General features: G+C 53.6%; 14 protein-coding genes and 2 long non-coding RNA genes across 27 annotated transcripts; 4 read left to right on the forward strand and 12 right to left on the reverse strand.

Annotated features, from left to right (window-relative positions):
- Positions 1-9,771: 9,771 nt before the first annotated feature.
- capn12 (calpain 12) lies at positions 9,772-24,694 on the reverse strand. Its single transcript, XM_088911502.1, has 21 exons — positions 24,384-24,694; positions 23,334-23,403; positions 21,739-21,857; positions 19,469-19,602; positions 19,206-19,377; positions 19,034-19,117; positions 18,665-18,750; positions 18,096-18,173; positions 17,700-17,857; positions 17,278-17,522; positions 16,854-16,865; positions 16,213-16,421; positions 15,737-15,776; positions 15,528-15,602; positions 14,895-14,940; positions 14,368-14,429; positions 13,675-13,743; positions 13,304-13,382; positions 12,230-12,346; positions 11,906-11,958; positions 9,772-10,991 (listed from the first exon to the last, which is right to left on the reverse strand). The coding sequence occupies exons 1-21, from the start codon at positions 24,579-24,581 to the stop codon at positions 10,965-10,967; spliced, it is 2,133 nt and encodes a 710-aa protein (XP_088767628.1). The 5' UTR covers positions 24,582-24,694; the 3' UTR covers positions 9,772-10,964.
- Positions 24,695-35,309: 10,615 nt separating this feature from the next.
- znf296 (zinc finger protein 296) lies at positions 35,310-49,592 on the reverse strand. 2 transcript variants are annotated; one of them, XM_088910760.1, is made up of 3 exons: positions 49,532-49,592; positions 44,384-44,728; positions 35,310-38,830 (listed from the first exon to the last, which is right to left on the reverse strand). In XM_088910760.1, exons 1-3 carry the CDS (start codon positions 49,578-49,580, stop codon positions 37,638-37,640), a joined length of 1,587 nt encoding a protein of 528 aa, XP_088766886.1. In that variant the 5' UTR covers positions 49,581-49,592; the 3' UTR covers positions 35,310-37,637. The 2 variants fall into 2 exon arrangements, with proteins under 2 accessions (XP_088766886.1, XP_088766885.1); XM_088910759.1 differs by lacking the exon at positions 49,532-49,592 and adding an exon at positions 48,774-49,040.
- A 1,634-nt stretch (positions 49,593-51,226) lies between these two features.
- clasrp (CLK4 associating serine/arginine rich protein) lies at positions 51,227-69,009 on the reverse strand. 8 transcript variants are annotated; one of them, XR_016090821.1, is made up of 21 exons: positions 67,790-68,054; positions 66,820-67,017; positions 66,224-66,321; positions 65,090-65,191; positions 64,886-64,965; positions 64,313-64,397; positions 63,544-63,683; positions 62,929-63,025; positions 62,667-62,745; positions 62,181-62,254; positions 60,999-61,040; positions 60,564-60,754; positions 58,419-58,709; positions 56,979-57,161; positions 56,068-56,107; positions 54,596-54,656; positions 53,986-54,044; positions 53,848-53,894; positions 53,271-53,353; positions 52,893-52,917; positions 51,227-52,285 (listed from the first exon to the last, which is right to left on the reverse strand). XR_016090821.1 is itself a non-coding variant. In XM_088910757.1 (21 exons), exons 2-21 carry the CDS (start codon positions 66,916-66,918, stop codon positions 52,243-52,245), a joined length of 1,938 nt encoding a protein of 645 aa, XP_088766883.1. In that variant the 5' UTR covers positions 66,919-67,017; positions 68,994-69,009; the 3' UTR covers positions 51,227-52,242. The 8 variants fall into 8 exon arrangements, 3 of the variants coding, with proteins under 3 accessions (XP_088766883.1, XP_088766881.1, XP_088766882.1); XR_016090820.1 differs by having other exon boundaries at positions 56,064-56,107; positions 67,790-68,052; XR_016090818.1 differs by having other exon boundaries at positions 56,064-56,107; positions 60,545-60,754; positions 67,790-68,052.
- A 1,806-nt stretch (positions 69,010-70,815) lies between these two features.
- Positions 70,816-115,870, reverse strand: LOC148838736 (uncharacterized). Its single transcript, XM_088910753.1, has 14 exons — positions 115,294-115,870; positions 109,859-110,173; positions 90,021-90,078; positions 85,374-85,625; positions 83,427-83,487; positions 81,041-81,171; positions 80,540-80,659; positions 79,502-79,615; positions 77,207-77,320; positions 76,094-76,207; positions 74,976-75,022; positions 74,059-74,232; positions 73,678-73,861; positions 70,816-73,296 (listed from the first exon to the last, which is right to left on the reverse strand). Exons 1-14 carry the CDS (start codon positions 115,411-115,413, stop codon positions 72,947-72,949), a joined length of 2,154 nt encoding a protein of 717 aa, XP_088766879.1. The 5' UTR covers positions 115,414-115,870; the 3' UTR covers positions 70,816-72,946.
- A 6,166-nt stretch (positions 115,871-122,036) lies between these two features.
- On the reverse strand, positions 122,037-128,978 carry snrpa (small nuclear ribonucleoprotein polypeptide A). Of its 2 annotated transcripts, none has more exons than XM_088910769.1 (7): positions 128,874-128,978; positions 127,438-127,524; positions 126,628-126,800; positions 125,039-125,212; positions 124,404-124,565; positions 123,771-123,859; positions 122,037-122,950 (listed from the first exon to the last, which is right to left on the reverse strand). In XM_088910769.1, exons 2-7 carry the CDS (start codon positions 127,508-127,510, stop codon positions 122,791-122,793), a joined length of 831 nt encoding a protein of 276 aa, XP_088766895.1. In that variant the 5' UTR covers positions 127,511-127,524; positions 128,874-128,978; the 3' UTR covers positions 122,037-122,790. The 2 variants fall into 2 exon arrangements, with proteins under 2 accessions (XP_088766895.1, XP_088766896.1); XM_088910770.1 differs by having other exon boundaries at positions 127,438-127,573.
- Positions 128,979-129,289: 311 nt separating this feature from the next.
- On the forward strand, positions 129,290-134,639 carry actmap (actin maturation protease). 2 transcript variants are annotated; one of them, XM_088910765.1, is made up of 7 exons: positions 129,290-129,345; positions 130,766-130,964; positions 131,567-131,635; positions 131,935-132,059; positions 132,493-132,622; positions 132,823-132,950; positions 133,498-134,639. In XM_088910765.1, exons 2-7 carry the CDS (start codon positions 130,789-130,791, stop codon positions 133,938-133,940), a joined length of 1,071 nt encoding a protein of 356 aa, XP_088766891.1. In that variant the 5' UTR covers positions 129,290-129,345; positions 130,766-130,788; the 3' UTR covers positions 133,941-134,639. The 2 variants fall into 2 exon arrangements, with proteins under 2 accessions (XP_088766891.1, XP_088766892.1); XM_088910766.1 differs by having other exon boundaries at positions 132,880-132,950.
- Positions 134,483-154,960, reverse strand: itpkcb (inositol-trisphosphate 3-kinase Cb). The gene is made up of 7 exons (XM_088910754.1): positions 153,491-154,960; positions 139,016-139,115; positions 138,613-138,826; positions 138,223-138,427; positions 137,835-137,936; positions 137,587-137,658; positions 134,483-137,181 (listed from the first exon to the last, which is right to left on the reverse strand). The coding sequence occupies exons 1-7, from the start codon at positions 154,619-154,621 to the stop codon at positions 136,966-136,968; spliced, it is 2,040 nt and encodes a 679-aa protein (XP_088766880.1). The 5' UTR covers positions 154,622-154,960; the 3' UTR covers positions 134,483-136,965.
- A 17,875-nt stretch (positions 154,961-172,835) lies between these two features.
- Positions 172,836-183,981, reverse strand: LOC148838740 (CLOCK-interacting pacemaker). Of its 2 annotated transcripts, XM_088910764.1 has the most exons (5): positions 183,731-183,981; positions 183,105-183,143; positions 177,815-178,013; positions 175,841-175,980; positions 172,836-174,913 (listed from the first exon to the last, which is right to left on the reverse strand). In XM_088910764.1, the coding sequence occupies exons 3-5, from the start codon at positions 177,999-178,001 to the stop codon at positions 173,939-173,941; spliced, it is 1,302 nt and encodes a 433-aa protein (XP_088766890.1). In that variant the 5' UTR covers positions 178,002-178,013; positions 183,105-183,143; positions 183,731-183,981; the 3' UTR covers positions 172,836-173,938. The 2 variants fall into 2 exon arrangements, with proteins under 2 accessions (XP_088766890.1, XP_088766889.1); XM_088910763.1 differs by lacking the exon at positions 183,105-183,143.
- Positions 183,982-187,587: 3,606 nt separating this feature from the next.
- ccnp (cyclin P) lies at positions 187,588-193,518 on the reverse strand. The gene is made up of 9 exons (XM_088910768.1): positions 193,465-193,518; positions 192,379-192,447; positions 191,372-191,426; positions 191,113-191,264; positions 190,643-190,741; positions 190,395-190,550; positions 188,697-188,855; positions 188,137-188,315; positions 187,588-187,753 (listed from the first exon to the last, which is right to left on the reverse strand). The coding sequence occupies exons 1-9, from the start codon at positions 193,516-193,518 to the stop codon at positions 187,588-187,590; spliced, it is 1,089 nt and encodes a 362-aa protein (XP_088766894.1).
- A 1,740-nt stretch (positions 193,519-195,258) lies between these two features.
- Positions 195,259-215,891, reverse strand: akt2 (AKT serine/threonine kinase 2). Its single transcript, XM_088910761.1, has 14 exons — positions 215,129-215,891; positions 212,106-212,329; positions 208,590-208,718; positions 207,789-207,900; positions 206,339-206,492; positions 205,457-205,588; positions 205,184-205,249; positions 203,284-203,352; positions 202,882-203,004; positions 202,559-202,687; positions 202,230-202,444; positions 201,953-202,040; positions 201,203-201,305; positions 195,259-199,133 (listed from the first exon to the last, which is right to left on the reverse strand). Exons 2-14 carry the CDS (start codon positions 212,149-212,151, stop codon positions 199,054-199,056), a joined length of 1,446 nt encoding a protein of 481 aa, XP_088766887.1. The 5' UTR covers positions 212,152-212,329; positions 215,129-215,891; the 3' UTR covers positions 195,259-199,053.
- A 35-nt stretch (positions 215,892-215,926) lies between these two features.
- On the forward strand, positions 215,927-223,727 carry LOC148838743 (uncharacterized). Its single transcript, XR_016090823.1, has 3 exons — positions 215,927-216,192; positions 220,063-220,171; positions 221,887-223,727. It is a non-coding gene; the product is annotated as an uncharacterized LOC148838743 (long non-coding RNA).
- Positions 220,632-228,470, reverse strand: LOC148838744 (sodium- and chloride-dependent GABA transporter 2-like). Its single transcript, XM_088910767.1, has 14 exons — positions 228,308-228,470; positions 228,075-228,209; positions 227,243-227,383; positions 226,677-226,764; positions 226,192-226,324; positions 225,923-226,057; positions 225,459-225,562; positions 224,753-224,877; positions 224,408-224,520; positions 224,113-224,250; positions 222,219-222,321; positions 221,796-221,896; positions 221,215-221,385; positions 220,632-220,842 (listed from the first exon to the last, which is right to left on the reverse strand). Exons 1-14 carry the CDS (start codon positions 228,441-228,443, stop codon positions 220,687-220,689), a joined length of 1,779 nt encoding a protein of 592 aa, XP_088766893.1. The 5' UTR covers positions 228,444-228,470; the 3' UTR covers positions 220,632-220,686.
- LOC148838745 (uncharacterized) lies at positions 225,752-238,993 on the forward strand. Its single transcript, XR_016090824.1, has 6 exons — positions 225,752-226,027; positions 227,850-228,329; positions 231,039-231,169; positions 233,423-233,621; positions 234,754-235,665; positions 237,485-238,993. It is a non-coding gene; the product is annotated as an uncharacterized LOC148838745 (long non-coding RNA).
- On the reverse strand, positions 229,856-238,041 carry LOC148838746 (sodium- and chloride-dependent GABA transporter 2-like). Its single transcript, XM_088910758.1, has 14 exons — positions 237,906-238,041; positions 237,673-237,807; positions 236,888-237,028; positions 236,315-236,402; positions 235,830-235,962; positions 235,561-235,695; positions 234,452-234,555; positions 234,107-234,231; positions 233,759-233,871; positions 233,464-233,601; positions 231,370-231,472; positions 230,948-231,048; positions 230,616-230,786; positions 229,856-230,243 (listed from the first exon to the last, which is right to left on the reverse strand). Exons 1-14 carry the CDS (start codon positions 238,039-238,041, stop codon positions 230,088-230,090), a joined length of 1,779 nt encoding a protein of 592 aa, XP_088766884.1. The 3' UTR covers positions 229,856-230,087.
- vwa7 (von Willebrand factor A domain containing 7) lies at positions 238,642-252,940 on the reverse strand. Its single transcript, XM_088910771.1, has 18 exons — positions 252,229-252,940; positions 251,011-251,201; positions 249,343-249,588; positions 248,920-249,204; positions 247,875-247,965; positions 247,355-247,477; positions 246,728-246,923; positions 245,866-246,035; positions 245,442-245,554; positions 244,992-245,108; positions 244,422-244,616; positions 244,154-244,286; positions 242,792-242,944; positions 242,532-242,624; positions 241,692-241,963; positions 241,452-241,588; positions 241,133-241,292; positions 238,642-240,200 (listed from the first exon to the last, which is right to left on the reverse strand). The coding sequence occupies exons 3-18, from the start codon at positions 249,562-249,564 to the stop codon at positions 239,754-239,756; spliced, it is 2,907 nt and encodes a 968-aa protein (XP_088766897.1). The 5' UTR covers positions 249,565-249,588; positions 251,011-251,201; positions 252,229-252,940; the 3' UTR covers positions 238,642-239,753.
- Positions 252,941-258,538: 5,598 nt separating this feature from the next.
- LOC148838748 (ras-related protein ORAB-1-like) lies at positions 258,539-262,652 on the forward strand. The gene is made up of 6 exons (XM_088910987.1): positions 258,539-258,552; positions 259,386-259,458; positions 259,930-260,025; positions 260,587-260,682; positions 261,621-261,752; positions 262,431-262,652. Exons 1-6 carry the CDS (start codon positions 258,539-258,541, stop codon positions 262,650-262,652), a joined length of 633 nt encoding a protein of 210 aa, XP_088767113.1.
- Positions 262,653-264,462: the final 1,810 nt, after the last annotated feature.

The raw sequence follows: 264,462 nt of genomic DNA on the forward strand, positions 1-264,462 counted from the left end.
CCAGCACATCTCCGTAGTCCAGGCACCCCACAATCCTGGACAGTGTGGGCAGCAGTGCTGCACCCTGGGGACTCCCAGCTCCCTGCAGCCTTGCCAGGCTGGAGGCACAGCCTGGCGCCTGGGCCCAGATCGACTCTCCTGTCTGCCGCTGACCGGGATTTGTGCCAGAGCTGGGAGTGCTGCGCTTCCTGAACAAGCAGGGTGACTTTCCCACATCCGGGTGCAGCTTGTAGCTTCAACTGCCACTCAGCCTGTGCCACCGTTATACCAAAAGTAGCCCGAGTTCCCACTAACGAACTCCCCCTCGTTACTTCCTCGCTCTGCTCTGTGCCGTCCTCCTGCACATCTTTGACGTGTAAACACGACGTGTGTGACACAGCGCCAAGCAGGCGCAATGGATCTGGCGCTGTGCAAAACGCAAAGCAGGTGATACTTAAAACAGATGTTCTCTGGAAAGGAAAACCTGTCTGAGTGCATTCAACCTAGGGGGACTGAACAGTCTAGTTGCTTGTCTGACTTGGGTTTTTTTAAGTTCTATGCTATCTAACCTGTTGCTGCTGCTGTTCTGTGTTTATGTTTTGTGATTCCATGATGTCTTTGCATAGGAGCACACATGCAAATAAGCATTCCATTGCACTGGTGCACAGGACAGATAAACTGGACTGAACTGAGGGCTGGGGTTCCAAAACTGACATCTGACAGGTTGCTGTGATTAGTTAGGTAGGTCCTTAATTAATCCCGTGCTGGGAATTCAAGTGCTACAGCAGCCAGGCACAATCAACACAGCACAGTACAAATGTAGCAATACAGTAGTCATACAATATAATAAATACATTTTTAAAAAATGGGATAGTTACAAACAAAACAGAAAAAGCACACAAACACACACACACACAAAGTATGAATGTACAGAACACAGGGAAGATACGATATAGATACTGCACATATAATTAGCGGGGAAACTGCGGGACAGGCCGCAGCGGCGCTCTCAGACGTGCAGAGCTCTCGAGAAGCGGCTCGCTCAGCGCCGGCGGGCGGGGGGCGGGGGGGTCACGAGACAGCCCCGGCTGTTTCCACTCCCCCAGCGACACGGGGGGCGGGGCGTCACGCGGCCCCGCTTTCCCTGCCCAAATATTTGTCGCTAAGCAACAAGCCCCGGCCTGCTCTTGCAGCCCAGTGTTTATAGTATTTGGCTCGCAACGGGAGCGTCTCCCCCCAACCCAGCTTGTCTTCCCCCCCCCCTCCCCGTCCCTAGCCTTCTCTCTGTTGTCACGGTGCGGCTTGTGACGTCGCGCCCAGGGAGAGGAAGAGTGAAGCGCAGAGAGGTGACAGGTGAGGTCTCTGCAAACCCGCACCCTCACCCTCACCCCTCTCCCTGCCTGCCTCGGCTCTGCCCCTCTCCGTGCGTTCACCCGGGACTGCTGCCCAGACTCGGCGCGCAGCTGCGGCAGCGCCGCGGCTGGAAACATCTGGAGGGTCGGGGAAGGGGGTGACGTCATCGCCCTCCTGTCTGGGCCGCGCTTGGCCGAGGTCCACCAGTCTGTCGCGCTGGGGTCCGGGTCGGGGCGGATGGAACCGGAGAGAGGGCTTGATGCAATCGCAGCGTTTCCCACTTTCCTGTCGTGTCCCGGTTTCTTCTTCAGCCGGTGCTAAATAACTTTTGTCTTCTTCCAGTCCCGACGCTCACTGCGATCAGCCCGGCAGCGCAGGGGCCAGCGCGGGTCCCAGATCGTTGTTTGACTCAGTCAGACTGATTTTCACATCGGGCGGCTGCAGACACACCGGCCCCCCGGGAGCAGGACTGGACAGGCCTGGGCTACTACGGCTTGTTCCAGGCACCCTAATCTCTCTCTAAGACACCCCCTCCCCATAAAAGGTAATAACCGTTTTAGTCCTTTTCTGAGGACACATTTCAGGGTTGGGTTGGCTTTCTCAATCGCTTTCAGAGTTCTGGAGCTCCATCAACATCTCCAGCCAAGGGCAGCCCGGTGACGCAGTGGTTAGTACCACTGCCTTGCATGGGTTTAATTCTGTACCTGGGGTGCTGTCTGTGTGGAGTTTGCATGTTCTCCCTGTGTTCGCATGGGTTTCCTCCCACAGTCCAAAGCCATACTAGTAACTTCATTGGCTTCGGGGGAAGTTGGCTCTAGGTCTGTGTGTCTGCCCCGCGTCCCGTCCAGGGTGTACCCCACCTCTTGATTGCTGGGATACAACTCGAGCTCCCCTGCCACCCTGAACTGGAAGAAGTGGTTAAGAGTGGATGGGTCGCCAGTAAACTCCTCTGATGAGTACTAAGTAAATGATTAAGTATCAATATTGAAATAAATGATCAATTAAAAGTCAACCGCATTATTATGATCAGTTACCTAATTATATAATTCTGTCAGTTAAGTCAGTTGTAGATTAAAGGCTCACGATACAGGGTCCATTAGTTGAATACAATGCAGGCTGGATCAGATCTCTGGAGTGCAAGAAAGTGCCAAGTCTAATTATGCCCAGAATCGTGCGCGCCTTGTCCTCTGTGGTCTGGAGCGTCCAGCCAAAAACAGCGAGAACCCATCCCGGTCTCAGCTGGCGCAGCAGCGCCCCCGTGTGGCCAGCCAGGGTACCACACTGTAGGAGCCGACGCTGCTCATCCCGCATCAGGCTCTGGGCAGTGCGGTCGCGGCGTCTGGCGATGCCCCTCCTCGGCTGGTACCTGCAGCTGCAGGGCGCAGCCAGCTGGGGTGCAGGGGGGTGTGATGGCACTGTGGGAACGGGGAAAGAAAGACCGAGAGGGCCCAGAATCGGGCCGAAAAGACGGGGAGTGCACAGGCTTAGACCAGGCGCTTCATGCATGAATAAGTATATAAATATTTCCACAGCCTGCTCTGACTCAGAACCAGTGACCTCAAAGAGTCCGTTTCTGCCCACTTTTGACTGAGACTGGTGCCAGCATGGTTCAGTCAGGGAAGAAGGAAGGGGGGGAGAGAGAGAGAGGAGAGGCAGAGGCAGACAGAGAGAAAGACGGGGGGAACGAAAGAGAGAAAGGGGAATCGGAGCAGGCTGATTCACTCTCACACTCGCTCGCTCACGCTGGCTTATGTAACAGACTGTCCTATATAGCCGACAGAGGGAGAGCCAGATTAAGGCCCAGCAGAGGGAGCAGCGATGAAGTCATCAGCCGCGTCAGGTAAGATCAGCACCACTTTTCACGTTTCTCCCCCCACCTCCTCCCCCCCTCGTCATCAGTCCCCCTCGTTCCGCAGGCTAGCCCAGCTGGTAATCCAGGGACGCCGGACGAGCGGCTCGCTGCGCGAAGCGTTCTGCCATCAGCCCGCCCGTCTGTGACGGGACAGGGACAGATCTCCCCCGCAGCTCCTCTGTACCTTTAAAGGTTAAAATATTGCCCTTTCAGCACAGTGAAGCATCGTGAGCACCACGGAAATAAACTCCTAGTACACTGTACAGACATACAGTAGATGTCGATGTATTGATACTTTACAATAAATACTTCTATAAACTCACGCTCCGTCATGCTTATGTAATGCACAGTGCTGGGTTGCAGGGGATTGTACATTGTCATGCTGTACAGGGCCTCTCCAGGTTTTACCATGTTTTTACTGCCCTTTACTCTGTTTCAAGTGTTGTATCAAATGCTTAGACAGCACATGTGCAACCACACCAAACACAGAATGCCTTGTGCCATGGCATTGTGCATCACGCAGAGCCTGACACAGACGCTCAGGCAGAAGACTGAAGTGTACTGCACCTCTCTGCTATGGCAGTGGCTGTGTTTTGGGGGTCCCGCCTGTCCCCCAAGCCTGACTGGTGCAGTGACAGTCAGGAGGAGGAGTCTGTTCTGGTGGTCGTGATTGGCCGCAGATGACGATGTGGGCCGGGCAACGCCAAGGGGCTTAAAACACTGTCCATTCAACTTCCTGTGCCGAAGGTCAGTTGAGTTAAAGCACTGAGATGAGGGGTGGAAGGAAAGTCGGGGAATCCTGCAGAGGCAAAGGAGACCGCACACAGGAGAGTGAGGCAGGGCGTACACACTCCTCCTCTTGCCCTTCGAGACGCTCGTCTTGTAACATGTCCCCGGCGGCACAGCCCCGTGCCGGAGGTTCAGTGCTGATTGGAGGAATAGGCGGGTCGCAGCGACAGGGGCCCTGACTGACCAATCCCATCGTGCCCCGGAAAGCCGGGGGATCCTGGTCCCACCTGGCTAGTGTTTAAAGAAAAAACTACATACTGAAAGTAGAAACTGTCCAAGAAGTGTGTAAGTGATTGTATTTAGAGAGAGACACACTTCCTTGTGTCCTCATCTCTTCGGATATCCCATTGAGCAAGGCTGGGGCAGGAGGTTGCCACTGTCAGTGGTGCAGGTGGCGCTTTTCCCCCTGGACCACCATTTCCACAGGACCAGAGACCAGGTATGGTGACCAGAGACCTCGTGCTGTAGGGGGTGCCATGCTTCAGACAAGCTATTAAACCGAGAGCATGATTACTTGGTCACTACAGTTCCCATGGCTGCTTGCAAGATGGTGGGTTGTCCGTCGTGTCCGACGATGACGGTTGTACTTTGTGCAGCTCATCTGTTTGGAAGACGAGCTGCGTGAAGAAACCTGTGCAGGGGAGCTATTTGGAAGTGGGAAAGCCGTTGCCCTGGGGCAGTCACACTCTTGCCCTCAGAAGCCTGGGTCCAGCGGTACGAGTGAGTAGTCGTCACCACTGGAGACTTCCTTGGTTGCAGTGGATGGCCATGACGCCTTTCTGTGCTTTGTCATGCCTTTGCTTTCCACAGAGTGTTGCAACAGTATAGTGTCCCATCAGGTGGTGAGCGCCCCTGCAGGCCCCACTAACACCTCTTCCAGCAGTAGCCTCAGCTCTCCCAGGGGTCTCCCCTCCAGGTGCTGGCCAGGCTCCCCCTGCTGAGCTGCAGTGGGCTGCCAGCTGGGAGCTGCAGGGTGATACAGGCGCTGGCTGCTGTGTGTAAGAACAGTGTCCTGACGAGACTCCACTGTAGAGTTTACTTCTCCCGTCCCTACCTGACCTGCTGTGCAGGGGGGGGGCAGATGCGCATCACCCAGCTGGGGGGTGCCCTTCAGCGGGGTGTGGAGTGGGGTCCCCTCGTGGACATGAAGTGCTACGGGGTCCACCAGGATGCAAGGCGCTATACAAGCGCAAAGAATTAACGCTGCCTTGTGGGCCCCAAACACAGCGGTTGAGCTAGCAGAGGCGGGACTCTGACATGGCACGCTCTGTGACCTCCCTGGGGTACCCTCCCGGACACCGACGCCCAGAGATAGCCTGCAGACTGGGCCCCCGTGAGGCTGTGCGCGGCCGGCCCTCTCTCCCTGCTATTCTCAGCTGCCTCCCCCCTCCTCTGCATTCCTGCCGGATAAAAATATCCGCTGCGCTAATAAAAGGCACTCTTGTGTCAGAGAATAGCATTCAGCACCGGGCGCAGGAGCTGCGAGCGCACTGACTAATCTGCTGCCATTACTCCGCGACGCACGCCGCGTTCCAGGGCAGGCCGGCCACGTCGCTGGCGGGAAGCGTTCTCTTTCCCTCTTTTATTCGGGGCTCGTCAACAACGGCATAACAACTCACTTCCAGCTCACCTTTTCAGAAAAACCCGTCACACCAGCAGGAGCCAGCTCTGAAAAACAAAAGAACTATAATGGACAGACCCGGTGCTGTTCAAACTGGGGAAGCGGATCTCAGGGCTGTCAATGTGCCCGGTGACTAATCATGTGACTAGTCCCCCCCGTCCCCCCACTCATACCCAACCCCCCCCCCCCCCCCCATTTCAGCTAAAAATGGTTTTCAATAAAAAATACAAAACATTTTGAGCAACCTTCCCAAAAACTGCTCAGTCCTGACACCAGCATTACAAGCTGGAGGCGAAGAGATGTGTTGTCATTCGTGTAAGTACAAACACTTGTCCAGATTAGGACCTAGTGTCTTAAATGAGAACTCAGCGTTTAAAAACTTTACTACTCACAGCTTTTAAAAGTTAACCCATTAGAATATTTTAAGTAATTTGATAGGCTGGATGAATAACCAACAGAAATCAGAATAATGTAATTATTTCATGCTTTAACCTATTGAAAATATGTTTCAGGTACTGCGTGCAACAACATTGGATTGTAGCGGAAAGAGATTGGGGTGTTAAGATAAATTCACTTTAAGATAAAAGAGCACTTTATTGGCCATATATAATTTCTTGTATTAGGAATTTGTCTTTTCGCATACCCCAGCTTGCTCTCCATGAGACACACAGACAGGGAGAGAGCCTGGGGTCAGAGCGCAGGGTCAGCCATTGTACAGCGCCCCTGGAGCAGTTGGGGTTAAGGGCCTTGCTCAGGGGCCCAGCAGAGTAGGATTCCTCTGCCAGCCGTGGGATACAAACCGGCAACCTTCCAGGTGCAGATCCTTAGCCATAGAGCCACTGCACCGCCCTAATATTTTTTGTTTTGGGGTGTACAGAAATGCTCTCTAGGGCTTTTAAGCAAGGTGTGCGATCGTGCTGTAACTGGGTGTCCTGTGTGTACCCCTGCTAAACCTGAGCACAACTACACACTTTTTGTCACATGAGGGAGTCTTACACTCCTATATACAACACACACGCAACAATCCTATAGTCCCTTAGACTGCAAAACTGCAACAAGCTTGTATTCCTCAGACATCCTCACATGGATTCCTCGATCTCAATGGATTGTCAGGGAAAGTACACTCCTACACTCTTTATCCCATTGTCCTACAGTCTGTAACCCTGAACACCCGTGTCCTACAGTCTTCTATACCCTGAACCCCAGTCTCCTATACTTAAGTCCCCTGCAGTCTGTAATCCAGTAATCCCGTCTCCTATACCCTGAACCCCAGTGTCCTACAGTCTAGAGCCCTGAACCCCAGTGTCCTACAGTCTAGAACCCTGTACCCCAGTGTCCTAAAGTCTAGACCACTGTACCCCAATGTCCTATAGTCTAGAGCCATGAACCCCAGTGTCCTACAGTCTATAACCCTGTACTCCAGTGTCTTACAGTCTAGAACCCTGTACCCCAGTGTCCTACAGTCTAGAGCCCTGAACTCCAGTGTCCTACAGTCTAGAACCCTGTACCCCAGTGTCCTAAAGTCTAGACCACTGTACCCCAATGTCCTATAGTCTAGAGCCCTGAACCCGTGTCCTACAGTCTATAACCCTGTACTCCAGTGTCTTACAGTCTAATACCCTGTACCCCAGTGTCCTACAGTCTAGAGCCCTGAACTCCAGTGTTCTACAGTCTAGGGCCCTGTACCCCAGTGTCCTACAGTCTATAACCCTGAACCCCAGTGTCCTACAGTCTATAACCCTGTGCCCCAGTGTCCTCAATCTAGAACCCTGTACCTCAGTGTCCTGCAGTCTAGAGCCCAGTTCCCCAGTGTCCTATAGTCTATAACTCCGTACCCCAGTGTCCTACAGTCTAGAACCCAGTATTCCGGTCTCCTACAGTCTAGAGCCCTGTACCCCAGTATCCTTCCCTCATGTGGGATGTCAGTGTGAGACTAGACCATTGAGTGCTGCCCTGCCTGTGTAAAAAGTCACAGAATAATTAGTTTTTACTGGTGGGGACTTTATCAACTACAGCAGTCGTTTGTATGTGCAGCTGTGTGAGTGTGCATTTGTGTCTGTACCTGTATGTGCTTCTGCGTACACCTGTGTGCCTGTGTGCACCTGTGTGAGTGTATGTGCACCTGAGTGTGTGTGTGTGTATGTGTGTGTGTGTACCTGTGGGTGTGTGTGTGCCACCTTTGGGTGTGTGTGCATCCGTGTGTGCTTAAATGTGTGCCTGTGCCAATGTGTGTGTGCACCTGTGTGAGAGTGTGTGCACCTGGTGTGAGTGTGTGCACTTGTGTAATAGTGTGTGCACCTGCTGTGAGTGTGTGCACCTGTGTGAGAGTGTGTGCACCTGCTGTGAGTGTGTGCACCTGTGTGTACTTGGGTGCGCCTTTGTGAGTCTGCAAGTCTGTGTCTGCCTGGCCTGTGTGACTGCTGGCACATTCTGCATCAGGTACAGATAAGCTCCTTTGGCCATTTCTGAACTGGACCAGCCTGTACCGGTCACAAGCCGGACCGTCCCCGAGCTTTATTTCCTCGTTTCTGTAAAGCAGACGGACGCTCAGAGATGCTCATCATGGTTGCTGCCTTTTTCCCACCTTTGTTCTTTAAAAAATTCAAAGACGACACTCCTGTCCTGAGGTAGCTGTGTTGCCGCGGGCAACCCGTTTCTAGGTTTGGCAAATGGATGGCGGAGATTTGGGGGGGCAGTCTATTTTTAGGTGGGGGGGCTCCATAAATAGCCACGCAGGGACTACGAGTGAAGGAGAGCAAAGGAGAGGGAGGGAGGGAGAGACGCTGGTTTGGGGGATGGAGCCACGTTGGCGTGGTGACGTTAGGCCCCTCACGTCAGCAGGGATAAGAATAGGATCTCCGCGCGGCACTCAGGGAGGCGGAGGGCTGTAAATATCTCCTGCGAGCATCTTAGCCCTCGCCAGCTCCGGAGCGCAGTGTTCTGTTCTCTGGGCTGTGCTGCGCTGAGTCAGCCTGCCAGCATCGGGCACACAGCCTCACACAGACAGAGAGAGAGAGAGGGAGGGAGGAACACACACACTCACATCCCTGACACACACGCTCACAATGACACGCGGGCAAACGTGATCCGAGGACACTTACTGCTGCGTTGCACTCTCCCAGGCTGCCCAAGCGTGTGCATCCAACACGCGAGGTCTGTGCTCACCACGCTGGCCTGTCTGAAATGACATGGGTGTGTGCATCTATGCATTGTACTGTATATATGCATGTCTAGAGATCTGTTCATACACATATCCCCAATGGGCAAAAACCTTTCTTCCTCCTACCTGCTGCACACTGTGTAGAGCTGAAGAATAGCTTTAAAAACATTGTCAGTTTTGCGAAACCGAGCAACAAGTAACATTGCTTGTTATCCCAATGGTTGCTTTGAGTTCTCGTGTCGAACCGAGATTGGAAAGGTGCTGTCGTGAGTTTAGAGTTTCCCCACGTTCTGTTAAAAGGGGGGAGTGGGGGGGGGGAGGGGAAATGGGCGCGTTTTCCTCCCACAGGCGATGCTGCAGCGCTGCCCTGTAGAGATAAGGGCCTGGGGCTTCCGGATGCTTGCAGCTCTACTGCTAAATTTACAGGATCAGGAAACTGTGGCCTGCAAAGGGGGCGGCGGGAAGAGAGAGAGAGAGACAAGTCAAACAACATGTCTTGCAGGCCTGCTAATGCCTGCAGGGCTGGGAGAGAGAGAAACATCACTCCTGCACACGCGCTGCTGCACTGGCTGCTCGTTGAGCTTAGAGCCGAGTGTGCTGAAACGGCCAAGGCACTGAAGGAAGAGAGATTCTGACGGTTGGACTGAATGATGTGGCATTGTGTTGGGTTGGACTCCTGTACAGACCTGAGGGAGAATCTTTCTCAAAGGGAGGGTCCTGTTCGTGCAGAATTCAATTACTCAGAGTGCTGATTACCAGGATATGAATAACTCTTGAGTCATGCACTGGTAAATTAAATCTTATTGTTTTGTTCACAAAAAATTTTGGCCATCATCATCAGACCACACATGAATGTTCCCATTTCGGACGTGCTTGTTTGAAGGCCGAATTGTGATCAAAAGTGAACAGCAAGAGTAAGTTTGAATTACTGTGTCATGAACATGTTGCTACTCGTGTTAGGAAACAAGCTCTGTTTAACCTCATCACTGCATAAAGCGACATAATGAGTACATGTGCACTTTTACAACATTTTATTTTATTATAGAAATGAATAAAAATAATTAAAAATGAGTAACCAAGCTGTGGGAGTTCCACATGTTTAATTCACAGGTTACTGGCTCATTCCAATCTTCAAACACTCTTAGTAATAAATCGTAATTAAAAGAGGAAAGAAAATGTTGAACCTCAGCCCTAACTGTGATTCTAGTCCATTATGATTGCACAAAACTCAGAAACCTGCACCCCTCTACTCCTTCTCTTCAAGTACAGAAGATCAGACGGCAGGGCTGTAGTGCCTGGCCAACAGAATAAGAGTTAAACTAGCACACTGAGATTATGGAACACAAGAAAAACTCGTGCTCAGGAGCTTGATACAGCACTATAAAGCTCTTGAAAATTGAGGACAAAATAAACGTTTTTCTAATGCCCCCCCCCAAAAAAAACAACTAGGAGAGCCCACATATCTCAGGCATCCTGGATTGAAATCCTGTTTTCTTCTCCAAGTCACAGCACTGGATTTTGATCACCCTGCCTGCCTTCTCGCTTTTTATGAAATTGCTATCTTTTTAAACAAAAACGCTACTTTTCAATAATTAGCTAACTGTAGTTCAGCCAGACGTGAAAGTCCAATACCCTCCACCCCCCCAAGTCAAGAACCTCAGGAACAGCTGGTCAGGACCCTCAGTCGCCTGAAGACGTGCCAGCTTCTTACTGGGCAGCCTGGCCTCCACCCTGCGCTGAGCCCGAAGCCTGGGCGTCCCGGGACAGCAGCACCTGCTGAGTCACACAGGAGCGGACTCCGGGACCGGAGGGGTGGCACAGTCCTGCCAGTCAGGCCCTGTGGCAGCAGTTCCTGCCCCACAGGAAGCTCGGGTTCCTGGCCGACACCAGCACGCCCAGTCCTGGTGGCGCCATCACATGGGGGTGTCCCACTCACAGTCGGCTAACGGTCCTGTCCGGTCTGGTGATGGAGGGAATGCCCCCCCCCGCCCAAATTTGTGCCGCTCCAGAGATTGGCTCCGAACCGTCACAACCGACCTGGCACGGGCCGGGACAGCCGTTCAGCCGGAGGTGGCGCTGACGCTGCGGAGACTCTTCGATCTCGGGACGCATCGGGATCAGCAGGGGAAAGGCAGCTGGACAAGGCAGGAAAGGTGTCTCACAGACCAGACCAACACAGGGACTGGAGGGGGGGGGGCTGGGTCCACGTCTCACACTCCGATGTACCTGAGGAGCCACTGCAAAAGAGCAAGAACAGGCCAGGCCGTCAGCTTGCGCCTCTGTCCTCGCTGGGTGATTTTTACAGCCCTGATTCCCGGGGGACTCGAGGCCGCAGGTAGGACTCCTGAAGGCTGTGTGCAGGACTAGCAGTGGGGAGCTGAGCCCATGGAAACAGAGAGGCCCGACTTGGGAAGTTCAGGGCCAGTCTGAAGAGCGGAGCAGGCGTCAGTAACGTCACATCGAGCCTGCGGATCTGAGCTGATTGTGCGCCATCTGCTGGCTAGCAACACACCAGGCCCTGGGGCACAGAGTCTGGGCTATGTTCGGACAGAGCGCCTTTATTCAGCCTGTTTAAACGGCAGTGAGCAACTGACTGAAAAAGAAAGAGCAGGGAGCTGAAAACCAGGACCTATTCCACACGCTGCCAGCTGCTGGGCTCTTCCAGATAAACCAGCCGCAGGGCGCTGGGGTTCACTTTTATTCCAGGTGCAATCTGCACAGAAACACACTCAATTAAGAGCACTTCTATCTTTCCAATCGGTGCAGTCTGTCTGGTGCAAAGAGTGCACAGCTGGCGTGACCTGAAACAGGTCGGAACTGTGAAGCAAGCGCAGTCTGATCTGATCCGTTTCCCCGACGTGCTCGGCAGGGAGTCTGATCAACGAGCCCCGGCATCCCTTTCCTTCTTGAGAAAAAAAACACTTGCTGATTGAATCGGCAGTGCACATCACAAGGCTGTGGTGAATGAGCGGGACGAGGCGAAGGCTGGGAACAGGCAAGGCTGCAGATGGCCTTCTCTCTGTGGCAGTACCACGCGGACAAGCTGCCGACATCTCCTCCTTCGCACCCGGGGCCCCAGAGGAAAGGTCAGGCAGCTAGCAGCAGGCTGACTCATGTTGCGGGGAAGCAAAGGATCGGGGAGGGAGCTTACCGCATTGATGCCACGTTCCTTCACCTCCGAACTGCCTTCTGATTCATAGAGATCTGTGGGGAGAAGCAGAGGGAGGAACGTATGGTGACACTGGTGTCACTTGCTCTGTCACTGTTCTATAAAAGGAAGTGCAGGTTGGTGCTTTTTTCAGGAAAGGTCACCTCTCCACGGGCAGTGCTGGGCTGGACAGGCGCAGTCGTACCCGGCTGGTACCCGTTCTCATTAATCCCAGCTGCTGCCGGGTTTCAAAAGGACGCGCCGCTTTGCAGAAAAGGAGGAACACACATTTGAAAAGGACAGGCAGGGCAAGCGAACCGGGCGTACCGAAGAGTTTGCGCAGCCTGCCGACGCACGCCACCAAGCCGTCGAAGGTCAGCGAGAGGTCAGCCGTGCCGTGACGGAGCCACAGCAGCTGCAGCACTGGGGCGTCCAGCTGGAACCCTGCAGAGGGACAGGGAGGGACAGGGAGCGACAGGGTGTCTGTATCTCTTTCGGCAGGACACTGAGCACATCTGGGCTCAGCGTCTGTCGCTGGGGACTTGGTGAAGAGAAGACCGGGTGATTCTAGAGGACACACGAGCTGCCTCTGCGGTCAGGCTTGTCTTTTTCTAGTTCGTGAAAATACAGCAGCCTGACTTTGCTCAGATAAAAGACAAACCTAGCTCTGCCCTCTTCTATTTTCAGCTGACAGTGTCTCCCTGGTGTCCTGGGAGGTGTCCTGAGCTGCTGATGAGCATATATCCCCGTGTACATCAGCAGCTACTGTATATCACCCTGCCTCTCACAGCTGGTAGCCCCCTGAAGTTGAAGCTCAGCAGGTGTGAGCCTGGCCAGTACCTGGATGGGAGACCTCCTGGGAAACCTGAGGTTGCTGCTGGAAGAGGTGTTAGTGGGGCCAGTAGGGGGTGCCCACCTTGCAGTCTGTGTGGGTCCTCATGCCCCAGTATAGCGATGGGGACACTATACTGTAAAAAGGTGCTGTCCTTCAAATGAGACATAAAACTGAGGTCTTGACTCTCTGGGGTCATTAAAAATCCCAGGGCATTTCATGAAAATAGTAGGGGTGTTACCCCGGTGTCCTGGGCAAATATCCCCCCTGGCCTTTACCAGTCATGGCCTCCTAATAACCCCCCTCTCTGAACTGGCTTCATCACTCTGCTCTCCCCCCCACTGAGAGCTGGTGTGTGGGGGAGTGTACTGGCGCATCATCTAGGTGGGGCTGCACACTGGGGGTAGTGGTGAGGAGTCCCCATTACCTGTAAAGCGCTTTGAGTGGAGCGTCCAGAAAAGCACTATATAAGTGTAAGCAATTATTATTATTATTATTATTATTATTATTTGTACATGTGTGTCTGTCTGTGAATGTGTCCTCCTGTGTGGACACCTTGCCTTACTCACCAGCTGCCTGCAAGGCCAGGCTCAGCTCAAAGGGGCTCATGGTCCCAGACGAATCCTCATCAAACTGAGAGAAGATGGCCTGTCAGAAAGAGAGAGGAGAGGGGTGAGTTCCAGTGTACCCCCAGCTCTCTGTGTCAGACAGGCACTCCGTGCTTTTGTAAATCGTGTACAAATGCAGTCTGAAATGCTTGTGAAGTAGAACACTGAGCGTTTTTGCAGGTGCAACATTTTCAAGCCCACTGGAGTAAAGACCCTTAAGTTTACATCTGCAGGCAGGACAGTTCTCTTCCAGTCCCACCACAGGTGCTCCGGCGGGCAGGGACGGGCCCCTTGTGCGACCTGGTGCAGAGCCCCCGCCAGTGTGGGCGTACCTGCAGACTGCGCAGTGACGCCACCAGCCGCTCAGTCTGGCCCAGGCTGAGGGTGCCCCTCCCTCCTGTCTGACAGTGCCAGTCAGGTGCAATAACGTCACAGAGAAGTGGAAAACTCAGCAAAACACAGTGAAACCGAATCCCATGGTTTTCAGTTTTCCGTTTTTTTTTTCATGTACTCCAAATCCACACTTCCCGTTTCTCCAGCTCCATCCCTTCTTAGCATTTTGGCCAAATAAGGATTCTGATTCCTAATCCCCTACTCTGCTCCCCAGATCCCTGCAGCCCTGGAAATTTGCTTATGGCTAATTTCAGGAAGATCAGCTCAGTCTGAACACGACCCTCCTTCATCGCCAGATCGGACCAGAGGGTCACCCTGTTTCCACAAAAGCTCAGAGCACCAGATCAGACTCCGGGTGCATAGCAGTCTGATCCACTTCAGGATCTGTCAGCTCAGGTGCAGAGGTTTTGCACAGAAGCCAACACCAGATATAATGCATTTTGACTCAATCTGCACAGACATGCGAGAAGTGCAAATTACAGTACAACTGCTGCTGTGTGGCTTTAACAGTCCAGCATCCAAAAGCTTGTAAAGCCAGGAACAGAAGAATGTGCTGGGCAGTAAGAGGCTGACATGTTTCCGGAGGCTTCTGCTAGGAAGCTGGGCCTCCCTCTCTGCTGGGTAAAGGATACATCCTCTCCAAAGATCAGGCTGCGGCACGTCTCCAGAGACAGCTGGAAGTTCTCTGGGAAAACTGAGAGAAGACAGAGAGAGGATTCACTGGAAACACTGCGCTCTGTGTCAGCCATCATTCCCAGTATCCCAGGCAAGCTGTTGTGCAAGCAGCTTTCCTGCCACCTGCTGGTCAGTCACCATATTGCACAGATCTTTGCTATTTTGTTTTCGCGAGTAACTGCTTCACCCTTGGAAAGGCAGAGTATTGCAAGCACGGGGAACATAAACACGGGGGCAATTTAGACATGCCAATCAACCTAGAAATCCTGTATTGTGAATAAAGGAGAAAATGCACACAATAAGATGCTCTAAACCAGCCTCGAACCCAGGATCTTGAGGTGTGAGGCAATATGCTGCCTATTAATAAAATTCCTATGAGATAATTAAGTTTTCTTAATTTCCTGGACATGGCCATACACGGAACATGATGTATGAGTGCACAGAAAGTCCTGCCCCTCACAAACACGCTGCGCAGGTATCTCACCCGAGCTGGCCAGCCTCACGAGCTCCACCGCGTTCAGCCTGTAATCCTGGCAGACAACAAGAGAAGGGTGAGAAGGTTATGAGGGCCCATCCAGCCCATCTGGAGAGAGGCAGACGGACAGGGTGAGGACCACTAGGAGCAAGCAGGAACGAGACAGAGTGGGGAGGGCCGGATCACTGCTTTTTGTCCCTCCTTTTCTTTAACCCAGAGAGCGGGAGGGGGGGAACAAGGCACAGTGGATTGTCCATACAGCCAGAGGATCACGTTGGATCTTACACTTTAACATCACTACCTTCAGATTGACATCTGGAGAGGTTTTCAGCCAAGTTTTGTTTTTTATTTTGGCTCTCCCTTAAACTCATTGGAGGGGACAGGAATTTTAATGTACGAACTAGATGTGATTGTACTCAGATGGGCCTGTTGTGTTGATTGCATTCATGGCGCTGAGTGTTCTGCTTCGGCATGTCAGAACAGCGCTGGCCATGATTACGGACTGTCAGTTCACTTGCTGTGGTGGCTGGGTGGTGATCCAGTGGTCGGGCCGGGTGCTGGCTGGGATGGGGACGGAGGGGGAGATAAGGGAAGAGCTGAGAAGGAGAAGAGGGGGAGTGCGGACAGGGGGACAGCACATACCCTCCCCGCCAGCTCCTCGAACAGGCCCCGGACGGTCCCTCGGTCCTCTGCGGTGATGGGCTCGGCCTGCACAACCTGGCAGACAGACGCACACAGGCGCAGTCAGACCGACCGGCTGCAACACCAGGGATCAAGCCCCATGTCCTGCCGGGTCTGAGGCAGACACACACGCAGAGGAAAGGGGAACGAGGAGACGGGGGCTGGCTCACCGTGGCGAACGCTGAGGAGCAGTCAAAGCCACCCTGGTTCCTAAGGAAAACAGGAGAATTACTGGGGGTGTTCTGGAGCAGGGGTGCAGATCTCACAGCGGATTGGACACTCATTGGAGTGGACAGCGAAGCTCCTTAGGCTGCTAGGGGCCAGGAGACCGACGTGGACGGGACAATGAAAAAGCTCCAGACAGAAAAGAGAGTCCCAGGACTGTCCCAGCCTGTCCAAAGAGCATCTCTTAGCAGCCCTGGTTAAGTGATGGAGCTGTTCCCCCAGCCCACTAGCTCCCCCTAGAGCTTTACTGCAACGTGCATGAGTGCTGAACTTACTCTGAACTTTCCCCACAGCTCCCCTGTGCTGTCAAGTACACTGGCCTAGCGCATTGCAGGCTGCAGAAAAGCCTCCGAGCGCGGTGCAAGGTGCAAGCATGAATCCCAGCAGTGCGACAGTGTGAGCGCAGCGCCAACCCCCTCACCCCAGCTCATTGCCGGTCTTGGCGTAGATGCGCAGGAAGAAGCTGCCCTCGACGTTGGGCTTGTAGCTGGACACCACAATGACGTAGTGACCGGGCTCCAGCTTGACCTTCTTCCTGACCCCGCGCAGCTGCCGGTACTTGCCGGACCGCGCCACCGGCTTGTTGGAGGAGAAGAAGTCGGCAGCCAGACTGCCGGGCACGTCCTGCAGCTGGGGCAGAGAGAGGGGACGCCCATTAGGCCTGGGACACGTGCTTCAGTTCTCCCTCAGAGGCTTTGTTACCCAGCTAGTCCCCGTCCGCAGCAGAGTCAATGCAGCAATTAAGGATCAATCGGCCGAAAGCAGAGGCCAGGTGACTGGCCGGACTGCAGTGTCCGAGTCCGAGTCAGACCACTCTAACTCAGCTCTCGTCCCAAACAGACCTGGTCAGGTTAATTGAAACATACCCTCCAAACACACTGCACAGCCACCACACACTGCTCTTCACACACACACACACACACACACACTATACATGAGCCACAGTCTGTGCACAGGGGCTCTGGCGGCACATTCAAGATCACAGTCACCTTTAACAAGGGTAAGCACTGCACAAACTGGACTATATTCTGCACATTATCGTAATATTAAAAGGATACTTACTTCTGGGGGAACCTGAAAAGAAAGAAGACAGAAGAGGGTTTAACAATGTGGCGATGGGAATATGAAAAGACGAACAGAGTGAAACAGAGCACCCCCTGGTTTACAGTGGCCTTTATGAGCATGCAGTCCTTAGAAATAGGAATTAGAATTATGAGTAAAACTGCAGTCTGTGGCTGCTACCTTTCATTTAATAGACACAAAAGAAAAATGAGAATTCTTAACACCTCCCTCTCCTTAGTGCTGTGCTGTGATAAGAGCCAGTTAATATCTTCCATGCAAAGCAGACAGAACAGGAGGGCAAGCAGAGCTTCTGACTGGATGACAGACAGACTGAAGCAGAGGCTCAGGGACAGATGGGAATCAGGCTCCCACAGTCAGACAGCGAGGGGGTGGGCGATGGGCGGGACACCGGGGGGGGACAGACCCTGTAGACATGGAAGGCGATGTAGAGGAAGCTGATCTTGTCCTTCTGCCTGCGGTGCTTCTGCAGCAGCTCCAGGACCACACTGCTCTGTGTCCCTCTGCCCGCAGGCCGCACCGCCTGCTCCACCTCCCCGCCCTCGTCGTCCACACCATCGCCATCCTCCGCAGCCTCATCGCCCTCGGCGACCTCTTCCCGGTCCTGCTGGGTCAGGATCAGCCGGAACTGAGGGTTCTTACAGAAGGTGCCTGAGATGGAAGAAGGGCGGAGAGGGAGGGGAGGGAGAGACAGATAAAAAACAGACGCAGGGACAAAGAGTGTCTGACACACATCACTCGCTAAGTAACAGAAACATCTGCAATCTACATCTGGAGACTGGCGAACTCTTCCCTTCGAGAGACCAAGCGGACACATGGGTTACGTACGTCTGAACTTGCGGCTTCCCCCAGCAGAGCAGCCTGGCACCCAGGCCCCTTCATGAGCAGTGATCCTCCAGAGGGACTGAGCGCCCCCTAGGGCATCCGGATTGACACTGCACATCTCCACTGTGGTGAAGAGGCGCGAGAGGTCATCCGCCTTGATCCTGAGAAAGAAGAAGTGGAAAAAGAGGAGAGGGGAGGAGGGGTGGGTGTTAGATGTTAGCACTATTGTTAGCACTGTTTTCCTCAGTTATATGCAAATCATCAAGTAATAACAGGAAGTATAAGCTTCCCAACAGCATACTGCACCTGTGCTGAAAGCCGCTAGTCGTTATGTATCCCAGGAGACTCTACTACGTCAAAACACACACACTGTTCTCACTGGCGTCCACCGAGACTCACCAGAACTCTCCGTCCTCAGCACGGATCAGCTTAATCCTCTGCTTCTCTGCGTTGTCCACTCTGTCCCAGTCCTCGCACCTTCAGCGCACACACAATGTATCAGTGCACAGACACGGCCTGATCATGCCTAGAAATACAGGGCCCTCCTTTATTTAAAACCAATTTGCCAATTGCACCACAGCAACCCTGCTACAGATATTGGTCTTATTGCATGAGTCTCTGCCTCAGTCCCTGCATCATGCCAACACCCAAGCTGTACCAAACACTGTGACGTCTGTGTTCTGCTCGTCCTATGGCTTGATGTTTCACCTCAAAGGTAATTGCTTCTGTGTTGAGGCTGCTCATTCTAATGTAGCATCACCCTGTAATAGGGAAAGATCATCACACTAATTCAGTGCCATCTTGTGACAAAATCTTATTTGCACATGTGTGGCTTAGTGATTTCCATGACCCTTCTAAATTTTCCTGCAATGTCATTTTCAGACATAATATAAAATATGAAGCAGCAGCCCCAGCACCCCAGTCTAGAAACCACCCAGCACCCCCCGTTGCCCCAGCCTGTGTCTTACTTGTCACTCCAGGGCCCGCAGTACTCGACAAAGCCCCAGGGGTTGCGCAGTCTGAACAGACACACCTCCGCCGAGCCATCCTTCACCTGCAGCACAACACAAGCACAATCACAGACACACGTACACACTCACCGACACGCGTGCATGGTCCCCAGCATGCGTACATGCACACTCATTGACAAGATCACCAACGTGCCACACACACACTCACTGACACACACACAGAGTCACATGTGCATGCACGATCACAGACACAAGCGCATGGTCACAACACATACGCACGCGCGCTCACTGACAAATGCACTTGCACACTCACAGACACATGTGCACGCACACTCACCGCACCGACACACGTGCACGCACACTCACCTTGTTGGTGTCGGTGATGGAGTAGGCGTGGCCCTTCACCAGCCCCTGGGGGGTCACCTTCCCCACCTCGGCAGCACTGGCAGCCTGCACAGGGAGCAGCGCAGGGCACAGCGGTCAGCGAGGGCCTGCCAGTGCCATGGGGGCTGCGGCTTCTCGCGGTCGCAGTGCTCACCTGGATGAAGCAGGACAGCAGTGTGCCCCGGGACAGGGACTCTCCCACCGCCCGCCACAGCACCGCGGGGGTCCGGGACTTCACGGGCAAGGACCGGGCGATGCCCCCGGTGAAATCCTCCATGGCCTCCGAGATGTTGCCCCCCTTCAGACTGGCGTAGCAGCCGTTGACCCTGGCAGAGAGGACGGGAGAGCCCACCGTGAGTCGGGCCCACAGGGGGGCTGGGGCGGGGCGCACCGGCGCGGTCAGGCGGGCGCACTGACTTGGCGTAGGCCTTCTCCAGCAGCGCGCTCCAGAACTCGTTCTGCGTGCGGGAGTAGCTGAACAGCAGGCGGCCTCTCTGGACTGGCAGCCGGTCATCCACCACGACCTCCACCCACTGCCCATACTGCCAGAACTGGGGGGGGGGCGGAAACAACAAGAGGGAGAGGTTGAGACCTTAACCGGATGACTGGATCACGATTCCTGCTCCTCCCTCAGGACAGCTGCAATCCCAGGGACTTGAAGGACTGATGCCTGCAGAATGACAAGTAGATCGCCCCCTGGTGTTTACCTCCAGTGAGTCTGCTGTCCTGCCCAGCGTACCTGAGCAGCAGCGTATCTGAGCACCAGGCCTGCACAGAGTGCCCTCACCACAGCAACATGGCCCCCCCAGTCATGCCCCGAGCATCGGCCTGGAACTTAACTCGCCTGGAATTCGGGTAAAAACTACAGGAAATTTTTGCAGTGAAGCTGCAAAACACATAATGGCCTAATTGCCCCATTTGAGCTGCCGAGAGACGTGACGGCACAGCTGCGCTTGGGAGGGAGATCAAAGGAGCCGCTGCCCCCCCCTCCCTTGAAGAAGAGGGGCTCTTGTTTGCACCGCAGGACGAGACTAGTCGGACGTCAGGCGCAGACAGATTCTCCGGTCTCCCTGCTTGCCTGGGGCAGTGGGGAGAGCGTGCCAGCACACAGCACACAGCACACAGCCTGCTTCCATTAAGCACACTTACCCTGGTGTGCTCCTGCTGGGAGAAAGCACAGTTCCTCTGGGTTTGTCATGAAAAGCACACTCGGGCCCAGCTTGCACACAACAGCACAAAACTCTCTCCTCAAAAGAGAATCTTTAGATCAGAAAATCTGATCATTTTAGCTGCAGTGTTTTTGCTAGAGGTGGGAATACCAGAGCAGATATAATCGGTGTGGTCCCTCTGATTGAGTGTCTTCTGATAAAAAGCCACAATTTGCTGTTCAGGAAGCGCCAGGACGGGGTCACTGCGGACAGAACTGTCCTGTTGTGCCCCTGGTTCAAACAACAAGTCTGCGTGTGCATCTACATCAGGCCCCGCGCAGTGCTGCACTGCACACTTCATGAAACCTCTAGGACATGGTACGGCCTGGGCACCGTTTCATATGACAGGGCAATGTTGCATAAAAAGGACAGGCAGTGGAACGCCTTGCGTCTTGCAGAAAATGTCACATCTGGATTGAGAGAGGGCCACAGCTGGAGTGAGTCCCAGTTGGGGCTGCCTGGCACTGTTATTAGGAGGTCAGAAGTCACAGTGTGCATCTCAGAGCCCCCTATTAACTGAGCTGTAATCTGGAAGATCAGAACCAATACTCTCTCAGACGGGCTGTAAAAGAGGAGGTGGGACTGCAGAGAAAAATTCCCCTGACTCTTTCATTTCCCCGCACCCAGATGTGTAGTGTGGGAAACACATCATACAGAAATACAAATCTCTTCCTCTTTTTTTTGACAGAGAGATGCAGGAGTGTGGAACAACCTGTCCAGTTCTGTCACCAAAGCCGATATTGTCACACCCCACACTCTCCCTCGCAAACGCCGTTACATTCCCAAACCCACTGTTTCACAATCCCACTCCTAATTGAACCCATCACATTCCCACAGGCACCAGATTCCACAAATTCTCACTCCCAGACCCATTATCCAACCACGTCCCTCTCCCTTCAGTATTTAAAGTCCCTCACACACCCACCCATGCTCACTATCGAGAAGCCTCCTGTAGAATTCTCTTGTGCGCGTTTCTAAGCCTTCTTGACTGATCTCCTGGTACCAAATCTTTGCTCCTGCCTTTTGGATTTTGTTTTTGAATTTCCCTGGTTACTGGACTCATTGCCTCCCTAATTGACCAAGCCCCTGGATTACATCTTTTGGATTGTCCCTGTGCTACTCCACGTCCTGCGGGAGTCACGGTTACACATAAGGATCCTCCTATCCCACCGATCGGTTCCCTGACAGATATGCTGACTTCTTTTCAGAAACTGCTGAATGAACTCCACCAATAGTCCCAGTATCTTAACTGGCTCTTTTCAGTTCCTTTAATTATTGTTGAGCAAGTTCTCTGGTTGGCCCGCAGATGTTAACGCAGTCCCAGAAACACAACGCATGTTCCACCCCATTGCAATAACTAAAAATCCAAGACTTCAAGATCTGTAATACAGCGACCCAGCTGAGCTCAGCACTCCGAACACGCACAGGCACTGGGCATCTCTGTGCTGCCCCTCTGCCCCCTGCCCAGCCCCTCTGTACCTTGAAGTGGAAGATGCCAGCGTACTCTTCAGACAGGCTCTGGTCTCCGGGCACCACATTGTTGAACAGAGGCTGGTGGAGAGTGAGACATGACAGGGCAGCCAGCAGCCAGCAGTCACCTGCCAAGAGAGAGGCAAGTAAACTACCGCTGCCCACTGCACCAGGACAGACGGACAGGCAGAGACCAGACCTCCAAGCACCAGCGAGAGAGAGATACTCCCACCCCCGCACTAGGAGGGCAAGCATCATGACGGAGGGAGAGGGAGACGAATAAGGCCTCATTTCTAAGTCGGCTTTTACTGCATTTTTACACAAAAAACAGAATCCGGGGTCAAGCAATCAGTGTTAGTAAATACAACATACTACAACACATGGATTATAGAACCAACCATTTCCCAGCAGTAAAATAATGATTATTTTCAATGTACCTGGATTTACCTGCAAGTATGAAAATGGTAATTAAATGAAAGTTTGATGGCGAGTCTGGAAAAAGCTTCCCAGTTGTGTTGCTGAAGCCAATAGCCGGGTCTGTTTCAAAATGCATCTGGATGATCCGCAGATCGCTCAGCTACGATGTGTCAAACAACCCAGATGGGCCCAATGGCTCCTCTTGTTGGAGCTGTTCTAATGTTCTTAATTTGACCAAAGCAGGCGTTACAGGAGCTGGTCCTAAAAGAGGTTTAAACACCCTCGTCGGTTAAATCATCATAAAGATTAAACGCAAGCGTGCCGCTGAAGCAGTCCAGCACACTGCAGAGCTGGCAGGCCCTTTCTGACTGAAGGCAGCTCTGCAAGACGGCTGCTCCGAAATTCAGGATGAAAGCTCAATACGCAATTGTCTGTGAGGCCAACTGTTAATCAAGGAGCACATCTGCCTAAAAACAGAAAAAGACACGAAAAGGTCTTTCCAGGCTCTGTGTTGTAGCCGTGGTCCTGGCCTGCACTGAGCTCAGTATCCTGGGCCTGGGTCAGTCCTGGCACCTTGGCACGTCCCTGCCAGGCAGCTGCTCAGCAGTTAAGCTGTGCATCTAAAATGCAGGTGAGACAGACACAGACACAGACACAGACACACACCATGCTAGCCATCCACCTATCAAGGTCTGTCTGCGGTGACCGCAGCAGAGTAACCTCAAAAAGGGAGTTGGACCGGGACGTGGTGAGGAATGGGAACAGCTCAGATACCGTGTGAGCTGGCAGGTTTTGTCCAGCTGCTGCCTGTGCGTGCCTGCATGTGTTTTAGTTTGGGATAGAGGCGAAGGCGGGGGGGTGGTGCCCCCGTGCTCCTGGCTGTAAATTCCTTTCCTCTCTGGCACTCAGGTTGCGCAACAGCCCTGCAGAGCACTCACACGGCTCCAGTAAACAGAAACATCTGCTCGGGGTGCAGCCACAGAGCCCCTGCCCGCACAGCGAACGAGGGGCTGCTGAAAACAGCGCCCCGCAACTTATCGAAGCTCCAGAGTCCCATTTTATTATGCCGGGGCTGGACACAATGACCAGTGACTGTCTCCCCTTGCTTTCGTGCTCAGACATGCGGCAACACCAAGCCTAACCGCCTTCTCGAGAAGCACTGCCGGTGCAGCAGCAGCAGCTCCTACCCAGCTGTCCTTGGCAGATGTCGGTGGTACTTGCTGTGCCCTCGATAAACTTGGGCTCCTTGCTGATCTCCTGAAACAGAAAATTCGGGAGTTTTTTTTTTGTTTGTTTTAAGTGCAGACGTGAATGAATCTTAAATCCCTTTGCAAAAAAGTAGCATTGAGACTCTCGGAGCAGGACAGAGATATGAAGACAGACGAGGAACCGAGGTGCAGGTAATGAGAACAGTCTGGTTGGCTGGCCAGCAAGACGCATTTTCCTCATTTCTGCTCTCATATCCTTCTCTGCTGACCTTGTTTCTGTTCTGTCTTGTGTCACTGATGCTGGGCAGAGCTGACATGGAGGAGAGGAGCACTGAATATTCCACAGTGTTCACTGCGACAGGAAGCACCAACCATAACCAAGACCTGGAGGCACCTCTGTACACAAAGGGTGGTGGGGGTCTGGGACAAGCTACCCAGCCATGTTGTTGAAGACAAGATCCACTAGCAACCAAACAAGCTAGATGCGCAGAAAGACGTTTTCTAGAGTGTGAACTGTCTTATATTCTTGTGATTCAATGTATTAATTTTTAAGCAATAATCAAGTGCTGGAGTTCTTGTCATCTTATGCTGGAGAGCTGTAACTCAAACAATGTGTAGGTAATCTGGATCACAGGCAATGCTTCAGCAGAGCTCACACAAACTCCCCTGACCTGTCCCCTTCAGAAGGAGGGTGGTCATTCTCTGGGTTTTTTTCTCCCTCGTCCTATTTTTGTATTTTAATTGGAATGGAAACATGCCGTTCTGATCATACTCCGAGACAGGTCTGGTCAAAAATAGATACTAATAAAAATGTACTGTATATAAACTGGTTTTCATTTAACGCGTGTAACTCAAGTGAATAGAACATTTGTGATATACTGGTTTTGAGAAGAATCAACAACAAAAACAACACGTTCAGTGGGAAGCTGAAAGGGAAGGCAGGCTATGTACTGGAATATTTAAAGTTACTTTATATATATATATGAATCAATAGAATCCGACCGGCGTAGCGGGCACGAAGCGCGGTACCTTGGGTCGACGCCACACGACGGCTTTGGCCGGGTCCGGGTCCGAGGGCAGCCCCAGGGAGTCCTGCTGAGCCGGGAACTCCGGGTCGTCGAACAGCGAGCCGGACCGCAGGCACTGTGCGCGCAGGCTCGCGTACTCCTGGTTCTTAAACTTCGCCGGATTGCTCCGGGTACCGACTGCTGCCTCGGCGCTCGACATCTCTCGGCCCGGACTGTTGGCGGCGTTTGCTGTTGTTTTCTTAAAATCTAGGCAGGCACTGTACGGTACGGTACAGGACGGGACGGGACTCGTCTTCTTGGAGAGCTGGGCTCTTGTCTGGAGGCGCTGGGGTTTTTAAACACGCCTCGGAGAGTCCGGCTGGGAGGGTCCCGCCTAGCGCCCCCGGCCACCTGTCAGCGGAGGCTACGATAAGCGCCGGGCAGGGAGGTCTCCGCCCGAAAGGGGACCTCGGTGTGAGTTTATCGAGGTGCATGTTCTCCTCCTTTACCGCAGCGATTACAGTACCTCACAGTGCAGTGAACAAATGTAATTTGCGTAGCGGCTGCGTGTTAAATATGTACCACCACGCTGCTTCCTCAGGATGCAATACTTAATGTTAAGACAACATTATCGGATCAGATAAGCACTAATGTTGTAATTCGATTATGACAGAAATTTACATTTTCGTTTAGCTCGTACCGATTTAGGAAAAAGGCAGGTGGGTGAAAATCGAGAACTTCATCATTTCAGTACACCAGTAGCGATCTTGACGACGCTTACAGGAGACGGGCCATTCTGCAGTGTAGTGCGTTTGATTGTAGCTAATGGATCCGGAGATCTCGTCCAAAGTTATAGTGAAAAAACAGCCTTTCGGCTGTCACTGAGCAGCTTGTACCAGACCCCTACAACCCTCAGTGTAAACGCCAGCGGGCCTGATGATGCATTATCACTTTTATGGGGACATCATATTGTGAAAAAGGCGCCGTTTTGTTCAGTTGAGCAGTCTGGAGTGTTTTTGAGTTGTGTGGAGTTCTCTGGTTCAGCTGGTGGCAGGGTTAACGGTAATGTGACAGGGTGTTAACCACCAACGAGCCCTACAGTTACACATACATGCTTCAGTCACAGCAAAGTTAAAACGGTCGAGACTGATTTGAAGTGCAAGAGCTCGTCATATACAGTGGGTACAGAAAGTCACCATCCCCTTTCAAAAGTTGTACCTTGTGTTGTATGACACTCTGAAAATAAAAACAAATTAAATTCGGATTGTTCACAGTTACCCACATTAGCCAAATTAAAATACAATTCTAAAACATTCTGAAAATTAATTAATATTACAAGAGTGAAATACCTTATTTGGATAAGTGAACACCCCCCCTTACAATTGCATTTGTAAACTTGCTCAGGTATAACCAATCACCTTACAGATCACACAAGAAACTAACTGGCTCCCACCTGTGATCAGTTGTGGTGAGTTTGATTAGTTCAGAATAAAAGCAGCTGTTTAAGAGGATTCCACTACTTGGAAGTGCATTTCAAAGCAAAGAATCAACTATGGGCAGAAAGGTCCTCTCAAAAGAGCTTCGAGATCAAGTTGTGGAAAAGCACAAGTCAGGAGATGAATATGAAAAGACTTCAAAGGCTTTCAGTATTTCCATGGAGCACAGTCAAGAGCATCATTAAGAAGTGGGAGGCGTGTGGCACCACCCAGACCTTGCCTAGGTCAGGCCGATCTTCCAAACTGGACGACCGAGCAAGAAGGAGACTGATCAGAGAGGCTACCAAGAGGCTGATGGCAACTTTGAACAAGCTACAGGCCTTTATGGCAAAGACTGCTCATTGTCTGCATGTGACAACAGTGTCAGAACTGCTCCACGAATCCGGCCTGTATGGGAGGGTGGCAAGAAAAAAGCCACTCCTTAAAAGCCACATCAAGTCTCATTTCTGTTTTGCTAAAAAGCACCTTAAAGCTGCTGTGGGCAGATGAGACCAAAATCGAACTTTTTGGCAGGACTGCAAAACAGTACGTCAGGCGAAAACCCAACACGTGTAACCATCCAGAGATCACATTCCTACAGTAAGGCACGGTGGAGGCAGCATCCTGCTGTGGGGCTGTTTCTCTTCCGCTGGGACTGGGGCACTTGTCAGGATAGCAGGGAAGATGGATGGTGCAAAATACAGGCAAATTCTTGAAACCCTGCAGCCCTCAGCCAGGAAGTTGAGAAGGGGAAGATGGGTCACCATGACAGTGACCCAAAGCACACCGCCAAAGCAAGCATCCAGTGGCCGAAGGACAGGAAGGTGAATGTCCTGGAGTGGCCTAATCAGAGCCCCGACCTCAATCCCATCAAAAGTCTTTGGCATGGCTTGAAGAGGGCAGGCCATCAACAGCCACCACACAGTTTGACTGAGCTCGAACAATTCTGTAGGGAGGAACGGGCAAATATTCCCCTGTCTAGGTGGGCCAAGTTGGTCGAGATGTATCCAAACGGGCTCAAGGCTGTAATTCAAGCAAAAGGTGCTTCCATCAAGTATTAAATCAAATCAAAATCAAATCAAACGCACAACAATACGGCGTTCAGCAGCAGCAGCAGCAGCAGTTGCTGGCAATGAAATGTCTTTTCTGCGAGCCCACAAAAATCACAAGAGTCACAAAAACACAAATCACAAAATTAAAGTTAAAGGAGGGGGTAGTTCTCTTAAACAGCCCAGTTATTTTACTTTTTTTTTCCAGAAATTTTGCTTTCTTTTTTCATGTGGATGTGGCAAGGTGAAATTTGTAAAGAAAACTGGAAAAAGTCTAATTTTGTCTTCTTTTTGGGCTCTAGGCCAGCAAAAGGTGAACATTTTGAAAGGGGGTGGTGGCTTTCTATACCCACTGTATCTAACTGGAGAACCAGGGTTCTAGTTACTTTTACCAGTAACACGCTTCGCTTCAAACTGTGATTAATGCTTGATTAACCGTGTCTGGCTCTGGGTTCGTGTATTGAACACGTCACGTCAGCGCGTGTCGGCTGCAGAAGAACAGGTGCAGGTTTCTTCACACCTGAACGCCTCCACAGCCGGAACGCTGCGTCTCTTTTCTCTTCCTTTCAGCGTGGAATAAACCTTCGCCTGTTCCTGCTTCAGAGAGGCTGACGGCACCGAGACTCCGCGTTTCAGATGAGGACTTCTCATACCAAATCGTTAAAATGTTGTTCGCTGCAGTTTGGTCTGTGGAGCAGCCTTCGTGGAGATTGTAGGCAGAGATAATCCTCTCTCGTGCACCACGTGGTGCAGACAAAGCGCGAAGAGACACCGGGTCAGGATCGGGTTACTGAAAGTGAAACGAGACCCAGGGCTCAGCAGAGAGGACGAGCACAGATGAACCGTCAGCTCTTCGTTCAGGACGTGAACGTGAAGAGAAGCCTCGTTAATATAACTGTCTCATATTTGTCTTTAATTAGCTGAGCGAGTGGGTTCGCGGTGTGTTCAAAGGCGCGTCATGTGCTCAAATATAAACCCATAAAGTCAAACCCTTTAAACAAATAAGGGAATTTTACATGCGGTATTTATATAAATTGACATTTGATTTCAAGTTCTCGCTGATGGCTGTGAGGCTGTAGTTATAGGATATCGCCGCTAGATGTCACTAGGTTTCTACCACTGTGGACAGAAAATAAGGGTTTCGTGACTTCCACGTTAAATAAAATCACCCGAAGAGATTGCAGAAACAAATCGGTCACCGAGCACAATAAATACAGAAAACATCTCACGCATTTTTCTGTCCGTTTCATTGCGATACAAACACGCTGATACGCTGGCCTTCGTCTTTTCCAGGCTTGACTCTTGCAAGGTGGTGCTTACTGGAGTGTGCAAACCTGTTCTAAAACAAGCTGCAGCATGTCCAGGCCTCACCTGCACGGGTCTCGACTAAAACCAAGATGCATGAACTCCTCTCTCCTGTCTCGGCACGTCTCTCCTGGGGATTTCAGAACTGGACTCAGCCCACTGCTGCTCTCTCTGAAAGGCTCGAACAGTCTGGCTCCTGACTACGTCTGTGACTGTTAACCTCCTGCTCACCTGCGTGTTGCCTGCAGGTTCTGGGGCTCTGGCCTGCTCTCAGATTCCAGAAATAGTCTCTGGATCCGGGGATATCCTGGGAGATTGTGCTTCCTGTCCTGTTTCTCCAAGACTGTGGACTGATCTCCCAGATCCTGCAAGCCAGTCAGCACTTACAAATCCATTGTAAAACCCTCTTATACTGTAGCTTGTAATAGTTTAATTACACCCGAAGAAGGCTCCTGCCAAAATGTTGTTTCCGTTCTTCTCTTTTCAGCAGGAATAAACCTCTTACCTGTTCCTCTGCAGCCTGCGCATGCTGACGCAGCTCCCCACCTGAAATAGTTTAATTCATGTCCTACAGGTGGTTCTAATGTTTTTGCTTTCATTCCTTATCGTGAGGAGTCTTGTGACAAAGTCATGGGACGAGCAAACCCGGGCAAGTTAATGTAATGACCGGAGGGTTTGCACAGAATGGAGCACACGCCTCTGACATGCAGGCACCACATTTATTGAACTTCTGCCCATCAGACATAACAGTCAGAGATTTGGAACTCCAAAACAATGGGGTTTTCACACTTAGGGGAACAATTAGGATGGGATACGGTGGGTAACAGAGACATAAGGGGAAAGAAATAAACACCAGCAACTATTTACAAGAGTTACTCAGTAACGCACTACGACTATTTACACTGCAATGTCAGCCCCAGGTCAGCGCACTGACCACTAGTCCAGTCCCTCGACAGCTGTTCCCAGACTGCCTCGCGGGCGCATAGCTGAAGCGCCCGGCAAGGGCGCTACATTATTTTTGGCCCCCACAGCACGACACGCTGAAAACCACACAGCAGAGAAGAGGGGATGTGAGGAAGGGGAAGAGCTGGCAGCTCAATCGACGGGAAAGAGTCATCAAACAGACGGCACAGCGCGTCCAAGAACAGGTCCTACCGGCTGAGTCGGAACTCAAACCCCTGTCCTGTCAAACAAACAGAGAGGACGCGTATCAGCCTGCAGGATCTGCTGCTGCTCTTCCCCACCTGGCTGCCTCACCTCAGCCTTGTACTGTGCAAAACTGGAGGTCAGAGACACGCAAGACTGGAGCCTTCTCCAGCACTGGGGTTGACCTTGACTGGACCTGGCTGCTTGGTCATTCCAGATCCTGGGGAGCGGTCTGTAAGAGTACAGCCGTTCACCCCAGTATGAGGGTTAAGCCCCCCTTGGGGCCACACAGTCTGATCTCCCTAAAGGTCCCCCTTAGATCAGCTGCCGCAGCAGTCTCTCTCTCCTGCCCTCGCGCTGCTGCGCGACACCCAGGTGGGGGGGAGGGTGGGTCCCCTCTTCTGCGGTTGGGGTTGAAGGGCGCTGGATGAAAGCAGGGAATGAATTCCCACTATTACATGATGGAGGCAGCAGCTGTAACCTCCTCTCGGAGCTGGGGACTCACAGCACCTTCACCTCGCTTCTTCAGGGACGGGTGCACGTGCCCGGAAAACTGCGTTTGTCGCCATGCCGACGGGAAAATTCCAGACCCCACTGGGCAATGAGGCAGCAGCGTCACAGAGGAGGCCAGCTAATGTCCTTCAACGGGCGCAACCGAAGCCACACGGCCAGCGGCTCCGCACGCAGACGGGCAAGCCGTCCTGCACCGCCCTGGGCCTCAGGCCGGATGAGGAATATCGCAGTGAAAAGACGGGAAGCTTCCGCAGGAGGCTGACGTGCGGGCTGAAAGGAAGCCAACAATGGCCGTGGGGTCCGGCCGTGTGTGCCTGTCAGCTGACCGGTCAGCAAGGGCTTGTTAACAGATCCCCTTACTGCGTTTCAGAGGACTCTTGAAAAGCCCGGACACTAATTAAAAGGAGCCCCCAGGGAGCCATGCGACTAATTAGCCGGTGGTGTGTGTGCCCGGGGGGGACCGCGAGGTGACCGCTCCCCTCTGGAGCGCCGCGGAGACGAGACAAAGGGCAAGGGCTCCATTCTCTCCGCCGGCCTTTGTGTCCTGGCCGTCCACCGGAGCGGAGGAGACTCGTCGGGGTCGCTGACCTCCAGCCCAGCACGGCCGCGCGGGTCAGGGGCGGGGGCGGGGGACGGGGCCGTCGAGGGGACAGGTGAGTGCGGGAGGGTTCACAAGCAGGTCAGGGACAAGGGCACCGGCCAGCGGCCAGCGGCGGGGGAAGGGCTCTTGTCCACAGGGAGGGGGCAGCCTGCATCCCTCTGGGCTTTATCTCCACGTGACATCAGGAATCACAGGGCGCAGGCAGAAAGGGTTCGACGTATCCCAGCCAGGCGTTTCAAAGTCAGGCGCTGACGAACTGGACGCACGGGGCTTGCTTATAGAACGAGCCGGGAGGTGAGGCTGTGAAACGCTCCAGCGGGGCTGACCCACTGCTGGGGCAAAAAACCGCAGCCACAGGAGAGGAGGCCCTGTGTTTGGCAGGAAGCGTCCCGGTCAGTTACTGTAAAGGAGAAAGGAGAAACTGGTTTGCTCAGTCTTTGGAAAAAAAAAAGAAAAGACCCAAGGCCTTTCCAGACGAGCATGAGAGTCGCAGAGAGTGTGTGTGCGTGTGTGCGTGTGCGAGTGTGCGTGTGTGTGTAGGGGGGGGGTGTCCAGTGGTGACTGCGGGGGTGGCAGGCTCACAGATTGCTAACTTTTTTTGGATCCTGTGCTCAGCCCCTGCCCTCAGCCTTTCACAGCTCACACCATGCATGGCTGCTCCAGACGTAGGGGCCCATTCAAAACCCATTATCCCATTGTGAAGCCGGAGCAGGGGGTTCGACAGGGCCTTGGGTCCGAGCTCCGGAGGTATTCTGGCTCACCGGAATAGTCAGGGAACAGGTGCTCGAGACAGGGTGCCGGGAAAAGGAAAGGACAGCTCTCAAGACGTTTCAGTTCGAGACGACAGCTTCCGCTCTTGTTCAGCTTGGTCGCTCTGTGTCTCGGTGCCTGTCCTCGTGCTGTCTTGTGGCGCGGCACTGCTGCCAGTTGCACACGAGTTCCTGTGGTCTCGGTTCTCACTGCTGAGGTCGGCCGATGTGATCAGACTCTCTGCACAGCGCAGCTGCTCTCTGCATCCTGTCATCGTCAAATCGACACCCCCACCACCACCACCACACCCTCAGAAAAGAAAATATGGGAACTGTCCCACTTTTCCCGCTGGTGTGGCCAAACATGGTACTGGAGAGCGGCGATGTTGCTCCTCGTCTGTACGCCTTTGTCTGTTTTGTGTTTTGTGTTGTGGACTTTTTGTATCCCAGTCTGCTTTGCAAATAAGCATTTCATTGCACTGCGACAAACCAACTGAACTGAAAAACCCAGCTTCTGTCTGATCGTCTGAATCAGCCCCTGCATGAGGCACAAGAGGAAAATAGCACCTGCCGCTGTGCTTGTGTCCGCTCCTTTTTGTGCTTTGCATTGTATTCTTTGTTCGATATCAGGTTCCACCAGCCTGTGTCAGCCCTGATTGGAATTCCAGGGGATCAGAGCTATTCTGGGTGTCACCAGCAGCTTTAATTGCGGGTTGCACTCGCCAAAGGTGTTTAGGATGTCAGGCTGGGCCGGGCCTTGTGGGAACTTCTGGGTCAAGGTTAATATCCACCACCCCCTCCTCTGCCACGCACAGCGCCGCTCCAATTATCGCCTCCCAGCCGGGATTAGTTCCAATTAACCTCCAGCCTCTCGCTTTCCGAAAGGGCGGTGTGTGTGTGTGATGACGTCTGCAGGAAGCTGACACTTCATCTGTGTGGAGGATGGCGAGTCGGGCACAGCGGAGGGGAGCCTGGCATCGCCAAGTCTGTGCAGACAGGCACCCGCACTTCCGAAGGTCCTTCGGAAAAAGGCTGGAGTGTTTGCGGTGACATCACTTTCATCTTCCAGGAAATGCAGGGAAGCAAAAGAAGAAGCCAAAGATGTTGACTATGCTGTACAGCTAAAGTTCAAAACTAGATACATTCTGCGGCTAAAAGGAGCACCCACACAGACAGGCTGGAGGAACTGAGTGTCTTTAGTCTGAAGGGAGTGTCCATCACTGACAGGCTGGAGGAACTGAGTCTCTTTAGTCTGAAGGGAGTGTCCATCACTGACAGGCTGAAGGAACTGTGTCTCTTTAGTCTGAAGGGAGTGTCCATCACTGACAGGCTGGAGGAACTGAGTCTCTTTAACCTGAAGGGGGTGCCCCACACTGACAGGCTGGAGGAACTGAGTCTCTTTAACCTGAAGAGGGTGCCCCACACTGACAGGATGAAGGATCTGAGTGCTTTTAGTCTGACACGAGTGTCTGTGAACCCAAGACACCAGAAAAGGACCTGATTCAAGTATTCAAACAGCTTTAAACCCACCTGAACATAAAGGATAAAACAAGAACTAAAGTACATTGACAAACACTATACATACATATTCACAGACACCCTAAGGCTGCAAGATTGTATTTTAGAAAAGGGCAGATTATGTCATAGAAAAAAAAGCCTTCTGAAGAACATGTGCTTTTCAGGTTTTATGTAGCGCCCGCTTCCGCCTGTGAGAGACACAGGAGCCGAGCGCCTGGGAGCCTTTCATCTTCAAGGAGCACTCAGAGGCGGGGGGACACCCGCCCGCCGTCTGTCCTCACCTGCGTGGCCCTGGCAGGCGCGTCAGAGCCGGGCGAGGCGGACAGGACAGCGGGCTTCCGGCACCGCTGACTCACGCGTGATCGCCGTGGCCTGCGGACGGCACACCTGCAGTTTCCAAGCAGGCGCTCGGCGGAGAGAGAGAGAGGAGGGCAGAGGGATCAGATCTCTGCCTCCACCCGCCGGTTTCCCAGGCGTACAGAGCTGTGGGGCTAATTGGCTGGGGGTGGGAGGAGCACAGCAATGTCACAGTAATGAGGGCTGCTGTCGCAGATGTGGGGATGGAGCTGGAAGGACAATTTTACATATGGTCTCAATTCCACCCCCACCGACTAATCTCCCTTATTAAACTGGCTTGCTGTTAATGAGCTATCAAGATCAGAGGCAGGAAGCAGATTGTCATTAGGGGAGGATGGTTCAGAGGAGAATAGCTTTTGTTTTTTCCCCTACAATGGGCTCAGCAATTATAGCCACTCCTCCCCCCCCACACAGATGACAGCTGAGACAGATTTGAAGACTCTCCCTACAGAGGTGTCATCTGGGCCAGAGGCCCCTCTGCATTTAAATCGGGGGGGGAAATTAATAGCTTTTTCTCCCCCAAGCATCTACAGTAGAGCCCATGTGGAAGGCAAGGCCCCGTTCTGCTGTGTTTGTGCCTGCTCCGTTTTGTGGCCGGTGTTGTGTCCTGTGCGTGTTGAGACCTGAAGTTCACAGAGGTGCCGCTTGAGCCACTGCAACACAGACATAATCCCCTCCATAATCTTTCCTCTTCCAGCACAGAGGAATAAAGAACACGACTTTTTGCCAGCCTCCTGAGGAGCAACTGATTTCAACGAGTGGAATAAATTTGATTTTCACTGTTTAGTTCCATGTCGGGGACAAAATTCAAACCCTGATCGTAGGTAGATCTTAGATCACAGGTCTACATAATCCATAGCAATCTTGTTTTTTTACTTAATAAAACAAAACATCAATTACACCTGATCCATCTACTAACAGCTTCTCCTTAACCATTTACTCTCCTTTTGCAACCTGGAACTGGAGTCTTTGGTGCGGTTGGCTTCAATAAGCTGATTTAGGTTTTATTTTGATTCACCGCTGCAACATAAAATAGCTTAAAATAACCAGGCGCTGTACACGACCCCTGCTGAACACAAACGCGACCCGATATCTTAGCCGGCAGCGAGAGGGCTGACCGAGCTGGTCCACAGCACTGCGGTCCAGGCGACGGTCCGGGAGTCCTACCCGCGGAGCTGGCCGAGGGTCACCACCGGTGTCCGTGATACAGACGCCTGACTGACCGCTCCTCGCACCACAACACGCTTTCTTCATGACGTCGCAGTTTTTGCTCAACTTAAAGAGCAAAACGATATGAATATAACAGAACTATTGAGGTTACAAGCTGTCGTTAAAGAGGAGCAAAACTGTACAGTATTAGGATACCCCCTGAACAGAACTTACTTGGAACTTTACCCAGTTTATTTTAAATTTTGTGACACTTCCTGGTTTATTTGTTTCGGTTTTTTTCCATTTAGTCCCGCGTGTGTGCAATGTCGCTCTCTTAAAACGACAAATGACCACTCCTGTTTAAACGCCTGACTCCCACAGTCGTGATTAATCGGGGAAAACGCACTGCGCAGCGTGGCTACCCACTGCGTGACGTCACGCACAACTTCCCTGCAAACGCCGAGGTTCCGGCCTCGGGTCATGTGGGTGCGCGCGGAGGGCTGTTGCGTAAGCGCTAGTAAGACGTCACTCAGAGGCTGCATTGTCCGGCTCTGGTCACCACGTCACAAAATAAAATAGTACCAGTGCAAGGAATAGCGACCGGATGCATTCCTTGGGATAAAGGGATGTCCTACACGGACAGTTCTAACAGAATCAAGACTTTCAGTCTTTAGCGTAAAAGACTGCATGGGGACCTGCTACAAGCGTTCAAAACGCGCAGTGGCCACGGCTCTGCGTGAAGACTGCAGGCCAAGCTCGTCATACAGATCGATTAGTTACTAGGAAACGCGCTGAACTGATCGGGTGGGAGACGGCAGGTGAGGGCAGTAACCGCTAGGGGCAGACCTGGGGAGTCTCAGGATGCAGGTGGTACCCGGGTTTGAGGTGAAGCAATGACGCGTCTAGACTCAGGCCATACCCTGACATTTTTCTCTCTAAACAGTACGGGGTTTGCAACTCGCTGGTTTCAGTGGAAGTTTTAAGGAAGCCGGACATGACTGGCCGTCCGGTCCACAGAGACACGGGACCTCGTCCTCATGCAACTCCGTAGGCGTTGGAATTAAAAACCAAAAAGGACACGGGTTAAAAATTCTCTTACTCTTTTTTTTTTAATAACCACAATGACAACTTTCACATTGTAAAAAAAAACAAAACAAAAAACAACCAAGCAGCTTTAAAATGAGAGGTGAGACCTAGCTGAAAATGAAGACATCGGCCAAAACAAAAGAGAGAGAAAGATCACACGTCAGCACGAAATTCACAACTTTCCAGCAACCGCTTTATAAAAAGAAGAGTGCGCCGTGGCGCGTCCGTAGTATCGGCCTGAGAAGCAGACATGTAGGGAAGTACATGTCCCATGTTGAGCCCAACAGTGCGGGATCTGTGGTTCGGGTATTGTCGCGTGCACCCGGCCTGCTTGTCTTCACTGGAATTGCAGAGTGTTTTCCTGGGCAGTACCGGTCCTGCCTGCTCCTGTCCAGCTGCTTCCAGCGGTCACTGCTCAGGGCCGGAGCAGCCGAGCTGGCGGAGGCCGGGCCGTCAATCGGGCTCTCGGAGCGCAGCAGACAGGCCCGCTGGGACCGGCTTGGGCTCATCTGGTCCCGACGAGCCGAAATGGCTCCCGAGATCCACAGAGGCCGATCACATCGGCAGGCACATTACCCAGGAAGGCCCACCCGAGACCGCGGGTGCAGGCGACCCACTGACACAGAAACTCCCCACCGCGAATCCGTTCAGACCCCGCTCGGGTCGGTCAGAATTCACAACCGGAACATTAAACCATACTCACAACGATCATAAAAAAAAAACTCTTTCCGTTTTCTAAGCTATACTGCACCAAACTCTGGAAAACCTAAATCTTGCAAACCGTCCGTTTTACACACGAACCTGGACTACGGATCGCTCTGACATCAGACACCGTCCACCGCTCACAAAGCGGACCCCCCCCACGCTATCCTCGCCTTTCCAGTCCATTATTCTCGTCACTGGCTCAAAGTTCTTAAAAAAACTGCATGTTTTTTTTTTTTAAAGTACACCCGTTTCTTGTTTGCCATCGATATGGCCGGCAATTTCAAAATGCATAGAAAATTGCGATATAAATAGTAGACTCGATGGCAGCTTGAGGGAGATTGTCTCTCGCGTACAGAGAACGGAATACACTCGCGCGCAGGGGCGGGCTGAATCGGCCCACGCATGGGTGCTCTGTCACAGTGCCTCCCCTCGCCTTGTGCTCTGTGGGTAGAAACTCACGGATGCAGGATATTCTAATCGGGCAGCAAGCGGTCATCCTGCGGTTTATTCCAACTGGTCACTGGATACCACTGGGCCAACTGACCGGTTCTCTCCCAGCTCTGCAGGTGCTGCTGCTCGAAAGAGACCTGGGAGCGCCCCCTGCAGGACCAGGACAGGACACCGCCCCGTCCCAGGGCATGTGTGGACAATTCAGAGACACCAAGCAATCAGCGTGTCTTTGGAAACCACAGTGCCTGAATTTCTCCCATTTTGACGTGTGTGTGTGTGTGTGTGTGTGTGTGTGTGTGTGGGGGGGGGGTGGGGGTGGGGGGGGCAAGAACATGCAAACTCCACACAGAAGGACCGGAATCAAACCCAGGCACATTACACACTACACATTCTTGTAGAAGCAGGCGGTCTGGCACCGCGGGCACAGGCGCCAGCGAGACTCGGGCCGCGCTGCTGCAAACACTCGTGCTTTTTCAATGAGGACCCACCAGAACCGGCCCGAACCCGACCGCCCGGGCCCCACGAGGAGGGGGACACCCTGAGATCACGGCACTCTTACTAAGCCCAGCTCTTCACACAATCCCTTTGAGGGCGTCTGCGATCAGGGAGACGTCTGCTGTCCCACCCGAAGGGTGTCCGTCCTTGCTGGTGGGACATAGGAGTGCCAGCTGGGTTTCTTTCCACGTACTGAAATCCTTATCTGTTATTGTCGGCACATCCTGACACTGAGAAGTGGTTCTGCGACGCCCCTGGCGGGAATAATCTGTCCCCTGAGGGTGGAATCAGGAGGAAGCCAGGCTGACGCACAGTCGCACCCCCCTGAACCCCCATTCCCCCCCACACGGGCACCGGGGCGGCGGGGGGGCCAGGGGAGCGCTGGTGCTCCGCGACAGCCCGTGGTCAAGCGGGTCTCTGCCCCTTCCACCTCCCCGCCAGCAGAGGGAGCCGGCGATGAGCTTCACCCGTTTCTCTCCGCTGGGCGCTGGGCGTTCCCCGTTTTTTTATCCTTTCACATGCAAAGAGCCGTTCAGTTCTGTTTTTTTTCCTGCCCCTCTCTCCCCACCCCCCTCCCGTTTTTTTGTGTCGAAGAAAAACAAGTTCCCGGTTCGGGGCCGGTTGGCGAAGGCTCGGGCCGCAGCGGTACCCAGTACCCCTCCGCGGGGCTGGACCGGTCTAGCTGTGAGCCAGCTGGGCCTCCTCGCTGCCGTGGCACTTCTTGAGGTGCTTCTCCAGGGTGGCGTAGACGGTGAAGGGCACGTGGCACAGCTGGCAGAGGAAGGGCGCCCTGCCGCCCTGCAGGCCGTGGGTCTTCATGTGGCGCGTGAGCTTGCTGCTCTGGGCGCAGGCGTAGCTGCAGAGCGCGCAGCGGTAGGGCCGCTCGCCCGTGTGGCTGCGCCGGTGCACCGTCAGGTTGCTGCTGTTCTTGAAGCTCTTGCCGCAGAACTCGCAGGTGTCGCCGCGCCGCCCCACCCGGCCCTCCGGCTCTGCGCCGCGCCGGGGCGTGCCGTCCCCGCTGGCGATGCCGCTCTCCTCCGAGTTCTCCAGCGACGCCTCCGAGGGGCTCCCGAACGGCGAGCTGGGGGCCGGCTCGTCCGCGCGCCCCGGGAACAGGCTGGGCAGCCCCTGCTTGGCCGGCGGGGAGCCGGGGACCAGACCGAGGGAGGACAGCAGGCTGCCGGACCCGGGTTCGGGCACGGCCGCCTCCCCCTGCGGCGGGCCGCCCTCCACCGCGTCCCGGCCGAGCTCCTCCGACACCTCCGCCTTCAGCACGAACTCCTGCTCCAGCTCCTGCCAGCCGCCCGGCTCTCCCGACGCCCCGCGGTGCGTCTTCATGTGGCGCTTGAGCTTGCTGGACTGGGCGCAGGCGTGGTCGCACAGCGGGCAGCGATAGGGCCGCTCGCCCGTGTGGCAGCGCCGGTGCACCACCAGGTTGCTCAGGGACTTGAAGACCTTGCCGCAGAACTCGCAGGCCTTGCCGCCGGGGGGCGTGGCGGCCGGGGGGCATGGGGAGCCGGCGGGGGGGCCGGGTGAGGTGGAGGGGGAGTGGACGCCGCCAGCCAGCTCCTTGAGCCGGGCGGAGAAGTCGAGGACGTGGTCCGGCGCGGCTTCCAGGCCCTGGGATTGCGGGAGGCAGGGGGCGGTCAGGTGGAAGGCGGCGGTCAGGGCGGGCCCCAGGCGCTGCGCGGTCAGGAGGCCAGCAGCCAGCTGCTGCTCCTCCAGGGAGAAGGGGGACCCCTGCGGGTCGGGCGGCGGCTCCAGGTAGATGCTGAGGCCGTGCGTGTGCTGGGCGTGCTGCAGGAGGCACCAGGCGCTGGTGAACAGCTCCTTGCAGGAGTGGCAGGTGTAGCAGGGCGGCTCCTCCAGGTCTGAAACACATGGGCAGGGGAGAGGTTCGTCAGTAATGCAGAGTCAGCCTGGGGACCACAGAGGGGTGACCCTGGGCCCCATCTAGCGGCTGCAGGACTGTCGGCGCTGCTGGCTAGCAGGGAGTCTGCTGGGGACGCAAATGGGTGGCGCACAGCGCTCAGAAGCCCATTGGCGAATCCCCGCACACAGAACATGTACAGCAGGGGACCCCAACCCCCAGCGGCACCAGTAGCACCCTGGAGAGCCGGCCAGCAGGAAATGGCTTTCAGATCCAGGGCTCTGCCGGGGTATCCCTGAAGCACAGGCAGGCAGGCTGCAATGGGAGCCCTTCTCCAGCACGGCGGGCGGGGGGAAGGAAAAGGCAGGCGCGCAGGTGAGGACTGACAGCAGCGCGAGGTGACATGTCTGTCGGAAGGTATTTTTAAATCGTCGCTTCCTCTGCTTCCTGAGTGCCCTACAGTCCAATTAAAGCTGCAAATTGCTAATTAGCACAATGAGGAGCTTATGCAAATCAGCTCTTAGTGCCTTTGACAAATGAGCTGTTTGTGCATATTTTTTTTGAAAAAAAGAACCTAAGAAAGAAAAAGGCAAAAATCCAAATAAAAATCTGATTTTCTCTGCACAGTTTGGGGTGGAACAGCTTAATGCTCTTTGTGGGAGCAGTCAGAGCTCCAGTTGTCTTCCGGTTGGGAAAACAAAAACAACTTCTCTCTCAGGTAGCACACACCATTCTTTCACACGCTTGAGAAAAAAAATCAAGAACTCAAAATGGAAAACAGAAATCTGAATAAAGCGGACAGGAAGAAAACAAGGCACCTTTCTCTAAATAAAAATGTGCACCGGGCAGATTTTGTTAAAATACTTCCTCTTTACATTTCAACGTGATGTGTGTATTGCGCTGGAGCTGCGCTGGCAGGCAGGGTGCAGGGGAGTCAGGCTGCTGCAGTAGGGGTGCAGTACAGGTGGACCAGTAGGTGGCGCTCTCTCCGTTGTGCTTCTGAGCCTGTACACCAAAAGCGATACTACTGTCCGGCCTACTGACGGGCTGCTGTGCAGTTTCTACGAGCTCTTCCGTCTACCCCACAGGTGTGTGTGCAGAGGGCTATTAACAGAATTCTACATAAGCAAATAAGCTGCAAATTCCCTCTCTCTGAGTTTAGGACTGCTTGCCTAATTATCCACATTTTCTATTCAATTGCTTTAAGTTTCGCCTGACGGGGCCTGACAGAGTTTATTTTTTAGTGAATACAGTGAAAATGCTTCTGAACTGAGCCTTCTTGAAATGAGAACAAGGACACGCTCCAGTCCCCTGATCCTGCACAGCCTAATCCATTCCAGGTTTTACCAAGCTCCCAGGCATTGTGCCAGAGCCCTAATGGGGTGCTGGTCATTTCATTTTTATGCTTGGTCAATTTGTGTCAGGCAGACAGCATGGAGTTAAAGTGAATACAAATCTCTACTGGCTCATCCGCACCACTAGTCTGAGATCTGGGCGCGTGTGAGACCTGGAGCGGATCAGTGTGCTGAGTGAGAACGCAGAGGGGCGTGTGCACGCCAGCCGTCTGGCTTCCCCCCCAACTCAGTGGCTCTCCCTGGGGTCCCGGGGCCCCTGGTGCAGAAGAGCGAGGAGCTTTTGATAAGATTCCTGTTTCGCCTCGAGTAGCATCTGAATATTAAACAGAGGCAATAACCACTAATTAAAAATGCAGATTGGCTGGGGTGTTAACGAGCAGAGGCTGAATGTGATCCCCCTGGGGAATGGCTTCCCTGACAGCAAGAGGAGAGGGGCAGACAGTGAGAGAGACAGGAGGCGGAGAGGAGAGAGACAGGGAGCGGAGAGGAGAGAGACAGGGGGCAGACAGTGAGAGAAAGACAGGGGACAGACAGTGAGAGAAAGACAGGGGACAGACAGTGAGAGAAAGACAGGGGGCGGACAGTGAGAGAGAGACAGGGGGCGGACAGTGAGAGAGAGACAGGGGGCGGACAGTGAGAGAGAGACAGGGGGCGGACAGTGAGAGAGACAGGGGGCAGACAGTGAGAGAGAGACAGGGGGCAGACAGTGAGAGAGAGACAGGGGGCAGACAGTGAGAGAGACAGGGGGCGGACAGTGAGAGAGACAGGGGGCAGACAGTGAGAAAAAGACAGGGGACAGACAGTGAGAAAAAGACAGGGGACAGACAGTGAGAGAGACAGGGGACGGACAGTGAGAGAGACAGGGGGCGGACAGTGAGAGAGACAGGGGGCGGACAGTAAGAGAAAGACAGGGGACGGACAGTGAGAGAAAGACAGGAAGCGGACAGTGAGAGAAAGACAGGGGGTGGACAGTGAGAGAAAGACAGGGGGCGGACAGTGAGAGAGACAGGGAACGGAGAGGAGAGAGACAGGGGGCAGAGAGGAGAGAGACAGGAGGCGGAGAGGAGAGAAACAGGAGGCGGAGAGGAGAGAGACGGGGGGGAGAGGAGAGAGACGGGGGGTGGACAGTGAGAGAGACAGAGCAGGGACAGAGAGAGTGAGAGACGGGGCAGAGAGGAAAGAGTGAGAGGTGAGAGAGTGAGAGGGAGACAGAGATAGGGGGAGTGGGAGAGGGAGACGAGGAGGGGGAGAGACAAAGGGAGACGGAGGGGAGAGAGAGAGGGAGATGAGGATGGGGGAGAGAGAGGAAGACGAGGAGGGGGGAGAGAGAGAGACGAGGAGGGGAGAGAGAGAGGGAGACAGGTGAGAGGGAGAGAGAGAGAGAGACGAGGAGGGGAGAGAGAGAGGGAGACAGGTGAGAGGGAGACGGGGAGGGGGGAGAGAGAGGGAGACGGAGGGGAGAGAGAGAAGGTGGGAGGGAGACAGGGCGGTGGGGGATTGGAGGGTTGAGAGAAATGAGGGAGCTGTACCTGTCTGGGGCGGCGCTGGGAATACGGGCTAATAAAAACTAATTAGAAATGGAAATGTGCTTGTTGTTAACGAGGGACAAGCACTGGACTCTCCTGCGAGAGAGATAATTGCTGAGAGGGGCAAATTAATGAGCTTTCAGGACCTTGTGAAGCTCCTGCAGAATAATATTGCAGAATCAGACCAGCGACTTGACCAGACACCCACAGCACACAGGTACGGAACAGAGCACCAGAACTCCACTTCCTGTCACGGGTACGGCATGGGGGAACGGAACCCCACTTCCTGTCACGGGTAAGGAATAGAAGCCTGTTTCCTGATCCAGCTATTCCCTCTCCTGCTGTGCACACAAACTTTCACTGCCTCCAGGATAAAGGGGCTCAGCTTTTGCAAGTGCTTCTCCTGTACAAACAAGGGTTCCCAAAACAGGCGGGGTGAAGGGGAACATTTCAGCAGAATAATGGGGCGAAAGACTGTGACCCTGATGCTTATCCCTGATCCCGACAACAAATAAAAACTGTAAATCTGCCCACAAATTTCACCCGCAGCCACAGAGCGTTAGGCTATTTAATAATTCAAAAAACAGTACAATAAAAAGAAAAAGAAAAAAATGAAACAAGAACATACAGGTTCCTAGAGATTGAGTGTAGGGCAATCAGACGTAGGCCCTAGAAAAAAGGTGAATTTTGAGTTTGGGTTTGAGAGTCAAAGATAGTCAAAGAGTTTGTCTCTTGAGAAGTCTGAGGAAGGGCATTCCATAAGCAGGACAGGAAAAGCACGGTCAACCAATATTCCGAGATTCAGTGCTGGGTGGAGTGAGAGGAGCCTACAGGAGGGAGTGTGGACATGGAGGAGTTCAGGGATGTGTGATGGAGCCAGACTACTTACAGCCTTCAAGATCAGTAACAGGATCTCACATTACATACGTGACAGTATAGGCAAGCAGTGCAGAGCTTGAAGTGTAGGAGTGATATGTTGCCCGTGTCTGGTGTGAGTTAGAAGTCTAGTTGCAGAGTTCTGGACGTATTGAAGCTTTCTGAAGAGTGTTATGGAGTTATGAAGGCATGAATCATAACATTGATAGAAATGGCATATGACAACAATATTTCTAAGTTGAAAGAGATTCGAATCAAATTTTTCACTTGGGGATCAACAGACAGGAGGGGATTGAGTACAAGTCACCATGACTGTTGCCTGAATGGGGAAGCCCTCCATCGTTACTGTGAAAAGAGTCAAACGAGCTTTCCTGTCAACTCGGCTTTCAACGGAGTCCTGTCCTGCCCTCGGGCACCAGCAGGATCACCGGCGAGCAGGGTGCGGGGTGCGGAACGAGCTACTCGCCTGGGACTCAGGGGGCAGGCCGCCTTTCCACCGGGGCTGCGTCAGGGGGGCAGAGCCCCCCCAGACGACTTAACAGGGGGAAGGACCCCGGCACTCAGTTCAGCTCACTGCACGTGGGCACCCTTCGATCCCCTCTCCGGCTGCGTCTCCGTTTCAAGTCCAAAAAGCAGATCGACCCTACTCCCCACGAGATCCTAAAGTTTTGGGGGTGTTGCCACACGGCGGCCCAGGCCCTGGACACCCCTGTGCAGCAAAGGCCACAGAGCTGGCGGCCGTGGTGGGGGGGTGGGTTAATTATAGCGCCCCTCTGCAGCGCCGTGCGAGGACCGTGACAGCAGGTGTCGTCCCCTGTGTGGATCGGTGCTGCGGACTTCCCCTCGGGCTATAATTACCCCACCAGGTTTCACTCGGGCGCCCCAGGGGAGAGAGGGAGGAAGGGAGAGGACTGACTGCGCTTCGCCATCCTCCTGCTGGGGGCAGGGGGGCAGCATGTCTGTGAAGAGGAGGAGGAGGAGGAGGAGGGGGGGTGAGGATCTCCAGCCTGCCTCTACTCCTCGTGGCCGACAGCCGGGAGGTCATTCCCAGGGTCATTACCGGCACCGATCCCTGCGGCCCTCCCTGATGACGGGCCTGGGCTGGCGAATTTAATTAGGGACAGGTAGCTGCTCGCTCGCCCGCCCTGGGGACAGATCCAGTTACCGCAAGCACAGCTGACACGGGCGCCGCCCGCGCAGGCCCAGGCGCTGGGAGAGGGGCCGCTGTCGGCTTAGGCCTCTTAACCGTTCGATCGTGGCGCGGGGCGAGGGGCTCTGAGGCGGCACCGGCGGGCTGGCCCGGTCCACGGCTCCGAAGATCCGCGCGCGTCCCGGATTTGAAATCGGCTGGGCCGGGCGGGCTCTGGCGCGGGCAGAGGACGGAAACGCAGAGCAGCTCAGAGATTTCTCGGCCATGACCCGAATCCGGCCAGCTTCCTTCAGAGAGTTCAAATCAAACCCTCTGAGCGGCAGCAGACAAATCCTTCCTCCTCGTGGTTCCTCTTTTTGGGGTTATAAAAATAAAATCCAATCAAATTAAAGAAAGGTCAGCAATATGTGACAGTGAGGACAGAGGGGGCAGGTGTCACTTCACACTGCTGAGAGTTTATTATAGAAGCACTGTTTACCGCTGCAGTGCTGACGGTTTCTGAAAGTGGCTCTTGGCAGTTGTTTTCAAAGGTTTAAAGGTCACCTAGGTTCATGAGTCACCCAAAAAATAGCAAAAAATCCTAATGAAGAAATACGAAGTAGAGCAATCAACAACTGTGAGAAATATGACCTCTCCCTCTTACTCACCTGGTCCCAGAGCTTCCTGCTTCACCATTGGTCCGTTGGCCTGCCTATAAATCCCTCCACCAAACAGATCCAGTGGCACAGCTTCCAGCACCCCATTGGCCAGATAGGGGGCCCGCATCAGAGTTCTCCTGGGTGGGGAAGGCGGGCTGTGTGCCTGGAGCTCCTCCTCCCCGAGGCAGGCCCCGCCCCCGCAGCGCCCCCTCTTGTGCTGGATGAAGAGCAGGATGTGTGCCAGGGGGAAAGTGCTCCGGCACTGCCCACAGGTCAGGAGATCCCGGTCTCCCACTTCCAGGCCGGCAGCTTTCTCCGACACGGAATCGGCGACATCGCCAGGCTCCGGCTCGTCTGCGGACAAGGACAGAAACATCCGGAGTGAGGCCGAGATGAAAACAACGTCGTGCAACCTCCTTCCGCCCTCCAGCACCCACGCCAGCTCACCGATCGCGCTGGCAGGGGCCCTGGCTGGGCCTCCACACAGCCCGCGCAGGGCTCCTCCCTGCACCATCCTCCCACCTAGTGCCCACGGGACTCTGCAGCGCCCTCTCGAGGCGAGGCAGGCTCACTACAGCTTGCAAAGAAGCGTCAGCAAGCAGAGTCCTGACGAAAACAAACCCACCCGGTCCGGACACCCCCCTGACCTCTGCCCCACGCTCAAGGACAGCGCAGGACAGGGCAGGCCACCGACAGGCGCGTGTCTCCGACTGCGAGAAGCCTCTCGGCGCCCCAGTAGCGCGCTGGTCTCGGACGAGGAAGGCTGCCCGGACATGCGGTGCCGAGCCAGAGGTCACAGGACCACAGACCCGGGCGGGCGGCACTGAACACGGCTGTCCCGCCTGCCGAGGCGGTCTGAAAAAGCCCAGGCTCTCTCCCTTTTCTCTCGTGCACCTGACGGCCATGCTGGCTCCGAAGCGAGAGGGGAGGAGGGGTGGAGGGGAGGCGGGACGACACACAGACGCGCTCAGTCCTGCCCCCCCCCCCCCCCACTCCGCGCAGTCCTGCGAGACCCAGCATGCCGATCCTCCCTCCCTGTTGTCAGTAAACACGGCCCTTTGCTTCCTCGTTGCCTGAAAACAGGTTTGGCTCCTCCGGGCTGCTGGGCCCAGAGTGCGCAGGACTGTGCCAGGGCTGCACCCCTGGGGTCAAGGCCCCCCAACCCCCACCCTGTGCCCGGCTCCGGTTCGGCCCGGGCCTGGTTGTGAATTATCCGGTTTTGGCTGGTGTTGCACAAAGGCGCCATGGAATCAACAGCTACCCCTCTCTGTTCTGGCTTTTTTCTCTTCAGAGGTCTGGTCTTCCCCTTTCAGGTTCTCACGAAAACATTAAACACAAGACCACAGTGAATAAACCGAAATTCCCCTCAGCGCCGGCAGCCTCCTGCCGTACGAACTCAAGGCCGGTCACGTACAAGAGGAGCCGTTCAGCACATCTGGCCTGTGTGCCAGTTAGTAGTTCGCTGCTCCCAGGACCTCATCCAGCGGCTTCTTAGAAAGAAGCCAGGATATCAACTAGGCAGCCTGTTCCACACTCCCACCACCCTGCATGTAAAGAAGTGCCACCGGTTCTCGCTTTTATATCACGGCCCTGTGGTTTCTACTTGTGCCCTTTGGTCCATGTCTCACTGATGGTCAAGAAGTCTGCTGGTTTGAGTTCGTCAGTTCCTTTGAGGATTCTGAAGTCTTCAGTCATGTCCCCTCATGGTCAGGTCTATTCAGGACTAAAGAGACTCAGTTCCCGCAGCCTGTCAGTGTGGGACACTCCTTTCACCCTAAAGAGACTCAGTTCCTCCGGCCTGTTAGTGTGGGACACACATCTTGAGCTTGGGATTGTTTCGGATTCCAGAGCCGCAGTTTCTGACCAAAACTGTACGCGATCGTCTGAGGTCTCACTACTACACTTCATTTAAAATCTAGACTCCAAACCTTTCTTTTCAGAAGGGCTTTTGCCAAATTAGTGTCTGTGTCTACTCCGTTTTCTAACTTCTGCTGCATTTCTAATCGATTATCTTCCTAAGTTAGCCTTCTAAGGCACTTTGTAATTTGCTATCCTTATAAGCACCTAGCGTAAAACGCACGCTTTGAGATGCTACTTTTAAAAGTGTTGTACAAATTACTATTATTATTATTATTATTATTATTATTATTATTAGAATTCTAACATACCCCTTGACGCAAATCCAACACTGATAAAATCTACAAATCTTAACATCCTGTTCCACTTTTTGATTGTTTCCCCACACGGTCTGAAAGATGTTGCAGCCACATAAACACCTAAGTGTTTCAGAAGCAGTCTCTTACAGCGCAGTGTCTCCCATTTTGTATTTCTAGAGGGAATTTCTGCGGCCGGCATGCTATAACCGGTACTTGTCTACATTGTACACCTTTTCCTCATGACATTCTTGTGCGTTTCTGAGTGGAGCGTTGTGGCTGGGAGGGGGCAGCCTGGCCTGCGGGTCTTCTTTACCAGTAATCCAGCTCTTCCTTCCAGGATCCCAGAGAGCTGTGCAGGCTGTTCCAGCCCCCCACATGTCTCGGTGTAAAGACGGGTTTTCACGAGCTTGCTCTCTCTGTCCCCTGGTGACCCTGAGTCTGCCCCGCCGATGACAGAGCCTACGACGAGAGACTGACAGACGCAAAAAGGTCTCCTCCTCCCCTGGGCAAATTCAGGATTTTCCTCTTGGGGACTTTTTCGCGAAAGAGCGCAAGTCTTGACATTTGTTCCGCAGAGAAGCATGAGTCGGGCACTGGCTGAGTCACAGGCGAGCCACAGTCGGCTCTGCGCAACGTCCCCCTCTCTGGGCTGGTGGGTGCTGCACCTGGACACCCCGGCCGGCATGACCGGCTCTGGTGCCGTCGACTCATTCTAAAACCACACGGGCTCATCCGCTCCCCCGGCTGGGCCGGGCCGGGCCAGGCCCCGACTCAGAGCCCATCTCGAGGGACATTCTGGCCTCGCAGCTCCGAGCCCCACGAAAATCCCAAAGTATCCGTCCGGGAAGGAGGGCTTAGTTGGGTTAAGCTTCAAATGTCCAGCCGGATTGGAATAAAGAATTGGAATCACTCCAAGGATTAAACACTAGGATCCCACTGCGTGAGCTAGTCAGAGGTGGTTTTGGAGAGCCCCAGGCCTGCAGGACTTTGACAGACCACCTTCAAACTGTCCATTCCTGGACACAGGAGAACAGTTCCCTACTGACCACTGACCACTGGCACTGACGACTTGTTCCATCCATCGTTCAGAGAGCAGCTGACCAGTGACCAACAGCAGCACCCGGAAGCTGAGACCACATCACCCCCCCCGGTGTGCACACTGCGGGATCCAGGGCGACCTGCAGCTCCGGGGGTGCTATAGGAGTTGCCCCTCTAGGCCGTGCACGTCCCCCCCCGGGGCCCTGCCCTGCCCGGCTCCTACCCCGAGTCTCCTCCACGGCCCGCCCGGATGAGAGGGCTTGAAAACGCTCCACGGAGCCCCGGCCACCGTCGCGACGAGACACACGGGCGTTTACAGTACGTCATTTCTACACCGAAGCTGTAAAAAGTCCTTTTTGGTTTTGTTTTTTTTAAAAAAAGAAAACGTGACAGCTAGCCGTCAGCCCCACGCTGGGTGCTGGGAGCTCGCCGTGACCCAACGCGGCTCCGAACTTCCACGCAGCTCGGCGCGTCGCACGAGAGACGGGCACCTGGCCGCGGCCATGCCGCCGGACTCAACGACCCGCGGAGGAGGAGAGAGTCACCGGGCCGGGCCGAGCCGAGCCGAGCCGGGCCGGGCCGAGCGGAGCCGCGGGGGAGACACGTGTCGAGCGGCGCCCCGGAGCACCTGCGCAGCCCGGCGGCGAGGCGCTCAGGGGCGCTCCGACAGGGAGAGCCGAGCCGGTACCGCCGGACCGGGCCAGCTCGGCGCACGATGAGCTCCCAGGTGAGGCGCGATCGCTGAACCTGCGGAGCCGGGACCCGCGCACTTCCCCACGCAGCAGAGCACACGCGCGGCATCACCCCCCGGAATCACGCAGGATTTGAGCACCGCAAGAGCACAACTTTCTCGGTCGCGACGGACTGTGCCCCGCGTAACACGCGGTCTCCGCCGCATTTCCAGAAAGCGGTGGATAACTGTCACAGCCGCCACGTACAACAACAACAGCATCAACCACAACACACACACACAAAAGCAGCCCAAGTTGATCAGAAACAAGGAAGTGCCGAGGAGCGATGAGATTGCTCTCAACTCCAGGACGCCGGGCAGCGTTCAGGGCAAAACTACAGTAACTGCAGCCCCGGTGGGTTCAGGCTGCGCAGGACCGCGGCTCCCCCGCTGTCACGGCGCAGATCGCAGCCGGGCTGGGTCCGCCCGGGGCCGGGATATCAAGTGCGGGTGTGTGTGTGGGGTTTTTTTTTACCTTGAAACGTGCTCAGGTGCTGAGGTCTGCTCCCTAGTTTGCGCCTGGACATCGTCCTTCAGCCGGCGCGTCCCAGGAGCGAATGGCGATCCCTCCTTCCCCGGACACCTCCGCACCTCGCAGCGCCGGCACGCCGCCTCCGACGCCCCGGGTCCCGGTTCTGGGTTCGGCGGTCCGCCCGAATCACTCGCCTTCCTGCTCTCGGGCAGCCAAACCCGCCCTCCCTCTCTCAAGTTCAGACAGCTTCTCCGGCTCCGAGCACGGCCCGGGCTGCTTCGCCTTAGCGCCGCCCGTCTGGGCAGGACACTTCCCCGGCGACCCCGCCTCCGACTGGGCACCGCGTCTGTCACTCGCCCCGCCACTCCCTAGACCGGCGCGTAAGATTTCCGCCTCCTTAATATTTATTTCTACCCGCAGAAATAGGTCAGAAGTGTCGCAATTCGTCTTGGCGGCTTCCTGAGTCCGAACGGCTCTGCGTTATCCGGTTCCGATCTCGGCGAGGCGCAGTTTCAGCAGTTTGCTCCTGCGGCCACAGTTCCGGTTACCGCAGCGACCCGCCGTACGGAACCCGCTTTCCCTTCTGCATTAACCCCGCTTGTGCCGCTGGTAATTCACTCAAACGCGAAACCACTCTCGGCCGGGGTCCGAGGGCCGACGGGGGCCAAGCGGAGGGGGGAAGGGAGTTCTTCTCCGGCTCTGCCTGTCCGGTTCAGAGACAAGCAGGAAAGCAGCAAGGGGTCCGTTCAGTCTCCTCTCACCTCCAGCATGTACTCCTGGGTGTAGGCCTGCCCGTAGTTCTCTTGCCATCACCGGACTAATTTATTTAATGCTGTCAGTATCTAAATGCATAAACCATAACTTCCATTTTGGAAGTAGAAATGCTGTACACCGGTCTTCACAATAAATGATCATTTTCTGCGTGTGTGTTTAAAAAACACAACGGTCCATTCACTCATCTTGAGGGGTGAGATAGGTAAGATTTTATAACTTTACCCGTGAACCTCCGAGGGGCCAATCCCTGGAGTGAGGTCAGAGCGCCCCCTGGCGAGCGCTCAGCACAGAGAGCTCTGGCTTGGGCCCCGAACTTTCAAGGGGGAAAAAAAAAGGCTTTGGCTGTATAAATGCGTTCCAGTGTCTCTAACTGCGTAGATTAATGCCAAGTGCAAAGCTGCACTGAGCAATACTTCTAGACCACAGCCTTACTTAACTGCTCTTCCCGGTTACCTGGCCCAAGAGTTCATCCGAAGTGACTTGAGCGCCTGTCCCTTTATGCAGCTGAAATACGGGGCTCAAGGCTGTGAGGGGGGTGTGGCCCTGCAGCCCGGACCGCTGCCCCTGCCACACTGGGCCGCACTCCTGCTGGACGGGCCCAGTCCAACCAGCACAGCTCCAGAACACCCGGACCGGCCAAGGAGAGGGCCCGCGTCTCCACTCCTGCACACCGCTCTCCGGCGCAGAAAGGACTCCAGGCCCAGTCCGGGTCTTTCAGGCTCGCCCGGCTCCTTTCCGAACGGGAAAGTGGGAATTTACGGATGCGTGCAGCTTCGTGCCCTTTGTAGATGACTGGCACTGAGCCACCACCTTGTCCCGTCTCCAGGTGCACAAGGAGACACAGGACAGCATCTGTCAGCACAGCCCTGAGCACCGGGCAGGGCCTGACGCAGACGCACAAGCACAGGGCACAGTCTCCCGAGAAGGTTACACAATTCTCCTATCTGGGGAGCGAGTGTCAGCTCTTCTTACAGCTGGCTCATCTCCGCTCCCGGGAGAGGCTCAGCAGGCTGAATCACTGGGCTTCGCGGTCTTGGAAAAGGCTCCGATGTCCATTTTCAGCCGTCATGATTTGGTGCAGAGCTGGTCTGCGCAGGTTACTACACGCACTGACGCAGGGCCGTGCGATTGGGCAGCCAGCAGATAAACCAGTAAAATCGAAGTGAAGTTCAATCTGAGAAACAGAAGCCAACGGTCTTTCAGCCCTCTCTGGAGCAGGGTAGCCATTCTAATCAGGAAGTGGCCAGTGAAATCCCATGTGGAACAGGTTTAACACGCTGCACATGTGGGCTGCTTTCAGTTCAGTTTGTGGTCTCCTGCCTTGCTGTAAACAGTGTCGGGGGATTACCAGACCAGAGGGCGAGCTGGCCACCTGGGCTGCCACTGGAGCACAGAGCCTGGAGCCTCCTCCATCATCCACAGATGAAGACAGTCCCCTGGAATCCCAACACAGCACCACCCCCCCCTCCCCCAACTGTACCCGAGTGAGCTAATGAAGTTGTTAACAGCCAAGCGTGAAGTGCCGGGAAGCAGAAAGCACTGAGACTGGGCAGGGCACCTCCAATAACACAGGAACATGCAAACAAGATTGGCCAGATAGCAGAAGTAACACCAGCGACAAGGAATTCTCCTAGTGCTCATCTTTAATGTATTCACTCAACAAAAGAGCAGATTCTCCAAAGTCTGTTTGGAATTTCATTTTAATTGTTCACAAACTGCATCAAAAATATGTACACCGGCCCGAGAAATAACACAGAAAAAAATAGTTTCAAAGCAGGTAGGAGAAAATGCCTCAGAATAATGATTTCTTTTTTTGAACATTTTGAAGGGCAAATCTCTCCCTGGTTTTTACATTCAGTTTTGTGGGAGGTCATATTTATTCCAGTTCCAGTGACAGAAATGACCCAGTATGACAGGACCCTGGGCAAACTTACCTGCAGGACTTTCCTTTAATTGTGTGCAGCATGCCTGAAATAAAATCTATCTGCTAGGCTGACACTGAACTCTTAAACAGTTTTATAGAAAACTGAGAGACCCTATGAGCTAAAACCTTATGGCCGGTCTTGGAGACAGGCAAGCGGTAAACCTCCTTTAAAGATTTAATGTGCTTAAGAGCTCCTTTATCTGCAACTGTAAACATCAGGCCCATTACCTAATTATTACTGATTTTGCTGGAGCTCGCTGCATATATGCACTTGAGAAATAAAAGTCTTGAACTGAGCTCGAACGGATCAAGGCTGCCCAGAGTCATGGCATCTGGAAATGGGAAAAGTGGGATCTGAAGGCTCCTCTCCCAACCTTAACGTCAGCTCCTGCTCCCTGTCTGAGGGGTGCCAGGAGCTGCCGGTCTGGGCCCCAGGCTGAAAGCCCTAAGCTAAAGGAAAGAGATCAGGAGAACTGTTGATGCTTGTCTCTCCTCTAGTATCCCCTAGAATTCTGTATCCCCCAGCGCTCTGTATCCAGTGCAGATTTAACCACCAGTCCAATCTCACTTGTCCGGGAGAAAAAAAACAACAACTCAGTGAACCAGCAGGCCGGTGCTGTTAACACCAAGATGCAGGAGATGGCAGACGTGTTCGAGTCGGGACCCTCTGTACACAAGGTGGCAATGTCACAAGGTAAAGAAACTGGAATGGGAATGCCGCTGTAGACCCCGAGCTCTCCGACGGCTGCGGAGGACCTGGAGGAGCGTGGGCGCTCAGTATCGATAGTGAGGACTCCTCGATCGGGAGCGGGACCTCCTGAGAGCAAAGCAGAGGCAAGACAAGGGCTGAATTAGCGTCCAGCTGGACAGCCAATAACTCGCTTGGGCTGCGAGCGCTCAGGTGAGATTTCTCTTTCCCACCTAATATCTAATATCACCTCCGAGTATTTAATCATGTGTCACTTCACGATTATTTCAAGAATCTTTGCTCATTTTTATGCTCAACACAAAATACAGACCAGATGAACAGAAGTGGAGCCTGCAGCTCCGCTATACACATGAACGCGTCGGACACAGTAAAACAGCCAAACTCATACAACAAACTCCTTGTTTAAGGTTTCAAACGACACCAATAAGTTGCTTTCCTTCCTTGCTCTTACTGGAATAGAACATGTCCTCAAAATGCAATTCCACTCTTTCCGTCTTCGTTTAGACCTTAAAAATTGAAAAATGTCTAAAGGAAGTTCTGTCTCAGTGTCTTTGACTCCCTGCAAAGCTCCTCCTGACACCAGCCGTGCCACATCTTTAATTATCCATCTGAGACTGCAGACGCTCCCCATCTCTTTTTCCTGGGGGTGGGGGGGGGCATTTACTGAGGCCATTTAAAAATATCTAGATCATGAAGACTGAAATGCACCACATACCTTCTGGATGAGCTGTGCTCACGACCTGGAAAAGACAGAAAAACACTGAATAATAATGTCCAAACGTCAGACGAGTGCCGCCCTGATTGGGCAGTGAAAAGAGATCAGCTTGCGACAGCGCTCCAACTCGGGCCCTCACGGCTCTGTCAGCGACCCTTGACCTGAAATCTGCTCCCGAGGCACGCTCTCAGCTCAGCCCAGGGAGAAAATGTGCCAGAGAATCAGATGACCTTCAACCCACAGAACAGGTCTGACTGACCAGAACTAACTGGCCAGAGTTCTCACCCCGACCCTCACCCCAGCGGAGAGGGATCACAAGGGCAGCAGTGCGGAGCAGTGGTCAAGACTCTGGGTGCGAGGGGCATTGTGGGTACTCACTGTGTTTGGGCGAGGGGGACCGGCTCTGTCTCCCATACTGCCTCTCCCACTCCTCGCGCTCCTTCTCTCTGCGCTCGCGCTCCCTGCCAGCCAACACAAGCGCCGCGTCAGTGACGGACAACAGCCTGACCGCCGCACAAGCTCCTCCCTTTACCCCCCTCCCACCATCGGCCCACGTAGAGCGCCGCCCGCTGGCCGCACAGCCGCCGGGACAGAGCGGGAGCTCCAGCAGCTGTCCACCTCCTTCGTGCTGGAGCGCCACAGGTGCTGTTCAATTGGCAGCTCGTTAAGGCCAGGCAGTCCCAGCTCTCATGCAATTAAGACCAATTAAATCATTAAGATCAGGGATAAAATCCGAGGGACCCTGCCTGTGGGCCATGCGGCACAGACAAAACCAACTGAAGTCAACAGAAGATGCAAACCTGCTCTTGAGACTAAAGACTTTCTACACTTTTATTTCGGAAGGACAACAACATTTCTATAAATGAAAGTCAGGTGCTTAGTCTTTCCTCCAAGGAAAACTGAAAGGGAAAGCCCAGCTGCCTACAGGGGGCGCTGCCTGCCACGGGGGGCTTACTTCATTCGGATCTTGCGCGCCATGGCCCTCAGCTCGTCCTCGCGCTCCTGTGGGAAGAGGAGAAGAAGAGTTTGTGAAACTAGACCAGGTGAGGTCACAGAGCACCTGGGGGACATCGGGCCACGCAGGAGGGCTCACCTGTCTCTCGTGCTCCTGCTGCTGGATCTTCACCTGAGCCGCCTTCTTATCAGCCTTAACTAGACGGGGAGACACAGGGGTCAGAGGTCACTAAACACCCACATCAAGAGGCTCCAGTCCCTTCCTTCTGTTGTCTGATGCTGTCAGGAGGGGGTGGTCGCCTTTTTTCTTTTCCATGCAGAATATGTGGTGTTATTGAGGTGATCTAGTGCTTGTCTAATGGACAAGTAATAGGTTTATTCCCTGCTGAAAAGAGAAGAAAGGAAACACAACGTTTCGGCTGTGGAGCCTTCTTTGGGTGTAAGCACAACCGAAACGTTGTGTTTCCCTTCTTCTCTTTTCAGCAGGGAATAAACCTTTACTTGTTCCTTTACTGCTTACGCCTGCTGACGCAGCTCCCCACCTGAACTAGTGCTTGTATAAGTTGTGTTAACACTGGCTGGCACACGATCAGGACAGATGGAGAAAAACAGCAACTCAGAGTGAGAACTAACCCCACCCTCTCTCTCTCTCTGACCAGGTGAGCCGGTTTGATTTTGCCTGTAGCGTGTGAGTGCGAGTCACCTCACTCAGGTGCGCTTGGACTGCCCCCCCCCAGCCCCGCTCTTACACTGCTTGTTAAGCGCCTTCTGCATGCGGAGCTTCAGCCTCTCTTGGGGGGTCAGTTTGGGCTGGAAAAGAAAACCACACTGGTGAGTGCGAACGGGGCGAAGGGGCAGCGGCTGCGCGGGTCTGTACCCAGGAGCACAGCGGCGGAAGGAGAGACGTGTGAAAGGAGACACGGGTGGGCTCCCCGAAAGGATGACCTCAGCACCCCAGCTGATCAGCTCCCACGGCTTTATGCAGCTCCCTGTCCGAGTGGCCGTTCTGCCCGCGCCTGTGCCCCCGACTCCTGGACCCCTCGAGGGCAGGGGGTGCGTCCTCATGCGGCCAGGTGGGCCCTCTTTGCAAGCCTGCCCAGGCGGGACGGGCGACCAGCGACGCGCACGGACTCCACCGGGGAAACCCCACACCGTGGCGCAGCAGGGAGGGACAGGGCGGGGAGTCGAGGACCGAGCCTGTCGGCAATCCCCGCAGCTTGGCTCTGGTCTGCGGTTTTCGTTTCTGGTTTGCGGAACCAGAACGCTTCTTTTGTGTTTGGTTCAGATCCCCCCCTCCCTCCGGCGTTTCCTCTCGCCACGTCCGAACGTGTCGCAGCGAACGCGACGCGGAAGTGAGCAGCCGGAGCTAGCGCCAAGGTGCGCAGACGTGCAGGGCGGAGGAGGAGAGAAAGGTCTCTCGGGTTTGGGCAAGAGATGATTCAAAGACGGGTCCTGGTTGGGGCGGAAATGGGCGGGCAGTGGCCCAGCCTCCTCCGTCTCGCTCACGAAACTGCAGCGTTTCTGCATCGCCCTCTGGGTCACTGGAGGGCAGTGGCGCATGAACTCGAGGACACGACAGAGTGCCATGTCTGTGCTATGTTCCTCTTTTGAAATCCTGCAGCATAGAGTAAAACAAACGTTTTGCTGCACAACTCCGTTTAGAAATGCTTCCATACAAATCAGGGCCGTCAGCCGCTCTGGGAAGAAGCTGGAAAGTGAACTGTCAGAGGGCTTTCTCCACTGAAATGTCACTGTATTTAACGGCTCGAAACAGATTCTGATTAACCCCAAGTGCCCAAAGAGGTGTGCAGGACAAAACCAAGCTGTAAAAGGATATAAAAGCACTAAACTAGGAAGACATGTTCAAACATTTGCGACCGTCTACATACAGGTGTTACTAAACATCCCAAAACCCTTCTGTAACTCTAGGACACTGGTCAGCTTAGACTCCCAAGAAGCTCATCAAGTCAGGAATGGAAAAAGAACAATTAACCAGTTAATGTTAATTAATGCCATGTACAGGGCCATGGACAAGACTGTGCTTATTTTCACCAGGGACACAGGCTCTGATTTTCCTAGATCTGCAGACCGGACAGTACATTACGGAACAGAAAAAAATCCAAAGGGCATGACAGATCATCCGTAGGCTGTCACTGTAGTGAGACAACATGTGTTTCAGAGGTGCAGAGACATAGAAAAACAAGGTCAAATTCTTACTGACTTTGGCAGCTCCAGTCTCTTTACCACCAGGAGTGTCAGGCCTAGAGAGAAAGACCAAGAAGAACTGTATGAACTTTCTATATTCTCTACTCACAATGGGTTTGAGCACAAGAACAATTACAAACAAGTGGAGGCCATTTGGTCTAACCCGTTCAGAAATAGGTAGCCGATTGATTCTGGGATCTCATTCAGCCATTTTTTCTTAAACAAGCAAAGTTATCAGCTTCAACTGCAAGGTTAGGGCGCTTGTTCCACACCCCCACAGCTCTTTCAGTACAGAAGTGCCTCTTTTTCTTAAGTTTTAAGTGCACTTCCACAGTTTCTGCACTGAAACTGCAGTGGTACGACTACACTAAAACCCAGCCCAGAAAGAAAACAAGCTTCACTCCGCTCGCCAAAATATTAGGAACCCCCCAGTCAAACAAACAGACTCTCTCCATGGCCAATGAAGGCATAACTGAGGGGCAGAGCACAGATGTCCATCGTTTCCCTTGGCCAAAACAACCCTTTATCTTAATGCCGCTGAAAACCTGCCGAACTGGTGGAACCCGCAGCGCACACCAGCTCAACACCGCACTGCTGTGCTGTAGATGCTTCCTGCTAGAAGAAAAGGGTGGGGCTCAGGCTGCCCACAGCCAGCCCCCGGTGAAACACACGCCCTCTTGCCCTCTTCCAGTTCAGGCTGTCCCTTGTGCTCACAGAGGCCCCGCACAGTCCTCCCCGTGGGTTCCTAATATTTTGGCCGCCGAGTGTATTCCTGCTTATTACCAGACTGGAGCTACTTCCTCCTCACTTGTTTAATACACCGACACATCGTTGAAAACCCCCCCCCCCCACACACACACACACACACGACTGCCTGACTCTCAGTCCTCAGATGGAGAGGCCGAAGCAGAGGGACGGGGTGCTCACTTTCTCAGCTTGTCCCCGAGGCTGGCTGCGGTGGGGGGGGCGTGGCGCGGGGAGGGCGAGCGGCTGGGCGAGGGGGACTCGGCGGGGCTGGCGCTGCTGCTCGCCCGCCGGGCACCCCCTCCGCGGCTGCCCCTCCTGTACCGATTGGCCGAGCGGGACCGGGACCGGGAGCGCGAGCGCGACCTGCGGAGGAGAGATCAGAAGGGTCTTACTGGACGGCTGCGGAAATGCCGTGTGTCAGTGTAAATAAAGCAGTTCCCTCAGTTCCGAGTGCTCAGTGAACTGAGATTTTTAAGACAGCAGCTACTCTGTAAATTGGATCTGTTGCTTAGACTTCAACGTTGCACGGACGGCCGTGGAACTTAGGGCCAAAAAATACCCCGATTTGGGGTACGACGCTGCAGAGGAGCTGAGCTCGGTGATCATGGGTCCGAGCCCAGGTCACGTCACCAGCTGACTGCGATGGTGATTCTAAAAGTTCAGGGAGGGGGTCAGTCCTTCAGCGCTGCACTGCAACCAGGTGGGTTCAACACACGTAACTGGCATCCTAACTCTCGGGATGGGAAAAAAAACAACAACTTCTTACAGGGACGGGCGGAGCCTGGCTCTGAGTAGACAGGAGAAGTAAAAGCAGTCAGAGTTCCTCTGACCGTAAACCAAGCTGGCAATTCAAGCGCCCCGTGCAAGATAAAGCTTCGATCTCAATAAAGGCTTCGTCTTGAAGAAACAAAACAAAATCCGCCCTGTGTCAGAACAGGAGTGGTGCCGTTTCATTTACTGCTCATTAATTATTGTACCTTCACGGGAACGAGCAATTACAGCTGTATCCCAGAGCAGAGTAGCAGGCTGCTACTCTCGCAGAACCATCCTATTCTGAAAGCTATAGTGCAGCGAGCTATCTTATCTGTAAGACACTCGAAAGAATTGAGCCGGCACTGCTTCTCTTTCAACAGAATCAAAACGTTACTGCAAACACGTGCTCACGAAGGAAGTACTGCACTTCCTGTCAGAGAGACAGAGAGAGACAGAGAGAGACAGATCATACAGGCGAATTAGGAAAATCACAAAAGATGAAAGGTTACGCTTCCAGATAAAATGGAGGATAACAGGGGTAGGTTCTGCTTGCATCAAATGGGACTGGAAAAATAAAATACCCACAAGCTTGCCTGTGAAAACGAACATCTCATCTGAGAAAGAAACACATTTCTGCATGCCTGTCAAACCAAATCCTACCCTCAATCATTGAAAGACCCTGTTGAACTCATCAAGACGGCCCCATAGCAGTCTTAATGAGAATCAGGACCCCCACCAAGATTAAGAAATAATTAAGTCAAACACAATTATGTGTTTCCCCACTTTGATAGAAATAAAAGCCAAAGGCAGCTCTCTCAGTAACAGCTCAGCCAATGAGGAGCAGGCCGCTCATCTGGCCACACCCACCTGGTGCGCCGGCGCGCAGTGTAGCGGCGCCCCCTGTCTGCGGAGCGTGAGTGAGTCCGGGGGTGGCGGCGGTACCCTCCTGCTCCTCCCCGGGAGCGTGACCGGGACCGGGACCTGGACCGGGACCGGGAGCGGGTGCGCGAGCGCGAGTACCGCCCGGCCCGCCGGCGACCCCTCCGCGACCTGGAGCTGGAGCGAGACGAGGAGCGGGACGACCGCGAGGAGGAGGAGGAGGAAGACGAGGAGGAGGACGAGGAGGAGGAGGAGGAGCTGGTGGAGGACGAGCGCCGTCTGCAGGAAAAACACACACAGCGCGCCTGTGAGTCATGGCTGCTCTCACCCATGCCCCCAGGAACACAGAGACAGGGCAGAGTAAAAAGTGGCCAACAGGTCACCATGGTCACCCCTGCAAGAGGACAACGTTTCAGCCTCTCTGTCCAGCACGAGGCCTTCTCCCACATCGCCAAGGAGAGAACCCCAGCTAATAAAATCACTCCAACCCCTCCCCTCCCCACCGCCTCTTTGCAAACAGCTGGACACACTGGTGACCAAAACCACACCCAGCAGCCTCCCATGAAGCCACCAGTGCAGCCGTTGCACAAAAGAGACACTGTAGCGTGACATACATCTGTTTAACTTTTCACGTTTTTCTTAAAAACAAATTTAAAAAATCAGAAATAGAGATCCCATTGCATGCATTAACACTAACTAAGGAAGTGAGCTTTTATCCTATCGCCTGCTTCACTATTTCAAATTCCAACCCTTTTTACCAGTGTAAGTGAAAGCCCTTAGCACAGCTGCGCACTCGTGCCTGCAGGTGCTCGGAGCTTCTCAGCATTTCAACAGTCTGCACTGCACAGACCGGAAAAGACCCGCGACAGTTCCCTCTGACTGACAGTGTCCCGCTTTGAAAAACTGCTACAGCACACGCGCGCGCGCGCGCGCGCTCACTCCTCCTTCTGTCACACTGCACGCACACACACACAGGAACTCGACTCACTCAACCGCACACACGTGACAGAGCCCCTGTTCGCACACTCAGGCTGTCTGGATCACACGTGGAAAGCTGTTGCGAAATAACAACAGGAAGGAAATCACCGGGCCCGCTTCACGATTTTAAACGTCTGCCAAGCCTGCAGAGCCCCGAGATCAGAAAACTCCCAGTGACTCAAAGAGTCATGTCTAAAAGCAGGGGCTGATTTTCAGGCAAGAGCAAGGAAAAACCGATCCAGAAACCGGACGCTTCCTAGACTGCTGCCTCCCACCATCTCAGAGCACAGCCCAGAGTAGAGCAATGGACTAGCCGTGTTCAAACGTTTCAGCGTTGGGGCAGCGTGGTGGTTAGTACTACTTCCTCACAGGGCCGGGGGCTGGGCTTGATTCCAGCTTGACGGAGTACCTGTCCGTTTGGCATTTGCCCCCACCTTCCATCCGGGTCATGTTTTATTGTCTGCATTCAGCTTCCTCTTTGTAGAGGAAGGGTTAATTCCTGGGGGTTTAGTCCCAGTAGAACCACTGCTGGCAATGGGACGTGAGAGAAAAAGGACCATACGGTCTCCTCTCACTTGTGGCCTTTCTGAGCTCTGACTTCTTCGGAAGGTTAAAACCCGATTCCTGATTACAGTGCACAGTAAAAGCACACTTTTATAGTTTTGTCTGTAAAAGCGCCCTAATCCTCTCTTTGTCTGACCCACTCGCAGTCGAAAGCGAGGCTGCGAGCTGACATGGGCCTGGAGGAAGTCCGAGCTTGGACTGGGCCAGGCTGAAGCGGACTGCGGTGGGAAGGAGCCGGGCGGCCACAGGATGTGCTGCTGGGTCTACGACACCCGTCAGCCCCCACGGAGCGCCGGCGTGGAAACGCTTGAAGGCGGCTAGAGCCCGAGGCGCGCCGGCTGCCGGCTGCCGGCTGCCGCTGCGAGGAAGCAGGCAGGCACTCAGGGCAGTCAGCGTCAGAAGCAAGAGTCCAGGTACCCCAGTGACCCCGATGACCTCGCCCCCCTCGGCCTCCCCTGCTCTCTGGGAGCGTGCCGGGGTGCCAGTCCACCAGCGACGGCTCTAGCCCTGACCTGCGTGCTCAGCTAAACGGGAAAACGGAAGGAGTGAAAAAAAACGGGAAAGCTACCGACCGGGAAGAGCTGCTATGACCTGATGTAGCGGGAGGGGCGGGGGGGGCGGCGTGGTGCTTGGAGGCTGCAGGCGCGCGGCCGGGCGCGCTGGCGGGGCCTGTGCCCTCCTCGTCGCTGCCCCCGAAGCTGGTGATGAAGGTGATCTTCTCCTGCCCGGGGCTGTGGGAGCGGGAGCGGGACCGCGACTCCGAGCTCGACTCCATCTGGGACCTGCGGGCGGAGAGCGCGGTCAGGGGTCAGAGGTCAGCGGCAGAGCACCAGGAGGGAGGGGGACAGCTGATCCAGCTGCCTCCACACCTCCCACCGCGCGGGAAGAGAACACCCACCACACAACTGCCTCTGTGTTCTCTACTTGCCTACAGCAGTTCATGTTCCTTCACCCCCTGTCCGCCAGTGCACAACCCCCCAACCCTCACCCAGAACCCGGGCCTGCTGGACTGACCAGCCCACTCACCGTTTGTAGGGGTCGTAGGTGGGGCTGTCTCTCCTGGCATAGCTGAAATTGAAAAAGGAAAAACCCGATTTAGACACAATACGAGTAAAGAGGGAAAAAACCGGCATGGCTGCCTGTTAGCTGAGCTGTACCCCTAAATGCAGCTCTTTCTACCTGGCGGCACTGCTGTGGCCGCCCTCTCGTTAGGTGCTGACCAGCAGGGGGCAGGAGCCTGCACAAGTGAAACCCTACTGACAAAAACAGAACGTCCACAGTTTGCGTGTTTAAATGTTCTTACACAGGCAACCTGGTCAAAGCGCTAAACGCATCCATTCTTTTTTTCAGGCATCTGTGATTCCTGTCGAGTCAACGTCTGAGCTCTTCGCCCTACGTCGACAGAGGAGCGAGGCTCTCAGGACCCGAGAACTCTCCCCGACAACCCAGCGCACAGAAAGACAGACTGATCTGCGACACTGAAATGGAAAGGTTGCAGAGGGAGGGAAGAGAGTGCCAGAGTGCACCCGTCTCCTCCACGGCGCCCAAGCAGCAAAGGAAGACATGGAAACCAACCCGGACACGAACTGGCATCAACACCACGAGGAGAATTATTAAATGCCGCATGAAATGAAAGATTCAGTGCCGCAGGTTCAGAAAGTAATCTTCTCAGGTGAAATAACTCCATGAAAGACACTGCTGCAGTCATCTGTCAGAGAAAAGGCGTGGGTTCTTCCCCCATCCATCAGCAGGGGTTCACAACCAACAGACCCAGCAGTGATCATCTGGACAAACGACACCTGTTCGTAAACAGACTCCCCTGAGCACCCGAAGGAACACAATCAATAGTCCCGCACAAAGCAAGACTTGAATGTCGAATTAACACCATCTTGTAATTCTGCGTTCAGCATCAGCAAACAAATATTTATTCATCTGTAGTTCAGGTGGGTAACTTCCCAGCCCAGAACAATCCCTGGACCCCAGCCCTATTACAAACCGCAGGGACAGGCCACGTCCTCCCGGCCACCTGCAGGGGAGGCCGTCCTGCTGCAAGAACAGGACAAGACCGAGCCGCGGCTCATCCAGGTCCTCCTGGGACCCGGCCACATCCTGCTTCTAGCAGCTCTGGCTACTCGCTGGAGTTGGCATGCTACAGGATACAGACTCCCGATTTCTGGGTGTGAGAGCTTGGTGTCGGGGTGTAGCTACCTGGGTGGGCTGATCTGTCTGCCCTTCAGCCTCTTCTCTCTGAACTCCCTCCGCTGCCTCCGGGAGCGCCGGCCCTGCCAGGACGAGACGCATCGTCAGCTGGGAGCTACGCACGTGCACCCGCCTCCTCGTGATCGCACAGCGAGGGAAAGAGCATTCTGAGGCCACTCTGCACCCCAACTGCAAGAGCACCAGGCGGGTGAAGGCACAGGAGTAGGCAGCACAGAATACAGAAAACCGTCATCGTCTCTCTCCGGCAGCAGAACGCTCTTATCCGGTCGCTGTGTGGATACCAACAGGTGTCCCTGCCTGCTGGATCACGTGGCAGCCTGCGGCAAGCGGTCATCCTGTCATCTTCCAGGAGATTAGTTTGCATGACATCCTTCAAAGTCTGCAATCTCTGAGGCTTTTCAGGAGAGTGTGAGTGTGCTGGGGAGCCCCGTGTCAGGGGGTGGCCCCTGAATCCCGGAAGTGGATTGCTCCTACCGAGTACATGGCCTTCTCTTCCTCCAGCGCTTTGGCATGTTTGATGGCTTCTGCCTCTTCCTTGTCCTTCCTCAGCATCCTGGGGAGAAAAGGCAAAAGGAATGCCTCACACATGGGACTCTACACGCTTCAGAGGTGCCAGGATTATGGGAGGCAGAAGGTCTAGAACACAAAAGCTTTACTCAATTCAATTCAAAATACCTAGGCCACTAACAGCTGTGACAACACCCCACCACCTGATGGCAGCACAGGGAACACTGACCTGACAAAGTCTCCCTCCGCCATGCCATAGGGCGTGGCCAGCTTGTTCAGCTCCAGCACCTGCTCCTGATTCAGCTCGTCCACGTCCACCTCCACATCTGGAACAATAACACACCCGTGAACACCTGCACCCCCCACGAGTCCTGCAGCCACGCCCCTAACCTCCTGTCCTTGCTCCAGGACGGGAGCAGCCACAGGCAGAGACATTGTATCATGGAAATACTGCAAATACTGCAGGGGTTGCCAACCAGGTGGAACAGGGCTGGCATTCAAGCAGATTCTCCAGATCTCTCTACAACTCTCGAGATCTGTGGAGAATGTTAACTGAGCCAATTAAATCTTAGAAGCCCAAAGGTCAACCTGAGGACTCTCTGGGATCTGAAGTAGGGAACCCCAATTTAAAGGATTCAAACAGATCTTGACCAAAGCCAAAAGAAGACACTGAAAAAACGAAGACTCCGAACTGAACTGAGCAGCTGCTGGCTAAGAAACATGGATCTGAGCTCAACCGATCTCTCCTCCAGCTCAGCCCCTCAGAACAACCAGCGGGAAAAGCAAGTCAGCGACTCGACTCGGGAACCACACGCAAGTCGCCCGACCAGCCGGATTCACACACCGATGTCAGGGATGACCCCATCCTCGTCGGTGTCGCTGTTCTCAGAGTCCTCGTCCTCTCCCCGGTCAGACAGGCCCTCGCCCTCCGTCACAGTGCTGTCCTCATACGTGTAGCCGATAGTGGCCTTCTTCTCAGCCAGCCTGGGGGGGGGGGAGGCGTTAATTCAAAGTAAACTAAATAAGGTAAACTTGGCAATACCTCAGAGCTTTGTACCGTTAAATACGTGTACTAATAAATATTCAGAGTACAAAATACACCACAGATAAACTAATATTCATCGGTCCAAATCAGGCAACCAAATAAAAGCTTTATGTCAAAACTTTGTACCTAGAATTCATACAGTTGAATCTAAAGTAGTCTCATAAAATTTTGTTTTTATAAAACCCCAAGCCCTCGCAGACCTGAGCAGGAACGTGCATATGAAGAGTGCAAGACCGCAAGAGTGCACACCAGGACATGGGCTAGTCAGCAGGTAACTGATCCACGGATCAACTGGAACCGCGTCTTGAGAGAAGCCAGGGTACAGGCTTCAATGGTACAGCTGGGAACCCTCTGCTCTTGGCTTCAGTGGCCCAGAGAGAAAGACCCTGGCTTTCTCAGCATGACTGGGGTGGCTTTGAGCCTCGCTGCACCGCTCGAGAGCTGAGCTGGAGGAAGACACTGAAGATGCAGCACCCTCCAGCTGGAGTCGTCTCCAGCACCCCCCTCCCCAGCTGGAAAGATCTGTCATCAGCACAACACCCAGGGCCCCTCGGGCAGCACCACTCACTTCTTCTTCTCCTCCTCGTTGGGCTTCTGCAGGCCCCCGTACAGCTCGTCCACGTAGATCTGGTACAGGCACTGCTCCTCCGAGACTGCGGGAAAACAGAAGGCAAAGCAGGAGACTTAGTCACCGGTACAGGGTGTAGAATAATTCTGGCTGTGGCCAGGACTGGACAGTGGAAACCACCAGCCTCTGCCCGCTGTGCGTCACTAAGCCTTACCCTTAACGTTTCATACTGATACGACTGAAGCCACAGTTAACCAGCTTTCCTTCTTGTGCTGCACACAAAAGGTCGTTCCTTTCCCCCTAACAAACTCTCATGAAGCATCTTATCTCAGTGCTCTGGGGCCCCATCTGGGTCAGAGGCAGTGTTTGTTAGAACCTGGGATACATCTATTGCTCCATGAACCCTTCACCTGCCTTGATAAATAGCCATGTGATCCCAGCACCACCCTCACCATGGTCCTGAGAAGGTTTCCTACAGTGGACACATGGATAGCTGCTACTATGGAATAGAACACAGAAACGGCTGGGCTGCCTTCTTTGGCAAAGGAACGTAAGAAATATTTCTTCACTCACTGTTAGCAAAGTCGTTCTGCACCAGTCCCCTGTATCGCTCATAGTTGCACTTCCTCTCGTCTGACTCCTGCTCCGGCGTTCTGGAAAAGCACAGGGCACAGTCAGAGCCTGGAGGATAGGGAACAGGCCCTCACTGTCCTACAAGCACCATAAGGAAAAACAAAAAGTCTCAGGGCGCCTCCTGGTGGCCGTGCCAGTACTTACACTGTGCTGAGGAGCGGAGGAGTGTAGGTGGGAATGTAGTCCAGGTGGGCTCGCACGTCAAACCTGTCAATCATGTTGTTGGCATCCCCTTGCCAAGGCATCCTGCAAGGAAGAAAGAAGCAATTATTATTTTACCACTACAAATGTGCCCATTTTTCTGTATCATGGACCACAGATATCTGTTAATTGTTCAGAAGGATACACACATTAAGTGAAAATTTAAAAATTTGGTTCAGTTATGGATACGTGGAGATGAACCATGTGTTAGAGGCTTAGTTTCTGCTGTGGTCTGTGCTGTCCCTGTGATCTTAAACAAAGTCTGTGTGGTACAGGGCTGTCTCTGTGACCCTGCACAGTGTCTGTATGGTACAGTGCTCTCCCTCTGACCCCGCACAGTGTCTGTACGGTACAGTGCTCTCCCTCTGACCCCGCACAGTGTCTGTACGGTACAGTTCTCTCCCTCTGACCCCGCACAGTGTCTGCACGGTACAGTTCTCTCCCTCTGACCCCCCACAGTGTCTGCACGGTACAGTTCTCTCCCTCTGACCCCGCACAGTGTTTGTACGGTACAGTTCTCTCCCTCTGACCCTGCACAGTGTCTGTACGGTACAGTGCTCTCCCTCTGACCCTGCACAGTGTCTGCACGGTACAGTTCTCTCCCTCTGACCCTGCACAGTGTCTGCACGGTACAGTGCTCTCCCTCTGACCCCGCACAGTGTCTGTACGGTACAGTGCTCTCCCTCTGACCCCGCACAGTGTCTGTATGGTACAGTGCTCTCCCTCTGACCCCGCACAGTGTCTGCACGGTACAGTGCTCTCCCTCTGACCCCGCACAGTGTCTGTACGGTACAGTGCTCTCCCTCTGACCCTGCACAGTGTCTGTATGGTACAGTTCTCTCCTCTGACCCCGCACAGTGTCTGCACGGTACAGTGCTCTTTCTCTGACCCTGCAGTGTCTGTATGGTACAGTGCTCTCCCTCTGACCCCGCACAGTGTCTGTACGGTACAGTGCTCTCCCTCTGACCCTGCACAGTGTCTGTACAGTACAGTGCTGTCCCTGTGATCCTGTAATGTAAGTGTGGCTGCAGGGAAACTTTTGTGGCCTAAGGCAAACAGGAGCAGAGAAGTACTCACATGTTCACTGGACTCTCGGCAGCCAAAGCCACAGCAGAGTCCAAGTGGATCTTGTAGGCTCTCCCATGGACCTGGAGGAACTGGGCCGGGTCCTTTTTCTGAAATCACAAGACTCCGGTAACTCTCACAGTAGAGTATAACACTGCCAAACAACTCCCCAAAGGACAGGTGGAAACTAGGGGCTTAAGGAAAAAAAGTTCCCCCTTTTGAATGTTCCTGAAATCCATTTTGTTTGACACAGTAATGTTCCAGTTAAGTGTACAATCGTATTACCCGCTGGGCATTACTGCACCCCCGCCAGTGCCTTCGGACTAGTTAGATTACATAACTCCCATGTGGTTAATCATTTTCTATCCCTGTTCTGCATAACCTAACTGACATGTTAGTTAAACAAACATTTTCATGGTTGTTTTCTGAATGAAAGCCCCTGAAAAGAGCAGGCGGAAAACACCAGCGCCTCGGCGCACGGCAGCCGCGACCGGGCAGGGGCACCTGACACGCCCACCCGGCGGGCTCCCGAGGGCCGCGGGCCGAGGCCCCGCTCATCAGGCACGCCGACGGGGAGGAGACGGCGGCCTGGCGGACGGCTCGCTCACGATTTTCTCGTAGTACTCGCGCCGCCGCTCCGCCCGCCGCTTGTAGTCCACCATCATGCCGCGCAGCTTGCGCTCATGCTTGCGGGCTTCGTGCCACATCCTGGCGCCGGGGGGGGGGGGGGCGGCCAAGCCCTGCTGCCGTGGAGACGGGAGGGGCAGGAGAGGCAGTCCGAGGGCAGCAGGAATCCCACGACACACCTGCACAGGGAGAAAGGATGCTGGGGGTGAAAAGGAGGCACAGTCTGCTTAGGGCGAAGGTGTTCTGGGCTCTGCCCACTGCGATACAGCTGGCCGGAGGGAGGGAGGGGGTATTCATCTGTCCTCGGCCCATGAGCCACAGGGCCTTGTCCAGGTCCTGAAATCAACCTCCTGTTTTCACACATGGAGGTTTCCGGCAATAAGATTTTACCGGTTCCTAAAAGGTTGTAGCAGGGCGGAGCTGGCGGCTGCCCATGTGACCGCAATCACTTGTTAAGGGCTGCTTGCTCTTCACCGCTCTCCAGCCGCCCTAAACCATGTCGCTCGCTCAGCCTTGCTCACGGCTTCTCGGGGGCTGAGCGGTTTCCCCTGGGGAATACAGCTGCCCACAATGGCGGCCGCTCCCGGAGGAATGTGTCCGCGACACTCCTCATACTGCTCGTCTCTCTCCCTTCTCATGGGGATTCCTGTCTAATCCCTGGCAAAACACACGACCGAAGCAGCGACACATCCAACACAGCACCCGCGCAAGGGACTCTCCTGATCGCTCCTGTCCCTCCCTGATATGCAATCTCATCTACTGCTTTTGCTTAAAAATGGCATGATTAGAAACGCCTGCTTCGAATTCTTGCCCTAATAATATTTACTCACTTCGAACAGACGTAATTTAAGGAATGCGGCGATAAATATTACAATTCCCCAACTGTTTATCTGTTTTTGTGGAATAAATAACAGCTGCGACCCCGGATCCCAATGGCGCCTGCACACGTACGAAATGTAGTCTTCTTCCTCCAACGTCTATGTTCCTTGAAAGGATTTTGGTTATGCTTGTCTGTAAGATATTTCGGGTCTTTCGATTTTTACCACCGGATATTCTTTGGTGTAAGATTTACAGAGTGCAATTAAATATATAAACACGTCGAACAGCCGTAACTGCACCCGAACTCCGATCGGGAGGCCATCACAACACACAGTCCTCCGGTATCCCGGCAACCACTTCCGAGGTCAAAGGGCAATGAGAGCGGAAGTGGAGGAAAGGGTGAACGGGAGTTGTGGTTTTAATATTTTTGGTGTATTTGAACAGAATTGCGGAGCTCGTTAATATTTTACCCTGCCTCCAAATGACACCAAGCGGTACCATTTCGGATATTATTGTGTACTCTAAGGAGAACACGACGTTATGCATCACATATCTGCGGCCACACCGATAGTAAATCACAGAATCACGCTCACCCGCAGCCACGTGTCAGGCTGTTCCGTTGCGAAGCTGGACGCGGAAGCGAGCCCGTATAACCCGAGCTCCACCAGGCGGCGGTGCAGGCTCTCGAACGAAAATGTATTGAAAAATCTGTATAAACAGTCCGTTATGATATATTATTTCTCTTTCCCCTTTTGTCTTTTTTAATACTATTTAACCCGAAGCTCCAGTTAGATGTACTTCTGTATTCTCCAGCACCGCGTGTTAGCAGCACGAAACAGTCCTGAACTCCGGAACAACACGACGAAGTCGGATTATGGGACACGAGGTTTATACCATGCTGAAAAGAGGAGAAAAGAAACAACGTTTCGGCTGTGGAGGTGTGAGAAACAGGATGGACTTTCCCTAAACGTTGTTTCTTTTCTTCTCTTTTCAGCATGGAATAAACCTTTACTTGTTCCCTTGCAGCCTACGCATGCTGACGCAGCTCCCTACTTGAACTACTCATGGGACAAGACACGACAGTCTCCTGGGCTACGCCTTCGTTTTTCGTGTCTCTTTATTTTCTTAGCGGTATTTTCTCTTTCGCTGTGGAAGAATTGACGGGCGTGTTGTATGCTACGTTTCCAGTTTAAACACAAGCAGGTACACCTTGTGATACAGACTCCCACCCCTGGCTGTGCAGGAGCGCAGCGTCAGCTGGTGCCCGTCCCACCTGAGCACCAGCTCTAATCGATGACTTAACCGATCTGCTTCATTGTTTAGATTTTTAACTTACTTCTTCGGTCAGTCCTGAGGGCCAAATACACCACACTTCAAGTGTACTTTTCCCAGCAGCTTCAGGATAATGGCCTGTTCGAAGGTTGGAATGACACTGTATCAGACACGCCCACGGTTTGCCTTCTGCAGAGTCCAACTGGTCACATTCCAGGCAGCACACAGGAATCAGGTCAGGGCTGTTCTGAAATTCACGCTCACTCTTGAACAATCCCAGCCGTAGGACCTTCAAATGTCCCCAGTGTGGGTAGGGCCTTGGGTCAACAGCCCATGTGAAGTGCGGCCCCTCCTGTGGCACAGCACCCCCATTTGCAGTACAGGGGTGCTGGCCTGGAATTTTCAGCAAGTGAGGAGAGAGTGCCACCTGCTGGTGCACCAGCACACTTCAGGCACTGCTGTGCCTCCCCCCCGCCTGCTCTTCTGGGGTTTAATAATAATTAATTCTTTACACTTCTATAGCCTCCAGTCTAAGCGCTTTACAGGTAATGGGGACTCCTCTTTACCAACGTGCAGCCCCTCCTGGATGATGCACCAGTCCTCTCCCCACACACCAGCTCTCAGTGGGGAGGAGAGCAGAGGGATGAAGCCAGTTCAGAGATGGGGGTTATTAGGAGGCCATGATTGGTAAAGGCCAGGGGGAAATTTGGCCAAGATGCTGGGGTAACACCCCTACTCTTTTCAAGAAACACCCTGGGATTTTTAATGACCACAGGAAGTCAGGACCTCGCTTTCACATCTCATCTGAAGGACGGCACCTTTTTACGGTCTAGTGTCCCTGTCGCTATACTGGAGCATTAGGACCCACACAGACTGCAGGATGAGCACCCCCTGCTGGCCCTTCTAACACCTCTTGCAGCAGCAGCCTCAGCTTTCCCAGGAGGCCTCCCCTCCAGGTACTGACCAGACTCACACCTGCTGAGCTGCAGTGGGCTGCTGGCTGTGAGCTGCAGGGTGAAACAGCTGCTGCCTGGTCTGGCCACTCGCTCTCCGCAGCGAGAGCAGCAGGTGTTTCTGGAGCCCCTGTCCAGAGCAGGTTCAGCTGAGGGCCTGCGAGGACGTGACTCGGACTCCTGGCAGGCGTCTGCAGGCAGACCCTTCCTGCACCTCCCTCAGGACGGGCGGAGTGAGGAAGTTCGCTTATCACCTTTCCTGGTCGGCAGGGAAACCCCTCGCTGCCCACGTCACCTGGACCCCAGGCACTGCCAGCAAGGGCAAGGGTCATTGTAGAAACTCCCTTACAAACTATACCATGACTCATCTGTAGAGGTCTTAGGGAGCAAGTTCTTTGTACACACTGCGCCTTAGTACACCCCCTCGTGCTTCACTGAGCTTTACTGTACAGTTTTTAGCAGGACGAACCACAGGAAACAGCAGCAAGACCTGCCCCCTCATGGTAAAGTTGTTTTAGTGAAGGAAGAGTTCTCCAAAAATAACATATGTAGTGATACAGGCATCTGTAGGTGTAACGGACAAAAAAACAAGTGCTTTTTATTTCCTTCTGGCAGTACAAGGGATGCTTGGCAGAAGACAAAGCATAAACAAGGATCTAAGTGAGTCAGTACAAGCACTTCAATTAGTAAGGCCCAGATGCAGATTGAACTGGTGCTGCTTAGGAAAAGCTTGTCTGTGGCTGGTGCCCCACCACCTGCTTTTTCCATCTTCCTTGTAGTTAACCCTGGCCAGGGTCCAGGCCTGTCCGCTGTGGTTCCCCATAGTTCACAGCAGCAGCCTGGAGTCTCTCTCGCTCTGTCAGCACGGGGTTGGGGAGATGCCCCCCTGGGTTGGCCTGTCGGGGTCCCAGCACACACAGACACAGGCTGCACTTTTGGTGTTAAACAAGTTTTAATTACTGTTCGCACTGGTCGGCCATTACGAGAGACACAAGGAAAAAGGGCAGAGATGAACCAAAAACTCTCAAAGATTTCACGGTACAAAAATGGTCAATAAAAGACAAAATATAAATATGTACACTATATACAGCCGAACTATTTACAGACAAGTACAAAAATCATACATCTTTTACAAGCATGAACATGCCGCCTCAGAGGGGACTTTATCCTTTTGTCATCTACTAACTACCAAACAAGCTGGATGAGCTAGATTATCTCCCCTCATTAGTAACCTTTCTAGGTTGCTCTTCACCATTGTCTTCAGCTCCTAAGGGCATTTTCCCAAGGGCATTGGGTTCCTCAGGTTGTCATTCCATCTGAGCAGATAATTAGTTAATTGAACCACTAATTTTTCACTTAACTGAGCGCTCATCCCCAGGCCTAAAGAGAAATAGCAAACCACTGAAACACAGACCAGAAGACACAAGTGGAGACTACGTGGACCTGGATTTAAAACCGAAAACAGCAGGCACTTCTTTACGCATAGAGTTGTGGGAGTGTGGAACAAGCTTCCAGCCACTGACATAGATGCTACCCTGGCTTCCTTCAAGGAACTGCTGGATAAGATCTAACTAACTTCCAAACAGGCTGGATGAGCTGAGTGGCTCCTCCTGTCTGTGACCGACCTCATATTCTTAACCCCTCAGGGACTGTGGCTCCTTGAGAAACATTGCTGAGGAACAATCGCAGCAAATCTCCATCAGACAGGACTAAATCGCCTCCCCTTTCTCCACCCCACAGCCTCTCAGGGAAGGGGTCAGTCAAATTGGCCAGTGTGTACTGTCCAGCTGTGGTCAAGAGGTCTGTCCTCCAGCCTGTCTTTCTGACACTACAGAAATGTAACTCATGCCCCCATGCAATGAGCTCTTAAGACCCCCGATCAGTAACGCAATCTGGAAGCTGCACTTTGTTAATGTTGGGGTCCCCACTGCACCCTGCGTCACTTCCTCTTCTCTCAGGCGGGGTCACAGGCCCTGTTCAGTGGGACCGTAGCCCAGTTCTGGTTCAGAACCTCCAGGGGTCTGGTGAAAGTGGGTGTACAGAGATACAGAGCAGGGAAGGGGTTATGGAGAGCCCACCTGTGCTCAGAAGGATTGGTAGAGGGTGACTGGTCTGGCACAGTGGAGTCGTGTTTGGCCTAGGCTGTAATTTGATCTGGTGGATGTCTATCTCGAAACCATAACTAACAAAAGTGGCCGAAATATTTCGTTCTCATGCTTTTGACTTATTTGTAAATTAAAATTCAAACGGATTACACACACGTGAAGTAGAGAGTGCTCTTTAGCTGTGTAAAGGCTATAGGAGGGACACATATAGGAGTTGCACTGCAATGTGGACTCTTCAATGTCAAGACACTTCTGACTCAGGTCTGTGCAGCACTGAACTATGTCCCCACAGGACTTTCTCTAGCTTTGCATATTCTCTCCAGAAGGCAAAACACATTGAACAAGACATTTAACAAGCAGAGTATGAATCAGATTTACTGATAACATTGCTGGATGTACTGTATAGATTTCTCTACCCACGCAACAGCTGCTCAGAAGCTTTTATACGAACACCAGGTGCTACCGTTAAAGGACCTGTCAAAACACACACATACACACAATATTGCCTTCATTGACATGAGAAACAAACCAAAAAAAACAACACAATACTTTATTCTTCCAATAAAGGAAACACGATTAGTTTAACAGCTGGAATGAGAAGTTCAATGCTGACCCTCACATCACTGCCTCCATCAAAAGGAAGGAACCTTCATAGTGGCAACAGGGCAGAGCAGACGCACCGATACCCAGACACGCCAAAGAGAGGCCTTCTTCTCTCAGGTTCTCAGGCTTATTTCAAGAGTTCCAAAAATGCCACAAGGGTTGAGGTGTGGGAGTCAACAGAGCTGTGCAGCAGTTCGCCCCTTATTGGGCAATCAAGGCTCACGATCTCCAGCCTCCTCAGCAGCCAAACCCCTCACTCCCTCCCCCTTCCCTCGGGGCCTACCAAGGCCTGCAAAGCCTGGGAGCACGGGTGGCCACAGTGGCAGATGGACAGAAGCCGACAGGCGGGGCGGGCCTCACACTTCCACCTCCTGGCTGTCGGAGAAGTGGAAGCGGTTGAGTTTCTCGCGCTCCCGGTTGGAGATGTCGAGCTTGGCGCTGCTCCTCCTGGGCTTCTTGGTTTCTGGGGTGGGCGGCAGGCTCAGCTCAATCTCCTCACGACAGCGGGGCGCTGGGGGAGGGCCGCCCAGGTTCCGGATGAGGGTGACGCACTCCCGCTGGTTATTGATGCCCTCGTCCTGCCCGGCGTGCTGGCGCTCCTTCCTGCGCCTCCGGAGCTGAGCCAGCAGGTAGATGCACAGCGTCGTTCCCACTACCAACATGGCCAGCAGGACGACCATCACCACGTACAGAGTGCTCCCGGAGCCTGGCACGGCAGAGACACAGAGGGCACCGTCAGGCACAGGCACACACGACGACCGGTGCCCACAGACAGACTCCAACACAGAGACAGAGGAGACACCCACACAGGCTGATACACACACAACTAACACACACAGGCCGATACACACACAATCAACACACACAGGCCGATACACACACACAATTAACACACAATTAGCTAAAACACAGGCTGATACAAACAAGCACAATTAAAACACACAGGCAACTAATACAAAGGCTGATTCACAGATGCTACAACTAATACACACAAAGGACCTGCACATTCCACGACAATCACAGGAGGGGACAGGGTTACAGTCTGTGAAGAAGTGAGGAGTCTGTAAGTGTGGCTGTGGAACTGTACCTGTGTGCGTCGCTGTGCTCCCAGAAGGCTCTCCCTGGCAGTGAGGCTCATGGCAGGTGTCCTTCGGGCTCAAGCACTCCTTCCCCTCGTAGCCCTGGGGACAGGCACACAGGTAGCCACCCTCCGTGCTCTGACACGGCACCCCCTGCTGGCACGGGTTGGGATTGCAGAGGTCCAGCACTACCTACGAGACGATCAGTGACACACAGTGACTTCAGAGCCATTGCCACCCAGACTTCAGAGCACCCCTGGGTGCTCAGTCAAAACAGTGTTTAACTGCATTGTTCAGCAGAGAAGCAGCACTTTTACGATGATTAGAGCTCTGAGGGATCTCAGACAGACTGAGAAAACCGTGGATAAAACTGGGAGTTTCATACGAACCTCACAGTGTTTCCCACTGTAGCCTAGGGGGCAGTGGCACTGCAGAGTCTCCTCTTCCTCAGCACAGTGTCCTCCATTCAGACAGGGGGCGCTGTCACAGTGGCTCGCCCTGGACTGGCAGTAAGGCCCTGCGAAGCCTGGAGGGCACTGACACCTGTAGCCTGTCAGAGACTCCTGGGAAGAAAGAAAAAGAGATTATGGATGACAGACTCACTTCCAACTCTTCTGCTCAACTTACAGAAGGGAACAAACTTCCAGAAACAAGGAAACAGTTCTGGGAAAACAGCCAGTTCCAGGAAAACACTCCAGAGAGATGAAAGGAGCATATCTGTAGTGAAACATGTGAATTTGATTTTAAACCATAACTCTGTTTTTTTACACTTGTGCAGCCCTGAGCTGGCTGTACCAAATACTGATTTCCCTTGTGTTCCTGTGTACAATACACATATACACTGCCTTACCGTAGCATATATCAAGAATTACCCCAGCAGCAGGTACGTGCACTTCTAGTGGCAATTACAGCAACAGTTCAGCAGCTTCTTGCAGCCTGATTTGTACTTCCTGTCTGCTGTCCCTTGATACTGTCTCCATACACAGTTAGCCATGTCTGCTGTTGCCTCCAGTGGCAGAAAGGAGGCACATGCAGCAGCAATCACATGAGATCATGTGCATCACCCTTCTTTTTCCTTGTATGGCACCATGAGGAACTGATACTACTTTACAGTTAACAGGAATCGTGGGGCAAGGCTCATGTTGGCCCTCTGTTACCACTGTAGGCAGGATGGTTCACTCCTACAGCACAAGTCATTCACCAATCTGGAAAGGCTGGAGTACATATTTTGGCAAAACCAACATGCGGGTATCTTATCCCTTCTGTTCCCGAGCCTTGCTGGCACAATAGAGGAGAGATGGCCTACCTCACACACGCCCCCATTCTGACACTTCCCCTGGCAGGTGTGGTTGGCTGGAAAAGAAGCACAGAGGTGTCAGTGCAACACAGCTCAACGCATGATGGCTGTGCACCCCATAGCAATGACATATGCTACAGGTACAAGAGGTGCCATGTGGAATGTGTTCTTGTGTCCAGTGGCAGTCCACACCGCCAGTCGCAGGCATCCCTGGTGGCCACCAGAGGGCGATGACGCCCCCTGTTTCCAGAAGGTATCGGGCACACGCTAAGGTCAGATGGAGCTGATAAGGCACTCACTGTCCCGTTCACAAGTGCACCAATGCCAAGCGCCTTGCCCCTGCGGTGCTCACTTTTCGCCTTACATTTTGCCTAGACCAGCCAACACGCTGGCATTAATATAGCAAACCTGGAGGCTCTTTGCAGAACCAAAACAAAGTGTCAGAAAGAAACGATCTAGTGCTGGGACTCAAAAACGGACAGAGCTGCTGACTCTCTGGCGACACAGGGGATTTTGCCCGGCTATCAGAGAGCCCCAGGGTGCTGCCCAAGGTTTTACAGAGGCACTGTGGGAGTGGACACAGGCCTGGTCAGTCACGGGCATTGAAACCTGCTTAAAACTCAATGCAGTCTTTGAGCAGAAGAGCGTAAATTGCAATCGGGTAGGCCAGGGAATCCTCAAACCAGCCCTACAAGAGGACACAAAGACAACGTGGAAGCCTTGTCTGAAATGTCCACCAGTCAGGACACCTGCTGCTCATCACACCATGTGCCTGGCAGTGTCAGAGCTGCGATAAGAGCACAAGGCAGGTCCCAGTCGAGATGAAGCCATTCTACCCAGCTGGGTCGTTCGGTAGTTAGTCTTATTCAGCTGATTCTTTCAAGAAGTCAGGGTTTCGGCTTCAACAACATATCCGACTCACTTGTCTCACACTCCCACCACCCCTTAAAGTAAAGAAGTACTTTGTTCTAGGTTTTATATTCACTTCCACGCAGTTTCACTGCTCATTCGGAAGAACAGGGGCTGATCTGATGCAACACTGGCCAGGACTGCAGCCGACCTCACACTCCGTGTTCCTGTCCCGACGGCTCTGTCTGTGCCCGGAGGAGCGACTCCCCTCTACTCACTGATGTCGCAGTCCTGCCCGGTCCAGCCTGGCTGACAGTCGCAGAAGTATCCTCCGATCAGATTGTGGCACGCCACAGCATTGACACACACCCCTCTGTCACACTCGTTAGTGTCTGGGACAGATGGAGAAAAAAAAAAACATGAAAAAAAATCAATGTTTTGTTTACTGTTTTCATCTCTGCAGAAGCCCTACCAGAATCACGGCAATCTCCTTAATTAAACCTAATCTCAAAGGCACGAATGCCACATCGACGGGTATTGACTGCGGTAAAGGATATATTAAGAAACGAGTGCTGCTCTGGTGCAGGTACAGGATCGGATTTCCATCATGACAGTGCTCTTGGAGGGCAGCCAAGCCTGTGATTGATTCAATTGTGATGTCACGTGTGTCCATCACGGTGAAGAATCGATCTCTTATTCCCTCTCTCTCCTGCGTGTGTATCGAAGAAGAAGCACTCTTAGGCTCCTCTCTGATGAGAGGGTGATATATCACGCCCGCCTTGCTCTTGCTCTGCCTGTGACCGGAGAGGGAAACATGAGGCTGAATCCCTGAAGCCATGAATACTAAGAGCCAGTGCTCACAGTTACCGACAAGGCATTTTAATCCGAAGAGTGTCACCCTGTTTGGAACTTTGTGAGCTGCAAAATGCAAGTCTGCATATCTTCACTTATTTTCAATCTGCAGCGATCGGCAAGACCAGTGACCATTCTAAACTTCTAAACTGAATCACAAGCAACCTTCTTCGTACTGCCGGTTTCGACTCCAAGACTAACACTACGGCTTTGAGTAAGTGAGTAAATGAGAACCACAGGGACACCTGAAGCAAAACCCAGGGCATCGCATGGAGTAGACTGGAGCACCTGAATTGGCTATGTGGGGTGAACGGAATGGGACGCTGATGCTTGTGTACAAAGCGGATATGAATGCCACGGAACTGAGAGAAAATTGGGCAATTCAATTTCTATCAGTCTTGAGCCCGGGCTGGAATCCTGCTCTCTGTGCTCAGGCTGAGGTCAGGCTGGGGTCAGGCTGGGGTCTCAGAGGCAGGGGAGCAGCACCTGCTGGCCAGAACCGCTGCCCTTGCGCTGACGCCTGTCGGCACGCAGCTTACCCAGCTGGCACGTTCTGCCGGTCCACTGCGGTGGGCAAAGGCACTCGAACCCATGCTGGAGCTGCCGGCACGTCCCCCCCTGGCTGCACGGATTGGGCTGGCACTCGTTCACGCCTGCGAAGGGGCGCAGAAACAGGTTTTAGGCCGTCACTCATTTCCAAGTTCGCCGGGCAAGGACTGACTCAGCGCTGCTGACGGCCCCAGCCTCGTGGTCAGATAGACCGTTGAGAACGGGAGTCTGCTCCGGGCTGGGGGGATATCCGGTCTCAGGACCAGCTCGCTCACACCCCTCCCTCCTGCTCTCGCAGCGCGCCGAGGCTGGGCTGGGTGCAGACAGCACAGATCAGCCAGTTCCAGCTGGCTCCCTGTCTGTCTGGGCCAGTTCTCATTCCTGACGAGGTGTGGCTGTCGGCGCCCCGCCACCGCCAGAGCCCACTCCTGTGAGGTGGTGAAAAGGCGGGGGGCGGGGGGGGGGGAGGATGGGATTGGGGTGGCAGTGCCAAAATGGGTTCTGTTCCTACCTGCCTGGATCCACGCCCCCAGCTTCATCCAGCTCAGCGCATGTTAAACCACCCCCTTCACTGAAACATCACCCTTTCATACGCAGCAATAATGACACCTCTCTTGACAGCACCAGCTGCACGGGCTGGCCTGCTACAACATGTGGGCACAGTCCCAGGCATCTGCTTTCTTAGGCCAAACCAAGACACTGGATTTTATGAGACTGTATTCTTCACTCTGGGCAGGCTGACTGGACACAGAGAAGCCTGCAATATCCACACCGCCCTCGTGACAGTGTACACTGGACTATGTACTGTAGGATTGTCCGGTGTCATGGTGCACTCTGAACCTAGAGGGAGCCACAGACAGGCGCCTGGTCAAGCCACTGTAATTCATGCAGTATAAAAGACACACTACTGCAGAAAATCCTTGAAACTACATGGAACAGGTGGCACGTCTTTATCCAAGGTGTTTTGGGAGTGTGGGAGCTGCTGTTGCTGAAATCGATTTATTTCAAGGAAAAGCCTGTGTGGGACACGCGGATCAATCAGCTACTGACTACCAAAGCTAGAAGAGCCAAATGGCCACAACTGGAACCATAGCAGCGAGCAGAGAGCCCTGAGCAATGCACAGCACAGCACAGGTGGAAGGGGGTGTGACCAAGGGCCAGGACAGGTGGGAAAGGGGAGTGGCCCAGGGCCAGGACAGGTGGGGAAAAGGGAGTGGCCCAGGGCCAGGACAGGTGGGAAAGGGGCGTGGCCCAACGGCAAGACAGGTGGGGAAGGGGTGTGGCCCATGGGCAGGACAGGTGGGGAAAAGGGAGTGGCCCAGGGGCAGGACAGGTGGGAGGGGGTGTGACCAAGGGACAGTACAGGTGGGAGGAGGCGTGGCCAAGGGACAAGACAGGTGAAAAGAGATCATGGCCCAGGGGTAGGACAGGTGGGAAGAGGGCGTGGCCAATGGACGGGACACGTGGGTAAGAGGGCGTGGCCCACGGAAAGGACAGTTGGGAGGGGGTGTGGCCAAGGGACAGTATAGGTGGGAGGAGGCAGGGTCAATGATAAGGACATATGGAAAGGGGGCATGGCCAACAGACAGGACAGGTGGAGGGTTTGACCAAGGGACAGTATAGGTGGGAGGAGGCGGGGTCAATGATAAGGACATATGGAAAGTGGCCAAGGGGCAGACCAGGTGGGAAGAAGGTGTTACCAAGGGAATGGGACAGGTGCGAGGGAGGGTGAAGGAACAGGATGCAGATCTAACCTCTTTCACAGATCAAGGAGCTCGGGGTCGAGCAGCAGCCCCGGATACTATTTAAAGGCTTCGTAATCCGGTTAAGGTATTACCTGTCTGGTCCATTCAAGGCACTTGCCAGATACGTACATTTCATCTGAGCCATTCGAGGCTCACAAGCCAATTACTTAACCAGCTTAGTACCAGAGTCAACATGTGGTGTCTTGTGAGAATAAAGGTGTTCTAGGTGAGGTCACGTCAGAGAGGGAAGCTCCCTGGCCAGAGTGATGTATGCTTTCACCACAATCTGACTGCACATGACTGCACTTTACTAGGCTTTTACCATGATCTGAGTGCAAATTACTGCATCTTACTGTGCTTTTACCCTGATCTGACTGCACTTTACAGCATCTTATTGTGCTTTTACCATGATCTGAATGCACGTTACTGCATCGTACTGTGCTTTTATCCTGATGGTTTGACAAGAAGAGTCACTTTCAAGTAGACATAGCTGCGACAGTTTCAGGAGCTGTTCACTGGTCACTGGTCAGGCTGGGTTACCTGTGGTACAGCTGGGTCCAGTCCAGCCCTCGGGACACACACAGTAGAAGCCCTCAGCCTCCTCTACGCAGGTCCCTCCATTGGCACAGGGGTTGGAGAGACACGAGTGCTCCACTGCAAACACACACATGACCAGTCACACTTTCCTGTACTCCTACTGGTGCTTCTTAAGTTCTAGCTAAATGAGGGAGTGACAAGTTAAAGCTATGCAATGCACTCTTGATCTGGGATAATGTGTGCAATACTGGTCATAGTGTTATAAAAAGGAGATTGCCACCCTAGGAGCAGTCGCCAGCATTTTCCTGGGTTTAAAAGAAATGCCATCAGACACAAGTGGAAGTTATGAGGAAGGACTGTGAATAGGTTGCATTGGTGTTTTTCAAGAAAAATGTCACTGAGATCCTCAGAGCACTTAGCTATGTACCAGGTGTGCGGTGTGTGCAGTACCTATGTACCAGGTGTGCGGTGTGTATTCACCAGGTGTGCACTGTGTGCAGTACCTATGTACCAGGTGTGCGGTGTGTGCAGTATGTATTCACCAGGTGTGCGGTGTGTGCAGTATGTATTCACCAGGTGTGCTGTGTGTGCAGTGTGTATTGTGGTGTCACACAGGGTGTGTTCGGTATGGGGCGCAACTCGCAAAAGAGAGCGTTGCTCCAGCAAGCACAGCTGAGGCCGTGAGTGGGCCTGAGCTGGGGGAGTGGCGTAAGAGCACGCCGAACACCTCCCCGGGAGAGGGCAAGCAGGATTCAGTCCTGAGCTGGCTGCAGGGCAGACTAGCTCTCCCAGCTGCGGAGGGTCAGCAGTGAGTGAGCCGGGCTGAAGAGGAGTCAATGAGAGCTAAGAGCTCGTCTGCTGTGAGAGAGAGAAGGCAGACACAACCCTGGTGAGGGAGCAGGGTGGCACCTTCTCTCATCTACTGTCCTGTGCTTATTAACAACCCTTCGGGTAAAAAGGGTTCAATCAACCCACCAATCTGAATTCACTATCAGACACACAACAGACGATCCGAACTGTTTGTGAATGCCGGCCGCTCACCGATCTCGCAGTTCTTGCCCCGGAAGCCGTCCCGGCAGATGCACTGGTACTCGTTGGGCTCTGTGTTGGCACAGGTGCCCCCGTTCTGGCAGGGCTGGTGGGTGCCACAGTAGTTGAGGTCTGAGGAGCAGAAAAGCAGGAGTTAGCAGGCTGGGCTGACGGTGCCACTCTGCCCAGTGACACTGCGCGCCCCCCAGCTCTGTCGCCGCTGGAGACACGCAGGGGGGAGGAAGAGAAGGAGCCCGACTGAAGCGGGGTGGCCCCTACTCTCCCCTACTGCCCTACTCTCCCCTACTGCCCTGCAGATCTAGACAAACAACAAATCCACCTCCTCTGTGAGCTCCTAAGGTCCTTGGGCCTGCTGCTGGTTCGACTGCGAGCCAGCGCCTCTTGAGAAGCTGCACTCTAAGACAACGTGTATGTGTGTGGGCAGCCCCCAGAGGTCGCAGGGCCAGCTGACCGGACGGGGTGCAGGGTGCTGCGGGGTCCCCCGTCCCTCACCTTTGTCGCACAGCAGGCCGCCCCAGTTGGTGTCGCACACACACATCCACGGCTCGGAGCAGCTGCCGTGGACACAGCCCGGGAACGTCACGCACCGGTCGCACAGCGGGCCCTCCCAGCCGTAGTGACACCTGCGCTCGGGGAGAGAGAGAGAGAGAGAGAGAGGGAGAGCCGGAGTGAGCCGCTGTCGTCGTTCCCGCCCCCGGCACCCGCGCGGGGCGTCCGGTTCACACCCCGCCGGCCTGCACAAGCGCACGCACACGCCAGAACGCACTCCGGCGCGCTCACCCTTCATGAGCCACCTCGCACTCAACACAGAAATACCCACACGGCCATCACGTTTCAGCTCCCTCTCCGGGCCCAAGGGGGTCCCTGAAATTGCGAGGGAAATGTCGCCTGAGGAAAGTGTGTGCAGGACTCTGCGAGCAGGCCAGAGGACATGGGCTAATACCCCCATTTCCCTGTAGAGGCTAGTGGGGGGGGGGTTCTCTGCTCTTTCTTAAATAAAATCACAGCTGTTCCCAGAACCCTGTTAGAAATTTAATACAACAAAATTAAAAGGCTTTTATGGTAAGCCCCAGTTAGATTGTTTTGGTGGAGGCTTGTCTGCTGGAGGGGGCTTGTGCTCACAGCCAGCTTTTATTTAGACCGGTCCACTCCAGCTTTCCCAAGAGGGATGTTTTGCGACACTGTGCAATAGTTATTAGTTAACTTACAGGCCTTCACTCTGTGTCCCCTGCACTAAGGAAATGGCCAGATGACCTGTTCTTTGAAGAACTACAGAGAGCTGATGGCCTGTTTATCTTGGGAGGCCAATTCCAGCTGGCTAGACACTGGATCTCATTCATCAAACACAGGCCAGCAGACTTCACAGCTATTTTAACTCTCAAAGCAGGAAACTGTCACAGATGTCTTGCAGCACGCCGCTTAAAGAGTCCCTGCAGGTCAGGGGTCAGTTACCTTGGGCCTGCAGGTTTTATAAGGACAGTTAAAGAGTCAGTGATCACAGACACATGTTAATGTGTGCTAATTAAACCAGTAATTGGCCCAATTAAGTCATTTTAAAGCTCAGGTGGAATGAAATCCATTAGACACTGAATCTCCAGAGTTTTAGACGCCTGTAAGTGGTCATGCAGGGTGCAGAGTGATGCTCTCACTGGGCTCCGAGCGCAGGTGTGGGTATCTCCTGCTGCAGAGGAACTGGCAGTAGGGCCCCTGTTTGCCCTCTGGGGAGCCGTGGCAGCACTGAGCCTAAGTCTTTGGGAGGGGACCAATTTTAATTTCCACCTCCCAGTGTCCCTCTCCCTCTCACTATTCCCCTGGTTCTCCCTCTCTCCATCTCTCTTTCTCTTCTCCCACTCGCTAGCCCTCTGTCCCTCCCTCTCTTACCCTCACTGTGTCCCTCGCTCTGTCCCTCCCTCTCTAAACCTCACTGTGTCCCTCACTCTGTCCCTCCCTCTCTCCCAATCCCTCGCTCCGTCCCTCCCTCTCTCCCAATCCCTCGCTCTCCCTCCTCGGTTCCTCTGGCTACGTGGCCCTCGGCCAGCCCCACTCTGTCTCCCAGCCGCAGAGAGACCCTTGACAAGGGGGAGGGCACAGGAAGCCACCAGCAGCAGAGAGGCCTCTGGGAGGAGCTGTGGAATCCCCCTTCCACAAAAACATTCCCGAGTCATTCTGAGGGTAATTATCCCGATAATTTATTTCCCCAGCGTGCCTTCTCGTCGCCCCGCAGCTCCCCCCGGCCTGACCGTTGCAGGGAGTGAATGGAGACACGAGCTGCTCAGGAAGAGAGTGTCTGGGTTCGGGGGTGGGGGGGTCGGGCTGCGCCGCTGCCTCGTGGCCCAGACTGACCCCCCCCCGCCGGTGACATCTGGCTGGCCGCTCATCTGGACCGGGGCTCCGTTCGGCCAGTCGTCTATCCAAGCTGCTTGGCGCCTTGTCAAGATCACCCCCCCCACCTCGATACGGCCCTCTGGGGGCTTCGATCCCCCTCTGATCTTAATTGAAGTGATGAATCGACTGAGCAGGCTCTCCGAGGGCCAGCGGGCCCTGCGGTCTCCCTCCGTCCCAGTCCCCACCCCGGTCTGTTCCATCAGCTCAGCCTGCTCTCCCTCGCCCCTTCTCCTTTGCTAATCCTGTGTCTCCAGAACATCAAACCCCAGTGCAGTAGAAGTCAGGGGTCCCTGAACCCCTCGACCTGACCTCCTCTCCACCTCGTTTTATGACCCTTTCTTCCCCCCAACCCACCCTCCCCACTGCACAGCTCCGCTCTGCCTCGAACCCGGGCTGCTCTCCTGGGGGCAGTAGTGGCTGCTGCTCATTGATTCTAATGCCATTACTTTGTATGTTGCAATCAATCAATCAATCAGGCTGATAAAGCACTCACTTGCACTCCCCTGGGGTGCTGCAGTACCCGTGAGCCAGGTGACAGCCTTGCCTGCAGACAGCTGGAAGAGAAAGAGAGAAAAGGCAGAATTAGACTGTCACTGACGATAACAGGCAAAACATTGAAAAATTACAACCTGGGTTATATTTCCAAACAATGCAACACTAGACTTTGGAAGAAGTATTAATTGCCCCCCTAATACCTAGTAAATAACTTTGTTGCTGGTCAGTGCAGTTAGGAGGCTGCAGTGTTAAGGTCTGTGCTGTAGTGAGGAGGCTGCAGTGTTAAGGTCTGTGCTATAGTGGTCAGTGCAGTGAGGGGGCTGTACTGTTAAGGTCTTTGCTGTAGTGGTCAGTGTAGTGAGGGGGCTGAAGTGTTAAGGTCTGTGCTGTAGTGAGGGGGCTGTAGTGTTAAGGTCTGTGCTATAGTGGTCAGTGTAGTGAGGGGGCTGAAGTGTTAAGGTCTGTGCTGTAGTGGTCAGTGTAGTGAGGGGGCTGAAGTGTTAAGGTCTGTGCTGTAGTGAGGAGGCTGCAGTGTTAAGGTCTGTGCTATAGTGGTCAGTGCAGTGAGGGGGCTGTAGTGTTAAGGTCTGTGCTATAGTGGTCAGTGTAGTGAGGGGGCTGAAGTGTTAAGGTCTGTGCTGTAGTGGTCAGTGTAGTGAGGGGGCTGAAGTGTTAAGGTCTGTGCTGTAGTGAGGAGGCTGCAGTGTTAAGGTCTGTGCTATAGTGGTCAGTGCAGTGAGGGGGCTGTAGTGTTAAGGTCTGTGCTATAGTGGTCAGTGTAGTGAGGGGGCTGAAGTGTTAAGGTCTGTGCTGTAGTGGTCAGTGTAGTGAGGGGGCTGAAGTGTTAAGGTCTGTGCTGTAGTGAGGAGGCTGCAGTGTTAAGGTCTGTGCTATAGTGGTCAGTGCAGTGAGGGGGCTGTAGTGTTAAGGTCTGTGCTATAGTGGTCAGTGTAGTGAGGGGGCTGAAGTGTTAAGGTCTGTGCTGTAGTGGTCAGTGTAGTGAGGGGGCTGAAGTGTTAAGGTCTGTGCTGTAGTGAGGAGGCTGCAGTGTTAAGGTCTGTGCTATAGTGGTCAGTGCAGTGAGGGGGCTGTAGTGTTAAGGTCTGTGCTATAGTGGTCAGTGTAGTGAGGGGGCTGAAGTGTTAAGGTCTGTGCTGTAGTGGTCAGTGTAGTGAGGGGGCTGAAGTGTTAAGGTCTGTGCTGTAGTGAGGAGGCTGCAGTGTTAAGGTCTGTGCTATAGTGGTCAGTGCAGTGAGGGGGCTGTAGTGTTAAGGTCTTTGCTGTAGTGGTCAGTGTAGTGAGGGGGCTGAAGTGTTAAGGTCTGTGCTGTAGTGAGGGGGCTGTAGTGTTAAGGTCTGTGCTATAGTGGTCAGTGTAGTGAGGGGGCTGAAGTGTTAAGGTCTGTGCTGTAGTGGTCAGTGCAGTGAGGGGGCTGAAGTGTTAAGGTCTGTGCTGTAGTGGTCAGTGCAGTGATGGGTGACACAGTGATGCTGGTTCAGGTTTGGTTTGTCCCCTTCTGAAGAGCCTTTCATATTCTCCTTCACTTACTGTTCACCTGCTGTACAGCACACCCCCAGCCCACGCCCTCCCACTCCCTGCCCCGCCTGTAACCGCCGGCCACGCCCACACCCCCGCCCACGCCCTCCCACTCCCTGCCCCGCGTGTAACCATCGGCCACGCCCACACCCCCAGCCCACGCCCTCCCACTCCCTGCCCCGCCTGTAACCGCTGGCCACGCCCACACCCTCCCACTCCCTGCCCCGCCTGTAACCGCCGGCCACGCCCACACCCCCGCCCACACCCTCCCACTCCCTGTCCCGCCTGTAACCGCCGGCCACACCCACACCCTCCCACTCCCTGTCCCGCCTGTAACCGCCGGCCACGCCCACACCCTCCCACTCCCTGCCCCGCCTGTAACCGCCGGCCACGCCCACACCCTGCTCACCTTGCCGGCACTCAGGACCCATCCAGCCCTCCATGCACACCTTGCTGCCAGTGGCGTCGCAGGTGAAGTGCCCGAAGAAGTCGTCCCTGGCGCGGCAGAACTTGTTGCAGAAGGGGCCGTAGTAGTTGGCATCGCAGAGGAAGCGCAGCTTGTACTCCAGGCTGACTCGGCCATGGTGCCAGAAACTCTGCCACTGCTCGCTGGGGTTCAGCATGGAGGACAGCAGGACCCGGTCAATCAGCTCCTCGTGCCCTGAGCATGCAGGGGCAGAGAGAGCATGGGGGCGGAGGGGAGAGAGAGGGGGGTAGAGGGGGGCAGGAGAGAATGACGGAGGGAGGGAGAAGAATGGAGGGAAGAAGAGGGAGAGGAACAGAGAGAGGGGTGGAAAAGGGAGAGAGAGAGGGACGAGGGAGGGGAGAGAGAGAGGAATAGAGGGGGGAGACAGAGAGATATAGGGGGAGAGAGATAGGGATGGAGGGAGGGGAAGAGAGGGATGGGGGGGAGAGGGTGATTAGAGACGCTGTTAAACCCATATCTTTTGTACAACCTTTGTTATTGTGTTTTTCCAGTTCCACTGCTTCACGCGCCAAACAATTGGTTGCAGGAAGTTCAACAGGGAGCTGGAACTGCCACAGGAAAACTGCTCTCAGATCACACCGAGGCTGGAGGCCCTGACACTCCAGGCGAGCCCGGCGCCCTCCCTGCGCTGCGCTGGACGGAGCAGGAGAGCGGGAGCGAGCCAGAGATAAGGGGATTTGTGCTCTCGGATGGAAAAAGTAAAAGGAGACGGGTTTGTGTGTGAGATAGAGATGTCAGGGTTTTAATCCTGCCCTCCCTTCTCCTTCCCTTGTCCTCGCTCTAGGCCAGCCAGGCTCCATTCACAACCTCTGATGTCACCCGCAACATGGCTAAAACTCCCCTCTAATCCCCAGGGATTAGCATTTGTGCCTACGCAGGGCCAGCACAGGCGAACCAGCCGCCAGCCTCTCAGTGAGGCAGCCTGGCACCACGCTACCTGCCCTCTGACCTCTGAACTCTGGGCCCCCTGCGGGGGGCGTGGCTACAGGAAGGAGAGGAAGTGACCACACCTCAGGAAAACCAGCCCTGCGGATGCTGCTGCTCAGACAGAATCATAGCTGCGCTAATTGCAAACTGTGGCTTTAGTGCTTGATGCCAGGGCTGAGCTGGGAGAAAACAAGCAACCTCTGGCACAGGCTGTAATTCCTGTCTGCCAGGGGGATTGAGGTGCTAATCTGTTACAGTCCCAGCACTGGAGGATTCTTCATTTTCTAAGGTTTTAGGATCATTTCTCCTGCTCTGCTGTGCAACAAATCTGCAACATCACACTTTACCCAAAGTGGCCATGGGCAAGCACAAACATTCATACAAACTCACTGAAACACACACAGACCCTCCCTCTCTCCAGGCACTGCAAGCTCAGCGTGACGGCATCATTCGGTGCCCGTACTGCAGATCCAGATGCCCTGTTACCCAGGGCAGAGCAGGGCAGGAGTCTATCACTGTGGCAGGTCGCGGTGACATCAGACAAAGTGCAGTTAAACTTTGAAGCACATTGAGAAGCACAAGTGAGGTTTTTTCAATTACAGTGAAAAAAAAAGGACTGGACAGCTTTTACCACGCAGGTCCAGGTGAAATGTCAGGATTCTCTAGGATCTCTGATGGCAGACCTGGATTCTGGGATTGCATTCTGTCTGCATTCTTCTATTTCAATATACTGTAGCACCTTTTCTCCACACTGCAGTCGGCACAAATACGTGAAAAGAGAAACGATCTGCATCCTGGTCCAGGAGCAGTGGCCTGGGGCTGGATGGGGTATGACAGATCAGGTGTGGGCACAGAGAGTCTGCACCCGTGAAAACGATCCTCCAGTCCTGCGTTGAGCCGAAGCTAGCGGCTTTTGGAACTTGCCACTCAGCGAGATCGATGCCAGCGACTGACAGGACCTGGGCTTAAATGCCTCGCAGGTGTTGGGGAGGAGCTGGTGTTTTAAATAACGAACTGGGCTGAAGCTGGCGAGCAACAGCCCCGTGACCAGGAGAGTATGCTCTGCACTGCCACAGCATTTCGGAAGCATCGATAATCCCTCTGTCTGTGAGCCCGGGGAACCGAGCCCGCCCTGCCTCTGACAGCGACGTCAGGCCGGGCTGGGTCAGCTCCAGGGCTCAGACTCCACGGATTACTTTGAGTACATAAAGAGCAAAAGCCAGGGTTATATAACAGAACAGACGAGCAACACTTAACCTCTTTAAGGATGTTTTTGTGCAGATACCGAAAGGAGAACATACAGGTCCTCTTACTAAGACAGAAACAGCTGATTCTTTTGCACAGGGAAAACCCAGAGCAGACAGAGCTGAGCTACAGCGTCATAAAACAAGATGGCCAAACCAATTTCCAGCTGATCAGTGAGGACAGCTGCATGTCCACCCAAGAGCAAAATGACTGTCTGTGATCTGAAAAGTGCGCCCACAGCTCGCATTCAAGAGACTCTCCAGTTATTACAGCCAGCAGATGTGCTTAAGACAGTTTCAAGGCAACTGAGAGAAGCTGTTTTACCACAAAGCCCCTAACAAGGGAAAACTTGACCAAATAAATCAGATTCCAGAATGAAGGAGATGGAGACTCTGCAGGATGCACCCAGAATCCTCAGATGTTCTCAGCGGTTGGCAGCTACAGCACGATCGTCCCAGGGCAGACAGGCCGGCTGGTCTCCTTTAAGAGCTGCGGACCCCAGCCAGGCCTGTGGTCACGCCAGGGGCCGACATCAGCCAGAGAGCGAGTGTGAGAGCAGGGGAGGGGGGGAGGCAGTGAGAGTCTGCGGTAACTTCCCACTCTCTCATTATCTCCGGGCTCATCTCTGGATGGGACGGCAGCCCTTCCTCTTGGCAGGCGAGGGGGAGGGGGCGCAGAGAGAGAGAGAGTGGGAAACTGCAAAAACAAATTTTTCCCCTAGTGTTTACGTTCTCACCAGCCGGCTTGCTAGGCCTCACTTTGTCCTGTGACTTCACCTGGCCGTATTCCCTGAGCCATCCTGTTTCTCACCCTCACCTGCCAGCCCCCCCAGTGTCTGACCACTGCCCTCCTCTGCCCCTGTCCCTGTCTGAGCCCCGGCTCTCTCTGCCCATCCACTCGGCCACACTGTGTCAGCAGGGAAGTGCGCATTTCTGCTCAGACGAGAGCGAGCTGTGGTCAGCCTCGGTGCGTGTGTGCACGAGCTGGTGTGACAGTGGGAAAGTGTGCTTTATCTGCGCCCTCTGTATTGTGCTGGTAGAGACAGGGTCAGGCCTCTACCCAGACAGCCTCTGTTTCCCACACACCGCAGATTAGAGGAACAATACTGAGAGAGACACCCCTGTCTGCCCAGCACCCACATGTCCGGGAGGTCAGAGTAACTTCCAGAGGCCCAGGTCAACCCCGGGCCAGCGCAGGCAAACACTCTGTCAGTGAACCGGGTCAACACCGGGCCAGTGCAGGCAACTGGTCTGTCAGTGAACCAGATCAAAACCAGGCCGGCGCAGGCAGATACTCTGTCAGTGAACTGGATCAACACCGGGCCAGTGCAGGCAGACAGTCTGTCAGTGAACCGGGTCGACACCGGGCCAGTGCAAGCAGACAGTCCGTCAGCGCACCGGATCAACACCGGGCCAGTGCAGGCAGCTGGTCTGTCAGTGAACCAGATCAAAACCAGGCCGGCGCAGGCAGATACTCTGTCAGCGAACCGGGTCAACACCGGGCTGGTGCAGGCAGACAGTCCGTCAGTGAACCGGGTTGACACCGGGCCAGCGCAGGCAGACGGTCCATCACTGAACCGGATCGACACCGGGCCGGCGCAGGCAGGCAGTCCGTCAGTGAACCGGGTCGACACTGGGCTGGTGCAGGCAGACAGTCCGTCAGTGAACCGGGTCGACACTGGGCCAGCGCAGGGAGCCAGTCGGTCAGCTGCAGCGGTCTACATGATGACAGTTTTGGAAAGCTCCAGTGCCTGTTGCTGATGTCTGCTACAGTCATGCCTAGAAAAGTCCCCACAAGTTGGGGATGGTTCACTGTCGCTCACTGAGCCTCTTGGGGCATCTTCTTGCCAGCATGTCGTTTTTGAGGCGGAATAATGAGTCAGAATCCACAGTTCCATAAACAGCATTGAGCCACAACGTTCTCCAAAAGCTCAATTCTAATTAAGACTTCAGTTTCTTACTGGGACAGCAAAAGTGAAATAAAAATAAATGAAAACACTCTCAAGTGGCCTTGTAATCCCAAGTTAAACCCAGTACTTAATGATAGTTTCCTTCCCACTTTAGGGCAGAAAGGAAGGAGCACTTGATGGACTCCAGGGGGCCTTGCAGTTTGTGATCAGTGGTTGGGTGGATGTTGTGTTCTGTCGTAAGCTGTGAGTGTTGTCAACATGGCTTGGATGGGCAGTTGAGGTGACCGAGAGTTAAAAAAAAACACAGGATGAAACTCCAGAATTAAAAAAAAAAGAAAATTAAAATGAAAAACAAAAACGTGGGCAATGTCAGGACCAGCCGATCATTGCTTTGGGTGATGTAATGAGCAGCCAGTCATTAAGGTCAGAGACTAATGACTTCTTCCTTCCCAAACACCAATCACATCACAGGAAGCAGCCCCACCTACCTGGCTCCACAGTGTCATTGTCATGGTCCAGCACCTCCAGCACCAAGGAGAAGGATTTCTGCAGGAGAGAAAGACAGGAGGACACACATGTCAGCACTGTGGCTCTGCAGTGATTCTGGGTCTGTTCAGACTTGAACAAGCACTTCACTGCACTTATTAGCTGCTTGCCAGTCTAAGCCTTCCCCAGAGGCCAGTTGCCACCTTCAATTAAATTTCCTTGTAGCTTCTCCCTTCTGAGCTGATAGAGTTTAAGGGAATTACACAGAGTAGTGGAAACTGTTTGCTCAAACCCTAGTGATTAGTAATTTTGGACTTGCTCTTGCTTTAAGAATTAGCTAACTCATTAGCCAGTGGAACATGTTAGTAACACAATGGGGAGTTTCACCGAGTGTGGAATATTAAAGTGCCAGGTTGATTTTTCAGGTTAATAGTCAGACAGATCTCTCTCCCTCAGACAGACCCGCTGAGCGAGCTTGGCTAGAGATGGGCACTGAGAAAGAGAGATGCAGCCACAGTGAAATCATACAGCAGCAGCACAACACCACGTACAAAACCAAGCAGACACCAACACCTCCTAAAGTGTCAGTCGGGCCTAGTGTGCCGCACAAATCAGTGTCTGACTTGGACCCTGGAGGAGCAGATGCAGTTTGCACCAGTGTATGTTTGGCACCTCAGTACCTGTCTGAACTATTATCGCCCTACTCCCCACCTCGCAACCTTCGCTCTTCTAACTCTGGTCTCTTCACTGTCCCCCAAGCCCGTCTACACTCTATGGGTGACAGGGCCTTCTCCTGTTATGTCCCCAAGCTCTGGAACTCTCTGCCAAGGATATCAGAGAGTCACCTTCTCTAAACTCCTTCAAATCCAGACTCAAAACCCTCTTCTTCAGAAGAGCCTTTACTGAACTGGTTCCATTCTTCACCCCTCTGCTTTTCTTGGTACCACCATCCACGGTCTCCTCTGTGTATTGTAATTGTGTTTTATCTTGTGTATTCTTTTTATTTATTGTTGTTGTCATTCTGTAAAGCGCTTTGAGAAGTCACCTTTAAAGGCACTATATATAAAAAAGTTGTTTATTATTATTATTATTATTATTATTATTATTATTACTGAGGAGGAAACCCTTTTGCATGTTTTTGCTGGGTGTGCATATTTGTGTGGCAGAGTTCTTCAGCAGTCAGGCAATCTCACCTAAAGAGCCACAGTGTGGCCTCCAAAATGTCCAAGCTTGCAGAACACAGGGCTCCTCCATTGCTCTTCCTACAACATGGACCTCACTGGGAGCCCAGCAGCAGTCCAGCTGCTCCATGACAACCTGGAGTCCAGTCTCCGTTCCCCCCAGCACTCTCCTCTCTACCAGGAGAGCCCAGCCCCGGCTCTGGAATTGCCTCATTGAGATTCCTCGTGCTGCCTCTCCCTGACGCTTCGCTTCAGCAAGAGCTGGGGCGCTGGAGGCTGATCCTCACATCATGCGCGGTTAGGTTGCGGCGTCACGGCTGAGCTGACCCGCAGCTCGAGTGCGGAGGCTGGTGCCTCCCGTTTCCCTGGCAGCCACTTGCGATCCAAGAGGCAAGCAGCCGGCACTCTTCTGTGACCCTGCTGCTTCAGCACGTGGGGGTCTTAATTACAGCCCATGTCATTAGCATACCCCTGCCTTGTGGGAAAGGGAGGAGGAGGGAGTAGTTTTTATGATCAGCTGGCCATTTTTCAATAGACCTCCCTCCTCTCATTACAAGTAGAGGTTGCTTGAAGCTTGCTTGGTTTGTGATCCAGCTGCGTCTTGAAGGAAGCCAGGATATCGGCTTCAACAATATGACTGGGTTGCTTGTTCCACACTCCTGCAGCCCTTTGTGTAAAGAACTGCCACTATCTCATGGAATTTTCAAACATGTTCCTCTGAACAGGAAAGAGTGATGGGGGTCCAATGGAACAAGCAAGTTTTCTCTTATGCAGGCAGAATGTGCAGGTAATACTGTAACTTGTCGACAGGCTGTGAACACAATCCCTGTCACTAAAAAGTGCATTTCCTTCCCTTGGCACGGCCCTCTGTTTAAACCTATGTGCCTTTGCAAATGCAGAAGACAGGGCTCCTATCACCTCGCGGACGTTCTGTGTGCAGATCGACCCCTGAAGGGAATCCACTCACTAGGCACAGCCACATCCCAGAGAGAAACTGGTGGGGTGCCTTCTGTCAGAACCACATGGTGTCCCCTAACGGGTGGGAGATCAGACAAGGATACCAGGCCACACTCCCCAGTGGTGGAACAGTCACCCGCTCCTGCAGAGGGAGCCTGCTGAGGCAGACAGAGCGAACACGTTGTCAAAATAAGGATGTATGTGTGGTCTAAACTAATGGACCTCAGAGCACTTTGCAACGTTCATTTCCTTCCCTTTTCCCTATTCTTCCCTATCAATTCTGAGTAGCCTTTTTCAAAACCCTCCTTTAGCCAAAATGTTGTGTGGCACAGGCATTCCATTTCCTCAGACCTACTGGGTTCAACAAGATTTTACATTTTGCTCTGCAAAGACTTCAGCCAGGTGGTCAGGAAGAATACACAGGACAGCAATGCAGAGCCACACCATATCCTTTTGTTTGCACGCAGGTAAAGCAGTAGGTGCAAGAGTGAGCCCTACTTGTCCCTCCCTGAAGAGCTCTCTCTCTCCACGGTGCTTACTGCAGCAGCAACAAACACTGAGTCCCCAACCCCAGCCACACAACACCGCCTAGGTAGCCAAGGAGAATGGAGAGCAACAGGAAAACACTCCTTTCTGGGGAGCGAGGAGCGAGCAGATGCCTGCCCCTGAGCTGCCCCCTGCTTAACTCTCTGCGGAGTCAGGCCGGTGCCCTCCCCCCCATGGAAGAGAGGATAAAATGATCGTGCACACACAGTGGGATGACATCAGTGCTGGCTGCTTACCAAGAGCAGCCTGTTCCCATAGCACCTACTCAGGGCTTAGGAAAGAGTAGACGCTCCCAGCACTAGCAGAAAAAGCAAGCAGCCGGATGGAGATACCTGCAGAGACCTGGCACTGGGGGGTGCTCAGGGGGCACACGCACGTGACCCTCTGCTGCACTGGACACTGGGATGCTGGGTTATACTTCAAGCTCTGCAGTGGTCTGGAATGGCAGCAGGCTGAGTAGCCCTGGATCAGGGAGTGACCGAGGCCGAACAGAGTCCCTGACCAGCAGGACAGTTTAAAGGACAAGGCTCAAGGAGTTTCAGTAATGAGCTCAGAGTGACCACAAGACAGTGGCACAGGTGCTGGCCTTGAACCTGAAACTACACGTTCACAAGTCCTTTACTTTAACTGCTACACCCAGCCTCCCTTTACGGAACAGACAGGACTGCTCCCTTCACATCAGTCAATGCATGTACTGCAGCTATTTGAAAGCTAATTTCAAAACAATTTAGCTCGGCTAAAAGTAACCGAAGATCAAGAGTGCAGAGTAAACTCCACAACATTGCGAGCTAAGAGGTGTGTCTCCTTGGCTCACGCCTGGTGCTCATGACAAGCTGTGCTGCCGAGTGAAAGAAAACGTGTGGTGATTGTGCAAGAAGACTTTCTCACAGCTACAGGAAGAACTCCCCCCAGCTCGGCAGCGCCCTCTGTCTGCGATCTTTGCAAGGTTTTGTGGGATCATCATTGAGGGAGCTGCCTGTGGTTCCCCAGTTAAACGCAGAGTTTTATTTTGGACGTCCGGGACAGGTTTGCAGGCATGCCCCAACCACTCCGCTATTTAGCGGCACCGTGCCACAGCTCTGCAAGTAGCAGCAGCACCGTGGTCATAAATCTCGCCTCACAGACCTGCCCGGGGCTCCCACTCTGAAGCTGCACAGCAGAGCTCGTGAGCAGCCTCCGCCTCGTCTCACCCGGCGTCTTCCGTCCTGGGTGCAGGTTGTGTCCGGTTTGAGGGGTATGAGAGGTGGCTAACGCCTACAAGCGTCACAAAATCACACCTGCAACTGCAAGTCCACCCATCCCCCATCAGAGAACCTCTGATTCTTGGGTAGGGTTCAGGTAACCCAGAGCCCATCACGTGGCCGTCCACACCCGGGACAAGACACCTGTCCATCACAGGGCACTCAGACAATCTGTAGGCAACAGTCAAACAAACTGGACAACCTGATGAAAACTCCAGGTCAGAATCCAACCCAGGACTGAAGAGATCCGGGCCAGCACTGCTGACCACATCATCACCATACTGCCCGCAACTGCAACTAAGAAAAAAGCACCGACTTTGAGGACCAGCATCTTGAAGCTGCCCTTTGGATTGTTCTGAAACCCCACGGCCTTAGAGCCAGTGGCGATACCACCGTAAACCCCGTTAAGGGCAGCTGTCAGGAGCTCCGCCAGGCCGGGCTGGTCAGGACGGGCCTGCCAGAGCTAACTCAGGAAGATCAGCTCTCTGTGTGTGTAGTGTCACTGGTGGGACAGCAGGTGGAGCTTTTTTGTTCCCCTCAGTAACTGCTAGCGCGTCCGCACACTTACAGACATAATGGATAATTGAGTTTCAGACACAATGCCAAGATTTATGCTTGCAGCTTTCGGATTGTAAGCTGCTGAAAAATGGTCATTCCTACTTCCATGAAATATTAATGCTATTAAAGGGCAAACATTTTTAAAGTAAAACCCAAAGCATCTGCCACATGGAGTCTATCTTCCCCTCCTGGCTACAGGCCACTAGTCCTGCTGCAGCCTCTGCATTCGTCCCAAAAAACAATGCTTTGGTAATCCCAGCAAAGTGCTTTATTTTTTAATATTTCAGAAGAATAAAGTGACCACATTGAGGTTTTAACGGGAATGTGTGATGTGCCAAAGGAAAAAAAAAGTGCTGTGTCCTGAATCCGCCTGGCCTGTTCTGACCTGGAGTGGCGATGGAGGCCAGGGGGAGAAGAAAGGGAGTGTGGCGGAGCCACAGGGACACAGGGACACAGGGACACAGGGACAAGGCGGGGATGGCTGGCCAGGCAGACAGGGAGATGAAAGTATCCCCAGAAGCACACTGGAGGAGATCCACCGCTCCTGAGACCGAGAGATGGAGAGCGAAAAGAGAGAGCTTTCCCCTGGAGAGGCAGCCTTTGCCCCGTGCTCATCCACATATGTCTGCGGCTGTGACTGCGGCAGCACTGTCTGACAGCGAGACCTGAGCCCCACTCAGACAGGGACGAGTCCAGGACACTCCACACTTTATAACAGGGACTGAGGACGGCCCGTGAGTCAGAGTGAGGGGACCCCAGGACAGCGCGGTGTGAGGCCTCCCCCTGCTTGACAATGCTGTCAGAACCCCAGGTCAACAGTCTTTTACAATACCTAGCACTGGTAACAGCACTGCTGCTCCAGTCCAAGCAGACTGCTGCTGTTAGGCAAATCCATTTTGTTTCTTAGATTAAATGGGCCATGAATCAATCACTTCGATTGATCTTATTGCGACCTCCAGACAGCAAATCTCATTTCTCAGCTTTCCATTCAGTACCACTTGCCTAAACTATCCCTGCGGGCCTGAGCGGGCCTGAGGCCTGACCCAGCGAGCTAATCGCCTCTCAGCCAGGATGCTGCTCAGGAGGGGCCCCAGAAAAGAGAGATCTACACACCTGTTATCCCACCTTCACAGTAAGTCCCAGATCCCAGAGCCTCCCGGGACAGGAAACACAAGGCCACAGGGACATTGGCAACATCGCTGGCATTCTCCCAGCTGTCAGACAGACCTATAAAGAGCCTCTTGTTCCCCACTCTGCTCCCCGGGACGCCCAGACCTCCTGTGCTGCACCGCAGCTGAGCACACTGCTCCTCATTTGACCCAGTTCCTTTTTTTTAATTGGGGCCTAATATTTCTAAAAACGAGCCGCATGTTTCAAGAGACTTGTGAAGCTTCAGCTGCTCCGTGCAATCTGCAGCCTCGTTAACAGGCCGAAAGAGAACAGGCAACGTGCCTCATTTGGCTCGGTTGAAGGGTCAGTGAACTATGCCAGAATGAAAGCGGACTTCCTGGCAGAGCATTTCACACAAAGAGCACCTTTTCTCCTGGTAATTCAGCCTCCCGGCTCTCTGTCATTACTGCTCTAAGTTGTGGGCTAGCAGCAACTCCTCTGACAGACGCCCACCCATTAAATCATTCTCGGACACTTGCTCTCCCATGATGCTCTTACTTAAGCAGAAAATAGCTCACGTTCACATCGGATACAGCCCTTAAAGGAACTTAATCTCTTTGGTCCGGAAGCACTTACTTTGTGCAAACTGTCAGGATGGGTTTCTGGAACAAACCATCCAGCAAGGCGACTGTGGTCATCTCTCTGTCATGACTCACCCATGCTTCACTGTGTTTTACTCTGCTTTTACCATGGAATAACACACCTCTACAAGAGCTTTTCTGCTCAAAACACCATCAGATCATATCGCTGCCGAAAATAAATTTTAGTAACTTTGTATTTCTCATTGTAGGCAAATTGTTCTTATAATCAAGGTAATACATGTTTTATTAACAAGTAATTTTGGCGGTAAGGAAATATAACCTGATATCAGAAATTAAATATTGGATTATCTTGAAAATGCAGCTTATTCTAAAGGAGTGGATAAGTTATTCAAATGAGGTTTTCAACCACATGAAAAACAAACCAAGCTATGACTTGTCTTTGGAATGAGAAATGCTAAGAGCAAAAATCACGTTTTTGACACTGAGCTGACACGATGAAGCTCTACATTGGAAAGTGGACAAAAAAATACACTTGTTTTTAGCAGTCATTGCAAAATTAGCTCAGAACCTATTAGTCCGACCTCATTAGATCTCAAACGTAAGCAAGGCTGGGCCTGGGCAGTACTGGGATGGGAGACCCCAAAGGACAATCCCAGATTTCCGCCATTAGTGCTGGTGGTGGACCAGTAGGGGGCGCTCTTTACTCTGGACCACAATTCCCAGACCAATGTGACAGGGAGCACTGTGCTGCGGGAGGTTTCGTCCTTCGGATGAGATGTAAAACCGAGATCCTGACTGTTATGTCTAAAACACTTTGGGATCCTTTGGGATTAAAAGTGCTATACAAAGACAAGGAGTTAAAACTATTAGAAATCATCTAATGACTCCAAAATCGTAAGTAATGATCCTGTCCCACTGGCAGTAGTGTTGAGCGCATGCTGGATTTAGATTTTTCTCAGCTCTGTGAGATGTTTCTGTGTTGCTGTGTGTGAGGCATCATGTTGCATGTGATTCCTGGCCTCCCCAGCTGCCGGGAGCAGCTCAGTGGAATACAAGTAGATACAGAAGTCATCACACAGGACCGCAGGTAAACGGAACTCTGTCTGCCCTTTCAGCACCGACAGGGAAGACGAAACCTTCACTCCCAACATTGCTGCTGACCCCCAGCATCCTCGCAAACCGCCCCCAGTCAGGGGCGAGCTTTCAAACCAGAAAATGCGCGATGCACCAATTCCTGATGAAAAAGGCCTGAAAAAGAAACATTCACGCTGTACTGAGTCAGCTCCGTGCCTTCTCAGAGTTTATCAAGATTTTCCCAGGCTGGAGAGAGAACATCCCCCCACAGTTCTATCTTTCACTGCCGATAGTGCACATGTGAAACAAGTGTGCTACAGTGTTTAACTTGAGTTCAAGGACAGACCCTGTGCTCAGCTTCCACGCTTGGCTCTTAGCTTCCCTAAGAGGGGCCAGTCCTGTCAGCGCTCTGAAGTTTTTCTGAACTGGGGCCACATACCCCTCTTCTCGGCTGGTCAGAAGAACGAGAGCCGGGACCGCGGAGCCCTTCCGAAGGGAGAGGGATCGGCCTGTGACTCTGTGTCCGTGCCTGGACGGGCTGAGGAGGAAGTCGCCAGAACGGATATGGGCGGCGGCCAGCAGCAGGAAGCCCTCGCTGGGCCCTGTGTCGCGGTGGATCTCTCACCTGCTCAGGCCCTCTTCCACCAGCTACCATGTTTCTGATTCAGGACACACTACCTGGACACCATCCATCCATTTTCTATCCTCTCCTTCCAGTTCAGGCCCGTGGGGGAGCCGGAGCCTGTCCCAGCAAGCAACGGGCACAAGGCAGGGTACAGCCACGACACACACAAACAAAAACACACCCACATACACCCACTCACACCAGGGCCAATTCGCCCAGAAGTCAATTAACCCACCAGCATATCTTTGGACTTTGGGAGGAAACCACTGCACATTACGAAACCCATGCGATCACAGGGGGAACATGCAAACTCCGAGGAGATAGCAATCCAGGTCCAGAATTGAACCCAGGGTCTCATGGGAGACATGAAACAGTACAATTTTAAAGAAGGAAAGGACAGTCATCGTGCCCTGAAACGTCAGTGTCGTCTTACAGCATTCGTGCACACTTTCAGAAGAAAAGCACGTCTCTTGCCTCTTTCACTCAGGCCAGGAAGAGCTTTAAACGAGCAGGACTCCGTCGGCCTGTTTGCTTTTAGAAAATGATCCGGCCTGAGCCGTGCCGGAGGAGATCTCAAAAGGTCAGGCGCACAGAACGATGCAGTTCTCAAATCGGGAGTCTGAGTCTGCCCACACTACCCTCAGCGTGCCAAACACAACAAAACCTGACATGACTGAGCGTGCAAGCTCATCACAGACACTTGCGACACCTTTCCGAATCGCACTTATGGAGGCCGGCCTGAGCCGGTGGAGTCCCTGATGCGAAGACACAGGGAGGGGGAAGAAGAGAAGGCTCTTTCCCACGCCCCGGATCCAATTTTAAACAGTTTCTAGGAACTACACAGGGACGCAGAGGAGTCATCCTGTTTTCTCACAACACTTCCCTGCCCCCACTCCACCCCAGAATAAACACTGGCCATTTGCACGACCAACCCAGTTTCACCCTACACAGTGCACAAGGATCCGAGCTGTCAGACCCTGAGGTGCATGAGCCACCTCCTTTTCGTGCTCCCTCTTGTATCCCGACATGTCCTGAGCCAAGGCTGATCGCGGTACCAGGGGGCTGAGTGGTATTTCTTCTCTTTCAAGGGCAGAAGCCAAGGGAAGGTCAAGGTCAAGCCAGCGAAGGGGCATGGGGCAGGGAGAAGCGGAGACATAGCTACCATCAATGGTATGCAGTCATCAGGCTTCTGTTTTCAAGTCTACTTGTAGTCTGTGATAAAAGGTCACTATAAAATAACAGAACATCATAAATCACAGGTAATAGTGAATTTGTCACACAGTGGAGATGTATACTGTGTGAACCCCGTAGAAGCTGTCGGACACAGTATGAGCAAGAGCAGCAAACGAGGTGGAAGATTTACAGTCCAAGACAAAAATTTTCACACAGCCTGTGCTGTTACCTGCCGCGAGGATCAGCTGTGTTTAACTAGTCCTGCAGTGTCTCTCACGGGTGTTTCTAGTAAGAAAAGTGACTAGATGACAATGCCCTCATTCCACAACCCTGCCCTTCATCTAGTGGTTTGTAATGGATTCATATTGTTGTTTTATTGCTTTCAAGGAGATTGTCAGGGCCCTGAATGCATCTAAATCGCCTCCTTCCCTTTCAGCACATCCCTCCCAGTCAGGCGCTGTTCTCAGGAGTGTCGGTAGCAGATTTATTCCTGTTGTCCCAAGAATATTGCACACCGGCCTCATAAAAGGCGCTCTGTGCAGCCTAACAGAAAAGGATAAAAGACTGGGAAAGGATGGCTGTCTGGCACAGTGCAGCCCTTAAATCCAGTTTTCCTGTCCCACAGAGAAGACACCCCGACCAGCAGCCCTGCGTTTAGGGGAGAAACTCCTCAGAGACATGCCAGATCTCTGGAGATCTTGCTGCTCCGATTGAGGGAAGAAGTACATTAGTGTTCACGTGACCGGTGGCTCGCCGTGTCTTCTGGCCTAACCAGTGAAGGCAACGTGTTGTGGTTCTGTCCTCTGGGGCCTCACAGTAAAATGTCAAAGGCTTCGATTCACGAAGCCGTCTTGCTGGGGATGTGAACGAGACTGGATAATAGATTTCCTCAGCACAGGAGGGTGCCGGAGGCCCGTGTGTGGAGAGTCTGCGAGCTGACGCCCGGCAGTCCGCACCAGGAAAGGGAGACGGCTGGGACGGGGGCCGGCCCTGCTCGCAGTCACAGGGGGGCTCGTCTCAAGGCTGAAATCCGAGCCGTCCTGAGCCGTGGAGGAGACAATGCAGGGTGGGGATGGGGGGATAGCCTAACAGGGCTGCTCCCACCAGTGTCGGGGCAGACAAGAGGGGGGCTTGCCCCAGCAATGGGAACAGGGGCGCACCGACATCCGATCCCTGCCTCCCTGCCTCTCCAGCTACTTCCGCAGTGCAGGCCCCGGGGCGAGACAGGACACAGGAGAATCACGGGCAGTTTGGCTCAGGTGTTCACACACAGCTTATAAATCCCAGGGCCCCATCCATAGACTCCCACTGAGCCACAGTGCGTCACAAGCACTCAATCCCCCACTGCACAAACGACCAGGGCAGCAGAACCACACTGACTTCACGGCACTGACCACTACAGCACAGGCCTTAACACTGCAGCCCCCTCACTGCACTGACCACTACAGCACAGGCCTTAACACTGCAGCCCCCTCACTGCACTGACCACTACAGCACAGGCCTTAACACTGCAGCCCCCTCACTGCACTGACCACTACAGCACAGGCCTTAACACTGCAGCCCCCTCACTGCACTGACCACTACAGCACAGGCCTTAACACTGAAGCCCCCTCACTGCACTGACCACTACAGCACAGGCCTTAACACTGCAGCCCCCTCACTGCACTGACCACTACAGCACAGGCCTTAACACTGCAGCCCCCTCACTGCACTGACCACTACAGCACAGGCCTTAACACTGCAGCTCCCTCACTGCACTGACCACTACAGCACAGGCCTTAACACTGCAGCTCCCTCACTGCACTGATCACTACAGCACAGACCTTAACACTGCAGCCCCCTCACTGCACTGACCACTACAGCACAGGCCTTAACACTGCAGCCCCCTCACTGCACTGACCACTACAGCACAGGCCTTAACACTGCAGCCCCCTCACTGCACTGACCACTACAGCACAGGCCTTAACACTGCAGCCCCCTCACTGCACTGACCACTACAGCACAGGCCTTAACACTGCAGCCCCCTCACTGCACTGACCACTACAGCACAGACCTTAACACTGCAGCCCCCTCACTGCACTGACCACTACAGCACAGGCCTTAACACTGCAGCCCCCTCACTGCACTGACCACTACAGCACAGGCCTTAACACTGCAGCCCCCTCACTGCACTGACCACTACAGCACAGGCCTTAACACTGCAGCCCCCTCACTGCACAGACCATTACAGTACAGGTCTTAACACTGCAGCTCCCTCACTGCACAGGCCTTTAACAATGTAGAATGAAACACTGGTCAGTTATTCCTCCAGTCTGATCAGTCACAAAAAAGCGAAACAGATGATCTGATTGGGATGACATTAAAATTGTATTTTCCATGGAAGATAATTTGTGGTCAGCACTGTAAAAGGTCGCATGGAGATCGGGATACAGTGCCTCAGGCATGTTGAGTGGAGAGGGTGATGGGGTGACAAAGTGCCCCTGTTGACACTTGTTCAGCTCGATATGGACACTTCATGAGTCATTCCCATCAATAACCGGGATCTCAGTCTTCGCCATATCAGAAAAACCACAGATCAATAGGAGCATGGGATCGATGGCACAGGTCGATGGGTTTACATGTACTGCGAGAGCCAAGCGATACGTGACTCACGTCTCCGGCTGCCTGTTTCTGCTTCCTAACCTTTTCCACTTCCACACAGATCCCTCTGGTCTGGTCCACCTCTGGTCAAACTGACCATTTCACCCCTCCTCCTTTTCCACAGGAGGGCATTTTCCTCCGGAGAGAAGCCTCCAGACTGGCTGAGAGCTGGGGAAGGTGGGAAACGGACGCCAGTGATGACATCCTGGGCAATCCTCGATACTAATGATCATCCCAGGTGGACAGACGCCTCTCACACACAGAGCAAGACCAGACGGGGAACTTGATGACGAAGGAACATGCAGAGGTCTTGCGGGGGGGGCTCTGCATGCTGTGGCTGGAAACCCGGAGCAGCAGTTTCTCTCTCCTCCCCCTGCTCTGTGTGCACTGGGCCTGCGGTGTGTCGCCCAGGAGGGGCTGCTCTTCAGAGGGGGTGTAAAGCACCCTGAGATCCTTAAATTGTAAAAGGAACTGTTATCTGAACTGCTATCGAAAGACGGGACGTGTCCAAGTTTAAGATGCGCGCGAGGCATTCCCGGTCAGGCGCACCTCGGCGGAGCGTGTGGAGAGGAGAGAGGGCGCCGCAGCGTGTCTGCGTGTGCAAGAGCACGCTCACGGAGAGCCACGCAGGCCCCAGCGTGGGAAGGAGGAGAAGCCCACACGCGCTTTCTGAACCCCGCGCTGCCCGGCATCTCCAGGTAATAAGAGCAGCAAAGAATAGAAAGCAGATCGAGTTTCAACTGGAGCACGGCGGGGGGGGGAGCGCTTTCCTGAGAAACGACTGCAGAGTCAGTGCTGCTACGCAGGCCTGGAGTCGCCCCTGGGAGCTCCTGGCCTCATTACTGTGTGGAGCAATCCTCTGTGTGCATACTGTAGCCCCGCACTGCACACTGCGGCACGGCTGTGATGTGTGTGTAGGCTTATCACTGTAGGAGAGGATTATGACTCTGTGCTGGGTACATGTTTAAAGCACAAGTAAAGAAGAATTTCTGATTGTGTATCAAATTGTATGTTTTTTTTGCACAGCAGAACCTTGGCACAAAGACTGATCCTCCTGACCAAGCCGGTGCAACACTGTATTTTGCCTCAGAGCATTGTGCAACACTGATTGCCTCCATGCAACATGACACGAACCCTCCTTCAGCACTGAGAGAGTAACCAGACTAGAAGTCAATATAAGCAGGTTATATGCTCAGAGAATTTCTTTAAACATACACACTTCTAATGCACAGAACAGATTTTAAAAGTGTGCACGTGTTTTTTACAGAAGATAAGCTCATAAGGAAAGATTACAAACACAAGGTCTCATCCACACAATTCTTGAAAATCCCCATAGAGTTGGCTTCTACAGTACAATATAGCTGGGGGTTTGCTTGTTCCCTACACTCACTACTCTATGTGCAAAATAGAGACCCCTTTTTACAGTCCTGAGTGGATTTTCCACTTTCCTGGTCCTCCCTGAACTGGAAGGAAATTCTTGGGTTGGCTTTGACAGTACCTTTGAGGGTTTTGAATACTTTGATCATTGATCTCATTCAGTGGCTCAGTGGCTGATCAATTCCACAATTCTCACAAGTTCCAACTCAGACGGCTTCAATAACATTCCAGTCACACCCACTCCTGGGAGTGCGTCTCTTCTTAATTTCCACCTTTCTCGTCAGGGCGCAGACACCCCATTTAGAACGTGCTGCTGTAGGAGGAAGTCACAGAGTGCTCTCCTTTTCTCCAGGCTCTGCTCTTGCTGGACACCCTGACAAGCAAACTGCTCCCACAGCCACAGGCTGCCTGCTTGTGCAGGATTTCAGCACGGCGCTCGTTTTGCATCAAGTGTGTGCACAAAGAAAAAAACGAGGATAAGCTTAACGGAAGGGGGGCAGGTGAAGGAAGGTTTCCATGTGTTCACTTTTGCTGTCTGGTTCTCATCTACAATCTTTGCAGCTGAACCAGATTTAGCCCTGAGCTAAAATGTTAGGATGTGGTGCGCAGTACGGGCTCGGATTCAGGGTATGCAAGTCACGCAGTGCATGACCAGGCAGATCTAAACTGCGATATTAACATGCTGCTCAATCCTTACCCACAGAGTTTAGTTCTATCAATTTTCCATACGTCTATATATGTACATCACATATGGCTTATGCCACACGGTCAGCACCATCATGGTAGTACACATTCTTCTGTCATGTTGCATGGGCTCAGCATAACATGACACTCTGCTGTTACTGCACTGTGGCATCGTCAACACCCCAGAGAATAAAACATCTCTCCGTCATGCAGAATGGAAACAACCTGTCAAGAGTCAGTCTCGCGGAGCAGTCCTGTCTGGGGGTCCCACTCATGTCCCTGTGCTTGTTCCACCTGAGCAGAGCCCTTAACAGACCGAATATTAGGGTGAATTTGAACTATTTCATTGTGATCAGGAGAAGAGTCCAACCAAGTGGCTTGCTGCTTCAGTTGAGGGCTCTTCAAAGTAAGCAGGCTCAGCTGCAGGACTGAGACTGGGACCGCCTGGGTTGTATCAAGTTAAAGAAAGTTACTTTGCAGAGCTGAAGAGTCAGGAGAACTTGTGTGACACTAATAGAAGAATCAACAGAGAGACAGTGTATTTCACCCACATGTAATGTGAGTAATATGGTTATTTTCCATGCACGTTACGCAGCATGTTTATGTGTTTCTCTTGTGGGTTCATTAACTGGTCATTCCCACACGCCTGGCTTGAAGATGTGCCGCACACCAGCAGGGCGCAGATCCTGCCCGCACGCCCCTTGCCATCGGAGCGCCGGGCCGCGACAGGCAGCAGCCAGCGAGAGCCGGCCATTCCCGCACCCCGTGCCCGTCCCCTCTCCTGCCAGCATGGGTCGGCTGCTGTCTTTTCGGTTTTTTTTTCTGCGTTATCAAACCGTGGCATCAGCACGCCCGCTCTCGGCCTCAGCGCAGGCCGGCTCTCCGGGTTCAGCTGCAGAGCAGCAGCAGCTGGAGAAACGCTGGGGGAAAGTCAGGCCCGGAACCAGAGAAGCGGATCTGAATGAGGCTGCTGACAAAACCCGGAAAGAAGGCAAGCCGAGTCCGCGCTGAGTGCAGCCTCGTCAACAGGACTGAGGCGAACTCAGCCTCCAGCAGCGCGGATGAGCCACACCCGTGTCAGTTTCCGAATCAGCGCACGAACACCCACGGTGACTCTGCTGACTGCGGCGCACACTGCGGGCTGAGGCTCAGTAAAGCGTTAACAGCCACCTGATCCATAAGGGGAAATGAACCTCCCGGTTCCTGCAAAGCAGTGCCGGAGAAAGCGTGTCTAATGGAGACCATGTGCGGGTCAGAGCGAGGGCGTGGCCGAGCCAGCACTGGGACACGGTCTCCAGACAGGCAGCTGGAGCCGGTCGCAGGAAGTTGTAAAAAAAAAACAACAGCAATAATAACACATCTCTCTGCAGCTCCGGACTAGACCGCCGGCTCCTCTCTCTGGGTTCATGTCCACTGGCCTCCCAGTTTCCAGGCTGGCTTGTGCCGAGGAAACAGGCTGGACAGCTCGGCCTCTGCTACACTTCTGCTACAGTCATTGCGATATACCGGGGAGAAACAGGGAAATCACAGTAAAATCACAGCAATGTGCAACGCTGCCCAGTGTAGTGTGGTAGAAGCAAGTAAAGAGCGCTAAAGATCAAGTTAAGATCAGTGAAATTGCAGTGATAGAGAAAGAGAACCAGGCTTGTCCTGGGAAGCCACCATCTTGGCTCAAACCCGGACCATGCTGTGTCCTTGAGCCAAGATGGCTGCTAAGCGTTGAGTAAGCAGGTGTGTGTTGAATTGCCGAGTGTGGGTCACTCAGGGTGAGTGGAACTAGCCACACCCCTGTGTCCATTAAGAGGCTTACAAAGAGCAGCCCATGAAAGACAGTCAGCTCCAGGCCACAGCAGAGAGGGATCCTCGTGCTGATGGAAGAGGGGAGGACTAGTTTCGCAAACCAGCGCTGAAGGAGGGAACAGCAACAGGTTGTGGGGCACAGGCCTGTGGGGGTTCGAGAAGTAAATGACGCTGTGCTGGGGGGCCCCACCTGGTCAGACCACGGCTCAGATATGAAGCAGCAGATCCCTGGCTGCAAGAAGAGAGTCAAAGTGTAGGCCTCAGGGGGTGAACTCTAAACACTACTAGTCTCACGCACCACGCTAAGAGCTAAAATGTACTGGCTCCTACATTTGTGAGATACACATGCGCGTAGGAATAGAGAGGGTTCTGTGATCTGGTGAGCGGAAGGATATCAGGCATCAGCCAAGGAAGATGATGAAGATGATGGCAGAGCAGGAGAGGTGGCAGTCGGCGCTGTGATGTTCAGAGCCTGGACCTCGACTCTGGAAGTCTCTGGCACTTTGTGCTTCTTTCCTCTGTGCCTGACTGAAATCCAGAGCTCCAGTCAGTGAGGCCCAGCTCTGGAGGCGGAGGGCTCGCCCGCAGGGTGAGACCTGTTTCCTGGGCTCCAGCTCCCACTGATCCTCAAACACCTGCAGGAGCGGGGCTCTCCGAGAGCAGGGCCAGCTGCCACTAGCTGGCCGCACCTGCGCTCAGTCCAGTTGGAACTTGTTGCATATCTCTTCACGCTTTGCTACAGGAGTCTCACAAAAATCTCTCACACACTTGGAGGAAGTGCCTCCTGCCTTCCCTGCTGCCTCTGCAGAGCTCTTGAAACGTGACTCACAGTGAGCCACTCTGAGGAGCTAGAGGTGAAATGACCTTCACTTTCACATCAGGATCTCCTAATCAGCTCAGAGTGTCCTTTTCTTCCCGTGTGACGCTCATTTTCTTCTGTGAAATACAATCTACCGGAGCCAAAAACAGATGGTTGAGATTTTCTTATTTTATTGAGGCAGCCTGCTAGGAAGTGTCTAAGGGGAAGCTGCACAAATCGGAGGAGTGTGTCACCCTGATATTCTTTCCCTAAAACAAAAATACCTTAGACAGAAAATGTGATGCCAGCACTTTGTGCACAGGATCACAAGTTAAAGGCCCATCTCCTTTTCCCAGTGAGGTGAAACTGGGTTTAAACCTGTGGTGGAGCTTCATTCATCACTCACCTGAAACTGGATGCAAACCGATTGTTCCAACAGGCCCGAGATAATCTGCCTACTGACCCCTTTGATCCTTTCCTCAGTCTCCAGCTCAGGACGTGTTCACACATCCAATTCTCCCTGGAGAGAGAGTCGGCCAGCTCGGCTTTCTCCCAGGGACGCTCCTCACCTGCCTCCCTCCCAGCCGAGGCCCCCCCCAGGGGAGCAACGGGCCCCGCCTCTCACAGAGGCTGCTGGACAAGGCTGCTCTTTCAGCCCGGCCGTTTCCCAGGGAAAACCGCGCCTTCTCAACACCCCCTCCCACATGTGCTACCTTTCCCTGAAATCGATACCGTTTACTGTTCTATGAGAAACCTCTCCCTCACACACTCAGTCCAGGATAAGCATGCATCCTTATTAAAGTTCAGTACCGCTGTTCTTCTGCAGATTGTTATATGTTATACAGCACAGTCTCGATTATCTGACATTCCGTTTTATCCGACATACAGTAGCAATCAACATGCTATATACATATATGCTATGTACTGTATGCGTGCGCATGCATAATGTTTTGCCCAATCCCATCCTGCTTTGTCTCTCAGTGCGTCAAATCCTGCCATTGACGTAGCTTCGCTCGCTCGTTTGCACTCATATATATAATTTGGTTATTTGAGAAACATGACAAGTGCGAAGAGAAAGAAAGCAGTTCTTTCAGTGGAACAAAAGCTTGAAGCGTTAAAAAAGGACTGGACAAAGGCGAGCCCATTGCAAAAAACTTGCATCTGAATTCGGTGCGGGACGAGTTGCAGCTGGGAGAGGGAAAGAAATGAGATAGAGAAGTGGTGCTCTGGCTGGCCCTTCAGGTCTTCAGGTCAGTGAAGCTTTGTTCTTGTGGTTCATGCAGCAGAGGGCATGCCTATCACAGGTCTGATACTTCAGGAGAAAGCTCTGATTTACAGCAGATTAGCAAACTAGATTTCATACTTATACTGCACTTCCATAAATCTATGATTTGTCAACTCAGTTTTCGCATTATCCGACATACTATCAGTCCCGTTTAGGTCGGATAATCGGGACTCTACTGTACTTGTTCCCTGCATTCGCTTCGCTTTGCCATGGTATTCCATCATTCCATCTTCGGGAACACACTTTATCATGCTTTTTCATACCCTTACTACAGTCCTGTTTGAATAAGCTCAGATGCACACGCTCCCCGCACTGCACCACTAGATCCTACGTTGTTGCACACACAGGCTGCTCTGCTGCTGTTCTGCTCTGCTGCTGTCCCCCTGCCCTTCGCACACGGACTGTACTCTCTCATTCATTCCACCTTCTGCGCCTCCCTGTCCTGACCCTCACCCACAAACTGCCGCGTCCATGACAGAGCGTTCCAACCAGCTGGAGCCTGTGTGTGGCACCTGGGATGGACGCAGAGGGCAAAAGAATCACACCTCAAACAAAGTCTGCACGTGGCATGCCCCGCCCATCAACGTCCGCCAATCACGGGCAGCGAGCTTGGACACGCCTCCCTGTGTGGCCCTGTGAAGCCCAGAGCTGCTCGGAGTATCCTGCTGTCCAGTGTATCTCTACAGCCTGAGCCGTCCTCCGGCTTCAATACACTGAAGAGGCCTCCAGCTCTTTGCTGCCTGTCACCATGGTGATCCTCCAGCTTGACTTCAATGACCGAATCACTAGATCTCAGGAGAACTATTAGACGAAGCTTATGCATAAAGGTTGAGATGAAAACTGAATGCATACACCAAGATAGGGGTCGTGATTATTATTCTTAAATGCCAGACACCTTTATCCAAAGTGACGTCCATGTATACTCATTTATGCAGCTGGGCATGTTACTGGAGCAGTTTGAGTAAAGCAGCTTGCTCAAGGGGACAGCAGCAGTGCTCCTCATGGGACCTGACCTCACAGAACCTCCTGCCATGAATCTGGAGCCACGAGATACTATAAAGAAACATGAGGGTCGGTTTGGACTGAGGAGAGGAGGATTCAGAAGACAACATATACAACATATAGTTCAAATTCTAAACTACAGAGACAAACAGAATTTGTAATATTCACGAGTTTCAGAATTAATTTATTAAATTAAATCTTTCAAAACTGTCTCAGTAGGTTAGTGCACGCGATTTGGTTTTGGAAAAAACAACCCTGCAAAGACTAATTGCACCATTAATTAACGCTGTGCAGTGATGAGCAAAACCATTGGGCAGCACTGGCTGTGCCCTGGCCTGTTCTCCTCAATCAAATCCTTCATATCTGAAAGAACCCGCAGACAACAACTGAGCTGCAGAGCTCATGATCATCTCCCAGTAGAAAACCGTCCGCGATCCTGAATTACAGAGCAGGGACACAATGAGAACGGCTCAGCAGCCACTCTCTCCCAAACCGAGGTGAAACTCAGGATGAAGGGTTTCAATCTCATGAAAAGAGCTCTCGCTAAAACATCCTGACTGGTCAGGAGACACATCTGCAAAGGTATGGAAGATAACGGCGCAGGTGAGGGCTACCTGCATTACCCCCTGCAGAGAGAAACTATCAAGCCGTAGTGTAGAAGGTTTGGTTAAAAAACTGCTAAAAGACAGCGTAGATCAGTGCTCTGTGATCACACCAGGGCCTATAGCTCCTCACCAGGAGGAGCACAAACCAGTTCTCAGTCAGCCCAGCCCAGACAAGCCGGCACTCCAAATTAGATTCACAGAGACCCCACTAAGCCAGCACTACCGATGAGACAGAGAGAGCGCCCTGATGAAGACCCCCTTTCCAGCTCTGGCCAGCCCTGGCGACCCCTAGTCAGATTTGAGCCTCCCCTCCTGGCACACCTTGGGCCTCCTTACGACGGAGAGGACAACACAGGCCTCGACAGCTCCAAGCACGTGCTCTCACACAGGAAGAGGCCCCCCCGCAGGGCCTGACGCAGATGCTCAAGCAGGAGGGTCACACGGAGACACAGTGACCATTTCAGCTACACGGTTCTCTTTCCCTCAAGCCATCTCGGACTGACCGGATCTGATTTTACATCATTCGTTTCGCTACCTGGAAACCCTCAGAGCCCGGAACCCTGACGGGCGCGAGTACTCACCGGCCAGGCGTACTTGAAGGGGATGCTGATCCGCCCCACCTGCTCGCCGGGGGTCCGGTGCCGCAGGGAGAAGCTGTTGCCCCCCAGGACGCCCGTGCTGCCCGCGCCGAAGGTGCAGGAGCCCGTGGGCGACACCCGCACCTGGTACTCCTTCAGACACGCCCGGAGGAAAGTGTCGCACTGGTCCGCCTGGGGGCAGCGGCCCCCCACGCCGCCCCCGCCCCCGCTGTCGCAGCACCCCCCGCTCAGCAGCAGCCCGTTGGTGTTCTGGAGCTGCTTGATCTGGAGCTCGAACACCCCCACCGCCTGCAGGACCTGGAGAGGGAGGACGGCAGCGGACAGAGATGTGGTCAGAGACTCTCGTTCGGCTCCCGAGCCACTACTGCAGTCCTGAACAGGGGCCCCGCCAGCGGGCTGCCAGCAGGGAGGGGGTTAACCAGCAGCAGCCGTCAGGCTGGGGCCATTGATTATGGTTACTTGCTCTGCGGAGTGGAAAGAGGAAGACAATCACTCAGTCTGACCAACACTCTCCAGCTCTCTCTCCCTCGGCTGTTGTGTTCCCGAAGATCAAATAAATGAAAAACGTCTTTTTCTCCTCCTCTGCCAGACAGGATGTCAACAGAGAAGCAGGGAGAGGGGCCGGGCTGGAGAGAGGCAGGAGACAGACCGCAGTGTTTCCACGCTGAACACACCGAGCGCGCAGCCCAGCGAGCAACAGGAAACGCCTCTGGCGTGAAGAAACAGTGGGCAAAGAGTTCGACCGGGGGCTACCGAGGGGCTCAATCATAACAGAGCCTTTGTCCTGTCGTCCAGGAATCAGCTCTCCTGGTCCGAGCCGAGCTGCTAGCTAATGGCGGCCAGGATTTGTCAAGCAGCAGTGCCGCGTGAGAAAAAGTTATCACTGGGCACCCACAAACTCTTACGCAGCCAGGGCGAAGGAACTCAATCTCTTTAACCTTGAACGGAGAAGCATAAGCAGAAGAGACAACTGGACACTAAAGGGAGGTTTAGTTGCATTTCAGTTGAGAACTGGAGGAACGCACAAACGCACAAAGGGTGGTAGGAGTGTGGAACAAGCTGCCCAGTAACAGTGCTGAACTCAATACCCAGCCTTCTTCCAAGAAGCAACGGGATGAGGTCCTTGGATCAATTAACTGCTCACTATCATACAGGCTTGATGGACTGATTGTCATCCTCACCTGTCTTCCGTTCCCTCCCTGCTATGGCCAGTCCAGACTGGGCTGAACAGCTGCTTCTGCAGTAACACCTGGCTGAGGGCTGCCACCCATCCCTACTGTCTGCTCTGCTCTAAGAATTCCTGCAGTAGATGACTCTGTTGCACACCTGGATTCCTGGATTCCCCATGAAGCAGACCTAGTTGTGCTGCCCAGCAGATTTCACAACTTCTCTTCCCAAGACCTTGAGCTAAAGATCAGCAAGTCAGTCAAACCTGCAGCAGGACTGCTGAATTATTTGAGTGACGAAACTGCTCACAGCACTCCTGTGTCCTGGCAAGTCAAATGAACAAGCTCGACAAAGAGGGTACAAAACACCAAGCACAAAAAGAAGGCAGCACAACACATCTGGGCACATCTGCATCTGGTAGCTTGACTCAGTGCATCGTGGCATGGAACAGATGCAGATCCAAAGTGTCATTTCCATTACTGACGCAAAACCACTGTGGGGACACTGAACAGCTCCCTGCAAAGCCGACAGGTACATAGAGAAGTGCTTTTACACCTTTACCGAAAACAGGGCCATTTTATCATTTATCATTAGTAACAAAAACCTGAGGGTTAAACTATCCTCTTTTGTCAATGTTACTTTTGCTAGTTTTTTTAAACACTCAGGGTGGCCTTGCAAGTCTATAGAAATATGCATCTATGTATTAATGTAGATTGTATACAATCACTCACCTGCTTACATTCTAATACGGTACAGCTCAATTGAGGTGACCAGAGAAACATTCTTTTAGAGCACAAATCTTTGCAGTGTAATGCCTACATTTCCAAACAGTCATGTTTTTATTGGAATACCTCTTTTTTCAAAGCAGACCTGTCTGGGATGTGTGTAACATTGACAACAGCGAGGCAGCAACTGGGACCTTTCCTGCAAGGAGTTTGGCTCAGAGCCCATCTGTCTGCCGACAACTCCGGGACAAAGCATCGCTGGTGCTTACAGATGGGTGTAAAAAGACACTAGAAAAGTGCTGCTCCTTTTCACAGAACCCCTCCATCTTATTGGACCTGGAGCACCCCCAGTCTGGAGAGACACACTGGAACGGTGAAGTCCTGTGGCACCCAGGGCAACAGGCAACATTCATCGTGCCAGATCGCTCTTCATGGTCAGACCTCAGACTGTGCCTCGGTCAGGAGCATGCTGCTGTGCCTGGTGCAATGTGCGAAGGATGGGTGAGGCCAGCAGCCCTGGGCATGGACAAGGTCAGACTCCCGCTGCACAGCAGTTAAAATCCATTCCTGGATTTAAATGCCAGGGCAGGCTGTCTTGGAACCCCAGGGATCAGGGCGTCTCACTGTCTGTGGAAATTCACCCAGCAGCACCAGCGAGGCCCTAGCAACCTCTGCTCCAGCTCCAGGGAAAGAGAGAACTGCTTCCAAACCATGTAACACCTGATGCTCCACTAACAAGACCCCTGAGACGGCGATGGCTGTGAGCCCAGAGACAATGCTGGAGTCTGCAATGGTGATCTCACAACAGAGAGAACCACTGACACACTGACTGAAAGACCCACTGACACACAGACCCACAGACACACTGGACCACTGGCACAGTGACTGAGAGACCCACTGACACACTGAACCACTGACGCACTGAACCACTGACGCACTGAACCATAGACGCACCAACACACAGACCCACAGACATACTGGACCACTGGCACAGTGACTGAGAGACCCACTGACACACTGAACCACTGACGCACTGAACCACTGACGCACTGAACCATAGACGCACCAACACACAGACCCACAGACATACTGGACCACTGGCACAGTGACTGAGAAACGCACTGACACACTGAACCACTGACGCACTGGACCACTGGCACAGTGACTGAGAAACGCACTGATCCACTGACACACTGACTGATGCCCCTGTCAAATGTTGTGCCATTAGTCTACTGTTCTTAAAATACAGACCCAACCCAACTGCTTCTCACAACAGGAGCCCTTCTGAAGGATCAGAAAAAGGGACAATTCTTTCCTGCACATTTCTTTTCAGCCAGCAGTGCAAGGACATCAAAAGCCTTCCAACATCTCAGAAACACATGAAGAATTCTCTGGGCCCTGGGAATGAGGCACCGCTGCCCAACCTTGCAACCCAAGCCTTCCCACTCCTTTTCAAAGGCCCAGGGAAACTGTAGGAAGGAGCGAGCACATGGCATATTGACACAGAGCAGGAATAATAAAGCACAGTCCCGCCACAATGCACCCTGCCTCACTGGAACTGCTTACTCCCAGCAACCAGCAGGAGGAATTTTCATCCAGCAGCTGAGAGAGAGGGAGATCTTGTGCCCCAGCCCGTGACAGTGCACTCCGGCCTGCAGAGATTCTTTGCATATTTACATTTCAGCAGGGTCTTCATCTCTCATCAGGCCTCCCCCCACCTCCCCTCTGGAGACACGCTGCCCCCTTGCCAGCGCAGGGAGGGAGCTTGGGGGGTGCGCCCAGGGCAGCGGGCACGCTGAGTGACACCAACCTGCCCCGGCCCGCAGCCTGCAGACACCAGCAGGGCACCATCTGTGTCCCAGCCCCGCCACAGCGTTGGCATCACGAGGTGGTAGTGTTCCCCCAAAACCACCGGCTGCCATGGCGATGCCTGCCTGCTGCTCCTGCAGCTCTGCTGGGCCTGGTGAGGGCACGGCTGTGGCCCACAGCTCATCGGCACCTGCCAGTGCTCCCAGGAGGGTTTCGCACCTCAGTAAACATTTCCTTTAGACTGATGTGGAATACAGGCTGCTGCTTTCCACTGTACCTGCTAACAACCCACGAGAACAGATGCACAGCTCAGAAAACGGCCAAAACCGTTTTGACGCGCCACGCAAAAGATGGTTTCAGGCGTTTTTCTGGGGACTGTTCCACTCTTGCACAAGGTGTAACCAGGACGGGAACAGCGTGGGCCAGGTACTCCCACTCGAGTCGACCGGGATCTCAGCGTCGCCCCGACGACTTTCCTCTGGGAGTTGAAATTCCGGCCGGATCTCTGCTCGTCTCTGACGGCAGAAAATCGCTCGCAGCCGAGACAGCGGACACGGGCGGTGGGGAGGGGAGCGTCTCTCGTCCTTTCCTCTGCCTTTCGTGATCCCTGTGCGCTGACGCCGCGCCATCTCCACGGCGCAGAAAACAGCCCCTCGGGCACTCGCGCGGCCGTGGACAGGTGGTCTCGAGCCGGCTCACCCACCCCGCGCGCACACCCCGCTCACGCTCGCGCTTTCGCTCTCTCCCGGGAGGGTCTGCCTTCCAAACACGCGCTGGGGTGCAGTGCGGGGGACCCCGATACCACCCGCGCTGAGGGGGAAGTAGGAAGCAGGCTAACTGCTAGACAAACCGATCACGCTCTCACGGTTCAAAGGGGTTTATAGCGCCGTTTCTGCACTCAGAGGCGGGGGGTGACTCTGGGAAAAGTCAGACCAGGCACATGTCTGAAGCCAGCTGACTGCGGTGACAGCTTGTGGACCCCAGAGCAGAGTACCCGTCACACGAGCCTGAGGTTCGGTGCCCGGCTGACGCCCGACTTTCCGGAGCCCCGGGGCGCCGTTTCCAGGCGCTTCGCCGGCGGACCCGCGGCTGCACGGCGTTATAAGGCGATTACGTGTGTTGACCCGGTCAGACCGCTGTCGGAGAGAGAGGAAAACCCGCACGTTTTCACCCCCGGCTGCGATTCCTCACTCTCCCCGGGGTGAAACCACTCTTTTTCTCACTTTCTCTGCGGAGGTCTCTGCGTTTTCCCTTCAGACTGAACTTAATAACACCCCGCTCAGCGAGAGATGTTTGGTGCCGGGGGTGGGGGAGAGGAATTCAGGCTACGGTTTATCTCCGAGTCTCAGCTCGTCAATCAACGCCACTCCCCAGATAAGCCTGTTGCGCCAAAAAAAAAAAGAAGGAAAAAAAAAACAAGCAGTAATTGACGCTTCGCCCCACATTCACACAAACATCCCTCTCAGCGCAAATTACAGTCCTCCCGGGGTGATTCAGCGCTGCGCGCAAGATGACCCTTCGCCAGCAGCGCCGAGCCCGTGAAATCGCCTCTCGCTCGGAAGCGGCGCAGCAACAAGTGAAGACTGCCGCCTCTCCGCAGAGCCCCGGCGGCCAAGCTCCCGGGGCGCGGGGGGAAACGCGCACCCCCAAGCGGGGTTCGTCCTGCAGCGGCGCCCGCTGCCAGCCGGGCAGAGGAGCGGGAGATCCGGTCCCTACCTGCGGCTGCAGCACCAGCAGCACCACGCAGACCACCCGCCCGTCCGGCATCGCCTCTCCGCCCCGTCTCCTCCTGGTCCCCGTCAGAGCCGCCCGGGTCGCCCCGGGCTCTGGACACATCGGCTCTCTGGGGACACCCCGTCGGCTCGTCTTCTACTCGGTGGTGGACATGTTCCGCTCGCTACCTGGCTGTCTGCAGTAAGAACCGCGGGGTGCTGTTGGGCTTGTGCTGGTTCTATTCCGGCCCCCCACCACGCACAGAGAGTGGGGCCCGTCTAGCGGTTCTGCTCGACTCGGGGACCGGCGGCTGTGCACGGCCGGGCCAGCGCTGTCATTCTAGTGGGGATCCCTGCCCGCTCCCTCGCTCGCACACGCTCGCCGGATGCCCGCCTGCGCGACTGCAGACCGCTGAGCGCTCCCGCTGCTCGTCTACTTGGGGAGAGGAGGGGAGGGAGGGTCCAAGTCGGGAAAATCCGCGTCTCGCTCTCAGAGCGGGCAGAGCGAGGGAGGCGCTCGAGACCCCGCCACCTCGGGGACCGAAGCCCTGGCAGGAGGCGCGCGCGCACCGAGTAGCTCCCAGAAGAATTAGACTGGTTCTGTTAGGTCACTGGCTGAGCGCAAGTTGCCATGTTGGTGTGTGTGTATATATATAGTAAGGGCATATTTACAAAACAGACAGGTCAGTCTAATTACATCTCTAAAGGTATTGGGTATTAACTGACGTGGAGACGTTTTTAAAATGATCATGATCATAGGTGCCCCATAGCCTCCTGTCGTCCCTCGTCCCTTTTGTGTTAATGTAATCATAACTTAGCCAATACGATTATAAACAGGACTCTGTCGGCTCACTCCGCAGAGCCACGAGCGAGGTAACCGCGAGGGGCCCGGAAGAACGGCGTTCACATCAGCCACGTGCTGAAATTGCGGGCGATCGTGACGTAGAAGCTTGACGGGACCCGGAGCGCGACTCTTAACTTTTACTGTCATCCACCCTGCTCAGGTTTGACGTCACTGGGGCAACACCGCATACTTTTCTTCGATAAACGACACAAATCGCAATTGTGGGGTCTGGCTGAAGGGGTGTCCGCGACCCCCGAGTCCGGGAGGCGGAAGGCGGGAGGCGGGAGGGCAACTCCATCAGGACCGGTTCTGGATCGAGCAGGTCACCTCCACGAGCCCTGCTGCCCGTGTCGTAAGAGCAGCAAGAAAATTAAGGTCCAGAATCACCCCCCAACCTAAACAATGCGTTATCGGGGGGGGGGACAAAGCAAAGTAGCGTCAGTGCTTTGGAATTCGACCGGAGTGAACTTGATTGTACATTTATTTCTAGAACTTAAAAACAACGATCAGTAGACTGACTGCTTGTTGCCACGACAGAGCCGCCGTCAGTCACGCCCCGGGACGCAGCGCTCGGAACCGGCCGGGAGAGGCGGGAGACCAGCTTCGCCGTCGCCCGAACAGCGCAGCCCGTTTCCGAACAGGAAACACGGTCTGGGGGCCTTCGGAGGGAACCGGGAGACAGAGTCTTCAACGTGTGTCATTGGAAACACACCACCCGACCCCTGAGCGACAGCTCTGCTAACCAGACCCGCGCACACTCACGCTGCTCCTCCGGGGCAGTTAAGAGCTGTGCTTTCGGAGTTTGCTTGTAGACCCCAGTTCTACCTCGGATAGACCCTACACAGTATTTCTGCACAAATACACTTGCACTCAGACACGTGAAGTCCGCCTGCACACGGTGAAACACCACTCGTGAGCTTCCCGGTTTTTCTGTCGGTGGTATTGGAGGTTATCGGCCCCTTGGATCGAACTTGAAGGGCGCTATATTATTTAAAAAAAACGGCAAAGAAAAAATAATTTAAACTGTAAGGCCCGTCAGTTCTGATATCTAGCCCACGTCACAACCGAATCGAATGACGTAACTACACTGTTTGCCGGCGTCCACCCATTTCTGGCCGGTCCGTTAGAGTCAAGCCCTTCGCGGGCACCCCAGGCTCGGCGACTACAGCACCGCTGGACCCGCGGCGATGACCAGTCCAGCCGCCAGCCCTGTAACGTGTGTGTGTGGGGGGGGGGAGTGGGTAACTGGGGCCGCGTTTGTCGGGGCGCCCAAGCGAAGAAAAGCACTTCAGAGCCGTTCCCCTGCCGTGAGCCGACCACGACCCCAGATGTCACAGAAGGGCAAAAGAAAACTTCTTAAAGGAGTTCTTGGCGGAAAGGCGCTACGCCATTGAGAGGGAACTGAGATCGCGGGGAAATACGAATTGAAAATAATTTCTATACTACCATTTTTTTTCCCCACAGGGCCCAGTTCCTGTAGTCATAAGTTAAGAAGTGGGCACAATGTACCCGCTCATTCCCCGCATAAAGGGCCGGTTATTCTTCGAGGTTTCACTGGGGAAAGTCATTGCTGTCCTAGCAACCGACCTCTGGTCTAGAAGCGCCCGCCGTTAGGAAATACAGTAGCTCCTTTGGGCCACCCGGGCTGATTAGCATAGCGGGCATGCTCAGAATTTCAATAGCGCTCAGCAAACCGGGACAAGTCGGGCCGCGGGGCCGCCGCTAGCGGCCTCTCTCTCGCCTGAGCATGATTATGTGTATTGGGCTCCCTCTGGTGGGCAGGCCTGGAAATGCACAGTAGGGTTACCCCTCACTAGGGGTTGATTTTATTAATAATAATTCCTTATATTTGAGTGGACACTCCACTCAAAACGCCTTATAGTTAATGGGGATCCCCTCCACCACCACCAGTGTGCAGCCCCACCTGGATGATGCTCCAGTCCTCTCCCTACACACCAGCTCTCAGTGGGGAGGAGAGCAGAGGGATGAAGCCAGTTCAGAGATGGGGATTATTAGGAGGCCATGACTGGTAAAGGGCAGGGGAAAATCTGACCAGGACGTCGGGGTAACACCCCTACTCTTTTCGAGAAACGCCCTGGGATTTTTAATGACCACTGAGAGTCAGGATCTCATCCGAAGGACAGTGCCTTTTTACGGTATAGTGTCCCTGTCACTAAACTAGGGCATTAGGACCCAGACTACAGGCTGAGCGCCCCCTACTGGTCCCACTAACACCTCTTCCAGCAGCAGCCTCAGCTCTCCCAGGAGGTCTCCCCTCCAGGTACTGGCCAGGCTCACACCTGCTGAGCTCCAGTGGGTTTTCAGTTGTGAGCTGCAGAGTAATATAGTCACAGGCGATTTCTTACCAGCCTAGGCTGTCAACCCCCTGCTTGAAAGAAATCAGGTCAGTGTGCCGTGCCCTGACATCCCATCTCCGAGCATTCCACAGCTCACTTTCACTTTCAAAGTGAAAATTCATAGCTCCTGACCTCCCACGTCTTGGATCTCGGCAAAGAAGGTGCTTCTGTACTCAATGCCTGGATTCTGGGTCCAGAGCCCACATGTGGTATCTTATGGATTGTTTACAGCTTCTGACCGCTTACAGAACCTTACACACAGGGTGGTGGGAGTGGGGAACAAGCAGCCCAGCCATGTCATCGAAGCCAATACCCTGACTTCTCTCAGGAAACAGCTCAGGAGACGTGCAGATCCTCTCAGGAGTCACAAAGATAGTTTGGCTTTTAAGCCAGGCGGTCAGAACTGGGGACCACGCAGCCCCCCCCACACCCAGACCGGGACATTGGGGGGTGCAGAGGTGGGCAGTGACCTAACCGCAATGCAAGAGCAACTCCAAAACACCAGTCCTGCCCACATGACACTGCCTCCTCTCTCCCCCGCATCACCACAAGCATTGAAATTGCACATCTTCCCCAGTCTTCTGCCTGAGCGCCTGCTCAGCTGTACTGATAATCTCACGCTAGGCCACCCGGAGCCGGCTCTCGCAGGTGGGCCAGGACCCGGCAGCCAAGCAGAACCAGTTGCAAACTCTCAGGATTCAGCGCCGGGGTTTCAGGGTGTGATGGGACGCCCCGATGCCGTCAGAGTCGAAAGGGAGATGCCGCCGGGCCTGTGTGTGGTTTGACAGAGGGGGTCAGCCCCTCAGCAGCGGAGGGACAAAAGATCACCAACCGCCTATAAGGTGGTGATTTAAAAAAAAAAAAAAAGATGACAGTTCTGCTCGGCCTGCTGCTTCCTTTATATTGCTTGCAATGGAAAGTCCAGATCCCTCCTTGAGAATGGAATCGGCTGGCAATAGCGCTCAGAATCACGATCGATTCCAAGATCTCTTGTGGCCCCTTTTGAATGTTTTCCCGATTTAACTCGCTTACCCTGTAACACTCGGTCAGCCCACACCGACCGGCTTGTGAAGTATGAAAGCAGTGTGGTACAGCGTCGCCAGAGCCGGGGCCTGAGGCGCCACGCAAAGTAACCTGCTCCCCTCGCCCGCTTTCACCTCCCAGGGCACGCTGGAGGGCCCGCTGTCCAACACACAGCCGCCTCTCTCAGACCGGCGGGCGGGAGCCGTCGCCAAGCTCGCCAGCAGCTGCAGGGAGGGAGTCAAGGACGCTCCCCTGTTACGCAACACGTCAACAGCGCTCGGCCCCTTTCGTGAGGGATCTGCTGCCCCACGCCAGGTTACCCGGGGTAAAACCGAGCTCCGCCAGTAAACAGACTTTGAAGCCCAGCTGCAGTCTGGCTGCCAGCTGCTCCCCACTGCCTTCTCATGTGGTCCAGCAGAGCGCTGCGTCGGCAGCCCCCCGGGGAGCTCCCCGCCAACGAGACGAGCCCATCCTGCTGGCGGCGGGTTCAAAGGGCACACCGAGAGCGGGTGCGCCACCCTCTGCCCCCTTTAGATACTCCGAACAGCACAGCACCGCGCTGCTGGAAGCAGGAACTGGAAATCTGTCAGCAGTGCACTGTGCCGCTCTCCCCCCTGCCCGCCAGCGACAACCCCCGACTCCCTGCGCCACCGATCCAGCCAAACTGCCAGTCGGAGGCAAAGCTCAATTCAAGGACACCCACCGCCCGGCTGGTAGCGGTTACCCATACTTCCCAGGCAGCATGCTGCCGCTCAAGAGCATGGGGCACTTCATCCCAAGAGCCCCTCCCTCCTCCACCACAGCACGACTGCGCAGTTGTCCTCTGCCTCAGAAAGGCTCCTACATGCTCCTGCTCACTGGAAACGCTGGTCTGCTGCAAGTACTCATATCAACAGCACAGGGAAGAGCCTTGTAAGTGTGAATGGGAGAAAGCACCAACTCGAGACACGTCACCACCAAGCCCAAACTGGAGGAGACCCCAACACCGCAGCAGGTGGCAGCTGTACCTTACTTGTCACGCAGCAGCCTGAAGAAGATGGTGGGAAAGAACCACAGTTCCCCATTTCCCTGCTGGTTTCACTGTACCTCAAGACCCCTGCCGTCCCGTCGGAGAAGTAGAAACAATGCAACACTCAACAGCTACAAGAAAGAGGATCAAGCAAGGCGACAGCTGGCAGAGACAAAGAGAACATTAATGCTTCTTTTGGCACTACTAAAAAAAAAAATCAAGATTTTAATCTGGTTCCAGTTCTGTCTGTCCAATAAAACATGGGGAGACCGCAGGCTTCCTCTGAAAGGCCTTGATCCACATGGGATGCATCAACAAAGTACAGCACTGTAGCAGAAACAACTCCGCCTGAAGTGCTGGGAAGGCAGCCGAAGAAACGAGAGGCAGAAGAGTCCAGCCGCGGTCCCTTACAGTAAACAAGCAGGCCGCGAGAACGGCTAACTGCTGCCTGGCTGTGGCTTCTGCAGATTCAAGTGTCACAAGATAGCACTGGCGGTTTTGAGGGGTAGGAAGAGGAGCAGACCAAGAAATAACAGATTGGTGACTCAGCAAATAGATGAGGGCCAAAAAAAAAAAAGAAGCAATTCAATCACAACAGCAAGACATTTCTAAAATACCACAAGCGAACTCAAAACGGAACGGAGAAAGCGAACAAAAAAAAAAATGTTTCCATTCGCGCAGAGCTCGTCAGCGGGGTCAGACGACTCGAGCACCACCGGGAGATTGAAAAAGAAACGCCTTTCCTGGTCGGTGACTGCGAGGCCCACAGCTCGTTCCAGAGCCGCACAGCGAGCCTCAGCAGGGGCGAGGGGGCACGTCGCGTCCCGCTGCCTCGGCAACTAAAAGAACTAAAAGAAACTGCAGGAGGAGAAAGGGAAGCAGAAAGAATAAGGCACGCAATGACCAGACTGCCCACTAGATGGGACTAGCAGAACATACATGACTCAGTCTTTATGACTTATGCTTTGAACATTACTTTAGCAGAATAACTGCTTTGCGTTAACTGATATCCTATATTAACTAGCAGTAAATCATGACGGAGGTATTAAATTTACTTTCTATCCTCTGTTACTAGTAGAATAATGAATAATGAATGAATAGTATAAATACGGGAGTAAAATCTGTTAGCAGCAGAGTCCCTGCAAGCTATCAAGCCTGTGAAACCAACTCCTTGAGAGACGGTCACGATATATGCGAGTACCTCGATTCTTTTTATTCTGGAGACTGTAATGTTTGATTATTATTTATTAATAAATCGCTTACGAGCTTATTATACCTTATTTCTGTCTTGAGACCTATTCTTATATACTGACACCCTATCTTAGGCATTTGGTATTAATAGGGAAAGTGACCCTCGACCTGCTCTAGAAGGTGTACGAGACTTCATAGCATAAGGTTCTGTATCCTAGCTGTGAGGAACGTAACACACAGACACACACGCCGCAATAAAGACAACGTGCCCCCCACGTCCCTCGTTTCAGTGCGGAAACAAAAGAGCCGCCGACGGCAAAAGATTAAAAAAACACATTTTATTCAAGGAAAGAAAGCTCCAGGTACGATGTCTGATGTCCAGACTCTGGGTGCAATGCTTCAAATCAAATCAGATACAAAAACAAAACCCCCTGGCTGAAGATCCCGTCTCCCACTCTCCAGAGGAACGTCACCTCCGGCACAACCAGCTCAGCTCCAAGGCATCACGGGAACCAGGAAACCGACATCCACTCCGCCGACGTGCGGGACTGGAGGAGTCGTCCCGATTTCCTCTTGGTGTTTGACGGCTCAGCTTCGGCGTCTTGCTCTCCTCTAAGACTAGTGGGAAAAAGCAGCTGTCCTGCGCCCCCCCCCCACAGTCACTTACCCAACCTGCCACCCCCTGCCCCCGCCCCTCAGAGATGTCCTTTACTCTGCTCCCGAACGTACCGGCTGGGATTCAGCAGGAGCCTCCAACACTGGGAGGATGTGAGAGGAGGGCAGTGGCCTCTAAGAAAGATCACAGCGGCGGTGAGAGGGGGGCCGCGGGATGCTGGGAGGACGCGAGGCGGAGTGCGTGACATGGGAGAGAGGTTCAAAACTGCGTTAGGGACCACGACGCTGACTGGTGCTCTCCAGCCATCAGCCCAGCGCCACCGCGCTCCGTCGCATCTTTCTTTTGGTTTTAAGAAGTCCTGGAAAATCGCCCTTCTTACCTTCACACACCTCTTTCGTCCCCCCCTCCCCGGTCTCCCGAGACCTACGCTAACGGCCCGCCCCTGCCCGGCCCTGGCCAGGCTATTTCTTGGCAAAGGAGATCTTCATGGCGTTGCTCTGCGTGATCTTAAAGCCCTGGAGGGCTTCCCGCGCCGCCCCGGCCTGCACTTCGTTTTCGAACTCCACAAAGGCGATGTCATGCCGTCCCGGGACCAGGCGCACCTCTTTAAAGCCTGGGAACCTGAGAGAGGAAAGAGGTCAGAGGTCAAAGGTCAGGAAGCAGGCAGACGCCACTCACCACTCCCATCAGCCGTGCTGCAGGAGACGCAGCTGCGCCTGTTCCAGCTCTCTGGGATGAACAGTGGTACACGCACTTAAAAAAAAAGCTTACCATCTTCATGAGCCTGTTTCCCTCAGGGCAACAGAGCCCAAGAGCTTCTCCTGGATTCGGCTCTGCAAGTGCTTGAGGTATTGCCGTTTTAATTAACACGAGGTCAGGGGTCTCGAACTGAAAAAACTGGACCACTGCCCATGTTCACCGTGCAATAAGAAAATTGCCCCAGACTACGACAGGGACGTATGCGTCACACCTCAGGGTGCACTGCAGCCACTGCAGAGGTGTGAGGGCAGCTCTACCGAGACAGACGACACCTCATCACACTTTTGAAGGATTTTGTTTTTGTGAAGGGGGCACATAGCTAAGGCAGTTTAAAAATCAGCAAATATGCTTTTTAAAACAGGCAGTCACGTGGTACTGATATTGAGACACACCCCAAGTCATCACTCTACTGGTAATTATTCACTTGTGTTTACAATAGCAATGGTAGCAACATTAATTTCAAAATCTAAAAATACAACAGGTGCACCATCCGAACCCTGGAGTTTAGAAAGGATCTTTTAACTACAAGATAAGACAAACCTTTTTCCTTCACTGTTTACCACTGCCCCTCTCAGAGTGATGAACCTTAGAAACCCATGAATGAACTAGGTTCTTGCCTCTAGGAAAGTGAGAGGCCAGACACAGAAAGGGCACGACGACAGGCCACCCGGTAAACACTTACTGATTGAAGAGCATGGACAGCATCAGCTCGTTGGTCTCCTCGGGGAGGTTGGTGAGGAACAGAATGTGGTTGGGCGGGTTCTCAGGCACCTGGAACAGAGGCGCAACCAGCAAAAATAAGTTACTGTGAGTAATAGAAAAAATTCAAAGTCAGGACATGGGTCCGTATGGTCTCAGTAATCAGGCTGTAAAAGAGATTCCTGCTTTCTTTTTTCACCATTCTCCTCATAAAATTAGTGAACGATGTCAAGAAAAATATATGAGATTCCGAGAACTGCTTATATATGCGGATTCCTCCAAAACAATCTGATCTTCTGCAAGTGCTGAGGCTGCTGACAGAAAATCATTTTTTACTGCTCAGTGTGAGGTCAGCACCTGGTTCCACAGGACATTCTGGGGTAATATCCTTTTATCTGTTTCTACTTTGGCAGCAGGTCATCAGACTGGTCTTGAGTTTGACCAGAACACGAGATCTGCTCTCAATAAAACACACACACAAAAAAAACAAACAAATATGCAACATCTACAATATGACATTACATAACTAGCAACATTATCTGCAATAAACTGATACCAATCAGAAAGGAAAACTCACTGCAAGAGCTAGAGGAGCAGCAAGCGATGAGGTACACACCTGAGCATGTGGCATCTGCCCTGGCATCATTGCTCCAGGAGGCATCGCACCAGGGGGCATCTGACCCATCCCAGGAGGTGGCATCATGCCCGGCGGGGGCATGTAGGGGGGCTGTCCGGGCATCGGCATCATTCGAGGAGCCTGGGTCATGGGTGGCATGCCCTGCAAACAACAGGCACACGCACACAGAGGGCGTCAGTCCTCCCCCGCTACACACCACCAGTGCCAGTCCCCGAGAAACCCAGCTGTTTTAAAAACTGTTTTACACTGCAAGCCGACACTTGCACGGTGGAGTCAAGTACATCAACAAAGTTCCATGTTCTATGCAGAGTGTTCAGGCTAATAAATACAGGCTGCACGGCACGTTACCTTGCCAACAGAATCAACCAGCTGCAGGCACACCTGTGTACTAAGAAGCAGTGCAGCTGAGTACAAACACTGAACATCGTACACCTGCATGTCAAGGCCTGTGATCACACTAAGCAGACGTGAGGTTGTTGACCAGCGGAGCACACTTCATCACACTGCGGCGCACCGATTTCACAAAACAGCCGTTTGAGGAGAACAGCTTCGCAAGCTCCTGCCCCTGAGCAGCGTGGGAAGGAGCCCCTCCGGACTCGGCAGGCTTCGCTCACCGGTATGGGCGTGGGCACCCCAGGAGTCATGGGCGCCACGGCCCCTTGCAGCCCCTTCTTCCCTGGCACCTCCTGCCCCTTGACCTTCCTCTTCTCCTTCTTGCGGTCCCGCTCCACGTAGGTGCCCTTCACCTTGGCGATGATGTCCGAGTCCGTCTTGGCGTACTGGATCCGCTGGAAGGCAGGAGAGGGAGACTGTGAGCAGGGACGCTGAACACGAGGCTGTACTCAAAGTCTGTTACCTTCCCACTTGGTAAATTACACAACAATGACTGACCGACTAGTACAAAGAAGATAAAAAATTTTCCCTTGGGGGACAACAAAGTTTATGGACGCGCAGCGTGTCTGTACGTCCAAGTATATCACATTATTACACGCACATAACTAATTACAACAGTCTTGACATATTATACATACGTAGTTTGTTAAAGCATAAATGGTTAACAGAGGTTTGGTTCATATCAGTTATAAATAGTCTATATATTTATCTATTAAAGCAGTTAATATAAGGGAAGAAATTCATACTTCCTTTTGAAAACCCAAGAAAGTTTTCCAGAGGGAAGATGATGCTATTCAGGTTCAAGAATATGAAAAGGAGTTGATGTTATTTTTGCACCTGCCTAAACAGGGATTGCACAAAAACTGTCTACAAGGAGAAGAGCAGCTTCACTCATGACAGGTGATTTTGTGTTGTCTAGCAGCACTGTCCAGCTCAAATTGTCTAAATATTCTTAAATAACCCTGGGCAATAATTTCCCTGAAAATTCGCTGCATATGGTCACCAATAACTAACACCGAACACCATTTCTTTAGGTTTTCACATTCAAACTCATGCTGGTCACATCATTGCACAAACCTAAGAATTTCTGAAATATGGACTCACACAGCCCTGAGGGGCTCCTGTGCTAATAAATTGTAACAACAATTTATTAGCACAGTCTTATCGATCCTGACGCACTGTGCGATTTGTTAAAAACGATAACAGGATTAACAGACAACTGCTTCAGCTTGCTAATCAAAAGATGAGACTGCAGTGTTTTAACTGAGAGCTGAAGTCAACAAGCAGCAGTCGGGCGAAGGGACGGGGGGTCCTCTAGGTGTTTAAAACAATGTGTAATGCTGTTAAATTCATCACCAGTGCTCCATCTGCATTTATATACAAACTGATACTGATCCCACTGAGTGTTCACATCTGAGCAGAGCATAGATACCGTCATTCTTTCAAACCAATTTATTACGATGGAGGTCAATGCTACAGATGTACAACAACACACCCATCCATTTTCTAAACCACTTTACCCGAGACAGGATCTCAGGGAAACTAGAACCCACCCTCGGAAACAACAGGCGCACGGAGGGCTACACCCTGGGCAGGACGCAAATTATGTGAGGGGAAACACTGCCATGTCAGCCTAGTTTTAGTCTGGCACTTTTTTAACACCTGGGTCGCACACTCCCGCCAAATTCCTGCTTTTATCCGAGAGCTTTTACTGTGAAAACCAGAACTCCCTAATAAGGACCACAGCCCCCCCACCACATGCGCAGCACAAGAAAAGCCACGCTTGCACGCCGCGGACAGCGGACCCTACCATGGGCTTGTCGTAGAAGGGGAAGCCCTGCATGGAGCGCAGGGCATTGGAGGCGCTGTTGACTTCTTTGAAGATGACGAAGGCCTGGCCCCTCATCCTCAGCGAGCGCGACACCAGGATGTCCAGGATCTGGCCGAACTGCGAGAAGATGGCGTACAGGGACTTCTTCAGCTCTGCAAGAAAAGCAAGCCGCCTGAGAACTGCAGGCCAAGACCTCCCCTCCACACACTGGCGCCCGAGTGATGATCTTTACATCAGCTCCTGTTGTTAATCACTAGAAACTCTTTGCATTCAGAAAACAAAAACACATGAAAGATCACAAATGGGGGGTTACAAGACATAGCCCATTTAGTAGTCAGTAGCTAACTGATGACAGGACCTCATCTAGCGGTTTCTTGAGAATCCAGGGTATCATCAAACCACATGGCTGGGTAGCCTGTTACACACTCCCACCACCCTTTGTGTAAAGGACAAAGCCATGATAAATCACAGGGAATTATTTTACTGTTACACACAAGAGCTGGTGCAGCACTGGCTTCCCTCAGACCCATCTGTGCCAGAAATCACCCAGAGGCCCACTATCCAGCAGACCCAAAGGCAAAGCAGCAGCCTCCTGTCACACGTCAACACTGCTGCGATCACACACAGTCAGAAACATCCCAGTCAGATCCCAGTCAGAAACACAACATCAACACGGCCATGATCCGGGGCCATCCGCACCGCTTGAACAAACGGGGCCAGACGGGAGGAGAGTCCTCCTCACACGTCACCTCTCCTCTGCAACACGAGGGGTCTCCTGGGGGCACCTACCATCCTTCTTGATCTTCTCGTTGAGGTTGTTGATGTAGATGGTGTGGTTCGGGCGAAGCTCCTGCATGGCCATGGCCCCTGAGGACACTGGGACAGAGAGAGCACAGCTCAGAACCCGGTCCCTCCCGCTGCACAGCTGCACAAAACCAAATAAGACACTTTCTGGATGAGCAAGACGACTTCTGTGTCTTTGGAATCTTTGTTCCACTTGTTTGTTAACTGCATATATACAAACCTGTTTTGGATAGATCTGAAAAATGTTATTGCTCAACACGTAAAGGCAAATGTTAAACTGAAAGATTTTGATATTATTTTATATTTCGTTAGATCTGATTTGGAAAAAAGGATATGTTTTTATTATTAATCTGTTAATTATTTTGGCAAAATACTTTTATCCACACATGTAAATGGTCTAATACTGCTCCCTCTATTCATGCTTTTAAACTTGAATTCCTTTTTTGTTTAAATTCTACTAGAAATTTTAAGAATCAAAAGGCAAGACATACAATATATGTACATGCAAGACATACAATGGAAGTATAATTTTCAGTTTTTACAATTGTGAATTCCTCTGGCGTTGAACTATGTATTTCTGTATATATTTCGTTATTCTGTCTCCTTTTTCGTATTTCTGGTGTTCAAATAAAAACTTATTTAAAAACAAAAAAGCTGCACGAAACCCCGTGCAGCCCCGTCTCTGAATGACTCTCTCCGATCCGGGCCGGATCTCCCCACCTCCCCCAGTCACCCTCAACATCAACCGCTCTCAAACAAACCCCTCAAAGGGACAGCCTGCTGGGACACTAATACGTATGGCTTTTTTTTTTACTCTCGCCTCCATCTTCTGGCAAATTCAACCGCTCTCGATACCAAGGAGCAAAGATCGGGCATCGCTAACACGGGCTCAGAACCGAGCCCCCCGGGTCAACGGGTTTTAGCGCAGGGAAAGTCGCCCGACTCCCTCTCTCTCTCTTTCGGAACAAGAAGGACACGGTTCAGGCTGTCCCGGCAACATGAGCCCGGGTGTTTCACTCGGTGGATCACCTCCCCAGCTCGGTTATTCCGGCAGTGAGGTATCCAAACAACAGGACCGCCAGCGCCCACCAGAACCGCCCCAATACACGCGCAAAATTCAAATTTTACTGCGAATTTTTATTTATTTATTTCGCAAATGCCCCTCAGAACGGCCTACCGCCTTTGGAGCTCTGGCGACAACTACGAAGTTATTAGTTTTGTACAAACAACCGCGAATCAGATTCGCCCACCGAATGAACGGTTTCGGGACTATGCCCGAGTCGGGCTCCTTTATTTCATTAAACCACCGACACGCTTCCTAAAAACAAAAATACCCCCTGTTATTTATCGCACGATCACCAAAGTGACTAAATAATATAAAATAATTACACGATGGTTCGTTTACGCAAGGATTTACTTACGGATTGTTTAAAAGCGGCTCCCGGTTGCGGCCTACTACCTCGACTCGAATGAACTTCCTTGCACTCGGGCGACCATGGAGACTAACCGCTAGCAGCTGCCCTGTAATTTCCCAGCTCCCTGCCAATCACTCCATAAACACCGCCTATCTGTTAACGTTCCTTAACGCGATTGGCGGCGAAAGCTAGCTCAGCTCTCGATTGGACACATGTGCGGTCTGTCCCACCCACCCGGTCTGTGATTCTAGTTCTGATTGGACAATCTGTCCGAAACGCTTCTTACACGCGCTTACGATGCCATTTTGGCGCTAAGAAAGAGTTGGGTTTGCGTTGCTTTTCAATCGCTGGTTAGAGCCAAAATGACGAATGACTATCTGCAGTTTCACAGAGGGCTTGATTCGCCTTGACTTGACGGTGTGTTACGCCGGGTGTCACAGTAAAAATATTCCCGACTTGGACCCCACGATTTCCATGGGTAAATATTTGATAGCTCGTCTTTTTTCTTGTTAAGCTTAGAATTGATTAGACAGTAAATACAGTTCTGGCCAGTTTCTGCGTGTGTGAAGGAATGCATTTGATAAAAATGTTTCCAAGATAGCTGTAGTTGCGCTTTATTTTACCTTGGTAATCATAAAAGACGACGCATCCCGCGAAGTTTTTAAAAATAAAATAAAATTGCAAATACTTTTATGATTGGCCAGAAATAGCCAGTTTCGCGAGTCCCACTGACGTTTAAAGGAAGGTGTGCTGATCGTGGCAGGTTTTTTTTTTCATATACATTTTTGCAAATTCTGACTTAAAGCTTTTTAATTGTACAATGATTGTAAAACTCATATTATTGCACACATCAAAAGGGAAAACAATAGTTTTAAAAAAAAATGTTTTGTTTAAACCAGCTAAAAAATGGAAAAGTGCAGCAATACAAAAGTTCCCACTTCATTTACATAGCCAGTGATGGTACATTTGTTTATTGTCTATTTTTAATCCCTGCCCAAATCGGGGAGCCCCTCTGTCCCTGACGCACTGCACGCGAGCTGCGTTCGGGCACGTGCTGAGGCAGACGGGAATCCCGTCACGCGCTCCCTGGGACTGCACGAATAAACTTCTTCGCTTGCGAGTCTGTGAAGAACTTTATTTCAGCTCCGTATGTTTCATCCCAGCCGCTGGCTAGGGCTAGTGGTGGTCTTTTATAAAATTATTAAGATGACCATTCAGTATGAGAAAAGGGTGACTAAAGTAGGCTTTAAGATAACAGTGCTGTACCTTACACCTGATGAGGGTCAGAGACCCAGAGTCTTTTACAGAAGCACAGGGCACAAGGCAGGGCCACACCCTGAACAGGACGGGATAATTATCATTATCGTTAATGACACTGATACTGCGCTTTCCACCCCAGAGGAACACAGAGCCATTTAGGTGCACTCACCTGCAGGACAGACAGCTGCCTCACTCTACACAGATGAGGCGGAGGAGAGAGAAAGTGCTGAGAGGACATTAGGAGGAACTGCAGGGAGGCCAGGCTGTGCAGCCCAGGCTGGAGAGCAGCCCTGCGGACAGTGTCCTGGGCTCTCAACTGACCGATCAGGCAGGAGCTCAGGTGGACACCCGCACCTCTTCCCACACAGGGTCCCCAGTTATCGTACTGGGGCACTGCCTTGGAGACACCTGTCCAGAGGGAATATCGCCACCTACTGGTCCACCAACACCACTGACAGCAGCAGCCTGGTTTCCCTTAGACGTCTCCCACCCCAATGCTGGCCAGGCCAGTCCTTGCTCACCTCGAGCCTGTATCTGGGGCCCCACACTGGTCATTCACGTTTCGGGGCTGCAGACAGGAAGACAGTTTGTGTATCTGCGTCGGCGTCCTTCACCGGTCCGGTCGCTCTTCACCACAGACCCCTGAAGGGAAATCACGGCCATGAGCACCCCGACCCTCGTGGCTCCAGCCCCACCGCCTGCTCCCCCGCCGCCCCCCCCTGCCCCCGCAGCCGCCCCAGGGAAGAAGAAGCTGTACCAGGCCATCGCCGCAGGAAAGGCCCCGGTCTCGGGAGACTACGAGGAGGCCCGGCTGCTGCTCCGGCAGAGAGAGGACAGGTAGGAAGGGAGCAGTGCTGCCCGAATGACTGTGACCAAACCCAGAGGCCCAAATTCACAACCCATTTTCTCAAACTGCGCCATTTCAAAGGATGAGACCTGTACAGATCTGAGCAAAACAGGAGTATATGAAAGCCATCCTGTATTTCTGAGCCTGCTAGAGACACACGGGTATTGATAATGTAATAATAATGTTTCTTTATTGGCCCTGTACAATTTCTTGCATTAGGAATTCGTCTTTTCACAGACCCCAGCTTGCTCTCCATGAGACACACAGACAGGGAGAGGAGCTTGGGGTCAGAGTGCAGGGTCAGCCATTGTACAGCGCCCCTGGAGCAGTTGGGGTTAAGGGCCTTGCTCAGGGGCCCAACAGAGTAGGATTCCTCTGTCAGCCGCAGGATTTGAACCGGCAACCTTCCAGCCACAGGGGCAGATCCTGAGCCACAGAGCCACCGCTCTGCCTAAACATTAAACGTTAAACATAAAATAAATATTGGCCTGCAGCACTCCCTTCTTTTTCAGATGCAATTTCACTTGCGCTTGAGAATGTTTTTTTTTTACCGGATGTGCGGATTAGAAACGAGGATGTGTTCCTTCTGCAGTTTCCGGAGAGACCTGCAGTGGGTGCTGTTCAATAAGTATGTGCCGTCGCTGATCCAGGATGGGCCACAGTGAGTATTACTCGCCCCCGCCCTGGGTGGACATTCAGGCGTGAGTTTCTGGTCAGGGAGGTTTGGGTACGTTAAATATGCTGAATTATTTTTAGTTAGAAGAAAGAAATATTTAGCACTTGCACCACTCAGATCGTAGTCCAGTGTGACAGAGGGAGGCGCTGTGCTGGTTGGCCGACTGCGATACTTTGCAGTCTGCGCTGGAGCAGAAGCAGTGTGTTAGTGCCAAGGTGAGGTTTGGGGGCGAAAATGCATTGGGGTGTCTCTTTCCGGGGTGACAGTGGGGGTTTGCCGCACAGGTGTGGGCTGGTGGCTCTGTGGATGGCCGGGCACCTCCTGCAGATGCCAACACCCCTGCCTCTGGAGCAGATCGTGGCCCGAGCCCTGGGGAGAGGGTACACCGCCCAGGGAGAGATGTTCTCAGGTGAGTCGCCCCCTCGACTGACCCACAGTGTCCGTTTTCCCATTTCCTACCGTCCGCTACTCTCGCAGCTGGACCGAAGGCTGTGAAAACGAGCAACTCCGATAGTGGAGGGGCGGTCCAACGGAGACACAACACTATGCACGACACTGAGCAGACTCCAACATGTGCGTCTGGTCTCGTGACCTTGTGTAATCGTCGGGGGGGGGGGGGGGGAAGGTTCCCACACAGACCGTGAAGATGCAAATGGAAGTGCTGTTGGGCACCAGGTGTCCAAAACAAAGACAACACTTCCATTTTACAGTTTTAAATCGGGCAGGTTCGCAAAACAGCTCAGAGCTGCTCCGTGGGTAAGGCTGAAGGGTCTTGTTCCCAGGGTACCCCCCTGGGCCCTCGGTGCCGCTCCTGTCACCCCCTCTCCTCTCCCCCCCCCCAGCCCAGGCCATGGCCCTGCTGGCGGAGGAGCTGTACGGCTGTGCTGCAGAGCTGCTGAGCGGAGGCCTGAGGGGAGAGAATGAGACGCGCGTCATCGGGCACCTCGCCGCCGGCCAGCCCCTCCTCGTCCCGTATCCTTCGCTGGCAAGAGCGCCCCTCTGGGCACGACCCCTGCCGCCGACGGCGCCCCGTAGACCAACCGCATGTGGCCGAAGGGTGGGCACCTTGTAATGTCAGTCACCCCAGCCCAGCCCAGCCCAGCCATCGATCAATGAACCCCTTTACACGCTGCCACAAAGATTCACCAGTAGTCGGGATGTAACTGACCCAGTGACCCAGCTCTGCAGCACCGAGGCCTGAAGGAATCCTTGACTCCCATGTCCGGAAGCTACGACGAGGATTTCAACCACGAGCCGTGCTTGCGGAACGGACAGCGGGCGCACTGGGCCGTGGTCTCAGGTGAGAGAGCAGCCGCCGCGGGCAGCGCGACAGCCCCGAGCCCCCCCAGCAACCCCGAGGAGTTAGCAGGCTTTCTAAATGGGGGTATTTAAATCAACGCTGGCTCCTTATAAATGTTAAGAATCGGACCCGTTGAGTTGAGCTCGTTCTGAGGTGAAATGAGATGGAATAAAACCCCAGGCTCTGCGGTCCCCCAAGACCGGAGCTGTGCACGCCAGCTCTGAGGGCACTGACGCAAGGTCACTCTGCTTTTCCAGCTGGTTCATTAAACCGGGGGTCTTCAGAGGGAACGTTGTTGCCCGTTGTAGAGGTAACAATCAAATCGCTCATTTCCGAAGTCCTGGTACAGTTTAGCTGCGATAAGTGAAGCACGAGATTTGCTGCTGCAGTGATTCAGAGCTTCAGAGACTGTGTGGAACAAACAGCAGAAGACCCTTCCCTCTAACTGACGCAGCTCGGTGCTCAGCTGTCCATCAGTGTGAGCCAAGCGAAAGTGGAACTAGCGGGCAGGTGTAGATGTTGAGGAGGCTGTGCTGTGTGTTGGCAGGGGTCCTGCTGGGCGTGGCGAGAGGTACGGACACCGGGCAGCTCCAGCACGACCCCCAGCTGCCCTGGCTGCTCCTGCCCCGGGCTAGTGGCGCCCCCTGGCTCCCCAGGCAGGGCGTGGAGGAGGTGCACCTGCTGGCCAAGCAAGGCAAGAGCCTGCGCTACCAGCTGTGGGCGCTGGAGAGGCTGCGGGACAGCAACGGGCAGCTGTGCCAGCTCGACCCCCAGCGGGCGCAGGACGGCACGCGGTACGTGCTGCCCCCCGGCGGGGTGGGCGCCGGGCTGGCGGGGCAGGTGGTGCTGCTGCACAGGAGAGACCGAGCAGCAGCAGGAGCGAGCGGCAGCCCCCACCTCCGGCCGCAGCGGGAGCCGGAGACCGAGGTACCGGACGCCCCGGCACAGAGCCCAGAGCGGGCCGAGCAATCACAGAGCAGAGCAGGCTAATCCACAGCGGCGGGGCCTGGCGGAGACACTGAGCAGGACTGACCGCAGGCTCAAGGACAGGACCTGCCAGCACGGACGGCAGACACTTGCACAGATGACATTCTGGGTTAAGGGGCTCCTAAGCTTTCTTTCGCTCAAGCTTTGTTTTCCTAATAAAACTGTTAAAGCATTTAAAATGACAGACATTACCCCCCCCTCAAACTCTTGTAAAACTTTCTCCAAGGTGCACAATCACAGCACTGTTGGAGCTCACGGAGAATAGAGATTATCTGTGCGCCCAGGAGAGTGTGCCGCGGCTGGGGGTCGATGTGCGGGTTCGTGTTTGTAAGCGCGGCTGAAGCTGAAGAGAATTCATGTCAAAGGGTGTTTTTTTAATCCGCCCCACTGATACCTCAGCCAATGTCATGTTAGGGCCAGCCGACCAGTTGTTATTTTGGACTCGTCCAGGACAAGCTGAAAGAGCCGCACACGTGAGGTGTGCTGTGTGCAGTAGCGCCCCCTGCAGGGCCTGCTGACAGATGCATGAGCTGACAAAGCACTCCAGTTCAAAAAGACCCTCTCGGGTCCAGTTTATTGAGATGGGGAAATCTACCGATACAGAACAGATCATGTCAATCGACTCTGTGGTACAATCTCTCTGCATAGCTTGTTGTATGACATAAATACTAAAACCGAAAAAAAAATAAAAAAAAATGAGAAGCCCATGTATATTCCAGTATTGTTCCAAAAAACATTATAAATAAGTAAAATGGTTAAAATGAATATGATGGGGTGAAAAAAATAACACTTGTAACAACTCCTGTAAACAATGAACTGCACATCCAGCCTGTTCCTGCTATAGGGGGCTCAGACCTGGTCTGGAAGGTTAGCGATTTATCATGGTTGGCAATTCAACGCAGACTGGCCGAGGTGCAGTTTTCCAGGCAGGAGTCACAAGTCCAGCCCTGCCATCCCCCCCCCCACACCAATTCCTATATATAACAGATACCGCGAACTCCACATTATACCTGCAAGGAGTTTGTGCGCTGGAGTAACTAACTCCAGCTCCACACAACATGGCCCAGTCCCCAGAGAATTTTATGTACACTATTTTTCAAGAGGGATATAAAGTATAAAACACAAAGAGTAGAACAAATCAAATTGACTTTTTTTTTGCGAAGGAAGACCCGCCCGCGCCACCCAAGGGGAGGGCTGAGTTTCACAGCCCGCTCCAGCTGGACGTAAGGGAGATCCTCACTGGCTGCCCAGAGGGGGCAGTGCCCAGCTGCGGCCCACGCTGCAGGGAGCTTTAAGGAAGACTCTGCCGTAGGAATGACAGAGCGATTCATTTTATAAAGGAACAAGTAATAGGTTTATTCCCTGCTGAAAAGAGAAGAGAGAAAACACGACGTTTCGGCTGTGAAGCCTTCTTCAGGTGCGAGACAGGGCAGGCAGCAAAGATTAAAATGCGCAGAAGAACAAAAGCTGGGAGAGGGAAGGAGGCAGGTCTTGACTTCACAGCTTTCTTCACCCCTCTCCACTTCCTGAGTGCCCTCTCTGCCCCTCCTGCCTCCTCCAAACTTTTGTTCTTCTGTGCTCTTTAATCTTCGCCGTCTGCCCCGTCTTTCTCACAGCGGAAACGTTGCGTTTTCTCTCTTCAGCACGGAATAATCCTATGGTAGAGCGTCGGTCAGCCACAGTGGGAAGACGAGGCCCGGGGCTCTGCAGCGAGCTGGCCACAGGCCACAGGGCCGTGTCGCGCTGCAGACATTTCCTTCCGTCACTGCAAAGGGTATGAAAAGGGTATTCTGGTCAAAAGCTGCTCGCGCATCCTCGAGTGTGGGGAGCAGATGGCAGACTCGCCGAAACGAGAATAGTGCTGCCGAACTGCCCAGAAAAAAGCACAGAAATGCTCATCTGCCGCTGAGCTGAAATGGTGTCAGTCGGGAGCGAAGGCCTTGCTCGTTAAAACAATAAAAGGCCCAGTTCTTAGATGTACAGAACTCGCACCTTACCGATCTAGACTGGGGGGGGGGTCAGGACTGAGATGAAGCAGGTCGTCACTTGGGCTGCTGGCGCCCCCTGCTGGGACAGCGGGTGAAGGGCCGAGCGAGCGAAGGAGCTCATTCTGCACGCAAACCCGCACGCGTCGGTTCTAAGGACCTTCATTCTTTTTTTATGAATGGGAGTAGTTTCCGATTAGTGGAAATGCCCGACTGCCGCTACGCAAGGGTGTTCAAAAGAAACAATCTGTAGCCAGACGGAGAAGACCGCTCTCAGGGTCGGCTTTCCTCTGAACGCTAAATACCTGGTCCCAGTCCCACTGGTCAGGCTGGCGAGGGAGTCTCTCCTGCCCGCACACGCCATCGCCAGCCCAGCCGTGTCCTGTAGCAGCCAGATGTCCGCTAGCGAGCCCGCGGCCAGACCGTCCACACCGCACAGCATTTCAATCCATTCCAATCCTGCTCTCACCAGCTGGACGCACAACACTTCTAATCCTCCGTCTGTTGCTGCCGACGGAAAATAAAAGTCCTTGCTATGGGTGAAACACGCAGCCCACCATGGGGACTCGTCTCCCGGGCTGGAGCCGCCTGCTGCGCCGTGGGGGTCCGACTGCTGCCACCAGAAGGGCAGGCCTGGCGTCAAGCAGGTACGATTTTGTTCAGAAGGAAATGTAGTGCAAAGCGCTCTGGGCTTGGGGCTGGTGGAGACCGGCGGTGAGGAGCGCAGGACAGCACCCTCACCATCGCAAGCCTGCCTACGCATCAGATACGGCAAAAAAAAAAAAAAAAAAAAAGAACCACAAACCTTTCACAATAAAAAATTAAATAATATATACATTCAAAACAAAACAAAACTGTACATATCTCCAGTGTTCTAGTGTAATGGTTTTTAAAAGCTTTAAAAAGGGTAAAAACAGAACAGTCCACTTCTGGGTAAAAGACGTTTTAAGGTCACTTAGGGAATTCTTTTTTTGCTTTTAAAAGACGTAATTAAAAACGGTTAAAAGACGCCGGCGCTCCGGGGAGCTCCCGCCCCAGGAGCCTCACTCCCGCGGTCCGCGGCCCACCATGGCGCTCAGGATGTCCATGAGGCTGTCCAGCCCGCGGAGGTAGCCGTCCTCCCGGTTGCCCTCCTGCCAGGGCGTGCGGTGGTCCAGCGTCTGCGGCGGGGGCAGCCGGACCGTCTTGCCGAAGTCGATCATCCACACGCGGGCCTGTCCCGAGCCGTCGTGCACAAACAGCAGCGAGCTGCCCACCACCTGCCGCGGGACACGGGCGGTCAGACACGCCGGGCAGCAGAGCCATTCCCAGCACACAACACAGGAGGCAGAAATGCACCAGTAACGGTTTCTACAAGAACGAATGGTCACTTTGTGTTGAGAAATGGGGGTAGCTAGTGTGAGAGTTAACTACACACCAAAACATCACCCCCAAAGTATTATTGTCACTTTACAGGTATCACTGCTGAGGCACGAGGGACTTACGAAGCACTGTCAGCTGAGGGCCTTGAGGAGGCCAGGGGTTGTCCAGACAGAAGCGTGTGGGTAACTGGGACGGGCGCACGCACGCACGCACGCACGCACGCACGCACGCCACCGACCAGAGGAGCCCTGCTCCGGCCGGGCAGGGCCCAGCGGGGCAGACTGACGACACCCTGTGCTTACCTCGTGGCATCTGAAGAACTCCGACTTCTGCAGCGCCAGCTGGAGCTCCTTCAGCTGCTCCAAGTAGTTTTCCTAAGAGAAAGAGACAAAGACGACGCTGAGCATCCGAGCCCTGGAGCAGGAAGGGCCACACGGCGGACGTCCCTAACGAGCTGGGGTGCCGTTCCTGGCCATTTCTCGTTCTTTGCTCTTACTTTCTTTTTCTTTCCCGGCCCAAACTCCCTCCTCTTGTCCCGGGAAACACTTACCAGGACTTGGGTGCTCCTGTCCACAAAGTCCTCCAGCGCCTGCACGACCTGCTGCCTGTCCCTGGTCTTCTTGAAGCTCGTGTTACACGTGCCGTCCGCTTTCTGCAACCGGAGAGTCAGGGGAAGAGCCGTTAACTCGAGCCCGGGTGCGAGCGTGGGTGTTACTGTTTTAGTGGCGTGAGACTGTGTCCAGCCATCTTCTCACTATTCTGTTTCCTACCCAGTGGAAGGAGTTTCAAATTATTTTACTCTTGACAAACAAAGTCCTAAAGACAATGGTTCAGAAGCACGCGGGGGAATTAAAACAGTGTTACACCGCAAGGAGACGCCAGTCCAGTAAGGCTGGGGTCAGGCTGCGGGTGGGGTGTCCTGCACAGGCTCTGCCCACCTTAATGCCCTCGATCCGGAAGCCCAGGGTGGCGGTGGAGCTGAGCGTCTCCCTCCACTGCATGTATCGTGGCTTGAGCACGGCCTGCTGGGCGTGCTCCTCGGGGGTGGGCGCGTTGGGGTCCACTGCCACCATCTTCTCGTACATGTCCCGCCTCAGCTTGGGCTTCTCGCGAGCCTTGACCAGCTCCTCCTCCAGGTAGGTCCTGCGCAGAAGGAGACAGCGGGGCCTCAAGCGTGAGCATGCTCTCCCATGACAACCCCGGTGAGCGCTGCATTATACAGAGCTGTTCCACTCCCTGGCCACTAGGTGGCGCCGGAAGACCTTCCAGCATAGAGCAGGGAAAAGACCGGGCTGAGCATAAACAAAGTCAAGGAGCCGGGTGCTCACCTGGTACCCATCTTGCAGTCCATGATGGAGGGGGAGTCGAACTCCGCCAGCAGGTCCTCCATCTGGTTAAAGCACTCCCCATCCCTCTCCACCACGCCATAGTAGCCGGGCACAAAGCGCCGCAGCTCGTCCTTCATCAGGTAGGTCAGGCACTGCTGCTCGCCTTCGCAGTACTTCTTCAGGATCTTCCCGTAGTCGCCCGCCTTGAAGTTCCCTGGGCCCGGAGGAGGAGCGGCACAGTCAAGAACTCCAGCCGGCTCTCCACTGCCCCCAGCCCCAGGCTCTTGTGCGTGCTGCTCTATAGACTGAGTGCGCCTGCTCTCAGATTGTCCCACTCCAGCTGTTCTGACCCAGCCCCCACCACAACACCCCCCGCCCCCCCCCCGGCGAGAGGGTCTCATACCTGCATGGCCAGCCAGCTGCACCCAGGGGTAGCGCTTCTTGAAGGACACGACGAAAGGCGACCAGTGCACCACAGTCTTCAGTTTCTTCCACGATTTGTTCTGTAGAGACAGAGGAGCACAGCGTTCACAACCAGTAGACAGGGGCCACGCCTTGGGAGGGCTCTGCTGCAGCTCACGGGACACAACCGCCCTGTCCCAGGTAGCACAGAGCATCACAGCGCCCCAGGAGCCTGGCCTGATCTCTGGAACAGGGCTCACCTGCATCGACAGCTGCCTCTGGTCCTACAGCACAGTGTCAGTGCAGGGCACGCCCACTTCTGGGGTGCAAAGCGTCAAGCTGCCCGCGCAAAAAACCCAGATGGAGACGAAAAAAGGCAGCACTGCAGGATCCGGGATCGGCCAACGCGCTGCAAGTTTACTGGTCACAACGGTCTCAAAACTTCAGGAATGTGGCTCTGCCACCGCTCTTTCACCCTGGCAGTAACGAGCCTTTAAATCGATCGATTCACGGGCTTCGTTACTGTAATGTAGTACCAGCCCGGGCTGGCAGAGGATGCCTGCCGAGCTCTGCAGTCACGTTGCGTCTCTCGGATGGAATGAAAAGTGTTTTTTGTGCGTTACTGAGCAGCGAGAGAAATGAAAGCGAAGGCTCTTCAAGTCAGGGGAAGGATTACAATGATTATGAGGAGGAGAAGTCGGCACCGGCGGTCTCCTTGCTGCTGTGTCACACAGACAACATCCTGATCCGAGCGACGCCACCGGGCGACGATCAGCCTCCTTCCTTCAAGCCCGAGACTGGCCCCGAAAAGACGGCCTCACCGTTACTCGCACCTGTCCCGGGACAGACGCCCTGGGCCAGGAGACACTGAGCCGTGACGGAAGATCGTCTGGAAAGGCACGCGCGGGGTCCCAGTTCTCCTGAACCGAGGCAAACCGTGCCGGTTTAAACATTACCCACCCTGCCCGGACCCGGCTATCAGAGACAGCTCTGGGAGCGTGCCCACTGAGTCACAGTCCAAACTCCTGGAGTGAAACGAGTCGGCACTCCCTCCTCCCGACACACCTAGGCCATAACCTTAACAGCCGAGAGGAGGCCACCCGGCCCACCTGCTAGTTAGCAGCTCAGCCGTCCGATTCACCGATTTTGGATCTGGTTGATCGAGTTCCAGAACACGTATACACACAAACCGCTGAGGATTTAGTGCACGCCAACCTGGAGATAAAAGAAGGCGAAACATGTCAACCAGTGTTGGCAAAATGTCAGAAACCAAAGTTTGGAAAAACTGAATTGGCTCACTTTGTTGTTTGAGCACAGAGTGCTTTTACTGGTGTCTTAATGGACTTTGAAGTGAGGGCCAAATCACAGGAGTCCTGAAAACACAGCTCAGTGTGCAAAGGGCACAGGCGATACACCGTGTGCACTTTAAAGAACTTCTGTAAAGCTGAGACAAAGACCCCCTCCCCTGGGTGACAACAGAAAACAGAATCCCATAACTCAAGATGATAATGCTGTGATGCCAAGTCCATCCCAGCAGGAGAGCTCTGCTCGCTCACGATGAGTTGGCGGGAGGGAGTGAAGAGAGTGACCACATGGTCATTGCAGCTCAGCCACGAGGGTCAAACGTGACCCAGCTGATCAGGACGACGACGAAGATGATGACGAATACGTTTGGTTTTTTTCAGCCGTGACCTCGCACCTCAGGCCATGACGCAGACATGTCCTGCCAAGTGCGCCGAGCAAGTTCTGATCACAACATACCGACAAGCCTGCCCCCTCCCCCCTCCTTCTCCAGAAACATACCCACCCACACCCTGACCCCAGCTGCGACACAACTCCGCTTTTACAAATGTCAAACATGAATAATTAAAAAAAAAACTCATTGGGGTTTCATTTCTCCCACACCAGTTACCCACAGTTCCCACTTGGATCCAGCATCTGAAGAATTCCAGGAATCCCTGCAGGAACGTGCGTGTTTACAGCTCAGGCACAGAGCTGACGTCAAGCCCTGCCATTTCATCCCACTGGTGGCAAACACGGCTTCTGAATCTTCTCACGGCTACAGCTTGCAAGAGCCTTGAGAGCAACAGAGGCTTTGTTCTCCTCAAATCACAGGGGCAATCTCCATTAAACGTCCTGCTGCCCCCCCCCCGTCTCAGCAGCCAGAGGGATCACCGGATCGCCACGAAGAGAGAAGCCAAGCGTTTACCTGATCGGAGAAGCAAAACTGGAGGGACTTGGAGACAGGCAAGCAGCTGACTGAAGCCATGAACTGCCCCCTGTGGTCTTATCAGAGACAGAGCACCAGCGATTACTCACTGACACACTGCCAGCATGCAGCAGACATCAAGGAAGTCCCCTCCGCACAGCTGACTGGTACACCGGTAAAATGGTATCGAGAGTCTGTCTAGATCAGATCACTACTGTGAACCAACCTGAAGGGATCTGCTGCTTGGCCCTTCCTCAGCCAATCACAGCAGCAAGGGATCCACATTCCTCGGTGTTGCACTGTCCTACTCGCTTGCACACTCATGCTGGAGGAATGAGAGTCTGATACGGCGCAGTCTCGCACAGCTGACACTGCGATGATGCAAGAACTGCCAACACCTGGCAGCCGGCGCTCTCTCCGAAGGAGAAGGGGGGAGACAGACACAGCCTCTCGGGCACAGCTGGTGCCCTGAGGGACGCTTACTGATCCGCAGTCTTGAGTAACCCTCAGGACCAAACCCTCTCTCACACAGGGCTCCACAGCAGCACGACCCTCTCAGCCACACAGCCCAGAGGACCCGCGACCTCAGCAGAGGCCCAAAACAAAGGTTACAAACAAGAAGAAGCCCATCTAGAAGGCTAACTGTTCACACAATCAGCTTCAATAACATGGCTGAGGAGACTGTTCCATACTCCCACAACCCTTTGTGTAAAGAAGGGCCTCTTCTTCTCAGTTTTAAATACAACTTCCACCTCGTTTCCCCTTGTGTCCTCTGGTTCGTGTGCCACTGCATCAGAAGCAGCCAGGTAGATGGAGCAACAAATACAAATTATTAAAATGAATGTGACGCCCTGCACAACACGTTTCACATGTGTAACGAGCGACACGGAGTCCTTGAAGCTGTGCAGTCGGCATTTAGCACGGAGGTGCAACAGAGCAGATTTCTCAGGGCAGTTTGGTTTCTTCAAGGAATGCAACCATGACGACTTCAAGCTCAAAACAAATACAGTAAGTGAAGCCCTCAGGGCTGTGAGGCGGATGGTCTTTCAGTGCATGTTTTATTTTTCCTTCTGCGTTCCGTAGCACGCCCTAATCCTGCTCCTTGCAGCCGGGAGCTCACCGGCACAGCAGGTTTAGAAAGACGAGCCGTGACCGAGCGCAACGGGCAGGAGCCTTTGATCTCTTCCAGAACGGGACGGGCGAGTTCTCCAGCCCAGGAGCAGCGCGCTCTATAAAGACAGCCGCCGGATGGAGGGCAGGAAGTGTTTCGAAAACGGCGCTGCGCGGCCCCGGCCTGCAGCGATAGCGCGCTTATCAGCACTGGGGCAGCCCTGAGCTGTGAGGACACCCTGTCCCCACGAGATTGCCCCTCCATCAAGCACACGTCAGGGGGACACGCCTGCTCCAGAGACGCACGGATCCGGCCCTGCACGCCCAGAGGACTCAGGCACCCATCCAGGCTGTGCCACTTGAGAGCCACATGCTGACGCAGCTCAGAAGCCCCCCCTGGTCGGGGAACTGAGGTCAGTTAATCAGGAAGTCAATAGTCCCCCGATACAAACCCTAGCAGGGCTGAAGATCGTAGCAATGCAGCCGATCGATCCAAGGGGCTCGGCACCACTGCTGAAGAGGAAGTCGAGCCTGGAATGATCTGTAAAAACACCGTCACTGAGCAGCACCAAGCACCCAGTGCTGTCAAGCCCTGCGGAAAACCCCTTCGCTACCCCCAGATCCGCAGTCAACCTACTGGTGTCCCGCTCTCTTCCCGGGCCAGAACCAGCTGAGATGTGGCTCTTCAGTGACCAGGCGCGCCGGGCCATCTGTGTGCCCACAGACTTGACCATACGCCTTGCACTCAACTCCCCTTGACCCCCCCCACCCCCATCGGCCACCGCAGCGCTGAGCAAACCCTCTGCTCGGAGGCGAAGGCTTCCCTCACCATTCACACACGGCCACTGCGCAGCCCAGCCCCTCTTTCAGGTGAATTCAGCACCCACTCGGCGCGGCAGGTGGGAGCCGACATCTGCAGTGAGCCAAAGCGAAAGAGAGGGTGCCCAGGACATGCACGGGGCAGACGTCTCTGCACGGTGCACCGGGAGCCCGCGGGCTTGCACTCGGCGCCGAGAACAGTCTCCGATTGTTTGCGCGACTTTCTTGAATCCACAAGGGTACGCGAGAGGCATCCCAAGCAGGAGAACAGCAGCGGAGCACAAAGAGAAAAGAATCTGGCCACTTGCAGAGAAGCGGCTCCAGAGATGTGCTTCTCGGACAGCTCGGTGTATGAGGAGGGCGGAGAAAGGGAAAGGGGAAGGTGAAAGGAGAGAGGGAGATGCACATTCCTGCTTCCTGCAACTCCTCAGACTGAGACCGAGGCAGCTCGTGGGCAGCAGGAAAGAAACGCTGCACAAACAAATCGCAACGTTTCTTCCAGGTTGTTACACCTGCTGAGCATGTAAAGTGGATGACAGGCACTCGAACCGACACTGCGGCACAGGCCTGCTGGGCTCCTCCGGGCCCCGGCCAAGCCAGTCACACTGCAGCGATGACAGAGGAGCGGCCCCTGCAGGGCGGGGGAGGCAGAGCAGAAAGACGGCCGCGTGGCCTCCAGAGGAGATCCAGCAGAAGAGCCGAGGACTCCGGCTGTCGGCAAGCACATTCCCACCCCTGCACCTTCAGGGAACAAAGTCCAGAACCGGGCGGAGAAACGGGATCTTCGGGGAATCTAATCGTCCACGTTATGAGCGCGACAGGGCTCGTGCTAAAGACACACAGCCCAGAAAGGCACTGACTGAACCATGTGTAACTGCAGTGCCTCAGGGCCCTGGCCTACAGGTGTGAAAAGGCCACCGGCAGGCCGCTGGCCGCAGAGACCAGAGCTGGGACAGAGCCACGCCCTGCACAGACCACACCACCGGCCCTCCACTCGCAAGCCCAGGAGCTCGCGGTCAGGACCGGCACGCGCACACAGCAACGTCACGGGATTTCGCGCAAACTCAGGTGATGAAAGCATCCGACAGGGTTTCTCACTGTGCACCAGAGATAACACGACACGTTTCAAAGGTCTTTAGCTCTGAGGCAGCAGTATCACACGTGGCACAGAGAATAGCTGCAGATGGCGCACAACCTACGGGCAGAGAAGATGTGCCCGCTGCTCGCTGCCCCTCCCCAGGCCGAATGGGCACTATTCCTCTTCCTTTCCCACTCCCTGGCCCTGTTCCCCCCTGTCCTTCCCTATACACCAAGATCACCTGCTGGAGCCGAGCACCAGCCCCCTCCCGACCAACGCCCAGGTCAGGAGTCCTGCGCTCATGTGCCACACTGCTCTCTCCGGCCTCGTCCGGCTGCCGGGGCCGACGCGCCAGGAGACAGGGGCTAGTCGGGGCAGGTCTGGGCCCCCCAGCCTCCCAATAGGGAAGAGAAACAAGGGTAACAGGACTCGAGCTGAGCTCCTCTCTCTCTCTCTCTCTCTCTCTGGAATTCCCGAGACAAACAGAGGCACGAACTGCTGGTAAATGGGAACTTGTCTGACGGGTTTATCCAAGAAACTGGAAAAAAAAAAGATAATTCGCAGAAGTCACAGAGGCCAGCGCAGCAAAGCAGCATCATTTTTTTAAACGCCAGCACTGCGGCGAAGGCCTTTTCCGATGACCATCAACAAGCCTCTTGGCCAGACAGGCCTGTGAAAATCACGCGTGCCCAGAGATACCCACTACACACAGGGAGCTACAGCCATCCGTTATTACAATAGTATCAGGAAAGAGAAACTAAAAATCCGTGAAATGATCCAGCTGCACAGAAGCAGTGTAGGGAATCCTGACAGGGGTCGGAACACTCTGGGGACTCGAGCAGCTGGACACATGGTGTCCACACGGTGGACAGGCCTCGCGATGACCACAGGACCCCTGTCATTAACCAGCACTACAGAGCATCAGAGCCAACACACACAGCTACATCGACTGCATTCGCCCCTATCCCAGCAAGTCCCGGGAATAATCAGAGTCAGTTCCCATGTGTGCAGGGATCCTGGTGCCGTACAGGACAAGGAACGCCAGGAAAGGACGGGCAGCACCGGACACTGCCCCTGGCTGAAGCCTGGACAAGGTGCATCTCTCGAGACAAGTGAAGGATGCTGAAGCCAGCAACACCTGCAAGGGGACTCTCCCTTCCTCCCTCTCTGGCCCTGTCCTGAGCAGGATGGCAGAGAGAGAGAGACGAAGGAGGAGCGAGGCTTTTCCTGTCTGCAGCAGGGGTGCCAGTCTGTTTCACAGTCGGCTGCGCACGAACCTTAAATACACATTTCCAGCTAGAATGAAAGCAAGCGTTTCCGTCATACAGAAGCAGACGGCCGCATGGCTGAGAAATGAAATCCGCCGGGGGGGGGCAGTATGTTGCTCGGAGCAGGCGGGGCGAGAGTGTGACCTGCCGAGCGGCTCCGGGTTCGGTCTGTGGCGGACTCATGCTTTGCCCAGCCCTGCTAAAGGGAGGGGATGGGCTGCCCTGCCTGTATCCAGTAAGGTCGATGTTCGCAGTAACGACCCCTCTCACTCACGTGTCGAGCGCTCCTTCACATTCCACTGTCGGCAGACACGCGCCGTGTCCGGCTCCGACGTCGCCGATGTTTCCAGCTGCAGCTCTGGCTCCGCTAGAGTGGATCTGAATTCTCTGTGCAGCAGAAGCAGCCTGATCTGTATCCCTTGGTCTGCCTCCAGGCTGCGCTACCCCCCCCCCCGACACAGAGAAACTCCGCAGCAACGCTCAGCCGAACAGAATGTTGAGCGAGGAGGAACCCAGCTCTGCCACGTGCACACAGCCTGTACTCCGACCCAGTGCGCACAGTCCCTGCTCCTGACTGCCCTTTCGCAATCTCTGCTCACCATGTCAAACTCCGTGCGCTGGCTAAAAAAAGATCCCCGAACAAATGCAACACTGAAAAAATCTGGCTTGTGTTTAAAATAAAAAACTCACGAAACTGCGCGAAGGGGACGTCCCGACACCGGCTGCCTGCCATGGGGCTTTTTCTCAGCTTGCCCCAGCGCACGCCCACACGCTCGCCCCCCTGCCCCGGAGAAAGTGCCGGCAGAGGAAAGAGCTGGAAGACGACGACGCAGACCAACGCCGAAGGCGGTATAACGTGGGGCAGGACAGGTGGACGACTCTCCCTGCCACCCCAGGGGCACTGCGACTCCCTCCTGCCCCGGCCTTGCACCCACACTCCCCGTCGCCCCGCCGAAATCACACCCCCACCCGCTCTGCAGCATAGCGCCCAGGCCACAGCGTACCCCCTCGGGTGGGTTTTCACTCCCCCCCCCCAGTGCTGGGCTCGGCACACCGGGAGGCTGCGTGCTGGGTGCTCTGTTATCCGAAGAGACACCGGCACGCCCTCCTGGATCCCGTTCGACTCGTTACAGTGCAAATAAGTGAGAAAACCAAGATGCACGCTCCGTACTCTTCAACCGTACCTGAGCAGGAGCCGGAGCAACAGCCTAAGAACGGGAGGTGGTGGAAGGAGAAAGGACCTCACAAAAGGTTTTCACAGGGAGCTCTCTCTCTCTGGCTAGTTGTCTCATGAGGGACCCTATTATGACGGGCTTTGCCATCACCTGCACGCACTGTCACTCAGAAACGTGGATTGTAATCGTGGTCTGACTGATTTGAAGTGGTTTGTGCTCCACCCGTCCGTGGGCAGTGGTGTCTGAACACACCTCGGACGTGCGCTCTGCCTGGGGCCCTTGATCACACACTGTGACAGATCTGCGTTTCTCTCTCTGGAGGCCCAGGGCCGGCGTCACCTGCTTCTGTCCACGCCTGGCGCTCGGGCGCCCTGTGGAGCGCGTGACACACGACTCTCCCGTTTCTCCATGTGATCAGGTCTGCTGCCTGCCAGCCTGGCCCCCCAGAGGTCCGAGTTCACAGACAAGCCCAGAAAGACGCGCGATAAGGGAAGAAGGGCGACGCCACAGATTCCAAATGTGTTTATAGGTAATTCACATCCAAAACCAGAAACACATTCCAAGCTTTGGCCTTTTGAGCAGAGTTGCATGTATGAACAATGATCAAGTATTAGGAAGTCTAGTGGCTTCCCTCCATGTGGGGAACATGCAAACTCCACACAGTGTGATAAAAATTAACAGCTACTGTCCTCCGCAGATGAAGAGCACCGAGTTAGAAATGGACGACACTGCTGCTCAATGAGAGGTGGTTTCTCTGACTCAGCTACACCACCTCCACAACACATGCCTCTTGTCTCAGGACTCCCGAACTGCGGCCTTAACACATTCAATAGTCCTGCCAACACTGTGACTCGGAACAAAGCTGGCTTTGCCCAGCTAAAGTGAAAGTGATGCACAGGGAGCAGACAGTTACTTCCACCCACCTGCAAGAACATTTCCCACCCCCTCTTTACTCTGCATTCAGAGCGGGAGGGGCAGAGCACCCCTCCCTGCCCCCCTCCATTACTCCAACAGCCCCTTTCGGAGCTGCGTCTGTTATGAGCAGTGTAATAGGACCCCTGCGTTTCAGGTGAAGCTGAATCCCCCCCCCCCACCCCAAGACGAGCAGAGTGGCAAAGCACAGGGGAAACGAGACATGGGCTGCAGCCCCCAGTCTGATCCCCAGGGTTAACGGGCCGAGACACCCACTGCACAGCCGTCGGATCCGTTCCAGGCAGCGTGAGGGGCCGCCCCGCGCACCTACACACAGGGGGTAGGGAGTAAGTCCTGGCCCGGCACAGGGCGTTGTGCGTTGGCAACCCTGCCTCGCGGACAGCAGGTGGCGAGAGCTCACCGGATTGGTGCTGCCCTGGCTGGGCAGCCTGTCCTCCCTCGCCTGCCCGCCGCGGGCCACCCAGAATCCCATCCACCCGGCCACCCCAGGGGTGCATGCCAGCACCCCCCGACAAGTGGCTTCCTCTAGCCTCCTCCACCCCAGAGACAGAGAGCCCCCCCCGGCGAACAGGAACGTGCTCCTCCGCTGAGCGAGCGAGAAGAGGCTCGCGCTCATATACAGGAGTGCAACAGCCAGGCGAGGGGGGGGGGAGAATATGCGTGAAGCCATATAAGGAAACTGTGTCGCCTAGCAACGCAGCCACCTTCAGCCCAATTTTCCATTACACTTCGCAGGACTCGGCGCGCGTGTATGTGTGTGCGTGTGCATGTGTCTCTGTGTGTCCATTAGCACTGTTAATGCATGCGTGTGTGTGTGTGTGTGTGTGCCTGCGTGTTGTGCATGGTTTCTAATTTAGTCATCATTTGTCTAGCAGAATTCAAACAAACTGAAGAAAGACAGTCCTATCAAGGCAGGTTAGAAAAAAGTGCTTTTCCACCACAGTCACTTGCTAAAAACTAAATATTCCAATAGACAAAGTCAACATTCTAATCTAATCTAGCTAAATAATCCAATCACACAGAGTGTGAATGGCTGGGGCTCTTATTTACCTTAAGATGATTCTTCACTTGATTCAAATTTAATTTGCATTAAATAAATAGATGTCAGATCTAAGAAACTCCATAGAAAATTAAACTCAATCAGCAACTTACATAACAACACAAAAGGGTTGCACACAAGGGGCTCGTCTGATTATTTGCAGCTAATCGATATAAGATTCTCATCCAACTTATTCCTAAAAGACACCTGGACAGCTTGGCCACCCACCACCCTTTGCGTAAAGACAGACCTCCAGGCCAGTTTTAAATGCACTTTCCCCAGAGTGTCCACGTGCGTCCTCGGAGTCTACGGCTCTGAAGCCAAGCAACAGACAGCAGGGCCTCATCCCGAAGGACAAGAAGGAATCTGTGCCTGTTCGAAGAAGAAACTTCCTTTCTTTCCTGCGCTTCACTGAGCATCTGATTACTTGTTTCCTCGAATCTCCTGTGAGCACCTGTTCCTGTTTCCCTTGACAGGAAGACTCCGGGGATCTGGGTGTCCGTCTATGTGTGGTGGAGCAGCGCCGACCGCCGTTCCCGCTGACCGCCACCAGCGTACCCCCGCTCCCCGCTGGAATTCCGTGGGATGTGGAGAGGCAGACGGGAAGGGCACAGCGGTGACTGTGCAGTCAGGATGCTGGTCACCCACGCGCTGAGTCAGGCGCTGCAGAGGCCAGCCTGACGCACAGCGCCGGACACACTGGCCCGGAGAAGGCAGCCGAGCGGCTCCGGGGCGGACGTTACTGAGGGATGTGTCACCCTCGGAGCAGGCCCTGGGACAGCCTGGCTGACGTGCCACAGCCCTGCTGGGGGGCGACGCTTTCGGAAGAGAAGCCAGACTGGAACTGTGGCATTTTCCAGCTCATGAACACTTCCAGTCATAATGCCTCCCAGCATTTCTGCACTTCCAGTAAGCTCCCGACTTGAAAACCTCAGTCCACCGCGCTGTGTTCATGCCAGGATTTCAAAACCCACATAATGAGTCCTGCAACTCCGCCTCACTCCCCTCTCGCAACTTACTTTTCACATCCTAATGCTGAGACACCAGTGCTGTTACTCACATCCTCTTGTTGACTCGTTTTTTTTAAATAAAAAAAGATCACAGCTCCTCTGGCCAACAACGCAGGGACAGAGAAACAGAGCAATACAGGAAGAGCATACACAGGGAGAACGAGAAATACTGAGAAAACAATTAAACCCACAAGAAACGGGAACGATCCCAGAGAAACGGACACACACTCCCAGTTGCACGGTGGTTCGACCCTTTCCAACTTTGCAGGTTGCATGGATCTTGGATCAGCTGACATGCACAAACACCTCAGTAATCCTAAAGACCGCAGCTGCCGCTGAAGAACACTTGTTTTTAACAAAATGCAGGCCCTGATAAGGAGATGGCCTCGAGCAACACGGGAGCTGTGCCCAACGAGTCGCAGAGTGCAGCGCAATGGAAAAACTTGCCTGCAATCTGCCACATCTCCCCCTGTCAGCAGCGCGATCTGACACATCTCCCTCTGCGTTCCGCACTGTAAGGCATTCAGGGGGGTGGGGCGTGTTGAGAGAGAAGTGGCTTATTTCTGCAGCAAAGCAGCTCTGTATTCTGATCTTGTCAGAAAGCAAATGCTCAGCAAGGCTGGGCCTGGTCAGTCCTGGGACGGGAGACCTCCAGCTAAAAGCAGTGGTGTTGGAGGACCAGTAGGTGGCGCTCTGCCCACTCGGACTACAATTTCTAAACCCAATGGTCCGGAATGGGGATATCGTGATGTAGGAGGTGCTGTCCATTGGAAGAGGTGATAAACTGAGCTCCTGAATATCTGATCATTAAAGATCATATGACTATTTGTAACCATGTTAGTCTCAGTTAATTCCACTCTGGGCTTTTACAATCCAGCCAGCCTAGTAGGAAACTGATGAGGCTGTTCCTCTTTTCTCCATCGTGGAGGGCTGCTGGCGCAGAAGGGGGCGGCGCACACCTGTGTGCTGGATGAAGGGGGTCTCCTCCTACATGTACAGTAATCTGGGATCCTTCGGGGCGAAAAGTGTTGTATAATTCCTTCCTCTCACACCTTCACACCTGCTTGAAGCCTGGGCTGTAATCTGGCACCAGTCAGAAGCGGTATACGGTATGGTATAGTGAACTGTACGCAACTGGACAAAAGCAGGTCAGCAGGAGCACGCACACGCGCGCTCACACAATCACACAACAAGGACTGATGCACCTCCATCAGTGGTGTCACAACTCACAAAGGAAACAAGGCTGCACAGTGCTCTGAAGGTCAGTGGCAAAGCCCCTCTTGCTCCAGGCAGCAGCTTGTGGGCCCTGCACCCAAGGCCCTAACCCCTGAGACGGCACCGGGCAACGAAGCAGACACCAGCACAGCAGGACGCAACCGGCACACACCGCCCGTAACACTGCTCGACTTCCCCGTGTGCGTGGGGAGAACACCGCGCAGAAGGGTCACCGCCTTTCCCACAGCTCAGCGCTTTGATTCGCACATCCTCCTGTGAACCCAGGGTGGCGCTGAAAGACTGCTGGCTGCAGTTCACACGCCGGTGGCAAGCTGGGCTCTGGAGAACCACATTAATCACAACCCCGCTGTACGGAGGTCCCCGCGCCTCACCGCACGGATGTGTCGGCGCACACGCACCAACACGCTGGGGTCTGCGCTCACTGCAGCCCCTGGCTTCGCAGCCCGCATTCACCATTCATCTTTAAAAAGAACTGCCCCCCCACGGAGACAGCCCATCTCCCCTAAAGAAGACCAGAGCTCTTCAGCCATGAGAACCTACCCCCCCCTCGCCACCACCGCAGTCACAGAGGTGCTGTCAGGCCTCCGAAGTGCAGGGATCGCTATTCCAAAAGCCAGTGGGGCCGGTGCCGAGGGGGTGTGGACTCAAACGCGGAGCTGTGACTCAGTTCCAGGGAAGGTGTGAGCGTCACAGCTCTGAGAGGGGACGCACAGCGAGCAGACCTGACGCAAATCCACCAGGATCAGACCAGGACTTCTATGGCGCTTTTGGATCAGGTCCATGTTGTGACTAATCGTTGACTTTGTCGGTTCCGTCTACGAACTGAACACCAGCAGACCAGCTGTCTCGCCCCCCCCCCGGGACACATTCCTCCGCTGTAACGTCTGCCTACACCTCGGCACGTCATTACAGCCGAGCTCCCAGGGCAACGGGCCCGACGGAGAGACGTGGCGCGAGTCGGGGCCGGTTTGTCACTCAGCTCCGCGGTGCTGGGCACCTCCGCCCTGAGGGAGGCAGGCGTGAAGCACAGTCTGCCCCAGAAACTCCTCGGGATCCCCTCCCAAAGCAAAACACGCGCACACGCCCTCCTCGCAGGACCTCTCTGAGCAACAGCTTTGCTTTGACAGGCTGCACAGCTAAAATTAAAGACGGAAGAGCTCGTCCCTTGTCGTAGCAGCGAGCAGACCACACACCCCCCAGCGCAGGGGCTCAGACGGAGCCCCCCCTCGCACTTCTGAGGCAACTAGGAATTCACGCAGAAAGAGAGAATAATCTGCGCTCTCTCAGCACTTGCTCAGGACCGGTCCTTATAAACCAGACAGGACGCTTTGAAACCCCAGGGGTCACTTCCTGGTACAGGGATGAAGAGGCGACTGCCAGCAGCCTCCTGCAGGCACGTCGCCGAGAGGCTGGCACACCTGTACCAGGTTCGAGAGCAGCGGCAGGGCGGGCCTGTGGCAGCCTCTTGCACGCTCCACTGGTCTCTGCGACGGACACTGACGGTACAGGCGATTCGTACCCGTAGCGCTCATGCTCTTGGAAAACGCCGTGCGCCAAAATGTTGAGCACATCTTGGATGCAACAAAGGACTCTGTACCTGTCCCTCAGAGTGAGTCTCGGGACTCGGGGTCTCGAACTACACAGTTTCACAGGGGCTCCTCCCACCACAGATCACTTCAGATCCCAGAAGAGACTCGGGGACGTTCCGTCCACAGTGACAGTCACCACTCTGGGTCTGGCAAAGATTCGGGCGACCAGTCAGTGACGAATCACTTCCCATCTCACGAGACGGACAGAGCGCCGTGAGACTCAGATACCTCCGACGCACACTGAGCACGTCCGTGGCACAGCCTGGATCTGAACCAAGAAACTCTGGGCAAGCCGCATGACCCATCACTTTGCAACGGATTCCTCATCGCCAGGCCGGGGGGGGGGGGGGGAACTCTCAGCCCGACAGGCCCCCCGAAGGCAGAGCAACACAGCCGGACAGGAACGCCTCTCCCAGAGCCGGGGCGCACACGCGTGTCCAAGAGGACACGGAACAGGCCGTGCGCCCGCCTTGCACGCAGCGAACTCCTCACCAGCGACCCAGACGGGTTTCTGAAACTCCCCAGGCAGGGCAGCACGGGAGGTCTCTCCCACCCCCCCTTCCCTCTTTATATAACAGAGGCAAACTGCGAGGGTCCCGCCGTCCACCCCTCCGGCCAGACCGGCGCCCTGGGGCAGCTGGGGGATCCTCTCCATTTCAATAGCTGAAGTGGGAGGTCAGACTCCCGAGTCCAGGCAGGACTCCTGAACAATGAGCCCCCGTGCTGAGCCCCCACACTGGGCCTGGACTCCCACAGCGAGGGCACGCAGCCCCGGCCCCCAAACCCACATTTTGTGTCCAGGCTGTGCCCTGAGCAGACCGTGCAGTGTGTGGGGGTACACGCCTGCAGCCCCCCTGCTTGTTGGACAGGCCTGTTCTGGCTACCCGGGACCGGGGGGGTGACAGTTCGCGTACGGGCCAGCACAGCGCATGTTAATCATGACCCCCCCCCCCCACCCCCCTGCTCAGCGCTACTGTTTCAGCCAAGAGAAGCGAGAGGAGAGCACTCACCCCGGGCGCCTCGTCCGGGCTCCCCAGCGTGCTCGGCGGCGCCAGGCTGTTGGGCTCCGGGTCGCTGCCGGCGAAGTCGTCCTCGGACTCCTCGAAGGACGAGGCGGAGGACAGGCCGGCGGACGACGAGCTGGACAGCTTGCGGAGGAGCAGGGAGGGCGCCGGGGAGCCGCCGCAGCCGCTGTCCGAGCACGGCGACTCGTCGTCCGGCTGCGTGTCCGGGGGCGACCCCTCGTCGCGGAGCGGCCGGCCAACAGCCCGGCAGGGGCTGGGCTCCCGGGTGACGATGAGCCGGGGGATGGTGCCGGGGAAGCTGCGGCTGCCCGGGATGATGCAGCTCGCCTCCTGCTCCCCGCCCCGGACCCCCGGTCCGCCAGGCACGGCGCCGTCCCCCCCCAGCGCGCCCGGCCTCCCGGTGTCCGAGCTCTGCGTCCTGCCGCCGGGCGCCTCGCTGCTCCCCGCCGGCGCCTGCTCCCCGCCCCGGTGCGCGTCCAGCAGCAAGTCCAGCTCCAGCCGCTGCCTCACAGCCTGCTCCTCCGAGACGCCGGGCCCGGCCTGCCCGTCCTGCGGTCCCGCAGCGCTCTCTTCGCCGCTCTTGTCCATGCTGCGGCCCGGCGCGTCACTCGCATGGTCCCCGTCCGGCGGCTGCAGCGCGGCGGCGTCTCTCCCCGGGTCGGCTGCCGCGCCGCTCCTGCTCCTGCCCCGGCCCCCCCGTCCGTCCTCTCTCGCCCCTTGCCCAAGACGCGTTTCATCCACAGACCGATCCCCGGGGTCCCCCGCTAGCACCCCATTGCCCGAGACCCCGATCGTCCCAGGCTGGAGCCCCCAGCGGCTCCTCTCGGTCCCGTCAGCAGCTGCCCTGAGCCGCTCGTCTGCTCCCTGCCCGGGACGAGCCTCCGGATCTCCGCTCCCGTTCAGCCCCGCCTCTGCGGCTCTGGAGCCCCGCAGCGTCTCCACAATCCGAGGCGACTCCTTCTTCTTCACTGCATTCCTGTCGAACCGGTCGTCCCTCCGCTCCTCGCCTGCAATTCTGCGGATTTTCATTCGCCTGTTCGCGGCCGCTCTCTCCGCCGATTTCCCTTTCGCTTTGGCAGAGGTTGCTGCGGAGTACGAGGAAGGGGATTGACCCATCCCATACGCCGTACTGACCTCCTCCCCCTCCCAGCTCGTTGCCGAGGAGGCAGGGTTTCCTTTGCCCCTGGCAACAGAACAAAGGGTTGACGTCACCCCGAAACTCAAGTTGGGATTCCAGACCCCGCCCACAGCGCCGTTCAGTGAGGCCAAGACGTCTTCGGCCCCGCCCCCGCCCGAGATAATCCCCGCCCCCTGACTAATCCAAAAGTCACGATCCTGTCAGATAACACACATGGCCGTGTGCTTGCTTTCGCTGGTCACAGATCACATCCTTAATTGCGGGTTCCAAGGCTCAGATCAAAATCAAAACAGGCCCTGTAACAAAGCAGAAAGAAAAAAAAAGACTTAGTGACCCGTCTTCAGCAACGAGTAAAAATACTTATACATTAACTCTTCCATGAAGAAATTATTGAAGACAGCCATCAATATCTGTAACATTTCAATGGACAATTGTGTGTATTTTTAAGTACAAAAATTATTTATCAATCTCCTCTCTTCTTCGTGTTGTCTCCAATCCCTGGGTGTCTTAGGTGTTGTTCCTTTCCACACCATAGCTCTGTTTCATAGTTTCTGTTTTTGTTAAAAATGCCTTGAAACCAGAAGTTGTCATCACCCAGTTATTAGGAGATCGTACAGTATCTATTACGAGATAGTACATAATCAGGCTATTCCGAGATACGGATCATCATGTCGGTGTATGAGCAGCCTCTTACAGGACAGTGAAGCCCCGAGAAGCTCACTGGACCTGTGGGCTCAGTGCTCTGACAGTGTGCAGGTCTGCAGGATGTGCTCCGACGTGCTCTACTTTCTGCTGGGCCTTAGTCACAATGACGTGTCACAGTTCTTAGCGAATGTGAACAGTCATTATAAGCATGAGGACAGCCAGACTTATCCTTCAACAAGAAAAGACTGTACCGACGTGCAATCGATCCCACTGCTTAAAACCGAAAGTCAATTCACGATCATTTAGGTTATTGTACGGCAATAGCGCTATCACGTGATTACCACAAAGTACGCGACAATGTACCGTTTCGTAATAACGAGACACCGGTGAAATATTTTTATGGCGCTTTCTGTACGTTACAGATCACAGGCCAGAGGTCTTGCTGCACTAAGGATTCCCCAGAGTGCCCCCCAGAGGAGCCTCAGACATTACACCAGGCTGGTGACTCGCGATTTAGGCAGGGTTACAGACGCCAGCAGACCCTTCCACCATCTTGAATTGGTTGTTAGTGTTTTCTTGATTGCACATCTTCAAGCACCACAGGGAATCCGCTTCGACCGGTTTCCACGCATTATGGCAACCACTGCGGATACGCCTGGACCAATTACACCACTGCCTTGTGTAATATAAAGATTCAAGACAGGATTAAGACGAGGCGTAGTTTTCCTGGTTATTTGCGGTCATCCATCACCCAGGTGGGGCTGCACACTGGTGGTGGTGGAGGGGAGTCCCCATTACCTGTAAAGCGCTTTGAGTGGAGTGTCCAGAAAAGTGCTATATAAGTGTAAGCAATTATGAATTATTATTATTATTATTATTTTTGCTTTCACATCTTAGCCACTAGGGGGGGATGTTGCAGTTGGATTCACACTGTAATACTCATAAACCCTAAGGGCAGTCAGCTAATCTTCCCTAAAGTAAACAAGCGAAGAAGAATAAACCCCCTGTCTGTGCTGCCAATGACTGAAAGCCAGGGAAACGACTGGTTTACCAATACCACACTTGAACATTTATAATTCCTTGCTTACAATGTCTCATGTATACTGTAAGTGAGCGTTTTGAATATATTTGTCATCGAATGCAAGAAATATTTCACCATCTCAAGGTCTGGTGAAACATTTACTTATGTAAGAACATTTCAGGGCCATCATTTTTGGTGACGTTTAAATATTCCAAATCAATCCTTTTCGGAGACTATCGCCAGGTTGCTATCAAGACAAAGACAGAAGGCAGCCGTGTCGCAATCGCAGAGGAACCTTCTTCTGCCGATGACTGAGAATGCGCAGTGGTTTACCTCCTAGAAAGAGGAATCTTTCGTGTGACGCCGCACGTCTGTGACAGACGATGAAAGTGGGCCGGGCCGGGCCAGAGAGAAGCTCGGGAAGAGGATCTGCTCAAGGTGCCGATGAGTCACAGAGAGTGAGAAGGACAGAGCGCTGACTCAGGGCACGGCGCGCTGGTCTGAATCACATGGCGCACAAGCCATCAGGACATCAGCGCCTCTCTGGGGTGAAGCACAGGGGGCTAAGGACCGATCTGGGCCCAGGTCTTGGTGCTGGAAAAGGCCTTCGTGTCCAGAACCGCTCCTGTGACTGGACCTGCATCGAGCGTGGCCTTGTATCCCCTGTGCCGTGGCCAGTCCAGGGAAGGACTTGGGCTCTCCTCTCACGCAGTACTGCCGGGATCACGTGTGCCTGCTCCCCTCCAGATTTCTCCCCATCACAAAACAGGTAAAAATGCAACACCAACTACACCCGAAGAAGGCTCCACAGCCAAAACATTGTGTTTCTTTTCTTATCTTTTCTGCATGGAATAAACCTATTACTTGTTCCTTTGCAGCCTACGCCTGCTGACGCAGCTCCCTACTTGACTTCTTCCAAAACCCACTACAGTTCTGTATAAACTAATTCAGCTAATGGACCAGCAGTCTCTTGGCCCAGCCAATAATTCAATCTGAATTATTTTAAAAGCCAGGGCCTTTTTGTACTAAATATGATTAGCACGGCGTATTAGCCCCTTGAGTCCCACTCAGACAACTGTGATACTACACAGGCCAATGAAAGAGCCTGTACTTTCAACAGCCATTCAAAGCACACAGGTCCTCTCCCACAGCCCCCAGCCCCACCCCCACCCCATAGGTGCAAGGAGGTAGGGAAGAGATTCCAAATATTAGGCCCTTTCTCTCCAAAAACACTGCTGGGGACCTGTCTCTGAGGAAGACTACAGACTGATAATCAAACACTTTACTGACCCCCAGAGGTCAGGAAGAGAACACCCTGCTTTCAGAGAGCGGGGCCACTGAGGCAAAGAGACCACAGATTGCAGGCCAGCTGTTTTCTTCACATGTCCAGGGAGACAAAGATGCCCAGCCCAGGGTTGCTTGTCAGTCCTGGTGCAAGCCTGATCGAACCAGGCATCGTCTCTCATCGCGGGACCTGCGCTGTTTTCTGGCGCTCGGCCTGTGTTGTAGCCTGTTGTGGTTTCCTTCAGTGCTGCCCGTTGCTCGGCATTCCTTACTTGTTCGGGCTTGCGGACGCTGTCCAGGAAGGAGTGGATAGGGACAGGGATGGGGAAGATAAAACACTCAGCCTGGACTCCTGAGGACAAGGTCAGAGCAGGGTCACTGCCGATAAACGGTCCCCAGCGCCTTTGCCTGACACAGCGGATCTGCTCCACGGCCACAGCTAAACCACACAGCAGCACGAGATTGAGAGGGAAATCCTGAAACAGCTGGCTTTTTATTCCTCCTGTTTAAACTCAGTAATAGGGCTGCATATCGCCAAGAACAATCGCAAATGCAAATCAAGCCCCGGCCTGAGTGAGCTCTGTTAGTCACCAGTGACGAGTTCCACCACTGCACTTGTCATGTCGTTCTGGGTGGAATTCTGCATGATCTGGAAATTACAAATAATCTTTTCCGTATTTTACATTCTTCTGTATGTTGTTTTTGTCATTCGTCACGGTGAGCTCAGGCCCTCTGTCACAGTTTCCTAATCGAGCCCATGCCCCCAGTTGCTGACTGGCAGCGCGCTCACAGGTGTGGAGGCTCTGACGAAGCTGTTTAACAAGAAACTGTGAAACAAGAGGGTTGCAGTGATGAATGCTTTATTGAAATGGTGTTTCTTAAACACAAAAGTAGCTGTTGTTCCGGGGAGGGAAATCAGAGTTTCCACTGCAGAGCAGCCTGATCCACACCAGTCTTTACCAACAGCAAGCTCCTTATAAACTTGCAAACACCAGGTGAGGGATGTTTCGACAGTCTTGCTCTCTTTTAAAAATGAGATCCGCAAAAGACAGAGGAGCAGAGTTCTAAAACCAATCAGAGCCCCCGCTGCTCTGCCTCAGCACCGCAGGGTCCAGCGGAACCCGTGTCTGTGTGGCTCAGAAAGGACCGTGCCACCGCGCGGCTTGAGCCCGACTGCTCAGGCGAGTCTGCAAACCCCGGCACTGCCAGGGCCCTGCGTGGAGCCCTGCGCCCGTGCCTGCAGGCTGGCGGGGGGCTGGCCGTGCCGGCGGAGCCGAGATTACAGCACCGCTGGAGGAGCTCTGACCACAGAGGTGAGAAGAGGGCGCGCTGCAGCCGTGCAAGCGCAGCAGCCGAGACACCCCGGCTCAACCACAACAACAGGCAGTGGCAGCAGCAGCGACATGAGGTCACGGAGGAGCAGAAGCACAGTGGTGCTCTACTTTTAGTGCCTTTCCATTCCGGAGGAAAACCCACACACTCTCCCCCTCCTCCTCCTCCTCCTCCCCGAGCCGCACGGACGTCAGTGACCGCGCAGAGCCCAGCACAGACCGCCCAGCGCTGTCCTCCTCTCCACAGCTCACTGCAACAACTGTCACTTCGGCACTCAGCACTTCGGGGGGGGCAGCAAGACATCACCCTTGTTTTGGCGGCTCCGGCTTCCGTCGCAGCTCAGATTGCGATCTCTAACACACAGAGCTGCACCGCGTGGAATCCAACACCTAGGCTTCACGTTCAGCTTATCTGTGTCAGAAAGCAGTTGTGCTCATCATGCCATTACGCCAGGCAGCAGTGGCAGTAGTTACTGGAGCAAGAAGCAGGCACACTGCCCGGCGGGCAGATCCTGCAGCAGTAACAAGTGAGGCGTCGCCGGGGCCTCCGGCAGCAGCGCCAGCAGGACTGGTGGCCAGACAGGCGATGAAGACGCTGCTCGAGTGCTGGCGGTGGAGCACAGAGCGCGGCCTCTTGTTTCCATAGTGGGAGGGGGAGAGCAGAGGGGTGGGGGCTTTCAGCATGGGGAGGGCTGGGGTGGGGGAAACCAGGGCGCTGGGGACGGAGACGAGAAGCAGGCTCGTTAACCCTGTCTGCGCCACAGCCCCGGCGCCGTCGCGAACAGCGACTCTGCCCGGCGTCCCAGCGGGGGGGCACGATGGCCTGTTTGCGTTCGCACGGCTTTTTTTAAACAACTGGTTTGTTTTTTTTTCTCAACACGACTCTTCCCAGCATGCACTCTGCGGAGCACAATGCCTCGAAATAAAAATAAGAAGCCACGCGGAAGGAGATGTCGATTTCCGTCCTCTGGTGAGACTGAGTCACTATCTCGGAGCACGAAAGCCTCGGCACCTGCGTGTGTGTGTGTGGGGGGGGGGGAGGTGGGGGTGAACGCCCTGCGGTGGCCGATGGAAAGAAAAAGTGAAAAGGGAAAGTCCACAGTGAAATCACGCCGCGCTGGGCTGCAGCGCTCTTGGCGCGCTGTGGCGTACCGAGAGCAATCTGGGCTGCAGCGCTCCTGGCGCGCTGTGGCGTGCCGAGAGCGATCTGGGCTGCAGCGCTCCTGGCGCGCTGTGGCGTACCGAGAGCAATCTGGGCTGCAGCGCTCCTGGCGCGCTGTGGCGTGCCGAGAGCGATCTGGGCTGCAGCGCTCCTGGCGCGCTGTGGCGTGCCGAGAGCGATCTGGGCTGCAGCGCTCCTGGCGCGCTGTGGCGTGCCGAGAGCGATCTGGGCTGCAGCGCTCCTGGCGCGCTGTGGCGTGCCGAGAGCGATCTGGGCTGCAGCGCTCCTGGCGCGCTGTGGCGTGCCGAGAGCGATCTGGGCTGCAGCGCTCCTGGCGCGCTGTGGCGTGCCGAGAGCGATCTGGGCTGCAGCGCTCCTGGCGCGCTGTGGCGTGCCGAGAGCGATCTGGGCTGCAGCGCTCCTGGAGCGCTGTGGCGTGCCGAGAGCGATCTGGGCTGCAGCGCTCCTGGCGCGCTGTGGCGTGCCGAGAGCGATCTGGGCTGCAGCGCTCCTGGCGCGCTGTGGCGTGCCGAGAGCGATCTGGGCTGCAGCGCTCCTGGAGCGCTGTGGCGTGCCGAGAGCGATCTGGATCCCCCAACGGCAGCAGCTGGTGCCATTACCCCAATCGGCACCACCGATGGAAGAGAAGACAGTGGGGCAAAGCCCTCGAAGACAAGGCCGCTCATCAGCATCGCCGCCGCAGTCACCCCGCCTGGTGTTTCCTGACCAGCAGTCCACACCGATGAAGCCCAGTTGGGCCGGAAGCCAGTGTTCCTCAAAGCCAAGCAATGGGGAGACATGGACAGCTGGGAAACAGGATTCCTACTGCACAGCAGTCCGATCCACCCCAGGATTCACCAGCTGCAGGACTGAGCACACGAGGGAATGTGAAGCTCAGTGCTGCTGTGTCTTGGCTTCACTGGTACCTGAGCCTGCAGCGCACTAGCGCCTGGAACGGATCAACACAACAGCGCAGGCTGCTCCTTCCTGACCAGCAGCACAGGCCTTGGGTGGGGTGAGGCTTCCACTCCAGGCTAATCAGAGATGAGCCCAGATAAGGTTAAAGAGCTGAACATTTTGCATTTTCACAGCTCAGATAAGCTTGTTAGGAACCTGGAGCTGCTCACACTCCACGGAGGCATTGCCAAAGAGGCCGGCGCCCTGCGGCGCAGCTTTAAGGATGACATGCAGCCCTCATCAGGCTCTGTCTGTCTTCAGCTGACCCCTGACCCCCCCCTCCATCTCACTGTACTGGGCCTCACCCCTGACCCAGAGAGTGTCTAACTGTCACGGCAGAGGACCTGCTTTTAAACCGCTGCCCAGGCTCGGAGCCCAGGGGCACCCAGGATCGAATCCCGGCAGGGCCAGGGAGTGCTGCAGGCGCCACATCCCCACGGAATCCCGCTACCCAGGCCGGTGCGCGAGTTCTCAGGGCAACCCCGCTCCGAGAGGAAGAGAAGCAAAGCCACCATCTAACACGTCAGGGGAGGCCGGTCTGGGTGATCTCACACACGTGTGGTCAAGAAATGAGGAAGTGTAGACGACCGCGTTTCCCCTTGTGCTCCAGTTTGTGCCGGCGAATGGAAATTCTGGCTAACACAGGATGGAGTGAGCAAATTCCACACCTCAGGGGGGACTGACGGGCAGGAGGTCAGAGAGCTGGAGGAGGGGTGGTGTGAGAGAGGCTCCCACAGGCTCCCAGTCGGTTCCCTCACTGGGCTCGTTTGATGCCCTGTGAGAGAGGTGGGACAGTCAGAAATGAAGCTCTCTTTGTACATCTTTTTCCAAAGACAAGACGTTTTTGAAAGCAGCACTAACTACCATTCACAGGCCCAAACTGCACCCTGCCCTCCGATCCCTTTACTGCAGCTCTCACGAGTTTCTTATGAAACAAGACCAAATCCCCACGTGCCAAAGTCCTGACAACCTGCTGCCTTTCGCACAAAGTTGCTTTTTGGTTCAGCACAGTAAACATGGCGAGGCCCAAGGAAATGATGGTCAAGTACACAGAGGTGTGGGAACCCATGATATACTGCAGGAAACCACAGCACAGGCACATCACAACCTTATCCAAACTCACAACAGCAAGGCTGGTTCAGAAGGACATTGCTGCAGCTCGATATCTGTGCATACGGCCATCATTGCAGTTATTCAAACAGCAGACACGGTCCTGTGCTTCGACACAGGGAAGCTCGTTAACGCTATCGGGGCTCATCTCTGATTAGGCTGCAGTGGAAGCCGTGGGCGTGAGCTGTACACAATGAGAGGCAGTACAGCATCACAGTCACTGCTTCTCCAGCTGGAAGAAAGCCTGGACAAGCTGCGCTTCAGTGGTGATTGGGAGACTAGTCCCTACAACTCCCTGCCGGGATCTGTAAAGGCGACATTGTCGGGAGGCCGGGCTCACTGGGCAGGAAGTGTTGATTTGTACACCACCGAGTGGAGGACACACAACCCCTCACCCCACCCTCATCTGAATCCCACAATGACAACAATTTCCCCGCATGAAGCGTGCAACGTTCTCAATCCCACTGGAAAATCAATCGGATAACATCTGCATGCTGTCCCCCAGTGGGAGAGGGGAGTCAGACCCCGAACCCGAAGGCAGTCTGTCTCCTACGGATGCAGACGCTGATGTGAGCCAACCCAGTGACCTGAACCAGCCTCGGAGTGTCGGGATCGCCAGCTGGTGGGAATGTTCCTTGCATTCCCAGAGTGGGGAGCTCACAGACTTACAATGCGCTAGGGGGTTTAGGAATGCGGCCATGTTTTATTTTCTAGATCAGAGCCGAAGCTCTCAAACCAAGGAGACTTACAATGTGCACAAGGTCTGCATGTGATGCGAGATTCCTTAAGACATCAAAGCTGTCCGCATCGCCCACTGTGAAACCAAAATACGAAATGTCTGCCGGGCTGCCCCTCTGCCTGGAGCGAAGAGCCTTGGCAATATGGGGGCAGTATGCCCCTCTGCGCAGAGCCCACTCCCTCTGGACGGACCAGCTCCACTCCTGGCTTCACTCAGCCTAACTGGCCGTATTATTTCATCAGCTGGACAGATTCACCTCCCCTGCTCCGGGCGAGAAAGATCGTGCACCTGCTGCGCTGGGGCTGAAGCACACAGGAGTGTAGGCTTCTCAAGAAACACACAGCACAAGGCGACCTCTGCAGCCCCAACACCGAACTGACAGGCATCTTACGAAGTTAGCCGCCGACGGTCATCCGAGATAATCCGATGATTTAGAACGGTCTGCGATTCTTCCAGAATACGGTAAAAATAAAATCACTGGGAAATCGAGCTCATCGCCTGGGACATGAAGGAATGAGCCCTCCCTTGATGACACATGATGCTGTGATAACATGCAAAAAAACAACAACGTCTTTTCCTGTATTCTTGGGAATCAAATGATCAGCCGTTACGGATGGTCCGCATTCCACATCTGATGGCAAAGGTGTACAAAGCTCCCATCTCCGACCGCAGGTGCCGATCTGTGGCTATCTATCCCCCTTCTTCACAGCCCACTACAGTTCCTCGGGTCTCTCAGGCACTGTGGTTTGACAGGATGCAGTTATTCTCCTTGGTACACAGAGGAGGCCACCACTGATCATTCATCCCACTTCCCAAATTAACAACAAGCCCCGTTTCAGACACAATAACGGGGCCACTGCCGCCGCCACCGGTATCCACAGATCAGTCCGCCTCTGCAGCGAGTGTCGCTCCGCTCTGGGCCGGGGGCCAATTCTGGCCTCCCCCTCTCTCTCGCTGTAACCACCAGACCTCACACCTTCCCCACAGACACCCCCCCCCCCTTCTCCACCGCCGTACACGGCCACAGCAACCCCCCCCCCGGCGCGCCCCCTCACAGCTGAAGCACAGCACACTAGAGGAATCTAGGGAGAAGTTCTTACTCCGCTTTCATGAGTTGTGTAACAGTGAGACTGCTGTGGTGTGCGTGCGTCGCTGTTCGAGGAAATATCCAGAAGAGAAAAAATAGAATTAAGTGGAGCGATTCCTGGCTTTCAGTGGGGTTCAGCTCTCAAAAACCCTGGCCAATCACAGCGGCCTCGGGCTCTTTAACAGACTCTGCCAAAGAGGCAGTGTGACAGCAGTGTAGAGAATCATGCAGCTCCCAGCACACGCAGCAGGGCTGAGGCACCAGGTGAGCCCACACTGCCCCACGCATGAAGGAGATGCCCTGGTCAGAGCCCAAGCCCTTCCAGATTCAGACCGCTGACCGCTCTGCAGGCCCAAGCCCTTTTCAATTCTGACCGCTGCCCTGCAGGCCCAAGCCCTTCCAGATTCAGACCACTGACCGCTCTGCAGGCCCAAGCCCTTTCCAATTCTGACCGCTGCCCTGCAGGCCCAAGCCCTTCCAGATTCAGACCGCTGACCGTTCTGCAGGCCCAAGCCCTTCCAGATTCAGACTGCTGACCTCTGCCCTGCAGGCCCAAGCCCTTCCAGATTCAGACCGCTGACCTCTGCCCTGCAGGCCCAAGCCCTTCCAGATTCAGACCGCTGACCTCTGCCCTGCAGGCCCAAGCCCTTCCAGATTCAGACCGCTGACCTCTGCCCTGCAGGCCCAAGCCCTTAACAATTCAGACCGCTGACAGCTGTCCTGCAGGCCCAAGCCCTTCCAGATTCAGACCACTGACCGCTCTGCAGGCCCAAGCCCTTCCAGATTCAGACTGCTGACCTCTGCCCTGCAGGCCCAAGCCCTTCCAGATTCAGACCGCTGACCTCTGCCCTGCAGGCCCAAGCCCTTCCAGATTCAGACCGCTGACCTCTGCCCTGCAGGCCCAAGCCCTTAACAATTCAGACCGCTGACAGCTGTCCTGCAGGCCCAAGCCCTTCCAGATTCAGACCACTGACCGCTCTGCAGGCCCCAGAGCCAGCCCCCTCTCCCCTTGGAAGGTATCGTCCAACAACAACGACTGCCCACTGGCTTGCCCCTGGGTGATCAGAGCCACAGGTTCAGCATGGGCTCCTCGTCCTGGCAGAGACTGACAGCCACCCCCCCTCCCCAGCTGTCCAAACACTTCGAACACGCTGGGCAAACACTTCCTCTCGGATTACGGGTGACTAGGCTGCCATTCTAACAAAAAAACCCGCCTTGGAAAGACAGGTTTTGTGGTGTGGCAGCAAAGCAACACAAACACCACTAATCCCCACAAGGGATCAGCGCCCCAGGCTGCCTGAGAGGCGCTCTCTGGAGCCGCTGCTGTTCCACAGCCTCACCCACTCCTTCACTGAAGGCTCATGGGCTTGGCCGGACAGCGTGCTCCAGGCACCCACCACTCTTTGGGTAAAGACACATCGTGCAGCTTCTCCTCAGGTCCCCGACAGAGACGGCGCTCAGTGCCGGGCGGAGGGACAGCGACGACGAGCGCAGGTGCCGGCAGGGAGGAGGGGGGCAGCGGCTCCGTGGGGAAGGCAGGACAGGGGACAGGAGCATGCGGGATCTTACATCCGGCACAGGGAGACAGATCGGCGACTGCAGCACGCGCCTGCCCAGACGCTCCCCCGCGCAAACGAGCCCGCCTGCTCGGCTTCTTGGGATACCCTGGGTATTCGGTCAACACGCAGCAGCAGTTTTTCCATTCTTCATCACCTTTGTGAGTTAATATCACTGCTGATCTGATCCCTTAATGCACTTCCTCGATTTTGATACTTAATGCAAAAGGTTGTTTTTTTTTTTTTTTTTTACTTTCTGCACCACCCTGGCTTTCACCGTTACAAGCAGTCAGCGCCAACACGCAGAGCAGCACTGGGCATGGCAACCACCGCGGGGAGTCTGTCCCAGCAAGACAGCACACCGCCTCTGAATAGGACAATAATTGCTTGTTGTTGTTTTTTTTATTGTGACTTCCTGTGAGTACCGTCTGTCAGTCCCCGCACGTCAGTCATCCTGCTTGTGAAAGGCAGGATGAAAGCTCTCACCTCAGGTTATTTATTGTTCTCCCTCGCAGGACAGACTGTCTCTGACCCGCTTGTCGAAAGGCTGTCAACCAGAATAGCGCAGCCGGAGAAGGGTGGCGTTCCTCAGCTCTTCCTCTCCCATCTGTCGCCTGCAGACACGCCAGGACTGGCGCTGAAGCTGAGCGCGATGACAGCGGCCCCCGAGTACACGGCGTGTGATCCGAGTCAGGCGTCGAGCAACAGGCTTAAACGATGTCACGTCGTACCAGACGAAATATGCTCTAATTTATTAACAAGACGTACCGTTAAAATGTCAAACAGAGCGGCCACTCATTTCTCCCGGGGTTTCTGGAGCGGTGACTAACTCAGACCGTGAAAGGCGGCTCAGTTCCCCGAACTCCGCAGACGACGAAGCGCTGTGAGCAATATCGCCCAGGACGCGCGTACGTTTCTCCGAGCGAGTCGCTCTTGTTGTTCGAGTTTTCTAAGTCACACCTCCGTCGACGCGCGGAGCTTCACGGCGTTTCTCACACGGCGAGAGACAGCCCGCCGGCCCGGGACGAAGAGATCAGGGAGCTGCTAAAAACACCGACCGCTCGCTACCGGACCGTCCGGCAAAGCGGAGCACAAGCTCAGGGGTTCGCAAGCAAGGCGCTGGACCTGCTGACACAGCCCTGATTCCAAACTCGGCTATATACGGGTCTCCATAAGGGAGGACGTGTTCTGGATTAACCCTGCGCAGGTTCTGTACACAGCGATTAAAAAAAAACAACAAAAATAATTGCTTTACAATCGTGTAGATTCCGAACACGCAGGATGCCACCCAGCGGACACGCTGCTTCCGAACCCGGTGGTTCGGCGGAGTTCGCGTCTTTCCAACTTTCTGAAACCTTTCTCCGCCGCGGGCGGCAGTACAAAGCCCAGCAGAACAGATTTTATCTCGGAACCGCGGAGTGGGTTAGGGCTCGCGTGGAGCATCACGGCATTGCACGGCAGTAAAAGCAGAGAGAAGTAAAAGCCGAGGATGAGACCGCGAAGGAGACTTTCTGACCAGCTCCCGCAGACGCGTAGACACGTACCAACCCATGAAACAACTGCCCAATAACATTAAAGAAGTAATAACAGTACAACACGAGCGGTAATGCTTCACAAGCCTCGAACACCGTTTGAAATGAGCTCTTTTTTAAACGCAAGATTTCACTTTGCAACCGTGAGCAGTGCGGACAACTTCAGCTCTCCTCTCTGCAGACACCATCTGTTCACATGCAGTGAGACCCGAGGGTTAGCCTCACGGGGCGAGCTACCTGTCATCACCGGGTCCGTCCGGGTCGGGATGTTCCTCTCCGACTGGGAGCTGTGGGTTTTCCAGTTCGGGACCTTGAGACGGCGGAACCAGCGGGCTGGACGAGCGCGGCGCGTGTGACGGCTCCGCAGCCGGAGCGAGCCGTCAAGTCGAGCGCGTGCGGGCTGCAGACCGCACGCGACGTCATCCTTCCTGCTCTCGCGGTCCCGTTCAGTCCTGCCGGAGGATCGCGCGTTATGCAGCCGGTTCTGCTGCGAGTCCTCCCCGTCCTCATCTGAGGCTGAGTCACTGCAAAAGAAAAAAAAAAATAAGTTGCGAAAGCTTGCAACTTGCACATTCGAACACGGAACACGTGTTGGGGCCAAAGCCTGAAACGGACCCGACTGATAAGATCACTTGATTGGCCATATATAATCTCTTGCATTAGGAATGTGTCTTTTCGCATACCCCAGCTTGCTCTCCATGAGACACACAGACAGGGAGAGAGCTTGGGGTCAGAGCGCAGGGTCAGCCATTTATACAGCACCCCCGGAGCAGTTGGGGTGAAGGGCCTTGCTCAGGGGCCCAACGGAGTAGGATTCCTCTGCCGGCCGCGGGTTACGAACCGGCAGCCTCCCAGCCACAGGCGCAGATCCTGAGCCCCAGACCCCCGCACCTGTTCACCCATTTTCTACACAGACGGAACCTGCGGGGCTATGAGGGACGTGTTGTTACAGTGACGCGAATTACCGGCGTGCGGACAGTTACGTCACACATGCTTGACTCGTACCTTGGCCGGTGTGAACCGGCGACGCTCTCTCTCGGCTTACGTCACAGAGCTGACGTGTACAGTTGAAGTGTAAAGGCGGGGGGGGGGGGAGAGGAATGCTGTGGTCGTGATTAACTCAGTTTTGCTTGTAGCTGTATAGCTGTCAGTGTTTGTGTCGGGCTCCTTTGTGTCCGTTTCCTCCCTCTAATCAAAGAGCCAATAGGCAGGAGACAACGAAGACAACAAGACGCTCGTTAATTACTGCGCAGTAAGCGATGTTAATTACTTAATTACCTGTATGGATTTCCAGTACTTTCCTGCGTCTACACAGATTGGGGAGATCAGAGTGCTGCTTCTTCCCTGTTGGAACTACTGTGAACAAAAGGTTTCTGTTTTTTCCTGTGTGGATGTGCTTGTCACTGTACAGGGTCATAAGGTCCGATTCTCTCCTACCTTTCTTTTATAGAATTGGTGTCAGGATGATTTGCTGTTTTTAAACACAAAACAAAGGAATTGATCAGTGATTTTAGAAGGAGACGTTCTATCCCCTGGTCCCTGTAACTGTTTAAAGGAACCAGAATTGAAACCGTAACTAAATATCAATACCTTTGCACTGTTCTCGACTGTAAATTGTAATTGGACTGTGTGCATTCTGTTAGTACACAGAACAAAAACAGTGGCTTTGCCCTGCCTCAGACTAAAACACAGATCCTTATCTCACAGCAAAGCACACAGTCAGGAATACAGGTGTGATCTGGGCAGTGATGCCACTTCAGAATGAAAGTTTCTGAAGGTAGAAGATCAAGACAGAGCTCACACTTCTGAACCAGCCGCAGTGCCGAAGTCACTGCCTGCCAGAGTGTGTGGTCATGTTCACTCACAGCAGAGTGAGGAAACAGCTCGTTGGTTTAAACGCAGAAGAGCCTCCCTGTTTCCACACGGGGCTGGTGTGCGTCGGCAGGAGAACAGCTGGGGGCTCTGTGAGGAAAAGGACACACCGATGCTGTCCACGGCTGCAGACGAGCTGTTCCCTGTCCTGTCCAACTCCATCTGGCAGATATTCCTCCCAAAGCATCCAGGAGAACAGTTTGCGTTCATGACGCTGTGGAAGAGAACAGTGTGTCCGGAAGAGAATGTGTGTCTGTGTGGGACAGTGTCTGTGTGGCTCTATTTGAGAGTATCTGTGTGCGACAGTGTCTGTGTGGCTGTATTTGAGAGTATCTGTGTGCGACAGTGTCTGTGTGGCTCTATTTGAGAGTATCTGTGTGCGACAGTGTCTGTGTGGCTGTATTTGAGAGTATCTGTGTGCGACAGTGTCTGTGTGGCTCTATTTGAGAGTATCTGTGTGCGACAGTGTCTGTGTGGCTGTATTTGAGAGTATCTGTGTGCGACAGTGTCTGTGTGGCTGTATTTGAGAGTATCTGTGTGCGACAGTGTCTGTGTGGCTGTATTTGAGAGTATCTGTGTGCGACAGTTTCTGTGTGGCTGTATTTGAGAGTATCTGTGTGCGACAGTGTCTGTGTGGCTCTATTTGAGAGTATCTGTGTGTCAATGTTGGCTGATATAATCTCTCTCACTCAGTGTCTCCCTTTGTTTTGCCAGACCTCCACCCCTCCTCCCTGTGTATCCAGACTTCAACACCTTGAGCCTCAACAGCTGGTCTTGGCAAGTTTTGGCTGACTGTCAGTACAGGACAAGGACAAGGCAAAGCAACGTCAATGAAAACACCTGGATTTTCCACCTGAGGGCTGCGGGGTTCCTTTCTAGTCAAATGCGGCTGAGAGGACTGGGGCAGCTGTGCAGAGACACAGGCGCTGATGCGCACCGGTACAGGGGGCAGGTGCCAACTTCTAGAGCCTGTGGTAAATGCTACATTTTTGTTCTCACACTGCTTGTCTGACTTTTGTTTGAGTTGAATGGTATTGAACTTGATGTTGCTGCCGAAACACTGATCGCATTTCTTTCAAACAGATACCCGACGCCGGCCAGAGATAAGGTCATTCTGCTGTGTAAGAGGGGTTAAAGACCGTGAGGGAGGGGGGATATTGATGCCCAGGTGTGTGGCAGGGGGGGGGTATGGGAGGTGCCCAGGTGTGTGGCGGGGGGAGGGGTATGGGAGGTGCCCAGGTGTGTGGCGGGGGGGGGGGGGGTTATGGGAGGTGCCCAGGTGTGTGGCAGGGGGAGGGGTATGGGAGGTGCCCAGGTGTGTGGCAGGGGGAGGGTTATGGGAGGTGCCCAGGTGTGTGGCAGGGGGAGGGTTATGGGAGGTGCCCAGGTGTGTGGCGGGGCGGGAGGGTATGGGAGGTGCCCAGGTGTGTGGCAGGGGGAGGGGTATGGGAGGTGCCCAGGTGTGTGGCGGGGGGGGTTATGGGTGATGCCAGGTGTGTGGCAGGGCGATGGCTGATGCCCAGGTGCGTGACAAGAGATTATGTCCAGGTGTGTTGACAGGGACCATGTGAGAAAGAGGCACAGCAGTGTGGATTTCCACAGAAGCCCTGCCCTGGATCCTCGGCTGAGTACTTCTGTGAGCTCTATCCGCTTTCTATCTCTTTCTTGCCCTCAGTCGTCCCTATCAGTCCTCTCAATATCTCCTGGTCAGTCAGCCATTCTGTGGCTTCCCAGCTGTTCAAGTTTCACTCTCTCAGTCTCCTTCCTCATTGCTGCCAGCCTCTGCCCTCTCTTCTGTGTCTGGTGTCTTCTCCTCTCCATCCTTGTCTGGACGCAAACTCACCGAAGGCAGAACCAGCCACAGAGACCTTTAACATTGTGTATATGACACTTTGATGGACAGGAGCTTCATCAGAGAAACAGGCTTAATCTAGATGATAATAATAATAATAGAAATTGCTTACACTTATATAGCACTTTTCTGGACACTCCACTCCACAGGTGGGGCTGCACACTGCTGGTGGTGGAGGGGATCCCTATTCCCTGTAAAGCACTTTGAGTGGAGTGTCCAGAAAAGTGCTATTTAAGTGTAAGCAATTATGAATTATTATTATTATTATTATTATTATTATTATTATTATTATTATTATTATTATAAAGGAGATTGTTTCTTGTATCAGTTGGTCATTCACAATGCATCTACACATCATCAGTGGTTAATTAAGTCTCCATCAGTAACAGAAATCCTACTGAGCTGCACCTTTTCCAAACCGGTCTGACTCCTCTTAGCTGGTCCGTGTCTCCATCTAGTGGTTACAAATCGTCACACCAGGGAACATCAGGAAATGACCGTTCTGGGAGAAGCATGATTTATGAAGCCAGTGCAGCTGTAGAAATATTGATAAAGTGACAGAGGTCTCCCTCTCCAAAAGTGATATTGATAGGCTAGTGTACAATGAACACCAAAAAAACCCAGCAGTGACAACGCATTGGACATCTGAAAAGACGGAATATTGCAGCCAGGTTATATCAGAGTCAAAAATCCTAATGAAGTATAAAGAAAGATTTTAAGGAAAGGCACATTCTAAGGGTTTCTTGGGGGCTGGAGTAAACTTTTAGAACCCACACAGTGCTCTCGCCAGCTACAACCCAGAGCAACAGTAACTGTTACCAGTGAGAGATCCCTTCAGCAATACAAAATAATTGCCCTCCCTCCCTCCCTCTCGGCAGGGCGGGATGTACCTGTTCCAGCTCTTTGATTACTACGCCCCTAACGGCACCTGCGTCCTGCTCCTGGCTGTCTTCCAGTCCATTGGCCTGGGCTGGGTATTCGGTAAGACCTGCACCAGCACGGCCCAGCCAGCGGGGGGCAGAGGCGAGCTCGCACAGAATCCCCTGTGGCTGTGGGAGCTCAGGCCTGGCGGCTGTGTCTTGCTCACTGCACACCTGAAAGGGACACGGTCTTTCACAGGTAACGACAGACTGACAAAATTAAGAATCCAAGGACTTCCACTGGGTGTCGGGGCTACAGAAGGCCCGCCAGGCTGCCAGGCTGCAGGAACTGTTTTAAATCTGAAAGGGGGATGACAGCATACAAGCAATCAAAATCCTCAGAGGCACTGACAAAGTCAACCCAGAAGACTTCTTCAGAACGAACAGTGGGAACAGCATGCGAGTGCATTTAAAACCGAGAACAGGAGGCACATCTTTACACAGAGAGTTGTGGGAGCGGGGAACTGCGTAGGCGAGAGCTTATTGACTTCTGTGACGAGTGAAGAACTGGACGGCAAACTTGGACGGCAAACTTGGACCCTGTGTCTTTCAGAGCTCTTTATGAACTCCTGCAGTACATCACGGAGAATGGGCCTCACAATCCATTTACACCCAGTGAATATACAGTACCTGCTCCAGGTACAGAGTAAGCTTGTGGAGGTCGCGGGTTCAAACCTGGATAATGTCACCACCATCCACAGAACTCCTCCAGGGGAATGTGAACACAGTGACTGACCAGGGTCCTCCCTGCCCCATTCCCAGCTGGACTGGAAACCAGCTGGCTTCTGCTGCCCTCTAGATCCAGAGCCACTGACTGCACCCTTGCCATTGGAAATACACACACTTACTGGGACCCCTGTCCCTACAAACACAGTTGTGGACTTGTTCCAGAACAGGGTGCTTTGCCCATTTGTTTGCATATCAGTATGTAATTCATGAAGATTTTGCCAGTATTCTTCTTCCCCCGTTTTTTAACTAATGGCACAGGAACGGTTTTATTTGTGCTTCTGTGTGCTGACCTTGCTGCTGATCGATGTGTCGCTCTGGAGCCCACACAGCCCGCCACCCTCCCTTCTGTCCTCATACAGCTCTAAAACATCCCATCCGAAAAGACAACAACTCACCAGTTCCCTTCTCTCTCTCGACATTGTAATGTTTAGAAATCCACTGTAGAGCACAAACTGTTTTTATAGTACATAGTACTATATACCATAGTACAGTACAGCCCCCGCTACAGAGACCCACACTTACTACAGCGGCATACACAGTACAAAGCTCGGCTTGCTTAGAAAGAGATGCGCGTGCACACACAAGGCATAGATCAGACTGGCTCTGCACAGGCAAGTCTTCGGTAACCCACCCGCTGTCCCTGCTGCCCCCTCTTCCTGGAGCACTGTGCACCGAGCACTTTGAAGAAACAGTTCCTCAAGGACAGGAGCCTCCCCACTATGGACACGGTCTCAGATTGCCCTGTCCACAGGTGTCCAGGGATGTTCCCACAGCAGCTGAACGGAGAGCTGCTGGCCATACTGTCAAGAGTCTTGATGAGGACCGAGCTGCGTGTCTGGATCAGACAGGTGCCACTGTTAGGGAAGGATGACTTTCCTGACTGTCGAACCTGCAGCGCAGTGACAGAGCTCTGGCGAGACAGCTCACCTGTTGACAGGTGAAAGCAGTCCTTCACATGAACCTTTTTGAATCTTCACACTCTCTAGGTTGGTAGGTTGCAAAATCATTTTTTTAAGGTGTTGTTTTGTAACTGCCCTCATAAATGGAATAAAAAAAAAACAATTTAACGGCATAACACCCCCCATCATAAATCAACCATTAATGCTACACCCGCAACTGACCAATCAGGCAACAGCTTCATGCAGCTGGGAGTCCAGGAGTAAGGGCCCTTACCAGGAGAGCACGAGAGAGATCAGAGTTAAGAAGAGGCTCACTTTCACAGACCAGCCTTTGCAGATCAGCATCGTTTCACAGAAAGGCAAGAAATGTTTGCTTTGCTATCTGAGCCCCCTCAAAAAGGCAAAGATTTAAAAAATATCCAAGCTTTCCTGCGACGGTGTGGGCTTTATTCACGCAGCAGCCCAGAGAGAAAGTCGGGATCTGGATCAGTCTGAATCCAGAAGCCCTGCTGCTTCGCATTACCGGTGCCGACCACACAGTGGCGCCACCGCGGAGCATCCGTTGATGGGGAGACCCCTCCTCGGTCCTCTGGCCAGAGTTAGGACAGGCACACGTGGGTGGAGCTGTCAGGTGGCACGTTCAGGGGGGACAGGGGGGCCGCTCTCCGCCTGCTCAGGTCAATCACGCGGCCCGGAGAGGGGGGCGGGGCTCCGGGCCCCTCCGGAGGCAGGCCGGGGGCCGCCGGCCCGGCGAGGGCGGGGCTCTTCCCCTGTGCGTTGGCGGGGCAGGCGGCACAGCACAGCCCCCGGTCCAGGTCGGGGTAGTGGCCCGAGGACACCATGGCCTCCTCCAGCTGGGCCCAGGCCTGGGGGTCGTTGGTGTGGACGGCCTGGCAGAGCAGGTGCGTGTGCTGGCGCAGCTCGGCGATCTCGCGCTTGGTGCTGCAGCTCTGCCGGATCAGCTCCTTGGTGCGCAGCGTGATGCCCAGCAGGCCCGAGTGGCTGAGGATCTCCACTGTGTTCAGGAAGCGCCGCTGCTTGGCCAGGTTGGAAACGTGCTTCCTGGCGGCCCGGGCTTCCTGGGGGGGCGCCTCGGAGCTGGAGACGGAGGGGGAGCCCACGCCGGAGGGCTCGGGGGGGCTGGCCGGCAGGACGCCTGGAGGGGCGGGCTGCGGGGCCGCAGGGGAGGGCCGCGGGCCCGGCGGCCTGGGCTTGGCGTCCTGCTCCGGGAGCTCGGAAGAGGTCACCACCTCCCTCCTGTCCTCCACGCACACTCGCTTGCTCTGGCAGTGGCCCCGCAGGGCCTCGGCCGGGGCCCCGCCCCCTGCTGGCCCGCCCTTGCTGGGGTGCGGCGCGATGCGGGGGTAGGAGTTGAGGATGGGCAGGTAGGTGTCTTTGCCAGCCTTCTTGGGCTGGGGCTTGAGCAGGCCGGGGGAGGCGGCGGCGGTGGCACCAGTGCCCGCTCCCGGCTGCTGAATGAAGAGGAGCTGGGCGGTGGGCTGCCCGCTGGCACTGCCTATGGCGTGCTGCCCTCCCCACGCCAGCTGGCCATGGAGGATCTGGTCAGAGGGGGTCTGCAGAGACACAGGGACAGGAGGGGAAGGCAGGGGTCATTGCAAAACACACAACGGGCTGCACAGGGCACCAGGTGACTGGCTGTGCCAGGATGAATGGCACTTCACCCTAGACAGGGCAGGGTAAGGACGGCACAGCAACACGCCCCTTTAAGGTCTCAGCCAACAGTGCACTGAAACAGACATCTCTAACTGCACGGACGCATCTAATTCATGTTAGCCCCCTGAACTTGTATCCTGGGCTGTCATGGCAGACCAAGCCTTTTATTTAAGACTAAAGAGCCAATGACGACGGAGCTGCCCAGAATGCAAAGCGATCTTAATTCCTGCATGCTCAGATCCCAAAAGTGTCCGAATCCAACTCCAGCTCTCCCTCCCACCTACAAGACCCCCACTGTTACTCGCGGGGCTCAGGTTGCTGGGTTTTGTTTGTGCGTCTGTGTGTGTCTCCGACTCCTGTTCATCGCAGCAGCTCTCCGGGCTAGGAAAGGCTTTGTTTGCGTCCCTCCCGTGGGAGGGCAATCCCACAGTGCACTGGGGGCTGGGTTGGGAGGAGCTACAGATGGAAATGGAGAACACGCACTGACGTGCCCACAACCCTGCGGCCTTTTAATCTTGTACGCAGAGAAGACGCAGCACCGGCGATGTCTGTGAACAAGGCCATTCACTGGAATAGTAAACAGCATGTGTTATGCCTGCTGGACTCTCATTACCAACAGCAAAAACTCAGCTCAGATACAGGGGGCTGACAGTGCTGCAGTGGTGGAGGAGGGCATGATGACCTCTAGTGGTCAGTACAAAGAACAACAAGCACAACACAAATGGGGATATTAAAGCAGACACACTTATTTGGAAGTGACACAGGAAAGCCCAGGCTTGGCATGCAGACCTCATCCCCCACCACCACCACCAGCCAGGCATGCTGACCTGCTTCAGCACCAGGTTCTTCACGATGTAGACGGGCGTCAGGTCCCCAAAGGCGGCCCCTCTGCCTGGGACCCTGCAGTGCTGGCTCACGCTGCTCCGCTGGTCCTCCGAGTCGGTCTGGAGGCAGTCTGAGCCGCCATCTGCAGGGAGGAGAGGACACAGCCTGTTGCAGGGGCCGGAGTCACGGACTCACGCTCCAGAGTGCAGAGGGACACCCCTGTCCTTCCTCTGGACTGCCTGATCAATTTAAACTGCAGTTCCAATTTCTCTGACTGATTATTAAATCTCAATAACAAAATAAATTAATTGACGGGAACGCAAATAAGTACAGGTTTTGCAACAGCTATTTCCCTGCAGAAATGTTCCAATGTGATCTGCATGCAGAGTTAACAAGTTAACAAGATTAAAAGAGATTCACAAGCCTGCTTGTTTACAGTGTAAACGGCTTCACCTCACCAGAAGTTTTGTTGCCTTGTTCGGAATTGCAGAACATGGCGTGGAAATTTTGTCTATTTTGTGATGTTAAATGGAGGTTTTACAAGTTACTGGGTACGTTTTGCTTTCATTGTAGTTTGAAATGCGCTCATCAATTCAGATTCTTTCTAACCCCAAAATACAAAAACAGCATTGCAGTTCCCCTTTAAACTTATTTACATTGTACTGGATATCGGAGACAGAGTCTCATCCAGGGCCGCAGAACTCCAACAGCTCTTATGACCTTCTTGACATCTCCAGTACATCAGGGTCAGCGAAGAGCGTAAAACCGCTGCGATCAAGCCAGTCATCAACACTGATGTCCTGGCCAAATTTCCCATTGGCCCTCACCAATCATGGCCTCCTAATAATCCCCATTCATCCCTCTGCTCTCCTCCCCATTGAGAGCTGGTGTGTGGGGAGAGGACTGGAGCATCATCCAGGTGGGGCTGCACACTGGTGGTGGTGGAGGAGATCCCCATTACCTGTAGAGCGCTTTGAGTGGAGTGTCCAGAAAAGCGCTATATAAGTGTAAGTAATTATTATTATTAGTAGTAATTAGAACAACTGGGCAGCCCAGGGAGTTGCCTGGAAGTAATGCCAGGCAATGCCAGCAGAGGGCAGTAAACCCTTGGGATTCCCCCCCAAGAGACGAAGCTGGGCATGTCGGGGCTGGGGCGTGCTCGAACCCACTACCGCAGCCCGTTCTCCTCAGCTGCTTGCTGGTCCAAGGGTGTCACCATGCAGCCAGCAGGATCTCCATTAGTTAGCATGTTGACCACTGAGAAGAGCAGAGCTCGCCCTCCAGGTCCTGACCCAAGAATCCCAGCTCTAGTCCTGGGGAGCGACAGGCCAGTGAACCCCTTGGCAAAGACTCGGTTCCGGTTTTAGCTACAGGGCGGTGTTTTCAGATGCTCTCTAAACAACTTGACTGAACAATTGGCCTATTTCAGTGGTCAGAAGGGAACTGTTCCCCAGCGTCCAGCAACTGCCGATGTCGAGGTGTTCCATTAATCCTGCAGGACTGCGGCTCTCCAGGAGCAGGCAGGACTGTGCTCTGGTCACGCGCTTGTTTAAGGAATAGCACGCGTTAGCACCAACACTCCTGCACAGCCAGACGCCCAGTGGAGAGTTACCTCCACTTCTGTTTACACACATACCCTGGTGCCTATTTGCTCTGCTGGGCTTTTGGGGACAGGCTGGGCACCGACAGCAGGGTGCCGAAGCTGTGCCCCCTCCTGGGAGCCGAGTCTCCTAACCATCGCTGTACAGCGTCACCCCAAAACAGGCTTGCGTTCGCTCACTCTCAGGTGTGACGCACTGCTGCCGCGTTGGTCAAGAGGGTCAGACTGCAGCTCGGCGTACATCTCGCCCGCAGTGCCTGACCGGGGGGTCAGAGGAACGCCAACCCCGGGACGGGCTCAGTGGCGCACGAGCGAGGGTCTGAGCCCGTGTCGCACCCCGACACCGCGACCACGAGTTCCGTGCGCGCGCCCTCACCGGAGTAGCCGGAGTCCTTCTCCGACTCGCAGCGGGAGCCGGGCCCCCCCACGCGCCCCAGCCCCGCCCCCTCCAGCCCCGCGGCGCCCAGCTCGGCCCGCAGGGCGGCGCTGTTGCTCTTCTCCTTGGCGTTCTTGCTGGCGCTGCGGGGCGGGCGCTCCCCCGGGCACTGCTTCTCCTGCGGCATGGTGCCCACAGCCTGCGGGGGAGAGAGAGAGAGCAGGAGGTCAGAGCGGCGCAGAGCCAGGGGCAGAAGCTCTCTGACCCCCGGGGTGCAGAAAGTGTCTGAGTGGTCGTGCCAGTCTGGGTTATTCTCCTCATGCGCCCAGACTTCCCCCGGAGCCCAGGGAACCAGAAAGCTGATACAGTGGCAAAGCCCACCGGGGGAGAGGTCAACTCAGGAATTACAAGCGAATGCAAGTCAATAACTAATCAGCTTGATTTTAAACACAAACGATGGTGCATTCCTACTGATCACTGCGGTAAGGGTCCAGGGGTCCAGAGCTGAGTGTGAAACACAGTAAAGCACTGACTGTACCCCCATCTCCTCCGCAGTGGGTCATCCTTGAACATGCACACTCTGTCCGAACCCCAAGAGCTTGGAGGAATTCCACAAGGCGTTCGAAGGACACCGCACCCCTGTATCCCGGCCCACAGGGAACGCAGAGCTCCCAGAGGAAGCATCAACAGGAGAAGGCACAGCTCCAGCTCTGGCAAGGGGAGACCTTCACAGACATTCTGCAAGCTGGGCTGAACCTGTGCTCTCTTCTCCTAAACCGGACACCAGCACACAGAGGGATGGAGATGGGCGTACAGCGGTCACTGACCACCAGGCAGAGCAAAGCCAATCCACCATCACAGCAGCAACCAGTGACGTGTGTGTGCACACAGGTGTGAAAAAACACAACTTAAAGGGTGGGAATTAAAGCCATGAAACTCCACTAATCCCAGAGATAAAACCAGTCATTGCAGAGGCTGTAAACGGGAGACTGCGAGCTGTGAGGGAGGAAACAAAGCTTCCAAAGTGTCCCTTTCCACTGCCCCTCCCACCCGCCCCCGCCCCCGCCCCCGCGCAGACAGAAGCAGTGCTCTGAGCACGTGTGGCCAGCGTCCTGGAGTGCCGTGACGCGTCAGAGCGGCCGGGCGGCAGCACGCTGCGCGCCATGTGCTCTCCCCCCGCGCGCTGATCCACATGCCTGTGTCAGCAGCCGCAGCACAGCCGCCCCCTCCTCCTCGGCCCGCACACCCAGCTCCGGCAGGCTCTGCCACCGCAGACAAAACAGCCCTGTTTCCAGGCACCACGCGATGCAACTTGAAGAACATTCTGCCGACCTCTCCCCACCATCAACCACCCTACACGCTCAGCCTTGAGCAGAGGGGACCCACAGTTTTCATGCTGCACCTCCACTGGTCTGCTAACTCGTGCCCAATAATCTCACCCTGACTCTGGACACAGGCTATGACACTTACTACAGTATTAAGCTTCGTGTTTAGATTGTACAGAGCCTTTTGTGATGTCATTTCAAGCCAGTTTACAACACAAGAACAAAACCAGAAAGACACGAACAGACAATTTAACACACTTAAACAGAATGACAAGCTACAGTATAAGAGAGTTTGACGATGTGGGCTGGGAGATCAGTCCACAGTCTTGCAGAAACGGGACAGAGACAGAGTCAAAGACTCCCAACAGGAAGTCAAATCAAACTAAATCTGATCACAGATGAGCTCGAGCTGCACTGCGCTGTTTCTACAGCATTGCCCAGCAGAGGCGGAGTGGATATTCTCCTTGTATTGCAAAGCAATGACCACAGCAAGGTCAAGGGGAGACCCACTGTTGCAAACTGGCCCATTGTTATACAGCACCGTTATGCCCCTCACAGCTCAGTATCCCACCAAGGGCCATGCCAAGGATGACGTAGGCAAACATTCCTCTCCATGAGGGGGTGCCAATTCCCTTTAATAAAATCACATGGCTTGCCTTCCAGACACAAACACAGAGACGCCCTTGAAAAAAACACACACATACCCCCACCAGACAGCTAGAGCCGTTCAGATACGGCTGTGGTCATGTGCAAGCACCGTCAAGGGCTTAAAATGGGGCGCGGCGCTCGGCAGCGGATCAGCTTAATACAGCATCCAGGCAGAACTGCCTCTATATAAACACTCATTTGCAAAGGACACTTCAGGGGTGCAGGGACAGTGCGAGATGGGCTTGGGCAGGTCTCGCCCAGACAGCAGCGGATCCTGCAGGAGATAATGAGCTTAGAGCACGCACACACAAGCAGACACAAGCCCACATGTTTAGCTCATTCAAGTGCCCTCCCACACAGCGCAGTAAGGTTACCCACACAGATCAGTGAATGGAGGCACACAGGCTCACATGGGCTCGCTCCTTCGCTGTCACACATGGCACAGCACAGCCGAGCCAAAGCCTGTAGCGTAATCCCTCATGATCTCCTACGGCCCTGCGTGTGTGTTTCACACGCACACGCGCCTTTACGCAACACCGCAGAGAAAGCAGCATGCAGGCTGTGCTTACAGCAGGGTCTGGAGCTTTCGAGACACCTGGCTTTGGCACACAGGAGCCGTCTGCAGAGGACTCTCCCACCCAGAGCGCTAAACGTGGACAACAGTGTCCCCAACAGCAACGCCAAAGCAAGCATCAGACATAAAACCAGGGTCCTGACTTCTGGGGTCATTAAAAAGCCCAGGGTGTTTCTCAAAAAGAGCAGGGGTGTTATCTTAGCATCCTGGCCAAATTTCCCCCTGGCCTTTACCAGTCATGGCCTCCTAATAATCCCCCTCTCTGAACTGGCTTCATCACTCTGCTCTCCTCCCCACTGAGAGCTGGTGTGTGGGGAGAGGACTGGAGCATCATCCAGGTGGGACTGCACACTGGGGGTGATGGAGGGGTTCCCCATTACCTGTAAATCGCTTTGAGTGGAGTGTCCAGAAACCACTATATAAGTGTAAGCCATTATTATAATCAGGATGATAATACCACTCAAGAGGCTTGAACTGAAAACATCCACCTCGACCAGAAGGCATCTGTCTAGCACTTCTCACCCACAGTGCTCTGCACGTGTAGGAGGGGACCCCCTTCGTCTCCCCAGAGGTACAGGCTCTCACACTGTTGAAAGGAAATCAGTAGTCATGCAGATACACTCTTATTATTGGTGAGAAGGGCTTATAGCAATAACAGCAAAAAAAGACACGTCTGCCCTCAAGAAAGCCAATCAAGAACATCCCTCCCCAGCAAGACGTCTACGCAGACGATACCTGGGCTAAAGAGTGGGAACCAGTGGACCTAACAACAAGCACCTCATCACACGCTCTACCTAGCAACCCCCTGGCTTTCACCTTCCAGGAAAAGACTGGTCCACTCTCACTGCTTTGGGACTGCTCATGGTCCATGTCTTGCCCACCTCTATAGACAGGGGACCAGAGCAGCCCTTTATGTTCCTGTGGGATGGAGTACACTATGCAGCCCACCCTAGAGCCCTGCCCAGTCCACAGAGTCAGTGGGGGACGACACACCCTCAACACAGCCAGACCAGAAGCTATCGCTCGGCTCAGGTGACTTTGCGTTCACCGAAAAACATGATCATGGCGTCCAGATTGATTTAACATTTTAAATCAGGGTCCTTAACAAGAGGGATTTCTAGAAATCTGGTGGGGAGCTTTAAAATCCTGTTTTAGGGCAGAGCAAACTTTGCTGTTCCCATCAGAAGTACGGGAGTGAAATCTTCTGGTATGAGGTAGTCAGAGCTCAGAGTCGAACTGAGAGCACATGTCCGGTCTGTACAGTGCATTGCAGATCATAAGGGGTAAACTGTGTCCAGCACTGGAATCAGCAGTACTTCAAAAAGCACTGACACCGGCGCCACAATTCAGGCTAATGAAGTCAAAAAGATCGCAATGTCTGGAGCCTGGAATGTGACAAGACTACCAGGACATCTGAGTTCTTCATACTCAAACTCTTAAACGTCAATGATGCGTGTCATCCCAACACAACATCTGTAAGCATTTCATGCTCAGCTGGAAGTTACCGCAAGTGGAATTATTTTCAGGCCAGACAATAGGAGACACGGCTCTACACACAGAGTTGTAGGTGGGTGGAACAAGCTGCTGGACTGGATGACGATCCCCTGGGATCCTTTACAGAACGGAGCTGGACTGCTAAGCAGATGAATGCTGGGGAGTTATCCTGTGAGCTGGCTCCTCGTCTGTGAAGAGCCTTGTGCTGTCTGTCCACTCCACCCCCAGAAACCACAAACCAGGGCAGGCTGCAGCCTGACGACAGTCTGACGAGCCCCCGGCCTGGAGTACAGGCGTCACAGAGCCTGAGGTCGCTGTGCTTTTATCACATGAAGAACGCTGGTGTCCCAGCTGCTCCCATAAACCCCGAGCAATTCCAGAGCCACGCACATCCCAGCTGGAGTCCCCCCACACCTGCAGCGACTGCACCGCTGCCCGAGGACAAGCACCCCAAACTCACATCTCCGGCTACTGCACCGCTGCTCGAGGACAAGCACCCCAAACTCACATCTCCAGCTACTGCACTGCTGCTCGAGGACAAGCACCCCAAACTCACACCTGCAGCGACTGCACCCCTCATTGAGGACAAGCACCCCAAACTCACACCTCCGGCTACTGCACCGCTGCCCGAGGACAAGCACCCCAAACCCCTGAAGGTGTGCTGTGAGCTAGCTCACCTCACTGCAACCTCCTCACATAACAGGGGGCACTCCTTTACCCAAAGAGTTGTTGGGGTATGGATAAACTCCACGCACCTCTGCTGTTGAAGCCTCACAAAGCCCGACTCTCACAGAGCAGCCAGCAGGCATGAAAAAGCCTTTATGCTGACCCTACAAGACACGCATGAGAGTCCCCCCTCCCCTCCCACTCTCGGATCGAGGGCGTGGAGGCGGGTAACTGTGGCCTCACTGGGTCTCTCCCCGGCCAGAACCGGCTCTCACTGTCAGCTCCGAACCCCCTCGGGACCGGCAGGGTCCGTCTCCCCGGGATCTGGGAGACTGTCTGGGATCAGCGAACGCCTCGCATGGCGGCAGGTGGAACCGAGACCCGGGTCCGTGGCAAGCTCTCAAGACGGGCGGGTTCGGACAAACAGGCCGGGCGGGGCCGCAGTCCTCACGCCTTCTACCCCTTGGCCAGGGCATTGTGAGCAGCGCCCCGCACAAGCTCAGCAATCTCCCGCAGACTGGCGGCGCCCCGCAAACCAACGGGGTACAGGCAGGCGGACGAGCGCACGTCGTCTGTAACGCACCGGCCTATCCCAGCCACTCCGCCGGGCGCTGAGATCGCTCTTGAAAGAAAAAAAAAAAAGTTCAGCGGCTCAAAACGCACAACACCGCAGTTGTGGCAGCGCTGGTCTGCCGGACCCTCCGAGCCGAAGCGCTTCAGGAAGGGACGACCAGACGCGTGCGCGCCTCCCCGTCTGACACGCGTGTAATATTATTATTACAGGCCTGATTTATTGTTTTACGTTGGGGTTATGTAATAACTTGGCACGAAGTACGGGTCACGTAAGGAGACACACTTGAGAACTGAATGCTTTTTCATCCAGGGCAGGGAGCAAGAAAAAACAGCGAATAGCATCAATTAAACGGGACTATCATCATTACGAGACGACCGTACAGCTTCAGCCGTAACTGACAAGGTCCGGTCCACCTGTGCAAAGACTACTCACGTCTTGCGCCCGGTCTGCCTGTAGCCACTGGGATTCTAGATGTAAACACAGACCGGCAAGTTGTCCCCGGCAGTATAAACGTGTGGTGTTTTAATATGCCACCAGATGCAAGCGATACCCACTTTCCTCCGTGGCTCGCCACAGATTCCGACACGACACGTCTAGACTCGCTAGACGGACAAGAGCAGGGTTTCAGTATTTACCTGCTCCGATGCCCCTCTGTGTTTCCTGATCTCGGCTGTTCCGGTTTTTACTCTGGTCAACTTCTCTCCGACGCCGGCATGGTATTCTCGGCTTCAAGGAGATGTCATTTTTGCTCTTTTAAAGAGTATCATCTCTTGCCCGGTGACGTCAGGTCGAGGGGTCCCCCGTATCGACATTGAAGCTGACTTGTAGACCGAAAACCAACTTGAGGCTGTACACACACCATCGGGCTCTGGACTTAGTTCCTGCATCTCCTACACGCATTTTCCCAGCCCACCTGCAGCTCAAGCCACGCCCTCTGCCACCGCCCACTTCGCCGAGCGGCGCCGTGCGTTACCCAATCGCGGCTCGCTATCGCGCAGGGGGGGGCGTGGCCGATCCGCCCCCAGCTCTGGTGACGCCAAGAGAGCAGCCGGCGCCGCGGCCATTCCCGTGCAGATACACGTGTGTGGGCGCGGTCCAGCCGGGATCCACGTGAGAGGGCCGCGGAAAAAGGGGGCAGCTGAAGTGGAACGAGACGCCCGTGGCGAGAGTCCAGCTCCCGCCATCTTGGTGCGGTGCAGGAAGAAAAAGGCTTTCAATGTCCGGACCGAGCTATTACAGTATTGCCCCAGCTCAGCAGTCAACCAGCGCCGCAGAAGGTCAAAACAGAACAATGAGCACACAGAGAAAGACACACGAGTTTCATGATTTAATGTTTTCACAAAGGAAACATCACAGATTTCCTCACAAACCGTCGGATAAATCGGATCGAATCAAACTCAGGCTTGATATCAATGACAGGGATCGTCAAACGTTAAAAGTACCCTGCTATGCTTTTCCTAAATATCTGTAGAATACCCCCACGTAAAGTGTTTAGACTTTAGACCCGCTGTTACACCTTTGCGATGTGCATTTAAAAAAAATATATTGTATAGCTGTTGTACAACTATAACAGCAGAAAAACTCCCGCAGCGTGACCTTTGTGAAACACAGAAATGGGTTTAAAAGCAGGCACAGGGACGTGTATGACTGAGTACCAGTGTACAGTGTTATTTATAGATGAGCGGTGTGCGCTCTGGCGGGGGGCGATTAAAACCAGTCACTAGGAGGTGTAGGCGGTGGCGGGCGCTACGGGAATTACGGCAGAGATCTGATGTATTTGCTATATCGAGACGGTCTGAGACGCGCTGAACAACTCCCCGGACACTCTCGCACTCTGTCCTACATTCGCTGCCTCCACAGCTCCACGTGGAGTCCCCATCCGCGTCATCGCCCGGCTCAGCCCCCCGGCCGGCGGCGAGCGAGGCCCGGCCGGCCAATCAGAGGGGCCGGTGTGCGGTTGCCATGTGAGAGCCGCGGGAGGGGGGCGTGGCCTCGGAGGAACACGTGCTGGCAGGCCGGCGGAGAGAGCTGCGTCTCACGCTCGCGGGCGCAGGCTTTCGCGTGGAGCGCGGCTGGTTCTGCAAAGCAATCTGATCAACACGAGAGCTGAACGACCCCCCTGTTAGATAACGCCAAACAGACGAGCATTCAAATAAAAACTAATTGGTAGACAGGGGAGAGGGAGCTGGCTGTACGTTAGAAAAATCCATACATGGCTATAATGTGCTGTTCACAAGCGAATACGCTGCATAATATACCTATTATTCCTGCATTCTCAGAACTAGCGATTTACCCAGAGCTAGCGTGTGCATCTTTCCTAACATCTCAGGCTTGCCAGGCAAGCGCGCTTTTCAGTGCTTCTCAATGGCCGCCTGGGGAAAAGGAAATCGTGCTGCGCCCCCTGCTGGTGCGAACCGCGCACAGCGGCCGAGAGAAACCCAGGCGGGTGGGCAGGCGCTGGTTTTGAACTGCCAGACCCCCGCGTACCCCGTTTGAGACACCAGGCCCACTGGCAAAGGACTAAAACAGTCTTTGGTTTATTCCACGCTGAAAAGAGAAGAGAGAAAACACAACGTTTCGACTGCGGAGCCTTCTTCAGGTGGGACCGGAAGACCAGGCCAGTCACCCGAAGAACGTTGTGTTCTCTTTCTTCTCTTTTCAGCAGGGAATAAACCTATTACTTGTTGCTTTGCAGCCTACGCACGCTGACGCAGCTCCCCACCTGAACTACTAAAACAGTCTTTTGTCACAAAACCGGTCTCTTACCACCTAGCAATCTGAATGGAAGAAGGAAACGGTTGCTTAAATACGATGGATAACACACAGAATTATATCAGACTCCATTTGTACCTTTATCTAGTCTCTTTAAAAATCCAAGAGGGAAGAAAACCGTATCACACATCCCAGAAGAGACAGAGAGCCGGTCTTAAATACAAAATCTTGTTTTAATGTTTTGCATCAGACATTACAAACTGTTTATTTTAACAAGAGTAAAATTTTTCTTTTTTTCTTTTTCAAGCAAGTGCGATACATAGTCAAGGGTTTACAAAGACCAACTTAAAAACATTTCAGGCGACCACAGGGCCGTCACCAGAACTGGACAACAGCAACCGATTTCTCACAGCCTTCACCTGAGAAAAATCAGACTACCCAGATCAACAGCAGCTGAATGTAACCTTTCTGAGGAAAGATCACCGACCTACAGAGAAATCAGCACCAGTTTTCCTTATTCTGAGCTCCTCCTCTCATCACATAACATTCAGATTTGCTCACGGCTCACATTTGTAATTCATGAGCCTATTCCAGTTAAAGCTATTTCGGGAACTTTCTAAACAGATGGAGAGGAAGTGACATGGGGAAGATTAATCAGTGCTGCACACCAATATGCTTCGCTCTTAAGTCAAAAGGCATGGTGCAACACCTAATTACTTCCCCCCTTGACCACTTCCTGGCATTAAGTTGTGTTTGATGGAACAGGGCGGATCTGCTAACTAATCACGTAGGACACAGAGGTCACTCTTGTGGCTTCGCTTTTCGCTCTCTAAGGAAGCTCATTCTCGTATCCAAGTCTTACTGGAGAAGAATTCTGTGCAAGGACTGAACCCGCCAGCCAATCAGAAAATCCCAATCCAGCCCTCTGCAGAACCCCACTGCACGCCAGAGGTTTCCTCCTCCTGCCCAACAGGAAGCACCTAGAACCGGGTTGGGGTCCTGCGTCTGGCCGGGTGGCGGAAACTGTCCCGTGATTCAAGCCGGTCTCTCCTGCGATTCAGCCCCCCAGATCAGTCCAAAAAAAAAAAACAATGCCCTTTCCCACACAAGCTGCTTCAACAGCCGCGCAAAATTACGATGTTAAAATCCTGTGCTGCAACAGACCAGCACGTTCTGGCATTTTACAACTCGTCCGAAATTCCGTAAAAATCCTAAAAGTACAGGACAAGCTGAGAATGAGGAACTCAGGAGCAGGCTAACAGTCTCAGTCTACTGTCTCCACTGCTCACTCAGCCCCCAGTCAGACCTCTTCTTCATTAGACAGACTTTTTTAGGGCATCAGACATCCCTGAGAAACACCTCCCTCCCAAAACATCTATGTGATGATGTGGCAAGATCAGACGTCACTCTGGGATGAACAGAGCTGCCAGCCTCAGGCCCCAAGAGCTCAGTCTTCATTCATGTGGACTACGGGCAGAATGCAACGCGAAAGGAACTGAACACTTCTAATTTGTAAGGGGAGGGGAGGAGGAGGTGGCAGCTACATCTTTTAATCCACAGTAAAACAGTCTGTATGGAAAACAAACAAACAACATTCCCTGCAATGGATAATTAAGAGCTTGAGTGGAAAGGAAAACCCAGGAGAACCCGCATCTCCTCCGGGAGCTGAATCTGTGAGGAACAGCGCCCCTCTGAGGCCCGTGGAGGAAGTGCAATAAGCAGGACGCGCCCCACTCCTCCGAAGCGCTTCATCCCGGCCCTGTGTGGGGCAGCGGGGGGCTCACAGCAGCCCCAGCAGGGGCAGCACGCTCTGCAGGCAGGGGTGCAGGCTGACCTGCAGCCTCGTCACGCTGGAGAACTTCAGGAAGGTGGCCTGGGTCTCGGAGGCCCCCGCGCGCATCACCAGCCGGGCGATGTAGTGCATGATGCGCTGCGCCGTCCGCTCGCTGCGGGAGGGGCGAGAGAGAGAGCACCCATCAGCCTGGCTGCTCCGCGCGCCCCTTCCCCCCCCCCCCCCTCGTCAGCCACAGCAGGACCCCAGAACCCCACCCAGATCCTGCCACTGTGGGCTGGCGCGTGCTGCGCCATGTCTTTCTGACCCAGCCTTCATTTCCTCCTCAGACTTGTCACTCACCACCCGGCGTTAATTATCCAGGAGAAGACGGCACTGAACGTCCTTTGCTTCCAAAGGAATGTGCTCTGGGAGGCACACGCCCCCCTGCCCCCCACTCTAGGATTCCAAGACAACTGGAATTTCCCCCTCATCCAGAGGGGAGAGGCTTCCTTTATAATGGCAGGACTCCCCATCCCCCCCCCCCCCCACTCTCACCTGCAGATATAGATGCTTCCCGCCGTCATCCAGGCCCTCTCGCTTGCCGGGAAGAGCTGACCCTGCAGTACCCTGCACGCCAGGCAGAGGGCAGCACCGGCCAGCTGCACCGGCTGGAAGACCACGCACTGCGGCTCCAGCAGCGTCAGCTCCAGGAAGTACCGCGCCATCCACAGCACCTGGCCACAGCGGAGGGCAGAGAGACGGACCCCTCAGGCTCAGAACCCTCACCCCCTCCCCAGAACCGACGGCGGGGCTGCGCTCTCTCTCGTGCCTCACAGTCACACGCAGGTGGGCCGCCTGCGTGCCGCTGTGTGCAGGGCCCTGCCCTCAGCAGACCGCATCAGAGGCTGCTGGCAGCAGAAGCTCTTACATTTGGGAGTCTGTGTATCCTGCATCCCTGTGGATCAAACCTAGCACTTCCACAGCTTTGCTCATTTGTGTTTACGTTTTCTGCCTAGAATTAAAGTGCGACCCAGGTTGCTCTGGGGGCCTAATAATGGAACGGCAGTGCACAGCCTGCCTCGCCCCCTCACCACTGCGCCGCCCTGCTGGCTGACCTGGGCGCTGTAGCGGGTGATGGTGCCGCTGAGCAGCAGGAAGTGCAGAGGGTAGCAGTAGGAGAGGTCGTACTTCAGCTCCTTCAGCACGTGCCTCTCCATGCGCAGGAGCTGCTTCTTGCTGTAGGTGTTCTCCATCAGGAAACAGAGCTCCGACACCTGTGAGCGGAGGGGGGGAGACGCAGCAATTACTAGCCAACCTGGCTCACCGCTGGGACCCCTGCCCGACAGTCTGGATAGTACAAACGGGGACCATCATCATCTCCTCTCTCCAGACTGTGAGCCCAGAGCCAACAGCAGACTGGAATCTCACTGGCAGATTGAGAAACATTGCTTAACAAACTTGTGCACTGTATTTAAACAAGAAAAAGCAGTGATGAATACAAAACGGTATATTCAGATGTTCAGAAGGCTTTTGATACAGGTCAGAGGAGAAAACTTAGAGTAGGGGTAATTGGAGAACTAACACAAGGATCTGCATTAGCACCTCTCTTCTCCCTTATTTCTGTCAATGATCTAGATATTGAAAGTCTTGTTAAACTAGTCATGTTTGCAGATGGCACCAAAACAGGATTAGCAAGCAGAAGAAGCAGAAAGGAAATAAAAAAAACACATGGTACGTAGCATACTGTATAAGCACAGGCTAAAGGATAAATCCTGCGGCCGGCAGAGGAATCCTACTCTGCTGGGCCCCTGAGCAAGGCCCTTAACCCCAGCTGCTCCAGGGGTGCTGTACAATGACTGACCCTGCGCTCTGACCCCAAGCTTCTCCCCCTGTCTGTGTGTCTCATGGAGAGCAAGCTGGGGTCTGTGAAAGGACGAATTCCTAATGCAAGACATTGTATAGGGCTAATAAAGTGATCTCTTATACTAAGCAAAAGTACTTTTAAAAGCAAGAACAGGAGGCACTTCCTTGCACAAAGGGTTTTGGGAGTGTGGAACAAGGCCAAGCCGTTAAAGCCGATAAACTGGCTTCTTTCAAGGAATCACCTGGATGATATCCTTGGGTCCATTAGCTACAAACTACCAATCAAAATGTGCTGAATGGCCTCCTCTCGTTTGTATACGTTAACAGTGCCTAACACCCCCACTACAACCCGGCTGATCGACACCCCCAGACTGTCAGACGACACAATGCAGCCTAGTGCGTGCAGACACTTGGGGAATCTGACAGCACCAGATCTGACCTGCACACTACAAGGCCGAGCTGCTGACTTTACAGGAGGCGTTACTAGCTAAACTGCCTAGGGGTCCCCTGGTGGTGGGAACTGGAACTGCTGTACACTTCCTACTTGGGAATAATCCCCATATCCACTATCCTGCTGCAGTGCGTCTCAATCCCAGACCCAGATTTTCATTCCCAATGAGTTTACCGCAGCCCTTGACAGGCTTTCCTGGTGATTTATTTTATCCAGTTCCGAAACTGTTTGCAGTTAATGTGCATGAACAGTATCACTTGTTCCTTTGGATTAGCAGACACCACTATCCGCAGCATCGTGCCTAATAGTTCCCAAATGATGCCGCCGGTCAGCGCAGCTAATAATGTCACAGCACAGTTTAAATGCAGTTACCTCTACCCTGCCAGCACCACGGAGTGTGGAATGTGCAAGCTGCACACGTTTCAGCAACAAACAATAAACCTGGACAAGTGGGTTGAGTCATGGGTGCAATGAGGGAGGACAGGAGCCAGGCTGTCACCTCGGGCAGCAGGCACTCCTCCCTCTTGCTGGCGATGAACAGGCAGGCCATGCCCAGCAGCTGGAAGGTGGCGATGGACACCCTGCAGCTCCGCATGCACCTGTTGAGCAGGTGGACGGTCAGGTACAGCGTCTCCTCGCTGTAGTGGAAGGCGTCCTGGAACGGGGGGACAGCGTCAGGGGTCGGGGGTCGGGGGTCGGGCTGGGGCCGTGGGCAGCGTCAGGCGGGAGGGAAGAGGGGGCACTCACGTGAACTTGTATCAGCCAGTCCACCAGGATGGCCCGCGTGCAGCTGGTGAACCCGCTGGGCAGCTCGGGGCTCTGCAAGGCATAACTGGACTGCTTCCGCTGGGGGAGGACAGAGGGCAAAGGTCAGACCAAGGAGGAGTCTCAGACTGACCTCCCATTGAGCACAAAGCCCTCTGGTGACCCTGCTTAAAGTTTCAGTGCCTGTGGCACTGTGCCATCCACTCACTGAGCACGGTGTTCACCTAGACCCTCAGCAAGGCAGATGAATAAAACCCCCACTGGCCTGTGTTGAGCTGACAGGCTCACGGTCCCCTGTGCAGTGTCCGTCCTACAGAGAGCCTGCAGTCGCTACGTGCCAGTTCCCCAGAGGGACGGCAGGCGAGCCGAGCATCTCACTGCGTGCTGCTCTCAAGATGGCAGCGCAGCACAGACCTCCACCAGCCCCGGCACTGCCCGACCCACGCCCTCACCATCATGTCGCAGAAGATGTCCAAGGCGTAGATCTTCACAAAGGTGAGGCCCAGTTTCTCCATGGCCACCTCCATGTCTCTCATCAGTAAGCTGGGGGCCATGTCGAGCAAGCCATATTGCAGGAGGATGGTGGTGTCGGTGCCGCGCTCATCTGTCAACCACAGAGACACGGCTCAGAGACGGAGAGGCAGGCAGGAGTGCAGAGCAGGGGGAGAGCTCAGAGGGACAGGGGCAGGCAGAGGAGAGGCTGTATCCCACCATGTCTGTAGCCATTTTCCTCAATGCAGTCCATAGCCATGTCAGGCCTCCGGGCCTGTAAGAGAAGAACAACGAAGCCCGGTTCAGAGGTCCAACTCAAGAAAGACTGAGCCAGAGGGGAAGGGATCCACTCCTAAGACCCACAGCCAAGCAGCTCTCAGAGGCAACCTGTATATCACCAGTTAGTTAACCCCAGTCCTTCCATGATCACCAGCTGCTTAGATACCATCTCATGTGCTGGGTTGACAATGTCAGAAACGACCTTCCTAATGGGTGATCTAGGAACGGGCTCGGACACCCGTCCCGGGAGGAGGAGGAGAAAGCACTTTGTTCTCAATCTCTGCAAATGGACGTTTGACCTTTTTGAGTCTTTTTCCTGCTCCCAAGCGTGGGATCATTAGTTTGATGAGAGTACAGATTTCTTTAAATGCGTTTCAGGAGACCCTCCGGAGAGGTGAATGACCACTTCTAGTTGTACCCCTTTCTACATTTTATCCAAACAAGACAATGGTGGGGTGGGGGGGGGGTGGGATGCTCTCCTGTGCTTGACATTAGGAAAGGCTGTCTGACTGGGACCAGGAGAGAGGGGGTGGGGACAGAAGGTGTGACCACACAGGGAGGTGGGGGGGGGAGAGAGGATATGGTCATACAGGAGAGGAGTGATTGGCATAGTTGTCCAGGAGTTGAGATGGGGGTGTGACCATTACTGACAGGACTGAGAGGGGGGGGGCAGGGTCATTAAGGGCTTGAGACACAGAGGGGACATGGTCATCTAGGGTAGGAGTCAGAGGGGGTGTGGTCATTCTGGATTTAAATATAGATGGGGGTGTGGTCAGTGAGGGATGACTACAAATGGGCGTGGTCCATGTCAACAATCCCGCCTACTGTTTGTAGTGGGTGGGGTTACTGTGGGTTGATTGACTTGATGGGTGTGGCCACTGAGGGCTGATGGGCGTGGCCATGTAGGGCTGGGGTCGCGGCAGCACACTCAGCTGCCCCTCCCCTACCTGCTGCCTCCGGTCCTTCCCCATGGAGGTGTTCGCCCAGCTCTTCAGGGGGGCTCGCTTCTCTTCCAGCTGCGGGAGAACTCGCCAGAGACATCAATACGCACTGACAGCAGCACATCATCACATTACTGAGCACAGCGAAAGAGCGCAGGCAGGACAGCGCGCTCCCCGGCTGCCCTGTCCCGGGAGGGAGGGGATCCCAGCCAGGACAAGGGCGCTGACTGGCAGCCCCTCCAGCAGCACGCCTTGCAACCAGCACAGCAACACGAGCCCCGACCGTCTCCCCCTGGCCTCCAGCCAGGCAGCTGAGGCTCAGAGGGGCCCTGGGGCTCCAAGAGCACCCCAAGGGACACTTAAGAGTGTAACCCCGGAGGTGGCTCTAGAACATGTTTGAAAGAAGATGTTTTAGGGAAGAAAACTCGTGCGCTGTTAGTTTTTTTTTCATTCATTGCTACCTTAACCCAACTAAACGCGTCAGCAGCTCTTCGCCGCTCGAGCCCAGCAGCACGGCTCTCCAGCCCGGGGTCGCCGGACAGCGCGACTGCTGGCGGAGCCTCACCGCCGAGAGCTACACGCCGGGGCAAAGCGCAAAACCGCCGCAACAGACAGCGTCTTCTTTTAACAACAACAACAACAACAACAAAGAGCTAAAGAAATGTTTGGCTCCTACACTTAAAAGCACTTCGCAAGCCAGTGGAAGCTGCAGAACATTCGTCATTTTCCTCCTCCAAATTGTGACCAAGCACGCGTGGAACACTGGCCCCCTTAGGTTAAAATGTTAGTCAGGTAACTACATCGTATCGCAGTCTTCAAGATGGACCTGTTATGGGATTAATTCAAGCCTTTGAAACACTGAAACCGAAACAATTTGCTGCCAGCCTTATCTGCAACAGCCGAGGTAGCCCAAGGTAGTCACTACAGCTGCACGCAATTAAAAACCCCACAGCGTGGGTTGCAGACCGTGGAGCGCACACGGAGAACTTGCGGATTCTCGCCCACGGGCGCTGGGGAACAATTAAACACTCACGCCCGAGCCCACGGGCGGGGACAGGGTCGCCCGCGGAGCGCTAAGCGAGACCAGGTTACCTTCTTGTGCGGATCGAGCACCAGTTTGGGGTCGCAGAGGTTTGGCCGGGCCATGGCGCCGGTGTCAGAGGACCGGGAGCGAGTCGTCTCTGGAGGGTCGAGTCGAGACCAAATCAAACCTCCCGCAGATGACGTCCAGCATCGTCCATCGCGCACGCGAGTGTGCAAACACCTTTTCTCGACCCAGGCACGCGTGCGCGGCGGACCCGAGCGCGGACTCCACGGACCCGAGCTCCACCGCCCTCTAGCGGCCGCGGCGAGAAATACAGCCGTGACGAGCCGGGGGTGGGACAAGACCCCGACCCATCCGGTGATTTTCAACCTGCTGGTCCTGGCGAAGAGCCTCTAAAAAGAAATACCCATTTCCTTCCCGAAACAACTAAAAATACTGTGTCTTAGACACTCATTTCTATCACTGTAGTTATTCACTCAGTTTATTTCATTCTCCAACTGGACGTTTTATGAGAATTATAGCATTCCAGATACAGGGATGAAGGTTGAAATAGGACGGGTTTGCTCAAACCTGAAGAAGGCTCCACCCGAAACGTGTTTTCTTTCTTTTTTTCAGCATGGAATAAACCTATTACTTGTTCCTTTGCAGCCTACGCCTGCTGGCGCAGCTCCCCACCTGAAATAGGACATATCTGACCTGATGCTCCGTCAACACTATTTATTGTGTCCCAGGAGGACCTGGACGAGCCGCGGCTTGGTCTTGTCCTGTTCTTGCAGCAGCAGGACGGCCTCCCCTGCAGGTGGCCGGGAGGACGTGGCCTGTCCCTGCGGTTTGTAATAGGGCTGGGGTCCAGGGATTGTTCTGGGCTGGGAAGATGGCGTTAGACTGTGCTGTGTTCATCGGGCCCTGCCAGTCTGTTATCTGACTTGGCTTGGGGGAGGTGTCCTAATATTCCGGCCAGTGAGGGTGTACCTACCTGCAGCCTAGCCCATGGGTCTTTACAGGGCAGGATCTGGATCAGATGCGGATGGTCCTGCAGAAAGATATTTTCTGGGCTCGACACTGTTGGTCGTGTGCGGACGGCGAGCAGGCACACCGAGCTACACCTCCCCCCCGACGCCTCTCCTGCTGCACAGGAGGAAGGGTCACTCGGGCGGGGAGGTGTGGTGCGACACGCATCAATTCCCCCCTCCTCCCCCCCCGCGCGGTCTTGCACGGCCCCGTTTAAAATGCGCTCCCGATGGGCTATTGCGTGCGCGTATCGCTCCCGCACTGTCAGGGGCAAGGGTTCGAATACTGTCCGGTGGCGACGATGAAGGGAGCTAGGCACCCCGGAAAAGTGCGGTGACCCCCTCCCCCAACACCACTCTTGGCTGAAGTAGACTTGGGAGCGGGGAGTTTGTAACCAGCTACCCCGCCCTGGTGTTGAAGCAGATCCACTGGATGGACACAGCTGGGCGAGACACTTGGCTACAGTCAGGAGGGTCTAACTGCCCTTGCTTATACAGAACAGCACACGGCACAGTAGCCACGTGGACGAGCTGGAGAGAAGGGGGGGGCAGATGACGGATTCCATGCCCCCCCCCCCCCAGCTTTGGGAGCTCCTCCAGAGGCCCGGAGCAAGGAGCCAGCAGGACGAGACTGCGGAGGCCAGGTGGCTGTGGTGCGCCCGAGGGCCGATGTCCTTGAAAGTGTGCGGCTCTGCGCTGCGCCCCCCACAGGTCACCGGGAAGCTGCAGTCATCCCTGCGAGTCTCCACGCACAAACACCCTCCCACCGAACCCCAACCACCACACACAAGACTTCAACCAAGCACAAAAGAGTCAGGTCACCTCGCAGCGTTCAGTCAGTATTAACTTTTACTGGAACAGATCTTAATAATCATCATCATCATAATAAAATGCAATAATAAACAGCTATATCACATAGAAGACAGGCTTATCCAACTGAGAGCTGTGTAACATAGGAGACTCCTCCCCACCCTTCCCAACCACAGGCTGATGCATCAGGCTTGCCTGACGGTTCAGAGCTCTTGCTGTTACAAAGGGCACTTGCAGAGTCTCTAGGAACCTGAAGAAAAAGTAGTGGATTGAACCCCCACTCTGTAGCCCCATAACCTCCCCCCTCCCCCCCCCTCCCGACACAAGCTGCATTAACATCTCTTGCAATACTAGCATTAAAAGATACATTCGTGACGGCTGTCACATTCGAACGAAGCTAAAAAAAAACAAAGCAAAATTTCTGCCCTTATCACTAAACTAATACAGCATTCAAGGCATTTTTTTTTTTAAAAGTGAAGGGATGATAAAGATTGTAATTCATTCTTTATAAGTTTACTGATTCTATAAGGAGGGCTCAGCTTGATTCCCTTTATTCAAATATTGCTTATGTTCCAAATTTCCAGGTAGAGCTACTTCCACTGCTGCCTGGAGTGATCCGTGCTCGACACTGGGGTCCTGGTTCAGGAGATGCAGACATTATGACCGACGTGAGAGAGACTTTCTGTTCTGGGTTTTCAGGGGTTAACTGAAATCCTGTACCGAATGAGTAGTGTGATCGATTCACACTATATATTCAGTACTTCCACCAACTTCTGTAAGAACTTGAAATCTGGAACTTGGCCAGCCAGCTGAAAATAAGGTTTCACGATGCAAATCAGCAGCTGAAATAAGGGAGGGCTTAGTGTGATGGAAGGTGAGTGTACAATGACTTAACGTTTCCCCCATTCTGCTACCCACCATGGCACCAGGGGGACTGAGGGCAAGAAGCATTCCACCCAGGGAGCTGCAGCTTCCTGGTATTTGAGGGGTCAGATGGCTTACCACCCCTTTCTGGGTAATGTAGTTCAGACAAGAGCTGCTCTATCTAGAGCGAACCTACTGCCCCTTTACACAGCGGCACAGCCAGCCACACACCATGAGGGCAGGGTGGAGTCAGTCAGTCAGGACTCTCTACAGCACAGCGCCCCCTGTGGCCTCCTGGGCACTTCAGGCAAGTGTGCTGCCAGTGAGGGACACACCTCTCCCCCAATTGGCTCTGACCATCCAGCAGGGGGCAGTGCTGGCAGGGAGGGACACACCTCTCCTCCCATTGGCTCTGACCCTCCAGCAGGGGGCGGTGCTGCCAGTGAGGGACACACCTCTCCCCCAATTGGCTCTGACCATCCAGCAGGGGGCAGTGCTGGCAGGGAGGGACACAGCTCTCCTCCCATTGGCTCTGACCCTCCAGCAGGGGGCGGTGCTGCCAGTGAGGGACACACCTCTCCCCCAATTGGCTCTGACCATCCAGCAGGGGGCGGTGCTGCCAGTGAGGGACACACCTCTCCTCCCATTGGCTCTGACCCTCCAGCAGGGGGCGGTGCTGCCAGGGAGGGACACAGCTCTCCTCCCATTGGCTCTGACCCTCCAGCAGGGGGCGGTGCTGCCAGTGAGGGACACACCTCTCCTCCCATTGGCTCTGACCCTCCAGCAGGGGGCGGTGCTACCAGTGAGGGACACACCTCTCCTCCCATTGGCTCTGACCATCCAGCAGGGGGCGGTGCTGCCAGTGAGGGACACACCTCTCCTCCCATTGGCTCTGACCATCCAGCAGGGGGCGGTGCTGCCAGTGAGGGACACACCTCTCCTCCCATTGGCTCTGACCCTCCAGCAGGGGGCGGTGCTGCCAGTGATGGACACACCTCTTCTCCCATTGGCTCTGACTCTCCAGCAGGGGGCGGTGCTGCCAGTGAGGGACACACCTCTCCTCCCATTGGCTCTGACCCTACCGCAGGGGGCGGTGCTGCCAGTGAGGGACACACCTCTTTCCATTGGCTCTGACCCTCCCATTGTGGGCGGTGCTGCCAGTGAGGGACACACCTCTTCCCATTGGCTCTGACCCTCCTGTAGGAGGTGGTGCTGCCAGTGAGGGACACATCTCTTCTCCAGTTTGTACTGAACCTCCAGCACAGGGCTGTGTGGAGTGCAGGGTTTAAGGGGCTTGAAAGAAAGCAGAGACAGAGGTGAAAAGTGCAGTAAGCACCCCAAAATGAGTTAATCTAAATAAAAAGCAGCTTAAGAACAATATTTGATGGGAGAGCAAATCCACCGACAGAAACAGACCTGGATGGCGTCAGTTGCTATGAAGCTAAAAAACTCCAGATCCCAGAACTAGTCTCTGAAGGCTGGGAGACGCACTCTGGGAGACCCTGGGAGACCGTGCCCTCTATCCCCCTTTCCCCACGATTGTGGATTGATCTCCCAGCCCACTCTCACGCTCACAGGTTGCTTAGCAATTTCAAATCCAGTCGTAAGACTATTAACTCTTAGTTGTTTAATTGACGTATTTTCTGCAGACCTCTAATTATGCCGTACAGTGTCTTGAGATGATGTACCACGAAAGGGCCCCTCTAAAAGGGAAGGTTCTAAAACTACCAACCAGTCCACTTTGTTCATCATAATGTCTGCACTGCTCGACAGTGGAACCCCCACGCTAAGGGATGGGTGCAGGGTGGGATCTGTGGTGCCATACTTGGTACTGGCAAGCTGGTGTCCACCCGCTTCAGAGAGTGCAGGCCTTTGATTGCACTTGCACCCTCCGGTGGCTGATCATGGTACCGCAGGGACAGGGATGGGCGATTATTTTACGGGCAGAAGTAACTCCCAGTCTCCCAGCACTCGGTTTTCACACCCCAGCGCCAGGGTGCGAGGCTGCGGCCCGGCGGTCCTCTGTCTGGCTTTGCAAATCCATGGAGGTGGGGGGTGGGGGGGCAGGGCTTGGCTTTGAGTTTCTCTTTCCAAACCTCATTTTATGTTTCATTAAATAAGCTGAAGAACTGTGTTCCAGGTTCCATCAAGGAACAGCTGGTTGGGTGCTCTTGGATTCACAGTAGCAGATAAGTGACTGTGAGTCTAACTCAAGCAGGGACCTCTTGAAGCCCCCCCACACCCCGTACTTTGCCCCCCCCCCCCACCCACACTGAGCGACTGGGCTACACTACTGCATACGAGTGGCCCTGGGGCGCTGGGGGGAGGGGACATGAGACAGATAAGTGTTGCGGTTTCCAGTCTGCAACATCTGGAAATGAAGCACTGGACAATCCTGCCCGCAAAATCACAATTCCCTCTTCCTTTAAAGGCAAAACCGTGCATCTGTATATATATATACACACATCTACAGCAATATATAAATATACAAACACACACATACGCACACACATGTGGGATCAGAGGGCACCAATTGGCCGACCGCCTCCATTCCTTTCCAAGCGACCCAGGAGGAACAGTTCAATACTATTGGTAACAGCCAGTTCCAAAAGAGCACTTGTAAATCGCTGCATATGGCTTTTAAAACTGTAACAATCGGAAAAATGTTTAAAAATATATAGATTTTATCTTTCTTGTGTTTTTTCTTAAGAAGAAGAAAAAAAACTTTTCAGCTAAGGGTGATTTCTTCCTGCAGTCTGTGGGAGGTGTGTAGCTTGTGGGCGTGTGTGTCGTTGCGTGACAGTCCAGGGGTGTGTGTGTGTGTGTTGCTGTGGCGGCTGTTCTGCGTTAGTGTGGTACCCGGTGAGGCAGGGCTACAGGGCTGCTCTGCTCTGAGTGTTTCCATCAGTCTCTGGATGGCTCCTGTCCGTGCTGGCTGTCCGCGCCGCCCGCTCACTCTCTTATACTGGCGGAGTAGGAGAACTGCGGGAAGTGGGTGCGCTGATCGGGGTCCTCCGCATCCAGGCTGTCATCTGCGGGACAGAGCGCTCCGGGTCAGATCTTTCCGTGAAGACAGTTCTATCTCCCTCAAACCCAGAAATCTTTTAGGCACCCGGGGTTGCTGGCAGAGACGCATCAGATACAAGCCAACAATGACAGAGGTGGACAAGAACGCAGAGCCACCATCTTAACCCGGCACTGGGCCCCGCCACGACTCGGCATGCTGCAGCCTCCGTCCTGGGATGGGCAGCTGAGGCCTGGAGGGGCTCGGATCGGATGGGCTTGGATTATTTGGACGGGACTTCATGCCCCCCCCTCAATCGCGAACGGGACAGTACCCGTGAAACCCCAGGGGGCTGGAGCTTCCCGTCCCCGAGCCGGAGGGTAACCGGCGGTAACCGCGGTCGATTCCGGCTCACCCAGGGTGCAGCGCAAGAAGAGCCAGACCGGGGTTCCTGTCCCCACGCGTGTTCAGGCTTCAAGGAGAAACCCTTTCGGTTTCCCGGGTGTCCTCAACTCCGTTAGGACAGCTGTGTGACAGCAGTGACACACGGGCCAGGCGAGAAGGCTGTACAGGCCTGTAAACCACTGACAGCTAGAGATTCCTGAACAGCGTCAACGAGTCCAGGTGAACCAATGATTCTTCCAATTAGGCCAATTAAGAGCCCAGGCACAATAAAAGAAGAAATCACTGGCCAGCAGCCATATCACTCTGCAACTCACAGCCAGCAGCCCACTGAAGCTAAGGCGGCCCAGTACCTGGATGGGAGACCTCCTGGGAAAAACTGAGGTTGCTGCTGGAAGAGGTGTTAGTGGGGCCTGCAGGGGGCGCTCACCCTGCAGTCCACGTGGGTCCTAATGCCTCAGAATAGCGACGGGGACACTATACTGTAAGCAGGCGCTGTCCTTCGGATGAGACATAAAACCGAGGTCCTGACTCTCTTTGGTCATTAAAAATCCCAGGGCGTTTCTCGAAAAGTGTCCTGGCCAAATTTCCCATTGGCCCTTACCAATCATGGCCTCCTAATAATCCCCATCTTAAATTGGCTTCATTACTCTGCTCTCCTCCCCACTGAGAGCTGATGTGTGGGGAGCGTTCTGGCGCACTATGGCTGCCGTCGCATCATCCAGGTGGGGCTGCACATTGGTGGTAGTGGAGGGGATCCCCATTACCTGTATAGTGCTTTGAGTGGAGTGTCCAGAAAAGCACTATGTACGTGTAAGCAATTATTATTATTATAAAAGGTGGAGGACAATTCAACCTCCCCCCAGCCAAAGGACTGGACTCGCCGTCACAGACTTCTGGCCAGGTGAGATACAGGAGATGCAGTCAAGAGTCCGTGATATATAGTCACTCTGGAAAGGACTGATTCCAGCAACCTGCAGCTCAGACACAGAACCTGCAGGCCTGAGGGTCCAGAGTGGCCCATGGCAGCTCAGACACAGAGCCTGCAGGCTCTGAGGGTCCACAGTGGCCCATGGGAGCTCAGACACAGAGCCTGCAGGCTCTGAGGGTCCACAGTGGCCCATGGCAGCTCAGACACAGAGCCTGCAGGCTCTGAGGGTCCACAGTGGCCCATGGCAGCTCAGACACAGAGCCTGCAGGCTCTGAGGGTCCACAGTGGCCCATGGCAGCTCAGACACAGAGCCTGCAGGCTCTGAGGGTCCACAGTGGCCCATGGGAGCTCAGACACAGAGCCTGCAGGCTCTGAGGGTCCACAGTGGCCCATGGGAGCTCAGACACAGAGCCTGCAGGCTCTGAGGGTCCACAGTGGCCCATGGGAGCTCAGACACAGAGCCTGCAGGCTCTGAGGGTCCACAGTGGCCCATGGGAGCTCAGACACAGAGCCTGCAGGCTCTGAGGGTCCACAGTGGCTCATGGCAGCTCAGACACAAAGCCTGCAGTCTCTGAGGGTCCACAGTGGCCCATGGGAGCTCAGACACAGAATCTGCAAGCCCTGAGGGCAGGGGTTTTGACACTTTTGCAGTCATCTCTATGCGCAGCACACTGTGCAGATCACGGGGACAGGGAAGGAGCAGGCTGCAGGTGCAGTCGCCCCAGTGTACCGGGACAGTCCCGACAGAGAGGCGCCACACTCACATTTGTCCGGAGGCGTGACCGTGATGGTCTGAGCGGTGAACTCGTCGTCGAAGTATCGGGTGTCCGTCTCCGACGTCACCTGGGGCTTGAACGGGGGGATGAGCTGCGAGGAGACAGGAGAGCGAGAAGGTGACCCTCTGGGACAGGGGCTGACTGCTGACTCGCCCCACAGGCCACCCGGGAGCCCCGACTGCTCGGCCGTGGGCTGGTCATCCGTGTCTTACACTCACCCCAGACCCCGCGCTTCCACTGCCTGCCATTACAGCACAACCTTCCATTGACAAGATCACTTTATTGGCCATATACAATTTCTTGTATTAGGAATCTGTCTTTTCGCAGACCCCAGCTTGCTCTCCATGAGACACACAGACAGGGAGAGAAGCTTGGGGTCAGAGTGCAGGGTCAGCGCCCCTGGAGCAGTTGGGGTTAAGGGCCTTGCTCAGGGGCCCAGCAGAGTAGGATTCCTCTGCTGGCCGCAGGATACAAACCGGCAACCTTCCAGCCACAGATCCTTAGCCAGAGTGCCACCGCTCCACCCCCACGGATTCTACTGATACTGATTCTCAATTGCTTAATTAACACAGGTGATAACGAAGGATGGAATGCAGGTGCCGAGGCTGACTCTCCCCGGCCTAGACCTCAACAAGCTCTTAGTCTACTGCGCATCGGGCTGATGTGTTTAGGCTGGCAGATGTATTTGGCAACCATGGCCAACAAAACGGTTCACCACGCCGAGCTCCTCCACCTCACCTTCTTCTGCAGGACGTCCTGCCAGTTAATAGGGGTGAAGAATTTGTGGCTCATCACTTCTTTGGCATCCTCAGGCCCTCCTCCCAACCTGGAGGGGACAGACAGACAGACAGAGAGAGACAGAGAGGTGTGGTGTGAAAACAGCCAACAGCTCATCAGACTCAACAGACCGGCTGTGCCCGGACGGGTCAGGAGGCCGCCGATGTCACACAGCGAGGCCGCTCGGCCCCCCGGGACGATTCCTGGTGCCGCCGGCTGGCCGTGCGCCCCCTCTCACCTCTGCTTGGGGTCCTTCTTCAGCAGGCCGGCGAGCAGCGCCTTGGCCTCAGGGGAAAGGTTGCGCGGGAAGCGGATCTCCTCCATGAGGATGAGCTCGAAGAGCCGCTCGTGGTCCTGATTGTAGAAGGGCAGCCGCCCGCACATCATTTCATACATGACGACTCCCAGGCCCCACCAGTCCACCGCGCGCCCGTAATCGTTATCTTCCAGCACCTGCGATGGAGAGAGAGGGAGAGGGAGAGAGGTGGGGGGTGAAACTTCCCGACAGCGCGAAGGCATGCTGGCGTGCAGCAGCACGGGCCAAGACGCACGCCGGGCCGGCTGTACCTCGGGCGCCAGGTACTCTGGGGTGCCGCAGAAGGTCTTCATGGTGGCCCCGTCCGTGATGCCCTCTTTGCAGAGGCCGAAATCCGTGATCTTGATGTGGCCGTCTTTGTCCAACATGAGGTTCTCCAGCTGCGCAACGAGAAAAGGGAGGGAGGAGGGTCACGAGCCGCGCAGAACGAGCACACACCCCCTGCCTCCTGTGGTCCACGTGGGATGACCAGTCTGCGAGCTGCGGGAAGGCACGAACTCCGGGGGCACCACTGCGCGTCAGGCTTGCAAAGCAGATCGAGAAGATGAGCCCCTCCGATCTCCAGCCGACCCACCTTGAGGTCCCTGTAGACCACATTCCTGGAGTGCAGGTACTCCAGCGCCGACACGATCTCCGCTCCGTAGAAACGTGCGCGGTCTTCCGTGAAGACTCTGTCTCGCGAGAGGTGGAAGAAGAGCTGGAGCAGAAACAGAGGAAGGAGCTGGAATATTTTGTGGGGGGTTTTCAAGAACATCATTACCACGCTTTTACTCCAACGCAATCCCATGTGCTTGAGATCAGTCTCATCAGTAGGCAGCATTTATGCAAAGAAGGAGCAGCATCTAAGCTGGTACAATTCTCTAATACACAACCTGTTCTCAGGTTTACAGACACCACTGTGCACAAATACTTTTGTATCACATCATTATCTGCTCAGTCCCTTCTGACACTTCCAAGTGTCCGATAAGACACCTACCTCCCCTCCATTGGCATATTCCATGACAAAGCACAGCCTGTCGTGGGTCTGGAAGGCGTACTTTAGTGTCTGTGGGCAGAACAAAAAAAAAAAATTGGGGCTGTTATTTCTCATTATAGGCAGTGATGCTCTGGGTCGCGTGGGGCCCCGTCTTGTCAAAACTCTGGAAAAAAAGAGGGGTTTGTTAAATCACCCCCATCAAATCTGATGTGAGTCCAACCCTGCCACAAACTATGCCCAAAGTCAGCTGGTTATGTCCCCTTGCTTGGGTCTAGAGGCACAACCTACCAGGGCATCACCTCCAGAGCTAGGAACTGAAGATCAGAGAAATAAACAGAAAGGGAAGAGAATCAAGTCTCCTCTTTATAAATGTTTTTATTTTCTAAATTTGGCTATGCTCTGTTACTTCTAACAGGGAAGAGCTTAGATATCCGTGCACAGACCAATCGAATGAGTTTACAGACAAACGCTAATTGTGTTTTGTTTCCTGTTACTCAGACTTGTGGCACATCACTCATTTCTGGCAGCTGCTGGTCAGATTTGCTCTTTCAGATAAAGAGATGCACAGGGGCCATCCTCATGGGCCTCAGAGCAGTGTGCAACACTATTCTTCCATTCCACACCTACAAGATCCAGCCAGAGAGAAGCCTTATCAGAAGATGATCCTCTAAAGAGAGCCCACACAGGATCACAGAAAACCTCAGTGTGCCACACATCGGCATCCAATGAAAAGTTATGTACAAAGTGCAAGCTACCGATTTGATCAGACCTAAGGCGAGAATCTGTATCTTGTGGCAGTGTATGTTTTCATTACAGTGCCAATCCTTAGCTTTCCACTCGCCTGGTAAATAAGAGAGCTGGGAATTCTTTGTGATTTTGAGAAACAAAGCACATTCACAATGCAATTTTTCCGGCAGTTTAATATGCACAAAGTCACAGCACTTTCATATCGTATTGCCAATCCACTCAGTGTCGCCGTGTGCAAAGCAGGTTAGTTATAGCTACTGGGTTTCCTTCATTCGCTCAGGATGTTGGAAGCATGAGGCCTGGGCGTGGCCGAGCCAGGGAGAAGGATATGTGCGAGAGGGTGTGCCCGCCTGACCGCATGGCCTTCGGAACGCCAACACGCACGCCCATCTGTGACAGGGACACAGCCTGGGCCTGCAGCCCCAGGGAAGGGGGGACTGGCTCCAGAGCCGTGCCCGCCCCAGCCCAGCAGGCAAATGCCATGCAAATCCTCCTAACAGAAACCCGGAATGAGGATCCCGCATTTATTTTTCTTTTGGCTTTTACCTTCAACACAAATGCTCTCATAACATCATAACATCACTTTACTAGACCTAGACAATTTCTTGCATTAGGAATTCGTCTTTTTGCAGAACCCAGCTTGCTCTCCATGAGACACAGACACACAGATAGGGAGAGAGCCTGGGGTCAGAGCGCAGGGTCAGCCATTGTACAGCACCCCTGGAGCAGTTGAGGTTAACGGCCTTGCTCAGGGGCCCAACGGAGTAGGATTCCTCTGCTGGCTCCGGGATTTGAACCAGGATCCAGCCACGGGCGCAGATCCTGAGCCACAGAGCCACTGCTCCGCCCCATGGAGCTCACACATCCGCACGGAGCACCACTGACCGGACAGCAGAGTTCAAATCTGACCCCCTTCCCTTGCACAATCTGTGGGACCCAGGGAGGGAAACCCTCCACAGGACAGACTTGTCACGTTCGGGACTGTGACTTCAAAGAGCATCTGCTTTCCCAGTTCGCAGGGGCGGCTCGTAACCGCCAGCCCCCTCGCATGCAGAACCAGAGTTTCCCCGAGGAGCGTGCCCAGCGTCACTCCTCTGTGCAGTTTTCACCTGTCCGTGCGCCTGAAGCTCAATCGGGGGAAAGCTAAACTCACCGTCAGAAAAGGGTGCTTCGTGTTCTGCAGCACTCTGCTCTCAGTGACTGTGTGCGCTACTTCATCCTGAAGGCAGAGGAGAGGAGAAAAACATTCAGATCACAGACGGTGCAGATCATTCTTTCGCCCATAAAGCCTCCAGGCAGGCCCTCTGGCCTTCAAGGCCCTGACCAGCCCTCTGCTGTCCTCAAGCACCAGCAGCCCAGGCGGGGAAGCACCTCTCTGCCGAGACGCTGGAGTGGGTCACGCCCAGGGGCCCGTGCCCAGACTCACTTTGGCGATGATGACCTCCTTGCGCAGGATCTTCATGGCGTAGTACATTCCCGTGGCCTTCTCTCGGACCAGGATGACCTTCCCGAAGGTGCCCTTGCCCAGCAGCTTCAGGTAGTCGAAGTCACTCATGGTCTGGGGGAAAGGGTGAAGAAATGTATCTGAACCAGCCGCACAGAGGAACGCAAAGGTGAGAAACAAGAAGAAGACTTTCAGCCCATCTGGCCTGTTTGGTAGTCGGAAGTTATCCAGCTGCTTCTTGAGGGAACCCAGGGTATGGTTTCTAACGAATCCATGTTGATTACTCTCTTGGATATTACTTTCATATAGGTGACCCTCTGGTATAGTTCTAGTATTTGTGGCCGTAACGTGTAATGTAATAGAAGCCAGACGTGTCTATAATGGTCTATAATTGGTGTTTTGTCACATTCTCGTGGATGGAAACTACACTGGAAGTTCTCCACCCTGTGGAAACTACTCCTGTCTTGAACGATACAAATCTAGTCAACCTCTTCGCCTAGTCTTTTATTCCGACTAAGCTTTGATTTGTGGGAGCAATTTTCACCTACAGGGGCAATTAAATAATTAAGAACCAATTAAATTCAGTTACAGTGGTCGGTTAAATTCAACATTATCTAAGTGGACAAAACTGTGGGTAGACCAAAGTCCTGCAATGCAAGAGGAGAGCAGTGCCCAGATACCCCACCCCAGCCCTAGACGATGAGCCCCAAAGCCTCTTAAAGTTAAGCAGTATGACCAGTGGGCTGAATTGCGTCTTCCTACCACCTGTGCCAATCTCCTTGCCTCCCTTGGGTAATGGCCAAGCGGAAAGCATCTGTCCACAAGACAGCCAACAAGGAGCCATTTTTGGCCAACAGGACTCACCACTTTGGAGCGCGACTTGCTCATGGCCACTTCCATCTCCTCGGCGCCGGAGTTGTCGCTGGGCGAGCCGAACTTGATGTCCATGGGCTCCTCCTCGGGCTCGCGGTTCTTCAGGCCGTTGGCCACAGCCTGGATCGCACGGATCCATTCCTCCCTGGCGTGGAGAGATGGAGAGAGCTTACACCACAGTCCAGTTAAAACACAATCCCAGCAGGACTGAATCGTTTGATACTGCAAGCCACACAGAGCACAAAACACTCACCTCCTGAACTCCAGATTAGGACTATTGCAAATGAAGGCTGTTTCAAGCCAGAACTTTGCTCTTCAAGTAATTTTAATTGATAGTCAGCAGGATCAATCTAACAACGAAGACATCAGCCATGTTAAAGTACAGCAGAGGGCACAGGAGGGCCTGCTAGCTGACTAACCCAGCTCTAGAGCATGTCGGAATTTTACAGTGACGCATGACAGAAGTAAAAAAACAACAGCAAAAGCACCATATGAATAATGAATAATGGGTCTTCCAAAGAATACTGCAGAAGCTGCTTTTAATTATCAAAAACACAAACACAGATCAATCTCTTTGAAATCTCAGGACCTCTGGACCTGGGCCCCCAGATGACGCAAATAAATTGTTAACACGGTTAATTGATCTTAATTAACTGAAAGTCAGATTAAAAATAAGGTCCGTCTCACCCTGGACAGAGTAATGATGTTTGCCAATGTCAGAACCTTCTTGCCTGAAAGAGCCCGTTAAAAGCTGATGGCTTCTTAATGACTGCCTAGAATTTCTGAAAATGAATTAAATGCCTGTAAAAAGCGTAAGCCTGGCTGTAAGGATTATCGTACCCTTGCTGATGAAAATGCCCTTTCAGGCCCAGCTGGAGCCTCCAGTTCTGCCAACGAACCCAGTGCTCCCAGGACCCGTCTTAAGAAACAACACGCGTGCTTCATAATTCCTCTGTTAAATCTCCTCAATCAGAACTAATCAGGCTCATTACAGAGTTTACACACTGCTGCTTAACTTTAGTTCTTCTGCTCCATTGATATTATGGAAACTGGATAAAAGCCAAGTAACAACTGCAAAAAAGCGAGCACTGTTCTTTCAGAGCAACAGTCTTCAAGGCCTTCTTCTCTTTTGGGCTTCTCATGCTTGTGTAGACGCGCCAAGGAACTTTACAGCTGCCGATTGCCTGCCTGCCTAGACCTGTTGTCTGAAACACTCAGTACCTACAGGGGGGAAAGGGTGTGGGGAAGACATTTAGTGTTGCGCTCTGCCCGGGTAACACTCAAATACTTCCCCATCTAGTTTCCTTGCATTGTGTTGTGATCATTTTTTTTTCCCTTCCCATTTGGAAAAGTTAGTCTGAGCGGAGGCAATGTCAAATCTGGCTCTGGGCACGACACAGAGCATTGATGGTCTGAATTTTCGGGAGGGGTCTCCGCTCACCTCTCCTCGGGGCTGTCAACGTGGAACGTGCGCTCGATCACGGTGGTCCACTGCAGACACCGGATGACGAAGGTGTTGGGGCGGGGCCTCTCTGTCTTCATCAGCTGGCATTCTGAAACAGGACAGGGGGTCCGGGGTGTGAACGGAGACACTGACACTGAACTGAGACATTGCTGATCCCATAGCAGAGCAGGAACAGGTTGCGCTGCAAGTTTTGAAAAAGCATCGCCTTCACTCCAAGTTTTTCATACAGCGTTCACTTGCACGGCAAACCCCTCCCCCACTACAGCTGCCAAACTGTCCCAGACCAATCAGATTGTCCAGAGAACAGCTGGACCTCTGAAACTGGACAAAACAGCACGCAAATGCAGTGCAATAACTTCATTAGATTAACTCTCAGTCAGCCAAAGCCTTCACTGGTCAGGTGTACTGCGTTCCCGGAGAACAGCCCGGGCGAATCAGGCACACAAGCTAATGTTCGAGGAGAAAACACAGACCTGTAAGACGCCGAATAAAAACACCACTAACATACACGAGAGCTGCACGAGAAAATCAGGGATTATTTTGTATTTTAAAGCTGATCTTTAAATCTTCATCTAAGCACCAACATCATTTTCGCAGGCAAGCCTGTCTGACTCATCCCTACAATGGCTGCAGCCCATCCTGGACGTGAAGGCAGCAGGGCAGGGTGGGCCAGTCTACACAAGACCACTCTTCCCCCGGCCGGGACGCCAGTCCGGATGGAAGCTCAGGTCTTCCTGCCCCCTGCCCTTGTCCCCCCCCCCACCCCACCAGGCTCACCTGCCACGGAGAAGTTGTTCAGAGGCGGCAGGATGTGATCTGAGGTCTCCGGCTTCTCCTTGTAGCCGATGAAGGAGCCATCGCTTTTCAGGATGAAGTACCGCGGCCTCCAGGTCTTAATGTACTCTCCTGCAGGGGGCGAGAGAGAGAGAAACCAAACAGGCATGAGCCTCACCTTCAGTACCGTTTAATCACCTGATGTTAAACCGCGACAGGTTTCACAGTGCAGGGGGCTCGTTTTCACAGAGGAGCCCTGAGCTCCCCTGTCCCCCCTTTTCCCCCAGAAGCAACGGGACTCCCAGATGGAATAAACACGCTGTGTCCCAGACTGAGAAGCGTGTCCGGATCTGTCGCACTCAGCTGTATGCTCTCAGAGGACTGACGCCCAGCTCTTGGCAGATGGGATGAAGGTGCTCGCCGGCAGCAGTTCTTCGTGCTCCCCACGTGAAGGGCTCCCCAACAGTAACCCGAGCTGGAGGCAGTCATTGCAGAGGGGGCGCCTGTGGCAAACAGAGGGACAGGCAGGCTGCAGCTCGTGCCTGCGGTGGGGAACGGCAGGAGTTAAGGGATCTCCAGGGTCACAGGAGGGAAGGAGCCGTGACGGGAGACGGGAGAGCTGGGGCTCTGCTCAGGTGAGCTGGCAGGGCATGCTGGAAGCCAGTGACCAGGATTAGGAGGCCGGAAGACGATTATCGAAACTGAAGCCCGAGAAGGGCTGGGACGGTGCCCTGAAACCCGAGCAGCAGAGGGCGGAAGTGTCCCGAGCACCCGACACCGTGAACTGGCCAGCTGTCAGGAGCGGAAGGGAACACCGGGGTGCCAGAAATAGAGCAAACCCTTGCGGATGATTTAGAGCTGCGGGCCCAGCTATATCCATCCCCCTGTGGGAAAGGAATCCGCGGGGAGCGTGGTGGGGGTGGTGCAGCCCGTGCCAGCCGGCCCCAGGCACGCCGTGGGAACGGGCACAGGCACCACACGGCCATTTGCGCGACGCGTCCAGAGTGACGGGAGGGGGGGGTGCTGATCAGCTCTGCTGCCCCCTTGGCCCCCCAGTCAGTGATGCAGACACCCCCCGCCGCCTGATAAAACACACCTCAAGCCTCGGGCTTCTCCTCAGGCGGCTACCTATCCTACTACCCTGACCGCAGTTTCTGCTCCGTTGCCTTGGCCCGGCTGCTGTGGGCTTCACCGTTAGAGCAGGGGGGGAGCGGGGACCCACCGCTGCACCGGGCTGGGCTGCTGAACTGGGGGACAGCTTTCCCTTTCCGGAGATCCCCGGGCCTCCCTGCGGCTGTGGAAGGGGGCCGCTGTGCTGATTGCTTTTAAAGCACGTGGAGATGTTGCTCTTCAGGCTTGTTAAACTCCAGAGCGACTCCATCAGTGCAGATCAGAGGGCACAGACTAACCCGGGGGTACGTAGTCTGTGAATAATAGTTCATCACCGGTCCCAAACACTGACTGGAGACACACCCACAGCAACTAAACTTTTTTTTAACTTGAGGAGGAACTGAATACTAAAAGGCTCTGTGAAGACAGGGCAGACAGTTCCACGCTCCAGCACTGGGACGCCAGGCTCTGAAGAGTTAAATCAGGCTCAGTGGTGCTCTACATATTAACTCACCAGCCTGGCCAGCTGAAGGAACAGTCCAAAGTCCCCCTCTCACAGCAGGCAGCTGCAGGGCTTCAGCCCTCCTTATCGGTTATCAATTTGTTCGGTCTCCCTTTGCTAAAATCCCTGCTCAGCGCTCCAGTTTCGGAGACGTGCAAAGGAGGCAGCGAGCCCCGTCACAGGCCGGTGTATGGGGGGGCTTTCTCATGGCAGCAGGGGGGGCAGGTAAGTTCCCATATCTCTGCAGTGGTCCCCGCCATGTGGTCGTCCGAAACGGAGCCCAACTGCATGCTGGGGGTGCTGGGTCCCGGCAGGCCTGCGACCTCACAGCTCCATTCTGGTCCTCCTCTTGTAAAGCTGAACGGCGACTTAGCAATGACATCCTCTTCGCAAGCAATTAATGCTCAATCTGTCTGTCTGTCTGTCTGACTTCAAGCCCATCAACTCGCTCCAGCTGTATCTCCTTAATCCCTGGCCAGGACGCCTCTCCCTGCCCTGCTGGGCCACCAGGTGTGACCCAGCCCACCCTTGGTCAACACCTACGGCGCCCCGCGTTGTGCATGACCCTCCACAGTGGCGGCTGGTCGTGGACCCAGGCAGGACAGGGATTCAAGCGCAGAGCTGCAGAACAGTCGTGGCAAAATGACGCCCCTGACGCACACGGCATTTTGGGTTTTTATTTCCCATTCCAGCAATCCTCTCTCTCGTTTCTCCAGAGAAAAACTCTCCCATTTTCTAGCACACCTTCCTCTTTCCAGTCACGTTACAGCGGCCCAGGAGACGGAGGATTGTGGGAGTGGGGCTGACGAAACTCCCAGGGGGCAATGAGTACACGCACCAGGGCCACAGAGCTGCGGGCTGTCCTGCCCTGTTTTAATCAGCAACTTCCTGGGCACTGGAAAGAATGGCACCGCAGTGCAAATCCAGGAATAATCCGTTCAGCTGAGTAATTAAACACTCCCACAGAAAGCCTCACTGAGGGGTCAAGAACGCCGGCCTGACTGCGTGAAGCAAGAGAGCAGAGGAGCTCTTCCAAGTCATCGATCCCAGAACACTGGCAACCAAACCATGCTTGCTTAAAACTGGCTTAAAAAACATAAGGCACCTCTGCACTAAAACCCACAAAGCACAGACAGAACTAGCTTTTGGTATCTCAAACACTCTCTTCGAACGGTGGAAGAAGCTTCATTCATTTCGTTATCACAACCATACAGCCCCCGCAGGCAAGAGGAGGAGTGTGCACTGACTTCAGAGCTCAACACCAGACCTGGGGGGGGGAGAACGCCGCCCCCACTGACAGTGGGCACAAGAAACTTCACTAAAGTAACAAATGAGAGAAGCCATTTGGCCCATCAAGCCTGTTTGGTCAGTAGTAGTTAACTGAGCCCGTGATCTCATCCAGCCATTTCTTGATAGAAGCCATGGTATCGGCTCTGACAACATGGCTGCTCAGAATGTTCCACACTCCCACAACCCTTTGTGTAAAGAAGGCCTTGGCAAGTCGCTGTCAAATGCACTTCCACATAGTGTCCTCTGGTTCACATTTAATACAGTAGCTGCACTTCACATCTCACAAGCACGAGGACTATTCTTGACTGCGATACAACCTGTTACATTGTACCTTTTCATAATTTTTTTTCCAGGGAATCAGCATTCAACATCAAAGCTGGGTATCTTGTTCCCTACTCCCGCAGCCCTTTGTGTAAAGACACGTTGCAAGCAGGGGTGTCACCGCCGTGCGGGATGAATACATTCTCATCTGCCCACCCCTTGCAGCAACAGCAGCGACTGTGCACCACCTTTTAGGCCGGTATCACCGCTGTGCTCAGAGGAAAGCGGGGACCCCTGGGGAACCCCCAAGCAGCAGGACGAGGAAGGAGCCGTCGGGGGCGCAGTGGGCAACTCACCTCTCTTTTGGAGCCAGCCTTCCCGAACGACCGTCACTTCATTCATGCTGGGGGCTGGGGCTCGGGGCGGGGGGGAGGGGGAGGGGTGCGAGGTGCCACACGCTGCTCAGCAGAGGGGGGGAGGGGGGGGGGGCAACTGCTGGGAGACAATCAGTCGCCGGGCGCCCACTCCGTCCTGCTGCCCGAGAGAGATGGACACGCCGTCTGGCACTTCCTCAGGACACCTGGGGGCACAGGAAACAGGACAGGGACTCAGGGGGGAACCTTCCCAGGCCTCCCTGTGGAACAGCTACAGCCCGGCGGAAAACAGCCAGGACAACCGTCAAGCTCCGAGCTCCGAGGCGAACCTGCCCCGCGGCGCCTGACACACGGTCTGTTGTGTGCTGGTTCTGAACACACCGCGGATGCCACAGGATTGGCACAAGGCTTTGCAACATGCAGGCAGGAGTGTGGGGAGGGAGGGGCTCAGACTGAAGCCTTATTAAAAAGTCATTTGATATTGTCTGGCAATGAGCACATTTTAATAGGTTTGCGACCCCTGTTGACATCAAAAGATTTACAGAAGAAATTCGGCCTCTGCCACAGCGCACAGCTCGCCCCACCATCGCCTCCTGGCTGTCGGCTTCGAGACGGCCTTCGCACGTCTGAGCGGAGGAGGCGGGCTTCCTGCACAAGCATCTGCACCAGGCCCTGCATCGAACCACACAGCGGCCGCATCAAGACTTCACACTCGAACTTCATCTGAGCGATGGTGAGTAAATACCCCACTCGCGAATATTCTCAGCTTCCGAACCCTCAGATCTACTGGAGATCAACTGAAGGCAACGTCTAACACAGCTTGTCTGATACAGTTGACCTTCAAGCTTCAGGTCTGTGTCCTAGAGGTCAGGGGTCTCCAGCTCCTTTACTGGAGAATCCTGGATTCTGTTCCACCTCTGCTCTCTGCTACAGGGGGTTCCTATTTATTTCATTAGCTCAACCAGCGGGGCCTGGTTATGTTACAGTTGAGCTACTTAAATAACTAGAAAACCCCTTGTAGCAGAGAGCACAGGTGGGAAGAGAATAGAGGACACTCCAAATAATTAGAAAAGTCCAATTAATTAATTAGCTCGACTAACACAACCAGGCCCCAAGGTGTTTCACAGGGACCCCTTCCTCAAGCCAGGTGAGCATTCTGAGCAACCAGCAGCAACGACGTGAAGAAAAACCCGAAGTCTAAGAGAACAGTTTGAAGACTCGGATTGGAACAAAAACCCGAAGCGACTGCAGCTCTGGATCTGGATCTGGATTCCTCCCCCCCCCTCCCCCTCCAGCCACAGCAGCTGCCCACAGGTCTGATGCTGCGGCTTGATAGGACATCAAAAGCAAAGCGAACTTCCTGAATTTTCCCTGACATTTCTCCTTACCTTTGTCTACAGAGGCACTTGTAAGTTCCTTTTTTCTTCTACCCGTTACCCATGATGCACAGGGAAAAACAGTGGGCCAAACGTTACCTTTTAGGAAGGTGTGCGTCTGGGTGCTCTGCTGCTTCCCTTTCCTCAAATGGGGTGCGGATCCCTGAACTGTACCCCCGAATGGGGCAAAATAACAAGTCTACTCAGACATCAAGAAGACTAAAGACAGATCCTAGACAATTCCTGAATGGAGCGTTCCTGAGTGCACAGACACGGGCCAGGCTCTTGGACAAGCTGCGCTCATCGTTCACAGCCCTCTAGCCCGCACAGAGAACCCTCTCGCTGGAAACCGGTCCAGGAAGTAAGATTTCACATCTGGCTGCTGCATCTCAACCCGGAACTGCAACTGGTACTGCTGGCGCAGGGTGGTCCGATACAGGTCCATGTTCCCGACTCAGGCCTGGACCAGATCCCAGGACCCTGGTTCCAAGGCACAGGAGTTATGAGTCAGTGGTCTGGAGCCGGAGCAGTGCTTCCGAAGACAAAGCCCTAATTCCTGGGAGTTTCTGCGTCACAGACTGGAAATGCAAATCAGCACATGAAGCTAGCAGCAATGTGTTCAGAACACACTGTATCTGATAGAGCCCCCTTAAAGGCATCACCTCGAACTGGTGACATATGACTCACTGGTATGGTTTGCATAACTGCCAGTACTTAATAGGACTTTTAAAAACAAACGCTGCCCAGCTGAAAGCCTGGTCTGGGGAGCCCCCAGCTGAGGGCGGACGTGCGGTCCGATGTTGTGAACTGCAGAACGGCGCTCTGGAGCGGGCCGGTTCCCTCTTCCAGAACTGAGACACAGGAGAGTAACAGGTAGCACCCCCAGCAATGTCCCAGGGGCGGAGAACAGAGTTTTTTTTTTAGTTTAGAGTTCCTAAACTAACATAAGTGAATCAAGCTTACCTTCTTTCAGTATCACACATCAAGCCCATCTAGATAAAAAAAAATCTTTGTGCAAAATACCGTGTAACACCCCCACACAGCTCGCCAGCCGCAGGTACTCCAATACATTCATGGCGACACCTGCAAAGGGCTCGCATGGAAAACCGTATTGGGAAAGGCGACAGGAGAGGCGTGATATACACCCTGATATTCACATATGAATGTATCTCAACCCCCCCCCCCTCCTCCACCGTGTGTAATTTTTACCAGTAGGAAATTTGTGGCGAGGTCTGCATTCCTAGCGCATAACTAGCACCCAGCGCGCAGTGACCCGGAGCTCGACTTCAGCACCAGTCAAAGGTTGCTGTCGATACCGAGCGACGTGGGACGGAGGCGAAATGTCTCCACTATAATCCGTATCTATACGACACATACACACACCAAATTGGGAAAAAAAAACAACGTTTTAAATCCGCAAGCCCGGGTCCGGTCGCTCCGGCGGCCTGATGCCCTGATCCACCTGACCTACGTGCGCGGCAGAGACGTCCGAGGTGCGCCCACCTCCCCCGACCACCGGCACCGCGACGGGCTCCTGCTGTTGTTGTGGTTATGTTAACACGCCGGCTGTACCCCCCCGCTCCCCACCACGGGACGGCCGGCGGGTCGCCCTCGGAGGCTGTATCTTACCTTCCGGAGACGGAGAGCAGCCCGGTCCGCCGGCTTCATGCGCCCCCAAGCGCTTCTCCGACGGGGAGACAGCCGGGAGCCGACGTGCCCGCTGCGAGGGCTGCACCTTGGGGTTATTTTTTTGGGGTGTTTGGTGAGGAGGAGGAGGAGGAGGGGGGGGGAGAGAGAGAGAGAGAGAGAAGGAGGGGGGGGGGGTGACTTGTTTGTAACCGTCTCCTCTGCCGAAACGCTGGCGTCTTTCCTCTCCTTCTTCTCGTTGGGTCCTTTTATATTATCTTTTATTAACCTCTCCCCCCACCACCACCACCCCGCCGCCTCACTCTCTCTCTCTCTCCTTTTTTTTCCCCTCCGCTCTTCGTCTTCTTCTCTTCGTGACACCCTCACCCCGCCCTGATGTTGTTCAGATTTTGTTCTTGGATCCTGTTCTCTTTCTCTTCCTCTCCGATTGCGCTCCGCTCGAAGAGGACCAGGCCCCGTTCGGGTACTGGAGATCCACAAAGGAACTCGGCGCAGCACAAACAGGAAATGACATACACACACCAGGCCCCGACTGCCGAGCGAGCCGAGGAAAAAAAAAACACACACACACGGCGGAGGACCGAGTGAGCGGGTCCCCTCCCCTCTCTCTCTCCCCCTTCTCTTGCCCCCTCCCACCCGCGCCGCAGCTCCGGCAATCCGCTGACCCCTCCAGGCCGACCGTGCGCCCCTTCCACTCGCCGCTCCAGCCCCGGCGGCCCTGTATGTCTCCCTGCATAAACAGGAAATAACACAGCGCTTGACTTTGCGCGATCTGAGACGGGGTTGGCCGCAACATCCCTTTTTTTTCTCCACTGCCTGCCTGTCTCTCTCTCTCTCACCCTCGACGTGTGCGCGCCAGTATACATATACACTGTATACATATCAGCCACGCTATTGAAACAAAAACTGTGGGTCGGCCGGAGCACCCCTTCCGAAGGGACTGGGCACGCACGAATATCGATTAATTAATCGCCCGAGACGACAACGGAACCGGAGGGAGACGGACGCGCTTCGCCAGCCAGCTGTTTACCAAACGAGACATAGAGGTGGTCGTCTCGAAGGCATCTTTTGTTGCCAAAATCATATGCAAGTTAATTGTCTCAGCTCTCCCTGCTGGTAAAAAGTACCAATTTATGTCTGTAACCGGTCTTGGGCGTACGGCGTGATGATAATATCGCTTTAAGAAATGTCGTTTTTAAAATGTTGAGCATGCACGTAAATTGCAGGTAGCCCCTCAGGGCTGATGTCGCTAGTGTACGCGCAGTGCTGGGAAAACAAGATTATCTATGACTTCACTTCTCTTCCTGAGAGTTACCGCGAATGAACGCAGGCTTTTACTCAGTCCGAGCAGCGAAACTGTAAACACGAGCCTGCCTTTCGCAAGCAATTAAAAGAGGAAAGAAAATGGAGATCCTTTCAAAATTCATTTCTTATTAATTGCGTTTTAAAACAGCCGTTGTCTGATTCAGACTTCGGCTGGCCTCGGTGGTGAGGGGTCAGTCATCCAATAGTTCTCTTTGCAAGTGAGCAATGTGTCTTTCTTGTGTTTACTGTTGAACTAGAGAAGGGAAATTATCGCATGTATTTATACACACAGCAATTAGTATCAGAAACAGTATTTATATAGCTGGGAAATTTACATTCAAAACAATGGGTGGCTCAGAATTTACACAGCATACAAGGCAGAATGGAGTGAAATAAGTTAACAAAACTACTAAGAACAAAGTACCAGGTTGTTCTGTAAATGAAATGATGCTATAAATCCAGAGGATAAGTCTCCAATCTAACACCTGATGTGCAAAAATTTAAGGAAAGGAGGAAGAGAGATTGTACCTGGTAGACTGGTCACCCCTGAAGGTTCTGGCTTCTAGATAAACAAGCTGTTCTTACACCATGGACAGAGCAATTTCTATTTCACAGCCAAAGTACACCAACTCCAGCCCTCAGCAGTAAAATAATGTACACTTTTTAGCCCTGTAAGAGGACCCAACAAGTATCCAAAGTTCTGAAGAGGTCCAGTGCTCTTCTTCAGGACCAGCTGTGGATGAAACGTGAACCAGAGGACACAGGTGGAAACTGCAAGGAAGAACATTTCAAACGGAGAACAGGAAGCGTGTATAAGATCGCTTTATTGGCCATATACAATCTCTTGCATTAGGAGTTTGTCTTTTCGCAGATCCCAGCTTGCTCTCCATGAGACACACAGACAGGGAGAGAAGCTGGGGGTCAGAGCGCAGGGTCAGCTATTTATATGGTGCCCCCAGAGCAGTTGGGGTGAAGGGCCTTGCTCAGGGGCCCAATGGAGTAGGAATTCTCTGCCGGCCGCAGGATACGAACTGGCAACCTTCCAGCCACAGGCGCAGATCCTTAGGCACAGAGTCACCGCACCGTATCTACACAAAGGGTGGTGGGAGTGTGGAACGAGCCGATCCACTGACATCTTTCACAAAAGTGCAGGGAGAGATCCCCAGACGAGCCAGCAGGCAAACAAGTTTGATGAGCCAGGTAGCCTCCTGTCCTTCCTAATGGCTGTGGGACAGTAATATTCTTGACTGCTTACACCTCGCAGTGACTGTCCTGAAGCCCTGCCACAGACTGGACTGAACAGCTGTTCCGAAAAGAGTGTCCCCCCCCGTGGTGGGGTAGCGCGTTAAGCAAATGCCCTCCTGTTTTGCTGTCCTGTGGGATGAGAAGTGCTAGAGAAATGCAGTTTATTATTAACACTACACTAAAGTTTCTGGGTTCAGGGCTGGGGATTGGTGCTGGGTCTGAGGCTTAGGCCTGGGCTGGGGTTCAGGGTTCAGGGTTCAGGGCTGGGGATTGGTGCTGGGCCTGAGGCTTGAGTCTGAGCTTGGGTTCAGGGTTCAGGGTTCAGGGCTGGGGATTGGTGCTGGGCCTGAGGCTTGAGTCTGAGCTTGGGTTCAGGGTTCAGGGTTCAGGGCTGGGCCTGGTGCTGGCCTGGCCCGGGCCTGGGCTGGGGTTCACGGTTCAGGGCTGGAGCTCAGGGCTGGGCCTGGTGCTGGCCTGGCGCCGGGCCTGGGCCAGCTGTCTTGTCTAGGCCAGGCTGAAGCGTAGCCTGACCTCTGACATGGCGCTTCCTTACAGCCCGTGCCTCATAGCTGGCTCACTCGCCAGCGCCACAGTTCTCTGGGCCTCTGGTGGCCTGTGCCACTCCGCTGGCACCCATCTGCCCTGTGGGAAGTCCTGAGTCACGGTGCTGGCTGCTGCGGTGGCTCGGTGCCAAACCCTGGTCCACTCTGCAGGGACACCTGGAATCCTGCCAGCTGTCCTGTGCCAGGTGAGGGCAGTGCCCTCTGCCTGGCACGTGTCTCGGTTATTAAACTGGAGCACCCACGTGAGTAAACACTGCGCTCTGACGCACAGCCAGCAGCCATATCACCCTGCAACTCACAGCTGACAGCCCACTGAAGCTCAGCAGGTGTGAGCCTGGCCAGTACCTGGATGGGAGACCTCCTGGGAAAAACTAAGGTTGCTGCTGGAAGAGGTGTTAGTGGGGCCAGCAGGGGGCGCTCACCCTGCGGTCCATGTGGGTCCTAATGCCCCAGTATAGTGACGGGGATACTATACTGTAAACAGGCGCCGTCCTTCGGATGAGACGTAAAACTGAGGTCCTGACTCTCTGTTGTCATTAAAAATCCCAGGGTGTTTCTTGAAAAGAGTAGGGGTGTAACCTCAGTGTCCTGGCCAAATTTCCCATTGGCCCTTACCACTCATGGCCTCCTAATAATCCCCATCTCTGAACTGGCTTCATTACTCTGCTCTCCTCCCCACTGAGAGCTGGTGTGTGGGGAGCGTTCTGGTGCACTAGGTGTGGTGGATGCTGCACACTGGTGGTAGTGGAGGGGATCCCCATTACCTGTAAAGCGCTTTGAGTGGAGTGTCCAGAAAAGCGCTATATAAGTGTAAGCCATTATTATTATTATTAAGCACTTGAGCAGCAGGAACACGGTTTTTGAGCTCAGTATTCCCACGCCAGTGTATTCCAGCGTGGCATGTCTGTTAGCCAGACGGGGTGGACTGTCACCCTCCCTGTTTATCGGTCAGCCCTGTGCGGCTCGTCACGGTGAGACCACAGCACACTCCGGCGGGGGGGGGGGACAGCAGGCACACAAGGGTGAAGGAACAGGCAGTAAACACACTGAGCCGCTCCAAGCAGAGCCGAGAGCGCGGACTCTCGGCAGCTGCTCCGAGACTGAAGAGGGTCCCTTGTGCAACATTTGGAACCCACCCACACGCAACGCACACAGATCCACACTGTGTGCAGAGGAACATTATCTTGTGTGCAGTGTCTCTGCCTTGTCAGCCAGGGACTGATCAGGACAGGAGCTGCATTTCAAACTGGGAGAGCAGCCTGTGCCTTTTGTCAGCAGGTCTCCCGGTGGAGTTGTGTCGAGCAGACCGCCTGTGGTAGCAGGGCGGACCCTGCGGGGCACCGTCCACCAGACCCACACTGCTGACAACGAGAGGAGCAGGTCAGCCCATCCAGCCTGGTTTATGAGTCTTTAATTGATCCCACCTCCTTGTTTCCCAACTTCAGACATGTGCCTGGGTAGCTTGTCCCACTCTCCCACCGTCCTTTGTGTAAAGAAGTCTTTGGAGAAGTCGATTTTTAAACACATTTCCACATACTTCCCATTTGTATCCTGTGGATCACAATTAATACAGTACATACACTTCACATTTCAAGACTACATGAGGACTGAACTTGACTGTCATATAACCTGTCATAGTTTATCTTTCCAAAATTCTCCTTCCTGGCCACTGTTGATTTTTTTCTTGTACTTTTGGTCCCCACTCTTTCAATGACACTCAGTCCAATAATAGAGAGGGGGAACTCCGTCAGTTTATATATATATAATATGTAATATTTTTACAACTCCGCTGTTTTTTTCCAGAGAATGGTCATTCACCAACAGGCTTTCCTGAAGTTACCCGTACTGACTACTCGTAACCACTAGATGACCAGCTAAGAGGAGTCAGACTGGTGTGGAAAAGAGCAGTTCGGTAGGATTTCTGTTTCTGGTGCTTCTGGTGTTGATGTAGTTTTTTATTACCAAACACATCCGGTTTTACTTAGGAAGGATTATTACATATCCATATTTTTTACTGTCATTATTACAGAAATGAATACATACGTATTTAATACAAACTTGTGCAAGTGGTACATCGACAGAAAGTGAAGTGTAGAAAAACACATTGAAACCATGCTGAAACGTTTGTAGAAGGATGTGAGAAAGTGTGATATATATTGTGGTAGAAGTACGTTAAAGTTAAGTGAGTGCTCAGTAGAATCTAATACATTGTGACAACTGTACTAATAGACCATTGATGACATTAGAATTACAGCAATGACCAATCAGAACAGGAGATGCAATTTGTCCAGTCTGTAACACAATAATTTCCATAGTCTTCTGTATTCTACTGAGGCTGGAGTAGTTTGCTGACCAGTGCCCAGGCCCAGGGCTGTGTTCTACAGAAGGTGGGCCTTTACAGTCACTGGTCCTGTAAGTTAGCAGTAGCTATATCTGACGCCTGAGCATCCTCATTTCTGCCTCTGTGGTGGGATCAGGTGCGTCAGGGTTCCTCTGGGGTTCAGAGTTCAAAGGGCAGACCTCTACTCCCTGCTTCTTCACGAGGGGGAGGTCATCGTCAGGGCAACACAGAAATTTGAGACGCTGGAGGGAAGAAAGAGCAGGAGGTCAAGTCGAGGATCATCTCTGGTCTGACTGAGAACAGGAGCATCTTTACACAAAGAGCTGTGGGTGCGTGGGGCAGGTCATTTATTACCTACTGGTGATCCTTCAAAGATAACAGCTCAGTGTGGTTTTTATAGGTCAGTGTTACAAGGAAAATCAAGGCCTCATCTTATCTGTTAACATTTTACATTGTTTAGGAGAAACACAGCAGGAGTGTATTTGTAGAAGTAGTTGGTTTGTCTTTTATAAATGCTTCGCAGTGCTGTGTCAGTGGAACAGACACTGTGAGTGTCTCAGCCCACAGTCCCCTCAGTGGACTAGGGCCAGGCCTCTACCGGAAGAGTGGCCTACCTGGCTCAGGCTCCCTCTGGCCCGGGACAGTTTGAAGAGCATGACCAGGGGGGTGGTGATGATGGAGGAGCTGGCCAGGAGCCAGCCCAGCACATAGGCCCAGCCTGGGTACACATAGGTCCTGTTGAACACCAGAGGCTGGAAATCTACCAGGGACGTGACACAAGTGCCCTGAAAGACACAGACAGGAGACAGGTCAATCAGGCAGCCAGATCCACTGACAAAGAGCCAGATACCCCCACAGTGCAGGGCGTAGGCCTCCCGGGTTCAAATCCAGGACGAGCAACAGCTGTGGCTCAGGAGTCCACATGATGGTGATTAATCAGCCCGGCCAGTGTAAGATCAAGTGCTGGGTAATTTTCCACAGCTTTCATCTGCATTTTACATTAGTCTATCCGGCTTTTCTGAGCTTCACTGCACGTGGCCACAGAAGCCTGTGATGTGCTGTGAACCAGAGTGACGTCTGGTGGCTGGAGGCTGGGGGAGCTGTCCCAGTCCAGTGCCCAGACGCAGGGCCTGGGGAAGGAGCTGAGCTGCGGTTGGGACAAGCTGCTCTTTTCCTCGGGCTGTAAGAGACTCACCAGCGCCAACAGCGGGGTGAAGAAGAGCCAGCAGTATTTAAACCAGGGGTTGGGCCGAGTGCCCACCATGTCCTCGATGATGTCGTTGTAGCGGTCAGCACCTACAGGAGGACAGAGCCAGATCGATGATGAGCCCCAGCTATTCATGAACCTGAAGGGATGGACTGAAGATGTCCACTGGGACGTCCACTGAAAGTCCACGTCAGGCACACACTTTCAGGAGTGAGTATCTGCTTCTGTCTGCATGATGCAACTCTCATGTTTTCAGTTTTACTTCCAGCTGCACTCTTCCTGCCCGTGTCCCTTTCAGGTGTGCAGTGAGCAAGACACAGCCGCCAGGCCTGAGCTCCCACAGCCACAGGGGATTCTGTGCGAGCTCGCCTCTGCCCCCCGCTGGCTGGGCCATGCTGGTGCAGGTCTTACCGAATACCCAGCCCAGGCTGATGGACTGGAAGACAGCCAGGAGCAGGACGCAGGTGCCGTTACAGGCGTAGTAATCAAAGAGCTGGAACAGGTACATCCCGCCCTGCCGAGAGGGAGAGGGAGAGTTGGAAAGTCTGGAATGGATTTCATTATCTGTTTAGAGCCAGACTGAGCCAACTGCCTTTTGCCAATCACACACTCAGTTTTGCTGGCCTTTGCCTGTTTGTGTGTCTCTCTGGCAAAGGAGTGTCCCAGACTGACTCACTGAAGGAACTGGAGCTTTTTAGACTGCGAGGGGCCCTGTTACCAGTATTCAACATCCTCAACGGCACTGACAAACATCACCCAGAGAAAGACCACTGGAAACCATGTATGAGTGCATTTGAAACTGAGTAAAGGAGGTACAGTTGTGCACAATGAGTTGTGGGAGCATGGAACAAGCGACCAGGTAGCAATAGCTCTATTGAAGCTGATATCCTGGCTTCTTATCACCATGGAAACCAGGATGAGCTCTGGCCTGATGACCTGCTGTGGCTCGGATATGCAAGTCTCTACCTATCATGCTAGAAAGCTGAAGTGCTGGAAGTTTCACAATGGTCTTCACTGATGCACAACAACTCAGTCCTCCTGGCTGTTTTCATGACACAATGTCCTTTCTTAGTTAAGAAGGTGTTCTTTTCTAATGGGTTTCTTGACTTTCCTGGCAGAGAATAAAAGGAAAAATACTGCTGAGTTTAATGAGTTACTTCTTACTGCTAAAAGGTCCAAAATATTTCAGGCTCACCTGATTTATTACAGTGTGTCACATGCAAGGCAGGGGAAAACCAGCAGTGTGTTTAGCCTGGTGATAAGGGTCTCCAGGGATCAGACTGAGGTGTTCACAGGCCTGGATAGTCATTCACACAGCTTACAGTTCAACACCAGAGACACCGGGACAGTGGCAGGGAAGATGCACAGAGAAACTGGACAGTGTGCCACTGTAACGACGCCTAGTTCTGGACGGTATCATCCTGAAGTAAGTGGAGAAGGACAACAGGGAGAAGACGGCGAGGATCAGGAGGGGTTGACAGACGGGGGGCGTGACGACAGTGAGCTGGTGCTCGGGGGGGCGTAGCCAGGGCAAACAAGTCCAAGGAGCCCAGAGGGGAAATCCAAAAGTCCAAACGGGGTGATCCAGCCGAGATCAGGGACGGGGAATAAAAACGGGATGACGAGGCGCTCTGAGCTCTGGACTGAGCGGGATCAGGAGGCCGATAGGAGGCCTGTGCCCTGAAGCCTCGGACGTAGGGCGACCTGATGGTCGGCGGGCTTGCGGGCGTCCATCTTCCAGTGCAGAGCCCAGAGTAGCGAGAGGACCCGGCTCAAATAAGGAGGGGCAGGAGCATGACATTGTTAAAAAGGTGAAAGAGCCGGAGCGCCCTCAAGAGGAGGGATTACGATCGCGACAGCCACACTACTGCAGCCTTTTGGAGACGAGCAATTACAGGCTGAACATTCAGAAAGGAAAAACAGAAGAAAGTCCAGGCAATCAGAAAAAATACCGTTCACTGTTATGTGTGGGGAACTCCAACAGGCTGACTTTGTCAAAGCCCTTGAGGATTTTCACTACCTGGATCCAAGTACTTTATAACAAAACCTTCACTCTGCAGAGCTGAATTCAGAGCAGCAATCTGGCGTCATCACTGTAGTACCAAGAGCTCGGCTCAGTGCTTCCTGTCTTACAAGGCCTCAACTTTACTTTGCTTGTGCCATGGTTTGCTGCCCTTCGCTGTGCCTTTACAAGACTCACAGAGATCTGTCAGTTCACAGTTTGTGCTGAACAATCTTGTCACCTTTCTCATTGTTCAATCCAGCTGGTGGGTCAGACCAGCCTGTGGATCTTCCACAGCCTCACCTCCGTCACCATGACCAGCTGGGCAAGGAAGCAGGCGATGCAGAACAGCAGCAGGACGAGCTCCCTGCGGCCAGGCCTGCGCAGGACGGAGGGGAACAGGTCCGAGACGGAGGTGATGATGGTCTCGATGGCCAAAAACTGCAGAGAGAGAGATGCAGGTGAGTGAGAGCATGGGGGAGAGAATGAGGGGCAGGGAGCCCTGGAGTCCAGCAACAGCAGGCTAGATGGGGAGTGAGAGCGACTCAGGACGCAGAAAGAGAGAGGAGGCCTCTCAGGAGAACTGGGCTTCACCCACCTGTGTGTCCAGCCCCAGGAGGATGACCATAATAAAGAAGCAGGAGGCCCAGAGATGAGGGAGGGGCATCATGGCCACAGCCTGCGGGTAGGCGATGAAGACCAGGCCAGGGCCTGCAGAGGAAGACAGACCCCTTTATGCCCTGGTCAGGCAGTGAAATCACCCCCCTCCCTCAGGCTCACACACATGTCGAGCTCTGCAATCTAGATCAAAGACAGCTGGGAACACGAGCGCCCCACTTCCTCTGCCCGCTGTCCCTGTGCTGATGGTCAGGCTGGTGAGGGGGGCGTGTCTGATCGCGGCCCTGGAGGCCCAGGGGTGGGGGTGGGCTCGGCTCTGCCTTACCCGACTCTGCCACCTCGGCGATGGGCACCCCCTGCTCGTGAGCCATGAAGCCCAGGACCGAGAACACAGCGAAACCTGCCACGAAGCTGGTGCCGCTGTTCAGCACACACAGCTGAAAGCAGTCCCTGGAAACAGAGCACAGGGGGAGGAGGCGGTCAGACCTGAAGGTCCCTTGCACTGCCTGGAGTCAATGTGGCACAGCAGTGAGGGTGAAGGCCTTGTCACCGGGAGCTTCCCAGTTCCAATCCTGCTGCTGTACCTGGACAGTGGGGACCGCCTGCAAATACATTCTTCTAGCAGGCTTGTCCAGGACAGTTTGTTTCTTTATAAAAGCATAAAGGAATAAATTATATAATGAACAGGCTTCACAATAATGTCACAAAGGAAAGCAGAAGGAAGGAAAGTGAACTTATAAATAAAGAAAGCAGAGAACCCAGAAGAAACACACAGGAACACAGAGAAACATACAAACTCCACACAGACAGCACCCCAGGTCTGGAATTGAACCCAGGGCCTCAGAGCTATGAGGTAACAATACTCACCACCACGCCACCTATTACAGAACTTCAGTTTGTGATTAATTTTGCTTGAATCAGAAGAACACATGGATGGCTGGTGGGGATTTCTTGTAATGCAACAGATATTTCTCAGGCAGCTGTTATAAACCAGTCTCCAGGTAACATGACGGGTACAGAGAGTCACTCACCTGTAACAGTTGTTGTTGTACTGGTTGTAGCTGCCGAGCACTATGAGGATTCCCACACAGACACTGTAGGAGAAGATGATCTGGGATCCTGCCTCCAACCACACCTGGGACACCCCAAAACAAAGGGATCTCAGACTGCACCAGAGGTGCACAATACAAAATCCTGCTCACTTACCCACGTCTGGACCGGAACGGCTATTCTTTGCAAATCCCATGGAATTCATGCATTTGTTCCTGTGTCTGAAAATAAACTTTAAGAAAAACTTCTACCCTCTCTCCGCCTTTGCCTCCAGCTCTGGGATACCTGTGGGACAGACCCCTCTCTCCCTCCAGCTCTGGGGTACCTGTGGGACAGACCCCTCTCTCCCTCCAGCTCTGGGGTACCTGTGGGACAGACCCCTCTCTCCCTCCAGCTCTGGGGTACCTGTGGGACAGACCCCTCTCTCCCTCCAGCTCTGGGGTACCTGTGGGTCGCTCAGCCGGGCCGGATCAGGGTACAGATAGAAGATGATTCCCTCGGTGGCACCAGGCAGAGAGACCCCGCGGACCAGCAGCACCAGCAGCATCAGGTAGGGGAAGGTGGCTGTGAAATACACCGCCTGTGGAGGGCACAGCAGAGCCAGAGCCGTTACTGCTTAGGCACCGTCCGGCCACTTTATTAGGAACCCTCCAGCCTGCACTAGAGAGCATCAACGCTCACACTCACTCACACACACACACGACAGGTGCTCACCTTCCCTGTGGACCGGACCCCCTTCCAGATGCAGAAATAGCAGATGACCCACATGATGACCAGACACACGAGGAGTGGCCACCGCACACTGCCCAGCTGCTCCAGCCCTGGAGAGATGCTCAGGACTTGTCTTCTGCAGGGAGAGGGAGGGATCCTGTCTAACTGCACAGAGAACTGAACTCTGCTGCTGTCAGCTGCACTGCGAGAGCTGCAGAGCTTTCTGACCGAAGAGTCAAGTGAGGGAAAAACATGAAGACTGAAAATCTTAAAAGCTGTGCCTCCTCTGGCCACTAGAGGACACTGTGTCTTTACCCAAACTTGAACTATAGGTGAATACTGTCAGTCAGATGGGTGGGGACAAGACTGAAGTCATTAAGCTTAGAATTCGGTGCAGAAACTCAAATTGATAGTAATGGCTCAGCAATCGTTCACTTTAAATTAACAACAAAACAGGAAACAGGGTCTCTGTTGGACTCCGAACCCACTCCCAGAACTCTGTGGCAGCGGAGCTGGTGTTCTGCAGAGTGGTCCAGTTAGAGCTGCGGTTCCTCTTTTCAAGATCCACACAGGCATCTGGAGAAACAGCAGCACAGAGCACCAGGATCAGATCCCCAAAACATGCAAAGATCCAGCAGGGAACGAACACGCACAGATGGACAAAACTGTTCTGATCCCTAATCAGTGATTCCTTCCTCATCGCCTTTCTTTTCCCAGTCCTGTTAAATGGCAGCACAGTTCAGTTCAGTCACATTTCAGATGACTTTACACACCTGTGTTTTAATGATATTTCCTGTGGAAAATCACAGCAGGGCAAAAATCTACACTGCAAAGTGAAAATCTTAGTTTTGAAAAGTAAAATGACCCACAATCTTGCCCTGGATAGGGCAGCAGTGTGCTCAGCTGTCAGGCAGTTCAGTCGCTGCAGGTGTGTGTGTGACAGATGTGCACAGAAGATCAGGAAAAGGTCAGAGACCCAGGACCCTGAGAACAGCTGTTTTCCATGTTGTTGTGAGCAGGCTAGAGTGTCCAGATGTGCTGCAGGTCTCTGTACCTGTGTTCCAGATGTTTTCACAGCTGGCCCAGGGCAGCTCCTTGCTGAAGCAGTTGTAGAGGTAGTACAGAGCCCAGGCCAGGATGATGATGTAATTCATGCAGTTGTAGAGCAGAATCAGCTGGCCTGCATAGCCAATCCCTGTGGATGGAAATTGGAAAATGTGTGCTCCTTTTATAAGAATTTTATACTGAACACAAATACAGTAGTTCTTCACAAAGAGGCTTATCAAAAAGAAAGTATTAGCATTTAAAATTAAATTTCTTCTTCAAGAGGATCTCAAAGCTTAGTCTATTAATCAAATATTTAATCAACCCTTTACAGTAAGATACCTTTTCTAAGCAAGAGAAGCCTGCAATATCTCATTGCCTGATGTGTCAGGTTACATTTTCATTTAACCAGGGTTAAACTTAAACTTTTTTAAGCATTTGGCAGAGAAATGAAATTTAAACTTACTCTCATTTGTCATTAAAGATTTCATTGTCATAGCCTAATCTTTTAGCACCTTTCAGAACTATGTCATCTTTGATAAAGGTGGGTTCATGTCCTGGCTTGTACTTTCCTCTGTCAGTGGTTTACATATTGAACTGTACATTTACTGTTACAGGCTGATCTGTTCGCTGTGGCTTGTGCCTCTTCTCCAGTGTCCATTCAGACGTCTAGAATCATGTTCTGCATTGAGAAGAGAACTGATACAGACCTTACTTCCAGCCAACGGGAACATTAGTAAAATAACTTTTGTTTCCAGTTGGAGCGTATATGCAGTTGCACCCAGACCTCCCTGTATTTGGACTGAGAGTAACAGGAAACACAGGGAGGATGAGCCCCTCACCCTCGAAGAGCGGACACATCCTCTTCCAGCTGGTGATGCCGCCCTCGTTGGTGTACTGCCCCATGGCCGTCTCCAGCAGGAACAGGGGGATGCCGCACGTCACCACGAACACCAGATAGGGCACCAGGAAGGCACCTGTCCCCCACGAGCCCCAGGAAACAGGAGACGGGTTACCCACAGCCTGCCTGCAGACGGCACCAGCTCGGCCACCTGCCTGTACGGCACAGACTCACCTCCGCCGTTCCTGTAGCACAGGTACGGGAAACGCCACACATTCCCGAGCCCCACCACGTCCCCGGCCACGGCCAGGAGGAACTCCAGCTTGGAGGCCCAGTGGCCCCTCTCCTGCTCCCCACGCCCCCCGTCCATTCTGAGCGCTGCGCCCCTCAGACACTGAGCCCCAGGCCTGTGGGAGCTGGATAAGAGCTGCGCTGCGTCAATGAGTGACCGGGAGCACGACAGGTGACTTATTATGGGAGAAGAAGGAGGCCAGTGGCAGCACTGCAGAGCCCAGTGTTAATGTGTAGCTGCTGAGCAGGAGGGGAGAGTGACAGAGTGAGAGAGTGAGGGGGACTGGGGTGAGTGAGAGAGTGAGGGGGACTGGGGTGAGTGAGAGAGTGAGGGGGACTGGGGTGAGTGAGAGAGTGAGAGGGGCTGGGGGGAGTGTGTGAGAGTGAGAGGGGCTGGGGGGAGTGCGAGAGTGAGAGGGGCTGAGCAGGAGTGACCAGGTAATGAAGAACTGAAGGACAGTAGCTTACTCTGACGTGTGCGTGTGACCAGTGTGCACTGGGTGCAGTGTCAGTGAGTGCCTGTCTCAGCAACAGAAGACTTACTGGTGCAATGAACTAAAATCTTTTTTAAAAAGTAAAGAAATTAAGTAAAATCTTGTATTGTTATTTGAGTCTGAAAGGCCTTTAGTTAATGCGAGGATACTAGTTTAATATAAAGTTTCTACTATTTCACCGTGAGCTCAGTAGTATGTAATTAATCACAGTTCCCACCTGGTGACTCACAACAGCTGTGGTGCACTAGCAGCCCCAGGTGAGGAAGTGAAAATGTGATCATCATCAATCAATCTAAGAGGGACCTACAGTGAGCTCAGCATCTACCAGCTGAGAAGGACATTCAGTCAGAACACCAGCGTTCACACCCCTACAAGAATCTTTATTGACTGAATTGTCAGGACTGTGATTTAACATCTCATGTGAAGGACTTTGTTCTCCGTCACCATAGCGGGCTGTGGGTTTGGAAATTGTGGTCTAGATGGAAGAGTGCCAGCTACTGGTCCACTAGGATTACTGACAGTAGCAACCTGGTTTTCCTTGGAGCTCTGTCCTGTCCTGTCCAGTCCTGTCCAGGTTTGAAGCTGCTATCAACAGGTGGTTAAACTTGCAGTTTAGGGGGTACAAAAATAATACATGGACAATAAGACAGACAGATGTCAGTGTGGGTCACAAGTAATTCATTTCTAAACATTGGACATCAGCAAAAAACTGTGCCCACTCTTGCTGGGGCAGTGTTTTTTCACTTGGCACATCTAAATGTCAAGATCACAACAACAACCAGCTTATTTAGTCAGGCAATTATCTCCTAGTCCTGTAAATAGACTAAAAGCAGCTTGTTGATGGACAGCTTCTTATTGACTCCTGGAGTATAGGCCACAGTGTTGTGCAATTCTGAGTAACTGCAGAATCAGAGAGCAGGCACGGATTGAAAACAAAGTGTTTTATTGAACAGAGTTAATCTAAAACACAGAGAACAGGACTGTTAATAGCACCCCAGCGACTCTAGCCCAGCCGGGGAAGTACAATTTGTGTCGGAACCCTAATGCCCAAATATGACACTAGAATTACAGTAATGACCAATGAGAGCAGGAAACACACCTTGGCCAGTCTGTAACACAGCAGGCTGGCAGCTCCCACTGATCTGGCTTGTGGAGGAGTGCCCAGGCCCAGGGCTGTGTTCTACAGAAGGTGGGCCTTTACAGTCACTGGTCCTGTAAGTTAGCAGTAGCTATATCTGACGCCTGAGCATCCTCATTTCTGCCTCTGTGGTGGGATCAGGTGCGTCAGGGTTCCTCTGGGGTTCAGAGTTCAAAGGGCAGACCTCTACTCCCTGCTTCTTCACGAGGGGGAGGTCATCGTCAGGGCGGCACAGAAGTGTGAGACGCTGGGGGGAAGAAAGAGCAGGAGGTCAAGTCGAGGATCATCTCTGGTCTGACTGAGAACAGGAGCATCTTTACACAAAGAGCTGTGGGTGCGTGGAGCGGGTCATTTATTACCTACTGGTGATCCTTCAAAGATAACAGCTTAGTGTGGTTTTTATGGGTCAGTGTTATAAGGAAAATCAAGGCCTCATCTTATCTGTTAAGGTTTTACATTGTTTAGGAGAAACACAGCAGGAGTGTATTTGTAGAAGTAGTTGGTTTGTCTTTTATAAATGCTTCACAGTACTGTGACAGTGGAACAGACACTGTGAGTGTCTCAGCCCACAGTCCCCTCAGTGGACTAGGGTCAGGCCTCTACCGGAAGAGTGGCCTACCTGGCTCAGGCTCCCTCTGGCCCGGGACAGTTTGAAGAGCATGACCAGGGGGGTGGTGATGATGGAGGAGCTGGCCAGGAGCCAGCCCAGCACATAGGCCCAGCCTGGGTACACATAGGTCCTGTTGAACACCAGAGGCTGGAAATCTACCAGGGACGTGACACAAGTGCCCTGAAAGACACAGACAGGAGACAGGTCAATCAGGCAGCCAGATCCACTGACAAAGAGCCAGATACCCCCACAGTGCAGGGCGTAGGCCTCCCGGGTTCAAATCCAGGACGAGCAACAGCTGTGGCTTAGCTGCTCTTTTCCTCGGGCTGTAAGAGACTCACCAGCGCCACCAGCGGGGTGAAGAAGAGCCAGCAGTATTTAAACCAGGGGTTGGGCCGAGTGCCCACCATGTCCTCGATGATGTCGTTGTAGCGGTCAGCACCTACAGGAGGACAGAGCCAGATCGATGATGAGCCCCAGCTATTCATGAACCTGAAGGGACGGACTGAAGATGTCCACTGGGACGTCCACTGAAAGTCCACGTCAGGCACACACTTTCAGGAGTGAGTATCTGCTTCTGTCTGCATGATGCAACTCTCATGTTTTCAGTTTTACTTCCAGCTGCACTCTTCCTGCCTGTGTCCTTTCAGGTGTGCAGTGAGCAAGACACAGCCGCCAGGCCTGAGCTCCCGCAGCCACAGGGGATTCTGTGCGAGCTCGCCTCTGCCCCCCGCTGGCTGGGCCATGCTGGTGCAGGTCTTACCGAATACCCAGCCCAGGCTGATGGACTGGAAGACAGCCAGGAGCAGGACGCAGGTGCCGTTACAGGCGTAGTAATCAAAGAGCTGGAACAGGTACATCCCGCCCTGCCGAGAGGGAGAGGGAGAGTTGGAAAGTCTGGAATGGATTTCATTATCTGTTTAGAGCCAGACTGAGCCAACTGCCTTTTGCCAATCACACACTCAGTTTTGCTGGCCTTTGCCTGTTTGTGTGTCTCTCTGGCAAAGGAATGTCCCAGACTGACTCACTGAAGGAACTGGAGCTTTTTAGACTGCGGGGGGCCCTGTTACCAGTATTCAACATCCTCAACGGCACTGACAAACATCACCCAGAGAAAGACCACTGGAAACCATGTATGAGTGCATTTGAAACTGAGTAAAGGAGGTACAGTTGTGCACAATGAGTTGTGGGAGCATGGAACAAGCTACCAGGGAGCAATAGCTCTATATTGTCGAAGCTGATATCCTGGCTTCTTTCTAGAAAGGCCACGATAAGACCCTGTTGGGCACTTGAAGAAAAAAATCGCACTGTGTTTCAGCGGGGGTCTGCTCATGCCAGCAATGGAGAGAGAGCAGCGCAGTGTAATGGGTCAGTCTGTGGCTGTGGGTTCGAGTCCCTGCTGCAGACAGTGCTGTACCCTGTGTGAGGTACTGTACCCAGGAGCTCTAGTCCACTCAGCTGTATGAGTCAGGACCAGCATTCCAGGAGGGGTCAGCCCCGTGATGGACTTGTGGCCCTGTCCTCAGGGATACAAGTCCTCAAGTTCTCTTATCACCTCGGAAACCAGGATGAGCTTTGGCCTGATGACCTGCTGTGGCTTGGATATGCAAATCTCCACCTATCATGCTAGAGGGCTGAAGTTCTGGAAGTTTTTAGCATGGGCTTCACTGATGTACAACAACTCAGTCCTCCTGGCTGTTTTCATGACACAATGCCCCTTCTTAGTTAAGAAGGTGTTCTTTTCCAAAGGGCTTCTTGACTTTCCTGGCAGAGAATAAAAGGAAAAATACTGCTGAGTTGAATGAGTTACTTCTTACTGCTAAAAGGTCCAAAATATTTCAGGCTCACCTGATTTATTACAGTGTGTCACACGCAAGGCAGGGGAAAACCAGCAGTGTGTTTAGCCTGGTGATAAGGGTCTCCAGGGATCAGACTGAGGTGTTCACAGGCCTGGATAGTCATTCACACAGCTTACAGTTCAACACCAGAGACACCGGGACAGTGGCAGGGAAGATGCACAGAGAAATACAAACAGCAGGCACTTCTGTCTGCAAGGAGCTGTGAGGAAGCCACTTCCCGAACACTCTTAACAAGAAGGCTTGCTGTGAGTTCTACCTGCCCTTCAGAGCAGCGTGGCAGATGTGCTTATCAAGTTCACCCTGTGGAAAAGGGGAAAGCAGGCGAAAGATGAAGCTGAATACATACTCAGCCAAAACTGGCGTTCTCATGTTGCATGTTGAACGCAGGCGACCGGGATCAAATCCTTCGGATAAAACAGCCAAAAGAAGCTGGGAAAGGCAGAAGACCAGGAGATTTACAGCCAGGAGCAGGAAGCAGACAGAAGGTACGACCAGCACAGGGAGCGAGAGGTCTGTGCAAGCTGTGGACAGTGTGCCACACTATTGCAGCCTTTTGGAGACGAGCAATTACAGGCTGAACATTCAGAAAGGAAAAACAGAAGAAAGTCCAGCAAATCATAAAAAATACCGTTCACTGTTTCACTGTTATGTGTGAGGAACTCCAACAGGCTGACTTTGTCAAAGCCCTTGAGAAATTTTCACTACCTGGATCCAAGTACTTTATCATGGCTTAACAAAACCTTCACTCTGCAGAGCTGAATTCAGAGCAGCAATCTGGCATCATCACTGTAGTACCAAGAGCTCGGCTCAGTGCTTCCTGTCTTACAAGGCCTCAACTTTACTTTGCTTGTGCCATGGTTTGCTGCCCTTCGCTGTGCCTTTACAAGACTCACAGAGATCTGTCAGTTCACAGTTTGTGCTGAACAATCTTGTCACCTTTCTCATTGTTCAATCCAGCTGGTGGGTCAGACCAGCCTGTGGATCTTCCACAGCCTCACCTCCGTCACCATGACCAGCTGGGCAAGGAAGCAGGCGATGCAGAACAGCAGCAGGACGAGCTCCCTGCGGCCAGGCCTGCGCAGGACGGAAGGGAACAGGTCCGAGACGGAGGTGATGATGGTCTCGATGGCCAAAAACTGCAGAGAGAGAGATGCAGGTGAGTGAGAGCATGGGGGAGAGAATGAGGGGCAGGGAGCCCTGGAGTCCAGCAACGGCAGGCTAGATGGGGAGTAAGAGCGACTCAGGACGCAGAAAGAGAGAGGAGGCCTCTCAGGAGAACTGGTTTTCACCCACCTGTGTGTCCAGCCCCAGGAGGATGATCATAATAAAGAAGCAGGAGGCCCAGAGATGAGGGAGGGGCATCATGGCCACAGCCTGAGGGTAGGCGATGAAGGCCAGGCCAGGGCCTGCAGAGGAAGAGACAGACCCCTTTATGCCCTGGTCAGGCAGTGAAATCACCCCCCCTCCCCCAGGCTCACACACATGTCGAGCTCTGCAATCTAGATCAAAGACAGCTGGGAACACGAGCGCCCCACTTCCTCTGCCCGCTGTCCCTGTGCTGATGGTCAGGCTGGTGAGGGGGGCGTGTCTGATCGCTGCCCTGGAGGCCCAGGGGTGGGGGTGGGCGTGGCTCTGCCTTACCCGACTCTGCCACCTCGGCGATGGGCACCCCCTGCTCGTGAGCCATGAAGCCCAGGACCGAGAACACAGCGAAACCTGCCACGAAGCTGGTGCCGCTGTTCAGCACACACAGCTGAAAGCAGTCCCTGGAAACAGAGCACAGGGGGAGGAGGCGGTCAGACCTGAAGGTCCCTTGCACTGCCTGGAGTCAATGTGGCACAGCAGTGAGGGTGAAGGCCTTGGAGCTTCCCAGTTCCAATCCTGATACTGACTATGCCTAATTTTCAGGCCTTTCACTGGACATCCCATTGACAGGAGTCCCAGGACAGGAGTCAGGGAACATGATGGGTACAGAGAGTCACTCACCTGTAACAGTTGTTGTTGTACTGGTTGTAGCTGCCGAGCACTGTCAGGGTTCCCACACAGACACTGTAGGAGAAGAAGATCTGGGCTCCTGCCTCCAACCACACCTGGGACACCCCAAAACAGGGATCTCAGACTGGGCCAGAGGTGCACAATACAAAATCCTGCTCACTTACCCACGTCTGGACCAGAACAGCTATTCTTTGCAAATCCCATGGAATTCATGCATTTGTTCCTGTGTCTGAAAACAAACTTGAATATATTTTTAAGAAAAACTCCTACCCTCTCTCCCCCTTTGCCTCCAGCTCTGAGGTACCTGTGGGACAGACCCCTCTCTCCCTCCAGCTCTGGGGTACCTGTGGGACAGACCCCTCTCTCCCTCCAGCTCTGGGGTACCTGTGGGACAGACCCCTATGCCTCCAGCTTTGGGGTACCTGTGGGACAGACCCCTCTCTCCCTCCAGCTCTGGGGTACCTGTGGGAAGGACCCCTCTCTCCCTCCAGCTCTGGGGTACCTGTGGGACAGACCCCTCTCTCCCTCCAGCTCTGGGGTACCTGTGGGACAGACCCCTCTCTCCCTCCAGCTCTGGGGTACCTGTGGGACGGACCCCTCTCTCCCTCCAGCTCTGGGGTACCTGTGGGAAGGACCCCTCTCTCCCTCCAGCTCTGGGGTACCTGTGGGACAGACCCCTCTCTCCCTCCAGCTCTGGGGTACCTGTGGGACGGACCCCTCTCTCCCTCCAGCTCTGGGGTACCTGTGGGAAGGACCCCTCTCTCCCTCCAGCTCTGGGGTACCTGTGGGACAGACCCCTCTCTCCCTCCAGCTCTGGGGTACCTGTGGGACAGACCCCTCTCTCCCTCCAGCTCTGGGGTACCTGTGGGACAGACCCCTATGCCTCCAGCTTTGGGGTACCTGTGGGACAGACCCCTCTCTCCCTCCAGCTCTGGGGTACCTGTGGGACAGACCCCTCTCTCCCTCCAGCTCTGGGGTACCTGTGGGACGGACCCCTCTCTCCCTCCAGCTCTGGGGTACCTGTGGGACGGACCCCTCTCTCCCTCCAGCTCTGGGGTACCTGTGGGACAGACCCCTCTCTCCCTCCAGCTCTGGGGTACCTGTGGGTCGCTCAGCCGGGCCGGATCAGGGTACAGATAGAAGATGATTCCCTCGGTGGCACCAGGCAGAGAGACCCCGCGGACCAGCAGCACCAGCAGCATCAGGTAGGGGAAGGTGGCTGTGAAATACACCGCCTGTGGAGGGCACAGCAGAGCCAGAGCCGTTACTGCTTAGGCACCGTCCGGCCACTTTATTAGGAACCCTCCAGCCTGCACTAGAGAGCATCAACGCTCACACTCACTCACACACACACACGACAGGTGCTCACCTTCCCTGTGGACCGGACCCCCTTCCAGATGCAGAAATAGCAGATGACCCACATGATGACCAGACACACGAGGAGTGGCCACCGCACACTGCCCAGCTGCTCCAGCCCTGGAGAGATGCTCAGGACGTGTCTTCTGCAGGGAGAGGGAGGGATCCTGTCTAACTGCACAGAGAACTGAACTCTGCTGCTGTCAGCTGCACTGCGAGAGCTGCAGAGCTTTCTGACCGAAGGGCCAAGTGAGGGAAAAACATGAAGACTGAAAATCTTAAAAGCTGTGCCTCCTCTGGCCACTAGAGGACACTGTGTCTTTACCCAAACTTGAACTATAGGTGAATACTGTCAGTCAGATGGGTGGGGACAAGACTGAAGTCATTAAGCTTAGAATTCGGTGCAGAAACTCAAATTGATAGTAATGGCTCAGCAATCGTTCACTTTAAATTAACAACAAAACAGGAAACAGGGTCTCTGTTGGACTCCGAACCCACTCCCAGAACTCTGTGGCAGCGGAGCTGGTGTTCTGCAGAGTGGTCCAGTTAGAGCTGCGGTTCCTCTTTTCAAGATCCACACAGGCATCTGGAGAAACAGCAGCACAGAGCACCAGGATCAGATCCCCAAAACATGCAAAGATCCAGCAGGGAACGAACACGCACAGATGGACAAAACTGTTCTGATCCCTAATCAGTGATTCCTTCCTCATCGCCTTTCTTTTATCAGTCCTGTTAAATGGCAGCACAGTTCAGTTCAGTCACATTTCAGCTGAGTTTTAACTTTACCCACCTGTGTTTTGATTATATGTCTAATGGAAAATCACAGCAGGGCAAATAACTACATTTCAAAGTGAAAATCTTAGTTTAGAAAAGTAAAATGACCCAGAATCTTGCCCTAGATAGGGCAACTGAGTGCTCAGCTGTCAGGCAGTTCAGTCGCTGCAGGTGTGTGTGCGACAGATGTGCACAGAAGATCAGGAAAAGGTCAGAGACCCAGGACCCTGAGAACAGCTGTTTTCCATGTTATTGTGAGCAGGCTAGAGTGTCCAGATGTGCTGCAGGTCTCTGTACCTGTGTTCCAGATGTTTTCACAGCTGGCCCAGGGCAGCTCCTTGCTGAAGCAGTTGTAGAGGTAGTACAGAGCCCAGGCCAGGATGATGATGTAACTCATGCAGCTGTAGACCAGAATCAGCTGGCCTGCATAGCCAATCCCTGCAGATGGAAATCAGAAAATGTGCGCTCCTTTTATAAGAATTTTAGACTGAATACAATTACCACTTTAAAGAGTAGAAATAGTAGCACTTACTATTCATCAAATATTTTTTCAACCCTTTTCAATAAGATACTTTTTCTAAGCAAGAAAATTCTGCAATATCTCTTTGCTTGATGTGTCAGGTTACGTTTTCATCCGGCCAGGGTTGGAAGATGAACAAAAAAAAGCATTTGACAGAGAAATGAAATTTAAACGTACTCTCATTTGTCATTAAATATTTCATTTTCACAGCTTAAACTTTTACCACCTTTCAGAACTATGTAGAAACATTCATCTTTGATGAAGGGGAGTTCATGGCTCACCTTGTAATTTCCTCTGTCAATGGTTTACATATTGAACTGTACATTTACTGTTACAGGCTGATCTGTTCGCTGTGGCTTGTGTCCCTTCTGCAGTGTCCATTCAGACGTCTAGAATCATGTTCTGCATTGTGAAGAGATCTGATACAGACCTTGCTTCCAGCCAACAGGAACATTAGTAAAATGTCCTTTGTTTCCAGTGGGAGCATATATGCAGTTGCACCCAGACCTCCCTGTATTTGGACTGAGAGTAACAGGAAACACAGGGAGGATGAGCCCCTCACCCTCGAACAGTGGACACATCCTCTTCCAGCTGGTGATGCCGCCCTCGTTGGTGTACTGCCCCATGGCCGTCTCCAGCAGGAACAGGGGGATGCCGCACGTCACCACGAACACCAGATAGGGCACCAGGAAGGCACCTGTCCCCCACGAGCCCCAGGAAACAGGAGACGGGTTACCCACAGCCTGCCTGCAGACGGCACCAGCTCGGCCACCTGCCTGTACGGCACAGACTCACCTCCGCCGTTCCTGTAGCACAGGTACGGGAAACGCCACACGTTCCCGAGCCCCACCACGTCCCCGGCCACGGCCAGGAGGAACTCCAGCTTGGAGGCCCAGTGGCCCCTCTCCTGCTCCCCACGCCCCCCGTCCATTCTGAGCGCTGCGCCCCTCAGACACTGAGCCCCAGGCCTGCGGGAGCTGGATAAGATCTGCGCTGCGTCAATGAGTGACCGGGAGCACGACAGGTGACTTATTATGGGAGAAGAAGGAGGCCAGTGGCAGCACTGCAGAGCCCAGTGTTAATGTGTAGCTGCTGAGCAGGAGGGGAGAGTGACAGAGTGAGAGAGTGAGGGGGACTGGGGTGAGTGAGAGAGTGAGGGGCTGGGGGGAGAGTGAGAGTGAGACTGGGGTGAAAGTGCTCAGAGGCTGTGCCCTGTTACTCAATGTGTCGTCTCTCTCTTTCTGGCTCTCAGCTAACAGTTCCTTTCCTGGCTTCCATGCTGCTCTGTCTTGTCTCTCTGTATCCAGCCACCTTAGTAGCAGAGGACACAGCAGTTACCCATGACCCTTAAGTGGGGGTTACAAGTTTAGGGGAACCCTGACTGTCACACCACCTGGTCTTCTTCCTGTGCTTTTTGTCTGAAACATGGGCAGCAGGCAGCTGAGGAGACACTCCGCCTGTTCATTAGCGGGGCGACAGAGCCCAGGCCGTGGCAGGGTCCCAGTCACAGAGAGGCAAAAAGGCCACAAGCTAAAAAAACAGAGTTTATTGAAAAGAATTGAGTCTCAACCACTAGAATTAGCCAAAAGAACTTCCTTATCCATTAGCAACACGCAACACACATGGCAACATTTGTGAATCTTGCAGTTACGTTCTGTCACCTACATTCTTAACCGATGACCTCAAGAATCATGGATCACTAAACCCTATTTGGTCACATTTAATAGTTTGAGTTACAATTCGATTTAATCGATACAACTAAATAAGCAAAGACATCAAGAGAGAAAAAAGCAGAAAACGCATGTTTTTCATAGAGATGCAATCTCTATTTCATTTGCCTTTAGGTTTGCATGACCTTGACAGTAAAAACAGTTCTTATAGTCTTCATGAAGACCTTTTTTCTTTTAACACATGGAGAATCGTATGTCTGTAAAGGACATTTAGAGTACAGGAGGCACTTCTTGACACAACGGGTAGAGGAACTTATGGTTTCCCTGAGACCCCAGGAGAAAAATCCTCATATCAGACAGAACAGATGTTCTTCCCTGATTCACAAGCTTTTAATATTGTTTTCTGTTTCTGTTCTTGCATGAAACTCCTTGATTTAAGTGCTCCTTCAACGAGTTTGGCGGCACAGCAGCTGAACACACCCACATGAGAATTCCAGTCAAAGGGAAAGGATGCTTGTTTCATGCAGTCAGATCCAGAACTTCTTTCCAGAACCTTAGGTGTGAAATTCCATCCATTCTCTAACTGCTTCACCCAATTCATCCCAACAAGCAGCAGGCACAAGGCACAGTACTGTACATCTTCGAAGGGAAGCCAGTCCGCCACAGAGCAGACAGACACAGACACACACACTTACACCAGGGCCAATTTTCCCTGAAGCCAGTTAACCCACCAGCATTGGAGTGTGGGAGGAAACCCATACAAACATGGGGAGAACATGTAAACTCCACACAGACAGCACCCCAGGATCGGACTTGAACCCAGGGCTCCAGCTCTGCAAAGCAGCAATGCTGACCTCTGTGCCACTGAGCTGCACAGGTGGGATATTTTTGAAAATCAATGAATTGCTGATGTTTCCGCTTCGGTGATTTCCAGCTGTGCAGATGCAGAGGTGCTCTCCTTGTGACAGCTACATCAATGAAGCAGCACCCCGAAACAAGAGAGGGCGAAGACCGTGGGCCACGTGGCGGCGTGCGAGAACGCTCTCGCCACCTGCAGGTGGGGGGTGGAAACGCTGCAGCGCTGCAGGTTGCCGGCTCTGTCCCACAGGAGCAGCTCGGCCTCTGTGGAGCAGCAGCTGGAGGTGTACGCGGCCTGGACCTCGGCCCACGCCGAGCTGTTCCCCAGGAGCAGGGGGTCCTGGCCCTCCTGCAGGTGCTCCTCCTGTGCCCCGGACGCCCCACGGAGCACGAGCCGACCTCGCCCCCGGCCCAGCTGCACCCTCCCCAGCCCGGAGCGCCCCCGGTCGGAGAGGAGCAGGGAGGCCGACCAGCTGGCGTTGGCGCACGCCTCCGGGGGGAGCGCGGGGCAGCTGCCTCGGACCTGCAGCGGAGAGCAGGAGGGAGGCTCCAGGTCGGGGTCCTGGAGGGAGACAGGGGAAAGCAATGAGGGTGAAGGACGGGGCACCCCAAAACCTCTGTCTGTGACTGAAAACAAAGAGGGAAGAACTTCACCTAAAGCCGCGGTCCTCGAGGAGCCCTGATCTAGGGCTCGTGGGTGACCCATTTCTAAAGACTGGGAACACGTGCGCCTAATTACTGAAAAAGGCAATTAACCTTTTTATTATGAGAAATCTGGCCCTTGACAACTCACTTGCAAATGATGTTTTAATTACACTTAACAAACAAATCGTTTAACTAATCACCTGCTTCACTGATTGCCATTAGAAACTGGGGAACTAAGGGGGACAGATAAACTCTACTGGACTGAGGCTCTCTGGGAGATGGGAAGGAGAATCCTGGTTTCAGGCTACAGAACAAGCAGGTTCACACCCGGCCTCACAGCTACCCAGGCTCAGACGGACACATTTAAAGAATTTGTTTTCCAGTAAGATTACCCTGTATCCTTGTTTTCTTGGAATTCTTACCTTTTCAGGTGGCCAGCATCCCACAAATTTTCTACGAACTGATTTGTGGTCACTAATCGCACACAGCAGAACCGCGGCACTGACAAACTGTGATCGATGTGCTCAGCCTGGGCTCAGTACCAGGGAAACTTGACTCGTGGCCATTCTGCCCAACTGCAGCTCCTCGTTTGCTAAATCAGCTCTGCTACTAATCAGCGAGTGAATCAAGCAGCTGATTGTAGCAACGCTGCAGAGCGGATTGGAGGGGTCTCTGGTGGAGTTCACTGGGGCAGTGTGTCTGCTGGCCCATGCTAAACCAGCCGGCAAGAGAGAAGGAAAAATACCCCACAATACCCCACCCCCCGCCTCCCTCTCTTTGTCCCCCCGCAGCTCGCAGCCTTACTGGACCAGAGCTGAGGGGAGGGGGGAGAAACTGCGCTCCCCTTACCGTGTTGACCACGCTGAGGTGCAGCACTGCGAAGTTGGCATCTCTCTTGTCCTCCGATTCCACGCTCAGGCTCAGGGTGGCCGCGCTGCCCACCTGCGCCCCACCGGGCGTATCCAAATCCACCCGGCTCCGGACCGTACCGTCCTGCGCCACGGAGAGCCTGGCAGGAGGAGATGGAGTGGTGGGAATTGGCAAGACTGGCGCAGCTGTGGTCTGGGAATGCCTGAACACAACAGGAACCTACACAAGGCGTGACTGGCTCAGCGGCGGGCATGAGGTTGGCGTGACTGACTCAGCTGAGGGCTAGAATGGCCCTTACCTCTCCACGCCCTTGTGTTTGAGAAACCCCCTGTTGTCAGCGGCTGTGAGGACAAACGTCCTGGCAGGGCCCCGGTTGTAAATATCGAACCACACGGTGGAGGTGGTGCCGGGGGCCAGCTGGGGGACAGAGAGCACCTGGAGCCGCAGGTTCGGGAGAGAAGGAGGGACGCGGGTCAGCTGTAGCATGTCGTCACAACGGCCGAGCCGAGGTGCTACCTGTGGCTCAGGGGCGCCTCACCTGCAGCTGCACGTGCGTGGCCTGGACCATTTCGCCCGACGCCCTCTCCAGCACGTTCCCCTGACCGTCTGTCCCCGTCAGTCGCACAGAGAAAGGGACGGTGGGTAATGCGGGGAGCTGGCTCACAAACTCTCCGGGAGAGGACGAGGAAGAGCTGAGCTGCGCTCCCAGCAGGCTCTCGCCACTGGCGCTCAGCAGCGTCACGTGACTGAAAGAGACCTTGTGGTTGGCTGAAAGACCCGTCACTGTCAGCACCAGGAAGGTGGGGACGCCTGACGTGAGCGAAAGAATACAAAACAGAGTAAGCAGATGGGATGCACAGATACAGGCGGACAAGGCACTCGTGACCTGGTGACCAACTTGGAATTCAACCACACGAACAGGCAGAGGGTCACTCGGTGCTGAAAGGTCAGGGAAGGAAACAGTAGTTTCGTCAGGTGTGAGGGAGAGAGGAAAAGCAGTAGATAAATAAGGCACAGAGCAAAGTAGAGAGCAGGTACGCAGGGGCGGGGAGCAGTGGGGAAATGGGTATGAAGCAGGTGAGAGAGTGTCCAAACTGGAACACTGCCCTCCTCTGCTCCCTGCCCCTGCTTACCGGCTCTCTTCTTTGCTCTCCTGTGTGTTATTTATCTACTGCTTTGCCTCTCTTCCTCATACCTGAAGCTCCACAGCCGAAACATTGTGTTTCTTTTCCTTGCCTCTCAGCAGGGAATAAACCTCTGCCTGTTCCTCCCTGCTCAAACGCCTGCAACAATACGGCCTGATTTACTATGACCCCCCCTCTCTCGCTGCCCATTACTTCACTCTGAGTTGTCACCCGCCGGCGTGGCTGATGCTGACCTGCGACTGGGCTGCCCTCCACCCTGGACAGGCCCGGGTGAGTGCTGTTGACAGCCACGGCGAAGTGGTACAGGAAGTCCACGCTGCTCTGACCTGGAAGTAAAAAAAAACAGGGGGTCTGTCACTCCAACCCAAGCACACACAGGCCTAGAGACCTCGTCTCTGAGGCGCCCTGGGTAGCATTTCAGTCTACTGTGGGACAAAAGACAACTGTGAATAAAAGTAAAGCTTTATTTCCGACACTGTCCTGAGTACTGTACCTATAACGTTGAGGGTGATGTTCTCCTGGGTTTCTGCCCTGATGATCCATTGTCCCGGACTGACGGGGGGGAGCAGGCGAATTCTGGTAAGCCCATCAAACATCTCCATCTGAGCCAGGTGTCCATTCTTTTCCAGGAGGGACTGTTCTTGTCCTGGAAACAAGGAGAGGTTGCAGAGAAAATAAAGTAGCGGGGTAAAATGAAAAAAAGCTACCCAAACTGTATGTACTGTGTGTGAACTCAATACACACAGTAATACAATAGGCTGCTAGGAGGAGCAGGCTAGCGAATCTGTAGTGCTAGTTTTACTGACATGGACTCCTAAGGAAGCTTTGATGTGAACCATTGAAATGAATGAAAAATGAGAACTTCTCTTCTCCGTCTCTCCTCTAGTGGTAACTCAAGATGTAGTGTTCATCATCATTAACAATCCAGTACTCAAGTCTTAGAAAACAGATGGATTTGTATTTTAGCTCAGTGTGAAGTGTTCATTTAGTCACTGATTGAAAACTATGGTTCGGATACGGGCTTGAAAAGTTCTGAGTAAGTGAAATGAATTAAAATAAATAAAGCAGTGGCGCAAGCAGAGAGTGTTGGTCAGCACTGCTGCTTCACAGCTCATGGATCTCGGTTGCCCTTTCTGTGTGGAGCTTGCATGTTCTGCCTGTATTCACATGGGTTTTCACTGAACACTCCAGTTTTCTCCCTCCCACATTTCAAAGCTTGACAGCTTAACCGGTGTCTCTAGATTGTGCCTGTGCATGCGGGTGTGAGCGAGCCCTGTGATAGACCTGGAAAAGGCTGCTTTGTGCCCACTAGTTCCTGGAAAGGAGGAAAACTGCCGTGAACCGTATCAGGAATATGATATGATAACAGTCAGATGGAGGGGGGGGGGATAAAGGGGTAAACCTTAGATAACTTTATTACCCAAGACTTCATTTTCTTAACTTTAAACCTTTTGTGCTCTAAAGTGGCACTCAGGTGACAGAAAGCCAGGTGCAATACAGAACTTCAGTTCTGCTGCAGAGAGCAGGCAGTCGACACTGAAAATGAGTACAGATCTGTGTCGCCCTGGCTGCTGCTTGAAGCCACTTTGCCAGGCCTCTCTGAGGCTGAACTCCAGCCCTGGGCGCAGTCTTGCATGCAGCCCTGTGTGTGCTGCTGCAGGAGCCCCAGTGCAAACTGAAGGACTCCAGTCCTGTCGCACCGAAAACAAATTACTAGCATCAACTTGCATGTCTGTGGGATATCTGCCTTCTGAAAAGTACTGCACAGTGCTTTAAACCAGCAATCTAGCAGAAGCGTAGGATCAGACCTGGATGTGTAAAATCCAGCATTGCAGTGATGATGATGATCCCGTACCTGAGGGACTGTGCAGGACGAAGGCCTTCAGCGAGCCCGCTATGTGGAGGGTGACGTTCTTCACAGAACTGTCTACGTGGAAGGAATGAGGCGACACAGAGTAGGGTCCCGTCTGGACGTGGAACAGAGTGACCTGGAACAAGGACGTCATGAGAGAGACAACAGGAGGGGAAAACAAGACTCAGCACGCTGAGCCATCCTTTCCTGGCATCTTGTTGCTCAGGGACGGGGGGGCTTGGGGCGAGCCTCCCAGAGGAGTGGGCGGTACCTTGGCAGGCAGCGTGCTGTCCTGGACGATGGAGGAGACCTGCTGGATGTCTCGGTCGGTGGTGAAGACGGTCAGGCCCCCGGACAGCGCAGACAAGCTCCTGTAGATGGAGAATCTGTCCGGAGACAAGACCTCTCTCCTCCTCCTCCTCCTCCAGCCGGCCCTGCTGGTGTCCTCTGTCAGCAGGAAGGTCACCTGCGGGCGAGAGGAACTAGGCCTCGAGCTCCCAAGGGACTTGGGATCCCCAGCTTGACTCCCCTGGGGAAGTTCTTACCCCGCTCGTTACCCTGAATCAAATAGCAATTTCTGCCTAAAGGCCCCGGGTGTTTCCGTTAGCAGGGCTACCCCAGCTACAGAGCTCAGGGATCACGAGATGTTTTCCAAGCCTCTTCCCTGAGAATGTAGCACAGCACCTAAAGGACACTGGCATGGTTTTTGCACTTGAAATAACAGGATGAATGGAAAAAGGCATGGATATTTTACAGGTGAGGGTGAACTGATATAAGAAATGAGAATGTTGCGGTTTCCAGCTGGGTGTTTTGGAGGGAGAGTGAAGGCACAGTGTCTCACCTTGATGCGCTTCTCCACAGTGAGTCCCTCCACGGCGCTCTGGAGGTGTCTGTCCTTGGGAGAGGCGTCCGTGAAGACGTAGATCTCGGACTGGGGCGGGCTGTGGATCAGGGCCATCTGGAACAACAAGCGCAGAGTCCGCAGAACCGGCCTCAATCACACTGCGGCGATCATGGAGGTCTCTGCACCATCCTCGGCAATAACAGCCAGGGCAGTCTGATCTCCAGAGTCATTTATCGCACATGTGTGAAGAATCCACCCAACCTGGCGACAGGCTCACACCCAGAGTGACTGAACAAAATCCCTCCCTTCCTTCCTGAGCTCCTGCCCTGATTGGCCTGTGGCTCTGGCCTCGCGTCGCACTGCTGTGTGGAGGTGCAGAGGTGTGTGAAGTGTCTGAACTACAGCCCTGAGAGCGAGCTGGACTCCCAGCCCCGGCCAGGCCGGTACCTGCAGAGCAGTCAGACACATCTCTGGCTCGTCTCCTCCTCCCAGGGCAGTCAGGTCCTCCAGGAATCTCATGAACACGTCGGGATCTTCCGTCTCCTGCAGAGGGCCCACAGCTGGACAAGAGGCCCTACAATTAACTCTCGTTGCGTTCGGTTTGTACCACAACTTAAATATCTGACAGACGCTCTCCTCCTGAAAAGCTACAGAACAGTTCTGTTCCACAGGAGAGACCCATCCTTTCCGAAGGAGTGGGATCGGCCCCCACATGTTCTGCATCCCATGATTCCTGAGCACTGTAAAGTAGTAGTATACCAGGCCTTCTCATTAGCTTCCTGCAGTTTGGCAGAGGCATGGTGCACGTATCACTATCTCCATGGTGGAACCCTTGTGAAAACATGGTTCTTCAGGGTAATTTTGCTCTCACCTGGGTCGTGAAAAGGAACCAACACGTATGTGGTGGGCTCATCCAGTGTGCCCTGCCTCTCCTGGATGATGGAGAGCGCCCGGAGGCGAGCGGCTGTGATCTCTTCGAACATGCTGCCCGTGGTGTCAATCACGAAGACCAGAGCAGAGTTCTGGCCCACATTCATCAGCCTGCCCGTGAAGCAGAAACCACTGATTACACTGCTTCATAGACACGAGAGGGGACTAGACGCGTTATATACAGCATAGGAGACCCGAGACACTGCAGATCGGGGGAGGAACTCCTCCACCAGCTGAATTCAGTGGGAGCTTCAGGGAGGCAAAATTGTACAGGATCAGAGTGGACATCATTGATCCCAGCCCTACTCTCACACAGTCACAGAGTGAACACCATTGATCCCAGCCCTACTCTCACACTGTCACAGAGTGGACACCAGTGATCCCAGTCCTACTCTCACACAGTCACAGAGTGGACACCATTGATCCCAGCCCTACTCTCACACTGTCACAGAGTGGAAACCAGTGATCCCAGCCCTACGCTTACACTGTCACAGAGTGGACACCATTGATCCCAGCCCTACTCTCACACAGTCATGGTGTCTTTAATAACCATGACATCAGTGTACCGTCTCCACAGATGTGTGGCTCCTCCAGTAGCACAGCGCCCCTGGCTGCTAGACTGACTCACTGATTTGTTCTGCTCCTGAGGCAAGAGCACCACCCACCGGTCTAGTAACACCACAGACTGCAGCGGCCTAGTTTCAGAGTTGATTTCAGACTTACTATGCCAAACACCATTCAGAACAAGCAGCACACTGAGCACCGCGGTTCTTTCCAGACCTCTGACAGGTGCTGCTCCATACCTGAGGAAGTCAGTGACCCCTGCCGTGTCCCGGAGGTCCCGCAGCAGCGTGACGGTTGCCGCGGTTGCCAGGCGGGCGGCGTCGCCATGGAGATAGTGATGCGGGGAGAAGAGAGGGGAGGTGCTGTCCTTGTTGATGCCCCCGCGGGCTCTGAGGGAGCGGCTCTGGTCCAGGATCCCTCCGTGGCTGCACTTCCCTGCCCGGGGCGTGGAAACGGGAACGATGAGCTCTCAAGGGCGGGACGGGGCGGAGATCGCCACAGAGCGTTTCGAGAGAGGTGCACCAGGATCACAGTTAAATACATGACGTCATTGCCAGAGGGGGAGGTGAGAAGCATGGGCTCCACTGGCACATTCAGCCCTTTCTGTGTTGGTGCACCGACAGCTACACTCCGTAGCGCAGAGACAGCATGGCGTTGAAACATTTGCGTTACGCAGAAAAATATCTCATCATTTACGTTTATTTGCTGAGCGGCCTCCCTTGTCCAGATCGAAATGCAGCACAGGATTACTACAGGAGTATCTACTGGTACACTGTGACGGTAGCTTGACTTTAAGGTACAGTGAAGCACTGTTGTCTACTGTCTCTGCGGAGTCCCCCTGACCGGTTCTCCCCCAGAGCTGCTACCTGGCGGCTTCTTGGGGTCTGTGCCGAAGTAGCCGGTGGTCAGGAGCTTCCTGCTGTTCACGTCCTCCAGGATGTTGTTTTTACAGCTGAAATCCCAACATTCCCTGCAGGTCTGCACGTCCTCTGTGAAGAGATACAGGGAACACAGGGGGCGGACAGGTCAGATCCTGGAGATTGCAGGCTTCTCCTTGCCCAGCTGGGTCCTGGAGTGCAAACCACTTTGGGTCACATTTTAAAGGGGCCACCCTCGCCATCGGCTAGGGGGATACCACGGGCTTCCCCTTGGCCCTTATACACGTAAACTAATATTGGTTTGTCCCATCACCTCTGAATTGCCATGCATTATTTTTTGCTTTTTCACAGCTTCCCTTAGCTTGCATCCTGCTTTATCATACTACCCATGGTGCTCTTCTGCTGTCCTCGCTCCTCTCTCCTGCCGTTATGGGTGCCATGTGTGAGCCCAGGCAGCGCACTGCCTGGGCTCCAGGCGTAGCAAAGCCTGGCGAGAAAGTCAGCTCACCGGCAGCCACCAGCTGATCCGCAGAGTTCAAGAGGTCAGAGTTCACTTCGGTGTGGCCCATCTCCACCCAGTTACTGTGGCTGTAGAAATCCTGGAGGACAGGACATACAGGACCCCGAGGAGTTACTGAGAGAGCCGCGCTGTGAGGAGAGGTTCTGAGCTGCACCATACAGAAGGCCAACCCCGGCCTGGAAAGACCTGGCGGCAGTTTTACAGCTGGGAAGTTTTGCGCCGGCTCTGGTGGTCTGAGTTTTCGGTAATCAGAAAAATTGCGCAGTCAAACAGAAAAAAAAGCACGTTTTACTTACTGAATATAATAAATAATTATACTGAATAAAGATTTTCCACTGTATAAAAGAGAAGTCTAAAACTCACATAACTTTTACACTATTGAAAACTGTGCAGTACCCCTAGGGCCGTCAAACCGCTCTGCCCAGCCGCCCCCATTCCACTCTCCTGTACCTCCTGTATCAGCAGCCATATCACCCTGCAACTCACAGCTGGCAGCCCACTGAAGCCAAGCAGGGGTGAGCCTGGTCAGTATCTGAATGGGAGACCTCCTGGGAAAAACTAAGGTTGCTGCTGGAAGAGGTGTTAGTGGGGCCAGCAGGGGGTGCTCACCCTGTGGTCTGTGTGGGTCCTAATGCCCCAGTATAGTGACGGGGACACTATACTGTAAACAGGCGCTGTCCTTTGGATGAGACGTAAAACCGAGGTCCTGACTCTCTGTGGTCATTAAAAATCCCAGGGTGTTTCTTGAAAAGAGTAGGGGTGTAACCCCAGCATCCTGGACAAATTTCCCACTGGCCCTTACCAATCATGGCCTCCTAAAAATCCCCATCTATGAATTGGCCACATTACTCTGCTCTCCTCCCCACTGATGGCTGATGTGTGGGGAGTGTTCTGGCGCACAAGGGCTGCCATCGCATCATCCAGGTGGGGCTGCACACTGGTGGTGGTGGAGGGGATCCCCATTATCTGTATAGTGCTTTGAGTGGAGTGTCCAGAAAAGCACTATATAAGTGTGAGGAATTATTATTATTACCTGCAGTGAGTGCAGCAGGTAGCCCAGCCCTTCCCTGGCCCCCTGGTAGTCCCGGGCCGTGATGGAGTCCAGAGTCTGGATCCACCGCCAGCGCAGGAAGTCTCGAGCTCCCTGGATCCGCTCAGAGTCAAAGTGGTAGATGGGGTTGCTCTGCATCTCGCTCCGGAAGTCCATGTGGGCGTTGGCCCTGACCACCTCGCCCACTGCCTGCCAGAACGCCTTCATGGACACCGCCTCCTGGTCGCCGTAGTAGCTCCCGAAGAGGTCGCCCGCCGTCAGCGGCTCCTGCCGGAGACCGGAAGAGAACGGCTGGGAAAAGAGGCGACCCTCCGCCTCTGGGGGTCCTGACAGCCCCCCTGCCTGGCCCAGGCTGACCAGGAGTCCGGTGAACCCCCCCCCGGCTCTGCGGCTTGGCCAGCCTACCTGCGGCTCCTGCACCGGGAGGATGTGTCCCCAGCGGTTGGGCTGGGACATGAAGATCTCTCGCGTGACGTTGAGGATGGCCTCCTCGGTGATGTCCTGGTGGGTGTAGGAGCTCCAGGCCAGAGTCAGGATTCGAGCCCAGAAGTTGGGGAAGAAGGCCGAGCAGGGAGGCAGCACGAGGGAGCCCACGCACAGCGTCCAGACCGCCACAGGCAGCGCCATCGCTGGGGTGTGGAAGCACTGCAGCTACAAAACAACATCAGCGCGCTGTGCTGTCTCTGTTCTCTGAGCAGCCCAGGTGGTTCACGGGAAGTGACATGAGGGATGGCATGGAGAGTCCAGTGAGCTCTGCCAGTGAGCTTCAGATGTTTAATAAGAATTTATTTCCCCTTGGATACTTCCTACCAGACGGTGACTTCTGAGCACTCCAATCAGCTACTTTTTTCACATGTACAAGTTTATATCTACCGCAAGACGTTTAATTAAAGAATTATGATCACTCATAATATTAAGGAACAAGTAATAGGTTTATTCCATGCTGAAAAAAAGAAGAAAGAGAACACAACGTTTCGGCCGTGGAGCCTTCTTCAGGTGTCTATTAGCGCTTCACACCTGAAGAAGGCTCCACGGCCGAAACGTTGTGTTCTCTTTCTTCTTTTTTTCAGCATGGAATAAACCTATTACTTGTTCCTTTGCAGCCTACGCATGCTGACGCAGCTACCCACCTGAACTCATGATATTAATATGCTTTTCCAATTCAGATCTTTCTATGTCAGTAATTCACTCTGATTTTCATATTTGTATTATTTGTGATGTCTTGAAATCCACTTTAGATCTTTATTTCTTATTAAGTTACTGTCTGCTCTCATGCGTTCTGTGTGCTCATGAGAGTCTTTGATGGTTTTGTCTGTTTCCAATCAGTCTCATGTGCTCCGATCAGGCTGTTTGATTCCCAGCGCCCAGCGTGTCTCTGGCACTGAGTGTGATGAAAGGCACACGAGCCCAGTGCATCGTGGCACTGCTGTCAGGCTTGTTTCTCATCATGCAGGGTTTGTCAACCCACCTGAACCTCGTGCAGACAGAAGGACAGAAGAAGACAGACAAGACTACAGCCAGAGGGCACAGACGGTGGAGTCTGGGAGAGACCCCATGAGCCCCTCCTCTGCTCTACAGGGAAAAAGAGCAACGTCCCCTATTGTAGGCAACCAGGCGCCACATGTTAAAATATTAACAGTTCCTGTGTAGTGTTAGTTTCCAACAGTCTGTAGTAACAAAAATAAGTTTTTGGCTTGGTCTTCTCTGTCTTTTGAATGCAGAGAAGAGAGCTAAATCTTTTATCTTTAAAAAAGGGAAAAATATACTTTCATACATTTCACCCCAATAATTTCTCTAACACTAGCTAGACAGAATGTCCTCAGCAGGACAGGCTGCAGTGTGGAAGTGAAACAACCTGAAGTTGTTAACCCATGCTGTTAACAGCTCCTCCTTTTAGGTATCGTGTTCATTCTGTTTCTGTTTTGTTTTGAGCAACAAGATTTTATTTTCCTTTTAGCAAAACCTGTGAAGACACAGCTGCTGCAATCCCAGGATCTAAATATACACCTAGGGGCTAACCCACAACCTCTGAGGATGGGATGTCACAGGACACGTGACGGCAGCCACACTTACTCGTCAAGGAGATGGTCGGTCGAAGGATCCCGGATCGATTGCGGAGACGCTGCTCACAGTCGACGCAGGTTCGCAAGCACGCAACCTCTCCCAGCGGCGTTATCTCCTGTGTCACAGATTTTCTTGTGCGACCCAGCCCTGGGGCGCCGGAACGAGGCCAGGCCCTGAGCTGTGGACCTGAACCCGTGCGCCTTTTGCAAACACCAGATACAAAACAAGACGTCCCAGTTACCGATTAGCATTGGCATAAACATATCTTTAACAAACACATGTGTATACAGCATCCGCAGGTGCTTACAGTACACACGAGCGTGATCGCTTGGGATCTGCCACTGGCCACTGACGCAGAGCGCGCTCAGAGTGTGACGAGGCGACCCCCACGTCCTCGATTCATGCATGACAGGTTCGTGTGGGCCCCCTGCCTGCTCTGGGGGTGTTTAACAAGGCACTCGCGAGCCCAGCGCGCACCGAGAGGCAGCAACCACACAAAGCCATGCTCCAGATGCCCAGGTTAAATTAAAAATGAGGGAACGTGCAAAACGATTTTGTCAGCTCTGCTGCTGAATCGCCAACTGGCATGCAAGAAACGCAACTGCGTGCAAAGTGCATGTAGCGTGCACATTCCATCTCATAATCCCCTGGCATAAATGAGTTGCATCACTAAGCCACAACTAATGAGTGCAGAGGAGAAAGGCATGTGTTATGGTCCATGCTGGAAAGCCATTTGGCACCCAGTAGCTCCTTCCCATTTGCAGGTTGATGGTCTCATGGCCAGATCTCCACTTGGTGAGACCAGCTTGCTGTTGCTCGCTCTCTCGGCTCAGGGCACAAGGTGATCACGCTTGGTCCCAGGCATCTGTGTAGCCCGCACGTTTCCATGGCATCCGCTACCGACCCAGAATGCAACGAGACGGCTCGTGCTGCTTCCTGCTCTCTTGCATGGGAGAGAAGCCACTTCTCCACAAAGGTACAGGTACCTCTCACTTTCCCAAGAGCTGCTCTTCGGCCTTTCTGCTGCTAAGGAGATCTGGATCTGTCCCGATTACACACCCAGAGGAAGACTGAGGAGGAGAGACACAGCAGTGATGGAGGAGCCATCCGCCTTAGGAAATAAAGACCCCAGGAAAGTGACGCCTCTTCTGACCACAGACTTAACATTCAAAAAGGAGTTCCACTGCTGGAAATCAGAAAAAAACACGAGACAGTTCTCAGACTTACCTGTTGCCTCAGTGAAGAAATAAACACCTGCCGACAGAAGTCAGATCCTCTTTATGCAAAATATAAACCACAGCTTCCTTTGTCAGAGTCCGATGGTTTGATTGCCCTCTGTATCCAAAGCTGTGTGGCGCCTCTCAGAGAGTAGGAAGTGTTGGCTGAGGCGTCTTTCACCTGCTGCAGCACGAGCGCCAGCTCTGTCCGGCCCCTCGACCTCAATTCAGTCTCCTTCGCGCTCAGGCTGCTCTGTCTGCGGTTTCTCGAGGAAAAAGCTCTTAACTTGCTGACGAGTAAAATCGACTTCCTTTTTCAGCTAATCAGACACTTTGTGAATCTTTTGATGCGGCTATGGCGACACTCAAGCCTTTTTTTTCTTAACTTTGAAAAAAATCAATCAGAATCAGAGGAATGATTTGATAACCTGCAGACATGGCCCAGAGGACTGGGGGAGACTGGAGTCTTAATGTGGACACATGGAGTGCTTTTCAAGTAGGGCATTGTAGTGTACCCCTCTTCCCAGGCTGCTCTGCGATTCTACACAAAGGGGGGAAAAGTGGATCATGTGCTTTATACGTGAGAAGGCTTTCTTATTCAAGTCAGCCTGTGGGGAGCGTAACCACGGGAAACATGCTCCTTCACTGAGCTCCCCAGCAGTTAACCTGCTCCTCTGGCTAGATCGGTAGAAAAAGAAGTAAATACCAAACCACAGATTCTCAAGATGTTTGCGATGTTCTGCTTAAATCTGGATTTTACCAACGTGTCTGGCGAAGCGAGGCTTGGCTGTGATCCAGCTGGACACAGATAAGCATGGAGACAATACAAGATGTCAGCCTCTTTGTGCTGCGGGAGCTGTTCGATGAAGGAGAGAAAACTGTTTTCCCGCTGTATTGTTTGTGGCAGAGAGCGGGGAGGCAGAGGGTGACTGCACTGCCCTTAATGCTTAATTCTGCACAAGAAGAGCATTCATTAACAGCAATCGCTGATTTCATGGAAAGTAAAAGACAAATCTCAGTCACGGGCCCTGGTGAAACTTTAGCCTGATGTGAGAAGAGGAGGCCCTGAGATCCTGTGCAGAATAATTGACAGAACATGCAGCTTCACCTGACTAGTTTCATTCGTGTGCAGTTTAGCTCGTAGCTCAGGGAGGGCACACATTTGCATGTTGCTGTTTAATCTGAACATTCCAGCATGCATTTAATATAGAGATCAATAAAAAAACAAAAAAGCACAGACACGCACAGCCTGCTCTCAGGGGTACCTGACCTGACCAGAAGTGCCAGACAGATCTGCCTACGGGTCTCTCTTTTCACTCGTCTGTCTGTAATGTGGTTGGAGCTGTCAAGGTCTGAACACAGAGACAGCAAGTGTCAGATGAAGACTGGTAATAGTTTGCTCTGCTCCTGCATGGCAATGGGCCTTGGTCGAACCCAAACAATGCCAATGAAGTGGTGAACTATTTAACAGTTTCACTTCTCCTCACAGAAGTATTTTTTTAAGAATAACCTATTTCTACAAATGCCTGACTTAGGTTATTTATTTCCATATTAACAGAGCGGGTATCACAGCTCTTTACTGCAGTACAAAATTCCAGTCGTTTCCCATTTCCATTACACACTACAATAAAGTAGTAGAATTTTTATTGATTGCTGCAAAATGAGTATGTAAAGAATTTGTTTCCTGAAATGGAAACAATGACACACGAATGCCACTGTTCCAAACTTCTGTCATTTTTAGAGATGGGTGTTAGGTGTAAAAAACAATGATGTCTTCAGTAAAACCCCCAGACGTCTGATTCATCTGCATATCAAACTGGCTTCAAACCCTAAATTGAAAAGATATGAGCCAAGAGATAACAGCCAAGACCACTGACTGAGCCCTTAGAAAACTAAACTGCAGAATGGTGCTGGTTTTTGACCACAGACTTAAAATAAAAATGACAAGCAGAGTGCTACTTCCCGAGTAAGAAACTCCTTTGACATGAGTGGCAGACATGAGTGGCAGATATCTAAGTATTCACCAGGTAAGAAATGTCTTCTACGTTTTTGAAGGCTGGTCTGTTTCAGTTTCATTGAATTTGAAGACTGGGAATAGCTGTGCTTATGTGACCATCGCAGTTCCACGGGGGCTCGTGCCCTCCGCCGCCCATTTTGTCCCACAACACCTGGGGAGCGAACCTGGGTCTCTGGCGTGATGCAACAGGGAGCCAGCCGCATGAGCTAAAGGAGACCTCCCTCAGCCCAGCCAGCTGAGGTCCCTGCTACGCGCAGGGAGGGCGATGACGTCACCCTATCTGAACTAGCTCCGCTACACCCTCCCCTGCTGACTTCGTCTCGGTGAAGATAATAATCAATTATATTGATAATCAATATAATAATCAATATCACATTAAGTTATAATTATGAGTTACACTTCTCGGGAAAGAGAATTCAAGATATATACATAGGCTTACTTCTATTGGATTATCTGCATTATTTCAGGTGTACCAGCCATATTTTGAACTGATATACAGTACCTGTACACCTGTTATCATGCAGGCAAGACTGGCTCTACAGTCTTTCAGCAGCAGTTTGTTCTTCTGCATTTGTTTGTACACAATTCAATTTCAATACAATACAAAAGTTTGTGATCTGAGAACCTGTGTTTGAAAATGAGAGTCCCATCATGCAAGGTTGATACCATGAAACATTTGCAGTTCATCGCCTAGCGTGTTTTTCAAAAACAGCAGTTTCTGTGTGCACATGAGAAGTCGGAGTGGGCACTACTGCCAAGTTTCAATTCAATCCTTCCAGAATACTCACGCGGGGAGCCTGTCTGGATACATTCCCGCTCAATATCCCAGACTTTTCCAATAGGGATGACCGGCCTGCTCCCAGCACTGTGCCGGTCTTATGTGGCCCCGATTATATGCCTCTACTGGCTGCTGGGAGTGTCATTCCTTGATATCCTGATGGGGATCAGTCCAGAGAACAGAGCACCTGCTAAAGAACCAGGTTTGTGGAGAAGCAAAGTGCTGTTTTCAAAAGCACAGTAGTTTGCCTTTCACAAGTTAGTCACTTCCCTGTGACAAGGAAAGAAAATTATGATTCCCTACACCCCTGCCTTCTGGAGCAGCCTGTTGATCCCTCTCTGTGCTTCTTGGCTTCAGGATTCACACCCCCTTCCTCTCTCATCCTGGCTAATTATAGCCCTCCAGTCCGGGCAGAATTGCCGGGCTGCAGTCACAGTCTAAAATTACACCTGCAGGAAGCCATGCCAGAGCACGCAGCAGGAGCAGCTCCCTTGGCCCCTGTGCTCTGGGAGTGCTCTGGGAGACAGAGGAGGAGTTCTCCCAGTGGGAAGGCATGAGGGGTGTGCTCCTCCAGGAGACTAGCGCAGGGTTTTTTTTTTGGCACTGTGAAATTCTGAAAAATCTAACACTTCCACAGAACTACAGAGCGTAAAACCCCCAACCAGGCAGTATGGTCCAGTCATTGTGCAACGCCTGGATCGTGATGTTTGAACTTGAGGAGCAATGGAAAATCGATGGATCTTAATGATCTCATTTTGGATAATCCTATGAGCAGTTCAAGACTTGTTTTTGCGCCCTTTTAATTCATTCCTTTTTTTTGATGCTCACTCCGCATGTCGTTGGAAGGTGGAAGGAAAGAGGACCTCATAAAGGAAGCACACAGAGCCACAGACAGGACATGCATACTCCACACAGAAGGAGCCCAGTCTTGAATCAATCCCAGAACCCAAGAGCTATGAGCCATCCGTGGTAATATGTAATCGGCAGGCCAAAGAAAGCAGTCCCTGCTTATTTTTAAAAATTATTTCTACTTCTATTAAATGAATGGAATACAGTATATCAGTTCCAATAATGCTGATACTGAGCAATCCACAATATTAGCCACAAGAAAGGGTCAACATTTCAAGAGGCTGAAAAAATGCTGCATCAGTACTTTACACCATTCGTATCTAGTTGTCTCTTTGGGATTATGTCATATGATAAGCGAGTGCCTGTCAGATTTAAACGCATTGTGTCAGAGCAGCACGGTGGCACAGTTTTAGCACTGCTGCCTCACAGCGCTGTTTACAGCGCTGTTTACATGGGTTTCCTCTGGGTGCTCCAGTTTCCTGCCACAGTCCAGAGACATGCTGGTCAGTTAACTGGCTTCTGGGAAAATTGGCCCCTGTGTGTGTGTGTGTGTGTGTGTGTGTGTGTGTGTGTGTGTGTGTGTGTGTGTGTGTGTGTGTGTGTGTCCTGTGATGGACTGGTGTCCTGTCCAGGGTGTACCCTGCCTCGTACCTGCTGGTATGGACCCTGTCTCCACTGAGACCCTGTACTGGATTATTGGATAAAGTCATTAGAAAATGGATGGACAGACATGTTGTGTTGATGGGTTTTCGGTGAAAACAAGTCTGAGTTACTAAGAAAGCTTTGGAGTAGAGGCTATGTAATCTGTTATGGTCAGCAGAGGGAACTATGACCTTCCTGACTAACATTTGCAATAGCAGTGTGCGCTGCAGGACAGCTGGTGCTTTGACATGATGCGATACTGACAGTGCAAGGCTTTCATTCCTCCAGGAAGCTCCACTGTGCTGGGGGCTTTTGGGATGGGGGGGGGGGGTGGAGGGTGGGAGGCTGCCAAGGGCAACTGCTGCCATTTGCAAGGAATGTCATGTCACTGAGAACACTGTCCCTCTCGCAGCCTGCCACACCGGACACATTCAGTGCCTGGAAACTGGGGATGAAGAGGACAATGAGCTTCTTTATACACCCAGGACAGAGGAGGGGAGGCGAAGATTTCAATCAACAGGACTGTGCCTTGGAAAAAGACAGAGTCACAGGTTCTCCAAGAAGAATGAACTCCTGTTAATAATAATAATATTAAAATAAATAAATGAATTAATTCCTTAAACTTATATAGTGCTTTTCTCTACACTCCACTCAAAGCTCCACTCCACTCAGGACAGTGTCCTGGCCAAATTTCCCATTGGCCCTTACCAATCATGGCCTCCTAATAATCCCCATCTATGAATTGGCTTCATTACTCTGCTCTCCTCCCCACTGAGAGCTGATGTGTGGGGAGCGTTCTGGTGCACTATGGTTGCCATCGCATCATCCAGGTGGGGCTGCACATTGGTGGTGGCTGAGGGGATCCCCATTACCTGTAAAGCACTCTGAGTGGAGTGTCCAGCTATATAAGTGTAAGCAATTATTAATTATAAAGCACTTTACAGCTAATGGAGATCCCCTCCACCACCAGTGTGCAGCCCCACCTGGATGATGCGACAGCAGCTAGAGTGCACCAGTACACTCCCCACACATCAGCTATCAGTGGGGAGGAGAACACAGTGATGGGGATTATTAGGAGGCCATGATTCGTAAGGGCCAAGGTAACACCCCTACTCTTTTCAAGAAACGCCCTGGGATTTTTAATGACCACAGGTAGACAGGACCTCGGTTTCACATCTCATCTGAAGGGCGGCACCTCTTTTCACTATACTGGGGCAACAGGACCCACGTGGACCGCAGGGTGAGCGCCCCCTACTGGTCCCACCAACACCTCTCCCAGCAGCAACCTCAGCTCTCCCAGGAGGTCTCCCATCCAGGTACTGGCCAGGCTCACACCTGCTGAGCTCCAGTAGGCTGCCAGCTGGGAGCTGCAGTGCAGGGTGATATAGCTGCTGACATAACTGGCTATGAGCACTAACAGAAGAAAGCCAGAAGACTCTGCGATTCCCCAGAACACGGAGAAGGGCTGTGGCGCTGGTTGAAAACTGCTGAAATGAAATTGCAGTTCAAGCCTTTTTTAGGAAAAAAAAGCCTTCTGTGCTTTCAAGAAGTATCAAATCATTCTTGGACACTTTCCTACTGCTCCAAGATACAAATGTGGTCATCGACTGCAGCCTCACAGATGCACAGCCTAACAGGTAACAGTTCTACCCAGATCTACAGTACAGTGCCTTATCCACGCCCCCGGGCAGACAAAAGCCTACTTTCCCCATCTCTGCCTTCAGTAGCAGCTGACTGCTGCAGGGGAAGAGCCCAGCCCGGCCCAGCCCAGCCCAGGCTCGCCAGCCCCACTGCCTCAGGCCCTGCTGTAACCCAGCCCGATACACAATCCTCGCTCACGCCAGCCCTGAGCTCTGGCAGCCTGAACCAGGCTGCTGTTGCTGGGTAACTCAATCCGCACCTTTAATAAATGATGGCTCTGCTGGAGCCCACTCTTCCGCGGGGGAGGGCGCGGAGGAGCAGGAAGGCCAGGAAGAGGCAGACGCTCGCCGGTGACTCCCTGCGCCCCGCCACCCGGCTCCCAGAACTCCGACCATGAATCCCGAGTAGTAAGTACCGGCCGGGGGGGATGAGGGCGGAGTCGGTCGCTCCCAGGACACCAGGGTGGAAGTGAGGACAGAGGGAGATGGTCTCGCCATCTTGAAGGAATGCGTTCCGGGACCTGGGTTCGAGCTCACTCTAACAGGGTGGCTGCAGTAAGCGACAGACTGTGCACGACACCGGGTTCCCTTGCCTCCGAGCAGCAGGAATACCCAGCCGGTGAAGCCTGAAGCACAGGGAGCAGCGATTATCCGAGAGCGATCGATACCGCTCTAGGGAAGTGGGGGGGGGGGCTGGAGTCACAAACAGCGTCTCCCAGAGAACGCCTCTCAAGTCATGTCCCACTGCATTTCGCACACAAGGGCTGAACAGACCCTGGTAACAGAACAAGGTCCTGTGAACAATGAACTTAACCTGCCCCATCAGGGCAAACTGGCAGCGGTGAGGGGCTGCAGTCTAGAGCTTTAGACACATACCTGGAAGGCTGTGGGTTCAGATCCTGGCTGGATCTGTACACTGCTGTTGTACCCCTGAGCAAGGCACCTTGCACAGACTGTTCCAGGAAAAAAGCCCAGCTGTATACAAGGGCACCAGTAAAAGCACTGACCACAATGAATGCAACGTTTTCCTATTTGCATGGAATTCCTTCCCATCAGGTATTTTGAAGTAAATCAAGATTTCTGCATGAGATGTGGAGTTTTGCAGCTATGCACTAAAATACTGCATCACCCTGCAACTGTGTATATTGTCAATATCTGCAGTGCTGTTGTCTGAAATGCCAGGGCCATGCTGAGCCTCTGTCTGCAGGCCTCGGTGCTAACACACCACCTGTCTTCCCCAGTGACTACCTGTTCAAGCTTCTGCTGATCGGAGACTCTGGCGTGGGCAAGTCCTGCCTGCTGCTCCACTTTGCTGTAAGTCTTTATTTCAAAGCATGGGAAAGGTTAGAAATGAAAGGAGGCCTTTGAGCCCATCAGGCTTGATGCTTGTAGCTAAATGATAAAAGGACCTCGTCCAGCCTTTTCTTGGGAGAAGCCGGGGTACCTGCTATGACAACAGCTTGCTACAGGCTCCCACAACCCTTTGTGTACAGAAGTGCCTCCTGTTCTCTGTGACATCAGTCGTCGAGAGGGGAGTAAGAACTCCCCCAAGGAGTGAAATGTCCCACTTGCAGAACTTTGCTCGACCTCTCTCTACATCCCCCCCGAACACTGGGCAATAGCTGTGCAACAGTAAACAAATGATGCTGCACTGAATAAGACATTCCAGGCATCACTGATTCAAAAGCTCCTGCTCCAGAGAGCAACAATAATTTGCTGTCGTGATACTGCCCAGTAGGACAGGACAGCTTTTAACCCTGACTCTCCTCTTTGCTCCTCTTCCAGGATGACACCTACACCGAGAGCTACATCAGCACCATTGGGGTGGACTTTAAAATCAGGACCATCGAGCTGGAGGGGAAAACTGTCAAGCTCCAGATAGTGAGTGTGCCTTCGCTTCCAAACACACATCATCATCCTCCACATCGTCTTGGACAGAAAAAAAAACGGAGGTGTTTCACACGACATGCCCCAGCCTGCAACACCACCGTCCACAAAAACACACACCTGCTGGCTTGCGTTCTGTGCTTGTTTGGGGATATCTGCTCACCGTACACGGAGGCGGTGTTTATACAGGAGCACACTCTCCTGTAAGAGTGCGAAGAGGGAAGTGACACAGTCCTGTCTCCAGAGGTGCTCACTGGAAGACAGCAGGATGCCATAAGGAGTGCAGGACAAGGACTGAGGGAGGCAGCGCTCTGGTGCCACCAGGGCAGCGGTTGGCAATGCTGTAGGCTGCCGCACACAGTGCAGCACACTTCCCCTGCACACACACTCGTCCTCCTTTACAGCCCTTTCTGGGTTTCCTCAGCTGCGCCCCCTGACAATTCTTCTCGGGAGCGGGGGACAAAAACACCGGAGAATCTCGGACTCCTTACCGATCGCGCAAGCCGGTCTCGTGCCGGGAGACCCTCTGACTTGACGTTGTGCCTCTGCTTCCAGTGGGACACCGCAGGCCAGGAGAGGTTCCGCACCATCACCTCCAGCTACTACCGGGGCGCCCACGGGATCATCGTGGTGTATGACGTCACCGACCAGGCACGTCGCCTTCGCCGGGTCGCCTCGGGAATCGTTTCGGGGAGCAGAAAAGGCCTGCGGGCTCACTGCCTCCTGCACAGGGCCAGAGGGAGGGAGGGGGTGAAGGCAGGCCTTCTGAAGAAAGCAGGAGCAAAAGAGGGGGAGTTCAGGGCCGGCCTTCTTTTACAGTCTATGTCTTTATATGATGTTTGGGGCGAGACCCCCTGGACCTTGGAGGAGGAGGATGGAGGGGACATCATGCATGCCAGCACCTATATCACCCTGCAGCTCCCAGCTGGCAACCCACTGGGGCTCAGCAGGTGTGAGTCTGGTCAGTACCTGGATAGGAGACTCCTGGGAAAGCTGAGGTTGCTGCTGGAAGAGGGGCCAGTAGGGGGCGCTCACCCTGCGGTCTGTGTGGGTCCTTACGCCCCAGTATAGTGACGGGGACACTCTACCGTACAAAGGTGCCGTACTTCTCTTGAGATATAGAACCCAAATCCCGACTCTGATCATTAAAAATCCCAGGGTGTTTCTCAAAAATTGTGCGGGTGTTACCCCGGCATCTTGGCCAAATCTCCCCCTGGCCTTTATCAATCATGGCCTCCTAATAACCCCCATCTCTGAACTGGCTTCATCACTCTGCTCTCCTCCCCACTGAGAGCTGGTGTGTGGGGAGTGTACTGGAGCATCATCCAGGTGGGGCTGCACACTGGTGGTGGTGGAGGGGATCCCCATGACCTGTAAAGCGCTTTGAGTGGAGGCTACAGAAGTGTAAGGAATTATTATTTTACCCCTAATATCACACCCCCTTCCGGCCGCCCCTTCTATCAGACGCCAGCATGGCTGATCTCTGAAGGGCAGCGTCTCCCTGCCCAGTGTCTGGTGGTCAGGAAGTGTCCGGTGGTCAGGTACTGTCCGGTCCAGCTGAGCACCTGGTTGCTGCTCTCGTTCTGCAGGAGTCTTTCAGTAACGTGAAGCAGTGGCTGGACGAGATCGACCGCTACGCCAGCGAGGGCGTGTCCAAGGTGCTGGTGGGAAATAAGTGCGACCTGGGAGCCAGGAAGGTGGTGGACTTCACCACTGGACAGGTACACGGTAACGCGCTGCTCACCAGCTCCCGCGCACACACCTCCTCCACTTACACCCCCTTTCACTCAACTCAGAATACTGCCACTGCTGAAGTTTGCACACAGCTGCTATCTAAATGCTGGTTAAAATGATTGCTGCTACCCTGTTCCTGTCTCCAAGAATTGTCATTGTCATTGTCATTTGTCATGTGAGGAAAACACACAAGTAAGCATTTCATTGTACTCAGGCACATATGCAATAAACCTGACCTTAAACTGAAACCTGCCAGCTCTTCAAGGGCAAACCAAACACCTAAGTCACTAAAGATGTGTACGTAAGTCAATAACCAATTCAATTAACATTCCAAGAACTCCCAAAGAATTACACTCTGCAGCATTTGAACGAGCATTTGAATCATGTGACAATAATGAACTCGGTATTTAAAGGAGGCTAGAAAGGAAAGCAGAATGTTTCATTCTGGACTCGGCTGGCCCTTTCCTCAGCAGCAGGGCCCCACGGGTGAGCAATAAAAGACCGTGGAAACGCACACCCGTCAGGACCTGGCCCACAGGGCGTGGGGCTGCTTCGAGACGCCCTGCAGAGACAGCTGGAAAAAATTCCATTCATGCCCCTCAAGAGGCAGAGGTCTGGCGATGCGCTTGTGACGAGATGAGGCCACACTCTCGTCTCGTTCCCAGGAGTTCGCCCAGTCCCTCCGCATCCAGTTCCTGGAGACGAGCGCCAAAGACGCCACCAATGTGGAGCAGGCCTTTGTCACCATGGCAATGGAGACCAAGAAGCGGATGGATATGGACGGGATGCAGAGCGAGGCAGAGAAGGCCGGCTCCCTGCTTGACAGTGCCCCCCTGTGGCCAGGAGGGGATCAGCAAGTAGGAGAGGAGAGCAGCTCCTGCTGTTAACAGCTGTTAACTGTAAGGCCTCACTACACAAAGCGAGGTATTGCTTAAGAGCAGACACTTCCAGTTTCACTGACCAGCCTTTGTCTTTATCTATGGGCATTTCGATACGATGTGCAGTAATGTGCTTGAATTTATTCTCAATTCCTCAAATTCATTCCCCTTTCAAACACTTTCATGGAGAGTGAAAGTACTGCACCCCTCTTAAAAATGTCCAGCTATCAAGGTCATGATGCTGTTTTACACACAAATGTATCTGCCCCTGTCTGTCGGACAGTGCTCATTGGTCGGGACTTGGTTTAATAGTCACGTTCAATAGGATAGATAAGAAAGCCCAATAACTTTAATTAAAATGCCTGCAATTTGTTTGCATTTAAAATTCCAATTCCATTCTAATTCTCCATGCTCAAGACTCTGCACGGCTTGGCACCTCAGTACCTGTCTGAACTATTATCACCCTACTCCCCACCTCGCAACCTTCGCTCTTCTAACTCCTCCTTACTGTCCCCCAAGCCCGTCTACACTCTATGGGTGACAGGCCCTTCTCCTGTAATGCCCTGGAGCTCTGAACTCTATCCCCAAGGATACCAGAGTTACCTTCCCTAAACTCTTTCAAATCTAGAATCAAAACCTTCTTCTTCAGAAGGGCCTTTACTGAACTGGCTCTGTTCTTCACCCCTCTGCTCCTGCTGTATTCAGTACGGTACCCCTATCTACTGTCTCCTCTCATTGTGTATTTTCCTTGTGTAGGTCATGTGTTGGTTTTTTGTTGTTGTTCTGTAAAGAGCTTTGAGAAACCACCTTTAAAGGCGCTGTATAAAATAACAATTAATAGGTTTATTCCATGCTGAAAAGAGAAGAAAGAAAACACGTTTCGGCCGTGGAGCCTTCTTCACGTGTGAGAAAGACAGGGCAGTAAGCAAAGGTAATGTAGCAGGAGAACAAGAGCTGGGAGAGAGGAGGGGTGAGAGGCGAAGAGAGGTGTGAAATGAAACCTACAATGAAACTTGCCCATCTGAACTATATAAAATAACATTTATTATTATTGATAAAGTGTCCCTGAAAAAAAACACCAAAGGCTTTTGTGTCTTTTTTGTGAAACATATAACTATACTGGGCCGTACAGTCCCAGTCCTGAAGGGCCCCAGCATCTGCAGGTTTGCTCCTAACCACCTGATTTAGATGATCATTGTTAGTATATCGGGAGCCGTTCCAAAGATGTGGTACAGCAGCTGGATTCTGATCCTCAAGGACTGGAGTTGTGCAATTGTGAAATAACCAAGTGCTGCTGAACTTTCAGCTCTTCCAATTCGCTGCAGAATGTTACTCCAGTCAGCACCTTCTTATACGGACCTCTTCTAATACTGACCTGTTGACCAGTTACAGACATGGCTGGATCAAAAGTCTATAATGGATAAGACTGGAAGACCCGCAGACGTAGCAATTAGAAAAGGTGCCACTTAGAGTAATTAAAAAAAAAATCGTTTTGTACTTTAAATGACTGGCTGCAAAATTACAATAACATAAACTTTTAATCTCTTTTGAGAGCTTAAATGAGTGCATACGAAATAAATATCAGGCTTTGTGAACGTATCTTTCAGTCTCTACACTAAAGAAAAATGGGGTCTCAGTCGGGCTCTGAAGGGCCTCTATCCAGCAGGTTTTACACATCAGCAGCTCAAGAGCCCAAACAAGCTGTTAAAATGCTCCAATTAAGTTAATAATCAGGTGGATTGGGTCACTAAGGATCACACCCTGACACAGACACAAACCTGAGATAACAGCAAAACAGGAACAAAGGGACAAACTCAAA

Source organism: Atractosteus spatula, chromosome 3 (genome assembly GCF_055471065.1).
Source record: "Atractosteus spatula isolate fAtrSpa1 chromosome 3, fAtrSpa1.hap1, whole genome shotgun sequence".
Taxonomy (NCBI): Eukaryota; Metazoa; Chordata; class Actinopteri; order Semionotiformes; family Lepisosteidae; genus Atractosteus; species Atractosteus spatula.

Bases quoted from the DNA above. Each gene is read 5' to 3' on its own strand.
- snrpa (XM_088910769.1), bottom strand. From the start codon at position 127,510: ATGGCCATGCAGGAGCTTCGCCCGAACCACACCATCTACATCAACAAC. The intron at 124,566-125,038 runs GTGAGCGAAGCC...TGTTGTTTGCAG, and splicing joins GGGTGCCCACGCCCATACCG to GGCATGCCACCCATGACCCA. The intron at 122,951-123,770 runs GTAAGTGTTTAC...TTCCTCTCTCAG, and splicing joins CTGTCCATGCTCTTCAATCA to GTTCCCAGGCTTTAAAGAGG.
- capn12 (XM_088911502.1), bottom strand. From the start codon at position 24,581: ATGTCGAGCGCCGAGGCAGCAGTCGGTACCCGGAGCAATCCGGCGAAG. The intron at 21,858-23,333 runs GTAGGAGCTGCT...CTCTCTTGGCAG, and splicing joins CATCTGCCAAGGACAGCTGG to GTGACTGCTGGCTGCTGGCT. The intron at 17,523-17,699 runs GTACGTAACCCA...CTTCCATCTCAG, and splicing joins GGGAAGCCGCAAGTTCAGAC to GCACCTTCTGTAAGAACCCT.
- LOC148838744 (XM_088910767.1), bottom strand. From the start codon at position 228,443: ATGGACGGGGGGCGTGGGGAGCAGGAGAGGGGCCACTGGGCCTCCAAG. The intron at 226,058-226,191 runs GTGAGCACCTGT...TGCCCTCCACAG, and splicing joins GGGTCCGGTCCACAGGGAAG to GCGGTGTATTTCACAGCCAC. The intron at 224,521-224,752 runs GTAAGGCAGAGC...CTTCCTCTGCAG, and splicing joins CGCCGAGGTGGCAGAGTCGG to GCCCTGGCCTGGTCTTCATC.
- akt2 (XM_088910761.1), bottom strand. From the start codon at position 212,151: ATGAATGAAGTGACGGTCGTTCGGGAAGGCTGGCTCCAAAAGAGAG. The intron at 202,041-202,229 runs GTGAGAGGGGGC...TGTCCCCTCCAG, and splicing joins AAGAAGGACCCCAAGCAGAG to GTTGGGAGGAGGGCCTGAGG. The intron at 199,134-201,202 runs GTGAGTGTGGCG...TCTGTCCCGCAG, and splicing joins GGTCACGCCTCCGGACAAAT to ATGACAGCCTGGATGCGGAG.
- actmap (XM_088910765.1), top strand. From the start codon at position 130,789: ATGAGCACCCCGACCCTCGTGGCTCCAGCCCCACCGCCTGCTCCCCCG. The intron at 132,060-132,492 runs GTGAGTCGCCCC...CCCCCCCCCCAG, and splicing joins CCAGGGAGAGATGTTCTCAG to CCCAGGCCATGGCCCTGCTG. The intron at 132,623-132,822 runs GTATCCTTCGCT...TAACTGACCCAG, and splicing joins GGCCAGCCCCTCCTCGTCCC to TGACCCAGCTCTGCAGCACC.
- LOC148838736 (XM_088910753.1), bottom strand. From the start codon at position 115,413: ATGTGTCCAGAGCCCGGGGCGACCCGGGCGGCTCTGACGGGGACCAGG. The intron at 83,488-85,373 runs GTGAGCAGGGTG...TTTCTCTTCCAG, and splicing joins GGGTCCTGAGTGCCGGCAAG to CTGTCTGCAGGCAAGGCTGT. The intron at 81,172-83,426 runs GTGAGTGCTTTA...CCCCGAGCGCAG, and splicing joins AGCACCCCAGGGGAGTGCAA to GTGTCACTACGGCTGGGAGG.
- LOC148838748 (XM_088910987.1), top strand. The intron at 259,459-259,929 runs GTAAGTCTTTAT...CTCCTCTTCCAG, and splicing joins GCCTGCTGCTCCACTTTGCT to GATGACACCTACACCGAGAG. The intron at 261,753-262,430 runs GTACACGGTAAC...TCTCGTTCCCAG, and splicing joins TGGACTTCACCACTGGACAG to GAGTTCGCCCAGTCCCTCCG.
- itpkcb (XM_088910754.1), bottom strand. From the start codon at position 154,621: ATGGGTCAATCCCCTTCCTCGTACTCCGCAGCAACCTCTGCCAAAGCG. The intron at 138,428-138,612 runs GTGAGCACCCGG...CCTTCTGCGCAG, and splicing joins GACTGCAAGATGGGTACCAG to GACCTACCTGGAGGAGGAGC. The intron at 137,182-137,586 runs GTAAGCACAGGG...GTCCCGCGGCAG, and splicing joins AGTTCTTCAGATGCCACGAG to GTGGTGGGCAGCTCGCTGCT.
- znf296 (XM_088910759.1), bottom strand. From the start codon at position 48,825: ATGTCCAGGCGCAAACTAGGGAGCAGACCTCAGCACCTGAGCACGTTT. The intron at 44,729-48,773 runs GTAAAAAAAAAC...CCTTGTCCGCAG, and splicing joins GCACCTGAGCACGTTTCAAG to ACGAGCCGGAGCCTGGCGAT. The intron at 38,831-44,383 runs GTGAGTAAGAGG...CATGTGTTTCAG, and splicing joins GCAGGAAGCTCTGGGACCAG to ACCTGGAGGAGCCGCCCTGC.
- ccnp (XM_088910768.1), bottom strand. From the start codon at position 193,518: ATGGCCCGGCCAAACCTCTGCGACCCCAAACTGGTGCTCGATCCGCAC. The intron at 190,742-191,112 runs GTGAGGGCGTGG...GTCCTCCCCCAG, and splicing joins ACATCTTCTGCGACATGATG to CGGAAGCAGTCCAGTTATGC. The intron at 188,316-188,696 runs GTCAGCCAGCAG...CGCTGTGGCCAG, and splicing joins TCACCCGCTACAGCGCCCAG to GTGCTGTGGATGGCGCGGTA.
- vwa7 (XM_088910771.1), bottom strand. From the start codon at position 249,564: ATGGCGCTGCCTGTGGCGGTCTGGACGCTGTGCGTGGGCTCCCTCGTG. The intron at 246,924-247,354 runs GTAGCAGCTCTG...CGCCCCGGGCAG, and splicing joins AGACCCCAAGAAGCCGCCAG to GGAAGTGCAGCCACGGAGGG. The intron at 242,945-244,153 runs GTACGGGATCAT...CCTTGTTTCCAG, and splicing joins CGTCCTGCACAGTCCCTCAG to GACAAGAACAGTCCCTCCTG.
- LOC148838746 (XM_088910758.1), bottom strand. From the start codon at position 238,041: ATGGACGGGGGGCGTGGGGAGCAGGAGAGGGGCCACTGGGCCTCCAAG. The intron at 237,808-237,905 runs GTGAGTCTGTGC...CGTGGGGGACAG, and splicing joins GTGCTACAGGAACGGCGGAG to GTGCCTTCCTGGTGCCCTAT. The intron at 235,963-236,314 runs GTGGGTTCGGAG...CTCTCCCTGCAG, and splicing joins GCTGCCACAGAGTTCTGGGA to AAGACACGTCCTGAGCATCT.
- LOC148838740 (XM_088910763.1), bottom strand. From the start codon at position 178,001: ATGCCGCAGGAGAAGCAGTGCCCGGGGGAGCGCCCGCCCCGCAGCGCC. The intron at 175,981-177,814 runs GTGAGGGCGCGC...TCCTCCCTGCAG, and splicing joins GAAGGACTCCGGCTACTCCG to ATGGCGGCTCAGACTGCCTC. The intron at 174,914-175,840 runs GTCAGCATGCCT...GTGTCTCTGCAG, and splicing joins AGAACCTGGTGCTGAAGCAG to ACCCCCTCTGACCAGATCCT.
- clasrp (XM_088910757.1), bottom strand. From the start codon at position 66,918: ATGTGGCACGAAGCCCGCAAGCATGAGCGCAAGCTGCGCGGCATGATG. The intron at 64,966-65,089 runs GTAAGTACTGGC...GTGCTTTTCCAG, and splicing joins CCTCCGCTCCTCAGCACAGT to AACGCCGGAGCAGGAGTCAG. The intron at 60,755-60,998 runs GTGAGTGGGCTG...CTCCGCCCGCAG, and splicing joins ACCTACGACCCCTACAAACG to GTCCCAGATGGAGTCGAGCT.